Below are 288,358 nucleotides of genomic sequence, written 5' to 3' on the forward strand. Positions count from 1 at the left end.
AGGGGTCAGACTAGACAATGTCCAGAGGCTCCTTCCAGCCTCATCTAGTTCATGACTCCAAGACAACCTTCTCATTCAATTAAATGACACAGCAACAGCCAAACACAATCTACTGCTCTTAAATCCAAGAAGACATGCAAGTCCCTTCTCATCTCTATGCCTATGTAGGTTTGTGCCTTTTCAGATTGTCATTATAAGATGTAATGTTTCATTACAGTTCTGGCAGTAAGGGCAGACTTAAATCAATTCCCTTTATAGGGTCAATTTTGAATGTCGTCTGAACAAATGTGACAGACAGACTCTGGAACACTTCTAATGAGAACAGGAAATTAATCAAAGAACTTACTGGCTGAGTAGAAAATTTGTGATAGTTTTAATTGGGATAACAGTGCCAGGAAAAATACAAAAGTACCACTGCTTGATCAGCACAGAATCAGTAACATAATTTGTTTACACCCTGTGCCAGACAACACTATGAAATATAAAGACCTAACCCTTACCAAAGAGATAAATATTGTTAAATAATAGCTATTACTGAATTGCAGAACACAGCTGACACTAATTTGTTATCCTTTCCTGATACAGAAACTCAACAAGACAGGCAGCTGTAATACAGGAAAGAAACCTGTGTGTCAGTTGTAAGCCAATTGGCAGACAATTTGCTGGCAGGAAGAAAGAACTAGCATGGCATAAAAATATTCATCAGACAAGTTCGTTAAAGAGTGCTTACCATGTGATATGCACTGTTACTGTTTTAGACAAAACTGGCAAACAATTATACTTGGTGAGATAAAGATATGGGGGAAACACTACAATTGCATTAAGAAAATGCAAAGGAATTTGGATAGCAGAGTAGTAAATGAGGCTGAGAAAAGATGTTACAGAAATCTCAAAAAGAAAAAGTAACTATTTTTTTTTTCTTAAGCCATTAAGAACTTTTTTCCTACCTCAGTTTCAGAAAGGCTCAACCATCTTCCTGTTAATATTTTTTCTTCCCCAGACGAGCATCAGGAGCCTTGTCATATATTACAGTTTAATGGTAGCTGAAATCGGCTGTTTCTTACCTCAGCTTCAGACCTTTTCTAAGGCCCAAAGTCTCCCATTTGTTTTTTATTGTGCATATTGTAGAGCAGCATTGTAAACCATTTCCTTACCATAACCATCACCGCCTTGGTTATGTCAGGATAAGCAATACCAACATCCAAGTAAATTCAGGCCAAAGCTGTTGTTAACAGGAGCCCCTGCTTTTGAAGAGGGCACCACCCCAACACAAATCATAGAGAAGCTAGAGGTTCAGAAGGGAGGAAGCTTCCAGCACTGCAGCACCAGTAGAGCTCTTAATCGTTGTTTTTTTTTTTTTAATACCTTGTAAGTTTTAAAATAAACACTAAGAAATTTATGTACAGAATAGAAATAAGATTATAGAACTTCTGTTCCAAGTGCTTCAATGCAGTATGTGTGGGGTGCTACGAAGACCTTTAACAACTCAGGAGGCAGAAAACTCTAGCCAGATAGAGTTGTACATTTTCCCTTCTTTTATCTTCGCTACACAATATCCTAGAGATCTCCAGTGAGGATAAGAACTCAACCCACCTCCTAGTTAATTCAAAGAAGATCTGTAAGTTTATTTCAGTGTTGAATATAACCTGCTCTTTTTATCATTAACACTATCTACTCATAAAATTATCTACTTAAACACCTTTCATCCAACACAGATATTCCTCTACAATATTCTGGGAAACTTTAATACATCTTAAAACTGAGATAGAAGTCTGACATAGAAGCAATAACTGCTTTCACATGGCTGTTCGTTATTTCAGGGATTTTCTTTTTAGCATTACCCATCTGCTAACCTTCAAAAGCCACTAATTGTAAAAACATAGAGATAGCAATAACCAAGCACTTAATGTTAGGTAAAAATACACACAAGATAATCTACAAAGCTGCTGCCCCAAGAGCCCATGTGAGAGCAACCTACACTTCTATACACTCAGCTATCTTTCTAGTTAATGCTGCCCCAGCAGCAGAAAAAGTCTCTACTGACTGACCTTTATACAGCCTGGGTGTGAGTGGGGAAGACGCACCACTGGAAGCAAAGGTTTATGGGAAGGTGATTAATTAATTTTAGAGAGTGATTGGTTTCAGGTTTTATGTGTGAGTGATTAACAGGAGAAAGGAGCATTGTAGCTGGGAGCAGCCTAAGGTAAGGTAGGCCCTTTCAGGAGGACCATCAGCAGCACTGAGGCTGCTCAGGCTCTGAGTAAGCTCGATCTCTTCTGGCATTTTATTCTGTAGGTGGATTCCCTCAACTAAATAAAAATTTGTTCTCAGTTCTTGTTCTGTCTTCTGGGCATTATAGTGTATGTTGTGGGAGAACTGTTATGGGCTGATTGATATGCCTAAAGCTCAGTCTGATTCTTGAAAAGAGCCAAGCCTCAAGCTGGCATCGGCTGCTGGCGTCAGCAGAAAGATGAAAAGCAGGAAAGAAACTCGAGTGGAAATCTAGCATTGCTAGAATGGCCACAAAAATGTTACACCACTGCTGCTGTGAATCATCCTTGCTCTTAATGCTTGCACCTGGGTTGAATGACCAGTAGAAATGGCATCTTCCATCTGTGCCTTGAAGAAACTCAGAGCATTTTCCTCCAAACAAATTCAAAGAAGTTGTTTTAGCTGGAGACATTATCTGACAAGACCAAAGCAGGGCCATGCAGTTTTTCACCTTAGAAAGTAAGTCCTTAAGTAAAGGTGGAGACTGAGAGTCTTGTTATCTCTATTCCCCCACCCTCTGCATTTTACCTCTACAGGATGTAAACCCATCAGCGGGGGGAGGGACTGTTTGTCCTACACCGAGGCGTAGTGCTGGTCTAGTGATGCTTTACCCTCAGGCTGCATTTAAGCACTGCAGAAAACAGTGGCTGCGGGTGAAGGTGGTGCCGCCCCAGCAGGAGGGAGTCGGCCAGTCCCGGGGCAGGGTCAAGGGTGAGCACATCTCAGCAGCTCCAGGTCTCGGCAGAACCCGCCCCTGCAACCTCATTGGGCTGAGCTGGCTGAGTGTGTATTTAAAGCAGATGTGGGGTACCCAGGAGTTCTGTTTACTGACTCGAGTGTAAGGCAGTGGTTAAGAGTGGCAGGAGATGGGGGCCAGGGGTTGTATAGGGATAGGTTGATATCTTAAGATATCAGCAAACTTCTGAGGAAGAGAATGTATTGAAGGCTATGTTTATTCAAATTGTTCAACCTTTTTTTGGTGCCATCTCATTAGCTGGAACAGAAGGAAATGCTGGAATTGGAATATGTTGTGTTCATCTGTTCTAGGCTATAAATTGACTGTGAAACATCACATGGAGGCTCAGTAGTGCTCCTTGCTGTTGTCAGCCTTGATGGAGTGGCACCCTGTGAAAGACGATGTTTTCTTTTGCAGATATGGTTGGAGTGATTCACAAATGCAGTAAACTTAAATCTTCCTCTTTTGTGGGCTGTAGCAACAGCCAGAATGGTTAAAGAAGTCCTGAGGATGAAACCTGGATACAGTGGGGTGCTCTATTCACCTGCAATGTAAATATAGCAGTAAATTTTTTACAACTCTGAAAGCCAAGACACAGGAAAATATTAGGAGTGGTCAGTTGACAGACCCAGCTGGAGAGGGGTTGTAGACAGCTGGAGATGCAATAGATCACCATACAGGATGTTAGTGGTAGAGCTGGGGAGGTAATGCCACAAACCACAACTTTTACTCTCTTGCGCTTTTGTACCTCCAGGTGTTCAATGCAGCCTTTGCATCTGCATTAAATAGCTGTCTTTAAAGAATCATACCTTCCCACTATGTCCCATTGAGTGTTCAAGGACTTCCTCACCACTCAAATAATTGTGCTTTCAAGGAGAATGCATTAAGAAAAGCCAATGGACTCTCTGTAGAAGATAAGACACTTGGAAATCAAAATTGGCTTTGTATCAGAAATAACTGATGTTTGATGAAAAATTTTCTCTTGGCTATGAATTTTAAAGTTAGGAAACTCTTAAACCAGCCTGCTGCTGAATACTGGAAAACATTAAATGTGGCTTTCTAAATTTCCAAGGAATTATGAATTCAGAGGAAACTGATGGAAACTGGTGGTGCTAAGGAAAGGTAAGATAGATCTAGAAGTATATAACACATATTTTAGAAAGAATTACTTCAATATTAATTCTGCTTAAGAGTGGTGACACTGACAAGTCATTTTGTCTTTCTCGATTTTCCTTCCTGTGAAATGGAAATAATAATTTCTAAATTTGGTATTTATCTGTATGGAGAAGGTGCAATTAGTACTAGTACAGGCTGTGCTGCATTTCAATCAAGAAGTTAGTAAAAGCTGTCAGTAAATATCTTGATTTTGCACCTAACCAATGTGCACGCTTTCAGGGAGAGGTGAGTTTGTCCACAGTCTGTTTCCCAAGAGAAGCTCTCCTTCCCTGGGGCTCAGCCTAGAGCTTTTTTGCTTTAATTTTTTGTGGACTTCTACCTGAAGCCTGAAGGCGTCAGCTCTATTTTGTTGTTGCCTATGGGTTTCTGGCTCTGGGTGTTCCTCCTGAGCTCCAGGACGATGATTCCTCTGGTCTTTTCAGAGTAATCTACAAGAATAGGCTTCCTTATGCCACTTTTTTCAGAAGATACATCAATTCATAACATCCCTAATCCTTTAAATCCTGTGAATTTTAATGCTTTTACTTTTCAGTTCCAATATTCCTTTATATTTATCAAACAAATAAGGGAGGTGTTGCTTTGAAAGGGGACTTAATGTATTGGTTTGATGCTTGCAAGGCTTCTGAAAAAGGAAGAAATCCTACTGGAGTGTGATAGGGCACACACTGTTTAAAAAGTTAGTGTCTAAGCTATTTTTCAGGCCTTGACCCCAGCACCATGACTTTGTTTTGTTGAAGACAGAGGTTCTAAGTTGATTTATGGTTGATTTATCCATATCCTGAGCATTTAGTGCTCTCCCAGTTTCTTCACAGAGAAACAAGGAGAGAAGGAAGCAGCAAAGGAGAAATGGATAAGTGAAGAGAGACCAAGAAAATAAGTTGCTGGAGGTGGAAAATGTCCAGCAACCCCTGGGTTTCCTATGCTGATCCATCTGAACATAGTAAATTTGACCTTCCTAAAGCACGTATGGGTTAAAAAAGCTGCTCCAAGCTGAATAAGTGAAAGATAGAAGAGCTGAGATGTGGGTTGCTGGGGAGACAATATGTCAAGGCTTTCCCTTCAGCTGTCTCCTCCTGGTCCAGCACAGTGGTGTTGTGGGGAGCAGGGCAAAGTCCTGCCCATCTCACCTGGCATCTGGGAGCTGACAGCTAACCATGGGAATTGCCACCTAAGTGTCAATGTTACTTGATCTTACTGATATTTTCAGGTGATTAACAACTATAAAATGGTTTTGCATTGAACAATAGCCTTCTGTGAATTCTAATCTATACTAAAACAAAATTCTAGTGTCAGTGCCTTGAAATGAATTTTTGGAACAAATTAAAAATATTTGATTCTTAACAGTTTGTTATTCTGTGATAAATTCACAAGTTCAGTCTATTAGAATCATGTAAATTGGCTTTTGGGGGTATATTTTATGTTTTATTGCCCATTAATGTCATTTAATTGAAGAGTTCAATAATATCTCAAATTACTCTTTGATTAAACAAGAGGGAATGAACACAAGAACTTTGATATGATTAATATTTATTTAGTCAGTTTTGTAACTTCTCCTTATACCCTTTATGGATAACTGCCCAGTACTTATATAATTTTTGTTCTTTCTGCAAGACTGCAGTACAACTTTGTTGGTTGTAGCATTACTTTGGAACATGAATGAAGATCTCATTTAGCTCAAATGCATTAAGGTTGTGCTTCTGCAGCTTGTAAAGAGCACAGCTCCATCCGTTCCAGCCTGGGATGCCAGGCATCTATAGGTTCCAGTATCAATGTTATATCTTGTAAATTATTCTAATCCTGTGAACAAACTTGTCATGCTGAATGATGAATTGATTTCTTTTTTTGTTTGTTTTCTGTTAATTAACTTCTCTTGTACCAGAAGTTATTTGTTCCACTAAAATATACAGGAATGTGAGAAGTTGGCAATCTTGATTTATGGCTTTCGCCTCATAATCTATTTTTCAAAAATGCACTATTCAAATTTGCTTTTAGTGCTAGATGAGAGATCATTAACCTGCTCTCTTGAGGGCAAGCATACCAGTAAAGGCAGGCAGAAGTTCAGGAAAGCTACACCTCCAGATAACGTGAAGGAAAAAACTCTTCCAATGCAAACATGGCATTACCACAGCGTGGCTACGGGAACCATGGAAAGAACAACAAACCCATAGCCACTGCTCCAGAACGTGCCTGCGTGGCTCCTCAGGTGCTGCAGCCCAAGCTCTCAGCTCCCTGTGAGTCTCTGAGCTGACTTCTTGGATATGCACTGTTTGCTGACATCCAACAGAACTCAACAGTGTCTTCTACAGCTGGAGTGTTCTGTCCCTAAAAGTCTCTGAGGGATTAAACTGACATTACATTCCCGGGGAGTTCTGAAGTCTTTGCGGTAGGGAAAGGTGGATGGATTGGATGGGTGTCTTTGTTGAACTTCCCAGCAAACTGACTTTAGAAGGTGCTGCAGGTGGCAGACGTGGTCCTGGCTCTCCCAAACCCTGGAGGGCTGGGACATCAGCATGCTGATGCCTGGCTCTTGGGATACCCTTGCCAGCTGGGCTCTCACAGAATCACAGAATGGGTCAGGCTCGAAGGGACCACAGGGGCGCACCTGATCCAACCTCCCTGCTTAGCAGGGTTGTCCTAGACGACATGGCACAGGGTTGTGTCCAGACACGTCTAGAGTACCTCCAGCGAGGCAGACTGCACCCTCTCTGGACAATCTGTTCCAGTCTCATTGGCACAGTGAAGAAGTTCTTTCTCTTCTTCTGATGGAACTTCCAGCACATCACAGCAACGCTTTGCCTGTTGCTTCGTGTCCTATTGCCTGGTGCCACCGGGAAGAGCCTGGTCCCATCTTCCTGGTACCCCACCTTTGCACATTTATGTACATTAATGAACTCTCGGAGTGGTGAACCTTAAGTGGGGCATGAGCTACCCCGCGGAAGACGGACAGCCGCTTCTACCCCGGAGAGGCCGTGCCGGAGCTCCCGCCGTGGCACCGGAGGCAAGGACGGGGTACCCCGCCAGTGTCAGATCACCGCGGGGCTGCGCTCGGGGGGCGGCGGGGCGGCAGGTGAGGGTCGTGCTGCCCTGGCCGGGGCGGGGCAGGGGGCGACGGGACGAGCCCCCGCGGCGTCCCGGTGCCACTCCAGCGCCCGCGGACTCTTTGCCGCGCTGCGGCCGCTAGCCCCGCGCTGCCTGGCGGAGGGAGACGTCGCGCGGCGTCGGTCTCCATGGCAGTGGGGCTGCGTGGGCGGAGTGGTCGGGGCCGCAGCGCGGCGGGCGGGCGCGCGCGGGAGGGAGGAGGTGAGGGAGGGCGCGCGCACCCCCGGCCCGCCCCCGCCCCTCGCTCGGTGTTTGTGTCGGGCTGTGGCGGCGGCGGCGCGGCCGAGGGGCTCCGACCCTCCCGCCGCTGTGAGCCCGAGAGCCCCGCGCCCGTCCCCGCCCCACGCCCGCCATGCGCGGCCCCTAGAGCAGCGGGCTCGGCGGCTGGTGCGGTGCCTGCGCGGCGGCGGCCATGGCGGTGGAGACGCGGCCGGAGCTGGTGGGGAAGCGGTTCCTGTGCCTCGGCGGCGAGGAACCGCCGGAGAGCGGGCGCTGGCGGGCTGGGGTCATCCGCGCCGTGTCCCAGCGGGACTCGCACAGCCCCGACCTGGCGGTAAGAGCCGCGGCTCGGGCCGGCCCGGGGGCTGCGGCGGGGGGCGGCGGGCCCGGCGTGACACAGCCCCGCGCCCGGCCGGGCACAGTGACGTGGAGCCGAGGGTCACGGCTGGCGCCAGGTGCGGATCCTCGCGGCGTGCGCGGCCGCTCCGTGCGCCGGCCGTGCAGCCGCGGTGCGAGAGGGCCGGTGCCCGGCCTGGCCACCGGGGGACAATCGGGCTGCCCCTGGAGCAGCGGGGGAGAGCGCGGCTGATCCAGGGGAATGCAGGAACTGCCGCCGCGTAGCACTGTCCGACTGGGTCCAGCACGCTGGTGAACGTTGTTATTAAAAGAATGTCATTGTTTCCCTTCCTTTCATGCCCGCTGTCACTGTTTTCCTAAGGGGTGTAGGAATGTACGTGTAGGTTAGCGAAGGAGCCAGGATATGTGTGTGCTCTGTTGTGCTCCGACACACTCTCGCTGTGGGGGGGAAACACGGCCAGGATTTCCTTGGCTTGGTGTTCTGAATGCATAATCTGTAAAATGGAGTTTTATTGTGCTCCCCGGACTTCGTCGTTATATTGTTCGTGAATTCCGCAGTCACAGGAGTGCTGTGTTACCTCTGTGGTTGTCTCCTGCCATGTTTTTATGTCATTTAGTGCTTCTGGAAGCACATTTAAAAATATCACGACTATGTAAATGGCCATTACGTAGGCTGAAAAAAGGAATCACCGGACTGCTCTGGGCAATCCATATTGCTGCTGGCAAGGGGGAGGCGTTCACAGCCCGACACTGAGCGGGGTGGAATGTTGCCTTTTTTACAAACTCATCAGGCAAACAATTGCCTGGTATTAGAGATTATCGATTGCTTAGTTCGAAGTGTGAATCACAGAATTAAGAACTCTTGGTTTTGTTCGTTTCAGACTTCAAGCTTTGTTTCAAAAACAGAAAGTGGACTTGAGATGCTACTTTTTTTGCTATATTCTGGGTTAGTTTTCTTGGTTGGTTGTTGTTTTGGTTTTTTTTTTGGCATGCTGTTCTGGATTTTTTCCCATTCTCCAGCTATAATTCAAGGAGCCCTTGAATTCAAGCTCATAATTCAAGTTCATGCCCTTCTTTATGAAATGGTTTGTGTTTTCAGCCTTTGGCTATATGTGAGAATCGTCTAGAACACTTTATTTTTAGAACCTATTTTGGATGTTATTCTTGCAGGGCAGTCTCTAGAATCTATATACAGTTATGGAAAGACTGAGTAAGGTTTAAGGAGGTATTTACTAACATTTACAAGTCAGAGCCATAATTTGTAAACTCTAGGGGCAGAGCTGACATAAAGAGAGAAAGGCATTTCAGGGGCTGTGTCTGTTTTGTTAAATGCATGCTGCCGATGGTAAAAACTTGTTCCTCTTCTTGACTTTGGTGTCTGTTTTTCTCTTCAGATGCTCTTTCGTTACAATTCTTGGTAATTTAAGGAAGAACTGTCACGTTACAGCTGGGTTTTGAGGCAGGATGACTAAGGGTATGCTTATTGTTGTTGTGTTGTAGTGAAGCACCATTTGCATAGATCTAAACTACCTGAGAAGCAGGATGGATGCTCCAGCATTTCAGCCTGGGTGCAGTGCAGTGCTAACGTGGCCATATTCCTTCTGGTGTTCAAGATAGCTGCGCAGCACTGCATTATGCTATGTACATACACTCCTAGTCACCTACGAGTGCTGGAAGCCTGGGAAGGTTTTGAAAATAATTTCTAGGTCTAAAGAGCTGCAGTAGTACTTAACTACTGGAACATCATTGCCCTCTTTAAAGTGCAGCATTTGAGGTTTGTGTTATGTGTTCTCTGCCCCCAAAGCACAAAGAAGTGGATAGAGGGAAAAATGATAAGGTTTCTTTAAGCAACAGGTAGTTTCTGCAGGTTAGACTCTCTTTCTGCATTTATAATGAACATTAACTTCTTGTTAGTCGATATTTGCTAATGTGATGATCCTCTTCCCCTGCCCCCAGCAAAGGACAAGGACGTTTTTCTGTTAGCCCTGTTTTGTGTGTGCTGTCCTAGCTGTAGTAACTACTGCTCTTATCCTTCCATGGCTTTTGTTTTGAGGTGGCCATCCCTGTAAATAGCTCCCAGACCCTTCTGCTCCCCGTCACTGGAGTGAAGCAGTAATTCTTGTTGACAGTTTCATTGCTGCCCACAGGGTGCAGTATAAAAATGTTGAAATTGACTTTTTGTCAATTTCGTGTTTTCCCGGTCCCACAAAAGTGGGGTGGATGAATGAGAAATGCAGAAGCTGCCCTGAGCCACAGGACAGGAGTGGGTATTTCAATGTGAATTGCAACCGGCTGGAACTGAGTTACCTCCTAATCCTGGCTTTGGAAGGAAGTGCTATTTGCATTGACTTTGTGTCTTTTCTTCCTAAGTGTGAAGCCCCCCAGTCAATTTCAACCAGTTTAAGAACAGGGAGATGTTTGAGAAAGACTGCCTTCCCCTAGTCTGTGAAAGCTGACACCTGAGAACCCTCTCCCCAAAAAACCATAAAAGCAAGGAGGTCATGGCATTTGGTGTTCTCCTGGAAGTGAAGAGGCAAACTCCAGCTGGCCAGCCAGCATGCACCCAGCCTGAAAGCAGCTGCAGCATATGCTGTCTGTCTAACACCATTCAGAGATAGGTGATGGAACTGATGGAATCAGAAGGTGGGTTTAAGGGCATGACAAAGAGCTGAGCATTAATGGAAGTGCGAGAGCAAGCCTCAGTGCATGCCTGTGGGAATATATGGACAAATGGGGAGTTTTATGGGGTGCAGGAGCTCAAGGAGACGTGGGCAAGTTTAGAGGCAACTGATGTAATTAATGTTAAGTGGCCACAGGGCTTATAGGAGCAAATCCAGAGGAAACTGAGCTTCATTAGTTCTGCTGTAAACAGAACTACTCAGTAAATCAGGAACTCCAGACCTGAAGGCTGGACTAGCTGCTCTCCACCTTTGAGCAGGGAAATCAACAGGCCAGTTTTCGAATGCTGCTAAATTTGTTTCATGATTGTGTTTTTCTAGCTAAATTAATTATTATTTTCATAGTTGAAATTATTGTCCTGGTAGGAAAACGTAGGAAATAACTCAATTGTCTAGTGTTTTCCTCCTGCTAGGTCTCCCCTACTCCATTAGTGTACTAAATAAAGTAAAAAGTATATTAAATAACTCTTTCCTTATACTTTTCATGACTGCAATATAGCTGATATGTAAGATCTTTTTTTATAATGTATTTCTTTACAAAGAAAGAGAACACTATCAAAGTATCTTTTCTCCCACTGCTTTATGGAAATTTTGTCTTTCTCAGCTTTCCTATTAATTCACCACCAGTGGGGAATATGGCGAGAACAGCTGGCACTGGTTGTGAGTTCTATTTGTCTCCTGGAATATGAAGGCTCTTGCCATTACATGAGATCCTCCATGCCAGGATTTGGAAGCTGTGTCTATTTCTTAGTCATCCTGTAATGCTTACAGATGTTGTAAACACCTGCCCTACAGGTATAATGTGTGCAATGGTGAAAATCTAATCCAGGAGTTTTCTTCCTGGTTTTCATGGTCTGAGCTTTGTAAGTTAGACCTCCTGATCTTTCTTTCTTGGACATTGTTGTTGCATGCAAAGCATTTATTTAAAAATCAAAGCAAGGACAGAAGTTCGATACATGTGTTTGTGTGTGTACGTGTGCGTGTGTTTATAGCCATTGAGAGAATTCATAACTATTTTTCAGCCTCACACCAAGTGTTGTTAGAGGAAACTGGGAGCTCTGTTTTTCCTTCCTTCTAACTGCCTGGAAAAGCTTGTGTGCTGCTCTGATTACAGTGATAACTCTGGGCAAATAAAGAAATGGCCAGGGGGAAAGAGGTGGAGTCAGTGCCATATGATCTCCCTGGTCTTTACTGTCCCATAAGAATTGCTTTCTGGGCCATAGGTTGTAAACCTTTGATGTGGTGATGAAAGAGAAAATGGAAGTGAACTTTTAAACATACAGTGTGCGACTCTTAATAAAGGAATATCTCATTAATTTTAAAATACTGAAATCTCGGTAATTTGTTAGTTTGTGTTTATTGATGCATGAATTTTTCTGCCATGATGCACATGGTTTGGAAGACAGCATAAAAATTGAGTTGGTAGTCTTTAATGCATTATGTTGGGCAGACTAACATCTAATAATTGTGCATAGGGAAATATATTGTGGCAATAAATCACCATATCAGATACTCTTCATAAAAGCCTAAATATTAATGATAATTTGAAGCAGCTGTGTGATTTTTATTTACAGTAAAGTCAGTAAGATGTAATGCTGTAAACAATACACTAATACTTTTGTCGAATTGTAGTTTTTTGGCATCTCATATTTGGTAATTTACAAACAGGCAATTGCTAAAAATTCAATAAGTCTGGTGAAGCCACTTGAAGAGAATATCAGCAGATTATGTATTTGTTTTAACTGAATTTGCCTCCACTTAAAAGTAAAATGGAAGTTTGCAAAATGTAATGAAAATTTACCACTACTATGTTACAGTTAATATGAAAATAATTTTAAAGAATTTTGGATAATTGGAAAGTAAAATATATTTTAGACAAGTACTCCATACCCTGATTAGTTTCTCACTAAATGATGAAGTTGAATTTGCCTTCACTGTGTGTGGAGCTGCTCTTACCTAGTCTTTTTACAAACTCTAATTGTTTTCATCTTCCTGCTTCTGCATTCCCAAAGTTTGAGTGGGATCTGTCTTTGTCATAGAGGCACAAAATTGCACTTCTGTAGGTTACACTTGATTTCTGCCATATATTAATTTCTAGAGCAGTGTGCTGCACGTTGTCCTCTGTTCTCCTTTTGCTAAAATAGTATTACAAGGAGAAAGTGCATGTGTTAATTTTTTGAACATATTTGAGCTGGTCTGTTGAAAATGAAATATCTTTTTTCATTCCTTACTATTGAAGTATGTGCTTTGCAGCTTTGACTTGCTAGCCTTGACATAAACTGGAAGACACAGAAAAATCATTAGTAGAATTATTGTAGAAAGTAAACAAATAAATATGCTTCAAACTAGTCATGCACAGCTTGTTGGTGGTTAATGGAATTTAAAAATTCTGTGTTTCTATACTAGCATCTGGGTTAAAGATGAAGAGCAAGTTGTTGGTGAGGATTCTGTCACGTTATTTCCTTCAGCTATTGGAGATGACACTAAAGACATGCCAGAGTTGATCACATCACTGCTGCCTCTGAATGAAGGAATGTTGTAGGATGTATTTTGAATCTGGTTTGAAAGGAGTGGGAGAAGCTCAAAATGCGACAGGGATTTAGGCCATTTTCAGTTGTTTCTGCTAGTCTCTATCAGTGTTGATGCCAACTAGAGTCTTGTAAGTTTGGTTTGTGTCAGCTGGGCAGTCTTTTTTTGGCTAAACTGTAAAAGAAAACTTCCTATTTCCTTTTGTGTTTCTAGTAAGGTCAAACTTGTCATCCTGTGACTGTGAATGTCACCTCATCTGTATTCCAGAGATAGCTCAGGAAGGACTATCTCTCTCATAGTAATTTGACAAAAAGATCAAACAGAGGAGTAGTCCTATGAAATTGACTGCAAGAATTCAGTGCTTTATATACTCTGCCCTTCCCTCTTCACTTCTCTTACTAAAAGAAACCTGAGTATGATGTAGATCAATAAGTAAATGTACCTGTACTCATGGATTTTGAGTAAAGTTTGTTTTAATGTCGGGATTGCAAAGAGAGTTTAGGTGTCCTGAGCTAGGGATGAACCGTTTAATTTGTTGCCTAGTTACAAAGTAAGCAACAGTGGACAAAGTATGGAAAAAGGAAGGCTTTATCCTGTAGTTAAATCTTTCAGGAGGCTCTTAGGAAGAGATATTAGATATTTTCTTAATAAAAAAATTGCCTTTGCCTTTTATACGTTTTGTGTATAAATATGGTACTATTCCACATTTGCATTACCTCAGATTGTTCTTCTGGAACTTTGTGTGAATCTTCAGAGCTATCTGAAAGCATGGCCTAGCCATCATAAAGAGTTGTAAGAAATGAGCAGCTGTTTTATAAGAAGCCATTCTTCTTGTGCGCCTTCCAGGATCTCTGAACCTGCTTGAGAAGGTTCAGAATATCACCAGAACTGATATTTAGTATCAAAGAGAACGAATTTTAAAAGTGGTCCTTGCAAAATTTGGCCAAAAATCAGCTTAGCCTTCTTCTAATCCTACTACCAGTGATCTGTAGAGGTTTTTAGTTCCATCAGGGATCTTGAATCTTTACTGAGATGAGGCTTGACTTTCCCATTCAGTTGGACTTGGTAAACTGCTGTTGCTTTTGCTGAAAAAAAGTAAGAGCAGATAATCCGAGAAGTTCAGCTGAAGTTGGCAGCGAGTGTTTGTCTGGGAAGAGACACCTCTGTGACGTGCTGTTACTGCCACTGCTGTGCTCTGGGCTTTGACATCCCATGTTGCTTCAGGGAGGGTTACCCTCCTCACCCTGCTAGGTAGGGACTGACACTTGCTCTGTTTGTAACCAGTCTGTTCTTGGAAACTGTGGAGAATTCTGAGCTAAACTAGTGCTATATTGCTTCATTATATTGATTCCTCCAGAAAGTTACCATTGTTAGTTGATGTTGTACTTGTGCACCACTAATTTTCAATGTTATAAGACAGAATGAGAGCAGGGGATCCAGAGGAGCCTCAAGGATTTTGCTGTGTTTTGCTTTCTAGTAATTTTCTTTAAAATATTATTGTTTTACTTAAAACAGCTGTTGCAATGTTTCAGAATTAAGTGGAATGAAGCAACTTGATTTGCTCTTGAGGAAGTTACTTTCATGTACATGCAGCAACTGGCTTTGAGCTAATTCACGTGCTCTATTTGGAGCTTCACGGACACAGAAGATGCAGGATGAGCACTAAAAACATCTAGCTTGATCCTCCAGTGGCAATGTTTTTAGAAGTTTTGAAGACTGTGGTTCCACAGACATTTCTCTTGGTGGCACTGCTGGCTTAATTTTTTTTTTAACCCTGAACAGTTTCCTGATCCTTCACCATATGGCACTTCAAGCAGTTGTGCTGAGGCTGGAGGTGATATGGGATCAGTCCGAGGGTAGGGGCAGCTTAAGGTGGAACTGTGTCCAGGAGAAATGTCTCTGGACCATGGCCTGAATGAAGTTGAAAACTGACTTAAATATATTTGAGGGCTGTATGCAGTACCTAGTAGATGTGTTCAGTTGTATTAATGATACTTATTCACATGATATGAGTAATTTCTTCTTTCAGCTGAATAAAGAAATAAATGTTCACAATAGCGCATGACATGATCGTTTGATGTCTGCTGATGCAAGACTTAACTGACAGAAGCAAGTTTTGGAAGAATAGATGTGAAACTAAATGCTCTGAGGGTAACCTAAGCATCTAGATCTGTGTTAAAATGCATAAACCTCTGATGACTCACTAAAGTGTTGCCTATAATACTTCTGCATCAAGGAAGAGATTTTTGAGTGTTCTGAACAGCACTACAGGTGATGCAGATGTTGAAATGATTGCAGCGAGGCTTCACTGCAGGTAACTCAAGTAGACACTGCTGACTTATTATTTGGGTTGGCTCACCATGGTTTTAGTTTTTGGCTAAGGGACTGGGGCTCTTCAATCAAATGATGGTTTAAAATCTGAATTTTGATTACTCTGTGAAAAAGAGAGCACTTGCTGAGTCATTGCCAGGTGGTCCAAGTCAAATCTCTTCAGTCCTGCATGTCTGGTGAGGAGGGACTGGAAAAGCTGTATTTTGGAGGAGTGTTGGCAAGGACAGTTCATTTTGAAAAATTCCTCCAGCTGATTTCCTTGTTTTTTTGTTTTTCTTGGCTTCTGTTCTTTCCTGAAATGTGGAATGTAAATTTACTACCTTTCAAAAACAGACAAAGCAGCCCAAAAGCCAAAGTCAAGCAGACAAAGAAACTTGTTGGGGTAATAAAAAATATGTGATCTAAACTGTTCAGTCAGTATAGAAAATCTTGGAGAAGGAAAACCGGGCAATGGTATTGAAGTCTTAGGCTGGAGTTTCTCAATTATCTGTACTTTTTCTTGCACCCTAATTCTTCCTACAACTTAACTTGAGGACTTCAATTTTTCAGTCTTGGTCTTCATCAAAGAGCATCCAATCAAGACATGGTGCCATCAGCTTTTAGAGGGCAGGTTAATGAGTTTTAGACTGTAGACTCTTGGTGAGATTTAGAGTTAGGAACTAACAGTGATCTAGTTGCCAACATTCTAGTCAAAAGTACAAAAGCTGTTATAATTGAAGACTGAATGGAATGAGGTACTGTGGCCTTCAGAGCTGTTGTGATGCTTTGTTGTCACACCTCTACAGTTCTGGCATATGGCTGCACTTCCTCAGTGTTTTGTTAGAAGGATTTGGAGCATAGGGACTTCATCGAGCAGAGGACTCTGAGGTTTGTAGCCCTTCCTGGGTTTCTCCTAAGTGAATTAGTGGGAAATCTTTTTGGATTCCTGTGAACTTCTCAAAAGCCTGTGACAAAGGAGGGTCAGGCTTTACCTGTGCATCATACTCAGGATTCCCTTCTGTTATTTCAGATATGCTTTGGTCCCTGCATTGTGAGGTACAAGTCCACGGTCGCCCCTTGTTTGACATTCATGATTTTGTCATTGTTTTTGCATGGCACTCAGGATTTTATTAGGTCTGCTCTGTGACTTCATATTTATCTCCTGGAGCTTATAAATGTGGCAATTTTCCTTCAGTGTTTCTTAACCCAAGAGAAAAGGAGGTATCTCTTCTGACAGTCCCTATCAACCCTGTCCAAATAAATGCCTCTTTGAACTAGATTATTCAAAAAAGTGCAGTTTGTTTGTTTATCTTAAAAGGCTCCTCCACCAAGATGTGTATCTTCACATGATTATCTTTCTGCAGGTTGTTCTGAACAGACTTAATTTAATACTGTAGAGTTTTTTTTTTTCAGGAAATGAGGTAACATTATAAATGAGTTTTAAATTTTAAAAAATTATAATTTATTTCTTCACTGGAGTATATAGTTGACTTTTCTTTTTAGTTTTGGTAACAAAATTGTCTATTGCAGGTACATTTATGTTTAGTTTACCCAGATGTTGGTCAGACCTTGGTGGTAATCTGTTTAATTGCAGTTAAGCAGTGAGTAAAATGAAAAAAAAAAAAAAAAGTGGAGTGATAATGAAATATTTCTGGCATGTTAACTGTTAATTCAGGTGTGCTGTCCTAAATACACCTGAACCTCCTATATATTGTCATATTTTAAAATTTGTATGTAGGTCAGAATGTGATATGTAAATATTTTTAGATAATGTCATGATCACTTCTCAATTAAATAGGTAGCTTTTCTGTGTAACGGTGTACTTACCTCCTTCTGTGTGATCTTTTAGAAGAGATAATACATTTTGTCTAATTTAAAGAAAGTTCAGGGTTTTTTTATAAATGGAAAATGTTTCAAGTGCTTTGTTACTTTGTAGTATTTTTTCCTTTAAAAGTATGTAGTCTAAATTAATCCATTTCTTTTGTTACTGATTGCTTTTTACAAGATTTCAATTTAGTGAGTCAGGCCTAGGACTATAGAAAATGAAAAATCTTGTTTAATAAATTATTCATTGACTAACTTTATGATTCCATCAGATGGTTTCGTTTAAAACTGAATGTAGTACTTTAGTAAATGATTGTAAAGATTTTTGTATTTAAAATAAAAAGATATGGCTTTCTGTTGTTGCTTAGAAAAATGGCTTGCTGATACTGCTGAATTTATTGGAATTTATTGGGTTTTTTTTTTTTTTTTTTTTGGAGTTCTGTAATATTGCCTTTTCAGGTAAAGTGAGTGTGTATACCTTGGCATATTTTTCCCGGTCAAAATTTTTTTGACAGTAACTTTTCTGATATCTGATTTAAAACTATTTTTTAAATTTTAACTTTTAAATGCATTTGAACATGGCTGATGTTTCAATAACATGGCAGAATTGATTGCTGCTCAATGGCTTAGTTTCAAATGTGATACACAGGATACAAGTCGTAAGTTTGCCCATGTATTACTTTTCTGCTAGAAGAATGGTACAACTTAATAGGGCTCTTCAGTTGGTTCCTCCTAAATGGAGGAAGTTTGTATCTCCAGAGGGTTCTTAGGTTGTTGGCTGAAGTAAAAGGACTGCATTCAGTATCCTCTTAGGTTCTTTTCTAAGATATGTTTTGTATTATGGTAACTACCCATTTCCAGGTATCTGGAACCTGTGTTCCAGGAATGTTTACTGGTGTTTTTGAAAGAGTTTAAGGCTTCAGTTGACATAACCAATTAGTTCTATGTCTATGTTTTCCCTTCCTTTTTTACAGAAGTCTGGTTTTGATCTGCACTTTAAGGAAGTATGTCTTCACTTAAGAAGAGGACAATATAAGGACATGCAGAATGGCCCTTGGGAATCTTAGGATTGAGTCAGCTAATGTTTGGAGGCAGGAAAGAATGGAAAAGAACTTTTTCTTACTTCTTTTTTTTTCCCCCTGAAAACTTTTTAATCAGTTCTTGAGCTCTTTAATCAGGACTTCCTATGAAAAGATCAGGCAGGCACATAAATTTAGGTATAGAGTTTGTGGTAATTGGGAGTGGGGCTGAGGCCAGACCTCATCCCCAATGGGCTACAGCTGTGAAAAGGAGGTGAACAGCATTGATGGTAATGAGCCATGGAGTTCTGAGGTGTGCTGACCAATCACCAAAGGGAGCAGAAGGCACCCAGTTGCAATGCATTAACCAAGAGAGCATAAAAGGTTGGGCTAAAGAACAAGATGAGCAGACACCTGAAGCCTTCTGAAGTGGCTGGCAGGGTGTTACTGTGTATGGGCTGAAGCTTTCTGAAACTGTTTGATGATATTCTGTGTTTTGTGGCCATCTCAACTGTGGCATGTGCTTTGACACATACACAGGCTAGAAGGTAAGGGTCAAGGAGGAGGCAAGGAAAGAAGAGAGGACTGATGGTTTGAATGCAGAAACCCATAGTTTGATGTAAATTGACAAAAGGAAGGCTCCTCCTGTCTGCACAAAAGGCAGTGTCCCTTTCTGGAAGGCTTCTGGCTGCTCTAGGTCCATTCGCTAGCACAAAGAAATATTAAGAAATTTGTAAACAAGGAAAGTCTAAATGTTGAAGTTCAGTACCTGAATTGATAGCTTTACTCAAACCTAGTGATTTCTTAAGCTCAGGAAAAAAGGAAGTCTCAAAAAGCATTGATTACTTAAGGTCAGAGCAGAGACATGAAGCTGGTATTGCTGTATAATTAATTACAGCTTGGGCCATGTGCAATTCTTTTTCCTAAAGCTGTCAGTTTGGTATTTCTTATGTCAGTTGTAGAACTGAGGGGGTTTTTGTGGCTGTTCTTAATTGCTTTGTTTACTTCTCTTTCCAGGACTTAGTTGTATCTGCTTGTTATTTGTCAGCTCTTGGCTGCGAAGGGAGACTCACTTGTAATATAGCAGGCATGTGCTGATCTTGTGGGACTGCATGTATAGAACACAGATCCTGAGCTCAAACATCACTTACAATTGCAGGGTTTCTGGGATGGAGAACTATAGGCTGGTGGTCTGAGTATCGTGGATAATGACACAGCAGCATAATTCTGGGAGTTAGGAAAGTTTCTGGAAAGTTAAGTCTTGGAAACTGCTTCCTTAAAACACATTGTGGTGAGGGGACATGGTGCCTGATACTGTGGTAGGTTTGGACTACTTGTGGCACACAGAAAAGTGGTTTTGAGTGCATCTGTGCTAATGCACACACATTTTCTCTGAACATGTGCTGCTTGATTGGCTTCCCTTTCAGCTGGTTTTTTTTTTTTTTAAATCTCAGATTTTAAGTAAAGCTGCTGTTGAATTCTTTTAGTTATGAGAGTTCAAACAGACAGATAGCCTTGAAGGAGATTAGTTTATCAGATGTCTGCTAAAGTGCAAACTCTTTCTGCAGCTTTATCCACCTTCAGGCTATTCAAGTGTGAATATCAATCTTAATGTCTGAACCAGTGAGGCTACAGAATTAACCTTTTTCTTTAGTGTGGAGAAGTTGGTGGGTTTTTTTTCCCCTTTGGGCCTTAGAAGACAGTGATGTCTAACTTAAATATGTGTTTTGCTGAAAGCTACTTTTAATTAATACCAGGTGTTTTTTCACTACATCAGTATTCCATACCTTTCTTTATTGGGTCTGTCAGCTGGGCAGTGGCAGCATGAGGTTTGGAACTGCAGGCCTGCCTATTAGGCAAGCAGCCAGCTCACCATCAGTACAGTGCATGGATTTGCAAGTCATTTGTTTAGCAAGCCTTGTAAGAAATTCATTTGTGGCCAGAAACATCCAGATCCTCTGAAATTTATCAGTAGCTGAAAGTTAATAAGGAAATCTTGACTGGGAAATATGGTTAAAAAATTATATGTGTGTGTGTGTATATACACACGTAGAAACAATAGTAGAAAGTAATACATTTGTATGGTGATGATATATTGCCTAATAGTATTGGCATTTATGGTGATAAAAACTAGAGATATTTAATAAGAAAACTGATATATCCATGTTGAGTTGAAAATTGCTGCTGTAGTACTTGTGTAATGGACTGTGCAGGCCTTTCCTCTGCTGTGTTTTATTGGCTCTGTTGATTGGGAGAACTGGGGGGGAGGGTTTGTGGTCTGTGGCACTGGAGTAGTGGTGTAGGGTGGTGTGGGGAGCAGTAACCATGGACATGGGGTAGTGCATGCTGTTAAGTTGTGCTTTGAAGTCTATTTCTTTCTTGGTTGCTTCTGTGTAATCTTTTTGTCTGTTTTCTAACACTACTGACATTATCTAAAATGGAAACTACTTACTCAGATACTCTGATGCAAGATTTTACGAACTATCTGGAAGATTTACTAACAATCTGGAAGAAAATGAAGTCCTGTTTTAGCAGTCATGCCAAATACTTTGAAGGGTGGTTAGCCTGTGACACTGGTTTGGGCTTGCAGTGGTCTTTAAGTGAAAGTGTATGTGCATTGTGGGAAGTGCACTCCTGAGGAAAAGAGTGCAATTACATTTTGTCTACAGGTTTCAATGTATAAAAGTAATTTGCAAAGAAATCTTTAAACAATTTAATAGAACACTCAATATCACAGTCATTGCAACTAGAAGGCATTGTTGATGTGCTTTGAAATGAGTGCTGTTAGATAATATCCCCATGCATCTTGCTGTGTTCTATGTTTTTTCTTAGCTTCTAATTTTAGCAATAGCAAACCAAGGTAGCCAGCATGAGAAAACTGGCAATGGAAAGTGTTATGCAGGAAGAAGGTGTCTTAAAATAGCATATTAGGTTGAGATCTTTCTGAATACATGACTGAATATTATTGACACTGCTTTTAATCTTCTCTCATCCTGTGCAAAGCACTCCTGTTTAGCATCAAAGCACCAAGTCCTGTTTAGCATTTCTTGTACCCTACCTACCCCCATGATGGGCTATATTTTAATTTCTCTGTAGACCATATCTCTTTATTGCATTTTTTCTATGGTTAGAGTACTTTAAGATTTTCATAATCACCTAGTCCTGTCCTCACAGCTGGAACACTCCAGTGAACCTCCTTTCCCTCAGGAAATAAGATACAGTTAGCTAACTAATAACGTTTATTTTTGTTGTGAAGATCAAACCTACTGAAACTGATTTCTCTTTTAAAAATAAAAGACATAAATTCTGCTTCTGTTAATGGTAGATGGTTACACAGGACTGTTGGCTCTTTGCTTCTTGGGGCAGTAAATTGATTTAGTAGTGGTATATTTTTGGTGAAGGTGATCTGATGGGTTGGGGGTGGTTAACTTCAAAAATGGACTTGTGAGTATGTGGTTTTGTTTGTCTGGAGGTAAGACTGAGATGTTCCAGGGTAAATAGACTGTGTATTGCATGATAAACTTTGGCCAAGTCTGTTTTGGAATTGCTGAGATTACGGTTTCTGTATCCATGCAACTCTGTTTACTTTGTAGGACACTCTTTGACCAAGACCTCACTGTGGTAGGTGCTGTGCAAATGCAGAGCTAAAATTATCACTGCTGCAGTTTCTGAAATCCAGAGTGGCAAGGAGCTGAAATCAGGTTATAGTGATGTATTGTTTGTGTCCTGCAGCCTAACTTTTGGGAAATCTTTTGACAGAGGAGAGTAGGAGACATTTTTGAGGTGTATAGCAAAGTAGCTCTACTGGAGTTTCTCAGTTCTCTGTCAAACATGAAGGCTAGCCAGGGAGAAAACTGAGTGGCAGGTTGAAGTGCAATTTTCCTTTTTTTTCCCTTTTTTTAAATTTTTTTTTTTTTTTAATGTAGCCAGTGACAGGTTCTAAGTATGCATCAGAAGTAGGATTTGGCATTTTGTAGCTGAGTCTGAAGCCTTTGAAACCAAAATCCCAGTAAGTTACGTTAATAAAGGAAGGAGGCAAAATGATGTAGAAAAGACAGACACTGTCATTATACAATTAATTGTATAAGAGCATTGTGAGGTGCTGTGTGTGAGCAAAGTTCTGTGAAGTCCAAAGTAAAAAATGATGTAATAACTGAATTGCAAACCTAGGGGAGGAATTAAAGATACATAAGGGTAAGGACCTTGAAGGAGATGATAGAAACAAAGAGTATTGGGAAACATATGGTACTGGGATATGATATCTGTCTTAAGCACGGTATGCTTGAGGTGCAAACTATGTATTTTAGAATCATTGAGGGAGTTTTAATGGGGTTTGTGACCCTAACCATAGGATTGTGCTCAGCAGTCTGATTCACCTCCTATTATAAGTATATCCTGAACTTATTTCCCCTCAGCACAGAGAATGTATTCTTCATTTCTATCATACTTCTTTTGTTTCTGTGGTATCAACTCAGGAAATAACTTTTGAAATGGATTAAACTCATGACTTTTGAACTCTATGCATATAATTTGTGGTCTAGGAAACTAAGTGCTAAGTGGAATGAGGTATTTCTAAGGAAAGTTTAAGTGAATACTGATCGAAAAGTTTGAGTGCTACCTTTTCAATCCTAAAACCTTTGGATGTTTTCCTGATGATTTCTTAGGCCCACCATCATTGACATCTTGATGACGGAGGTTGGTGGCAACTTGAGTTGCCAACAGACTTTTTCATATATCGCTTGTGATGCTAGTTGTGTTTTATGTTATAGATGTAGCAAAGACCACTTGATCTTTACTTTATTGTAGAGGTTTTAATAATTGGGAGTGACAGAGGAGTTGAATAATAGTCAAATTAACTTGGATTGCCCAAACATGTAACAGTTGAGATCCTTTTTCTGTAAGGAGCTGACTTGATTTGTCAAGATGTCAAATTGGTCACAAGCCAAGCTTATCACTTCTGTGGGTTGCATCAAGAAAAGCAGAAGAAGTGCTCCGTATGTTCTGATCTGTATTCATTCAGTTTTGCCTAACAAAATTTTAAGTGTTAAGCAGGGTTTGTGACACCCCCTTGTTTTAACATTTCCAACCTATAAAAGTGGTAAAACATGGTGAAATCTGGACTGTGCTGTTATTAAATGCCCTCAGGATTAAGTTCTTAATTCTTCTACAAGAGGACAACCTGAGGGAGTTGCTAGGGGAAGAAGCAGCATTGGTGTGCTTGCAGTTCTCTGAGACTTTATGCTTTTTGAATTGGGAGGGAGTATTTATCCTAATTTGATAGATATGGAACTACTATGAATATTTTATATTGACCAAGCTATTGAAATGCTTAACTGTGTGAACATATTGGTTTAGTTTAATGGGAAGGAGGAGGTGGAGGTGTCTAGGGAAAATAGGCAGGAACAGAAAGAATTTTGTCTTGGCAAAGAATTTGAGTGCTGTTGAGCCAGTGACTGTGTTATCCCTTGTGTTTTGGGGTTTTTTTCTTTGCTTTTTTTGGCTTCTTTGTTTTTAATTAAGCCTACAGGACTGCTGTTGTAAAAGAAGATTTAAAAATTTTTTTTCCCCACATTTTCAGCTCCCACTCACAAGTGTGGGTTGTAATAATTCAAGCATTCGGACTGAGATGTAGGAGTCCTGAAAATGGGTGTGCCTGAAAAAATCAACATAGCCTTAAGTATCACCACAAGATGTTAAAATAGACATTATTTAGACTTTTCTCAATCTTTCTCTCATTGTGCTTAAAGAAAAATAGGAAATCACTTTGGTTACAGGTTCCAAAAAGGATACTCTAAAGTATCAGTCAGTAAACAAGGTAGTGCCAGTAGGTGATGAACAGTAGTTATGATGGGTGACAGGGCTTTGTCCAAGAGCACAATCAGAGGAATTGCATGTATGAGTAAGTTCTGTTGCAGCATCTGGGTCTCTGCAGGGAGATTTGCTGAACTATGAGTGACACCAAAACTTAGTTCTGTAACTAAATCCAATTTTTACTTTTCTTCAATTCCATGCTCAGAGAATTGGTGAAGTTTTTATGCCTTATGGTGGGAGGGAGTCTGCCTTTTGAAGGTAAAACCTTGGTGAACTTGCAGCTTTTGTATCCTATGCTTATGGTATGTGTATATATAGTAGGCTGTCAGTTAAAAGGGCTACTGAGAAGGGAGGTCATCTAGATTTAGCAAACGTGTTAAGAAAAAATAGGAGCTCTTGAAAGATGGGCATTATTGTGTGACTGTATTAGAGTATAGACAAACCAAGTTTCAAAGGTAGAGAAGCCATTATTAAATGTTTTGCTGTAGGTGGTTGGTAAAAAACTAGATATGCTTTTCATCATCTGAGTCTTTGAAATAAAAGCAGCGGGGTTGAGGGGATGGGAGGAGGGAGTGAAAAAACTGCTAAAATAAGTTTATTCTCCAGGGAAAAAAAGAAAAGGATAAGTTGGTTGTTTGGAACATGAAGAGGAGAGTTAAATTACTGGGTTTATGGCACTTTACTGAGTTTATGTTTTTTGGTGTTTATTGAAGTTGGTCCCTAGGCTCATTTTTCCAAAGAAATTTTGTAGGCTTCCCTTGTGGATAAGAGCAGAGAGGGCAGAGATTGTTATTTGCTGAATGATGTCTTGCTCTGGCAGCTGGGTATTTCTGTCCTTTGTAAATGTCTCTTTAATGAGCTCCACTATTACTGTGGCTTCTTAGCTTCCATTAAGCACATAGTGCACTGGATGAGGAATGTTACATTCTGGAAAGTGCAGGTGCAAGGATTTTGATGTCTGTGTTGCAGAATGTGTTTACTGTGGTGGCATTAGATGTGCTGGCAAGTCATTGTCTGGCACTAATGTAGCTGCTAAGCATTGGGACAGAGGCCAGCTTAGTATTATGTGTGAAAGAGAACCCTTTAAAACAAAACTGTGAACTGAATCATGATCTTCTGTGCTAAATAATAATCTGTTATTCACCATCAGTCCTTCTCACAGTTTAACCTGTTGTTGTGCATTGGTTGAGAATCCTGACAAACCTTAGGTTGCACTAACTTGTAGGTTTGAATCTCAGGTATTGCTTGTGTTTGCATTCACAGATCACTCTGACCAACTTGTCTAATGTTTCTTAGCTAGTCTTTGCTCACCTTTCTTCCAGAGTTTGTTTTGCTAATGTGACACTCTGGGCTAATAAATCTGCTGCCAGTTAAGTACCAAAACTCTTGAGTTTACTTAGGCAAATGAATTGCTGCACTCCAGATGCAAGGCAGCTGCAGATCCTGTATAATCGGCAATTGCTGGTAAATCCTGTTCTGGTTTATTGATGAACTTAATCACAGAAAGGAAAATCTAAGTTTCTTACATTAGAAATGGCTATTTGTTTGTCAGTTCAGTATACATATAGCAAAGTTCTGGGCCATAGAGTTCAGGACTCTTGGCAATAAATGTAATCCATTTAGATAATCTAGTAATGATCATCTCTTGAATAATTGAGGCTATGAAGCTTTATTGAAGGTTGTCTAGCTGAGTTTTCAAAGCACATTAAATGCAAGCATGTTTTCCAGAAAGGGCATTTAGGCTTGATTTGAATGCCCAGAGTAGTGAGTCCATTGTGCTTAGTTAGTAGTTAATCATTGCTGTTAAAATACTATTGAATGTCCTGTTGAGAAGCACAACAGGGTGAATTTGAAGTCCTGTGATTCCCCTCTCACCACTCTGCCACCTGATACCGAAAATATCTGACATTTTTGTGATTCTCGCATTTAGTTCTTGAGCAGAAGCCTTAACAGATTGAAAAGTCCATGAGATCTTTGAATCCTCCAGTGCTTTTTCCAGAAGCAAGCTTTGAATTCAAAACAGCTGAATTTTCAAGTGAGTAATGTGGCATGTTTGTTTAAGTACAAAGCGTTTTGAAAGATAGAAATCATCAATGATCATTGCTAGTATGCTTGGCTTGGTTTTCAGCCAGCTGAGCTTAGCATAGCTGAGAGCTAATGGATGAGATCTGCAGCCTGTTGGAAAGAAACTCAGTTCCTCAGTTCATCTGGGCACTGTCTTCCCCAAACTGGAGCTCAAACCTTATGAAGATTGAATGTACATATTTGCTGTGAAACTTCCTGTTGCCCAGTCTGCATAATTAATTACTTGGGGATATAAATGTATTAGCATTCTGCTAATGAAAAGCTGTCTGGTGTAGCATTAGGTTTTTGTCATGCGAGAATGTCTCATCTCAGATCCTGGCAGCACAGACAGCATTATCACTGTCTTCTCAGCAGATGATTTGTTTGGGTTATGCAAATATACTTTGCCTTCACAAACAGCAAAGGAGAAGAGAATCACATACCAAAGAAGTTTCTGTGAAACTTCAGTACCTATCTATGTAAAAAACTTGGTAACTGCTGACTGTGCAGACATTTTAATGATGATATGAAATGTTTATTCATTATTTTAGGCAGAGAATAAAAAGAAAAAAAAAAGAAAAAAGAAAGTAAAAGAATTTTGAAGGAGCCCTAGTTGTGACTTTGTCATAGTGGCCTATTTCTATGTAGTGTTTGTCTGTGAAGAAGTATTTCCTGGTAATATTTGCAAGTTAGAGTCAGATATTTCTGTCTTTGTTAATAATTTGATTATATGGGACTAAATTGATTTTTCTGCCTATTTCCAGCACTCTTCTGCATCCTCCATTTTTTTTTTTAGCATGCTTCTAAAAATGTGAGCCTCCAAGATAGATGCAGTACTTTACTCCAATCTCAGAAAATGTTGGGTAAAATGATTTTGTTGGTTTTGGTCTCTGATGTTCTTCAGAGTGTCTTTGAAGGAGTAGGTATTCACTGTCTCTCACTGTGGCAAGGTGCTGTAAATCATTGATGTCTTCTGGTGTCCCATGTCTCTCAAAGTTGGGCTTTGGGCTCCTGATGGGTTCTAAACTCGGTGGGAATTTTACCAGGATGCTTAACTCCAAGGGTAAGGGAAAAAACAGTACTATCTTAAGCACTTTGAGAAGTTGCTAGTTTTTCTTCTGGAAAAAGAAGTTATAGTAAGCTGTGCTGGTTTCTCAGCCTGAGAAAAAAGGGTTTTTTGTGGGAGTTTTTGGTTTGTTTGGGGTTTTATTTGTTTTTTATATATATTTATTAACATTTCCTTTTTTCCCCTAGGGTTTTTGCTTTTCTTCCGAGAGATAGTGAATTTCTAGATTCAAATCCACAAAAAAAAAAATCAATACCAGAAAGAAGCAAGCTAACACTGATTAGTATCTTTTTGATGTGGTTGTGACTCCAAATTTATTATCTTTCTTGATCTACTTCTGTTCTAGAAAGTGGACCACCCTCCTACTATTTGCAGGTTTTGTTGTAGAACTGACCTGATTGGCTGTCCATCCTGAGTTTTCTTGGCGTGGCTCTTATAATGAATTCTCTACATGAGTTTTATTTGTGTCTTCAACATCTTTCTTATATGGGTTACTTTGAAACCATGTTGTAAATTTCTGAATAATTTGTGAATTTAAGAATTTCACAAAAAATCTTCTGTTAACAGTCATTTACCTTGTTATTTTCCATCTTTACACAAACACCAAGTTGTGTGGGCAGCTTTCTCCACTTGGAGAGGTTTAACAGACCAGGGCCAGCTCTGATCAAATAGACCCTTTTTGCAAAATACATTCCAAACTACAAGACCCACCTTGGTTGAGAAAGAAGAGCACGTAACTGGTGAGGTCCAGCACCAGGGGTGGGCTCTTTAGCTCCTTCTTGCTCTGTGGAGTCTGAGTGGGGTGACAGCAGGGGCACAGAGCTGCACAATTCCAGTGATGTGAATCAACTGTAGGAAGGACATGGTGAGGAAAATAGGGGAATTTGAGCACTAAAATGGCTGTATCTCCCCTTCCTGGAGTGTCCTCACTTTGCTTCAGCACAGACATTTTCATCCCAATTTGCTCTTTCCTTGTCTCACAGCTCTGAGACCCTGGCATTGCCTATCTTATACTCTGACAATAGCACTAGTGGGATCCAACCCTTTGACCTGCAGATGGTCTCCCCTGTTTTCCTTTAGCCCTTTGTTCTCCTGTCAGTCTGGAAAACAGCAGTTACTCTGTGTTTCACCAAAGAAGATGCGCCTGAAAGGTCACATCGATACTCTTTGAAATGTCTGGATGGGACAAAAAGTAGGATTGGCTAAATTGGTTAGTTTAGATAGGAATAGAGGGTTCCACCTAAGCCACCAGTGTACTGAAAGTAAAAAAAACCAAAGCAAACCATCCCTAGCCCCAGCTGGCACTCGCTATCTCTGCTGTACCTTGCTTGTTAGTTACAGTAAGAACTGCTAATGATTGCCAGTTCTCTGAAGTGAGGTGCAAAGAAATTGCACTGTCTTGGCATAAGAGGCTGGCTTTCACAGGGCTTTTCCCAGAGGAAACTTAATCATAATTTCTTCCTAGTGAAGGAACTTTGTTAGGTATGCATGATGTGCATTTCATTTCCCTCCTCAGTGTTATTGCACACTCAGATCTTATGCTTTATTAAATAGCATCTGTAAATTGTTTGGCATAAAACATCCTGTTTTAGAAAGACCTACTTTTAAAATGAAATGTTTAACTGGAAGAAATCCTTTTGAATTTTCAAACGGCTATCAGCATTAGAAGTACACTATTGCTGGAAACATGTGCTGTGTGGTCTTCATATAAATGTATGAATTTCTCACTAAAAGGGAACTGTGGAGCTATTACTGGTGTACTGTAGTATAATGGTCTGAAATGCAGTTGTGATTTAGTAAGCTGTACCAGATTTCAAGCTGTCTGCATTGCAGCCTTTTTGTTATTAATAGTTAATGATACTCTCTGTCTGTAAGCAGATCCTTGCTTTCAGCCTTCCCTCCCCCCTCAATCCTTAGGACATTACGTTTTTTCTCTTAACTGGGAGTGGGGGAATGGCTACAATGGCTTTCAGAGCTATCAGGGATGTTTTGTAGGCAGTCTGGGGAGATTTTCCTGGAGAACAATGCGAGCTGCCCTGTCTCTGGGTTGCTGGTCTTGCCTTGGCTGTCGGCACGCTTATCAAGCAGGCACTGCTCGCCTTGCAGGGCAGTGCAGTGCGCTGCCTTTAGCCTGATGATGACCCTGGATTATGTTCTTGTTCATGACATGTCTGCAGCCAGTGCAAGGTTCCAATTATATTTGCCTTCAGGCGGTTCTCAAGAGTTGGTGGGGGGAGGAAAGGGCAGGAAGAAGAGAAATCATTTGTGTGACTTAAAAAGACTTGGAAAAGACTGTTTCAGGGAAGAAATCTGAATTTCCAGTATAATCCTCATCTCAGACTTGTAAATCACAAACACAAATCAATTCGAAATTTGAGACTACCTCTTGGGTTATATTTTTTTGTTTTGGGTTTTTTTTCCTTCATAAAAGAAAGTGTACTAAAGTGATGAGGTTTTGTTTTAAGGATAATTTAAGGAGACACTACATTGCTGAAAAAACCCACAATTTTCATGTCTTGTACTTTGGAAACAAGTAAGACAGCAATGAACTCTGAAGTGGAGCTTGGAAGTGTTTTATTTTGCCACTTTTTTTCTTTTTTGCAGATTGAATGTTGTCACCAAAACTGCTTGGCTAGTACATTCCTTTTCATTACCTCTGTGCTTGCCTGTTATCTCTTCAGTTTCGATTAGCTTCAGCTTTGCTACTGCTTTTACTGGTAAGCAATCTCTTTCAAGACCTGGGGACAGAGAAGGCGTGAACTCTTCACACAGCAGTGAATGGGAGATATTGTTGTGCCAAATTCATGACAGCATAAACTATAATTGAGCCATCAGTGAGACTTTGGAAGTGACTATTCATAGCTTGTCCTGCAAACTGACATTAAAGAAAAAAAGACATTGTGTTTTCAGTTACAGCAACAGTTCTACAAGCTTAGTTTGTAATTTCAGTTAGAAGATTTTCCTAGTAAACATGTTAAAAGCAACTTGTGAAGAGAAGGCTTTCCAAAACTTTGGAACCAGTTGGTCATAACTTTGATGTTAGTGTTCAGGTGACCGATGTAGTTGCTTATTTGCATTTTGCAAACTAATTCAAATGGAAAGACATTTGGTTTTTCATTTCCAAAATATTTTCGTTCTTATACCCAAAAACAATGCAAAATAGTGACTGACACCCTCTAGAGTGAGGTTTGGCAGGTTTTCATTAAGAGTAGGCATGAAGGGCTGTGTGCAGAGTCTTCTTGCGCTTGTGCAGTTCACAAGGGCATGGAGGGCACTCTAAGCTGTCTGTATGTCCTGCAGTGCTTGGGCAGAGAGTTGGAGTGAACTCTGTGTCTTATGTTGGGAAGGTTTGTTCCAGTAAACTGTGACTACAGTGAGTGGTGTTTTCGTGTAGTTTGATGTGAACAGCTAGAAACAGCTGCCTGGTGTGTGGCCGTGTACTGGTTTGGCATTTTCTCTTCAGAAGAGATTTCTGTATCACTGGTGGGCCCCAAGAAAGCAGCAAAATGTCTGTGAAACTTCATTGCCTCTCTATTTGAAAAGACTTAAATTTCATTAAGGTATTCTGTGGATGATACACTGAATGATGTCAGTGGTCAGAACATTTGGGAGCCACTTAAAATAGATAAAAACTAATAAGGTCTAACCACTTCCTTGAGTGAGATTTTATAGGCTGTTCCTCTGGCTGAGCAGAACTCCATCTTTTTATTAGGATACTCAAAGTTCGGAGGCAGATTTCTAAGGGAACATATGCAGAAGGCTAGGTAGCCTTCTGTGGTAAGGTATCTCAAAGGGGAATACAAATGAAAGAATTCAGGCTGTCCCAGAAAGCTTATTTAACTTGAACCCAAATATTTATAAGCAGCATATCCATTCCAGATCAGTGGAACTTTCAGAAACATCAAGATGTTCAGTTTATAGGGGGTTGTGACCAGTGATTCGATGGCTTTAATCACGATCAGTTTTTTGCCATCAGGGATTCCCTTTGCTTTAAGGGGAAACAGTCAGCCTTCAATGTTCTGAGTTCTGTCCCAAGGACAAAGGAGTAAAAGACCTCTTAATTGCAGGTTGCATCTTGCATTGGCTAAGGCAAAGAAAGCAGTTCCTCTCATGTGCTATTGTGCGTGCTTTGATGTTGCAGACCTCAGTGTTGCAGTCTGTTTGGAATTGCTTACAGGACAGTCTTTACTACTGATTTGCAGGGCATTAACTTGTGACTTGTGTCCTAATCTAAACTGACTTTATTCAACCACAGGGCTTGCAGAGCTGCTTTGCTACTTTGAGCAGCTTTAATTGCTGCAACTGCTCTCCATACCTCAGATTTTGATGTGTAGCAAAAAAGTAATCTGTTTTTCTAGCTTTACCTTTACCTATAGCAGTCCTTTACCTGTATCAGTGCTTTCAGGCAAGGCAGTGTGAGGCTAGTGGTATTCCCTCACTTAGGGGTTGTGGCTTCAGGCAACCTGTGGTGGTAGAAAGTCTGGGAAAACTTAGATTCGTGCACTTTGGATGTAATAGGGATGAGATGGGAAAGAAGCTGAAGATAGGATTTTCAAGTTTGTAGTGCTGTCTTGAGCAAGAACTGTGTAGCTAAGTGACTCAAGTTAGAATATACCTTGCTGAAGATCTTTACTTTCCTTGATACTCTTTCAGGAGAGGAGGATCTTTAAATGCCTCTTGTTTTAACAAGTTTTAAATCAGATTTCTGCATGTAGCTTCTAAAACAGGTTTTTTATGGTTCCCTCAAGGCTGACTGGTAACCAAGACTTTGTTCTCTGCTATGGCCCCACTACGTGGTATCAGTGAAGTAAAACAGGTGGTCAGTCCAAGTTGTTTTTTAGCCTTACCCCGACAGAGATCTCAACGTGCTGAAAACTGCTGTGCTAGGTAATGTTAAATAGAGGACTTTGAAAAACTATTTAAAAGAGCCATGACTCTTTAAATTCTTCTAAAAATGTAGTAATTTTCTCAGTAGACATCAACCCAAATGCCTTATTAGTACCTTTCAATCACCCACTTAAAATAGAGTAATTTTATGATGAAAGATGATATTTTAAAGCCTGCCAAAGATCTGTGGGCCACATTATCTTCTGTTTCCACATCATCACACCATGCTAACCACATAAATTGGATACCTTCCAAGAGGGTTGAGTATCTTTACAGTACTCTCCAATTCTCTCTAGCAGTCATGGCAATTGAAAATTAAAACAACAGTGCCTAAGAAGTTTGATCTCATGGGCAGATGGATGTCAATAATTCTTTTTTCTCTTTTTCCTCCCCCCTCTTATTTTCTAGGCAGAACAGTTTAATATAAAGTTGTACTGTCAAAATTCACTGGGGAAAGATTCCCCAGTTCTTTTGTCAAACCCACAGGGAGCTTGATAGCGAACTTTGCTTGACTGTTCTGGGTATCAGTTAATGGCCAGAGCAATGCTTCAGTCTCTTGGTGTTGCAGATACTGGTATCACTTCAACGACAGATTTCTGATTCACAGTACTTTGCTGCTCCTCAGGGGATACTAGGTGATAATGCAATAACTCTCCTTTGAACAAATTTTCACTTAGTGCAAAACCAGGGAAAACTGTGGTATGGTTTACAGACTCAAATACTTCACTTACTGCATGTCTTTGTGGTTAAGCAGCTCACAAAACTTTATGAGCTGTCTTTTGGTAGCAAAGTCTGTAGGTGTAGTTATCCATTGACATGAGGATGCCTGAAACATCCCTAGTCAGAAAACAGAGTAATTTGTGATTTGTTTTCAGTAGACACTTTGTAGGTCAGTGTTACAAGGTTAAATCAGGCTGTCTCAGACCATAATTTTTTGCAGCAGTTGAGTGGTTCCAGGAAGTGGAAGATTTCCATCACGACAGGTTTCAAATGCAAATCTATTTGTTGTTAAGCTTACAAAGCCACTCACAACTAGGGCTAAGTAGGCATCATTGCTTGCATTCAGTTGTGTGCATATGTGATACTGCTCACAAGGGTTGCATTGGTGCATCAGCCTTTTTTTTAAAAAGCAAATGTAAGACACGTGGTTTTTCAATGGTGAACAAAGTGAGAAGACGTTTTTCTCTGAAATATATTCACTTTTGCATTGCCGGACAGTCATTCAGTCAGTGATTACTAACTTTCACATGGGCTGTTTTGAAAACAACCACTTGTAAACACAAGGATCCTTCTACCTGGTTGTATGTGGAAAACAGATGTTCTGAGAAACATCTGGGTTAGGTCGGTGTTATGTGAACAGTGAGACAAATACCTTGTCCAAAGCAGTCCAGGTGTGGGAATGGTTGGTTGTAAATCTGCAACATTTTATGGCTGTGGAACAATTGAAAAATTAGCCAATCTTCTTTGTGGCAGATCCTCTGGTTCATAAAATAGAAGTGTTCTGAGCCTGCTGGCCCTCAAATGAGTAATTCCTTGAGTAGGTCAGCTGCTTCTGGAGAGGCCTGTATTCTGGCAGGAGAAAAGCCCAGTGTTGGTTGTGGATCTTGGCTTAACTATTATGTACTTCTCTTAAGTGTCTGTTAAACGCCCAGGTAATCTCACTGCTTCTGGCACAGCCTCGCTGGTTTTGTTTATCAGACCTTGTACAGTAAGTTGTTTGTGGTTACAGCATTATTTTTTGACTGAGTAGCAATCACACTTAAGATTTCTCAAGTTGTCTTTGAAACTCTCTTTCTTCAGTCCAAAGTGCCTCCCTTTTGCTTGTCAGGATGAAGCAGAGTAATATAGTCTGATTTTTTGAAATGCTGGGTTTGTGTAGAGCAGAATCTGTTTGCTTAAAGCCTAAATAGTTTTGTTTCTTTTGGTTGTAGAAGGAGTAGTTTTTGGCAGATGCTACTAAAGTGGATTACAGATTGAGGCATAACAAAGAATGATATCAACAAATACTCCACTGTATATTGGAAGTTATTCAGCTTCGTCTCAGACTGTCTTCATAGCTTATTTTGGTGAGTTCCCTGTGGTGAGGGGTTGGAGAGAGGATACGTGGTCTTCGTGTATGTGCTAACCAAACAATGTGCTGATGCACTGGGAACAGATGCAATGAGAGTTGCCTCTCTGATCTTTGAGATGAATTTTTAGCTTCCATCTCCTACACGACCAAGCTGCTAAGTAAGAGTCGCATGCATGGATACTCGAGCAAGAAGCTGTTACTTAATATAACAATTGTGCTTAGAAATGTTCTGTATTTGTCGATCCCGCAATTTGCCCTATGCTCAGGCAGCTCAGTTTTATTTGCAGTGGGGCCCATGTGGGTTGCCTTGACCCTTCTGTGCTTGAGCCTGGGAGCTGAGCGCAGGGAGAGTGTTTGTGTGACCCCTAATGAAGGCTGCTGAGGAGAATTGCCTGAACTCAGACTGAATGCATACATATGTCATGTGTAGGATCCATAGTTACAAAATAACTGGAATTGTAGTTACTACTATAATGTGGTGTAAATGCTTTTGGCAGAGATGAAGCAGATACAAATTTTTATTTCAGTATTTAAGTAGATTTACTGAAACTGCAGAATTGTCCTTATAATTTAATGTAATTTTTAAAAGATAATTCTAGAATGTGAATTCAGTATAAGTGTCCCTGAAAATGCCTCTTGCAATGGATGTTCTTTACTGCAATCAAATCAAGTTGTTACCTCCTTTGTTGTGTTACTCAAGAAGTTTAAACTCACTTCAACAAGGAATTATGATCTGCTCCCTGGAGGTTATCTAGTAGAAGTGATAGACAGCTCTGTTCACAAATTTGGTGGCAAACGTCTTCAAAGTTCTACTGGTAGGGAAGTAAAAAAACCTACTGAACCTTAAACTATGCTTGTTTTTATTGTTCTCCACTTATTGTTCTGCGTTTTCTCACCTTCTCAATGTTGGCAAGCATTTTCAAAAGAAAATAGTGTTACTAGATTGAGTCCTTTTTTATGTTGTCTACATGATCCAGTTCTTTCCAGTTCCATTTGAATATGGGGTTTTACAGTCATTCAGGTGTGGTAGGTTTAACTTGCTTACCTAACTTAAAGAATCCTTACCTTTCACACGCAAAACTTATTTCTCTTTACTGCTTGATTACTCCATCTTCTAGCATGAGCTTTCCAAAGTGTTTTTAACTCCTTCCACTTAAAAAAATAATTAATTGATATTTTCCTGGTCATGTAGGCATATATTTTGTTCCTGTTGACTGCTGTTGCTGATTCTTAGCAGCAGGAAAATGAAATTTAATCAGGAGAGTCTCTTTTTAGACTTTGCTTTCGGTTGCTAGGCATGGTAGTTTTCAGACTAATGCAATGATGTTCTGCCCTTAAAATGCTATCTTCTAATAGTAAATTCCATTTCTTCATCATAAACCTATTGCTGTTATGGATTTTTTTGTTCTCTGGGACAAAGTTGATTGGTAGTTTGTTTGGCCCATTTAATTGTTGGAAGAAATCTGATGCCTGGCTCTTGCCACTTCAGCAGTCTCACAGAAGGGCTAAATTACACTGCAGGTCCTGACTTGCCAGTTGTATGAAAATATCTTTGTGCACAGATAAATCAAGCTCTGTAGTATTTTTGTACCTAGTACTGCTGGACAGGTACAGGATTCCTGCATAAAGTTTCCTTTTGCAGAACGAAGCTTGCCAGGTTTCCAGATTTGCTGTTTCTCCTTACTTTTTGAGTTTCTGGCTCTCCCAGACAACAAGCTAACCTATTTCAAAATGTTTTAGGATGCAATGTCTGAAGGGGGGAGGAAGTGACTTGTTTTGTGTGTGTGTGTGTGTGTATATATACACATGGAGGCTGTTTGATGTTTTAGCTTCTATAAGATGTCTCTCATTTATTTTCCCTGAAAGACTTAAAACCCCCACTTTATATGTGGGAGTTGGAGTTTTGGGGTTCATTGTTGTTGAGGTTCTTTCTTCCCAGAGAAGGTGTTTAAGTCATTACTTTTATTGTGCTCAGTTTTTCTTGGCAATATGTCAAAACAGCTGACTGTGATCACTTTGGAAATGCCTCTGTCACCAGTGTTGGTGCAGCACATGGGGGCTCCTGGTTCCAGCTGACCCCCAGCAGCTGTCAGCTCAACGTGCCACAGCACTGATGGATGTGATATTGCTCGGATTCCTTGGGGGATCAGTGTTGCTGTTGGTTGGCAAGACTTCTTGCCTGCTTGAAAAGTCAGACTTGAATTTTACTGGGTAGAAGAGCCTGTGAGAGATGGGGGGAGATGTTCAAGATACTGCTTATGTGTGTAACTTTGTATAGATTTTTGATGTTTTACAGTGGTTGGATTATTCTCAAAGAAGGGTATTTGAAGTGAGTTTGTGCCTCCCCTTCCAGGTGCAGTGATCCATCCACCCAGGAGCTTCTTTTCCTAGTGTATTTTTATGTGCCATTGTTGCTTATCCCTCTTAAAATGATTAATTATATGTACCATAGTCACACACTTGAGGAGAAGAAAAGGGTTTTTTTTGACCGTCAGTTGGCAGAAATACAATTTTCAAGGTCTGCTTTCTAAAAGTATATGGGTGTCTGGCCAAGAGTTTGTCAAGAATGCAGAGAAACCCTGTTGTTTCCTGCTCTATAAATGTTAACATGGGTAGATGGGAGGCGCATACTAGGTAGTAGATACTGTCCTGAGAAATGGTTTTATAGTAAAAGAAAGGATTTAAACCTGTAGTGCTGAGATTTTTCACTTATCTTTATCCATTTTTACAGGCATTTCAATTTGTAGTAGCACACTTTGAAGTAAGGACTGCTCAGTGTAGTGCATACTGGATGTAAGTGTGTACGAAGTCTGGTGTTGCTGCTTTAAGACTATTATGTATAATAAGAACCATTCCATCTCTCCATGATTGAAGTAGAAAATTGGAAAAGTTTCTAGACTTTGTTGGGAAAAAAACATCTGTACTTGAAGAATCTGGTTTGCTATGCATGTCTGTCTTGTCAAAACAAGTATTTCCTCTTTTCTGTAACATTCAGATTTTCTATCCCTGCCCCTTCTCTCCCAGCTTACCAGCTTCTCTTACTGGTAGTTTTGGAGGACTGTGTTGGTGGGCACATCTACCCATGTCCTTCAAGGGCAAAGGTCTCCATCAGTTTGCTTTAATAAGTTTATTTCAGGTATGTGTTGTTTTCTTCCAGACTGATGTTAGGACAGATGCAAAGAAAATTGTGACGGGGTGTAGAAGCTTAAGCATTTCCCTTTTTTTGTCTTTCTGCCCCTTCTTGCTGATGTTTAGAGGGAGCTCAGCAGGTGATGATTTAATTTGGTCACAAACCAGTTGTGCAGTCATGTATGTTCTTAAGCCGCAGCATGTGCTGTCACATCCCCAATGTCCAGGCTGGATAGAGCTGCAGGACAGTGGTGTGGAGGTAAGATCACAGTGTAAGAAAGGAAGATGTATTAAGATACTGCAATATGTTACGGGAAGAAACTCAATTTTGCAACTCTTGGGGAATTCAGAGTACTACAATAAAGGATATTTGGGAACATAAGACACCACACAGTTGACTTCTGCTACTGGAGAAAAAAAGTTCTAAAAAATCAAGACCAAAACAGTATGAAGGCAGTGAGTGATATGAAAGATGTGTCCTTCATAAGCTACTGTTATTCAATACAAACAATGAAGCAAGATGAAATTCTTGAAGCAGTTTATGTATATGATGTGGAGAATGTAACTGAGATTTTTTTTTTGTTTTTTTACATATGTGCATCCAGGTAATGTGGTTCAAAATTGCACTGCCACAGATTTTCTTGATAATTTCCAGTGTGAAATTGTTGTAGAAACTGAAGGTTTACTATTGAAACATCATGAGAGACTTCAGGATATGTACTAACAAATCAAAATTGAAGACTTCATGAAATTTGTGCATGCTTCCTGAAGTCTTTGCTGTCAGGTGATGACAAAATAATTTTTCAATGTATGGCAGTATAAACTGAGGACTAAACAAAATTAAATGAGCACAGTCCTTTCTATATAGAGCATTGTTTTTGTTAGATCTTCAGTGCTTTCTCTTGCAGGTGGAAGGGAAATTTAAATATTTAATTGGATTTCTGTAAGAATTAAAGTCTTGGAATTTGTCCATACTACTTGTCAGGCTTGAGCTATGCACAAACACAAGCCAGGCAAACCTTCCAGTGCGGCATTCATTGTTGCCAGTGGTATACATTAGTATTTGCATTCGTGCCTTTATTTCTGTCAAGTGTTGAATGCTGTTTGGGAAGGTGGACTTGAAACATCAGAGTAAAGTTCTCTAGAAGCAGCCTTGAAGTGCTAATCACTGGGGCTTGTTTCTTTTTTCCCTTCTTTCCTTCCGCACATCAAAATTTAGCTGACCAGATGATGCTCCTTTGTGTCTGCTTATTTCTTCAGTGAGATTGTCCTGGCAGGCCAGCTGATAGGTGGGTTAAATAAAAATTGATGATTACAGGTGGTAGTTTTTTGTGATGCTGTTCTGAGAACTTAGTAAATGCTGCCTGGGTGTTTAAAGAAATATGGAAAGATTCTAATTCTGGGAGTCAAGAATAAAAGAAGCCTTCTTGTCAGAATTGATAATTGCAATACTCTAGCCTGTCTATCAAATAATCCTGAATATGCTTGCATTTCTAGAATAAGGGAATTGTCACCATACCAGAAATGTTGAGGTAGTGCACACATACAGGATGAACAGCAGTGAATTGAAAAGAAATACAAACAGGGTCTCTTGGGCCTGTTTGGGGGCTTCCCTTTCTTTTCTGGGGATGAAGCATTCAAATGGAAAAACTAATGCAGCTGTACAAGTAAGCAGCTGTTGCCACCTTGAAGTTTGCTCCTTTAGTTTGTGAGAGTCTGGGTAAGAGACTTCTAAGAGCCTTCAGCCACTGGGTTGCAGGGGATAGGTTTGTAATTCTTGGAGTTGATCACTGATAGGTTGTGAGTATAATTGGGAATATTAAGCAGAAGTTACACTCATTCATAAAAAGTCTTAAAAGACTTCAATGTTTTTAGGTTGTGCCATAGCTAGAGTGTATGTCAGCTTGGGTGTTGGCTAACTTGTCACTTACATAAATAATTGGCCCTGCAGAGTTTCTGTGAATTACTGGTCACATGATGATGCCAGAGCAGTGATGAGATCTGGCATTTGCAAGCTTGGGTACGGTGAAACCTTTTCCTTGCAATAAACATGGATTTATTGCATTTGTGCATCTGTTGTAAAAATATTCTTTGTACTGTGTGCACCGTACAGAGTGATAATTTAATTTCCTGATCTGTGTAAGCAGATGATGTTAGACTAATCCCATTTTATCTCCAGTGAAATAAGAGGCACCATGTGTATGATGGCTGTTTGGCTGTTTCTGTTGGTGTTTGTGTTGCAAGCAAGTGTTCTGCTCTCTGGATTCTGCCCAGCTGTTGGACATGCAATGTGGACTTTCTCTTAGTTTCCTTGGTAGTTTGGAGACTTTGGCTTCTGTTTCTTTTTTCTTTCCCATTCTGCTCTTTTGTCTTCTGAAGGAGTAAATTGCTCTAATTGTTACTTTATATGACATGCTTGATTAACTTTACAGACTGCTGCCTTTGCAGACAGTTTAACTAGGAATCTAAGTGTTTGTGTGCTCACAGATCAGAGTGTAGTTATGCCTTCTAAATTGATTTCATTTTGATACTTGAATTAAGCTTTCTTACAACTGAGTATTCATGTCCTTGCAAGTGAGGAGGGGAGGGAGTATCACAAGTGCTACATGAAAGAATAGTTAATGAAATAAACCCCATTAAATTATCTGGCTGCCTAGTATGCTCCTCAAAATTTTCAAGACGGTATCAAACTAAAGTGCAAAAGTCCTGCAGGCATCTGTGAGATAAAAACATCTTGACAGCTCTAGTTAAGAGTATCATGTACCAGTCTTTAGCTTAATTTCATTTTGCACTGGAATAACAAAAGATATAAAACAATGAATGCAATTAAAGATAAAGACTTCAAAATAGAATGTCAGTACCACTAGAATGTCAGGAAATGGTAATGCTAGGCAGAATAATACTACCTTGCCACACTGTAGTTCTATGCATTGCAGTGAAATCCTAAGGACTACTAAGTTAAGGCAGAGAGTTTCATTGGTATTTTAGGATGGGGGAAGAATGTAATCATCACACAAACAACTGGAATACTAAAACCATATACTTCCTAATAGTATTATATGTAGAAAATTGCATAGCAATTTTTAACAGAAATTTTGATGAAAAATGGAATTACCTGTGTCTGTTGTTTAAGTCTGCATTTCTCTGTGCAGTTAATTATGGTAAACACAATTAATGATATTTTAAATGTCTAAAGGTTGTTCTGTAAGTCTTTGTCGTTTTGTCCACGTGTTAGTGTTTCCCCAACCCCCAGTCTTCCCCAAGTGAAATGCTCCTTTTGATTCTAAAAGAGTGACTTGACTTGAGTCTTTATGTAGTTTTCTTCTGGCAATTTCTTTGGGTGACCCATCTTTCACACTTCATGTAGGCAGCATTCTTATCCGGTGTTCATACAAAAGGAAATCTTTAAGGAGTGAACCTGTGTTAAATAAAGTAGAGTTCTAACGGTCAGAGGGTCAGATCAGCTGGCGTGTGATAGCTGTTTTATGCTTTCTGGGGCTATGAAGCAACTGCAGAACGCAGAGCTGATTCTAACAGATTTACAGCTGCTTTGCCTCACACAGGGCAACAAGATCTGCAGTTTATTTTCATTTTTGATATCCTGTGAACTCCTGAGTTTTCTCTTTCTTATTTCCCCCTCTCTCCCCCCCCTCCTTCAAATACACATCTATTTCCCCTTTCGGTGTGTCCATCTTGTTGATGAATTCAGATGCAGCAGCTCTGAGGATGTTTAGGACTGAGAATAATTTTTAGCAAAAGGATCCTAAAAGTGCATTTCCCTCTATTGTGTCTGCAACGTCTCATTTTTCAGTCTGACTGAAGTCACAACTGCCTGAACAAAGATGGTCACTTCTTGCCTTCTGTTTTTGCTACTGGGAATGAAGCCAATTGCCCCCGGGGAGAAGTGGCTTCCTATCAGTAGGGATATAGATGATGACTTTGAGAAAGGATGAAAGCAAAGTGAGTTATTCTTTGCTGAGAGGCAGCCTATGGCATCCATCCTTTTGAGAATGTAAGTAAATGGCAGCTGTTGTGGAAAAAAGGCAGTTGTTTTAAAAGGTTCTCTGGAGAGCATTAGTCTTCATTCTCTTAAAAGCCATGGGAGAAAATTACTGCTAAATCTAAAATTTTCTCTATTTCACTTAATAAACTGTAAAGATACTAATCTTAAATATACATGCATGGAGATGATTTTTTGGGAGCAATTCTGGTAGCACATATTTAAGGAACTTTTTACATCTTTTGAACTAGTGAACTTGTACTAAATTCTTTTTAAGAAATCCATTCAGTACAGAATGAATAAGTGCTGTAATTCTGTAGGGGATAGCCACAGTTATGCATGACTAGAAGCTTTAAATCTTAGATTTAAGTACTGAACCTCCTTCCCAACTATTTGATGCTAGGATAGTGGATATCTAATGGTGACCTACTTGAGCTTTCCTTGGGTTAGTCATTGACTACACAGCTCTTGTGGCAGCAGCATTTAGGCAGCTTTTGCCTTCCTCTATTCTCTCTACTTATTTGAGGTACAAGGTTTCATTGTGACTGAGGGTTGTAACTGACTAGTTAAATAATTTGCTTCTCGGTGGATTCTCTAGGAGCAGCATGAGTGAGTGACTTTAGAGTACAGCAGAGCAGGCTGACAGTCTGTGTGCACTGCAGTGCAGAGCAGATGTACTTGAGCTGGATTTAAGCTGTTGTAGCCACGGTAACACAGAGTTCAAAGTAAATGCTTTGGTAGTTGGCCTGCACTCATAAAACTGGTCTTTACAGATCCTCTAGCTCTCCTCTAACATCCCTCTTCCTCTTTTGTTGGATAATGTCCAAGATGTACACTCAATCAGTAAAGGTAGTGTCGGTGCACTCTGCATGTGAAGTTTATGTTTATCAGGCACTTAATTTACTGCTTTGCGGGGTAATGCTGTGTCATCAGAAAGTCCCTGGAAACTGGCACATTCTCTGAGGTAGAGGTGGACATTCATGTCCTGGAAAGCTGGAGAAATTAACCCTCTTCAGTATCTTTCCCAAAAGTAAATTCTGCTGACTGTTATTAATACAGTTCAATTTCAGAAGTGAGAGTTAAGCATGCCTTAACTCTCCTGCCTTCTGTGGAAGTGTCAGTAATAGGAATGCCAGACCAGTATTCTTCCACACACGTGTGTCTGGAGATGTGAACTAATGCGAGTACTTTGGGTTCATATATGTATATATTCTGTATTCTATATTCCCATCTGGCCAGGCTGCTTCTTGAGTACAATATTCTTAAAAATTAAATCTGTTCTCAAGTATAGAAATGCAGTTGCTACTATTTACATATAAAAGCATCCAAATTCTGCAAGCTGTCACTGATCTGTGATCCTTACAAAGATTTGCCTTTGGTATATGTATTGCTGCATCTTCCCTTATGGGTGATAACACTGTTAATATCATTTGAGGAAATCCCTTTATAATGGGAACTTGTACAGATCTGCTGAAAGAAACACAGAGCAGGACAGAGACTTATTGATCCTTGTGCTCTTCCCTGAAGCATCTCACACAGATGTTAGTTCATTTTCTTGGTTTCTCTTGAATGGCGTATTGGTTGAATGGTTGAAAGTCAGGAGGCCTATCAGTATCCAGCTTTCTGGGGCTGCCTTCCATTTTTTGAAATGTGACAAAACTCTGTACCCCTAAGTGTCCCACAAAAATGGGATCAGCCCTGACACTAGCAGCTAGATCAGACAGGAAACACTCAGGAAAAAAGGTTGCTCAAAGGAGGTGAAGGCATTTTCCAAAGAATAAGTGGAAGTAATACAGAGAAATAACTGTCTCTTTGAAATATTCCCATGTCCTATTGCTGTTCAGCTTTAATAAAGCTATAATAAAAAAAACCCCACACTAACAGAGTCATCTGAGAGATGTATTTAAATTCAATTTTAATAATTTTGGTTTTGTGTCTTGGATAATACCAAGTTTTATTATACCACTAAAACTTTCTCGTAGGTGTCTGTAGAAGCAGCCTGTACTTCCATTGTTTTGCTGTTTGTGCTGTTGAACAGCCCTTTCCAGTGAGCCTGGTCTTGCTGTGGGAGTGCTGGTTCCTTTTCCCATGCCCCACTGTATGTGTCAGCTGCACAGCCCTCTCCTTTCACACAGGACCACATCTTCTCCCACCACCATGGTCCTGATTCCTGGCATGGTGCTTCTGTTCGGCTTTGCCCTCTGTAAGGAGTGTGGTGCCCCTGGGGCACTGGCCTTTGGGCCATTTGGTAGGGCTGTCCCAGCTGTGGGGGTCAGGGGCTAACTGTGCACCACTGGGCTTATTTCAGAAAAGAAGCTTAAATTTGTGGTTTGAAGATCACTTAGTGACACAAAATTAACATAAAATAATGCCCTGAATTCTGTCAGATTGCTTTGTTACTGGCCCTCTCTTCTGTGTGCAGAAGGCTTTTCTTGTAAATCAGAGACAGATTATCCATATATAAAAATAACATTTTATGTGTAAAAATAGAACAAGCTCAGCTTTTCAGCAGTGTTGGAATTGATCACTTATTTCTTCTGTGTGGACTCTTGCTAAAGCACTGGTTTTATGACATGTGATAAGCTGTTGAAATAAAAAGCATGTTGTTTTTAGCAGGAGCCTACAATTCCCTAATCTGCTAGCATATTTGGATTATATTTCTGAGGTTGCTTAGTAAGGATTTTAGGGCAGAACTTAATGATTCCAGACTGTTTTTTAACTTTGAGATCTGTTCTTTAGAACTTGGGGTGGGGGGGGTGTTGTTGAAGTCGCTGAGTTGAAACCAAGTCACCAATTATGTCAATATTCAGTTTTCTGAAACTTTGTTTTTATGTTGATTAACGTTTAAGTAAAGCCCCCCCCCTCTTTTTCCCCCTCCATAATGTTTCTCTGTATGTGGTATCAGCTGCCCACTATTTAACAATGTGGAAAAATGGGCTGGCATTCAGTAACTCTGTTCTGCTGTAAAAAGCAAAACCAGAATAAATCTTAGCAGCCACTGCCAGGTAGACAAGTACTCTGTGGGGATGGGAGTGAGGACTTTGCTGGTAGTGTTTTGGAAGATTGCAGGCTGAGTTTCTTTGCTTATGTAAAACAGTGGTCTTTGTTTGGCACTTCCAATGGCGCTGGGACTCTTCTGTAGCTTCATTGATTGGTTCCATGCAGTGGAAATCTGACCTTTAGCAGATGTTTGAGAAATTGCCAGCATTCAGAGTGATCAGCAGACTAGACAGTTTTTTCCTTATGTTGATGAGAACTTCCATTAGATTACTAATGTGCGTGACAATGTTAAGCTTTTAAATGATTGGAAAACTTTTTGAAACAAGGCAGATTTTCCTGCAGTGTGGAGTTGCATCAAGTAATTTATTTTCTTCTATGCATCATTTTGCTAATTGGTTAGCTAATGGAAATATGTTGATAATGTAAGTGGTGTGGTTTTTTTTTTTTTTGTAATAGGACATTTGGATTTTAAGTAAGTTTTAGTTTGTCTGTATTTTTCTTAAAAGGTCAGTTTTAGCATGCTGGTATAGCACCAGTTTGGGATAAATGCTTTCAAAGAAAAAAGAACAAGCTTAAATGGGCTGGAGAGGGGGAGGCAGCAGTGAAACATATCCCATCTGGAGCATTTGGCTTGGAACAGGATGTTGCATGACTCCATGTGAAGTCTGCTCTCACGAACAGTATCCTAAGCAATGTAGGAGATTCAGCTGCTCAGTGGTGGGAGTTCAGCATGAAACGAGGTCTGTTTTCTCAAACTCCAACGGTTGGAACTACAGGAAAGAGGTGGGACTTAATAAGAGATTTATGTGTTGAATAACTCAACAGCACCAGCAGTTGCCAGATTAAACCCTTTCCTGCAGGTGCTGGCTTTCCTCAGACCTCTACAATTGTTTTTCAGTGTGCTGCATGTGGAAAGAATAATTATTTAAAGGATTAGAGGTTTAAAATGAGAACAATACAATTACTAAGTTGTCTATTTCTAGTTCTAAATTTAAAAATCAAATACTTGCAAGAGGACTGGTCTTGGCATTAGATATCCTGTATACATGTGTCCTTTAAAAAAAATTTTGACTGGGTGACGTTTCTAAGTTTTTCATTATCATTTTGGATGCAGAAAACATGTTAAGGAAATAGACTGTTTTGAGAGCAAGGGGTAGTGTTGACAACCAGTCCTGCCGTTGTGGACTCTTGGGCAAAATGTATCCAATGTATCCTGTGAAAATATGTTGGGGTGGGGGGGTGGGGTTTGTGGTTTTTTGGTTTGGTTTTGTTTTGGTTTTTTTTTGGTTTTTTTTTAACATGAGTATTAGGAGGGAAGGGATGTGATGGTAAGAGAAGACACATACATTACAAAGCCTGGAAATCTTTGCCCTTTGCTCTCAGTGCTCAAGAACACTTAATTTTTCCAGTGCTATGGAACTTGTCAGGTATGTCTCTTTATTTTATGATTCCCATGAAATTGTGCCAAAATTCCTTGGCAACTCATTTTGTTATCTAATAATCTATGTACCAAATCAGATGAAGTTTTTTTTGGGATTGAACTCATATTCTGATTCCTTTTTATAAGCAAAACTAGCAAAGCTGTCCTTACTTATATGCAGCACGTTTAATGCTGCTTCTGAGTCTTGTTTATTCAGCCTTCATTTCCTGATCTAAACATGAGGGAGGGGGAGATGGTAGAAATGAACTGATTCCTGAGTGGGTGAAATATTTGTTTGTCTGGTTCATCAGTGGTGATCTCCTTCCCACCCTGAGAGGGAGACTTAAGAGAATAGGTTTTAGCTATGGCATTCCATCCTTTCTTTTTTTTTTTTTTTTAGTGCAGTGACTGGGGAGTAAAGGCTCTTGATCTTACTGGTTTTGAGGGAAATGAAATGCATGGGAGAAAAACCTGGCTTTTTTCACTGTTGGCCCTCTCTGTGCAGTTAATTTTTGTACATGCACTGAATAAAAATATTGGTGTATGTGCTTGTCTGAAATGCGGGCAACTGTTGTCTACTCAAAGTGTATCAAAGTTGCAGGATTGCAGGTCTTGGTTGTGCTTAAAACTCTTCATAATTATGATAGGTGAGTTATTTGTATCACAGTGACATAACTGAACGAAAAAGCTGTAAGGAATCCAGTAATGAACATTCCTTTCCAAAGTATTTATTGCATATTTCTTTAATTTATTGCAGTATTAATATTTGTTGACTGTAGGAGACAGACCTCTCTGTCTTGAATGCTAAATGGACTTTTTCACATGAGTAATTGTTCCTTTCTTATGCACAGTAAGTTGATTGCAGTAGAAGTTAAATTTTGCATACAATTCACAAGGAAATGAGACTAACTGTTAGAAATAACATCCAGATTTTAAACAGTTTATAGAGAGAAGTGGAAGGTGTTTTGTAAAACAAGATAGAAACCTCGGTTGTCATTCCCTGATATGTTTTGAAAACAGATTAACTTCTTTATCACTATCAATGCAAACTGCAGTTATCTGATACCACAAATAGTTCTGCAGCTGATGACTGTAGTTGAAAATACCATCTTACAGTGTGTTCCTTTTCCTGAAGGAGCACTTGTGTCCCTTAACTTGAACAGTAATTTTATTGCTCATTCCCTAGGGGAATGGGAAAAGTCTCATGTGACTGTGCTCTATCTTCTCTTGCACTGATTTATCATAATAGAGTAAAATTGTCAAATTCCTCACTGCAAGAATGTTGGGCTTGCTTGAGTTACCTCTGGAGGTCATGAAGGCCCTACCTAATTTCCTGATGTCTTTCCAAAAGTTTTGTTTGTATTCTGTGTAACTGTAGGTACAATCAGTTACATTTTGTGGGATGGTTTTGTTTGTTTTCAAGACATTTTCTGACTCAGCTTGGAATAGATAAAGTTGTGCTAACATTTGTTGCAAGAAAGGACTTGGTTACATTCCTACCTTTTTTTAAAGATTCTGAACATAAGTGATTATTGGAATTCAAGGAGCTTCTCAGAAAATAAACTTGGAAATAGAGATGGGAGCTGAAAACTTGGGGGAAGTTGTCCTGCAATTGTTGTCTATAGAAATGGTTTATTCAGGGGATACAAAAAACTAATCTTAATTTTAAATAAGCAAGATGATAGCGAGGAAATAAAGGGGAGAAAAGAGGAAGTAAAGGGTACCAGCCCTCATTTTGTGGTACATTTATTATGTGTATAATTTCTAGCATTAAAAGCTGTCTTGGACATACACTAAACCTTGTTTTGTTCCAGAAACTTGAACAGATGGTGAGAAAATTATGTACAGTTCTGAATTAATTCTTTTTTATTCTCTTCTCTGCAGCATTTTCAATTGCAGGGAGGACTTTTTTTTTTTTTTAAACCCTTATAGTTACAGTCTATAAAACCTTGTACATAAACAAACGGTTTTTTTTAAATTTCTCATCACAATCTTCTTTAAAATGCCATTTATTCAAAAATATTATCCTTACTGTTGTGACAAGGAGTGTCTGGCTTTTTCACTAGTAAGTTACCCAGAGATGGCTAATGCAGTAATTAAGGTGATTAATTGGGTTCATTAGGCAGCTTTTGATGTATACTTATTTCCAATATTTTGTTCTTATGTCTTTGCTTCTGGCCTTAAGCACTAAGGGTTTGATTGTGTTATTGTGGGATCTGTTGTTCTCTTGGTCTTATCAATGGATCTATTGTTCCTCCTTTGAAAAGAACTTTGAAAGGAATCACTAGGAGAACTGAAAATGCATAATATTTCATTGCCTTCACTTTTTTGTGTTGAAGTACATTGGATATTTCTAGGACAATTTCTAATTAACAAAAGTTATGCTGAAACCTTTAAAACAATTATGCCATTAAGTTAAAAATCAAACATTTCTCTGTCCTTTGGACAATTGTGATGCTGAAATAAGTTAGTTAATACTCAAGATGTGAGGTCACAAAAGGTGAAATGACCTCGCATTTTTGTGAAATTTTATTGAAGGACAAAAAGTGATGTTAGATGACAGAGCACCAGTCTCTCTTCTGAAAAACAGTAGTAGACAAACACATTGAAAGAGAATTTTCATGTATATATTTTGAGTGATTTCTGTAACCTTAAGTGCTTTTCACCCGTTTTCCTGAAGCTTTTCTGCATCAGTAATTCTGTTTATTTGAAGCCATTCCTCCTGTGCTGTAGCCTTAGCAGCTGCAACAACAAAGTGGGCAATTGTTCAGAGGAGCTGGTTGTGTTTGTAGTTCTATGCTCCAGCACAATTTGTCTTGTAACACCTCAGCTGCACCTGAAAACCCCCTGGCATTCAATTTGCAACACACTGAGTGTCATGTAAACATAATCTCAGTTCCCAAGGAATTTGTGGTCAGAGGAGGCAGCATTGGGCTGCAGTGACTGTACTCTTGTGCCTTGCTTGCTGTCCTGGAGTGAGGGCAGAATCTCCTAACTCACCATCAGTGACTGAAGTTTTTGGTTTGAGTATTTTTTTTTTTTAATAAAAAAGCCAAGCACAAGCAAATTACTATTAAAGGACTTTTGAAATACAATGACAAAAGATGAGTGCTTTATTCAGTTGGGACCAGACTGTCCACATTGCTAATGTCTTCGTTGTGATGTAAGCCATCTCCTTAAGATTGTGAAATTGAAAAGATGATTTCCTAAATTACTTATTGTGCCACTGTATTTCTGTAAATCTGTGTAGTTTACCTATTATTTATAGAAGTGTAATTTTTTTGCTCAGATATTTAGGTATCTGTGACTCAGGAGTGGCCATTATGGCAAAGAGGAGATGGAGGAGTGGATTAAGACAGACTGAAACCCCAGCAAGCCGTGGTTATATTTCCTCTCCTGCTCCCAAAATGTTGCTTACCTTTGGCAGGCTGTTTCCTGATGTCATGTTTGCTCACGTGTGCCACCAGCCCTGCTCTTAATCTCCTCTGACCTTTTAGTAATTGCTGGAGATATCTCAGTTCAGAGTTGAATGAACTTTGATCCCAGTTTGTGGACATTTATGCATGGATGAACTCTGAACTGTAATGACCCACTTCTTCTCTGTAAAGTCTAGCCTTGCAGTTTGGTGTCAGATGGAAAAATAAAGGAAGATCATACAGACCTCAAAAGTCCATGTGTTAATCCTTTGAAGCTTCAATCTCTTGAGTACAGATCTTACTTTTCTGTTTCATGCTGCACTTAACCTATAGGAAAGAAGTAGAGCTGGGTAAGTTTTGTTTATGAATCTTTTGTTAGCAGGTGTCTTCAAGTTTTTAGCTACATCAGAAAAATTGTATGAGAGTCTTTTTGAGTGAGTGATGACTCTCCAGTGTGAAGAACTAGACAAGTGTGAGGAAAACAGAGATGTAGTATTGAAAGATGACTTGTAGAGGAGGTTGAAACTCAGAGGCTGCAGTGGTAACATGAAATTGACTCTTAAACAACAAAACAGTAATTCAGCTTGTGAAGTAGCACTGAATGCAGTCACAAGACTACAAGAGAAGACTTTAATAATTCAGATTTCCAAAGAAATTAGAACTTGGCTTTGGCCGTTTTGTTCAAGTATCTCTGAATCTTCGCTAGGAAGAACTTGGAAACCGTTTGCCTTTATTGTTCTGCTTAAGAGGTGGTTTTGTCAGGACCAGGAGAAACCAGGACCAATTTGCAGTGTGTTTATGGGTACATTGTGAATTGGAGGAAAGATGACAGCAAATTACTGTTAAAACTGTAACATGTTCTTCTCCAATAAGAGATAACGCTTTAAAGTAATTGACATAGTACTAACTTCCCTACTCAAATATTCTAGTCCTCTTATAATGGAAAAAAGGCCTGGAAAAAAATCCCCCAAGATTTTAGCAGATGATCAATGAAGTAAATAAATATTTCACTAACATTTTGTCTTGCTTCAGAAGATTATGTTTATTGTTGCTATTACTGCGCTTTTCTCGTCTGCTTGCTGAGATTTGTTTGGTTGGCTTGTTGCCTAAGGTTGACAGTCTTGGTTACAAGAGCAAATACTGTGTTGTTGTCAGAATACAGAAAATTACCATTTTGTAATTGACAATAATTTATTAAAATGCCAATATAATGCCTCTTTTTGGTTGCTCAATTTTTCTCTTGGTTTCCTGGTTACTCTTGGGATCGTCCTCTATAGTTCTCTTAAGTCTTGTAAGAGGACCAAAGAAAGCAATGAATTGAGCAAGTTTGTCTGCTGGAATTTTTGCTGTTGATATGAGCTAGGCCTTGAGAAAATGTCTCCAGTACAAACAAAATCTACCAGCCAGCTTCCTCTGGTGATTTGTCACTATGCTAAGGATTTGCTGGTGTCTTTTTGATATCTCTGGCTTTATCTGACAAAAAGGAAATAGTTTGTGAGCCCACTCCTGGTTTGTTTGTCTTGCTGTCTGGAGACTGATGTGGGCACACAGAGCAGCTGAGAGGCACTTGGTCTTTCCTAGCCTGGATTCCCAAGTATGAGTATCAAAAGTTCATCTCCAAACTTTGCTTTTCTTTTACAGTGTCTCTTCTGTTTCACTTCAAATGAAGATTTGCTGTTCCAAAGTACAGTGTTCAGTCAGTGTCTGCACTGTGGATTTGGGAGGACACCATTTGTTCTAGCAGCATATGAATCAGGTTGAACCTCTGTCTGAGTAGATACTGAGAAGTACTTTCAGGTTCTTAGGGTCAGTCCTTTGAGCCTTGGAAGGACGGCTGTTTTGGCTCCTCACCTCTTGAGGATGGCTGATTGGATTGTGTTGGTAGAAATAGGGAAAGTCCTGTGCTGTTAGCACTTCTCTTGATTCCCTTTAGCAGTGCTTCAGGTTTGGGCTCTTCAGCTGGAGTGAGACATCAGAAAAACTCAAGTAACTGTAGCTCCCTGCTCAGGTCCTGATCATCTCCAAAGTGCCAGCTTTGTGCATTTAGACTGTGAATTTACACTCCCAGGAGGACTGAAGCTGAGCTGTTTGCCCATGAGTGGCTTTGCAGCCATACCTTGGTGGATAAAGCAACAGCCAGGTTGGTTGGTTAAGTTTCCTGCCTCACGAGAGGCAGATTTCTGTTTCTATCTCAGATTGGGGTGAGCAACAATAGCAATTGGTGATTTCTGACTAGGAGGTGACCTATTCCTTTCACCATTCACTTTAATTTAGCCTCCAGTAGTGCACTGTGATTGCGGACAGTCTGGTGGACAAGCTTTGTCTTCATTAATAAGCCATTGCATTGTAAAAATTGAATTGCATCTGTTAGTATCTAGTATTTTAAATAGTCTGATAGTTACTTTTTGTTGGTTTTAGTCATGTCTTCAAATGACAGATATATACAGTTTAAAGTCAGCATAATCTTTTAAAAATTCAAACTTAGCAATAATGGTTCCTTATTAAATGACAGGTGTTGGTTTTTTAGTGTGATATTACAAATGTTAGCATTAGCACAGATTAATTAACAAGTCATCTAAATCACTAAAGTTTTTTAATTGGCTTTTAGTTTACCTTATTTTTGAAAACAAATTGTAATTTGATTTTTAAATGGAATGTGTAGGCTTTCTATAGTATGTGTACTTCTTACATACTGTTTTTAGACATGATCATTAAGAAATTGAGGTATAGTAAAACTGTCCTATGTTGTGCAATAATGAAAAGAATTTGAAAGATGTTTTCAAGCCTGGAGGGCCAGGAGGTTTTAATGTGATGTGCATGCTTTACCTAGTTATGATTCAATGGGCTGTGGTTTCTTAAAATAGTAAGTCTCTTCTATTTCTCACTTGGGATAAGTAATTCAGGAAATTTCTGGAATGTAAAACATCTTTCAAATGGGGCTACTTGTGCCCCATTGGTTTCTTTGTAGAAACCAGTAGAGTCATGATTTAATTTCTGTTTTGTGTGTTGCTTCACTTTGCTGTTTAGATCTGAATTTGGAAAAAGATTTGCAAAATAAGTATGCCAAATAATTTAAACACAGTGATTTAAATAGCTTGTAAAGTAAAACTTGTCACTCCTGTAGATTATCTTTTTATCTGAGGGAAGTCTTTTTTTGAGAAATTAATTTCAAACTCACATACAAGAAGTATAGGATTTCTTTTTTCCCTTTCATTTCATTGTAGATCGTATTTTCTCCCTTCATATTTCTGTTCAGAATATGCATTTTAAATTGTGGGATAAAAGTAACATACTTGTGTTAGATGGTTTTCTTTATTTTCAAGGATGGTATTGGGGCCTGCAAGTACGATGCTTTTTTATTCTGTCATCTTCTCTGCAATCTCTACTCCGTGCTCTACGTGATGTGCTGGTTGCTTAGCAATCCAAGCTACAGACTGCAGCAGGCTGTTGCAATAGTACTGGTATTTTTCTTCAGTTTTGAAACCATTTTTTTTTTTGCTGCATTTTTCTTCTGCAGAGGCTACTTTATTGTCAGTGTTCAAGCATACATTTTGGGGAATGCAGAATTAAGGTTTGAAAATTAACCATAAAGTGTACATGTTGATCATTTCTTACCCTGTAATGTACCTTGAGACTACTGTTTTCTGGAAAGAAATAATTGTTTTTGTTTCAAGGCCTCTCTGTATTTGTAGGATACTTGTTTTAAGGCTTAATATAAGGAAGCTACCTGGAAAATGCATGTTTATTGGAGCATGTATTTACTACATCTGGCCCTGTTCCCTTCTGCACATGGCATGTGTTTGAGATGTCTCCCAGTGAGTGTGTACCTCTGCTTTATCCAGGAGCCTGTTGAGAGAGCAGGGTTGTCTCCCTTATTCTGCCATCCCTGAAGTGTGTTGAGCAATGCTGGCAGTACAAATGTGGCCTCAGCTTGAGTGTGTCTGCCACTGTGTGACTCAAGCAATGACACAGGCTCCTCTGTAGTTTTATACATCTTGAGCAGATGATCCTGAGGCTGCAGATTTTTTTTTTCCCTCAGTAATGAGAACAGTGTTTTTGGAGGGCTTGTCTCCTTGCATTTCAGAGGAGCTGTAGCTGGATGCTGTTATGTGTGGTCTTTCAGTGGGAGGAAGTAAATCTTGGTGCTTTCCTGCTGGACAGACCTAGAATCATTTTGTACTAAAAAAAAAAAAAGAGGGGGTTTCCAAGAAGTTTTGAATGCTGAAGCAACAGAGACTTAATACTCTGCAGATAATAAACCAGTCTCTCTTTTTGTACACAACTTTCCAGCTTATGATTGAGGACTGCTGCTGGGATACTACACCTATTCCATTTTCTTTTGAGTAAACAGAGAATTTAAGTGTTCAGAATTATCAGCATGCTGTTTCATGGTAGAAGGGTATATCAAAACAGGATTTCATCTTTGAGGAATTGTTCCTTTGATTTCCACAGCTCATCTGAAAGTAGCAGGACTTTCTCTTCTCATTTAATAGAAAATTAAATCTTCTGCCCTTAAATTTATTACTTCTTGCAAACTCCACAAATAATGAAAGCAGATGTGCAGATTTGACTATTTGTTCAAACAATTTCATGTTTTAAGAGCTGAAATAGCATAAAATAACTCTCATTACTAATTTGTCCCATCTTTTGAGGAGCTTTCAGTGTTCATGTCTGTAAAACATCTATCTGATTTTAGCTAGTGCTTGAGTGTTAGAAGCAGAGCTCTTGCATTTTAGAGACAAGCTATTATGTTCCTTAAATTGTGGAATACCAGTTTTGCCAAGAACATTTTCAGGTCTTCAAGAGTCTTTCTGTGATATTGTGGGTATCTACTCACCCTGGCTAAAAAATACATGGTACATTTAGTACTTTTTGTCAAAACTAGGTACTTTCTTGACTGCAAATATAAGTGAACAAACATGTCTTATCTGCAGTAAAAATGCTGGCTATTTTAAAGAATATATGGAGGCAGTAAACCCCATCTTTTAATACTAAAATATTTGCTGGTTAAAGACCAATCTATTGCTATTATTTCAGCTGTTTCAGTTGCTTTTAGGCTATATGGAGAATACCAGTGTACTTTAAAATGCTTTTTATGAGCTTGTTTTATTGTAGAGTGACTGTGAAATGCTAATGTGAAAGACTGAGGAAATTTTGGTAACAAAAAGCAACACTGAAGCCTTTTATTAAAGAAAAATCCCAACTGCTGCCTTTGGTTGCTATTTGACCACTTTTCCATGTGGAAATGGGTAGCACTTGCATAACAGAGTGACAATTTTCCTGTGTTAAGCTGTTTTGATTTATAGTAGCTTGTGCTTTAATTGCATTTGTTTAGGTTAAGATATATTTAGAAAGACTTGACTGCTGGGTAATGCCATCTCCATGAAAGAAACAATTTGTAAAAACCTGAGAATTCAAGGATATTTGGGACAGGATGGGAAGATTAAGTTTCATAGAAGCACCCTTACTGTCTCCATTCCCTCTGTACTTAAACTAGCCTTAGTTTGTACCAGCTGGATGTTTGGCAGTCACTTCCATTTCCATCAGGAGATGGACAAGTTTTCCAGAGTCTAGTGTAGTTTGTTTTAATTTTCATCTGTGTACTATGATGAGGAAGCACACCAGAGCTGAACAAGGAGTCAGAGTTGTCCAGGGTTCAGAACTCCAGAAACATTCCTGGCAATTTCAAGCCCCATCAAGCCATAGGTGGCTCAGTGTGGTATCCCTGGACTTGCTGCCTCCTTCCACCTCAGTGGCAGCAGCAGGAGGTACTGCCTGCTCCCTTGGCTGCCTGGGTTTTCTTTCCTGCAGGTAGATTTTCTTTCAAAACCAAGAAACTCGCAGAACCCTTGTTACTGGGCCAAGAATAAGCCTTTCTTAAACATCCCCCATAGAATGCTTGCTCCCCAGGATGAAAATTTGCAGGTTGCACTTAAAATTGGGGAATATGGAAAGGGAGGAACTAATTTGGATTTGTGTTTTGAATTTTGCCATGACATCTTGCAATGTAGTTTCTGGTTCTTTTAGTCACCCTGTATAACTTGGAGGTGTCAAACAGAAAATTTTTGTTTTCCTTCGATGATGGTACCATGGTTAGAAATTGTGTTGTTGTGTGTTTATAAGTACAAGTTTTGTGTTTTTAAATACATTTCTATTAAATTATATACATGATTTAGAATTGTGTATTCACCTGACCATACATCACAAGGCTGGAAAATATAGTTTTTGAATCTTGATGACATGCTGAGAGGTCTAGGTCTATCTTAAGTTGCATAACTAAGAGGTTTGAATTGCACAGGTAATTTTTAGCATTTGAGTCTGCAGTTCTGATTTGGGATATGATGTGCTTACAATTTGCTTATAAAGTATATATGTGTAATAATTGAACATGGCATAATATTCTATCTGTTGTAATATTAAAGTGTTACAAGGGAAACCCAGGGGGATGCATCCTGAAGCTCACCTTGAAGTCAGCAGCCAAACTGGTGTTGATGAAAGACTGTTTAATACTGTATAAAGTAGTGGTTTTTTGGCCCTATTGAAAACATCTTCAGAGAGGTTGCTTGGATTTTTTTCTTCCTAGAAATAAACATTTTGCTAACAATTATTAGATGATAAAGGGGAAACTGTACTCTCTTCCCTTAGGAGGGCAACCAGAACTTGGATAACAAGGCGCTCAAGTAGTTTTAAAAAAGTAAATGATGCATGGACTATGCTTTTTAACATTTTAAGTCAAGTTTTTTGGAAGTCAGCATTGCTTTTGTGATAGTTCTAAAGGGTTTCAAAATTTATTTGGTCAGGCAAATTTATTTGGAGCAGAAATGCCTGGAAAACTCTTGATCACGGTTCTGCATGTAGAGGATTTCACCATGGTTGTTGTGTTTGGGCTTTGAACTAACAATATTTTGTTGCAATTGCTTGGCTGACTCCATTGGAAATAAATTTGTTGTCTTGCTTTACTTGGAAAAGCATGCTAAAGCTTATGCTGCTTCCTGTTGGAAGATAGCATTGAGTTACAAAATTAGCACATTATTGCCAATTATAAATATAATATCATCCCAGTGGGAATTTCTCCTTTTTATTCAAGAGAATGCATACGTGGTGAGAAGACTTCAGCTACTCTGGGAACACAAACATATAATATCTATCCACAAATAGCTGACAAGGCAATGAAGCAAAATTTGGCTGAAAAATCTCTAAATCAACACTCATTCTTAGGGAGGCAAATGTCATAGAGTTTCTTGCTGTATAGTGTTCTGTCAGTGGAGCAAAAAAGATTAAATATTTTTAGGCTTTGCACTCCTTAGAGGGTCTGACTTTGGCTCTATCTTTTATTTTGTTGGCGTAGGTTGCTGGATTGCTTCCTTTTCTCATCTTTTTCCCTTTTTGCTCCCTTTCATAAACTGTGCTGTTTGAGATAGTGCTCGTCTCTGTGTGGGAGGTCAGTGTGCAGAGAAAGGGGAAGCCTCTATTCTTCAGAGCCTTTACTGTTGCCTTAGAAAAATTAATTTCCCAGCCAAACAGAGCATGGGCGATGACTGGGTGCTTCATTTTGTCTCTCTTGCTTCTGCTTTTCAAAAATAAACTTTAAAAAGCCAGCAGATAGCTAATAGGCTTGGCATGGAAACCTGAAAGTGGTGGAAGCTGGCAGAAGTGATTCCCAAGTATTGTGTGTGTGGAACTAGAGGCAGAATATGGTGCCCTGAGCCATGGCAGACTGGCTCTGTGCCATGCTCCATTCTCCACTTTTCTTGGAACTGCTCCTTTGAAGATCTAATTATATGGTGCCAGGAGACTCTGCAGATAGCTCAGCAGTAACTCCCACTGTCGCTGTACTGAATTTTGGTTTATTTGGGGTGCAAAACTTGCACACAAACACTAGATTGTATCACAGCTATCCACAAGTTTTGGCCAGTGTCCAGAAGATACAGTATGTTTTAGTGTGGCTGTTTCTAAACTGCTAACTCTGCTTTAGACTTATCTGTGTTTTTCAAAAATATTTATTCATTTGATTCCTCTTGCCTTCTATTTTTTTTTTTTAATCTGCTGCTGTGTGAGGTCTGGTGCTTAACCTCTTAACACCTTGCTATAGACTACCCAGGTGAAGTGTCTTTCCAGATACTAAAACAAAATTATTTGATCAGTCTGAAATAATTGAGTGAAATTTGTAGGAAGAAGGTGAATTTTAGAGAATGATTTTTAAGTGTACTGTCACTGATGGTTGTCTTTAGAATTGATCAAATGACAAATTTTACAAATAAATGGTTCTCCAGAAGGGTTCAAAGTAGCTGCAAATACAAGATAATGAATGCTGCCAGAATGATTTGGGATATGATGTGCTTTCCTGCCAGTGTTTTTACTGTTAACTGTTCCTCTTAACTCTTTTAAGAATTAATATTCTGCAACTTTATTACATATTTTAGAATTAGTCCCTAGAAATGAAATTATTGAAAAGTGGGGTTTTTTAGTGATAACAGTTTTTGCTGCTGTTTTCTACTTGCTCTGTTGGAATAAGAGGCAATTGCTGTATTAATGAACAGTGGAGGTGAGAGGATTTTCTTGATCTGATGCTTTAAAGAGGGAAGGGAAAAGGAAGTCTGTGGGAATGAAGTGGGAGTAATATGGGTTAAAAATATCTGTGGGGGAAAACTAGGATGATGAACTTGGGTACAGGAGTGAGAGTGGCTTGGTGAAAATTGAAGTTGTGTACTCAGAAGGGAGGACAAGATGAGAAGGAACACTGTGTAGTACACGTTTGATAGTGTGAGACAGAAAGTCTAGACAAGAAAGTATGTTGTAGGCCTAAAATTAACCAGATCTAAAAGAGAAGAATATTTCTGTGACAGTGATTTTTAGTTCTCAGAAGCAGATAGAGGAAGAAACTCCAGTTTTGGAAATTGCCTTGGGTGTGGCTGAGGCTGAAGTTCAGAAGGGTAGGAAAGCATCTTCCCTTCTTCTCCACTTAGTGTAACAAGCAGTGGCATTTTTTTGTATTTTACCAGCTGCTTTTTCTTATGAAATTTCTCATAATTGGGAAAAGAGAACAACTTACTACTTTTGAGTTATTTTTAAATTTAAAATTGTGAAAAATACCATTTTTACAAAATGAATTCTGTTATTTTGAAATGTAATGAGTTTAGCAGAGTTGTTTGGTAGTGCAGATAGCTTCTGGATAGCTTTGAGATCCCTCTTCTCTGCACAAAAGGAGACAAAAGGTGTGATGTATTTAACTTAGTGGTTTAATGAATGCAGCTGAGGGGAGAAGGTACAGCTGTTCTGTATTGGGGAGGGCCAGGGATAGCACAAAATCAAATAGTTACAAACTGGTTCCGCATTAACCTAGCTGGAAAAAAAATGTGGTGGTATTATTTCTTGTTTGGTTTGGGCTTTTGAGCTGAATTGCAGGAAAACTGAGCTGCTTCTGTGTGTTGGACTTGCTTGTAGTAGCAAGGTCTGCAGGCTCAGGATGTCCTTTCTGGTGCTGTTACAATTGACTTCTTTTTCTTTTTCCCTTAAAACCATATCATTGGTTAGTTGGTTTGTATTACATGACATATATTTGAACTGAAAATGAGAAGTATTCATATAACTTAGTGATTATGTAGATAGCTGTATGTATTCCTTGAATGCTACTATTAAATACTTAGTGTGATGCTTTTTGTTCATGAGCTAAGACACCCAATGTTAGTGGTAATGTTTTAGTAACTCTCCTCTCTTCACCACAAATGCACTGCCAAGAAAACTGTCTTCTGTGGTTTAGGAACTGAATATATAATTTCAAAACCATAGCATTAAAATGGGTAATAAAAAAGATCTTGCATTACATTTTTTGATCTATGCATTGAAAAGTGCATGTAGATCAACATAGGCTGTGTATATGCAATAATGTATGTCCTTTCCTTTCTCCATTGTCCCCAGGTGTATGTGGAATTTGATGACCTTGAATGGGAAAAGCGAGAATGGGTTAAAGTTTATGAAGATTTTGCAGCCTTCTTGGTGGAGTACCAGCTGGTCTGGGCGAAGAGAAAGGACCCAAGCCAGACTCAGGGATCAAAGATCAAACAAATTCAATGGCCTGCATTGGTAAGATGCTTTAACAATTGCATTTACTAAAGCATTTAATTCTCTTTAATTCTATCCTTAAGAAACTGTCTAGGTTACTCCAGTGGTGTTGGGAAGTGGTGAGCATGGAGGGGGAGAAGGGTAAGAAAACGATAAGAAAAAAGTAGTAAAGCATGTTGGTGTTGGAGGGGTGGAGTGATGTGTTAATAGTCACTCATCTTCCTTTTTGAATCAACCTAAAGTACTGCAAAAGTGATGTCTGAGTGACACAACAGGATTAATGTCACTTTACGTAGTCAAAGCATCTTACAAATATAAACTTACCAGTAACAAATCTTAATTCTCTGGGGAGGATTGAAATGAAGGTGAAAAATAAACCCTTAATCTTGTGATACCCTCAGCTTCCACGAAGAAGGTATCTGAAATTTAGGTCAGAGTTCAGAAAGATGAGAAAAGATTAATCAAGTAATTGTTTGCCTGGTTTATGAGGTGATAGTTGTGACTCTATTCTTTCTGGATTGGTGCCCAAGCATTTAAAGCTGTTGAGATAACTGCTAGGAGGCTGTGTGCATTTGTGACATGCCTTTAGATATATCTGATGAGATAATCTAAAAAGCAATAAACATGTGTGCCTTTTTTCTCCAAAGAAACTAGTAGTGCTAGCAAAGTCTTCAGAAGAGCCAAATAGATGTGAGATTTTGGGAACCTACTGTGTTGGGTGGTTTTGCTTTGTATACAGTTGGGGAAGATACCTCACAGACTTGTGGGTGAAAGGGGCTCCAACAAATTTGTGGAAATGATGAAAGGAAGTCTTAGATATATTTGATAATAAGCTTAATATCTGTAACTCACTCTTGGTTTTTTACATTTTACAGTCATAATGAATTTAGATGATGATATTTTTTTCCTCTGGCTTTTGCTGTATTTGTTTCCTTTCCATATACTGTTCATATTCTCATCTCTGAGCATCTGATGGATTTCTTGGAATGCTATTGTGGGATAATTTTTTTGAAGCTGGGGTGGGAACAGTCATGCTGATGGTCATGAAGCAGTCTGGTCAAAAAAGTCATAGATGATTTTGGATTGGCTTATTCCTCTTCAGTTAATACTCTTACTTGACTCAGCTTGTATGTTTGTGCTAATGTACTTGAGTAAAGCAAGCTAACTTTCTGCATGTACAGGCTGAGTCATATATTTGCTTGTACAGGCAAGCTAGTGTATCCTTGAGCAAGAATTTTTAGTTTTAGGGAGCCATGGTATTTGCTCTTTGAAGCCACCCATCTCTCCTTGATTGAGATGGGTCTTTTAAAATCTGTTAAAAACTTAGCTTAGTGTCTAAGTACTCTGCTATTTTACATGCTTTTAATCTCATCCTCTAGGATAGAGATCCTTCTTGGGTTTAGAGGGGGTGTATTTCTATAAAGTATTCTAGCCTGGCTGCTGATCCTGTTCCCAGGTTGAAAGTATGTATTTGCTATTGTGTGAAAGTTTTGGTTGAACCTTTCTCCTAGCAGACACTTTTATCAAACTTGTGCTGGTCCAGCAAAAGGCAGAAACTTCTTTTCTTCCATCACTATCTTACAAATTCTGTAATTTTTTTTTTAATGTTAACATTCTTGAGGCAGCTGATAGGCACGAGAAGGAAGATTTTCAAAAGATCTGCCTCCTGCTTTTACAGTTAAAAAATTGAAATTGTATAGGCTGAAGTGAGGCTCAAATAGCTTCAGGTCACAGTTTTCAGATGTTAAGGATGAGAAATTCTCAGAAATTCTCTAATTTATACTTGGCCTGTGTACAGATGTTCTAGCAATTGTTTCCTAAGTCAAACCCTCTAGTCATCTATTCCAGAAAAAACATATTTGAGGGAAAGTGCAGATACAGGATATTAGCTGTAGTTAGAGCAGATTCTCCACAGAGACCGGTCAAGGTTTTTTTGCTCTGTATCAATAGCAACTCTGAGCACACAATGGCTTGGGGAGCAGTGAGGGTGCTCAAACAGCCATGGAACTTTTGGGTTTTGTCACTAGACTATCAAAACACTGCAGTGCATTGGAGTGGGTGAGCTCAGTGAAGGTTTGTGTGGTGTGTTTTGGTTGTGCAGGGGTTTTTTGTTTGTTTATTTTCCAAAATAAGACTCACTAAAAATAAGAAAACATGAAAAAGGTGGTTAAAAAGAATTATTTGTCAAACAGCAGTAGGAATATTTACATCTATGTGAAATTCCAAGTGTGGTAATAAGCATATTTTGAAAAAGCTAAGTCTAGATGTAGCCTTTAAAGGAAGTCTCAAGCATTCCCATGCATGTGAACAATATTGAAACAAAATCATACCAAAAGAAGAGGTTTTGGTACAGCTTTATTTTGAATGCTAACATAAATGCAGCAAAGCAATATTTTAGAAAAAATTATTTAGTATTTCTCTAGGATCTTTGCCTTCAGTGGAGTGAATGAAAACTGCTTGTTTATTTCAGTGGTTCTTATCACCTTCTCTTCTTTGATTAATGTACCCTGTATTTACTGTATGGTATTCAAGCCTGATCCGAAGACAAGGTCTGCAGTTGCTGTGGGGCTTTTTTTTGTGGGTAGTTACAACTCTAGTGTCTGAGTACTTCAGTTACTGATTGCTTTCATCACTCAGTTGTCTGATATGATGTGATCTCCACTTTATAGATGAAATTTCTAGAATGCAAGTTGTTCACAAATGTTGCTATTTTCAAATGCCTGAGTGCCTGAGGTGTAGCTATTCTGAAAGCACAGCATCCATTGACTTTGTGTAATGATGCTTTAAGATTTTAGGCTCTATAGTCAGGCTGAGAAAGGGGGAGATGGGAAGCACTGTCTCTTTCGCCTTGTTTAGAAACTCAGGAGAGGAGTAGACTATCACCTGAATTCAGTTTCTTTCATGACAAGATTTGATATTTTTAAGTGAAATTCCTGCCTCAGGTGAGGAGTTGGCTGTAAATGAACCTGGAGCCCTGTTGCCAGTAACAAGCTTCATTGTGATGACTTCATGTGGTGACTTGGAGTGGTTACCTCTGCCACTGTGCAGGGCTGAGAAGGAGGGAGGAACTGCAGTGCCTCAGGTTGTGCACACTAATCAAATGCTTTTTCTTCTTGGGAGCACTGGAGGACTTTGCTGCCCAGCTGGTATAATTAAAAATCACCTTGCAGTCATAGAAGAAAAGACTGTCAAGAAGCCTAAAGAAATGGCAATAGTGATAAGCAATGTCAGTGTATGTGTAGCCTGGATATTGGGGAAAAGGATGTTTGGTCAATAGTACTTGTTTTTTACCTTAAAGTAATAGATGCTTTACTGATGTCAATGCAGGAGAAAACTTCTGGGCCAAAGTGTTAGCATAGGAAAAAGTGAAAGTATGGATTCTGAAAAAAAGTTGTAGGTAAGTGGAAATGACTGGTGTGCTTTCTCACATTAAGAGATTTTAAAAAGTAGCCAAGATAAGGTATTGAAATTGAAGGCATCAGTTTGGGTTGGTAAATAAGGGGAGGTGCATGTCACAAAGATAGAAAAAACCAGGAGTGATAGGCTCATAGTGATGGGTTAGGGGAATCACCAGTACTTCAAAAATGAGGCGAAATTGGGTTTTGAATTTCTCAGAAATAACTTTGCAGCAATTGACATGCTGAACAAAATCTTTTGACATGTAGGTAGACAAATAATAGTTGTATTTTAGGGAGGGTAAATTAATTTTCCTATGTAGAAATAGTTTGGGTACTATGATGTTAGAGATCAGTGATAAAATCGTGCATTTGATATAATTCAGTCTGAAGTCTTAGGAGTATGGTGGTAGCCCCTCAGCAGCCAAGAGGGGAGATGGAAGTACGTGTGTGGGCAGGGTGACAAATTGGAGCTAGGGTTTTAATGTGGACTGAACAGAATGCTTCTGTGAGCTGTCAGTTTGAATTTAATTACTGCCTCTCTAATTGCACATTAAAATATCTAGAAATAAAGCGTAGAGGGAGAAAATGAGATGACAAAGGATAGAAGTAGCTAGAGACATTTTAGAGAATAATAGAATAATGTGCAGGAAAAGTTTTAAGGTCACAGACTTACTAGCAGAGGGCACTATGGTAGAAACATAGATAGCAATTCACATTTTTTCACAGCATCAACTGTACATGTTTTAAGTACAGGAAGGTGTGGGCTGAGTGTCTTTTTCTTAATAATTGTGTTTGGGAAGAGGGTTTTGGAAACATGAATGATATGCTGAACCAAAAATTTACTATTGAAGGTCTACAGACAGGAATGAAAGAGAGACATTTCAGACAGGCATTTTAAGAAGCATCTTCCATCATTTTGGAAGAAAAATAAGGAAAGAAGAATAATGGAAAATGCAGTTATGATTAAATGAGTTTAAGGTTGATAGGTTAGGGCAAGTCTGTACTTTCAGGTAAAGGATCTAGGAGAACACAAGAGATTGGAAAGAAAAGGATTGGAATTGAATATAGGGAAAAGTGAATGCATTGAATGAGAACACACATGAGAAACTTCTGCAACGGGAAAGGAAGAGGATGTTATAGAACAGAAAAGGAAAAGTATCTTATTTTGGCCTTTTCATTTTGGAAGAAACTGCTGGTCTTGTGCAGGGTAGATGTCCAAGGAGGAAACAGTTTGGCTCAGTATACTGTGATGAAAACCAGGACTGGGGAATGGTACATTTAGCTGGCAGGGCAGACCTGGGTGCCTGGGATGATGATGAGTCAGAGTATTTCATGTGTTCCTTTGGGTATGCTTTCTTTTGTGAAGCATGTGTTGCCTCTTTTTATACCTGTAAACCAACCAGTGCTGCTTGTGAATTCAGTATGGATCCACATGTAATAAATCAGAAGAAACCATGGTAGTTTGTTCCTCTGAATGTGAGGACAATGCTTCATTAGCTTTACAGTACTTGCCTTGTCAGACCAACAGATTTGCCCTTTGGTCTCCACTAATACAAAGGTCTGCAGTAACTATCACTCCCAGTTTTGGGGCTGGTATACAGCAAGAACTGGTTCTCCTGCAATTCTGTGTTTCTGAGAAATATATAGATAAAAGCTAAAATACATTTTCATGAGGAGATCCTGAATATGCATATCTCCTAAGGTAGGGAGGCTGGAAGAGCAACTCAACCTCCTCCCTGCCCCAGTAAAAAAAGGAGCTTGCCTGTTAACCTGTCTCTCACCTGGATCAAGTGAAGTAATTATTAAACCAGTAGCTTGAGAACAGTCTTTCCCGGGACTGTCTGCAGGGCTCTGCAATAATACAGAGCTTTAGGCTTCTAGCAAAAACAGGGACAAAGAATGAATCTTCACTGGCAGTGATGAAGCCGTTTCCATTGTGAGAATCTGGAGCTGATTGACAATGGCTGGTGCCAGTGGCACATGTGGGGCTGTGGGCCTTCAGTCTGACTGTCATGCTAATGAGGAGGTCGTCTTCCGCAGAAGAATGAGATGAGGTTTGTTTTGGTGGCAGTAGATGTGTTTGTTCTGGTTAGATGTGAATGAGCCCAATGTGTTCATGTGCTGGATTACGAAGCAAATATTTTTGAAGTGCCAGTTTATTGGCATTTGTGTCGTGATTAAAGAAGAAAGTGTGCAATTTGTACAACAAGCTTCTGCAGGGCTTCCAGATGTTCTTGAGATAAATCAAATTCTTTCTCTTTGGCACAATAATGGAAAGTAAAACAGGTTCCTTGTTCATTTCTGTTTATACTGTGACACACTACCACTTCTTCACTCTCTCAAGGATTTGTTTTCTTCTTTGTCTTGATGATCTAATTTTAGCATTTCTGAGTAAGTTTCTCTTTTATATGTTGATCCCATGGCTCAGATTGATCCCTGTCAAAATCAGGAGCTTCTATAGATATTGCTGATGTTCCTTCCTCCTGCATATTCAGTTACTATTGCAGCCTGTTCTCTCTACACAGTGAAAATAGAGGTATGCACTGCCAGATACTATGATTAAATCCTCAGTGGACGCTCAAAATACTCAAGCAGTAAAAAAAAATTAATTCACAGAGGATTACTGTGTCTATGGAAAGTAAGGCAGAGAGAAGACTTGGTCTTCTGAGTCCTAAAAATAAGCAAAAACTTTGAGGATATTTCAAATTTGAGGGGAGGAAGTGCTGTAGCTTCCAGATAAAACAATCGAAAACTAATAGTGGTTTTTTCAGGTACTCCTTTCCCTCCATCAAAATTCTATTGCTTGTATCCCTTGGTAATATGGGGTAAAGATAAGATATATGCAACAGAGGAGAAAATGCTTGGAAGCTGTCAGCTTCTTGGAAAACTTTAGAGCTTGGGGAAGAGAAAATTTAAGTAACTGACTCAGCAGAGCATAAATGACCCGATTTTTTTCTGCATTGTGAAAGACAGTAACATGCAGAAACAGCACTTGGAGATGGTTCAAAGATTACTTTGTTGGAGAGCACATTACTGTAATATTCCCACAGAATATAAACGTCTCAGGCAGTACCACATCCTGCCTGTGGACTTTGGCACCTGCTCCTTCTGAACTGCTGCTTACTGGGAGTCTCTGCTCTCCATGCAGCCTTCTAGGGAGAGGCCCTTCTCTTCCCAGGACATGCCCCAAATGAAGAGCGATGAACTGGAATCTACCTCCCCTGATGCTTTGTTATGAAATATGGGTGTTGCCCTGTGGCTTCCCACTCTGGAAATGAGTGATGGGCTGGAAAGCCTCACTGCAGTGCTGTTTTCTACGTGGCCCTGGTACTTTCTGTCCACTTTACATTACTGCATTGGTTGCTCCAAAGTTTTTTCTCTTTAGATGTTGGCCAATGGCAGGCTTCCTTTTTACTTTCTTGTTAAACTTGCACTTGTAAGCAATGGAGATGCTTTTCTTTATGTGAAAGGATTTAGTTTTGTAAAAGCTTGCTTGCCTATATAAAATAAATGAAATATTTTTTGGTAGTTAAGTGCTGTGCTAAGAATAGTTGTTAATGTTAATTTCATTTATAGAAGTTAGAGAATTCCAAACAAAATGGAGTACTTTCAAGACTTCAACAGTAACCACAACTCCTGTAGATCATACTGGCCTGGGAGTTGCCATTTTGGCAGCTCTTCTAGAGAAATCTGCTTTAGTACATCACAGCATCCTGGTTGTCTTTGTACCTCAGGTTCTTTCCTGCTAGTAAAGCACTTCCTGTTCTCCAAGGGTTGTGCCAGGTAAAAAGCCTTGGATACTGTTTAGCATTCCAGCTGTAACTGAGTGATGCTCCCAGTTGAGTGTGCCTCTGTCTCTTGCACCGGTTGCCAAGTCAGATAGCAGTGAAATGCTGCTGATGATTTACATGTCTTTCTGTAAAAGACAGATATAAAGCATCTTGAGGTTCCATATTTAAGCCCTGCACTTGAAGCAGAGCAGTTGAAGCCACAGCTGCAGGGAGCTCAGTGCAGGGTGACTGCTTGCATATTGATACTTAAAACTGAAAGCTGGACTGGTTTGGGATATGGCTATACTCCTGCTGCTAGCCCAGTCAGCTAGACTGCAGTTAGTGTCTGTGCATCTAAACTGTATTTATGTAGAAGAGCCATGAGGTATGCTGGGTTCTCTCGAATTCATTTGAAAGTCTTTAGTATTGGATTTCTTTCTTTTTTTCAGCAGCATTTATGAGAACAAAATTTGCACTTGTGCTGAAGAAAACAAATTGCATTGTAGCTGTCTAGATCATCTGCGCTTTTTCAGTGAATTAGAAAGATCAGCTCTACTTTGGAGATACTACAGTGAGCAAGATATAGGCTGGTGGATGCAGGTGGTTATTTTAGTATAGCATTGTGTAAATTCAGCTTCCAGACTTTGAGCTTTGGAAGCTGACTGTGTATTTCCATCAGACTTATCACTCTTACTTGTTGCTGTTTATATAAATTATGAATTATATTACAAATCTATAATATCTATAGCTATAAAATCTGTAATTATACATATGTGTGTGTGTATTTATAGATTGTGCGTATAGAGATATACACACAAACAGAATATTTGTCTCTATATGTTAAAAACATTTTAAAAAGTCTATCTTCTCAACTATACCTGTTGAGAGTCTGTACAGTGAGAGAGATGTCAGCATAGTACTTGTCCTCCATCCCAACAATGGCTGTCCAGACCAGATGAAGGAGAGCTCTGCCAGAAGACCTCCATGCCCAGATACTGCTCAGTGTTCCTCTTGTGATGGCAGGAGGAGCAGCTGGGCTCTACACCTGTCAAATCCATTTAGCAGCTAATTTCGAAAGCCACCCACTCTTCAAATCTCCACTGCTGTTTCTGTGCACTAATAACTTGTCAGCTGTGCAATACTAAAGCACTGCTCACATCATGCTTACTTGAGTAAGATAAGTTATGGAAAGCATAATTAGAATTTCATGAGCCTTGTGTTCTTCTTTCCCAGAATTCCAGCAGTCTCTTCTGTGCTTAACAGTGAATACCATGATGTGTAGTATGAAGTCTCAATATCCAACTTACATATAGCAGTGTGGAAAACCCACCCAAAATGGGAAGGACTTTTTCTGGAAAAGGTACTTCATTAGGTTACATGACTGTGTGAATACATAGGGCCTGGAGCATTCCTGTTCCTCCCAGTCTCATACACCTGAGACATTGGAGCTTCAGGTGAAATTCATGTCTCAATAAAGCAAAAATGTTGCAGTCAGGACCAGACACTGTGTTTTCCTACTTCAGAGTAAAAGTTTTTCAGATGAAGAAAGCTTTTTTTGTTTTCTTTAGAAAGCATATCCTTCAACTCCCCCTGAATTTTGGTTATTGACATACAAACAAGGCAACTGTTGCTGCTTAGGTCTCTCAGTGATGCTGAAAGGGCCATGCTTCTAATTCCCCTTTTTGGCACTGTGACTTAAACCCACCTCAGTCTCAGTTAGATCCAGAATCTCTGTCCCCTCCATTACAGAAATAATTCTTTTAGTGTACACTAAGCACTTGTGAACTAAGCAGACATATATGTGTGAATGAAGTGCTATTGTTTATTTCTATTATGCCTTGTCTCTACTTGAATTGTATTGATCACTGCTGATTTTTTTTTTGTTCCATTTTGTCATTCTCAGGGCTCTGCATTTGAAAAAGGTTTTGAAATGAGATGTTGGTAGTTACCTGCCATTAACAGAAATTTCTTTTGCTGGCAGATGTTGCAGGCCTTCAGTTCCACTAAAACAGGCTAAATCAAGTATTTGGAGAAAAAAGTCATAGGTGCTAAAGCATTATAAATGGGCTGTCCGTGATATATTTATCATGAGCAATCTTTGATACATGGCAGTTTCTTGAGGACAGGAAAAGTCAAATTTCCATAGCAACCTCAAACACTGCTGGAGTTGTTCTAGCAACAATTTGATGTTTTACTATGTTTGCTTTTTAAATTTATCTTAACTGCTAAGGAGAAAACTGAACATAAGAAAGTTCAGGAACAGACTGTCAGCTTGAGGTATTTAACTTGCATGAGGAGAATAGCTGAGTAGAATCTGTATTTTGTATTTTTAGCATCCTAAACTTTCTGCTAACTTGATTTTGTAGCAAAGTGACCATCGTGTGCATTTTTTTGAAAAACAAAGCCTATGCCCTCTATTCCTGCCTTCACTGTCACAAGAGCAGCCTCCTGAAGTACTTGCCAGTTCATTCCAGGTGCATTTTTGTATGGGAACATGTTACTTTCTGCATTTCATGTTGACCGTTTATGTTGGCATGCATATGATCAGTGTTTCTGAAGCCTTTCTTGGATTTGCTGGCTCTGCATTTGCCCCAGCTGGGCAGGAGGAATGGAAATGTTGGTTGGCTGCAGGTCACACCACTCATGATGACAATTAAGATGTAGTTACTGCCTAATCGCAGATTACTTGGAATTGTAAGGGAGAATTGATGGGGAGAGAAGGATAGAGGAGAAGGCTGCTGAAGGCACAGGTTGGTTTCTTCTGCTGAGCAATTTTCCTGTCCTGTCCTCACTCCTGTCCTCACAGGTTTTATTTATATGCTGTGGGTTCAAAATCCATTTGCTGTGCACATGCAGAGGCCAGGGCTGGGAGCATATTGTTTTACCACTTCCTTTCTTGTACACTTGGATTAACATCCTTCCAGCTGCTGGCCAAATCAGGAAGTTGAGTCAAGGGCTAGAAATGGTAAAGACACATCCAGTGACTTCTTGAAAGAAAAAAAAAACTGAAGCTGCTTGTGTTTCTCTTTGCAAAGCTGTCCTGTTAAGATGATGTCAGTCCTAAATAAATGATAGAACAACACTGAAACCATTGAAGTTTTTGGAATTCATCAGGTATCAGCCAACCACTTTATGTTCTTTGTGGGTTTAGAACACTTCTGGTTTTCTGGCATCTGCTGCGTGATATATTTATGTAAATGGGGAAGGACATACAGTGAAACTTTGGGTTGGGGTTGGCTTTTCCCACCTAACTTATCTGCACTTCCTTGCAGTAAAGCCTGAGGTTACTTCAGCAATAGTTATTGTTAATTCTTTGAGGTGTTGTATTTTATTTAATGTACATTGCATGTTTAAAGCATTCTTATTTACAGTATCTTTAATACCAGAAGGTGAATCAGTGTTAAGAACTATAAATTTAGGACTATATAAAGTCTTAAGAAGCCAAAACCATTTCAGAAGAGTATTCATTGGGCTGATTTTGTAAGCAATCAAAATAGACTCCTATTGATTAGGGGCTTGATCTTTGTTTGCAAGTAATATCCTTTTGCAGTAATTAATACTTTACTAGAGAAATATGGCAGACCTCATCTAACCTTGAGTACGTATGACTTATTTACAGATAGGTGAGATCTTATTTACAGATAGGTGAATTATTAACACAATTAATGATATAGTGTTTATTTTTTGTCTGCCAACTCTCAGAGGGTCCACCAGTCATGGGTGAAAAAAAAAAGTATTGTATTCAGCTTTCTTGTCTTTTATTAGCTGCTATTTTATTTCATTTTGACTACTTCATGGAAAAGTCTTGGTCTGTTAGTTAGCCAATTTTTGAATAGATCTGTATAAGAAAAAAAGTAATTATTCTTACATATAATGCATCATTCTGAAAAAATCCTGACTGAGTATTTTAATTTGAAATTTCCCATCAATTTTGAGTCTAGGACATGGGGTAAGTACCTAATTTCTTTTAATAAATGATGCAACGTTATATTTCTGTTCTTGGCTCTAGTTTCAGATTACTCTGAAAAATTCTTACGTATTTAATTTGAAGGGTTTTACTGAGATTTTAAATGCATATACTGAATTGCTGTAAATTGTATTAGTACCATCACAACTGGAATAAACTACTGATTAGTTGGGCTGAATGTGAGTGGATAGAAATTGTTGAAATCACTGAAACATTTAGCTGCATCCTGAAATGAGCTGAATAGTACTTCTTATCACTGGCTGATATATTTAGTTATTTTGTAAGTATAATAATAAAACTTTATATTAATATGATGCAGCCAAAACTCTTTGTGTTCTACAGAATTTTTTGCATTTGAGTGTAACCAGCTTTTTAGGGAACTATGTTCCTATGTGTTTGGGTGTATTTGCTAGAATAGGATGATCTTTGTAGGTCACTTCCAACTCAGCATATTCTGTGATCCTATGATTCAGTGTTCTGTAATGCTCAGTTACCAAGTTAATGCCTGTTGATTTTGGTTCAAGAATTTCTATTTGTCCACATATGCTCTTACTTGTGGTAGCCCTTTTACTATTCTAAATCACAGTACTTTTAGTACTTGTAGTACTGCAGTCCAAATTATTCATTAAACTTTTTTATTGCTTCTAAATTTAAATCAACTCCTTTTTTCCCACATCATGATTACATAAAGTGCTACAGAAATGACAGGTTATATATCTTCATACCTTACAGAAAGGAGAGTTGGAAGATGCATCACGAGACATTTCCTTTCAAGAATCTTGTTAGTACTGAATTGTACATGAAGAAGCACCAACACCTCTGTAAACTGCTTGTAGGATGTTGCTGGAATCAGATGCTTTACTGAAGTTTGAGGCAAAATGCTAATCCTTTTAATCCTGAACAATGGGCATCACCATCCCCCCCTTTTGAACTATCTCCTTCTGTTACATTACTTAGGACAGACCTAATTGATTCTGTTTAACTTCGGGGTAGGACACATTTACGAGGTAGTTTGAGAGGTGGTCATGAATTGATTGTTTATTGGCAAGTGGAGTGATAGGCATTTGTATGCAGTCATCTTCTAAGATTCCTGGTCCAGTGTATTCAGGAACAGTACAGGGACAGTTATGGACAACTGTGGAGGAATTACATTAAGTCAGAGATGTCTTTTAGAACTCTGTCATCTTGAAAATAACTTGAAAATAAAATAGAATCACTGTGTGCATTTGTTTATTCATGTTTTTCTACTGTCTAGTAAGATGCTATCCTGTGGAAAAAAGCAGTTAGGGGTTTGAAATTGCATTAGAAGTTTCGTTGAACTTCTTGTCAAACTGATGTCAGGCTGTCACCTGGACAGGCAGAATTGAATGAGCCTCCAGCAAGTGCCATCAGCTTTGCTGGTGAAGGTAGCTGCAGGCAGCAGCAGGATCTGGTCAGTCAGGACTCTGGTGCACTGTGCAGCACAGAAATGTGTATGTCTGGATCTGCAGGTGGAGGGATCATGGATAATTTTTATAAGCCTGACTAATATGTTCAATATACAGAGAACTTGCTGTGACTCTGCTGTTTTTCTTCCAGTCCCAAAATGTGGTCAGGCAGAAATGCAGCTCTGATGTGTGCCTGAATATGCAGCAATTTGTGTTTCCTTTAAACTTGGATAATCTCAGATGAGCTTTTGTTAGGAAAGAATTTATACAGTTTTCATATGGTCTCTTATTAATAGTTTTGATTTTCTGTCCTTGATATGTATGAAACTTATATCTTGGAAGTTAATCAACCTATGTAAGTGCTGTGTACATGTACTACTAGAAGGTTATGCTTCAGGGGGGCTTGATGGCATTCTTAATTGATCATATGGATTTCTATGCCATTCTATTTTCCTGTGTTACTTTTAAAAGACCCAGTGAACTGTAATTAATCACATTTTTGCACGCAGCTGTGAAATTACTGCCACTGCTGTAGAATGCTGTTTTCAACATCTTTGGCTGCTGCAATTGCACAATCTTTTAATGACAGATTGTACTTGGAGTTCCTTCAATACAAATGACATTATTGGCACATGTAGGATTGTATGCTGGATTATTTATTAGAATAACCAGTGCACTTCTTATGGTGCCTTTTAAACCCTCCTCTGAATATCCAATCTAAGCTTCCTCTCACAGTGACAAAATGTCCAGTGTCATATCATTAAATGCTACAAATGTACATGCAATGTACAATTGAAAGCAGGAAGGGCAACTATTCCACACATCCAGGCAGGGAAAGTTGGTGCTATTGGATGTCATTTGACTGCTCCTGTATTTGCCTGCTTTTGGGGATAGTGTGTATGACATCTCACCTGCCCAGAATACTGGAAAGCTGTGAGCTCTTCTGTGTCTGTACAACATCTTTCTGTTACTGTTATTTTACTCAAATTTTGGATAGTAGGGAAGACAAACTGGCTTTTTCTCTGGTTTTACAGCATTCTAACCAATTCATTTTATATGTTAATGGTATTGTAACATATGTTTTAGTATATGTGTTTGCAGTGAGACGCAGACAGGTTTGTTTTTGTAATCTATGTAATTTTACTGTATAAAGAAAGTACAGGTCTGTTACTTGGCCATTAATGTTTTGGCACAGTGACACTATGAAAGATAGTTATTTTCTATCAGGGAACTGGTTCTCTTTAACATGTATGTACTTTTTTTTTCCACTGGTGTTAACCAGGGTCTTGGCATCTCCATTGTGAGTTTAAAACTCTAGCTGCAGTTTGCTTTCTTGGTACAGTTTCAGTATAGATTTTTCAACTAATCTAGTCCAGATTTTTGTTGGTTGCCTTTGTATTTGAAATTAAGTAAAAGATCTGTTGATTTTAATAAATGAGAGATGTAGATGGGAGGTAACAGGGAAGTCATTGCAAAATTTGTAAAACACAATAAATCACAAATACTGTTATGTTGGCCAGCAATAACATTTTGACTATAAAAAGTAAATTAAGAAAACCAAGTAACTGTTTATATCAAATTTCTTATGGAAAATAAGTCATTAGGCCAAAGCAGATACTTGCTTCTCCCTTGAAATTCTGTTTTCAACTGTGATCCAAAATTGTGACAAGCCAAAGAATATTGGTAACCATGTATGCATGTAAACACAGTAATTTTTTATTTATCAGAAATTGAGCCTTATTTTCCATTTTCAAGGCAGGCATGAGAAGATGGGTATGAATTAGCCACAAATTAATTGTAGTAAGCAAGGTTAGTAAGATTAAAGTTTCGTTTTCAAGCAGTGTTGTGTTCCAACAACCTTCCCATTAGAGTAATGAAAATGAGAAGTTTAAAAAAAAATCCTTACATAAAGTGGTTTTTAATCCTGTGTATCTTCAACTGTTGCAACTCTTGGTTTTATCATGCTCTTCAAGGCATTTGTTGTGCACAGAGTAGTTTGGGTTTTCTTAATGCAGGGTTTTGGTTGTCCTGAGTCAGAGACTCTAGCTTGGACCCACCTTCACTGAACGCCCTCCCCCATCCTCACTGACTTTGAGTTCACCAGACTATATTTCTGTCTCTTCTGCCTTGCAGGCAAAACCTGTGCTCTCTTTGTTCTTTACATTTTACTGCTCATTGAACTGTCCTGCACATTAGTCACCCTCTGAGGGAATGAGTTTGCAAGTAGGAGAAGTTGGGGAGTGGGGAAATAATGTAGTTCCTGTCTGAGACCAAGTGATGAAATTCATTAGCCAAAATGTCTTTTTCATAGAGAGAGGCCAGAGTTCTACCTCACGGATACTGACTCAGTAGTGCTTGGCTTTGAGATTAACAAGGCAGTTTACAGATCTGATTAAGTTTTCCAGATTCATGAAGCAATGATTTGCAGCCTGTTCATAGTTCTAGGCTTAGTTTTCAACCATGATGTTTGGAATTATACTTTTATTATTGAGAAATCATTCTCTTGAGTAGTTTTGTGAGAAGAGATCAGGTCAATTGTGATTTCTTATGATTCAAAGGGACAGAAAGAGTAAAGAAGATTTCTTTTCCCCACAAACTGTCTGATTTCCAATTTTGGTATGATTTTAGCAGTCATGCCAAAAATTTGGCTATATGTTGTTCTAGAATTCCTTCATTTGTCTGCTGGGATTACTGCTCAGCTGAGAAAGGATTCACTACTTCCTTTGCCTCCAGGATGTGCTGCATGTTGTCAGATAGGAGGTTGTATCTCACTGTTTGAAATGAGATACCATCAGTAACAGGATAGGTGTGAAAGCAATGGATTTGTCTACTTGAACTGTTCATCTTTGCTTCCAAGCTATGACTGTGGAGCCTGATTTAGTTCTCTGCTGCTGTTTGATAACATTGCAAGCAGTGTTGGTTCTTCTGGAGCTGTCTGACAGGCTTGCACTGGGATGGAGGGTGCTAACAGAGCAGCCAAAATGGGATTTTGGAATTCATTGTCCAAGAACAAAAAAACCATGGCTGTGAGGGGAACTGGGGAAAGAATGCTCTGTACCTGTGCTATTTACCAGTTCTTCATAGAATGACTCGGTTGGAAGAGACCTTAAAGATCAACCCATACCCTAACACCTCAGCTAAACCCTGGCACCCAGTGCCACATCCAATCTTTTTTTAAACACAACCAGGGATGGTGACTGCACCACCTCCCCGGCCAGACCATTCAAGAACTTTATCACCCTTTCTGTAAAAACCTTTTTCCTAATATCCAACCTGTATTTCCCTTGATGCAGTTTGGGACTGTGTCCTCTGGTTCTGTCAGTTGTCTGGTGAAAGAGCCCAACCCCACCTGAGTACAGCCATCTTTCAGGGAGTTGCAGAGAGTGAAAAGGTCACCCCTGAGTCTCCTTTTCTCCAGGCTGAGCACCCCCAGCTCCCTCAGTCGTTCCTCTCAGGGTTTGTGTTCCCAGCCCCTCCTCTAACCTTCTTCAGATTGTTTTGACTTTTTTCTTCTGTGTCAGCATCAGCTTTTGTCTATATTGAACCTGTTAACACAAAAGACTCAGTTTCCATCCATTGCTGGTTTGCTCCCTTCCCAAAGCAGCCAGAATGAGGTATAAACTAAACCATAGCTGTCTCAGGTAGGTGACTCTCCCAAATTAAGAGAACTGTTGCAGGAGCTCACTGGTGTCAAAAGGGGGAGTCTTTGTTCTCCTTGTTCTTTTCTCTGAAGGTGGTTCAAATGATTCTGCTCTTTAACTAGAACACATGGAGCCAACTTGCTGAGACAAATAGAATCATACAATATCTGGGGTAGCTGCTGTCTCCATTTTCCCTTTGAAAGGAGAATTACTGCTGCCACAGAATACTTCAGAACAGGATGATGTCCAGTAGCCTTTTCTTTTTTCTTCCTTGTAGTGACATTTTCATGTTGTCATTTTTGCCATTTTTGGAGGGAAGAATGGGAGAGAATCCCTTGCCTTGATTCCAGCTGGTGGGTTGAATAGAGGAGTGGATATTGAAAGAAGTGCATATGTTTGTTTGTGCAGAGCCCCAGATTACCAGTGATGTACTTGTGCAGCTTTCATCAGAGCTCTGGGAATAAAAACTGAAAGCAGGAAACCTCCCCCACCACTTCTGCATAACAAGAGACTGGGGTGATGGTCACAGGCGCGGAGCAATGTTATCATTTCACAAATGCATCACAATATAATCCAGGTTTGAGGAATCACTGTTTCCTTTTCTGTGATGCCTACAAATTCCTCACTTTAGACACACGATCACCTCCGTTCTCCTGTTTGTCCTCTGTTTTCTTCCTCATCTTGCCAGGTCTTGCGCAAGGATCTATTTAACAAGACTGATGACTGTAGGGATGTCATCTCAGCCAGACTGGAGATGATTCTCCATGTAACACAGAAGAAGCTTTTCATTCCCAGCCACACAACCTCTCCAAAAGTGGAGGGGTTTTAGAAGAGGCTTACCAGATTTCTGAGGAAATGCATATTTAACAGCCTTGTGACAAGTTTCTTCCTGTGCCCATAACAAATAAAAGGCCCTCTGGACCACACTTTTGAATCCTGTGCCAGTAGTTTGGTTTCCCAGGCAGTGTACAGAACATGCTCCTTGAGGTCAGGTCCAAGGCTCAGAGTTACAGACACCTTGTCTTGTCCTGGTTGCTAGAGGTTTGTCTTAAAAACAGTTCTTAGAACACTTCTCAAAGATTTCTCACTAGTTTCAAAACTTCTCTTCTAAAAGCGCTCCCTTTGTGGAATCTGGTTCTGCAGTTTGCTAACAATTCAGCTTCAGCAACCTTAATTTTGTAAAGAAACTTGAAACTATAATAGTCTAGGAAAAAAAAAAAAGTTGACATACAAATGCAGACCCATGTGTCTCAGTGTGCCATTTGTTCCTTTTCTCTTACTCCTTTTACAATGCCTGGGAGCCATTTGGTATTTCTTCACTGTCCTGGATCCTCCATCCCTCTTGTCCTTCTCAGCTGTGTTTTCACGGAGCCTGCCTCCTGCATAAGGTGCATGTCTCTCTTATAGCTTTCTTTCCATGTGAGTCAGTCCAAGGACAGTGGAATGAGAGCTTTGCATTTTTTGTGGAGTACAGGATTATTAATGAGAATCTCCTTTATCTAGTCTTTGTTTTTCTCAGAGGACAGGATGTTTGATTTGTTCAGTTCCTCTCCATAGCTCCCTTTTGGATCCTGAATGCCATGTTCCAGTATTGTCAGTACATGGTCAGTCTCAGCAGTTCAGAGGACACACAGGATGCAGCTGCCTCCAGGAAGTGCTTCTCTGGAGTGATGAAGGGCACATTTGCATGAGACAACTCGTGTTTAGTCACCTGACAAGGTTGCAGTCGCGGTGGCTAAAACTGCAGGCTTTTCCCATGTCTGCTCATGTGCCTTTGCTGCTTTGTCTGCCTGGTAAGGAGAGTGCTGGAGGGCCTTCAGTGAAAGGAAGTGGACTGTGGCTGGTTGAACAACTCTCCTGTGGATCTCCTGTCCCCACACAGCTGGAGAGGCTGGCACAGACTCTCACTTGCTGTGAGTCACAGGTGGCTGTGCTGCTCTTGAGTATTGCCAGGATGGGAGCTGACTCCTCACAAAATCCCATTTGGGGCTGGTTGGTGCAATCCCCAATGTGGTGTGCTGACATGTCACAGGAATGAAATTAATAACATCTCTGAGAGGAGCATTCTCAGGAACTTCTGAGAGCTTGAGTGCTGCCACAAAGCCTACCATGCTCCTAGGACGCTGAACACAATGTTCAAGCCTTTTGTTGATCTCAGTTTGAGAGACAAAGGATCATCATTTGGATGGGAGGGGAATAAGTTACTTGATGAGTATAAGCAACTCTCACAGATCCTTGGACACAATGTGAAATATTGGCAGTTTATGTGTTTTTAGTGGCAAAACCATTTTGTATTGATATTTATTGCAGTATGCAGGCTGTCTTAATTTGCCAAGTTGTCATTAACTGTAAAAACAGAGGCTTGAGAAGGCTCTGAACTAAATGCCAAAACCATATGGTGACTTAACACATCTTGAATTTATGGAGCCCAAGTTGGGGAAAGGGATCAAAAAACTAGAAGGATACGGATATGTAAACAAATGGGTATTTCTGTTTATCAAGTCATGGATTGCAAAACACCTATATCTCTTGGTCATACAGGTGGCATGATCCTTTAATAATGACTGACTATGAAAAATTAATAGATCTAAATTTATATTCTTGGATTTCAAGTATCACTGGACAAAATTGTTGTAGCCACATAAAATGTACACACAATTACTTGCTGATCTCCATATTAATAACAATTTCAAAATTTGTTTCCTGACCCAGTTATTTATTGCTTTACTAGGCCCCCCCCCCTCAACTTACATCACTGAAAACTGCAAGTTAAACTCCTTCCTAGTGAAACCTTTTAAAAATAGGCAGCAAGATCAGTTCTTCTCTGTATTATACCATAGGAAGGGACTATTTCATCATATATAAAAATATCAGCAGATGAAAACACTTGGTTTAACACATAGATTTGTTCTTCCTTGAAGAAAAAAAATACTGAGTTAGGAAATGCTGTTCTCCCTGGATTAAAGTATTTTCTTGAAAAATAGAGCAAGTGATAGGTAAGCCTGTAGCAGCTATTTTGGGGGTGGTAATGAGCAGTGGAAATTGATGCATTTTTCATGATTTATTTCCAGCACTGTAGGTTAATGGAGTCAATAGTGTCTCTTTTATTGTAGAACCACATCCTGTCTGGTTGAAAAGGATGGAATTATTAGCCAAGTCTGTCTCTCTCTGTGACTTTTTTGTCAAGGCAGGAACTGCTTCATGCCATGCTGTCTGACAGCATTGCTCAAAAGCTCCTCTGTCACATGTCCTCCTTTCTTCCAAAGGCACTGGCTCTTTTTCTGAGGGGTAGAGATGAATGTTAGATTCTCTCAAATCTGAAGGTGTTTTTTGGACATGGTTTTAATGACTTTAATATCAGTGCTTTCACCACAGTCTGCTAATTAACAACCAACAATTATTATTCTGTAATACCAGTTGATGCAAAACACTGGCATATATTTACCTTACTTTGGTGTCAGGCATCTCTGATGTTTCTTTTTGTGTGCTTCCACGGTCAAACGAACTGTGTGTTTGTACTAAAGGTGGTAAATTTGTAACATCCTTACTGAGGTTGAAGGGCAGGTTGCTATATGCAGAATTATACCAGGTTATTTGCATGTAATAGTCAAAGAAGGGCAGACTTAGAATTTACTGTCTGCTAATGTTGATCTGCTCTTTTGATTTTGGCACTGTGCTGTGTATGAATCATATTTAATGGCACAGGGAAGGCACCGTGCTCGGCAAGGGAACGAGGCCGTGTTGCATCTGTTTGAGTCAGCAGCCAGCGCGTTCTGCTGCAGCTCTGCTCGGAACAGTCTGGAGGTTATTTGAGGGGACAGTGAGTCACAGCAGTGCCTTCTTCACTCATCACCAGGCTGCAGGGTGACACGCAGCTCTAGTGCAAACCTCTGCGTGACTGGAAGGGAGCGATTTAAGGTTAAAAAAGGAAGTGTCGTTACTTGAAAAGAAAAAGATTTCTGGTTATACAGATGGGGAAAAAAAAGCCCTAGAATCCAAGTAAGTCATTGAGGGTCTGCAGGTGGAAAGATTTCCTTAATGTGCTCAAGGTCTAGCCATTTCAACTCCATTTCTGTTGAATTTGCATTTTCTTTATATGAAAACAAATCTGGATGATAGATCCATAATACTGTATCTGAATATATTGCTTGAGCTGCCTAGATAGTTCATTAAACATAAACCCACAGTTTTGTAGAAAGCCTAAGTATGAAATTAATTATGAAATGAATTCTGGTTGTGGCCCCTTTTGCTGTGGACAGAAATCTATGAAAAACAATGCAAGTATCAGTTCATCCCCATTTCTCATAACCATTATGGGAAAACCTGTGAGCAGCTGAACGAGAAGTACTGTAATTTCCTTTGCTGAAGTGGTAAGAACGGTGAAAGCAGAAAGAGGCCAACTGGGATTGACCATAAAAAGCATGCTTCCTTTCAGAACTAAAAATAAAACCTGTGAATCCTGAGTACCAAAGCTTGTCTACCAGATAATTATGACACTCATTTACATAGTCTTTTATCTCCTTCTAGGGACTGGTCTGAACAGTCTTCTCTTAAAAACTCTTCCAGCTTCTGTAGTTGCCTTGCAGCACAGGTTTTCAGGCTCCTTAGCTCAAAAGACATCTGACAACGTAGGTTGGTTTTAAGCAAGGTCTTGTGGGTTTGTGTTGTGTGGCACCCTGCCAGGGATTTCTGGTGCCTCAGTTACAGGGAGGAACAGAGCTCTGAGCAGAACAACACTTGGTATTAAGTTGTGGAAGCTGAAGAAGATCCTCATCTCAGGCTGTCATTTTGTTTTAGAAGAGAGAGTGTTTTAGAGTAGGCGAATACACGTAGTTCCAGACAGGGGCCCCCGTGCCTGCTGTTCTTCCATTCACTTAATTTGGCTAGTAAATTAAATATGAAGTTCAAATTAGCATTGTGAGCTCTGTGGGGTCACTGTGCTCCCACATGATGGAGTTTCTGTAATACCAGTTTCCATTTTGAGTTTAGGAGATCACAGACCAAAAGACTTGTACTTTTAGAGTCATTGCTCAGGTTGCAAAGTCAGCCATTAAAAAACTGGAAGACACTGTTTTCCTATATGGGGATGAATTTGGAGGTTTAAATTGTCTGTGCAGACTTTCAATCCTCTGTTCCTTAACTTCAGAATTTTGTTTCATTTTAGCTGAGTAAAATTATACCTAAAGCTGCATATGTAATGAAAGGATGACAGTATCTATGCCAAATATTCTTCCTCAGTCATTTCAAAATCCCCCAGTTAGTGGATAGGTGATCCACCAGTTCTTCTGTCAGTGGTGTAAGATGGTCCTTACCTGAGGCCTATTGATTCACTATGCATTTTCCATCATTTTCAAACTCTTGAGTATTTTTAAAATTTTACAGAATGCAGATGATGTATTCTTCCTTCTTCCCATTACCCTCCACACAGTTATGGGAATTGTCCAGAATATGCTTATTCCTAAAAACTGAGAAGTTTACTTAATAGCTAGGCTGGATAGAAGACAAATGAAAAAGTTAATTTTGCTGGAGTTCTACAAAATACCATGGTGGAATATGTCAGAGCATTATATGAGTTGTATTTTAATAACTGTAGCTGAGATATAGTTGGTTGAAGTATTTCACACATCATAGAATTTAGAGTGCCTCATAGTTGTTCTGCATAAAAGTATGTTAAAATATTCAGAGGATGGATTTTGACTATATTTTTGTACTAAAAAAAAAGGCAGCTGAGCAGATAGCATTGTAATACATGATATATTAAATGTTATTCAGGAATGGAACTCTTCTGTTCCATCACTGGTGCTATAAAAATAGAAGTGGTCAGTTATCTTTTTAATATAAGCATCACTTTTTTAATGTTTACTTTAGGTCAAGAGTTATATAAGGCTTATTCCTAGTACTCCTCAAATATAATTTCTGCTCTACTTTCCAATGCCCAAAATAGTTTTCTGGTTAAAAGGCATTAATTATGAAGATGGCTATACCTCGTAGTCATCCTTTATAAAATTTCATATCAATAATGCTGTATTCAGGTGAAATTGAAATCAGGCTAATTGAAATTTTTTTATGCTCATATAGTAGAGTTTAAGCATATTTTTAAACTCTGAAAAGAAAAACTGTTTTATTTATACTAAAAGCCAAAGTTGGAGAATCAACTACAGTATTGTCTTGGTTTTTGACAAATTGGGAGGAAATGTCCTGAAATGCAAGTGTCCTCTAATAGAAGGCAGAATTCAGCAACCCCTCCCCTGTGGTAATCACATATCCTCTGAACACAGAGAGACATAGCTCTCCTAGGATTTTCCTGGGAAGCTGTGAGAAAGCTCAGAAAAAAAATTAAAACAATTATTATCTCAATCTCTGCACCTGGCAGGCAATCTCTGTTTGTCAAAGATGTTTACAAGAGAGTTATCCCTTCTTGACCAATAGATAAGAAAAGATTCCTAAAGGCCAATCAAGTCTTAAGTCCACCATTGTTTCTATAAGAACTGTAGATTTCTAATAATTAAGTGCCTTTTCATACCTTCTGACGATGGAGTCTCTGTATCACCTTGGTCTGTCCCCGATACCCCTCGGTGACGCTTTCCCACCCAGACTCATAAAATAATCTCTGGAGAAAAGTGAAAAAACCCTGTTTATTCAACAAGCAGGGTGCTCACAGGCATGAGAAGAAACGAATAATGTTAAATAACCTCTCGCTGCAGAGAAGAGCTGGTAGATTGGAAGTCCTTTGTGTAGGTGTGGCTCAGCTCTTTCCGGGATCTGGAGCTGGCCTCTGGGCTGGTGTGGGGGCCCCTGGCAACATCCTGGTGCTCAGACCGGAGAAAAGCTGAGCAGTTCCAGAAGAAGAAGCCACAGTCCCAGGAAAAATTTCTTGCCTCAGCTAACTACAAATCCAGCTAAAAAAAAAAAATCAAAGACAAACTCTCCGTGTCTCTCTGCGGAAGAAAAAAGCCCTGAGAGCTGGAAAAGACAGCGAGTTCTCCGAGTTTTGAACAACGCTGCTGAAAGAATTCCACTGCTTCCCCCTCGTTCCAGCTTAAAGCTACAGGACTCATGCCTGTGCACAAAGCAAATGACAGGGGATACAGGACCATAGAGTCACCCCAGGACAAGTATGTATGATCCCCTTTCTGATCCAAAAGGATTTGCTGATAGATCCTCAATGGGATGTGGCTGCCATTAAGAATGCTCTCTTCCAGCTAGAACCTTATAAATGGCTGTCTTTAAATGTTCAGGAAATATGAAGAAAAACTTTCTCTTCCTTGGCTGAAGTATATAGGGGTCTTTGGTATGATCTTGAAAATAGTATCAGTATATATTTCTTCTGCTCAGTCTGCATTTTTACAAGCTGCTTTGTTGGCAAATATCCTTCTGAATAGCCTCGGGAAATATTTTCAAGTGAAGTTCACCCAAGGCAATGATTCAAAATGCTGTTTTGGTGTTTGTGCAGGACAGCAAGGTGAGATTTAACAACTCACAAAGACTTTGTGAAATAAAGTAGCAGAAATGGAAAAGGTATGACTCTTTCTCTGGTAAGAGGTATTCTGATGGTCCAAATGTACTGTATTCTTGCCATTTCCTTGTTCAAAGTCATCAGGTTTAGTCTACTGTATTGTTATAGTTTCACCTTTTGATAAGGCTTCCTACAAGCCTTTTCTTGCTAAAGCTGGGGGTTTTTCTTAATATTTTGTCTGTAAGACTATGAACATTTTAGAGCAAATTTAAATGAAGTTTTTGTATGGCAAAAAGAATTTTAGTATTTGTGAGATGTTTCAAATACATGCATTAAAAGTGTTTACCTCAGCCATCTTTTTCAGTTGTGACAGTAAGAAAGGAATCAAAATCATTACAATAGCCTTCTTTGTCAAATATGGGTTTTTACAAATGCAGGCTTACCCTGGAGTAACACTGACAGCTTAAAATATCTTGTTACTTAGACTCATATCTACCTCTCAAGTGAGACAGACATTTATTTGGTACAGGTGTTGACAGTGTCAAGTACTAATGGAAATACACTATTCTCATAGATCAGCTATTAATCTAAAATAACATTATTTCTATTTTCAAATTTCTATACTCTTGGAATTCCATGAAATTAAGAAATTTCTTTGTCAAACTCTCCACCTTTATGTAAGCCTTTCTGTGAAGCTCTTTGTCCTGGTTTAGGGCAAATTTGAGAGGAAACCCCCAAAGGGTCCCTCTAGAAAGCAAATTCAAGATGCTCCTCCCTGCACCAGTTCAGAGACATAAATCTCCTTTGAGAGAAGTGGAGAAAATTGTTTGTTTAACAAGCAAAGTATTCACAAACATGAGAAAATGAATAATATTAAACAATGGAACCTCTCGTTGTTCTGAAGAGGTGGCAAATCCAGGGATTTTCATGGGCTGTAGCTCGGCTCGCTCAGTCTCTCACCAGTCCCTCCTGCACTGGAAAGGCCACGTCCATGGCCTTGGTGGGCCACAGGTCTGAGCTCCTGGTCTTTTCTGGGTTTTCAGTCCAGAGCAGGGCTGGTTCCAAGGAAAAGCCACAGTCCAGGGAACTTCTCTGTCTCAGCTAGCTAAAAAAACTATCTAAAAGCAAAGGAGAGCTTTCTCCTGCTGTCCGTGCTGCAGACAACACACACCGAGAGCAAAGGAATTCCGGGGGAGTGAGAATGAAGCTTCTGCACACACAAACTGTGCACCATCACTTCCCCCTCCCTTCACTCCTAAATCTAGTTTTAAAGGTGCAGAACGTAATTCTGAGCTAAACAGACAAATAGGGATGCAATTCAGCATCATAAAGTCACCCCAGGATATTCTTTAATTCAGAAACGCATTGGTGGCTTTAAAAAAAAAAAGATAATAGAATAATAGACTAGCCCTCTAAAAGAGGTGTCTAAATTCTCACTTGAAGTTGACCAAGCATTTAAGCATCATTCTAGAGAGCAGGTAGTGGTTACATGTCCTCAGTTGACCTTAACTATGTCTTGCCTTTTCCATCTTGTTTTAGCTCTAGTGATCTGCTGAGTAACAGCAAACAGTGGGAAAACGACTGAGTGTAAGGACAAAGCAAAACTTAAAATCATGTTTCAGTAGAAACTAACAGTGCATCTCTATCTGGCATAGCAAATGCAGCTTATCTTAAGGCCTGTATAGTAGAATTGTAAAAGTAAAGAAGGCCAGAAGAAAATATTCTTGTCAGGACTCTTAAACAGGCTTGTGTTCTCTGGCTTTGGAAGAGGGCTGGTGCTGGGGCCAGCCTTTTGTATGGCCATGGATGCTGGTAAGGGGGCACATCAGAAATGACTGCCTTGAGGTACCAATGGATGCCCAGTGAAACATGGGAGCAGCAGGTTCACAACAAGCAAAAGGAACTACTTTATCAGCAAAGGGAGTGATAGTGACTGCCATGGTGCCCTTGCTGCTGAGTGCGGTGCTACAGTGGTAAAAAATGTTCATGGATACAGTGAGTGCTAATGGTGACTCAGGGAGAGGATGATGAAATGGGATGCAGACTCCAGCTCAGGCAGTCAGTCCATAAACTGCTGGATCAGTCCAGAACTGCTGGATCATTTTGGGTGCCCTTTTCCGGTTTCAAGGAGGGGAAGAGTGTGTGTGTGGGAACTGCTGAGACCAGATAGTGACCTGGTGTGACCTGGTATCACTGCTCATAGTCTTGTGCGAGAAGAGATGGGAATAACAGCAGTTAGCAGTTTTGTCTGCTATGATACACCACTTGGACAAGATTTTTTCAATTTCTTAGGGAAATATTTTTTTTTTTCTTCTAGGTTTTTGATTTCTTTTTCCTTTCAACATCCTTTGATGTGGTCTAGTGAGCTGTGTGTGTGGTCAGAGGGGGAGTTATGCTGTTCCATTTTGATATGCCTTTTCCAAGTCTCTGTCTGCCCTTTTCTGCTCTTGGAAGTTTCTCTTTGTCCTCTTGTGCCCCTGCATTAAAGGGAACAACTCTCTGCAGTGATTTCATCCTCAGTGATGCTAACAGCACAAATTAGTGAAGCTGTAAAGTAACATTTCTCTGCCTTCCCGGTTTTCTTTCCTTCCCCTTACTAGCATGAAAAGTCAATTAGCATTGTTTCAGCAGCTGCCTGGGTTGTAAACTCCCACTGCTCTTCCCACCCCCCTCAGGACCATCCCAGCTTTAATTCCATAGCATTAGCTGCCATAGATGGCCATGGGTATTTGTCAGCCTAAAGTATTTCATACCTAAGACTTAAAAGCATGGCATGTATCTGAGAGTGTCTTTCTGATAAATAAAAGTCTCATCCAAATTTTCTGTGACCAGTTATAAGTACACTTTACCAGGAAAAAAATAACAAACCCATACAACAAGACAACATAATCCATAGTTTTCAGTTTGTGATTTTCATGGTTTTTGCAGGAAATCCATGTAATCCATATGTTTGGATATGGTTTATTTTGGGCTTCGGAAATGTGTGGTAACTTTTCTGGCCTGAATTAGTCTCTGCAAGAAACCACTCACCCAACAAACCCAAACAATAAAGCTGTTACTGAGGTTTAGTTTCCAGGCTGTCATTCTCAGCCAGTGCTGAGGGCTAGCAGCACATGTTGTGAGACACAGAGGTAATCCAGTGTTTCAGCAGCTCCCTGATGGCCTTGAACACACAGAGCCTCATCAGCTGTGGGCTCTTCCTAAGAGTCTTTGGTTGGAACATACAATTATCCAGTGCTGCTCTGTGTGCCTTGAACAGAAAAATGGAGCTACTTGAAGTTCCTGCCATTAGTTAATAGACATGTGCAATTATCTGTTCTGCAACCATCAGAAAAAGCAAAAGAATTAGTGGAGCTTCCAGATGGAAGGTTCCAGCTAACCTCATCACCACAGCAGCTGCAATAAAGCCTCCCAAAATGAAGGTTTGAAATATCAGCACTGAGAGAATTAATATGGGAAAGCAATTTTTACTTTTGTCAGAAAAATGCTAAATTAAGGGTAGTACATGGTACTGCCACAATACTTTTGTAAGCTTTTTTAAGGAAGGGTAGTCCATGATCTCTCCATGTGCACTTGGAAATTTTTTTCAGACTCAGGTGGCTACAAGGTACAAATCTAGAGATGTTTATATGGAGCTCTTGAAGTGAGCCCCAAGCTGTGCCAGAAGCTGGGCTGTACAATTGCTGTATGGATCTGCAGGCTACTGCAGTGCGTGCACTGGGATCAGCACTGAATAAACAGACACCTAGAATTTCACAGGTACAATAAGTAAGCATCCACCTGAGGTGCTTTGTGATTTCCCATAGTAGTGTGGATGCTGTGATTGCAACTCAGCATGTTGAGACCTGTGATTAAAGCTGCTTTTTGTCAGCCCCACCTGGGTTGCTTTTGTCAGTCAGAGCAGTTCTCATGTTTGAGGTTTCTCAACTGGCGTGATTATCTTGTGTGATTGGAAGAGGTTACTTTGAATCTAGAGAAATGTGAAGGGCTGATGCAGGTAGCACTCTGGCCTGCTACCTCACACCTGCAGTTTTGAGGAAGAGTTTATTTTTTTTTTCTTTAATAATTCTGGGGGAAAAAACCCCCAAACTCCATGTTTGGAAATGAAGTCCTGAAATGTGGTGTGAATGTAACAAATACAAGGACATCTGCTTGCTGCTTCTATAAGCTATAAGAGGAACCATATACTGCCTTAAAAGAGTAAATGCCAAAACATGTGACTTCAGGCAGGTTTGCCAGCACCAGTCCAACAGAATACTTCTTGTAGGGAAAAGAAGGGTGCAGTCGCTTACCAGTCTAGCCCAAGGCTTCTGGCCTTGTTGTAATGTTAAGATTTCCTCACATCAAAAGTGTGCTAGTAAACAGGCTCTGAATTTTTGCTACCTGCAAACAAAGGAGAGATGCTGCTGTGTTTAACACAAATTCCTCATGATGCCATCTCTGCTTCTGTAGGAGAGGAACACACTTGCTAAGACAGTTTTAGGAACCTGGAGCAGCTTGTGATCCTGTGGGGATAAGCAACAGCATCAGGGCCCAGCTGTGACACAGGCAGAGCCCACTGGAGCAGGGGTGTGGAGCAGCACAGCCATGGCCTCAGTGCAGGCTCTGGGCATTTCCTCTGGACTGCTCTTGTCTCATCCTCCAGCTGGGAGCTCCTCAGGAGCTTGGTGTGGATATTCTGTGGGTGCATGGCTTGTGTTCTTAGGGTGAAGTGTGGGGTTTTGTTCCTGACTATGCTCAGCAAGGTCTCACAGACCTGACTGCAGCTCCTCCAGTCTGGCTTTGGGGGATTGTAAATACGCTGGCTACACAAGCTTGCTGCTGCTCCCTTTACATCATGAGCAACTCTGATGAAAAGAGGTGAATTTTATTGACAGAATCTTGCCAATACATTACCATTGGCATAAATCACTTTTGAGTAAGAAAGTAGATAACCTACAGTTAAGGAAAATCTGACAGAGAAGTTAGTTTCTTTCCAATTTATTCTCAGACAAATCTGTTTACATGGTAAACTTTGTTGTGTAGGGTATGTGGAGGGAAAAAAAAAATCTGGTTGCTTCTCTCCAGATCTATATTAGTCCATCTATTAGTATAGGAGTATAAAATTTTCTGAAAAGCATGTAATCATGCTAATATTCTTCAGTGTAACCTATCTGGTTTTCCTTATTTATTGTAGGGGGGAGAAAAGAGCCACTCATACACATTTGTGAGTTTTAGCTAGCTAAATTGACACTGCAACGCAATAGGCCTTTTATTAAAATAGAAAAAACATTTTAAGTGCATCAGTCTTTTGCATAGTTTTTTCTTACTTTAAGCACTGAAAAGTTATTATTTACTGTAACTTGGTGTAACCTAGAAGAAAACATATTATGGAATAATTTAATTTTTAAAAATAAATGCAATTATTAATTTAATAAGTTTTGATGGGTCTAATTTCACTTATTTTCTTTGTAAATATGAGAATTTGAGCATTCTGTTAACAAACATGAATTCTTCTGAAATTGATTATCATCTGGGCTCCACTTTAGAGCAGGAAAAACTATGGCCATTACACACGTCCCAGTGTGGTAACTGTTGTTAAAATGGATTGCCCATGGGAAATCCTTTTGCAAAACTTGGTATAAATATCTGTTTTCTCTGGATTAAATGCTGCTCTCCACTGAAGACTGTTCAGACTTCAGGGCTGATGGCTGATACCCTCTAAAAGTCAGTATGTTGTGCCTGTTGGGCAGCAGGCAGAAAGACAGTTCAGTAAACACCAGAGGCACAGAAGTTGTCATAAAACAGACTGAAATTGTTTAATCTGTTATCTGATATTTTTTTTTTTTGCTAATACATAAAGCCTGAAGGAATCCAGACCTTATTAATGTTCAGGAATACTGCCCACCCCCCAGTCCACCCCCAGGGGCATAGAGGAAAGCTCAGGAGTAAATGCCTAAAGGACTCTTTGGCACACAATGCAAAACCTGATTTGATTGCTCTTAATAAACCTATATTGGACTCACCTGTCAGCAAGCAGAAATTCAATTATTGCCCATGCTTTTTAATTCCTAGTGATAGGCAAAATATATTCAAATATGTTTGAGCTGCATCCCTTAGGAGGCATTCATAAGCATCAACCTTTGGCTTGCAGCATTCTCCTCTTGAATGAGAATTTGGTTTCAAAAATGTTGCTGAGGAATGAAAAAAACTTAATTTATTGCACTTTGACTGCAGTGGAGGTAGCCTGTGAGTATCCTGTGAGTATTCAGGAAGGCATGCTCCAGTCAGGAGCACTGGTGAAAGGAGTGCTGACCCTCCACAGTTACTGTGGTCTGACTGGCTTCTGCTTTCCCCCACACTGCTACAAAGAGGCTTGTGGAAGAGTGGGTGTGCCTCTGCCCTCTGCTTCCTGCCACAAGTCAGGTTATGGTCTTCCTTCTGTGGCACAATACCTACACCAGCGAAGTTTGCATGGAAAAAAAAATTAACATTTTTTTCCCCCTTCCATATTTTTCTTATCTTCATCAACCTTCAAGCTTCTGTGATCCTTAAAATGTAGTTTTTAGCCCAATGTTAAGGGCTCTCTGATTGGAAAAGGGCTCTCTGATTGTGCAGCAAAATGTCAATTCCAATAAAATACACATTTCACATTATAAAGACTGTTGCAATCTAGACTTCAGTGGAGGATGTCTGTGCATCACAGAGAAAACACTTCTGAAAATAAATTCTAAGTTTTTGCATTTGAGAAGTATTACCAGACCAGACAACAAAACAGAGGGCTTTACCTTTTCCTTGAAAATGATTGAAAATTTCTCTTGGAAAGGTCATAAATAAAAAGCTGATAATCGAATGAATAGCTTTGTTCTTTTAATTTCTTTAAAGATCGAGAACTCAGCTAGTTAAACTTCACTTTCCAATTTCATACACCTCTTATCTTCTACAAATTAGTTTTAATGCTGATGTTATAATTACATTTGATACACATCACTATTACATATGAATATGATTGCACTCTTTTGCCACTCACATGTTCAGGAGCTTCTGCACCAACTTCCTATGAATTCTTTTGCCCTTCAACTGCAGCACAGTACTATCCTCAAAAGAAAGGTGGTACTTCTAAATATAGAAACCTAATTTAGATTCTGCTGTGACAACTAGGGGTCCATTTCTTTTTCATTACAATGATGAGGTATTTATTGCTGAAGTCCATTGGTAATGTTGCTTAGGTCATTGTAGGCAGACAAAAAGTTGCCAGTATGGGGGTTTCTTCTATTATTAAAACTACTATTAAAACCACTTAGTGCAAAGCATCTTTACTTCTGCTGAAATAGACTCAAACCTGTGGATGTATTTTATCCCCTTTCTTTTCAGGACTAGTAATCTTACAGAGATAGTCAGGTATAACTCAGTTGAGAAACCCAGAGAGCTTCAGAGGCTGAATAATGACTGAGAGAGAGAAATGAAGCATTCTCTGCAGGTATGCCAGAATGATATTGTCATATGGGAAGGTAATTCTAAAAGTAAAGTAACTGTGCTTCTTTCTCAAAATGTTCTTAGCTTTTATATTCACTGGAAAACATCACACTTACTTCTTTTTTTTCCAGAACAGGTTGTGGGGTGGTGGGGAGCAGGAAAGGTTATGTTTTTTGCTTTTTATAGGCCAAATGGCTATGTGATTCACAGCTGGGATTTTTGACCAGAAATGGGTCATTTATTTTATAGATTCTCCTGAAGTAATTCAATGTGCAGTGTTATAGCACTATGTAGTTGTGGGGGGGAAGGAGGATATGTCCCAGAGATTTTAGTGCTTCCTCTATTGTCTAGCTCTACTTGTGAGTCTTGCTGTGTGTGATACAGCTCTCTTTCAGAGGAAAATAAAAACCTGTCAGTGAGAGTTATTCTTCTGTTCCCTCAGTACCTGGCTTACGTAAAGCTTGGTCTTGTTACTTTGGGGTTGAGGAAGTAAAGTTCTTAAAAACATTTTACAGGTATGAGACTATAAAGACCAAAGGGAGGCTTTGTTCTTAAACTTCCATCCATTGTTTATGTCTTTAAGCTCAAATTGAGGAGATCTTAAATAGGAGTAAACCCCCCCAACTTTTGAATACTTCTAGATTTGAAGCTGTTATCTGATTTATTGATAGTTTTGTGTCAGTTATGCCTGGCTAGTTGGGCCAAAAAAAGAGTGCTTAATTTAAATAGTAAGTTGAAATACTGTTACAAAAAACTGAACACGAGCAGGAGAATTATTTGAAATAATTAATTACTACACTAAGTTGTAAGGCAAAAATAAAGGACAGTGTTCTCAGCCTCACATGTATAAATGTCTTGCAAGTGGCAAAAATACTCAGAAGTGACACAGGCTAGCAAAGAGAGGAAGGTATTAAGCAGAACAGTGTATGAGGCGAGTGTCTGGATGATTTCTGCTTTGACACTGCTGTGAGCAGGAGTACTTGCAGAAATAAAATGCTGCTCCTTCCTGTCAATTTGGGGTGGGGGTGATCCTTGAAGGATACCTGTTTTAAATGATGGAGAGCAGGGAGTGGGGGAGAGAGAAGCTTAATCCTTCTTAGTACACAAGCATTTTACAGAGCAAAGTGCTTTTTCCCACATCAGTTGGCTGGCTGGTTTTGTGGCCCAGGTACAAAAGAAGCAGTAAGTTGTCTTTGTAAAACACCAGAGGAATGTTGCCTGGGGTTTCTAGGTGTGTTTCCAGCTTCCAAGGGGGATGTGTGGTGGCAGTACACAGAGCTTTCTATTCTTGTTAATCCATTGCCAGCTGTTTTGTGTGTTCATTCTTTCTCACCCACCTGGTGGTTCTTTCCCTGCCCCCGTGCCTTCTCCTCTGCTTTTGTCTCCCTTTTTCTTCAGTGCTGGGTGCCAGCAATGAGGAGCACTCTTTGTTCTGATCTCTATGGGCACAACCCTCAGTAATCAGGAACAGTGATTGTCAGGAACAGAAACAGCACCTTGTTTGCAAGCATTTCTCAGTCAGACATCTGTGAACTCTTACTTTTTTTTAAGGCCTCTAACTGTGCCAAATTTGGATAGACTTCCAGGGGAATAACCAAAGCAGACATCTTTGACACATCCAGTTTGTTATGAGGCACTGAGCTTATAGCAGAGGTCAGCCAAGCCAGCACAGCACCTTCTCCTGAGGCACTGGAAAGCCAATCTTGTTTCTTGAGGACCAGTGACAAGTGTTTGATTTGAGTGTAATTTATGAACTGCATTTGAACTTAGGTATGAGACTGGTTCCTATTGCTACCCACAGCTGATCTAAATGAGGGGCTGAAATTCCTTTAGACAAGAGGTTTCAAAAGTCAAGCAGCTGATAAGTAGTTGCTGTGTAACTGGTGAGTATATCAAGGGAGTTTAGTATGTCCTTTTTAAAGGCAGGGACTTGAAGTAAAGGAGTGTTAATAATCAAAGAATGGTGAAGGAAACTTGAAAAATGGCAGATTTAGTGAAGATGGCTAAACATAGTGTGCATGAAATTACTAATACTGTTCAAAAGTGAAGAGGAAAAAAGCCAGAAAAGCAGGGAGGCTCAAAATGCAATTGGCAATGAGGCTGGAACCTAAACCAGATCAAGAATTAAGGGAAGGCTGAGAAACTGCAGATTTCTTGGTGGAACTTTTGATGTTGCTGAATGGGAAGATAAGAAGGAATGAGAAAGCTGAGAAAGTTCCTGAAGGGATTTGAGTGGGAGTGGGAAGGACAGACTCCATCATTAACCTGCGTGATAGGGTAAATGACAGTACATTTTCTCTGTGGTGGATTACAGATGTGCATACCATCCTGGAGAAGGCAGAGCAGATTCTTTGGCAGTTCTTAGTGGAAGTGTGGTACCTGGTGGAGAGAACACTGAGGAGATACTCACAGAGAGGCTCTGATCCCAAGTACCTAGAAAAACTACCTTTGGAGAAGGTGGCTCGTGCAATGGCTGGGAACTTCAGTGTAAGGAAAAGCCAGCACCAGCAGTGCAACCTCCATTCAGACCTCGCTGTTGGGTGAATGTTTCTTTCTTGGCATATGGACAAGTGCCAGTGGGTAGAAGACTAGACTGAGAAGGAAAAGAGTTCCAAGATTAAGGAAAATGATAGGCAATGCAGCTAGGGAGAAATTTCCACTGCATAATGGTATGTGATTACTAAGAAGTAACTGAAATGTTGAGAGCCTGGACAACCAAATGGAGAAATCTGAGCTTCACATAGAGGTCAGGATATAAAATATCCAAGTATCAGAAGGTTGGCAGAATGCTCTTATTAACTGGACTGGATGTGTTTAAAAAGCTTTGTGCTCTTCAGAAATAACTGAACAAAAGCAAAAGTTGTGCAGTAGTAATTATATAGTGGTCTAGGAAAAAGGCTTTGGTGTAAAAAGGTCAGACTGAATTCAGTTTGGCTGAAAATCACTTTGGAAAAAGATGACAGAAGGAAGAAAGAATCTGTGTTAGCCCCAGGGTTAGACTCAAGTAGGGGTAGGGATCTTTGTATGTAGTGTTGTTAGATAAATACTGCCTTATTATCAGGTGGTTTACTTTCCAGGGTGGAGATAAGAGAAGTGATAGGGCCAAGGTACTCCTGGATTTGATTGCTGGCAAGTTTCTTCCTCAAACTAGTCACTGAACCAACAGGAAGAAAGTGTTACTTTAGCCTTCACTTTGAAAAGCAATGAGGATATTCTAGAAAATAATTTTGGATTGAGCATTCAGTTTCTCTTTATGCTTTATCATCTGCTGAAGAGCTGGCTTCCCTCTCTCTGCCCTGTCTAGCTCATCTGAGCAGTCACGCAGCCAAGGCAGGAGTTACATCAGCAAGGTGACTCCAGTGGGAATGAGTCAGTCAGACTGGGGTGAGTTCTGATGGATCAGGCCTCCAGAGAGCTGCAGCCAGTGCTTGGGGCTGCTGAGGCACTCAGGCATTCCCAGCCAGTGGCAGCTTAGAGTTCATCACATGAAGTGGAATGTAAAATTGCACCCTTAGTAATCATGGCTTGATTCAGTTTGAAATATTTGAAAAAAATACAGAGAAGTTGGTTTGAAAATCTAGGTTTTGAATCTTAGGGGCAAATTTAAATAAGAAAAATTGGTCACAGGTATAAGGAGCCTCAGGACTCAATTTCTGGAACTTACAGATATGTAAAGCTTGCCTGGAAACTGAATCCTCAGTAAAGAGTTATCCTGGTCTGTAGTTCAAAATGGATGAATAGTAAGCCTGAGAATATATAGTACAACTAATGCAGGAATCTTGCAGGCGGTGGAGGGGGGTAGGGCAGGACGACTTAATTCGGGTTTGTTTCTAAAAATTGAACTTGATCTTGAAAATTATGTGAAAGTTTGTGTGGTGAGAAGGATAGAGAATAACCATAATGAGAAATAAAACATGAAATATTTTTGGCCTAATTTTCAGTAAGAATAATGATAAATAGAGGAAAATACTAGATGTATGAGAATAAGAAAATGGCAAATGCTACAACCAGAGGGAACTTAAGGATTGTAAAACACTCAGAGACCAAGAGAAATTTTTATCTCACAATTAGGAAAAAATTAGTGTTGATTGTAACTGTTTTAGCTAATTTTTCCTTCAGGGTGATACCAATCATTGGAGAAAGCAGTGCCAACATGAAGAGGGAGAAAGACTGACAAGCTTTTAATTGCTTTCCTAATTCTTCCTATCTTCACAATATGTAAAACTTTGGAAGGCATTGCAGCGTGTGGGTGAGGGGCAGTCAAGGATTTAGAAGATGGAAGAAAAGAAAGTAAACTACAATGTATCTACTTCAGAGAGTGAATTCTGTTGACCCTATACTTGTCTTTGGGGAGAATTAATCTTCAAGACAAGGAAGGCCATTCTCTGGCATTCAGGTCAGGCATGATCTGCCAGAACCTTTTCCAAGGTCTGCAGGTAAATCTTCCTGTTCAGCTCCACTGGTGGGAATATGGAGGCTGGGGTCAGAGCAGCCAGGGACAGCTGGTACCTCCCAGCTCTCAAGAGCACTGGAATACTGCTGCCAGGAGCAGGAGATCTCGAGACTCTTTTTGCATTGCAGCCCTCCCAGGAAGAATGGTTTGTTGCTGCTGAGAGAAGCCATGAAGTAGATGATGCTGGGCAGAGAGGTACATGGCATAATAAAAGAAGACTTAAAAATATTATTAATTTGGCTATATGTTTCTAAATGCTGTTTTATTTGGGAGAGGTCAGTGACTCTGCAGGTACTCCAGAACTGCATGACTGAAAAAGACCTTGAGATCATCTAATCTAAATTAAGGCAGTTAAAACTTGTTGTGTCTGCTGTAGAGATTAAGAAATTATTCCTTGCAGCATCCTGTTTTCATAACTGGAGACACACCCAGCTGTTTTCCCCTTCCAGTCTCTTCAGTCTGAATTCATCTATGGTATTTTCCAAAACTATGTTCCTTTTATTGTACATACCTATCTTGAAGAGCAATATCCAGAACTGTGCTCACTTTATAGTACTATAACTGAGGCTTTATGAATGCTGAACACAGGTTGTACAAACATTCATATATCCCTGTATTGTGTTTATTTTTTTACAGCATGATACTGTTAACCCAGTCCATAAATTGAACCTAACCTCTCTTTTTCTATGGAATTCTTCCTCAGCCACTCAGTAATTTTGCTGTTGACTTCTGCCTACGTTCAGTGATTTGCATATCATCTTTTTTCTCAGACCACTTGTCCAGTTTTCCTTTTTGTCCTCTAATATAATTTGCAGTCCCATCAAGCTGGTTGGTTGTCAATTTAATAAATGAAGTCTCTGTTCCATGATCTGGGTCACAAATATAGTGAGTATGATCAGACCCAGTGTAGGTGACTTTGGGAACTGCATTATACATACATATTTTGCATGTTTTGACAGATATTGGTGATTTCTGAATATTTGGAGGTCTTTGCTTTTTGGGTTTTTTTGTGGTTTTTGGTTTTGTTTTTTGGTAGGTGTTGTTGTTGTTGGGGTTTGTTTTGTTTTGAATTGTTTTGTTTATTCCTTCTTTTTTCCTGATATGCATCTCCATTAGTTTCATTTCAGTCTAATGTGTTTAGCTTGCACACGTAAGTATCATAGGAGGCAAAGTGTCAGGATATATATCAGCTTCTCTAGCTTGCTCTTTTATTTGGCAAGGAAATTTGCTTTGACATTTTTGATTTAATGCTGCCTTTTACTTATGGTCTTGTATTCTTTAAAGTCTTCACCGATTATAGCTACTGTGTGTTTCCTCCCTCTGCCTTTAATCGTGGTCTACTTTTAACCATCAGCACCTTGAAATGCTATATCATGGACCCACCTGAATAAAAACTTCAGTTGGCTTTGTTATGAGGCAGGAAAATGTAATTAATATCATTCATCTAGACTTTTGTAATGCATTCCGCTGTATGTCAAGCAATGAACAATCAGAGGAAGACTAGGATTAGTAGAGTGAGCAGTAAATTAGGTGGGAATGAGTTTATAAGATGTTGGCTATGTGGTATTGAAACAGGTGGACTTTTGTGGTGAAATAGTTTTGTGTGCCAATAGCTGTTAGCACATTTTGGGAATTACTTACTTTGTGTTTTTACTAAAATGTTGGGACTAATTCATTAAATTTGATTGAAGCACTAGATGGTGCAGAGTAGGAGAAGCCCTTAACACAGAGGATGAGGGGTTTTTATGTGACTAAAATGGAATATCCTTGAGAAACAAAGAAATAAAAATGGAACAAAACGTCACTGCATAAAACAGAAAGTTTAGGATTTAGGAGCAGATGGCAAATATAGATGAGAGCTTATCCAGGAGCAGCACTGGTAAGGAGAAGCTTTGAGCCTTCTGGCTGGTCAGAGGAGGACTGAGAGCCGGCTGTGTGATGTCGAGCTGATGGCAGGTGTGACTCTGGGATGTGTGAGAACAGAGGCATGCTTGTGTTCCCCTGGAGCTGCCCTGAGCGCCCTTTCACATTCACAGACATAATTCTGCTCATCCATGCTGGAGAAAGATCATTTGAAGCCAAAGAGGATACCAGGGAGGAGGATGAGGATAACCAGAGCACAGAATACAGTCTAACCTGAGAGACTACATGGAAGTAGAAAATGCAGATTAGTAATGCTGCCATGTATGCTAGTATGGGAGGAATGAGGGAATGTAATCACCACTATAAATAGATCTTGGAGGGAAGTACTATCTGACATACTATACAAAGGGATCCAGAAGATCCCAAATGCACAATACAGACCTGAGACATAACTTGGAAAAAAATACATTGCATTTTTCTAAAATACCAGTAAGTTTAAACTTAGGAAAACATTCCACATTCTGTGGAAAACTTCTGAGTGAGACATGTTTGTGTGACCTTTCAGAGACCCTAGAGAAAGGAGATGAACAAGATCTGGATCATTTTGATTTTATCTTTAAACTCACAGCTGTCACAGTTTGAAGATAAGTGAATTTATAAAAAGCGGAAAACTTGTTATCTCGGAGAGAAATACTTTGAACGCCATCTGTCCTGTGTTTTCCTGAATGGAAAAAAAAGTGTTTGTCCATCAAGGTTGCTCCTGGACAAGCATGTAGGGCAGATGTGAGAATCTAAAAATAGCATTGGGCAGGGGGGAGAATCCATTATGATATCTGGGTTATTTTCTAATTTGTTTACTAGATAGACTGATGGTGTTTCAATATTATTTCAGCATTATCCTGATGCAGGGATATATTGACTAAAACCCTGTCTGTTCCATCAGACTTTTTATTATCAAATGTTAAACTTTTAACCTCACCTTCTTAGTGGCTTATGCCTGTAAGAGTTTTTTTATTTGAGAAGTTCTCCCAAGCCTTTAATGCTGCAGATTCAGGAATCAAACCAGTGTATTAGCAAGTGTATCTGTGTAGGAGGTCTGACAGAGATACTGTATGATTATAAAATAATCATAGCAGGAGAAAATACTGCTCAAGAAAGCTAAAATACATTTCTGTGTAGTCTGACACTTGATTGTTTCTTTCCCTCCTTCACACAGGTGAGGTGAACAGTCTGGTGTTTTTATTTGAGGAGTATATATTAGCACGTTGTCTCAGGAAGATGGAGCTTTCTTAAAAGATAATTAAAACATAGTGCACACTGTTACTTAATACTTAAGTCGTAGTGTTTAGAAATATGAAAATACTGCTTTTAAGATACCCTTATGGGGAAAGTGTACAATGTTTAGAATATAAAAAAGATGTATTGCAAAACACAGACCAATGTTCCAGTATGACCTAAGTCCCAACAAGCTGGGACTAAGAGCAAAGAGGCACTGAGTCCAAAATGAGTAATTCTCTCCCTCCATGAATGCCTAGGGGAATCCATAGACAGCCAGATAGAAAGCCTAAAGAACTGCCAAATGGGGTTTCTGCTCTTCCTGAGACAGTGGAAGTAGAAGAGGAGGAAGGAATAGAAGTTGCAGCCTTTTAACTATTCACTGTCCCTGGACCACCCTCTTCCTCCCCAGTTCAGAGTATGTTGCAGATTGAATGTGCTTATTCTACAGCTCTTATTGTGTCTGACAAACAGTGAAAAGCACTTCTCTCAGTAACAGGGAGTAAACGTAGACCTCCTCTACAGGAGTGGCCCTGAGGAGTCTTTTGCTTCTCAGAAACTGAATCCAAATTCATGTACAACAACTTTATTCACGTGATAACGTGAAGTAGGTATTCCCCTCTTTCAGCTTCGATGACGTGTTCTTTTAATACTGCTCTCAGTTCTTGATGTTATTTTGTTTTTTTTTTCTTCTCCTTCTGTATGTTTCTGAGGTTTTTGTTATTGCAAATAGCTCCAAACAGGAGCTCCTCTAACATATCCAGCTCTGTTTCAAGAGCCAGTTCCACTCTCTGTAGAGACTTAACTGAGTTGTTCCAGCCTGCTACTCAAGCGACCATTTTATAGCATGGTGTCAAGAATATGTTGCATGCCCTGGGTGTGGTGTCAGGCATGTAGGGAGCATTGATGTTACAAGAGTCCTATGGGGCTACAGGAATGGAAAATACCAGCACTGATGCATGCTCACCATTGCTGTAAGAGGAAGTGATGCCTGCAATGAGGCTCCCACAGAACCACACCCTGACTTGCCTCTGATGGAGCCAGTGGCTTCTTTCCAGGAGGAGTCCCTGGACCAAAGGGCCTGCCAGCAGCCTGAGCCATCAAGGAGCCTCAACTTCAGTGGAAGCTGAGCTTTCTGTGGTGAGGATGCTCCTGAGTTGTTTTGGTGAAAAGCAAGCAGAAAAATGCAAAATAAAATACAGTCCATTTAAAAGACAGGAAGATGACTAAGCTGGTGAATAAGATGTTCTAGACAAATGACAGGGAGTGGCAGGGCAGAGGAGCTGAAAAAACCAGCAGAATTGGGAAAAAAGCCCCAGTGCTCTGGAAATTCAAGTTAACAAATATGATGGGGATACGATGGAAAAAGGTGAGGCAGGTATTTAGGTTCTGGGTAATAACAACAGAAAGGGACCTTATGAAAGCTAGATCTGGGTGACTCAGGAAACAAGATGAGCTTCTGAGAGGCAGTTGGGAACGTAGTCTGAGAGGAACAGGAAACAGTAGGAGGGTGAAAGGTGGACTCCTGTTCTGTAATGGACTTCAATTAGTGGGAAGAATGAGAGGGTCACAACAGTGCTGCTGAATCAGAAGAGGAGAAATGCAGTGGATGTTTAGAAGCCTGAAGCTGATTTTCTTATTAGGGTTGTTTTTCTGGAGGTGAGGCTGGAAGGAGGCGAGGTAAATCAATCTTACATCCAGTAAGTTGTAGGGGAAAAGGATGCAAGAACATTGCTAATGTTGCTGATAGGGTTGGAAGAAGAAAGAAAAGCCAAGAAATGCGTTGGACGGAGTTTGGCATCACTGTGATGGAAGCAAGAGGGCTGAAAAAGCATGAATACTGCAAAACATGGATGGCACCCAAGTTAAAAAGGGTTTGATGAATATTGCAGACGGAGTGTGGGTAAGAACATTATGAACTTGAAGCTGCTGTGCTTTATGAACTTGAAGCTGTTGTGCTTGCTTTGTAGAAGACAGAATCTGTCCCAAGGTTAATGAATGTTATGGCACATTACCACGACAATTGAAAACTCACATGAAAGTTCAGAATTCCCTTGTCCAATGAGTTGTACAGCAAGCACAGAATGAAAAGGGTTCCTTTCTGCACAGAGTTAAAATCTGAGAGTGAGTCAAGGGCAGATGACACACAGAGAAAGGAGGTGGGAAATAGAAGTCATTACTTATGAGGGAAGATGAGGCTTCCATCAAGTAGTGCCCAAGCCATTGTCAAGGTTTCAGAGGTTACAGCAGACAGAGTTTTAAGGAGAAAATGGAAAGATGTCAGTGAATCAGCTTTGCTAGTGTTGTCAGTAAATTGTTCCTGAAATTGGTAAATGAGTGATACCAGGATTGGAAGATGATGTGTCGGAAAGTGCAGTGTGATGTAATGGGGCTGCTGGGGGAAGGAATGCAGAGTGGCTGGGAGTGTTTGTGACAGCATTTTGCATGGTCTGAACATGTGTGCATTTAGTAAGGCCAGAATAAAATGCAGAATGAATACAGGCAGTATAGGCTGGTGCTCTGAACTATTGGGATGAGAAGAAAAATGTGTTTTATAAGCTTTGTTAGAAAGACCTGCACCCAGAAGTGAGAGAGAGAGAGCAGGTCACACATAAGGTGACGCTGATGTTACTCAATTTGAGTGAGCGGCAAGGGTCCCAACATTTTGGATCAATTAATGAGGGAAGGGGGATTAGGAAAACACAAGTCTTTTACAGTGATGTTGGGCTTAAAATGAGACACCCACAAAGTGGTGCCTGAGGGACTGCTCAATATTTTGTATTTGAACATAAATTTGGAGTTAGAGCACTGTCCAGCAAATAAGAAGACTCATACAATTATATTGACTACAATGATGATTTTTTTTTTAAGGCCATGCATCTGGTTTTCCGTTTATCACAATTATTGGTCTCCTGTTGCAGCAGGGACACTGATTCAGCCACAGATATAGCACCAGATCACTAAAAGGGCTTATTCCCAGAGTTATGTTAACAGTACTGGTATGATGAAGTAGATGGGGATGAAGTAATGGGGAAAATTGCACAGTCATGTTGATGCATGCAGCATTAAACCCCATGATGCCTGCCCAGGGAAGGACAAAATAGGTTTTAAAAGTAGATTGAAGACATTAAAAAGATAGATACCATATTTTAAATTGGATTAATTTAAAGTATACTGTAAAATCAGTTAGCACTGATCTGGAGTGTAGTAACTGTACTGCTGCATATGTTCCCTCATGTACACTCTTGTCCTCAGCTTCTCAGTTTTGAAAAATTACTAAAGATAGCCTGGTGAAGTTTTTGCATGTCTGATTTGCCCACCTCAATAACCAAAAAAGGAGAGTTAAATGAAGAATTTGCCAAATGAACTGGCACCTGAATGCTAGTTACTGCATTTCTCGTGTTGCAGTTCCAGTAGTAATGATTGTTTCACACACATTAATTTCTCCTTTGGACTTTGGCTTCTGCACTTAAGTACAGGGTCTGAACTCGATGGGTTGCACAAATGCATAATGAGAAAGTTAATTTCTCCACTAACATGAGGCTGACCGTAGCTCTGCCCTTACACTGCATTATTTCTGCAGGAAATATCTGCAGGACTATCACTATGAAACGGTTCTGCTTGCTAAGCAAATGTGGAGCAGCACAGACAGGAAGAAGATAAGTAGAAAAAAATGCTAATTTAAATGCTGAAGACCGATTTAACTAACCTTCATTTGTTTTAAAGTTTAAATATTTACTCATTTGCAATATTTGCATGTGCTCTTTCCTGGCCCGCAGCGCTGCGCATGTGGGTTTCTCTGGCGCGGTGTGAAGAAGGAGCAGGGTTTGCAGTTCAGGGGGTTCTCTGCCTGCAAGAAACCAAAGGGGGTCACAGCAGAACGGCCGATCCATGCGTGCTGTCGCTCCCCTAGTGCCGGAGTGGCATTCCCGGTGGCCGTAGCTCCCAGCAGGGCGGTGGCACGGGGCCCGGGCGCTGGCTGCCGGCCAGCCCGCAAGTGCAAGGGCTGCAGCTGCCACCGGGCCCTGCCTGCTCAGCCAGCGCCGCTCCACTGAAAAACCTGCCAGGCCCCTCAAGGGGAAAAATAGCAAGGGAAAAAAAGAGCAGCTCTTGCACAACTGTGCCAGCACAACCCGGAGTGCCTTCCGCCTCAAAGCAAACAAAAAACAAACTGAAAACGTCCAGCGGAGGACGGCAAAGCCATCCACCCCCTGGAATTTTTCATGCAGTCACTAAAAATACAAAACCTGCAGTATTGCTGTCCTCACATGCGTAGCCTGAGCCTGGGATGTGCTGCAGCACACCGGGGAAGTTACAACTGCGATTTTAGGAAGGGAATGTTTGCATTTTTCCGTTGATTTTCATGATTATCTGTAGTTCTAGTGATTATCTGCAAAATAGGGCACGCTGTGTTACCAGTAATACATGTATCCTGTGGCAGTGAGCCAAGGCAGTAATTGAAGGTCAGGGATTGTTTGTCGAGTGCAGTTCAGTGTGCTGCCTGATTCCATAGGGGACTGGCAGTGCCAAAGAACAAAGGCAGCTCTGTTCTGCAAGCTTATGGTATGGCTTGTTTGACAGAGCTCGGGCCCAATTGTGAGAAGAAGCAAACAGTACTGGAAAACAGTGCTAAAATAATGTGACTACTAAAAAAGCCTTTTTAAAGCGTAGTAGTTTGCAAATGTCAAAACCAGGCTTGGATACATGCTAATTTTTAAAATTCTTATTTAGAAATATACCTTTATTTGGCAAATCTGTGTTTTGTTAAGAACATACGCATATATATTGTAGTAAATTTTGTAAGTAGTAATGATGTAGATGTCATTTTATGTTGCCTTAGTCTATTTAACATTAACAATTATACCAGTAGCAATTTCCTTGGGGTTTTTTTAACTTCCAAAAGGTATTTTACCACTTAGTGGGTTTTTCCTGAGGATGTCTTTGAGTGAAACTCTTGGAAATAAGAGTTGCTGAGTTAGTATTCCATGCATAGCTGGTGCAACTTGAGAATTTTTAGCAAAATCCCTCTGTGGTAATGAATTGGTGGTGATGGGCTGGGTATTAATATTCTTTGTTACTAAGTCGCTGTCTATTAATAAAGCTTTGTCCAAACGGACAAACTTGCCTGTCCTCCAGACCGTCTTGTGATTTGTATTTTAATAGTGTCTGTCTTGGATATTATTAAGGATTGCCTGCTTTGACAGTTGCACTACATGCCACCCAGCTATCACAGCATCATTAGTTCCAGAGTAGCGTGAAGTATGTTGTGCTCTGTAATAGGCATTTTTCACTTGTTTGCTGAAATAGCTATTAAGTGTCTGGGTCCTTAAGAGAAATGGTAAAACAAAACCTAAAACTGTATGAAAAAGGGGGGAATCTAGTGGTGGAAGTAGTTAGCCTTTGGGTGCTCAGTACTTCTTGGAGGTAATCTAAAATGTGCTTTAAAAGTTAAATTGAAGATCATACAAGTACAGAATTAAGTTTGGAAAAATACTTTGTTTATTGATTACTTGGCAAAGTCTGAGTTCCAAGATATTTTCTTGTGTCAGCTATTACTCTGATAGGTCAAGTCTTATTTCTTAGTGGTGATTTCTTAGTCTGTGAAAGACTATCCTGCTCAAGGCACACTTCTGCTCTAAAGGGGGAACAGCAGTGCAAACTGCAGCCCCAAACCTGGAATAAGGCTGCATTTCAGTCTTTGCTACTGCATGACCTCTTTCAGTTCTGGTGAAAGTGACTGAGGTGTTATTATCCCCCCCTACCCAGTGAGAGGTGGTCTGGAGAAAAAGAAAGGAAATAGGTCAGAATGATGTCACTAAGATGTTTAATTTTTTTCTCTGGAGATAAGGCAGTGCAGCCCTACCAAGGCATGGCTGGGGCAGGAGGTGTGTTGTGGGGGAACCAAGGAGGTTAGTGAGCTGTGTTCTGCTGGTGGTGAGCCCTGAGTGGATCTGGTGAGGAGCTGTGGCAGGGGTGCCAGAAACCAGAGGAGCAACTGTCCGGTCTGGGTGGTCAGGAATAGATGGAGGCTGCTCAAGGCACTGTAGCGTCCCTGCAGCCTTGCTGCCATATAAGGCTGCTCAGCTGCCTTGAGCCAGCCCGGATGGAAGACCACTTAAAAAGGAAAATCAATACAATAAACTGCCTCTGCTAGTGTCCTTTCCAAGCAAAATCCAGGAGTCTTATGTGGTTTGAGCACAGGCCGGGTAGCATGCAAACACCCTGTACAGGTAGCCTGGTTCCTGCCCTTGCTCGTATGCTGTTATGGAAGAAAACCAGTTTGCTGGAGAAAAGCCTGTGGTGGGTAGAAAGCCTTCCAGTTCAACTTTAATATTTAGCTGTACCTCAGTATTTTATTTCAGAGCTTAGCATGTTATAGCATTCCAGTGCACCTTTAAGCTTACGTCATTTGGAATAATTCAAGATGAGAACAGAGATGTAGTCATACATTGATTTCCCATTATTCTCATACTTTCTTGGCAAATGACACGCCTTGTATTTTTTCCGTGAAGTGAAAAATGTACAGCTGTTTATGCTTAAAGAGATTGGGGAAAACAAATGTCTCTATCACAACCTCCCTTGTGATTATTCTTTTTTTTTCTTACTATCCATGCTTATGTATGTGAGCTAAGCTCAAGGAGCATATTACAGGTGTTTTTGCAAAATTTCTCTCTGGAAATAATTTTCTCATTAGTAAAGTGTCCCCTGAACCTTTTCCCCCTGGACTATGCAGTTGAAGTTTTCATGTGAACAACTAGTTAGTGACATTGGCTGGTGTTGGAAAGTGTGAAAACACGTGAGGTTTTTGTTTGGTTGGTTTTTTTTTTGGGGGGGGGGCGGGGGGATCGTCACGGAGAAAATAGGTTATATACTAAAAATGAAAAAACTGTGCTTTGGAAGTTTTCCGCGAGTTCCTGGGCTGAGTTCCTGCTGAGCACTGTGTGCTGTTGGTGAAGGCTTTGGGCTGCGCAGCCCCGGCTCTGGCGGCGCAGGGGGGAGCGGAGCCGCCCACCGCCCTCTACTCCGGCTGCTCCTGGACCCAAACCAGGCACTGAGCTCATGCTTGACCCGCCCTTCCTTTTTATTGCTTTTTTTTTTTTCCCCTTGGTTGAATGTGGACGAGCTGCAGCCCTCGCTTGCTAACTTTGCAGAGCCCACCCGCGGGCGGGATAGCGAACAGCTTTCCAAGGCCGAGCTCAGCTTCGCGGGGGGAGGAAGCACTGAGGCTGTAAACGAAGTTCGAGGTTGTGGTGCGGGGCAGCGGCCGCAAGAGGCTCAAGGCCCCCGGGCGCCTCGGCCGCGCTCCCGAGCCACCGCCACACGTGTCCCGGGACTCCGCCCCCGCGGGACGTGGCCGCGGGCCGCGCCGGCCGAGCGCCGCCTCTTCCCGCGGCGTGCTCTCCTCGCCCGACGCTCAACTCGGTGCTTCCCCACCCGGCTCCTCCCGCCCCGGCACCGCGCACTGCGCGCCCGCCCTTATGTAAGCGGCGGCATCGGCAGCGCGCCATGACCCAGCAGCGGGGACGCGCCGGGGCCTCCGCAGAGCGCACAGCTGCGCGATAGTCCGCGCCGGCCCCACAAAGGGCGGGCGGTGAGTCGTCGTCGTCCTCCTCCCCACCGCCTCCTCCTCCGGCCCCGCAGTCTCCGCCCCCGGCACGGCCGCCCGGCCCGACCCGGAAGCGGCGCGGTGAGAACCATTTTCCTTGTGAGTTCAAAGGCGGAGGCGGGCGCGGAGGTCCCGCGGGCCGGGCCGCCGGGCGAGGTGCGTACCGGCCGACGGGGCGGGGGGAGTGGGACGATCCGCCGCCGTCGTTCGAGGGGGTGGGGGGCGCCTCCGCGCCTTCCCCCGCGGGATACATACCCGCGCGGACGCTTTAACTTTGCGACGGGCGCCTTTGTTTGCCCTCCGAGGCTGCCGGGGCGGAACGGGCCGCGCCCCCCGCCCGCGGGGCTGTCGCGGCCCTCGGCCCCTCTCCGTCCTATCCCTGCGGAGCGCGCAGCGGCGCACGTGACGAACGGGCTCCCGCGGGGGCGCGCGCGGCGCGGCACGCGGCCGGCGACGGCGGCTTTGTGCGCGGCCCGGCGGGGACGAGAGCGCGGCGACCCCGGGACAGCGTGAGTACCGGGCATCTCTTGCGCCCGCGGAGGCGCGCAGGGTGGCCTGCGCCCTTCGGGAAACGGGAGAAAGGGAGTTCAGAAAAAAAATTGAGATTTTGTGGGGTTTTTTTTGCTTTCTTCGGTTAAGTTTATGCCGTTAAGGCGGGGTGCGGGAGCGGCAGGACTCGGTGCCGGCCGTTAACGGCACGGACCCCGCCGTTAGAGCAGCCGTGGGCGCCGTTGGTGCGCCTTGCCATGAGGCAGCTCCGGCGGGCAGCGGGCCCGGCTGGCGCTGCCTTCTCCCCGCGTCCCGACGGGTACTTCCTTCTGGCCCCCCCCGCCGAAGGGCTGCGAGAGTTCCGCCCGGAATAACGCCTTGGCTGGAAACGGCCGCTTCCGTAGGGATTGCAGGCAGGGTAATCCGCGAATGAGGAAACCCCGTGCTCGATTTTAACGTCAGATCTGCTTTACTGGTTGTCCGCTCTTTTCCACTTGGTAATTCTGCCTTTGAGTACAAACCATGGCAACAAACAGGCGTTGGAAGAGAGCTACAGCTGTTTCGAATGATTGTCATAAAGAAAAGGTGTCGGTGTTTGCGCTATTGCAGACTAAACAGCAAGGCTAGAGAGCAATATATGAAAAAGTTTCCAGAATAGCATGTAAAAATTAGGTTTAATTAATCTTTTCAATTTTTGTGCTTTAAAGAGGAAGAAGTATGGAGTGTAGATGTTTTAGTGCAAGAATAGCTTTCTGAATGACATTATTAACTCTTTAAAAGTCTTTTTGGCTTATGGCATAAATTCCTCTAGAAAAAATTTTTTTAAAAGGGTCACTGCTGTAGGTGTGCATTGTAGGATGTGCTTTTGTGGTGTGGGGAGCAGGCTTGCAGCACAGAGTGCCCAGCTAAGCAGGCTGTGAGCTCCAGGGAGGCAGCTGAGGCAGTGCTACGTGCGGGATGAGCTGGGCAGCAGCTGCGAGCTCAGCTGTAACCCGAGCATTTGCTGCATTGAGCCTTCTGGGTGTCACAGCCTGGCAGCGCCCAGGCTGCAGCAGTGGAGGTGCAGCAGCTTCTGGAGCCCTGGCTAGTGCCAGGGAGCTCCCTGCTCGCATGCTGGAGGCAGATTACCGCCACTCCAGCTGCTTAATTGCACTAGGCAGAGGTAAAAATGCACTGTGTGCTTGCTTGCGACTGCTTCCTTAGGAAAGCGGGTCCTGTGATTGCTGTGGGGGTTTTGGAAAGATAAATAAAGAGATTACTTGTGTTATTGGGCATAAGAAAAGGCAGTCACTGAGAAATTTGCTGTATTGGTATTTGTTGAATGCTGCTGAATGGTTTTGTGATTGTTTGCTGTGAAGTGATGATAATTCATGTCTTCTAAAAAATTATTTGAATTTCCAGAAGGTCCAGAATCAAATTCTCAGACTCAGTGCTGTGCCAGCTGCCTCTTGTAGGCAGGTTATTTCTGGCATGAGCTAGGATAAAACCATGGTGAGGGGGCAGAGGAAGAAACACCCTTTATTCAGCATCAGGGAACTTGTTAGCAAGGCAGCCAAAGAGAGTGTGTATGTGTTTGTTCATGGAGCTCCCTTTGGCTAAGCAGGGAAATCTGTGGGGGAAAAAGTGGGATTTATTACTGTTTTTAAAGCATCCAGTTAGAATAGTGGTAAAGCCAGATGTCACTTAAAATTGAGTGCTTGAGTCCTCTGCTTAGTTGTGGTCTTTGGGAAATTGGGTTAACATAGAAAATTTCTTTTACAAGCTACAGGTTTGAAGGGGAGATTTTAATTAACAGAGGTTCAGTTTTTCCTGATTTCTGCCAGTATGCTTGGTTGTCCTTAAAGTTGTCCTCTGCTTTGGGAATGGAAAGAGTAAGCATCTGCAAGGAGCTTTTCCTCTGAAAATCTGTAAGGAACTTGTCGAGCCTTCTTATATATATTTTCATGTCATTACACGCCTCATATGTTTACCTCTAATAGCTGACTCTAGCTGTGCTCTCACTCTGTTTTTCTTTGGGCATGTGTGATATGTAGTGTGAAATTCAGTTATGCCTTCCATTTAAAATTTTTCAAATCCCTAACCTATCCCAGGTTGGGTGTCTCCTTGGTGGCCTATCTCGTGGAACTGATGGAGCCTGGACTTTGATTTTCCAAGAAGGCCTTTACTTAAGGGTGGTGCTTTGTTGTTGATAGTGGGAATGTTTTTTAATAGCATCTGAAAAGTCTCAAGTCGTGTGCAGCTGAGTGGCTATCTGCATAGGAGGAGGCGTGTGACATGGCATAGTTTTGCTTTATTTATTTACATATTTTTCCTCTGTGCTTGTGGGATAGCCTGCATCCTCCACATGAGTATTTTGGGGGCGTTGACCTGTCTAGAGGCATAGATCTATGAAAGTAAGGGAGAAGGCATTACGTTTCTCCTCTCAGAATAATCACACTCGCAGATCTATATTTGGAACTAGCTCTTTTAATACCAGTAGGAAGATAAACCAGTGGCTCACATGTACCTTAATCTGTAGTGTTGTCTGAATCCTGAATGATAACTGCAAGCCACATTCCACAGTTTCATTTTAGTTGATGATTTGGTATGTCCTGTTGTTTGTAGTTAGAGACTCATTTATTGACCTGAATAATAGCTCAGAAAGTTAGAAAGAAGGCAGTGTGGGAAAAGTAGAACAGTGTGAGGGAAGACATGGGGGCAGTTACAGAGCTGAAGGACTACAATATTCGCTTTTTGAAGAAAAATCTGCTTGTGAGTTTATACACTCAATGCTTTGCAATTTCATCATGTGAACTCCACCCTCTCTTAACCATTAGCAATACAAGATCCATTATAGGAAAGTGATGCAAGAGCAAAGGCCCTTTCTTAGCTATTAGAGGTTAAATAATTATTTACTATTTGGACTCTGTAGTTGGAATATTATCATATACTCTTGCTCCTCCAGCCCTTTCGTCTAGTTATCTGTTTAGAGATGACTGACTGGTGGAGAGGTTTGGCTTTTTTTCCTTTCTTGTCTGAGAAAGAGTAGCAGCTGAAGTGAAACCTTAAATAAAATGGAAACAAGAATGCTGTGCATTCAGTCGGAGCATTTGTGGAGTTTGATAGATTTATTAGAAAGTATAATGTATCTCCCATGAAGAGTTCTCTCATTTGTTTAGTAAGTGCCAGAGCTGAAGCTCCAGAGACACTTGGGTTATATTTAGCCTAATCTCGAGGCAACACCTTTGAAAGTAGGTAATAAAGCCTGATAAAACCTTGAGTGCTCTCTGCAGACTGGCTGAGGGCAGGTCACTGGCGCTGCTGCTGCCCTGCTTAGTGGCTTTTGTCAAGTTATGGGATTGTTTCGTGCCTCAGTTTCCCCGTCTGTAAATGGGTCGCGGTGATCCCGCCTTCCCCTGTAAGTACTTGGGGTCTCTTGCTGCAGGATGTTGCATGTGAGCTGTTATAGCAGCATTTTACAGATAAACAGGTAACATTTGCACAGTGATCCATGTGGTTTGACCTGCCCTTGTTTCTCCTCTTTGTCTTTTTCTCCTGCATTTTAAATTTAGAATTGGTCTCAAAGGGTTTTTTTCTTTTCCTGTTTTCCCTCATTATTATTTTTTTGTCCTGGAAAATAACTTTCCTCTTATTTTTTTCTGTACCTCTATGTTTTTTCCCCTAGCATCCTGCATGCTCTTTCTGCCAGTCATTTCTTTTGTTCACAGATGTCTTCCTCTTGCTGTTCCTGTCTGTCCTCAGAGCAGCATTTCTCTCCCCTCCATCCGCTGGGATTTCCTTTTCACCTGACTCATCCCCAGTAGGTACATCCCCGCTCCGCTGGGCTCTCCTTGTGCTTCTGTTCCAGGAAACCCAGCCAGCAGGGAAGGGTTTGCCTGCTTGTCCCCTCTCAGGGGAGATCACTGGAGGCATGGCGCCCTCCCTGCTCGCCTGCTGCATCCTGCTGCGCCTGGATGAGGGCCGGGGCTTTGGGCAAAGGCTGTGCGAGGGTGTCGAGGAGTCTCTTGACTCCCTGCTGCCTTTTCTCTGTGCCTGGCTTTTGCAGCAGAGCTGGGAGATGTCTTGCTTCCTCCAGCAGCGAGGGGGGGGCAGCACCTTGTTGCTTTGCCAGCCCAGGGGGGTGAATGAGGGAGGCTCCCGGCCCTGCTGCGAAATGCCCGTGCCCAGCGCTGTGGGCTCGGGGGCGGTGTGCCGGAGCAGCCGGTTGCTGCAGGGAGGAGCGGCTGCGGGGGCGGCAGGAGCAGAGTCAGAACAGTTCAGAGATGGGCAGGGAAATGAGATGGTTGACTTGAGGCAAGGTGAACGATTTCAGAACAGGAAGCGGGGGGAGGGATTTCTCTGCAGTCTGCTTCCACTTGAGCTGTCCTTAGTATAATCACTGCTGTGCTAGCTGGTCCTGCAGGCAGGGAGAGAGGAGCTGCGGGCTGAGCTGTGTGTTTAGGGTGGAATGGTGCCTCTGTACTGGGAGCTTCTGTGGTAAACAATCTTGCTCAAACATAGGAAGGAAAGGAAGAATGTATGGTGTAGTTCTCTTTTCTAGCTGGTTTTCCACCAACGGCACAAAGGAAAAAACCGACAGAACACAAAATCCTCCTTTCTTGTATAATTAGTAACTGTTATTTTATTTTAATGGAAGAATATATCAGTATTTTTACAGATTTGGAGGTTTGATATGCTGAGGGTTTTTTTCAGTTGCCTGATTTACTCTTTTTTTCCTTGACAGACATTCAAGCCCTTGGTTGGAAAAAGTGTATACAATTCAATTACTGCAGTAGAATTCCTTGTGGACAAACAGCTGGATTTCATAACTGAAGATAGTGCCTTTCAGCCCTATCAGGTAAGAAATTTGATTAGTGTATGAATACTATCCATTTAATTTATTTCAAAGCCATGATTTTACTATTGTTTAAGTGTATTTTATGTTCAAGTTCTGTGTTACAGGAACAATTTCCTATTGGTTATTAGTAGGGATTGTTCCTTGTTCTGTGAGAGATTATATTGGGTACTCTATTATTCTAGTTAATCTGATCATGTCAAGGTGTACTGTGCCACGAATATTACTGTAGCACCTTAAGATAAAGTACCTGACCCCTTTAAAGGTTAACCAGTACCATTAATTGTAGAGCAGATAGAAGATAGTATCCCTCCTTCTGAAGCTTTAATTTTCAGGTCTTTGCATGATTGCAGTAATATTCTGCTTACTGATTTTGGAAAATGAATAACAGAAAATGTTAATATCTTAAAAAAGAAACACTCTTCTTACTGTTGCCTGCTAAAATTTCCAATATCCTTGATTTTAATGCCTCTCCATTAATTTGAAGCACATTAATATATTAATGTGTATTTAAAGAACAAGAGAATTAGTGATCCCCCTCCCCCTTGCTGCTTCAGAAGAAGGTCTAAAAAGCTCTTCTATGACAAATAGAAAAATACTTGATACTTCAATTTGTGCTGAACTGATTGCAGTTACAATAGCCATAAATTCTTCCTTATGGCTTGGATGGTACACTGTGGTGATACAGAAATAGTACTTAGAGGCTTGGAATAACAGATGGCCCTGAATAAATGCTATGTAATTTTGTCCTGACACCCCTTCTTCCCTCCTGCTTCACCAAGATGTTTTCTTTTTTCCCAATGCCAAATACAGAGCTAGAAAAAGAGAGTGGCTGAGAGAGAATCCTAGGGAAAGAGAGAGGGAGGTTCAGTTCATGGAACGGCTGGTGCTTTTGTGTGTCTGTGGTAGGGAAGCCAAACGAGTTGAGCATTTCTCACCAGGGTGAGGTTACATGTTATGACTCGAGCTGCTAGAACAGTTTGGCTCTGCCGCAGACAGCAGTTCCCGCTCTCAGACCCTGCTCTAGCACCTCCAGTCCTCTAAACCAGCACAGCCTTGATTTTGGAGCACGGGAGGGGGGGGGGACGGCACGGGGGAGAAGCCTGTGATGTTGATGAGCTGAGCTGGATTAGCCCGGGGTGCATCCAGTGCTGCGGCTTCCTCCACGGAGGGGGGCAGGATGACGCAACGCGGAGTGGGAGATCCTCCTTTGGCAGCAGCGACCTCTTAAATCAGCTGAGCCATGAAGTGTAAATTCACCCTCAGAGTCCAGCCGCAATCTTCCCGATTCGTTTTACAAAGCAAATACTGGTGCTGCTGTCTGCCCTTTGCCTGAAATCTGTCAGGATCATGTGTCTGGTAATGCTCATTCCAGTAACAGTAATCAATCTCCTTTTGGCAGTGGATCATTTCTGATCTGAACTAAGCAAACTGAGCATGGGAGGACTGCCTTTTGTTAAACAATGCCATTGCCAGGCAGTGACTTAGTGATGTTCCATGCATTTTAGGCCCTCCAAAGAATATGAACTGATAAAGCATTAGGCTTGGAAGCACCTTAATTTGGGAAGGTGCATTCAGGTTGAAGGTGTAATTTTTTAAAATATGTCATATGAACAGACAAAATATGTCTTATTACCTTGATCAGTAATATGAAATTAGCAGTGTTGACGACTTCACTTCTCAAAGATGTATTCATCAAAAATTGCTACAAAGCAGTAACTTGTCAAAAATAGTTCCAGGGATAAGCTTGTTCTCCTTAACTGTTGGCCTCTATTTTTGATACATAGAGGGCAATTCTGTGTTAGATCAGGCTGTTTCCTCCTCTCATTGACCAAATAGTTACCTATTGAAATCTGAGATGAGGGCTGTTGATCTGTATCCATCATGAGTAGTTTGGTGACAAGATACTTAAATTGTTTATTTTAATATTACAAGAAGTTTCCTGACAGAGATTCCTCTAAGTACTAAGGCACCCAGAATTTTAACTGGATATTGCATGGATATTGAGTGTAGTAGCATAAAACAGCATTGTGCTCACTGATGAATAGTGCAAAGATTTCTTTATTTGGATGGTTATAAAAAGCTTGAGAAATGTTTTTCATAGGAATTTCTCTTTGCACGGCTGGCAGTATCTCAGTGCCAAGTTTCACAAGTTAATTGTACAGATACGAGCTTTACTGAATGATAATGTCTTCAAGAGAATAGAAGCTATATGCACTAACAGTATGTTAGAAATACTAGCTTTATTACTGAGACGTTTTTCTGCTCAAAGGTAGCTGAAGTGGGAGGATTGTTTCTATTCCTTTTGCGTGCTGTTTTCTGTTAATGCTAGAAATCACAGTCCTAGCCATTAGTCGCTTAATGTAAGGTAGTTTGTGCTTGTATGTTTTTTCTGAAAGACCTCCCTTTTCTTTGCCATAGTACCAGATCCTAGATAAATCTTTGGTAAACTTCCTGTTAGTATCTCTTTTTCAAAAAAATGGTGGTTTTGCTCCCTTGTTTAGTCTCGAATAGCATTGATCTGCTTGTGAGCAGAAGACAGAACTGAGGAATCATTCTTTGCAGGGATGAGTTAACTTTGAATCTTCTGAAACGTGTTTAGTTTTTTTGTTTAAGCTCTCATGGCTGCACATTTTCAATATGAAGTCCTTAGAGACCATGTTGACCTAAACACTTTTTTATTGCATTTTGCTGTTAGTGCCTAAAATTCCAATATCTTCCTGCCAAAACAAACAAAGTTTGAATTTGTGTGGGAAGACTCCATTTCACTTCAGATACAATTCTTAACTACTGACTAATTTTTCCCATCATTACATAGACTCACAATACTGGTAATGGGCAGCAGACGAGTATTTGGTAAGAATTCTGCTCACTTCAGTTCTGATCAAGAAACAGTGGTGTTTTGCATAACTCTGGGGCCAAAAGGCTTCATGAATAAGGTGCTGCTGTCCAGTGTAAAGGTGACAACTGCTCAAAGCAGAGAAAACAGCACACTTGGCACCCTTTCAGACTTGGCAGGAAAAACAAAGTTTGAGTAGGCAAAGAACTAAATTACTGTCGTTACCAGAAGTGGTTCTTCCAGAACAAGATTAAAGAGACTTTGGCAGGACTTCTGGGGAATCGTGACCCATGCATTCCCATGCCATGTCTGCTCTTTGCATAAATAAACATGTTTCAATTGTTAAGAGATTCAGTGACCTTGCTAAGGGCTAGATGAATATCGTTATTAAAAGTAGGGTATGCTGCTGCATTATGTGAGCCCACTTCCATGTCTTCACAAGGTTTGCTATACCAACTGTAACACTTGCCAGTGAATTTGTTCTTTACTGCTAAATGTGCATGTGGCTCTTCTTTTGTCTTCTGTGTGTACTGCTTAGAATCCTGCCCTTCTCTTTAAAAATTGCTTGGATTCTGTATGTGTGGTGCCTTAAACACCAACCTGCAATTTGTTTCCTGTGGCTTTTATCTCTGTTGCTTCATGGAGGATGTAAACTGTATTATTCTCTATGTGAAACTTGTGTGTGACTGAGTGACTCATTCATTAATATGGGATGGTCAGACCATTTAGTCATGTAGTTCTTTTTATGGTGGTGATGAGGGGATCTTGAGGATAAAGCAGATGTGAAGGTTTGCTGTGGTACTTTGCTTAGCAATGGAATGAAAATTCTGCCCCTTGTAGGAAATAGACATAAAGTTTACTACATTTTGATTTTTTTAAATATCAAATTAGTATCTTTAGGAAGTTTAGTCTTGAAATGGACATGTAGGTTAGGTCCTTAATGTGAATTCCACTTTGCATTCGAAATATCATGTATGTTCTGTGTTTAAAAATTCACTAGTGTAGTGAGTTTAATAATGGCTCTTGGTATAATATGAAAATGAACATTTCTTCCAAAAAGCTGTTTTAAGGAAAAATTACAGTTAAGTGTACACATACAAGTGTGTCCTCAATCAGATACTTTGAACTGAAGAGGTTTTCTGTAATAAGTTATTTGTACTGTTCTGTGACATCTCTGTGTGTCTGTTTTGTGATACACATATTAAGTCAGGCAGCAGCAAAGCTAATCATGCCTTAATTTGTTTAAGCACTGTCGTTTACTTGAAGGACTATAGATGGGGATGTGAAGCATTAAAGCCCAGCATATGGTATGTGTGACCTCATCAGAGTGGTGTTTTTGTCTGGGTGGTGTTTGGCAGTGCCCGTCACGGACACTGTTGGGCTGAAGTGTGTGATTCTGCTGTTGCTGGCTGAAGCAGCTGGAGTCAACTGCATTATAGTTTGGACAAGCAAATGAAGAATAGCAAAAAGTGTTTTATATTGTGGTTTGTTTCATAGTAAAAGAGGCTTGTGGAAAGATCTGGAAAGACTCTGTTTTGCCTGAAGCAGTGAGTGCATTTCAGCTGTGTCTGGGTCGGGCAGAGCAAGGGTGCATGATTGATTATATACTTCCAAATATGTACATACTGTGTGTGATAGTGTATTTCCAAAGGATTTCTGAGCACGCAGCACTGGAGCAACTGCACACAGTGGAGGCAGGACAGAATTCAAATGAAGTTCCTTCACAATCATTAAATGTCCTGCAAAAGGTACTTTACCACTAGGGGAGGAAAGTGGAAGGGTGCAGAGTCTTTAAAAAGTCCTCTTGCTTATTTGGTTTAAAGAAAAAATCTTCCTAAGAATGAATATTTATAGTGAAATCTCTCTTCAGGCCTCACACTCTCCTTCAGAACTTCTTTTTTTTTTTCTGGAAGACAAGCCTGGTTGCTTTAGTGTTTCAAAATCGTACAGTCTGCCTGTCTACCTCTGTGCTGAAGGTTGCAGATGTAAAGATAGGGCAATGAGAAATCCCCCATGGGAGGTGTTGCATGAACAGTGATAGGCACCTGTACTTTGCTCTTTTTCTAAATGTGTGTGGCACATCTAAATGCTGGCAGGTCAAATGTCTAACACACCGTAAAGATTGTTGAAATAATAAACTTTCTCACTAATCATCAAGTAAGTACATCAGATATAGGAGCTAATACACACTTATCTTGACCTATTACAAATTCAAGTCATATATGCCATTAAGAAAGACTTGAGTGAAGGGCCATGGACGACACCACTGCTCTGCTTTTCTGTTCATTATGGGCAGACATTGGATATTTCAGACCTGGATGCCTTTGGGTTCTGTGACTTGTTTGGTTGTAGGAGCAAGTAAGCTGGGCTTGTATAGTAATGACATGTGCACACAAAAAATTCTTTGAACATCTTGAAACAGGGATAAAATAGTATTTTTCTCTCTGTATTTTAGGCACCCCATAATTATATGTGCACTCATCTTTCAGACTTCTCTTACTTTAGGCTTCAGGCTTAAAAATAACTACTGCAGCTGAAAATTGCTTTCCCATAAACTTTTACCTCCACTGATGGGCAGGCAGGAGCTTTTGGGGTTGGTCCCACCCTTTGAGGTTGCCAGAAGCAGCTGGGGAGCTCCCGCTGCCGGCCACAGAACCTCTGTGCTCCCCTCCTGCTTTCGGTTCCTCCACAGACAACCCAGGCACACACAGCTTTCTGCATCTTTAACTCCTCTCAGTGTTGTGCTGAAGAACTGTCTCGATTCTTTCCCATGTCTCCGGACCACCCATAAGGAGTCCAGCTGGCTTCCCTGGCAGCCTTGTAAAGAGCGATGGTCTAAACAGCTCGTTACCAACACTTCGGCCTGTAAGTGCTCGGCTCCAACATGTGGGGAAGCACAAAGCTGCGTCCAGCTAGAAGTGGGTCAGATGACTCATAGCAGTCCTCACTCCCAGCAACACGTGCAGGACAGGAGAGTTTCATCCCAGTGCTCACAAAAGGAGAGGAATGAGGGAGGAGGGATTGGCACCCTCCATTTGCAGAGTCAGAGGGACAAGTATATCATCCGCCCTAAGCCTGTATTTGTGCTTCTCTTTGAAGAAGAGCTTCTTGTTTGAGAACCTCCACTGTTTTCTCAAAAGAGATTGAATAAAATGGCACCTTTTTTTTTTACCTTGATCTGGTAAGAAGTAAGAGCTTCGGTCACTTTTTTTGTCTCTTAGCAAGGTTTTGCTCAGGAATGGAGTTCTTCAGATCTACAAGCCTTAGGCAAGTGAGCAGTGTGGAGGGGAGGCCATCAGTCACAGGAAGGTGACACAAATAGTGTGGCTCCACCAGTTCAGGTGGAACTGTTGAAGCTGTGGGAAGGTACACAAGGAGGAATGGGGAAAGAGTTGAGAGGTCCTTGGGATAAACTGAGGTTACTACAATGCAGATGACATTCAGATCCATAGGAAAACAGTTTTTCTTCCTTTGTCATATTCTTCCTACAATTTCTGAAAAACCAGTTGAATGATTTGATTTCATTAATCCTACTCTAGGAGGTAGTATTTAAGTAAGTAGTTAAAAGACTGGATTTCAGAATGGAAGAGAGAACAAAATCTGCTTCTTTGAAGGTGAATATTAAATCCTTTTAGTGTGTGGTATTTTGGTACTTCTGAAAGGCCGTGCTTGGGATTACTGAGTTTAAAAATCCATCCAGTGTTTCTGGGTAAAAATTTCCTGTGTTTGATCACAAGTGATTACTTTTTCACCAGTAAAAATCCATGGAAAATACCACTCAGTAGTAAGTGAAGGAAACCTTATTCGTGGTTCTGAGTCCTTAAAATTTCCGTTTCATCTATTAAAAATGAAAGTTTAAAGTATTTTTCTTATGTGGTGGTCCTGACCAGCACTGCTTCTGTAATCCAGACTCAGAGTCAGCTCCTAGAGAAGTCTGTTTCACATTAAAACCAGTTGCTGCCTTGCCCCTGTGTTCTTGGTTTCCCAAGCTGCTCTTTGTTGGGATTGGGAATCCTCGGTGCTTTAGGGATCCTAGAAGTGTGAATGAAAGTGAACTCTGCAGTGTTGCATGGGAGTTTGTACCCAGAGCAGGAAGAGAGTAGGCATTCCTGCATTTCAGGTAGGGGCAACTTGAGTTTCATGAAAATGTGTTCTTACCCAAATTAAGCCTTATCTGGAAATGATAACACAATAGCTCGTTTGGTGAAGTGCTCATGGGTTTGTTTGCTTTCAGTTCCTCCCTTGGATACAATGTCCCTTTGTTCTGGCTGCAGCTCTAGACATTTTTCTTACAGAATGTATTTTTGAAATTACACTAATAGAAGTAATAATTTGTAGTCTGGGATTACTGCTTCACGGGAACTGCTCCACAGCCATCAGCAAGCTACAGTTAGTAGAGGTTGAGAGCTATAGCAGTTCCAGGTCTGTGTACCTAATTCTTTTTCCAGACCAGACATCTGGGGAGAAACTCAAGTAATTTTAAACCAGCTTGAATTTTTAAAATTAAAACTAAGTATGAATCTTGCTGTTTTGTTGGACGTTCAAATAACTTTACCAAGGGCTTGGGGAGGGCTTGATGTACAGAGCATTATTTACTTTTAACAGTATACTCGTAATTACAGTTATAAAGTATTTTACTACTATTGTTTGTAAATACTGAAACCCCCCTTTAATCTAGCAAACATTTCCTGTCTTTTGAATGGAATTAGTTATCTATTCTCTTTCTTCCCCTGTAACCTCCTCTACTTGAGTGTATCTGCTAGTATTTTTGAGGGTAGTATTTTAATATTTTTGCTGAGCCAAGTGAGTTTGAATAATAACACTAATCTCACTAATCATTACATTTTTTGTGATTTTAGTTGTGAATTTTAAGCATGCAGTTTTGAAGTTATATTTCAAGCATAGAGACAAGGGTTTTACCCCATTTGAATGTTTTCTTTCCTTTCATTGTGTTATCACCATGTCACACCATTTTGGTATATGGGAGATAAAATCAGGTTAAAGCAGGTTTCAGAATGCAAAGACTTGGTGGGTGAATTATGGTACTTGACAGGCTTGAGCTTTTTTCTTCTTTTTTTTTTCCTTCCCCAAGTGTTGTAATTCAATTTTGAATTATGTCTTCGGTAGGAATTTTTTGGTTCTACATGCTAGGAGATTTGTCTATGAAAAAATATGACGAAATAGAAGATCATTGTATCAATTTTAAACTCTGAATAATTTACCTAAGTTTACCCCGGAGAATTTATTGCGGCAATAACTGAAACATCCCTGTTTTCTGATTAGCGATTTAATCTTTCCTCTTTGCAAGACTGTTATTCATCAGTTCTGTAAAAGGCATATCCACTGCTTTCTCTGGAGTTGCAGAGAGCTGTAGTGTTAATCCAGCCATGATATATGTCCCAGCTGGTCGGATCTGTTATTTATAGGAAAAATTCCTAAAAAGGCTCCAGCAGGTCATAATGGAGCTCTCTGCAGGAAAAAAAGATAGTGCTGCTTTAAATCCTGTTAGAAATTAACTTTGAAAAGGTCTCTGCAAATACAGTGGTACTTTTAAAATGTGAGAAAAATGAGTTTTATTTTGATCTACTTTCATAATACCAGCATGTGGGCCAACATGTATGTATTTGTATTCTAAGAAACACATTATTAAGTAAATCTCTGAAAGTCACTTGAAAATAAAACATTAATGTAATTCAGTGGGCTAAAACACGCTGGGTTTCAAGAACATTTGGATGGTATCTGATGTATTCTTTCTGCCTTAAAAAAAAAAGTTAAAATATTTTTATTGTTTGTAGGGATTTGTCTTCTGCCCATAATCCTCATGAGTTATAGAGAAAAGGAGCTGGAAAGTTGTATGTAGCCAGACTTCCTATTTGGTAAATAGGATTGAGGATATCTGCAGGAGAGACTAGGTTACTGTTGGTAATCTAAGCTAGTGGTAGCTCAAATTCCAGAGTAGGGAGTCATTCACAAGAGTGATACACTGATGGATATCTCTAGGCGGTGGTGTTGATTCTAGGATCTGTCATCACACTGGCATGTATTGGATAGTTTTCTGCAGTTTTCTTCTGCAGAACCGAATTGAGAGGCCTTTGCTCTTCACTTCCGTAGGCTCTCAGTAGTCTTGTCAAGGAATATGGTATTGCTGAGTAATGCAACTGCTAAAAGATTTGATGGAGTTGACTGCTGTGAGCTAAGAGATGACCTGTGTGGTCAGTCATTTTCTGTGGTGGTACACAGCCTTCCAGCTACCACTTCCAGCTGCCACAGATAACCTCTGCTGTCCCTCATGCAAGCAAGATGTGTCTGTTGTGAAGTGGTAAGTGTCTGAGCAGGCCTGTTGTCTTGGCTTGATTTCTGGTTGTCCACTAGTCCAGACAACTGGTCTGGACAGACCAGTACAGATCCACAGAACGTGCTTTCTTTTTTGCATAGAGATGCTGATATCCATACAGCTTGTCCTTCAGCTGCTGTGATTTGGGTCTTGTTGAATACCTTCTGAAAGCTGTTCACAATTCACAGGGTGTCTGGTTCTCAGTTTAAATTTTAATATCAATGTACAAAAGAGATTTCTTCCATCTACTTACTTAGCAGGTCTCCTTGTTAGCATCAACTTCACTCTGCTAATTGCTTGCTTCAGGGAAATGTCTGCACTTTGAGGTTTCTTTTCCCATAGTGGCTGTGAGTTGCTTAGTGACTCAAAGGCTGTTCCAGTATTGCCACATGACTGAGTGGCTTAGGACCAGTACTCCCTCCCTGTTTCTCTTACAATTAGAAAAAACAAAATGCCAAATCAGTACAAGTTGCATATTGCTGAGATGGTGATGATAAAAATGTGGAGCCTGCCCTGAGGAAGCGGAAGGAAATGTGATTCAGTGGAAAATGAAAGAAAAGCAAATGTGTGGCTGTGTCAGCAGAATGGGAGAGAAGGTGGACATGGAGTAGTGCACATTTGACCTTTATTTGTCTCTATGTGGAGAATATAAGTAGTACAAACGGTCACCACAGTGCTTTAGGTGGAAGCTGAAAGCCCCTCTGTTTTGTTGATAGGAGCCACTTTTTTTGGGCAGTCTTAGATGCTAAAAGATAGCTGACTTTGGGGAAAGAATTTGCTTTTCTGACCCACATTGTCCTAGCTGCTCAGAGAGACAGAGAGAGTAACATAATTTGTGGACATAAGCGTCATCAACTTTTTTAATCTCTACAACAGTGCAAGACTGTTGTAGATGCCACTAGACCAGTTTTTAGGCTGGTTAGTGACAATACATGTCTTCTCCAGGTTTGGTGTTGTTTATCCATTGGTTGTTGCTTACTTTCCTGCTGGATGTTCATCCTGTCTATGTTTGTGTTGTTCTGATTTCCCGTCTGCCTTACCACACCAGATTGTCATCTACAGATAGAAGAATAATAAACTGACTTGTAAAATGTAAGTTTTACACTATGCCCATTTCACCTGAGGTATTAATAGTTTTATAGGAAGGCAAATACCTCTGTTGATTTTTGTGTTAGTAAGTTAAAATCATGGAGAATATTAGACTACAGGTCAGATCCCCCCCCGTATATTTATGTTCATAATGTTTGTATACCAGTTTTGCTTCCAGATCTGAACAAATCAGTGTGATGATGTATCTTCAAGCCTGAAATCAGGTCTTGGAGAAGTGTGTGTAGCCCTGATCCGTTGGTTCTCAAACCTGATAATTAAAATTTTAAAATCAGTTTTAACTCCTGAGGGAAAATGAGGAAGGGAGTAGGAGTATGTGGGGAGGATTATGCATAGGGAAGAGTGGGGAGCAGCAGAAAAATCGTTGATAGCTTTTCCTGAGAAATGTTAACTTTACTGACAGTTGGAAAATCACTAAATTCGTATGCTGTTTTTTTTTCCCTTGTAATTTTAACTTCCTACTTACAGAAACGTAGTCCTTGCTGTTGCACACTGAAAATAACTCCTAATCTTTAAATGTTTGTGGTCTGAACTATCTATAAACATTTGTCCTTGGAACAGTGCATTCAGAGCCCCTTGCTGGGTGGGGATTAGTTATCCCAGTTGTCTGTCCTGGCCCCTGCGTGCAGGGCAAGCGTCACTGCCCATCCCTGCTTTCCCCATGTGGCCGTGCCTCTGCGCACATGTAAGCAGGGCTGACCTCGGCTCGACTTTGTTTCTGGTTTAGGGGTCAGGGTTGTGCCTTCAAGCTTGACTTAACTGGTTCAGATGTAGCCCAGCAGCTGCCGGGTTTGAATGAGGTAAATTGTGACTGTGCGCTCAGAACAGCAGAAAATAGGTCAAGTGTGGGTTGGGTTTACATAGAAAGCGCTAGCGTCGCCTGCTAAGCCTAAGCCTCTTCTCTCAGCTCAGACAAAGCCGTTTAAGGTAAACTGGGAAGTTACAATCGCCCCAAAAAACTTTCTAGCCTTTCTAGCTTTCCAGCCTTTGGTGTCTGTGGGTGGCATTGCCCTCGATGAGAAGCGTGGCGCAGGAGGGAGGTTGCCCTACTCGGGTCCATGGGCTCCAGAGCCGTCCCCTCTGGTGTGGCTGTGCAGCGCAGCCCTGCGGTGCCTGGCTGACCTCCTGCCCAGCAGCTGCACTGGCATGGCAGCTGGGGTAGCCTTTCACTTGTCAGAGAGAAATCAGGAATATTCTGGTTACCAGTGGTTTATGCATGCTGTGTGTCTAGGAGGAAGCTGCAGGAGATCTGTATTTAGACTCCTCTAAATTTGGTCATTTCCCTCCTAAGTTCTGGTGTGGTCTGTGTGGCAGCCTCAGCTTCTGCCTGGTAATACCCTCAGGGGTGTCAGTTGCTGCCAGTTTTTCTGTGTTTTATTTAGATTCTTATCTTTCACCACTGAAAAAAAGTCTGGTAGCAGGGCAGAGGGATACTACCAGTTCATAGGTGATGTTCTTGTTATGATGTTTGGTATTCTGCCTGTCTGCGTTTTGTGTTTTTTCTCACTCTGATGTCAAGCAGGACAATGTTAAGATTGAAGGTTTGCTACAACTTACTGTCAGTGAAAGAGATTACAGAGCGGTGATATAATCACCTATGTCAAGTGACATAATCAGTGAAAGATGAAAGAAAAGGATTTTGCTGGTTATCAAGAAATGAAAATAAGGAGAGAGTTGTACAGGCCTGCTTTCGAATGAGGGGTGAAAATTGGCATGAATGTGTTTGAGGCTGGGCGTAGGTACAATAGTTCATCTTTTTTGGGAGAAAATAATCAAAAATTGGCATTAGAGGACTAGTATAAATTTTCAGCAGTTTAGATTTTCAAAAGTGCTTTTTGCTGCTGCTGTTCTGCTCTCCTAAAGATTTGTGGCAATCAGTAGGGAAGTGTTGGCTTGTTTTCACACTGCAGTTCTCATAACTAATTTCTATGCAGCTGAAGTTCAGTGCAATTGTACAAATGACTTGCTACAAAAGGAAAGATAAAGGGTTGGGGTCTGGTTTTACAGAAGCTAATATTCACTTATGAAACAAGAACAAAACTGAAGGTTCAGGATGCTTTGAGGTTTTCATTTGCACTGTTTGAATTTAAATGTTGTCCCTCTACCATTGAAGTCCTGACAAAATGCTTATTTCAGTGTGCAGTGCACACTGTGTAAGCATTGTAAACAGGACTGTCAAGTTGGTTATGTACTAGTTTTCATGTAATTCGTGTCCTAAATTATCAGAAAACCTCTAAGCAGCCAGAGGAAGCTATAGTTAATTAAGCCACAGATGGTGAGGACTAATGTGGCGTTGACCTTTACGAGGACTGCAAAATCTACTTAGTCTTTCTCTGGAAAACACTAGCTGAAATGAGTTCCTACTGATATTGGAAAGATGTCCTTGATTCATGAAGCCAAGTGCAGAGACACTGTGACCAAGGAAGGGGGTTTCCCAAATGAAGGTTTGCAGGTTCCCAGTGTGTGATGTGTGTTGAGATGTAGTCTTCAGGGCTCTGATTTAAGCTTTTTTGATGCCAAAAGCCACTGTTTTTCTAGGACTGGCTTACTTGGAATGCATATTGTCAGTTCTCTTTCTCTTCACTGACAGTGGAGAGTTGACAGCTTACTGGAGTGTGTGCACTGTCCCATAAGCAGCATGCAGGCTGTGTGACTGGGGGTAGGAGCCACTACTGGAATCCACTTCTTTGTTCCTCTTTGCTCCAGGGTTTCATCTCTCCGTGAACTAATTCCTGCCTCCCAAGCTTCTGAACGATGACTTGGAAGAGTATTTTAAAATGCTGAGGAGATGTGTTGCTTCAGTAGTTCAGGTCTTGTAGAGGAGGTAGCTGTGGAAATTATGTAGGCCTTCCTAGCACAGTCATACTTGGCTGCCCAAAATGCAAAAGGAACTTCTGGTCATTAGAGTCTTTCTGAGCATTTTGTATGGTCTTTGGGCAATGGGCAGGTTCAGCACATCTGGGGATAGCTCTCAGTGTCTTGGACAATATTTTTTTGTGGCTGGAGAGCAAGAAGGAGAATTCTCATTGGGATTTTGACTTGTTTTTCTGTGGGTACTATCTTGAAATTCCTGTTTGATCTCAAAGGAATTTTGACACATGGCAAGTGATCTAAGGACTGGTTCACCTGTGACTTGGAATGATAAATTATTTTTAGTTATTTTATTATGTCTGAATAAACTCTTTGAAAATGCTTCTCTGAACAAAAATTTCTCCTTCCTGGTTAGACCAGTGTGATATCTTAACCCGATGGTATGGCCTATGTTTTCAACCTGCTTGTGTCGTTTTGCACAAGGATAGAGAATAGATATACTCAGAAAAGCACAGCATCTTTTTGGTACTTGGGGAAAGATGTCATTCTCTATTCTTCTCAGGACTTCCCTGGAGTCGAACACATCCCCAGCAGGTGAGAATGATGACCTAGAGAGACAAGCAGCTAACCCAGTTCTTTGGATAATTAAGTGTAAAGTCCAGTCCACCAGAAATGAATTCCTCTTTTGATCTAGAAAGAAGGAAGAATATCAGCAAAGATGTGAAAAACTGGTCTTAGATTGGCAAGCTTCTGATAGTCACATTGCCTCATGTGACTGTTTTCCAGAAGGGCAGGAGGGGTTATCTCAACCATATTTTTCTAGCCTATCGGTCTTCTGTCTTCTTCCCAGTGTTGCGTATAGTCATTTGTGGAGCAAGAGGCACTGCCACTTGAAGTACATAAAGAGCTTCCTCCAGTAGACTTGAAGAAGAATATAACAGTCCCCTTTATTTGATTTGCATCCTGATTTGCATAAGGATTTCAAACCATTATTAACATCCTTCTGGAGGAGATATTCCAGGACTTGTGGAAAAACTAGTTTAGGAGAGGGTACCGTAACTTCTGTTTGTAAAACTACTTTCAAATGAGGAAAAGTCTGAAGGGAAATCCTGCAGGGCATTTAAATCTTCTCGACGTTAGTCTGTCAATCATGCTGCATCAGCTAAGAAGAGGAAAACTGAGAGTTACAATTGCCAAGGTTCAAATCTGGACAGTAATTGTTCCTTGAACAATATGAACACAGGGTAAGGAAAAGAACGGGGAACTGCAGAGTCATCTGCTTGTTGTCAGTGTTAAACTGGGGAAGAGACTGCAAATCATCAGCCTTGCCTGTTGTCCTCTCCCTGCTTTTGCCAGAGTTTGTGATGTGTGCTGAGATGGTGTGGTTAAGGCCACTGCTTTATAGTTTTAACACATTATGCAATTAATTTCCTGGGGTTTAGATATTCAGATTTAAGACTACAGATGGAAGAAGGTAAGTCATAGCACACACATTTTTTCATAGATACATGTACACAAAAGAACAGAATTTTTGAAATTACAGAAACTTGCTCTGTTAGTATCTCCCCCCCTACTCTGTGATTGATGTGTTAAATGTGTGTTGTGTGTATCTTTAGAAACTCTGGGCTCTCTTTGATATCATCCACATAATACAAGTCACACCTGCATGCAGTTTGTGTAATAGGTCTTTGACCTAACTTTTGTAGCTTATCTTTGAGCTCATCTTTCTCCAAGGGTGAGGAGATAAATACAAAATGGACTTTGCAGCCTCCTTTTCTGTGTGTTCACAGGGAGCACTCTCAGCCAAGCATGCTAATGTCATGCATCTGAACAGGCGGTAGAGGTTCAGATGTACTATATGTAGGATGGACAGTATCTTCAGTGTCAAGTTCAGAGAAGGCCAGGATGCTTAGGAAGGATGTGAAATCTAAAAAAAAAATAAAAGCACCAGTGTGTGTTGCCTTCAGGAAACAAATCAAAAGTGGCTTTTGATGACATAGAGACTCAAAAACTTTGTGTAAAGAACTCATAAAAATAGTATAATGTTAAGAGTAACAGGTTTGATTTCATGGTACTTAATCAATGTGTATAATCTCCAAATGAGCATACAAATTTTCTTAGATGCAACTGAAGTGATTACTCATCATGTCCAAGAGCTGCACATGAACTACATGTGTAGGTCAGCCAAACTCAGTATTGCAGTCCTCAGTCTGTTGCTTAGATCCAGTGCATGTGCATCTGAGTGGGGAAAGTTTTGGTGCAGGAGTCTCTTGCAGCTGCTGTGAAAGACAGCTCATGGGAAGGAGGACAGATGATTGATCATCACTTGACTCCAGTTTCAGAATCTGTTGTGTTCCCCTGACAAATAATTCCCTCTTCCCAGTGGTGGTGATGTTTTTTCTGTATGTAGGATCATTGCACAAATGGATTTGCACATGTAGGCAAAATAGCCAGTACTCTTTTTTAAACTGCTTTGGGAGAGGCTATCCTTGAATAAATTTTAGTTATGACCCTCTTGTGCCTCTGGTAATGCTAGCAGCATACTTATCTGGTTGGTGTTTTGAACGTTGTGGTAGAGGTCCGGTTGATCTTCCTGCACTTTCACTTTGTTCCAATTTACATGTATTAAAATGGTCATCTTGACCATTTCTTCAATCCAAGACCATATCCTTTGTAGAAGCATAAGGATAGAGAGCAGCAATTTTCTGTAATAACCAAAGCGTTGATGCATTCTCCATAGTGGAGCACAGCAAATCTCCAAGTGTCAGGAAGTGAATTTTGAATTGGAAATAGATATCCTGTGATCAGTGGGTTAGCAGGAGTAATCTCATCCAGATGAATAGAGGGAAATTGCTTGTGTCACTGGAGGGCCTGGCAGCAATGCACGATTCACTGGATGTTACTTGTATCTTTGTGTTCTGTGGCTGGAGCTCTTCATAATAAATTGAGAAACATCAAGGAACTTGCTGGAGATCAAGGAAAGAAATTGCTTTATCTCTGCTGCAGTACTGATAAAGCATTCTACATTTTGTATGTGGAGAATTGCACTCATTATTTTAGCTGTCTGAAGTTCTCTTGCTATAAATGAATGTTGCTGCTGCTCATGGGTTTCCAAGGCCATCTTCAGCATGAGAAGCCAACAGGCTTTATTTTTCTGCCACAGCCTCAAAGACAGAAATAGCAAGTTTGCTCTGAAATAGAGAAATAGGTGTTCTAGGAGTCCAGAGATGAATGGTGATTCTTAAGCCATGCTTGCAAGGTTATGAACCAGATTCTGTGCCCAATTTTTTTTTCTGTTAGAAGGAGCCGCTGAATATGTCTTAATTTCCCAGATGATATCCTACCAAATACTGGAAAATAGTCTTTTCCAGGAGAACTCATTGTAATAAAAATTAAAACATGTCTTTTTTGAAACTACCCAATTAACAAAGGCCAACATATTTGAAAATCAGCAATGGTGTTTATCTCAGAATGCTTGTTTCTCCTAAAATACTGCTTATGTGTTACATTTGTAGGTTTGATATCTGTGTTTATGCTCAACGTGTCCATATGATTACATTTTACAGATATGGAAACCAGAATTTTTTAAAAACAAAATTTAGTAATTATTTAAACAATTCTTTGTGCATACCTGTGAGCACCTAAGTCTTTAGAGGGCCTTTTTAGCTTGTAGTAAGACAGTATGAAAGTGTGATCCTATTAATAGCTTACAAGTCTGGCCACATGTGGGATCTGACATACTGTGTTCCCATGAAATACTTCTAGCACTATGTTATGCTTTTAAGTTTTCTCTAAAAATAGTACAGGGATTTGTAGGCAATCAGTAAAATTAGCATCTAACAACTTAATATTGTATTTTAAAATACATCTAGGAAAATAAACAAAAATGTTACAAGTAAACATAACATATGGTTCTTTTTTTAATCTCTACTTTAGGACGACGTAGACAGTCTAAACCCAGTTCTCAGGGATAACCCGCAGTTACATGAGGAGGTAAAAGCCTGGGTAAAGGAACAAAAGGTTCAGGAGATTTTTATGCAAGGTAATTATGTGGGAAATTGTGTTATTTATATTCTGTGTTAGCTAGTTTAAGGCCATTACTTGTGTGGGACTTGTCCCATAGCATTTGTGATATAATGGAGAATATATTTTTTTAACTTGGAAGTTATTCTTTGGAAGTATTTGTTAATACAAGGAAACAAGACTGTAAGAAGCTGTTGGTGTTTGCTTCAGACTGTTCTTAACTTGTTTGATGTTTTAGTGATTACAGCAAAAGCTGAATATCATTAGTCTGAATGTAGATATTTTATAAAGTTTGTTGTGAAAATAAGTGTCTATGAATGGCCTCCACACACATTTTGGCATGTTTAAAACTGTTCTGTGCTCTGTTAGTGTTACTGTTACGTGTGATAATTTCTCAGATACCTGTCTGTGCCTGTAGTTCTTCACAGTTCTGTCACAGGTGAAGAACACTTTCAGATCCCCGCCCCACGCTCTTATCCCTGAATGAAAAGTTGCTTTCAAATCAGTTACAATTTGTAACTCAATTCTAATGTTGGGAGGTTGCAGAAGAAGTTGTGTGCAATAATATTTACACTGTAGATACAAGTTACAAGAAAACTACTATGAATTTGAAGAAATTATTTTGGTGCCATCTTGCTGATAGTAAAAATACTGTATGCATTTGCAGCGTATTCATTAAGTTTCAGGAAGCTCTGCAGAGGAGTTCCTATTACTAGGAGGCAGAAACCAACCTCTGTGGGTCTGGGCTAAAATCCCCAGGAAAGAAGTTTCAGAACAAAATGCTTAAGCAGTCATTTTGTAAATGAAGATTAGGAGGGAAGCTGTAAATAATCAGATATTTTAAGGATGGCTCTGAGGTTTCCTTGCTGTCTAGTCTCTTTGATAAAACCAAGATCAGAAGACTAAAAGAATATGGTAAGTATAATACTGAACTTAGAGTAAAAAACTTGTGTCTTTCCTTCTGTGGAGTTTCTCATTTGACGAGACCTGATTCTTATGAGCCACAGAAAAAAGGATGCTGAAAAAATGGACACGTGGAATTGTTTAGATAGTAAGTTGGCATGTTGGTGTTAGTCATTTTAGATTTTACTTTTGGTATCATCAGATGCAATACAAGTTAATAGTCTGTTGATAAAATTTGTTGATAAAACTGGGTTGAGAGGTGATGCAAAATCAAATCAGGGTTATATGAAAAGGAAACTGAAATTGAGCTTGTTTATTGTATTTCATTAGAGTAAGGACAGTAAGATTATTGTAAAAGTCTCTGTGTACATTGGTACAGAATCAGTAGTTGAGCAAAGCTCCGGCAGTATTGAAATAGTCATCTAAATGAGACTGCCAGCCCATCTCCCACACAACTCTCTCCCGTCATTCCAGGGAGAATGTCTTCATAGATACAGATTCTCAGAGGTTTCTGTGCTTAGAAGTGCACAAATGAACAGTAGTATAGATGATAAGATGAATCTCATGCCAATGTCTTTGAAGGCTAGTTGTCCTCATCTGAGGAGAAGCTTTAGATCCACTTGCTCCTCTGATGTGATGTGTGACCTGAGGAGACACGTCTCCTCGCTGGGGCCTTGGCCTCAGCCCCATGGGAAGGTGGTCAGCCAGCAGAGACTGCTGTCACATTCTCCCTGCCCAGAATCTGCTCCTGCTCACGCAGACTTTGCGTTGGCACGAACCTTCCAGTGGCTTACAGATGGCTGTCTGACAATGCTAGCTGCTGTAATCTGGTCATGTTCTCTTCCTTTTCTCCTCCTCTCTTCTCTGGTTTGCTTCACCGCCTCCATTTTCTTGCTCCCTGCAATTTAAGCTACGTTTTTGCCTCTGCCTTGTCTAGATGCATCTGTTAAGGTTATTATCACATTCTTGTACTTCATCCTCTACAATATTTTTAGTATCCAGACTTTTCCCTGTTTTCTGTGCTGCTGAAACCTTCATACCATAACTTAGTATTTTCTGCTTTGACTTTTGCAGTTAAAACACAGTTTATCTGAAGAAAGAGGAGGGTTGGATAGAAACATTAAAATCTGGTTCCAAATATTTGGAAAGAAACATGCCAATTTCAGGAGGGAGAATTTTAGTCCAAACCAGTCCAATTATTTACAAGAATAAGACTAAAGAAAAAAATTGGCCCGTTTAACTTCTCCTTTGGGCGGCAGTCACAGCAGCATGCTTTGCAATAGAGATTGTAGCTTTGGCAGGAAAGTAGTTTGTTCCTTGTTTAATAAAAAATGAAACTCCTCCCAAACTTGGCCAAGTTGAAAGCTTTTGGGACAAATAAAACCAGTCCAAGGAACATAGTAAAGTGTCTTTGATTTTTAACAATTAAAATATTTGATTTCTTTCTTCCGATTAGTTTTTTTTATCATTATAATCTCAGGCTGCATGTGTAATGATCCTCTTGAAACACCAAGTGTGCTTCAGCTCTGAATATATTTTCTCATAGTAGTGCACAGGCTGTTTCAACAATGTGTAGCTGGAGTGATTCAGCCAGGGACTGGAGACAAAGCCAGACTTTTCCTGTAATGGCTGCTTGTGGCTGGGCTGGGCTGGAGCTGAGCTGGTCTGTGTTGTGTGACTGCAGTTCAGTCTTTCTACTTTTTCCTGTCATCCCATCAGCATGTAAGGAAAAAACCCAACCCACTGTTTTTGAAGGTAGATAAACTCTCTTTTAAAAATAGATAGGGTAACAGCTGGAATGAAGGATGGACACAGATTGGAACAAGGAGTAAGAAGAAAGAAATTGGCACTGGGTCAATGTAGGGGAGTATGGGAGAAGCTGGAAGCTGTTGGAGAAGGAAGTATGGAGCTTGTAAGCTGAGAAGACTGAGGGAAAGGACTTAAAAGCTAGTGGCCTGGAGTCACAGTAGTGCTAAAATGAGACAAGAAGCTGGGGAGATGCTGATTCTGCTTATGCAAGAGACTGAAAATCATTGTGCAGTTAGCAGTAGGATGCAAGAGAGGAGGAGATTGGATAGGAAAGTAGGAATGGCAAATTTACACAAAGAGACACAGACAGAATTTTACTGAGACTGTCTGAAAAAGGCAGAGCTTTGGGACAGCCCTTAAAAGTTCAAGATGTGAGAATGTGGATGGGTCAGGCAGTCAGAAGTGTGGGAGCTGAGCTGGAGGCGTTCTGCAGGGTCATATGGAGTAAGGGTTGGAGAGAAGCCATCAGGAAATGTGTCCCCATGGGAACCCTGTCTGGTCCAAGACCAGAAATGTGAGACATAAGTTTGTAGGTTCTTCCTCCTTTTCTGCCCATATGTACCTGTGATTGGCAGTGCCTGTGCTGGCGCTCTTCTGGCCCTTGTCTGTGCTGCTGAAAACACACTCCAGGCACCAGTTCAGGTAGCTCAGGGGGTTCAGGAGGTCTCAGTGTTTCATTTGTGCCATGAATGATGTGGATGGGGGTAAGAAGGCTGCTGTGGTGTGGTGTTTTAAAAACAGTCTTCCCATCTGTTTTTAAAAATTATATCGTCCTATGCAGAAAGTATTTCAAGAGACTACTTGGAAATTACTGAATAATCACCGGTTTTGCACTTCTCTTGATCGGTCAAATGTTGACATTAAAAACAGTCCTTGCAGTAGCACACTGTCACATGCAGAGGGGATAGTAGGCCCCGTTGTGTGATCCTGGATATTTTTTACTAGAGAAAGCTGTCACCTGTGAGGTCCCTGGCCTGTTTGCTGCAGATGTTTGAGCTTGCTTAATATATTGGGCGGGGCTTGGAAAAACTGATCTTTAGGAAAGACAGGGAAATTCTGGCCTTGCTTGTGTGGTTCAGCAACTGAGCAGTCTTAAATCACCTAAGTTAGGCTGTTTGTAGATTGTCACTGACTGGTTTTTCCTCCCTTCCTGTTTGCCTGACTGGGGTTTGATTGCAGAAGTAGCGAAGCCCACACAGTTGGAACTGAGCTTGGTGGCAGTGTTGCTTGCTTATACAAAATGCCATATAAACACCAAGTGCAGTGAAACTTAAAAGTTCCAGTGATCAAGTAAGACATTGAACCTTAATAAAACTGTCAAGTCTTGATTTCTGGGTCTTGAAACAAACTGTAAAATAGGTACTGTATCACAATAGCTCCCCATCCTCATGGGCTTTTGGAGGTGAATTATACTGAGCTTTGCAAAATATGTGAGGTTTCTTTGGATTTGGTATGTCTGAAAACAGGACCTGAAGTGTTCATAGTGTGTGTATGCTTGAATGTTCTGTGTGGCTAGAGCAATCACGGGATCATTCCACTGCCTTTCTGCTTGTTGTAATAGAGAGAAACTCTGTGGTCACTTATGGGAAAGACTTGGCAGATGCAGAGCCTAACCACCAAGATGTAAATCTTTTAGCCAGCAAAGCAGCTGGGCATGTGACTAGCCTGTTAGATGGCTTCTGTATAACCTGCTGCTGCCACTTTCTAGCCTTTCAGATTACTTTTCTGTGGTTGCTGTTCGTAGGCAGGAATTTTCCCATCATGTGTCATCATGGTTGCAGAAAGATTTAGTTAGATAAGAATGTTGAAAATGTTAGCTGAATTAACCTTAAAGCATACTTACATGGATCATTTGCATTTCAAAATGTCTTCCTGAATCTGTGGTTAGCTGTCCATGCCATGTGCACTATATATTTGCTGTGAAGCTTTAAAAAAAAGTAGGAAAATTCATGTATGCCTTTTTTTCCTTTTTTTTTTTTCTGCATTCCTCAATGGCTTTTTTATTTCTTCCCCTTCCAAAGGTCCGTACTCCTTAAATGGTTATAGGGTGAGAGTGTACAGACAGGATTCTGCCACCCAGTGGTTCACTGGCATCATTACTCACCATGATCTCTTCACCCGCACTATGGTGGTTATGAATGACCAGGTGAGTTGATGGATGATACTCACAAAAAAGCTGCAAGTAAGCTGTGCCTCGAGAGGTTCTAATTTTTGTCGGCAGCACTCAGGATCACACCAAGTTGGTTCAATTCCAGCAGGCTGAGGGTATCACTGCACTGAAACTACAGCACAACTGTATTGGCTATCAGTTAAATCCTCCTGAAGCTGAATATTTGTGCAGTGGTATGATTAATACCAGTCCTACAGTTTGTTCTGCTGTTGCTCTTTGACTGTTGAAGTCTTTGAAGTAAAGCAATCCAGTTTGAAGAACTGGTCTTCCCTGTCTGCTCTGTTGAGAATTTCTTTTCCCAAGAATGAAATCTTTCAGCACTGCAGTAATGATTACCTTTTCCAAGCAATTGAAATAGTCACTTTCTGCAATTTATTGAATTAAGCATTTACTGCAGCCCCAATTTATATTTGCTGCAGTAGGTTTTAGTTTTATTACAGAATTTGATGTTGCAGAAAGAGTTAATACTGGTATTTTTAATGGCAGTAATGAATTCTATTTCAGGAGAGTAGGGTGATGACTCAACAGTAATAGAGTGAATGACCCATCTGCCTTGAAATGACTGACAAAACCATGTGTGACAATAAAAATTTAAGACTAGTCTATTTCTCAGATAAGTTCTTTCCCTTAATTTGCTCAAATTAGTATTTCTCAAATGTTACTTTTTTCACTTTGTGCCATGTCCTTTGAAGATATGGTTAGCATTTCCTACTTTATGAAGTATTTCTCACTAATAATGTTTAGCAGTTCTAGAGTTGTTCTTTCCAGTCATTTTGGTTCTGGTGGCAGTTTTGCTTCTGTTGAAAGCAGTACTGTAATGTGCTTCTGCAGTATAATTTATAGTATATTAAATTTTATAAAATATTTGTGTATTGTAATTACTACTTGGGGTTATTCTATGAATAGCTTGTTAACTCTCAAATTTGCAGGTTAGTGAAGGGGGAGGGAATGAGTGGTGGGCTGTTTTTCGCTTTTAAAAAAAAAAAAAGTTATTTTTACAATGGCATGTAAAGACACATTTGCTTTGGTTTGACACTGTTCCCAGCATTTGTTGTGTCATATGTCAGTTCTGCTTGTCAGGATTAAGTAGGCTTTTCTCTGATTAGTCTTTAGCACACAGACTGGTGAACACTGGTACAGAAAATACAGATTAGGCATTGTCTGAACATCTGTGGATTGTTATTTTCTCTCTTCTCTTTTTTTCTTTTTTCTTTTTTTTTTTACATAAACCAGGTGTTAGAACCTCAGAATGTTGATCCTTCTATGGTTCAGATGACCTTTCTAGATGATGTTGTTCACTCTTTGTTGAAAGGTGAAAATATTGGCATCACTTCGCGCCGACGGTCTCGTTCCAACCAGAACAGCAACACAGTTCACGTAGATACATTTATCTTTTTACCTAAGTATTTTCATATATTGCAAATGTTAAAAATACATGTTTAAAGATACTAATTAACATTGCATTTAAGTTAATTAATAACAAATTATTTTTAGGGTCATTATACACGTGCACAGGCAAATAGTCCCAGACCAGCAATGAATTCCCAAGCTGCAGCACCAAGACAGAATTCTCACCAGCAACAGAGGAATACTCGGCCAAATAAGAGGAAAGGCTCTGATAGCAGCATGCCTGATGAAGAGAAGATGAAAGATGAAAGATATGATTATATAGGTCGAGGAGGTAAAAGTGGTTAATGGAAAAGGGTAGGAGAGCTTCCTAAAACTGTATTAGACTGATAATCTGATAGATGTGTTTTTATCTTTTGCAGAAAACCCCAAAACCAAAAATAAACACTTTCTTAGTAAAAGAAGAAAACCTGAAGAAGATGAAAAAAAACTAAATGTGAAGAGACTGCGGACAGACAACATCTCAGATTATTCTGAGAGCAGTGACTCGGAGATTTCAAATAAAAGATTAACAGATTCATCCTCGGAGCAAAATTCAGAAAATGAGTTAAAAAGCAAGAACTCTTCAAAGATAAATGGAGAAGAAGGAAAATCCCAAACTACTGAGGGAGTAGAACAAACACTAACAGATAGACAGTCTCCATGGGATGAAGTGCAGCAGGATAAAAACCATGAAGAGACAGAAAGACTGAAGTCATCAGTCTTGGATCATCAGGAAAAATCTTCACTTCATGCAGCAGAGCAGCCAACACTTTATGAGCAGAACGCCATGGATCCACCTGTTCAAGAGTGTAATGCAGAAAAACATCATACTGTGGAGTTAAAAAATGAGCAGTTTTTACCCAGACCTCCTACTCCTAAGTGTGTTGTTGATGTTACTAATAAAAACAACTCTGAAAAGGAGAACCAAGATAATGCTGCAAGTACCTTTGGTTTGCAAACAGTTCAGAAAATAGAATCTCACAGCAGTGATTTAAAGCAGCAATTTGCAAATGCAAATTTCCTTGACGCCAGAAAACAGGAAGCTGATCAAAGTTGGGTTAGCAATGTTGGTAAAACGGATTTGATACAACCTGGGGTTGTAAAAACATTACCAGTAAATGAACACTTAAATTCTGAAAAAGTGCAGTATGGCTCATATATGTCTTCGTTAAATGTAGCTTCTCTAGCAGAAGAGAGTAAACTGCGTAAACAAAGTCCAGTCCCCGATTCTGTGAAGTCAAAATCTAGTGCTTCAGTTGATCATCCTAAAACAAAGTCACCTGATGTTAAGCCTAAATTCACCCAATCTTCTGATACTGTGAAGTCGAAGGTTAGTTCCCAAAACAGCCATGCTACTGGATTAACAAGGTCAGCCAATAAAACTGATCATGATTTGCCTAGGTCTAGTTTTCATCCAGTTCCAGCTAGAGTTAGTGCTCTAGAAGCTACTAAGAGTCCTCTTATCATTGACAAGAATGAACATTTCACAGTATACAGGGACCCCACTCTGATTGGACAAGAAACAGGAACTAATCACATTTCACCTTACTTGCATCAGCATAATTATCCTCTGCATTCCTCATCCCACCGAACCTGTTTAAATCCAAATGCACATCATCCTGCATTAACTGGTTCATCCCATCTGCTCGCTGGGTCTTCAGCTCAGGCTCCCTTGTCTGCTATTAACACTCACCCCCTTAGCAGCGCATCCCACCATTCTGTTCATCACCCTCATCTACTTCCCGCAGTGTTGCCCGGAGTGCCTGCTGCCTCCTTGCTGGGTGCCCACCCGCGACTAGAGACTGCTCATGCTAGCAGCTTAAGCCATTTGGCATTAGCACACCAGCAGCAGCAACAGATGTTACAACACCAGTCTCCACATCTTCTCGGACAAGCTCATCCTTCTGCTTCCTATAATCAGCTAGGGCTTTATCCAATTATTTGGCAGTATCCAAATGGAACACATGCTTACTCAGGACTCGGTCTGCCCTCCTCCAAATGGGTCCACCCAGAAACTCCTGTTAACGCGGAGGCTTCCTTGAGAAGGGTAAGTTAAGATCCTTTCTTAATGATGTATTCAGCTGGGCCTGGTGTCTCCCACTGATTTCCTAGGTACACACGTGGTAGTTTGTGTCACACTGAGTAATATTGTGATGGTGGGGTTTTTGAGTAGGGAGAGAACTAGGAATGGACCTACAGCAGTAACCACTGTCTCATGGTGGATGTGTGTAGGGCGTTTTTCCAGACCTTGATTTCCTAAGAATTCTAAAGAAAGATTAAATGTTTGATTTTAATTTATGACTAAGGGTGAGGTCAGCCACCATGTTTGGGAACTCAGGTTCACAGGGTAAATATTTGCTGCCTGAAACTGTGTCCATTGTGTAAGTGAAATGCTAGGAGAGGTGAGACAGTCATCTTCATAGTGAAATTTCACACATGCTCACTCAATAATGGTGAAAGATAGAGAAGGAAGGAGTACTAAATCCAATGGGAAGTTCTGGAGAGAAATACTCTTGTGTTTCTTAATGTTTCATGCATGCTGTACACCCATTTCTCTTGTCTTTACACCTATCTGTGTACCCTTTCTCAGAGAGTCATTTTCTCCCCTTCTGTTTCTGTTGACACACATCTCTGCCTTCCCATCTGCTTTCCACTTGTCTGTATTCAAGTCAGGGTGATTCCTCTGTCTTTCTGCTGAGTGTAACCACTGCAGTCTCAGAAGAAGTGGTTTGTGTTTTTCAGCCTAGTGCCCAGTGTGGTGGTGGGGTTTGGCAGGCAGACGTGGCAATTACAGGAAAGGTTTTCTTAGCTCCTGAAGGCTTGGGATATGGCATGCTCATTGCAGGCACCTCAGAGGAATAGCCTAAGATGAAGTGTGTGTAGTGCAGACAGAAACTTTGGAGAGCTTTACTGCCAGCTTGAGTTAAACCACCACTGAGCATGTGCATACTGATCTTTAGAGGCTTTCAACTTGGCCTAATTTGGGCAGATTTTCACAGGGACCACAAAAGGCATGTCATTGACAGTGGTCCTTCTCCCGAATTATAAGCCTTTGTGTCAAAGCTTGGCCTTATGAATGGTTAGATTATTTTTCTTTTTTTTTTCATCATGGGGAAGGCTGTTCCTCCCCAGATTCATTCTTAAAAACAAGCCAAACCATTGTGGCTAAGTCTTTCCCAAAACAGTCAGTTTGAGTTGGCCTTGTAATGTGAAGTGAGTTTGATGTAAAATGTGATAAAATCAAAATGTAGCAGTGAAGAAAAGCCTAAGAGAAGAAGATAGTTGGATTTATCTTTTCGTGTTGCTGCCTGCTCCACCCTATACAGAAGTCCATTCTAAAAGAACTTAAGATAGACGTTGTTTTCACTTTGGCTGCCTGAAGAATGCAGCCCTGCATACTGAGGCACGTAGCTTTTTAATTATGTTGATATGTGGCAATTGTCTTGTGGTGACTTGTCTTCTGGCTCTTGCACTGGAGGCCTTTTTTAAATAGATCTTAGAAACCCAGAATGGGCGTTTCCAAGGTCGGTTTGCATGGATGCCACAATCACAGAAAGGGATCTGTGTTTCAGCTGTAAGAGCCAGCAGCAGCATCCACCCTTGGCTCAGGCCTGAGCCTTGTCTCTGAGCTGAAGGAAGCGTGCCCCAGTCCCACCTTTCCCTGCTGTCCTTGGGCTTTGGCAGCTCCCATGTTTGGGCTGGGCAGTAGATGGTGCAGGTGGAGTCAGGAAGCTGTTTGAGCAATGCTTGGTGCTCAGGCAGATGTTCCCCAGCTCCTCTAGGGAGAAGGTGACAGGCCTTCTTTGCATAATGCTTTAATACAGCTTACAGGCTGTTCGTGGGAACTCACCACAGCGTGGGAACTCCTGGCCGAGGAAACGTGCGCACTAAAACTGTGAGCACAAACCCAAGTGGCTGCTTTAAATATTCAAAAACACTGAAATCATAACTTCAAAGTTGTAGCACCTGCAGATCTATTCTGTGCTGTGTGCATGTGTCGTGAGAGCTCTTGGCTCCCCTTCTGCTTCAGCAGTTCCCAACTGGAGTTGCCAAGTCTGAGGAGAAGGATAGGGATGGACTGGTGAGGCGTGTAGGGAGGGGAAGGAGGTAGGTAGGGATGAACAAGCACCACGAGGCTTTGGGGTGTGCACAAAACCTCACTCTTGTCCCCAGTCCCTTCTTGGCTTGTCCCCAGCACTTGAGCCCCACTTAACAGGTGTCCTGCTTTTCCACTCTGCTGTGTGCACTTCTTGTAAGCAGGTCTCCTAAGCAGAGGAGAGAGAGAAAGAGAGGGCAAGAGGAGAAAGAGAGCTGCTCCTGGTCTTTTCTGCCGGCTGTTACACAAGTTTCATAAAGATAGGAAAATAGAAACTTAACAAAGTAGTAGATTAGAAGGTAGTTTCATAGATTAAGATTTACCACTGTGTCTGAACAAGGAGGCCCACCTTTGGAGTGTTTAGGAACACAGCATAAAATTGGTCTGTCTCTTTGCCATGCTGCACAGTATGGCAAGTGTGTACATTTATGGCTTTAATAGCGTGATGATGATGATAAAACCAAATAAAAATGCCTGACTAAATAAAGCAGATTAATTAGGATTATCATACTTAATCATTTGGTTGGGGCAGGAGAGGAACAATCCAGGAAAGAGATACTTACATCCCTTTTATTGAGATTTGTCATAAGGCTGAAGATAAAATTGCTTCTAGAAATATCAAGCCATAGTTGTATTTCTAAAGAAATACTTAATGCAATTCTTTGAAGAGGTAATGGTCTTTTTACTAGTAACTGAATATAAAAGTGTTGTCAGGTAGTCAATGGTTTGTTAATTTTGATGAGTTTGAGATGCTGTTCTGGAATTAACTGCTCATCCTGAGTACTTGGAAATTAAATGGTTCTAAGAATGCTTCTGAAATGTGTAAACTGCTTTGTATGCTGAAAGTCTAGAGGAAGTACAATCATATTTTATTTAGTTGGTCAAAAAAAGTGACTTAAAATGTTAAATTTTATTTACTGTCTATGATTTGGTACTGAAATATATTACTTTACTTTGATCATTGGTAGGACTTAGTAGAGTTACCCTTGTGGTCCCATGATTATTTTGAAACCCGATTTTATTTTTTGTTTTGGTTGGTGTCAACAGAATACTCCCAGCCCCTGGTTACACCAGCCTACCCCAGTGACCTCAGCTGACAGCCTTGGTTTACGGAGTCACATTCCTGTGCGACCGTCCAGCGCAGATCCTCTTCGGCCTCTCAAGCTGACAACGCATTCCAGCCCGCCTTTGTCCAAAAGCATCGTGGAGCATCGCAAAGAGTAAGTGTGCCGTTGATCTCTGTGTGTGAGGGTACATTTCTGCAAGTGATGTAGCCTTTTAGCATCCTTTTAGTTTATTCATAAAGGTGGGGGACACAGGCTTGTCATTGTGTTGCTTTGTTGACTTGGTGTGGTACTTGAGTTAGTGAGTCATTTGACGACTTCTGAAAATTGTACTTAATATAGAGGAAAGTTTATTCTGTGTTAATAGATAACTTGGTTCAGGGCATGGGAAGAAAGGTCTTCCGTCTAGCACATGGTACTACATTCAGGTTAACCTGTGTTTGCTTAACCTTTCTTCAAACAGAGAACTGGAGAGGAAAGCTTTTGCTGAACCTTTGCGTTCTGTTACCACTGCGCCAGTGAAGAGTGAGCTGGAGCAGAGCAGAACGCAGACAGCAAAGGAGAGCCATATGCACAGACATTATGCAGATCCGGTGTTGAACCAGCTGCCAAGGCCACCACAGGAGACTGGGGAGCGACTGAGCAAATACAAAGAAGAACACAGACGGATACTCCAAGAAAGTATTGAAGTTGCTCCTTTTACAGCTAAAATAAAGGCACTGGAGGGAGAGAGAGAGAACTACTCCAGGGTAACATCCTTATCTTCAAGTCCCAAAAGCCATTCAGCAAAATACGACAAAGATGCTGAACGCTCTGTGTCAGAACTGTATAAAATGAAACATTCAGTTCCACAGAATTTGCCACAGAGTAACTATTTCACTACCTTGTCTAACAGTGTAGTAAATGAGCCACCAAGATCGTACCCATCAAAGGAAGCTTCAGGTGTATATGTTGATAAGCAAACTAATTGTCCTTCAACAGCAGCTAGTCCCCAGGCTCTCCCCTCCTACATTTCTTCCCTTTCAAAACCGCCACCTTTAATTAAGCACCAACCAGAAAGCGAAGGCTCTGCAAGCAAGATACCTGAGCAGCTTTCACAGTCGGTGCAGTCTCACTCTGTAAATTCTTTCAGAAGTGACAGCAGGAGCCCTACTCAGTTGTCAGTCTCATCTTCAAATACACTCCGGAGTATGCCTGCCTTGCATAGAGCCCCTGTGTTTCACCCTCCTGTGCACCAGAACCTGGAGAAGAAGGAGAGCAGCTACAGCAGCCTTTCACCTCCAACTCTAACCCCTGTCCAACCCGTTAATGCTGGTGGTGGCAAAATACAGGAGTTGCAGAAACCACCAACTTTAGTACCTGAGCCCAAGGAAGCCCAAACTGTTTACAAGGGCACTTCTGAACAGAATTTATCAGAAATGTGGAAGTCTAATAACGCCCCAAATAATGAAAAAATGGATTGGCACACTGAAAGAATGAGTGGAAAGTCACAGTCCGCTACAGCATCTGTTATTGTGCGTCCTCCTTCTAGCACAAAATATGAGAATGTACCAGTAATGCAGTCTGCTTCCAAAGATCGAGTTAGCGAGAGATCCTCAGCTGTGACAAATCTAGCAGATTGCCTGAAAACAGCGGAAGCCAGGGAGACTGGAAGAGTCATACTGCCAAATATGAACTCAGACAGTGCTCGCACACAATATGAAAAGAAATTTGCAGCTGTCTCGCAGGGCAGCGTTCCTCGTGCTGTCACTCCTACCACAACTATCATCTGCAGCACCAAAACGGATGTCACTGCATCGGCAGCAATGACGACCAGCGTGTCGAGCCGGGGGAGCTCTGAAGTGACTGACTCGGTGTCGAGCGCGGTGTCCTGCGCGCCGCTGGAGAGCGCGGCCCCGAGGGCGGCCGGCCAGGGCCAGGCGGCGGCGCAGCCCCAGGAGTGCAAGGTCAGCACTGCAGCTCCGGTTACATCCGCTGCTGGCAGCGCTGCTCAGCCCAGTTCGGGATTCTCCACCTCTACCGACTTTGTTCATTTGAAAAAGCACAAGGCAGCGTTGGCTGCAGCTCAGTTTAAAAGTAGCAACGCCGCTGAGGCTGAGTCCAACTCTGTGAAAAATCAGACATTTTCAACCTCTCTCTCCCCAGACAGTGCTATCGTCTGTAATACAATAAACAAAGCGAACTCTGTAGGCAGTGGGCAAACTTCCCAGACGAGTCAGCCAAACTACCACACTAAACTGAAAAAGGCTTGGCTAACAAGGCATTCAGAGGAAGATAAAAACACTAATAAAAAAGATGATTCAGGGAACAGTGTTTCAGAAATTATTAAGCCGTGTACTGTCAATTTAATAGCTTCTACATCAAATGATTTGCAAAATAACATAGATAGCAAAATCTTGGCAGATAAGTTTGTGAAGGAAGATAAGCACTCAAGGAGAAAAGGAAAACGAACGTACGAGTCTGGCTCTGAAAGTGGTGACTCTGATGAAAGCGAGAGCAAGTCAGAGCAAAGGACTAAACGGCAGCCGAAGCCAACTTACAAAAAGAAACAAAATGATTTGCAGAAAAAAAAGGGTGATACCGAGGAAGAAGTGAAACCAAATGGTGTTCTTAGCAGGAGCGCCAAAGAAAAAAGCAAGCTGAAGTTACAGAGCAGCAGTAACAGCAGTGAGTATATTAATCTGATTTGGAAGACACAGAAGTGTGTGAAGTCCAACACTGTTAATCCTGGAGGGTTTGTCATGCACCATAGCTGGGAAAAGAGCTAAAAAACATGTCTGTGTAAATGAGTAGGTCCTGATTTATCTGTCTTGAGGCCATTTGAAATATCCTGGTGTAAGATATAAACCATTTTGTATATCTGTGTTAACAAACTGGTTCTTGGCCTAAAAATAGCAACTAAACCATCTCGTTTATGCTGTCCATCAGAATCGAGCAGGCTGGTGCATATAGTTGTGCCACTTGTATTGAGTTATATATATATATATATATATGTTGGGGTTTTTTTTTTTATTTTAAGATCTGATGCATTTATTTTTAGACCACTGCTGGAGGGAAAGATTCTCTGTTGTTGAACTCTAATTCATCCTTTGATCAGAAAGCCAGAGGCAGTTCCTTGAGAGCCGGGTGCCACTCACTTATGATTTGGTTAATTTAATGAAAGGTTTAAGGGAGAATAATTTCACACTCCTAACTAGCAAGTGTAGTACATGGTGTTAACATCCCCCTTGTTTAAGAAATAAAAAAATTTAGGGAAATACAAATTTCCATTTAAATGTAATACTGTAACGTATAGCAGATTGTAACTAGATTAATCTGAAAAGAGAAACTGGTCTGCCAACATAAGGGTTTTTATTTAAAAACTTGCATTATTTTTATCCCAATTTATTCTTCTCCAAGTGTTCTTCTTTGTCTTTGGTCTGGTTAAGTATTAGAGAGTCCACCATTAAATTACTTCTTGTAAGACCTTTTAAGTACAGGTAGCAAGAAAATGAGCAATACTACCTGTAATTACATTCTGTGGCTTTTCACTGTCTGGTGTATAAAGTTACTCTTCTGGTACCTTAAAGTACTTGATCCCTGAATTGTATTGGCTGCTGAAAGTGTTGTAGTCCATCTGAAGTATTCTAGATATTTGGTCCAGTGGTAATAGTACTACTTTTTCTTTCTGCTCCCAAGTAAAGGGAAAATCAAGACAAACATGCCTGTAAAATCTTTTTCAGCTTCCCTTCTTAAAGTAAACTGTAAATACATATATTTAACATGTTAAGTGCTTATGACCTTTTTGCTGTTGCAAAAGATTCTTTGTGGTAAATTTCTGCAAGAGAGATTTTTCTTTCATAAAGAACTTTGCACAAAGATTTTATGCAAACTCATAGTCAACCTTGAGGAGCTTTCAGGAAAGATAAGGTGCCTCGGTTCTCTCGAGGTGGCTGGAGGTAGCTGACTGTGCTTCAGTGGCAGTTTTGCGGCATGTGTGGTGTGTGCATCTGCCAGGGTTGAAGAGTGCTTTGTGCTGATGCTGTTTTGGAAAGCCCCCAGGAGCTCGTGCGCTGGCCGGATCACTCAGAGCTCTGGGCTGTGAGCTCCCTCCTGCAAAGCAAGGCTTTTCACAGCCCTGCAAGTGTTGGGGGTCTTCCAAGTGCCTACCCACAGAGCTTGAAGTCTAGCAGCTACCAGATGATACCCAGGATCTCAGCTTCCAAGGCAGAAAACATTGTTTTGGACTAGTTAACCTGTACTTGTGCCCCTTTTACTCTTCAGGTTTTAATCCAGTTACTGTCATGCCTTGGGTGAGTGTGGAATGTGGTTTCTAGGCCAAGAACTGAGGCATAGGCAGTCTGTCACTTGTAAAGTTTGCACAAGTCATCTCTGGCAAAACACCAATCTGCACCCAGGTACCAAGTCCAAAGTTAACACCCTGACCCTTTTATCATCCTACATCAGATCCCTGTTTACAGGACATGAACTTTCAAGAGTAGTGGTAGATGAAATGACAGATAATTCTCTCTGTCTGCAGATAAGAGTGGTGCCACTTTCAAGACTCCCTAAAATGAAAGCTTGATTAAATGACAACAGGGTTCAGTTTCAAAACCTGTATGTGAAAATTGCACTTATTACTCAATAGACTTGCTCCTCATGTTACTCAGTGTCAGATCTGCTGACTTCAGTATCAAAAATAGAATTATACAGCTCGGCCTTGCAAAGCCAACCAACTAGACAGAGTGTAAATGGATTCTGTGAATATAGCTGCTATTCTGTAACTTTAAAAAAAAATTTTTGAAGGAGTTGGAATTTGGTTTTAGGTTGGTTTTTTTTAAGCTCTGCTTTTATTCATTAAACTGGGGCTCTTTTTGCCTACACCTTCAGAAACAGTAAAAACCTAACTTTCTTGCAGTATTGTATGTATTTGGTTTTTCTGTCATAATGAGATTCCGAAGATGATTTTAGTAGAATATCTGGGGAATGATACACCGAACTAAGGAAAACTGTAGTGTCTTGGGAGCTTAGCAGTTGCTTAAGTGTGCTCCTGCCTGTGTAAGTTTTATTGGTATCTTTGCATTTTAACTTCGGTACTGACAGGCAGGCAGGTGGAAGTAAAAATGAAATACGTTTTGCAGGTAACAAATGTACCAGGAAAAAAGGCTGAACTCTGACTATGTTGTCTGTGATGTGTGAGGAAGCAGTTGCCAGTGCCTCATCTGAAACTGTCCTTCCTTTTGCAGCTGGTATACCTCGCTCAGTGTTGAAGGACTGGCGCAAAGTAAAGAAGCTGAAGCAAACGGGAGAGTCCTTTTTGCAGGATGATTCTTGTTCTGAAATAGGACCAAATTTGCAAAAATGCAGAGAATGTAGGTTAATAAGAAGTAAGAAAGGAGAAGAACCAACTCACTCACCAGTATTTTGTAGATTTTACTACTTTCGACGGTAAGTATGCCTAATTTCCTGGTAATGTGGTGCTTCAGCTTTTAAAAATAATATTGACAAAGGACTGGCATACTTGAAAGCATGTCTGATTTTTCTGGCTCAGTCTACCTGATAAAAGGCAGCATCTATTTTAACAGTATTTACATTTGCATTTCTTTTGTGGATTGACTTCATTGCTGTTTAAAAGCTTTATAGCAAAGACATCAGAACATCTGCCTGCTGTACCTTAGGCAAGCAGAAAATACAGCACATCACCATTACACAGGTGTCTGACATTTGAAGTGGGATTTTCAAAAGGCAGGCTTCAGTTTTTCTGGACAAGTTGTACAACCGCAGAGTTGCACTTACTTGTAATTGTTCTTATGCCAGTATATGGTGGGAATATTGCTCAGGGTTTTCTGGGAGTTTTCTGAGGACAGAGGGGAGTTGTGACCTCCTTTTTTTGGAATTAATGGCCCATCAAGGAAAACTCACAAGGAAGAAATTTTCCTGGGGTTCAAGAAGCACCAAGGAAGGATAAAGAAGGATAAAATTTGTGTATGGATTGTGCTGTCAATATTAATCCAACTTGGTTTTGACAAAAAACTGTTCCCTAAATGGGGTTTAATTTCTTATAATGAATTTTCAGTTACAAGACTTGGTAGATCTATAGGAATCATTTCAAGGTTGGACTCTGAATACCTTCTCTGTATGACTATTTGCTTCCACATTTGGCAAAGTTGGAATTTCAGTTGATTTTCTTCCCCCGGTATAAAGGAGGGAACATAAAGGTTTGCCAACATTTAGAAAAAAACATGGAATGTTTTTATTATATTGTGGTAAATTTTACAGCAGTTTCATTATTTTCATTGTGTTTAGATAGTAGGGCTTGAATTGCAAAAGAAGTTTACATTTCTTTTGGAAGTTGTTGTTTTGGAAGCTGAAAGTTGATAATTTCATCCTCCTCATTTGAGTACATATCTAAATGTTTTTATTGATACTTCTAAATTCAGGACTGTCTCGATGCCATAAAATCCTTAACTGCTATAATCACATCTGTATAATGACTTACCTGTTTCAGATAAGATGGAATGGTTAATTGTTACCACTTAAAAATAGGCTAAGTATAGCCAGAGTTAGTAGAATAGCCCTGGGTAGGGTAACAGGAAAGCCTTTGAAAGGTCAGAGTTTAGTGCATACAAAAATGTTAACTTCTATTGGTGATTTGTTCTGCCTAGAAAAATTTAAATTTGAACCCATGTTTTCTCAGTATGAGAGCAGTGGGATACAAAAATCTATAAAATATAAGTCAAAGTGAGTCAATGTAAGTCAATGTCTGCTGTCACAGACATTCTGAAGATTGAAAGTGAGCAGGGAAAGTGGGTGGAACCAAACTTTGAACAAAATAAAATAGAAAAAGGAAATTTCTTTGTCTGCAATTTTAAAGGAGTAATAAATGCTAGAGGGAGAGGACGAGTTGAATGGAATGGAAAAAAGTTTCTAAAAGGTTAATTTCAGTTTTCATGGCTCCTTATTTATCCTTTTAAAACTATTTTCATCAGTAGAATTTATTTTAAAATTTAAAAAATATGTAGGATGATAAGGTAAAAAGAAAACTTCTGTGTTGTAAGGTATAAGCAGCAAGTAAATTGGAAATCACAGAGTATAATGATACATGCAGTCAAACTATCTGTTTTCATTTTTAGGTTGTCTTTTAGTAAGAATGGAGTGGTTAGGATAGATGGTTTCTCCTCTCCTGATCAGTATGATGATGAAGCACTGAGTTTATGGACACATGAAAACTATGAAGATGATGAACTGGACCTAGAAACTTCTAAATACATTCTAGATATCATAGGGGATAAATTTTGTCAGTTGGTAACCTCTGAGAAAACAGCCATGTCCTGGGTGAAAAAAGACGGTAAGGAGCCCTCAAAGCTCTCAAGTGTTCTGCAGCTTTTCTTGGATGACCAGTGCTTCCCTTTGTGCAGCTCTCTTCCCCTGGCTTTTGGGTTTTCCTAGGCTGTTTGGTAGGAGGACGTGCTGGGAAGGGTTCCTTCCTCAGTGGGCCAGCCCGATCCCCTCCCTGCGCTGGTGGCTGTGCCAGGCCAGGGCCAGGCTCCTGTTGGGTTTGGAGTAGCCTCCATTGCCAGCTTGGCCTCCAGCCAGAGCAGCCAGCTCCCAGCCAAGGCCTGTGGTGAGCCAGGTAGTGACTGCTGCCAGCAAATGGTGTTTGTGATGTGTCTCCTTCCCAGAACGGGGGAGAGGAGTGGAGCAGCATAGGCCCCGCAGAGCATGTGCTAACGCTGTCGCCTCCCCACCAAAGCAACCCTCCATCCTTCTGGCCCACAGCAGATGGGCACAGGCTGGTGGTTCTGCTAATTCCAGGCTGTATGAGGAGGAAGTGGAGCAGAAAACACATACTAGCCAGGTCTCCTGAACAGACACCTCCTTCCCCTTCTGCCAGCTTCAGCTGTCCAGCTCACTGGTTTGGTTGCCCTTTAGGTCAGACATGTCCTATGGGCAGTCAGGTGAAAAACCCTCATGAGTGCATGGGTTAAAAGTGTGTGCTGAAAAAGTTCTTAATGCTTGCAGCAATATATTTTCTGTATTACTTTAATCTGTGTTTTCTGAATGCCTTATTTCTTTATAATGTGTTGATAATAGGTAGCATTGAAGGGGATGCTGTGTAATGGAACTAAGAGGGCAACTCTTGATGGCCTGTTCATGAAGGATCACTTTCCTCCCCCAAACCCCAGTTGTGTCTGGGGGGAAACTTATGAATGCTGCATATATAAAGACTATTCATTCTGTGCTTTGCATTTAAATTTCAGTCCTTTTATTCTGCTTATTTTGTATTTCAGCCAAAATTGCATGGAAGAGAGCAGTGAGAGGAGTCCGTGAGATGTGTGATGCATGTGAAGCCACATTATTTAACATTCATTGGGTCTGCCAAAAATGTGGATTTGTGGTCTGCCTAGATTGTTACAAAGCAAAGGAAAGGAAAAGTTCTAGAGGTCAGTTTTTTATGAACTGGAGTATTGTATAGGGTGTTTATTCTCACTTGCTGCAGAGCTGCCGATTCACTAGAACTGTCTTTCTGTAAAGTGTTAAATTACTTCTCGTATGTATTGGTTTTTCTTAGATCTGTTTTGCCTCCTTTTTTTGCCACTAGATACCGAATCAGTCATTCCAAAAGCAACTGCTGTGGGGGCTATTTTAGCTCTTTGTCCACGTTTCAGTCTTTTTGTGTGGATTGCTTTGCCTTGCCCCTCAGGGTTAAATCTTGTTCTTTGGTTGAGACTGGTGCTCAGTCACACCTCCCTGTTTATGGTAACTCATTGCTGTTAAGACTTGCCTTGATTTAAATGCTTTCTGGAGTCCTCCCTTTAGAAGTGGCTTGTCATACTGATGTAACATCCTATTTTATGGTTTTATCATAAAAAAGAAAGAGATGGAGAAAAATGCTTCAGATGATATTTAAAATGAGTGTTAATGGAAGTTGCACAATCCATAAGCCTACACATATGTGTGGTTTATCCTGTGCTCTAATGGAAATGTCTGCTTTAGTCTGGAGAGAGAGAAGTATAACAGGACTGACTTGCAAACCTCTGATTTCTGGGTGACCCAGCTGGATTGCAATTGAAAGGAAGAATGACTTGGAGGATTGATTTGGCCTTGGAGCCCTCAGCTGTGACACTGGAGTGCAGGCTGCTTGGTGGAATGCTCTGCCTTCCCTGGGAGGCAGGCACTGTGCCCTGGCACAGTTCTGCGGTCAGATGCTGTGCCAGGAACTGATTCAAGGATAATGCTGTTTTGAAAAGCAGTTCCATGTTTGTCATAGCCTGTAATGTCACAGATGTGAAATGTTAGTAAAATAAAGCTTAACTGTTAGGTGGCAAAGCTTTGCCAAATGAAGAGTCTCACCCACTTTGTCCCTGGCTTGCAGTGACAGGCCTCCTACACTGAAGTTTTTAGGGAGCTCATGTCAGTATTTTCCTGCACTGAGAACAGTTGTTAATGCTTTAGTGCTGGAGGCTGCTTCAGCAGCTCTTCAGGGGCTGCAGTCTGTGTGTGCGCATGTGTGTGCATCCATCTGACGTGGCTTGGGACGCACGCCAAACATTATTTACCCTGGTGGGAACACACAGTCAGAGGCTTTTTATAGTATGTGTTAACCAGCCAGGAAAGTTTTAGCAAAATGTCTTAGAAGTTGGAACAAGCAGTATAAAGAAGGAGGCTTCTCTTCAGTTTTCTTACGGGGAGGACTTTCTCCTTTCTGTTGATTGCAGTTTCACGTGTGAATGCAGAAGTACGACAGCTTCCCTTGCTGCAGATTAATTTCTAATGATGCTGTAGGATTCATGTGAACTGTGTTGCTTCTTTGGTACTCTCTTAAAAAACGTTCAGAACCACCCACCCATCTCTATATAATAGGACTTTATATTACACCATTTTTCCTGGAACCAGTTGTTGTTTTTACAGTTGCTGAATGTAACAGAGAATCCCCTGGTTTTTCCCTGCTTCAGCAGGAATGTTAGAGGTTTAAATAGTCCAGATTCAGTTACTTATCAATGACTTCTCTTATCACTTTACTACGTGAGTGAATAAATGTGCAACCATTGTTACCTTCAGACAGTTTATGGCACCATCAAGTGGGATGCCATTTTATGACATTTCTGTGAGAAAATAGATTAAGTAGGTACATGCTGCTTTGTTGTCTTGATTTATCTTTGTGACCAGTTGGATATTCAGATGTTTTAGGTGCTACAAAAACTACTGAATAGCTTATAAATTTACCTGAAGGAACATTTGAAACATTGTGTATGTACTACAGTGTAAAAAAATGCCTTAAATGTGTTAAATGCTTCCTATGTTGTGTTCCTTAGTTTAAATTGCTGGAGTGAGCAAACTGGTAAAAGGCTTGGAAAAATTTCTTAAAATTAGCAGCTCAGTGAATGGTACTGGGGATGGAGAGAGAAATTGTGTTCTTTCTGCCCCAAAATCACATAGCAGATTGGTGACCAGTTGCTTTGCCAGACATTTTTGCTCTCATTCTTGTTGTGGTTTTTTTTTTTTCCTTGGTTTTTTTTTTTTTTTTTTACATTGCACATTTTAGGAGAGTCCTCCTTAAACTTTTTAGAACACATCTCCTACCAGTTAGGCCCTTTCTGCTGTCACCAATGATTTTCAGCCAGTACCCAGAGATGTATGGTTTCATGGTTGCTTTAATGTGCCATAAATCCATGATGCAACTTCCCTCTCCTTTGTGCCACTGCTGTAGCTGCATCATAAGCTGAACCAGAGAGATGACTTCGTTAGAAGTTCACCTTTTTGGCTTCTCTGGGGAACTCTGGTTGAAAACAGACACTTCCAGTTGCAGTGTGGATTGTGTCAAATTAGATGAACCATACAATCACTGCCTAATTATGTCTCTTTTCCATGGCAGGATTCACCAAGGGAGGCTCATGGCCTTAATAGCAACTGTAAAGGATTTCAGCCTATGTTAAATTGGCAACACACTAAATGTGATAAAGGGAGTACACTTTGAAATTGGAGGTAATTGGCAAGGGCCTGTGTTACAGATGCAGCTATTTCAGATTTCAGTATTGTTAAACTCTTTTCATTAGTGTGAAAAGTAGCTGTTGTATGCAAGTCCTTGTCACACTAGATGCCTGGACAGAAAGCCTGTATGTGCAGAGAAATGTTTCTAACCAAAACCAGTCTGAAAGGCCTTAGCTCTGTCTGTGTGCAACATAAGGGAAGTAAAACATTGGCAATCCTGTTTTGCAGATAAGGAGTTGTACGCTTGGATGAAGTGTGTGAAGGGACAGCCTCATGATCACAAGCACCTGATGCCAACACAGATTATTCCAGGCTCTGGTAAGACCATATGCAAACAAGCAGAAGCTGCTTTTTTCCCAGGTCTTTCTGTGAAGCAGGGCCAGAGTTGTTTCTTGAAACTTCTCATTTTCCATTTAAAAACCTGGGAATTGGGTTAAATCGTTGCAAAAAGGCAAATGCCTCTAGGCAGTTACCAGCACTGGGCACAGATGATGATGATGAGAGTAAGAGGTGTGTGCTGACAGATGTGTAAAGGGGTTTTGGGGCAGGCAGTGAAGAAATTGAGGGCCTTTTTTGTGATGCATTTGTACCTTTTCAGAGCAGAATAAAACAATCAGAATGTGTTTTAAAAATCTGACCTTAGCTGTTAAAAGAAAATGTTTGAATAATACCACTCAGGCAAAGGATTTTTGGGGATTTGTTTTTCGCTATTGTCTGTGCTATACCCAAAAAAGAATAGAAAGGTTTTCGTTCAGATGATTGAGCAAAATGCAATGAATGAGCTCATTATAATTGAAAAACTAAGCAGGAATCATAAACCCAGCTAGATTCAGATTTCTGCTTACAACCATGTAAGTTCTCTGAAGTAGTGCCTTTAGGTATGGTGTAGTGCTTGTTAGCACAAAATTTCTGTCAGCATTGATACAGACCAGAAAGTAGAAAACTGAAATGTGCCCTTTAACATACTAAGTAAATTCCCAGATTATATTAAGCTGAAAATGCAGAACCAAGCCATTATTCCATGAGTTGTTGCATGTTAGTTCAGGTAGAAGTGAAGGTTGGGTAGATTCCATAACAAATTCAAATTGTGACATTTCTCAGAACAGGTTCTAGACTGAAACTGGTTTGAATTTTAAATTGTGAAAGTGAACCACTCATCTGGAAACGTCGCAATGAAGACTGCCTACTTAACCTCAGTTTTGTTCTTCTGTGCATGCCCATTACCAAACAGCCTTCATTTACATGCTCACATACTGATTTTTTTTGTCAAGACATGGCTCACTTCAGTCTGTAGCTGATGGTTTTATTGAATGAAGCAATGATATACCCATTGAACAATGAGAAGTAAATAATTACTGGCTTGCTTGGTGTGAGCCATGCAATGGGAATGCAGACTAAAGCTCAGATTACTCAGAAGAGTAATGTGCAATTATTTGAATGTCTCTCTGCACAAGCTTAAACTGAGTAGTTTTGGGTGGTAAATTCAGGATTTTTAATTGTTTAAAACATCATTCTGTGTATGTTGTAAAGAAGGTCACAATGACTGACAGCTAGTAATGTTTTTCTCCTTAATTGTCTTTAGTTTTGACAGATCTTTTAGATGCTATGCACAATATTAGAGAAAAATTTGAAATTAAATCCCATTGTCAGTGCACCACCAAGCAGAACACACAAGCTGGCAAGCTCCCTGCAATAAATGGTGTGTCTCAGGTGAGTCTAAAATGCGTGTATATATTGCATCTTGTTCAAGTGTTCTGAATCCTGGTGGATTTTTGTATTTGAATAATACCAGTTGCATTTTAGTTTATGTATGTGGGGGTTAAATGCTGGCCATGTCTTTGAGATCTGTTAAAGTGAAGCTACGTAGTTAAAAATAAATTTGTTCTTTACAGGTTTTGCAGAATGTCCTTAACCACAGTAATAAAATTTCTCTGTGTATGCCTGAGTCTCAACAGCAGAATACTCCTCAAAAGTCTGAGACAAATGGTAACACAAGTCCAAGGAGTGATGTGAGCACAGACAGCAAGTTAACACCGCCTGAATCCCAGTCCCCACTGCATTGGCTGGCTGATCTTGCAGAGCAGAAAGCCAGAGAAGAAAAAAAAGGTATATGTTTGAAAGTGTCTATCATGTCCGTGACTTTGGGGGCTCTGCTGGTACCTTTCAGATGACACCAAGCTGGGAGTGTGTGTTGATCTCTTGGAAGGTACGATGGCTCTGCAGGGAGGCTTGGAATGGTTGGATGGATGGGCAGAGTCCAGTAGGATGAAGTTTAATAAGTCCAAGTGCTGAGTCCTGCATTTTGGCCACAGTAATCCCCTGCAGTGCTACAGGCTGGGGACAGTGCCCAGGCAGAAAGGGTCCTGGGGGTGCTGAGCCACAGCCGGCTGAACATGAGCCAGCAGTGTGCTCAGGTGGGCAAGAAGGGCAATGGCTCCTGGCCTGGATCAGGGATGGTGTGGCCAGCAGGAGCAGGGAGGTCACTCTGCCCCTGTACCTGGCCCTGGTGAGGCCACACCTGTGGCTGTGTCCAGCTCTGACCCCTCAGGGTGGGAAGGACCTTGAGAGGCTGGAGCACGTCCAGAGGAGGCAACGGGGCTGGGAACACAAACCCTGTGAGGAACCACTGAGGGAGCTGGGGGTGCTCAGCCTGGAGAAAAGGAGACTCAGGGGTGCCCTTATCACTCTCTACAGCTCCCTGAAAGGTGGCTGTGCTCAGGTGGGGTTGGGATCTTTCTCCAGGCAGCACTGACAGAACCAGAGGAAACAGTCTTAAGCTGTGCCAGGGGAAATGCAGGTTGGATATTAGGAAGAAGTTTTTTACACAAAGAGTGATAAAGTACTGGAATGGTCTGCCCAGGGAGGCAGTGGAGTCACCATCACTGGATGTTTTTAAAAAAGGATTGGAAAGGACTGAGTGCCATGGTTTAGTTGAGGTGGTGTTAGGGCATGGGTTGGACTTTATCTTACAGGTCTCTTCCAACCTAGTAATTCCATGTGATTCTTTAATTGAATTAATTAAAAAAAAAAAAAGGCATTTGCTGTGCACTGAAAGAAAAGACAGTGTTCTTTCTCTTCCCTGGTGGCATCAGAATCCACCAGCAGAAGATCCCTGGTGGAATGTCTGTGTGCTGTGGAAGTATTTCCAGCTACAGTGTGTCTCACTCAGGACAGGCACTCACTCAGCTGTACTTCTGAGATGCTGAGGGAGGCCTTTGCTTGGTCACACAGTTTCACTGTGTTTTGAGGGATGTAGTTCATCCTCTGGTGTGTTTCCAGGTGAATGAAGCACTAGTGCTGCACAGTCTGTTAGCACCATTAGGAAGTGCAGGGTACCAGTGCTGTTCCTATGTGTGCACCATGGTACAACAGTGTAAACATGCAATGATTATTTTTGTTTTAGAGAACAAAGAATGTCCTTCTGGAAAACATTCAAAGGAAGGAAAGGACCAGGATAATTTGGAGTCCCCAAACTGTAAAAGTTCTCCTCCTGCATCCCAGAACAATGAGCAGGGCTCAACCTTACGAGATCTGTTAACTACAACAGCAGGCAAACTGCGTCTGGGCTCTACAGATGCTGGCATTGCTTTTGCTCCAGTGTACTCTACAGGAACAGCAGTAAGTGTTTACAAGATGCACAGTTTTTCTCTTAGGATTTGAAAATCTCTGTCAGTCTGTTCTGGCACATTACAGTTAGAGCAGTCTGATAGGTGTATTGCTTTAAATACTCATTCATAATTAAAACTTCATACGCACACACACACATATTAACATTTTATTTGTTTTTATATATGATGATAATTGATAAAACATCAGAAATGTTACTCTCTTTCAAAAGGAATTGCATTAAGTTGCTTTTACACTGTTTAAGCATGCATTTGTTTTCTAACAGAGTGGCAAGAGTGGAAGGACTATGCCAAACCTTCTTGATGATATAATTGCTTCAGTAGTAGAAAACAAGATTCCACCAAATAGAGCACCAAAAATAAATGTAAAATCTGAAATAAAAGAAGAGCCTAAGGATGATAAAAAAAGTATTCAAGATGACTGCAGTAAACGGTACAGTGATATCCAGTATTCGTGGATCTGTGACAAGCATGTTCTGTGGCTCAGAGATCATAAAAACACCAACAACTGGAAACTCTTCAAAGAGTGCTGGAAACAAGGAAGGGTAGGTATTGAGCAGGTTGGTGACACCAGCATGAGCTCTGGGGAGTTGTGTATGAAAGGACAAAAATGCCTAACTCCATGTTTAAAAAACAGGTAAAAACAGGGGGGTAAAAACAAGTTGTCAGGTATAGCCCACAGATGAACCTTGTGTAGTTAAACTTCACCACTTATAATAAACAAGATATTCCTGTTGTGGAGTTTCAGATTCCAAAAAGGGATGACACCTTTGGATATGGGTGCTGTTGGAGGAAGTGTTTACAGCTCAGTAAGGCCAAAGTCTTTTGTGTGTGTTCCAGACACATTTGTATTCCAGTTCAGTTAAAGAATTTGTCTACTTCTGAAAGGATAAGTACTGATTTAAAAAAATTATTTTATTTTACTCTTTACAGCCTGTTTTGGTGTCCGGAATGCATAAGAAAATGAACTTCAGCCTGTGGAAAGCTGAGTCAATCAGTCTGGATTTTGGAAACCAGCAAGCAGATATCTTGAATTGCAAGGACAGTATCATTTCAAACACCAATGTCAAGGAGTTCTGGGATGGTTTTGAAGATGTTTCAAGTATGTTCCTTAAAATGTATTATGGTATTGATTCTGAACATGATCAGTGTTAGAAACCACAGTTAAAAATTATCATTATGGATCTTGAGGCTTTGAAGAAACTTTAAAAAGAAAGCTCTAGGTTATCTGTTTCCAGAGAATGTGGTGGAAACTTGTATTTTGTACCTCGGCAGAATTAAGGATGCACTATTATATTGGCTGGGTCTGACTAAGAAACTGGACAAATGTCCTCCTTACTTAACTAGTAGAGTTTCGTTTGTATAATTCTTGAGTCTTGAAATCAGCTATCTCCTGTTCATGCGTGAATTTTTGATTCCTGGCAGGTTTAGAGATAATGTCTGTATTTTAGTTGAATAAAGTGAAATGCCTACAGTACATTAGTTTTTAGTTATTTCTGTTACTTGCAGAACGGCAGAAAGTAAAAAATGGTGAAACAGCTCTTCTAAAACTGAAAGACTGGCCTTCTGGTGAAGATTTCAAGACCATGATGCCAGCAAGGTATTTTGCGTTTAATATTAGATGTTCTTCAGTCAATCTTAATGTTAGTCTATTTTCTCTCTCTGTGTAACGGCACAAATTCAATTATATTCTCTTTTTTCTTTTCTCCTCCAGATATGAGGACTTGCTAAAAAGTTTACCCTTGCCTGAATATTGTAGTCCAGAAGGAAAACTAAACTTGGCTTCTCATCTGCCAGGATTTTTTGTCCGTCCGGATTTGGGACCCAGACTGTGCAGTGCATATGGTGAGTGTGCCCTTTAAATGCAGCTGTTACCTCTTCCCTTCAACTTATAGAATACCACGCATTGCCATGCTTGACAGAAAGCTGAGCTTTCTTGAAGAGTAATTGTTCACTGAATGTAGGGGAAATACTGACTGACTTGTGTCTTTAACAGTACTTGCACCTGGGCCATGAGAGTCTATTTGCTTCTCCATTTCTTTCCATCTTTTCTTATGCTATTATAGTATTCTGAAGCATATAAATGGTTACGTGTTTCTACATGTGATAGAACCTGTCTTTAGTAATGCTATGTGACAAAATACTTCATGAAATATCATGGTATTCGTGATTCTGGTCATAAAATAATCTCATCATGTTTCTCATCATTTAGTTTGTGTGCTGTACACTCAAAACCTGTTCAGAAAAGGTTGATTCCCTCACGCACTTTCTGTCTGCTCTTTTTTTTGTAAAGAATTTTGTTCAATTCTGTTTTAAAAATTGTTGTAATAGGACAAGAAATGAGTAGTAATTTGTGACACAATGGCTTTGGTTTTAGAAGTTCTCCAAATATCCTGTGCAAGAGGCATATTAACAATAGTGATAATGGCATGGGTCTGAGAACTGAGTCATTAATGCCACTCTGAGGTAATACTGCTCTAAGGCTGTGTTCCAGAATGTCCTTTTGACTTAAAAATGTTTATTTCCACTTCTTAAAACTAAAATTAATTTTCCTTTTTGGGCATTATTTTGATTAAGGACTCTCTTACAGCCAGACATAAAAGTGACAGATTTGATAACCTTGTGTATTCATTATACCGGTGTTCTGCCCTGAACAACCTGAGGGGTTGAAGAGGAATGGAACATAGTGGTCAGGAAATGTCTGACTGTTCTGCTGAAGTGTTTTGTTGTGACACAGATGCTGTGTAGGGACAGGTACCTGGGCTAAGAGAAAATCTCAAGGACTGTTAAAAAGTAATGTTTTCTTATTTAGCAGGTGAACCAAAAACATGTTAATTTGTCTATCTCAGTGATGCCAAGTGTACTTCAGAAATTTCTTCACTGTTGTTACATGTTCTGATTTGAATATGCAATACAAACAAATCTTAATTTTTTCTTATAATAGGTGTGGCTGCTACTAAAGACCATGACATAGGAACCACAAATCTCCATATTGAAGTTTCTGATGTCGTGAACATCCTTGTTTATGTTGGCATAGCTAAAGGAAATGGAGTACTTTCCAAATCAGGTAATGTGACTCTCACTCACTGTAAGAGAGGTGTAGATGGACTGAATGTTCTGCCCCTTCTAAAATTGACACTTTTCTTTGGAAGGCAGATCCATAAGAACTTGCTTACAGCTGGGTGATTCTTTGTTCCAAGGGTTTACATACACATTAGTTCTGTGTAAAATACAGTGCAGTTCACGAATTATGAAATGGTATTTCAAACTCTTTCCACTTTTTTTGCCATTACATATAATTGATGCACCATTGCTGTGCTGGGACTGGCATAGCTAATGGAAGTGCAGGGTGAAGGATTTTCTCTGGAAGCTGTGCTGGTTCTAACAATTATGTCAGGATGATATATTTACCAAACCTTCTGTTTATGCTGCTTCTTCTGGAGGCATTGTGCTTGCTCTATTGAATTTGGGCTGTAATGTAATTTTTCAACTCTGGAGAGCTTAAATTGGTGTATGTTAGTCGTCTCTATGAGGTTTATTGCTTCTGTGAAACAGTCTTTAAATCACTGAAATAGTTTTGTTTCTTTGCCCTTTTTCTTTTGTCCTCTTATTCCGTAATCAGCAAATGTAGATTTTGGGTGTGACTAATAGAGCTGCAGTAAGGTTTGTCTTTCATTTGCTTTGTTTTCACTCGTGTATGCATGGAGTTAATAGCAGCAAACTTGAGCATCCTGGGAGAGCTCTTGCTGCAACAACAGCATGCTATACACTGCTTGTGCTGACTGCAGGAAAACACCTTTTTCATCTTTTCATTTTTTGGTACCAGCCCTGCTTGCTTATTTCAGGTAGTAATTCGTGTTCTGTGGAATTCAGGAAATGTGAAAAAGTTCAAAAATTAAATGTACTTTTAGGGTATCCACAGCATTAATGTTCTAGTAATGAGTTACAGACAGTGAACAGAAGGATCACCTGGTGGCTTCTGTTGTATTTAGCAAACTTCCATTTGCTCAGTCTCACACAAGAAATTTGAAAACAAGGTGTTAAGTTTCTGTCTTTTTTCTCCTTCTCACATTTAAAGAATATTTTTGTTGAACCTTAGGAGTTTTGAAGAAGTTGGAAGAGGAAGATTTGGATGACCTTTTAAGGAAGCGGTTGAAAGATTCAAGTGAATTACCTGGTGCTTTGTGGCACATTTATGCTGGCAAAGATGCTGACAAGATAAGAGAGTTTCTGCAAAAGGTTAGCTTTATTACATGTCATTTATAAATATAGCCTAAGTAATTGGTAAATGAAAAGGGGCTGGCAAAAACCACAAACCCTACCTTGGGTGTTAGAGAAGGGAGGAAGGCAAAACTATTTCCTTTATAGCACTTAAAATAAACTATACTTGACCTGCTGCACCATCAACAAATAAAGCATGTAACACATAAATTCACTTTGTAAGAGTGGCAAGTGGCCTGTAACTGAAGGCTTAGGAGGGCGTGGAGATCTGCTCTAATACCAAAGATAATTTGTGGGATGGTGTTTTTCTGTCACTGATCCATTGTTGTATTATTGCTGCTGAATTTTTGGTGAATTTTCCCATGCCAAATCCCCTGGCCTCACCACCTAGTGGCCCCCAATCTTTGCCAGGACTGTGTCACACCAGTCAGCACAGGAACGTGGCTGGGCTCTTGGTGAAGGTGGAAGCAGTGGGAGAATGTCCCCAGGGGCAGCAAACTTACCCTGGCTGTGTTGTAGATCATCCTTCAGTGGCGTGCGGTGATCAGTTGGAGCCACATCAGAACCTTTCAGGTTGTTCCCAAGGATGAATATCTGTCAGTGCATTAATTGTAGGGATTCCATCTTGGAAGCAGTTTTCTGTGCCCTGTCCTTAGCACATTTTGTGCTCTGGAAGGCAGCCTTGAGAGAAGATAGAGAAATACCGAAGTATCACTGAAGTGATTGCTCGAGGAGATGTCCTCTTCTGTGAGGAGAGATCAGATGGGTTTTCACTGGCTGCAGCAAAGGGGTCCATAAACAAGCTTGAGGCTAAGGGCTCTGCTGTGAGCAGGGATAGCCTAAGAAATTCAGCAGTGAAGATTCCCTTTGACAATAAAGCAGTGTTTCTGTACCAGGCCAGCTGTCCTCCAGTGACAAAAACATTTGCTCTTTGGGAGGCTGAGCTGTGGGGAAAAATGAGCACTGGTAAGTAAAACAAAGCTAATTCCAGGAGATTATGAATTATTCAGCAAGACTTTTTGTTCATTCAAAAAGTAGGTGCTCATAAATTAGATGGTGGCTTTTCAGTTCAAAAAGAGAGTTGTGAATAAAGTCATGAATGTAAAGGAATTGGTGTACCTAGAGAGGAAATGCTGAATACTCCCTCAGAGCACTTTTGAAACTGTAGTGAATAGCTGTGAAACTATTAGAGCAACAGGTTTAAAACAGAATCATTTAGGATGCTGTGTAAAGAAGTTTGTCATTTGCTACCACAGTTAGCCCTGGTATCCCAAGTGAGTTGTATACCACCATGTATTTTAGGAGTGGTGGTATTTGGGAAGTATTGAATTGGAGATTAATAGATGAGTAATCATTGGGACCACTTTGCTTCTGATAAGATATAAAATCTCAGTATCTTGTTAGAAGGGTGATAATACTCAAGGAGAGTTTCAAGTTCTGCATCACATAATTACATTCATTTAATAAATGAAAGCAAAAAAATTCTCTGTTTTTAATGAGATACTTGTTTCATGACTCATGACAGGTGGATTAGGTTTGTGTTCTTTATGTGTAATCACTTTTTTCTTTTTTAGTGACTAGGATTGATTTAGTAGCAGTTGATTAAGAGTAATATTTGTTCCCCTGTGGTTTACTTTATGAGAAATGGTTGTGCAATTCCATTTACTGATGTCAGGAAGTATTTTTATGTGTTCGTCATTTTTTCTGAATACCTTCATAGGGTAGTAGGAAAGCAGCTTCTTATCCCAGTGTGGCTGAGGTTGGAAGGGGCCCTTTGAGGTCCCTTCTGTCCAGCCCTGTGCTCAAGCAGAGTCACCTGGAGCAGGTTTCCCAGGACTACAACCTTTGGCTTTATTGGCTGCTTTTTTCCTGAGCTAAGGTGATGTTGCGTGTCTGTGTCAAAACTGAAGAATTGGTAGCTGAGGAATTGGCAGCACAGGAACTCCAGAGCTCAGATTTTATTTTCTGGATGAAAGAAGTCACACAGAGAGCATGTTGCTTATTAATAGATCATTGTGCTGAGTTCTTTAAAGCTCTGCACTTTGGAGTGGGAGTGTTGCAGGTTTCTTCAGTTCAGTGAGACTTCCCAGATCCTTCAGGGTTGTTTTGAATCCCTAGCCAGAGTTCTTGTTTGGTATTGGGAACGGAGTAATGTTGCTTGGCAAGGTGGGCATACATTACATTTATCAAAAAAAGGTTTGGTTCTTTTGGAAGTTATTTGGGATCTTTTCTGTACTTAACAGATAGCAAAGGAGCAAGGCCTGGACGTTTTACCAGAGCACGATCCAATCCGTGATCAGAGTTGGTATGTGAACAAAAAACTTCGCCAAAGACTTTTTGAAGAATATGGAGTAAAAACCTGCACAGTTATTCAGTTCCTTGGTGATGCTATTATTCTACCAGCAGGAGCACTTCATCAGGTAATGTACCTTAGGTTAAAGACGTGCAAGATTAATCACTTTTTTCCAAAGATGTGGATACATTTGTGCTCAGTTCCATTCAATTTTTTATTAGTATCTCTTAGCATGTAGGAATGTAAAATAAGATACATCTGCTGGTGTAGCTGACTAACATACAGCAAATGGAATGCCTTAAGTATTAGTTCTTTTTTTGCTTTAAGATTGCAAATGAGCAGACCATTATTAACCATTGTTTTCCACTTTTCATTTCTGTAGCAAATTTCTAAACAAACTGAGTCTAGTAATGGCAGAGTCAGGTTAGTAATTTTCTTCTTCTAAGCCAGCAGTTAACCTAATCGAGGAGGGGCAGGGAGAGCAACTTGAGCAGGTATGGATGGTAAGCACCTGGATGTTAGGTGTCATTGTTTTGTCTTTAGCTGTAGGAGAATTGTAGTGGGTGTTCTGGTGTTTCTGTGACAGATACTTAGCTGTTTTCCTATGCCACATTTAAGTTCCTTTTAACAAAGAAAGTACATCAATCACCAGAAGTCATCGTTGTCTCTTTTTGTCAGCAGCTTTTCTTACTAAGAAGGTCTTACTAAGACCTTTGCAGCATCTGAGCTGATCTAATCTGTAGTTAGGTAAGAAAGGTACTGCCAGTGGGGCAGTTCTGGAGAAGCAGGACGAATTTGTGTTAGTCAACCTCAGTTGTCCCTTGGCATAAAGGGTTAGTTACTGCCTTCAGGCCTTTTTTTTCCTCTCACAGCCTGTAAATTGCTGCTCCTTGGTGAAAAGAGGAAGAAAGCTCAGTTGTTTAGGTGAGATTTTTAGGCCATTCTGGATTTATTTTTTGGGTGCTTCAGCAGGAGGTGAAGCCTGCTGGCTTGTTGTGTTGTCAACTGTCAAGCACCACTAATGAGGTCGTTGTCAAGGAATGCAGAGCATCCCCACCCTGCAGTTGGTTGCAAACCATTGTGATGTTGAAGATCTATCATTGATCTCCCTGTGGGTTCAAGTGAGGCCAAGCCTTTCTGAAGAAGGTGCAGTTTGGTTTCCAATCTGCAGATCAGCTTCCAGCTGTGGCAGAGAGGAAGCAGTGGCTCACCATCTCCCTGTGGCCAGGGCAGTGGGGCTTAGTGGGCTTTCCTCTGTGACACACTGAGGGGGGGTGTAGTGATGACAGGGGTCCTGTCCCTGCTCTGTCTTTGGCTGTGTCTGTTGTGGGGCATTGAAAGCAACCAGTACCTTACCTGGACTAGGCTCCTCATCCCACTGAGTTTCTGCGTGCCTTTGACATGGTGGTATGTAGCTGTGGATGGTCAGTGTGGATTTGTTTTCTGGCGCAGGAAAGACCCTGATGGCCCCAAACAGACCTTGCTGACCCAAATCTAGGGAGGTGTAGTTTGCCTTCCCCCTAAAATGACTCAGGGCTTGATGTTGTTTCACGAATGTGGAGGAACATCTGACATTGCTGCTGTTCTTGGTTCCTGTTAGGCTGAAATTGGCACTCCCAGAGTCATGTATTGCATACTCCAGCAGCCTTACTCTGATACCATAAAACAAGAGAGATATATCCCAGATAGAAGAGTGGAAGGGAACCCAGGGGAAATAACAAATGTACTGGGAAATCTGTTCTGTATAGCATGTGCCATTATATAAAGGCATACAGAATATAAAACATGAAGTAGTGGGACATATCCAATCTTCCCTGTACTTTATATGTTTAAGGACCAAAAATAAGACCACTCTTATCTTTATCTCCTTGGCTTTAAACTGCAGATTGTGTTTGAAGTGGTAATGTTGTAGCTTCTGGCACCAAGGAGTTAATAACATGGTGTTTTTTAAACCTTAGTGGGTGAAGATGAGAACCTTTTCATCTTCAGTAAGAAGTTCCTGTGAATCTGCCACGTAGGAGGAAATAAAAGCATCGTGTTCTTTCATGTATGTGCACAGCGCTCTCTGTAGAGATGCGTAAATACTGACCTTAGGGATCAGCACCAGCACTTCAGAGATACAAAGCACATTTAAAAACTGAAAAATAAGTCTGCACAAGAATACATACCATGTTAAGTTTACACATTAAGTGTTTCAGATTTACATGCACATTATGAACCTTTTAATTATTAAAACTGGGTAAGAGTTGATGCTAAATTAGGTGGTAAATTAACATTTTTATTTGCTCATGAGTAATGTTGTGGAGCAGAAGGAATCAGACTGAGGGCTGGAGCTAGGGAGCCTGGCTGCCTGTGGTCACTGCATAAGTGTAGTTCTGACTCTTCCATTCTGGAGCCAGTTAGGATTGTTGGCACACTGCTGCTTCTGACGTGCTGGTCTAGAATTTACTGCCCTAACATGGAGGAGGTTGTGTGTAATCCCTCTGCATATTGTTTTTCCACACCCCGCCCCCCTGGTTCTGTGGATTCATGTCTGGCTTTTTAAAGCTTAATCTTTATATTTCATGGCAGCATATAGCATTCCTCTTGCTTCCCAGCTTTCTCCCCCTCCCTGTGTACTTGCAGACAGCAGTCACATTCTTCTTGGGATGACTGCAGCAGGCAAAGTCAGACTGTTCCCGGTGGGATGGGAGGGACAGCCTCTCCTGTGAGCTGTGACGGGCAGGGCAGCCTTGTCAGTTCCTCTTGTAGAGGGAATTGCTCTCTCAGAAGAAGAATCCAGAAATAGATACAGTGTCAGACTGGTCACCTCTGCAGATGCTTCCCTGAATGCTCTGTGAGGGGCATCTCCTTTCTTCTTGGCTGTACAGGTTGGGAGCTCAGCAGCGTCCCTGCCTTGCTGATGGCTGTGCCTTGTTCTCTCTGTGGCACTTGTGACTGGGAGCCCCTGAGCTCTCCTTGGAACTTCCCCAGCTAAAAAAGGGTGTTGGTAGTGTTCTTTTGAAAGATTCTCTCTTTCTGCTGCTCCACTGTGGGTTATGCTGGATCATAGACATGTCTAGGAATGGCCTCTCTGGTTTTAACTTGGTAGCTCCAAATTGGTAAAATGTTTTAACTAAAAAAAAAAAAAAAAGCTAGAAATACTGGAGTCAGTAATTGAAATGTGGTGTTCAGGCACCCTGCAAAACTTGTTCATAGTGGAACAAGTTATTATAATGTTGTTTTTTATAGAGGCATTATCTTGATTTAACAGCAGGATTATGTATTGTACAATAACATGCTCGGAGTTAATGTGACATCCTGGCAATGTTCCGATAAGGATTGTAGGATAAAGGTCTGGGCGTTGCATATGCAGAGCTCTGGGAGCTCAGCCTTGCAGGAAGTGGCTGATCCTGTGGCCATCAGGATGGCTGGGTGGCCCTTTCTTCCCTGCCCACTCCCCTTTCCCTGTCCCGGCCCAAGTCTGAGGCTTTTCCAGCACCGCAGCCGCCTCCCGGGCCCTGCTGGAAACGCCTGCTCTGCGTGGGCCGGGTGTGAAGCTGTTCTCAGTTCAGCTGGAAGTGGCACAGGCGTGGGAGTGCTGCTCTCCTCGCCCCACAAACCTCAGGGGAATTGTTGCTAAACGTTTCTATGTGTGTGTCACTGCATCAGCTTGTGTTATAAATATTATAAATAGAACTGCCTGGGGCTGTCAGCGGGGCATTCCCATGCTAAGTACCAGAGCAGCCGGGTAAAATCTGTCCCCACAAACTTTCACACGGATAAGACAGGCCCTGGAAGGGAGGGAAGAGAGGACTTCAGGCACAGCAGAATTAAAGGTCCGAGGGAAACAAATGTTTCCTATTCTGCCATGGAGGGATAGGGAGTCAGTAAAACCTTGTCTTAGTGAGGAGAAAGTGGTGTGGGATTTGCGTGGTCTGGCAAGGAAACCAGGGGCAGGTAGAGACTTGAAAGAGGTGGGAAGCCTGTGAGGGAGGGGAGGGGGCTGGAGCTGCCAGCTGCATAGTGCAGAGGTGCCTCACCCTAAGCTCTAGGAAATTCCCTGAGTGCTGGTGGGAACCTCATGCTGGCACTTCTGCAGCTTCTGCCTCACTCCTGGCTTTCTGCTGTTTGCAGATTATATGGCATCAACAAACCCTCCTCGTGTCCACAGTTAGTTCTTTTTTGCTCAATTCTCAGGAGGGACCAGCACTGCTTTGTCCTTGATGATGATGAGCCATCAAAAAACCCATATGCAACATGACTGCTGAGCTGGGGGTCACCTGCTGGGAGTTCAGCTGTAGAGGGGGAGCTGCTCTGTAAAATCAGACTTGGGCAGGGGTTTTGAAGAAGAAAAAAATTTTCTAAGTCCTGTGTCCTCAGCTGTGTAGACCCCAGTGGTTTCTTTAAATGTCAGGTACCATAATGGAATTTTAGAGTGTGCATTTAGAAACTCTAGATTTTTCTAGGTTTCACTTTAAAATCAGTCCTGAGCCACGTGGGATGGGGTGTTTGCTGGAATGGCTGAGGCTCTGCCTCCCTGCCCCCAGGTTTTGGGAATTCAAACTGTTACACAGCTTCTGTGAGGAGCTGTTGGAGTTTGGGGAAAAGAGGGTTTTGACTGCTGAATTACAAATTACTGTAATTTGTAAGGGTTTAGGGGTGAAAACCCAAATGTTTCTCAAGGTAGTTAAATGGAATTGGTGGTTGGGTGACAACGAGGAAGCAATTTCCCTTTCCCCTGTCCTCCAGGTATGAGCTGGGTGGCAGGAGGTGGTGTCTGTTCCTTAGTAGTTACCTCATGTCAGTACGAAGAAATGTTCAGAGAAAGAACAAGAGTGCTCTTTTCCCCCTGCTTCTCAGCCTCCCCCTTTCACTCTTCATGGCTGTCTCTTTCAAGTATTTCCACTGGCAGTTCCTTTTCCATGAACATGCCAGCTTCCAGCGTGTGTGTGCGTGGCAGAGGAGCCGGGTCCTGCAGGGCAGGGCAGCTCCCAGGGGCTGGGCAGATCACGCCTGCGCGGGGCTGGGGAGGCTGAGTGCAGCTGCTGAGGGAGGAACAAGGCCTCAGTGTGGAATTAATGCTGGAGCACAGGCAGCTGTGCAGCCTTCAGAGGTGCTTTGGCAGCAGCCAGCTTAGATAAGGCAGACACACATAATTGCTCTCTACCTGTAAAGGTGCCCGTTAGTCTGATAAGGCTGTGGTTAAGGCATCTCAAGACCCACTCTTTCCTCAGGTACCTCTGCCAAAGAATAACCCCAAATACTAATTATCAGTCTCTTTCTGTTATTTTGGATAGGTGCAAAATTTTCACAGCTGCGTTCAAGTAACGGAAGATTTTGTGTCTCCAGAACATCTCGTACAGTCATTTCACTTAACGCAGGAGCTGAGGCTGTCAAAGGAAGAAATCAATTATGATGATAAACTGCAGGTAGGAAATGAATGCCGCTCTGGAAGCGGCTGGGAAGGCAGGGTGTGCTTGGGCTCATTGAAATGCCGAGCAGTTCATGGAGCTACTTCCTTGCTGCTGTTCACACAGAATAACAATGAGCAGCAGCATGAATGCCAGGGCTGTAAATGACTCTCCCTTGAGCTGCTGGCTTTATTTCACTTACATTTTAAAATGTGTAAAAAGCTGTTCCTTTTGCATGGGCTTGATGAAGCCTTTCTTTTTTCCATCCACTATGCTTAGGGCTCAGTCCTAAACTTTGCGGAGTTCCTCAGGTCGTAGGCCTTACTGAAATCTGTCCCATGTTCTTGCAGGTTAAAAATATCTTGTATCACGCAGTTAAAGAAATGGTGAGAGCTTTGAAGATTCACGAAGGTGAAATGGAAGATATGGATGAGAACTGAGCACACTCTGCTTTTTGGAGGTAGCATCACCCAGAGGTTATTTCACCTGATCTGTGAACGGTAAACACACTAATTTAAGCTTCACAAACCATCAGTGCCAAGAAAACACAGTCATCATATTTACTTGTTAATGACACTGCAACGGTAGAGCTTCATATCACAGCCACTGTGATTCCATATTCCACTTGCAAACAGTTGAGCAGCGTTCTGCTGTCTGTATTATAATGTACATGAAGTTTGTGAAATGTCAAAGATTTAAGATGATGTATTTATTTTTGGAAAAAACGACAAAATTCTATGCTATATTGTTGATCAAATGTAAATGTGACTTGTACAGTTTGCTAAAATAATTCAGATCTTTTTCACTACATTGAGACAGTTACTGTGAGAGTAGGACACAAACACCAGCTATTGCCTGCATTTGGGATCTTGCTGAGTCCGCACAGCAGTCATGTCATATTCTGAAAATTACTGCCAAATAATTGTAAACTTTGTAAAATATAAAGTATATAAAGTAGATATTAAATACAGACACTTCAGTATTTTATTGAAGCTATTCAGTGTACAATTAAACGTTTTCAAAAGGTGTAATTTATTTAAAAATTGTCTCATTTTGGTAAAATTTATGTGAACTTTTAAAGCTTAAATATTAAACTTAATATGCTATGTAAATATATACATATATACATTCAATGATGTATTTTTTTAAAACATTGGCTTGCTTTAATTTGTTAAAAGTGCAAGTGTTACACATGCTTTGTACATTGAAGTTGAAAGGGGTTTTACATTTTCCATTAAAATGACTTTGTCAGACGTCGTGGTGTGGATTTGTTCGTGCCGCTGCAGCCGGGGCAGCCGAGTGCTGCCCCCTGCGGGCCGCAGCCGGCACTGCCGGGAGCCTCTGCCACCCGCCCCCTTCCTTCGGGAGTCAGCACTTGCTCCACGGGAAGGGGAAACGTGTTTCTGTACAATGATTATTTCGTAACCACTCAGGTAATGCTACAAAATAATGGATGTTTTTAAAAATTTATTTTTATGGGGTTTTTTATTTAATAATGATAAATGCTAGCAGTTGAGCAGAATTCTAGGTTTTGGAGTGAGTTTGAAAAGCTTCACAAGAAGTGTGCTTTAAGTTATTAAAACTGTCCAGGTACTTTGATTATCAAATGCTAGGCAGATCCAATGGGCAGCTCGTGAGGTGTCCAAAAGGGGGGATAGTAATTAGCCTGGTTACAGTGACGAGCCTGGTTACTGCTTCCAGTCTGACACATCTGACTGGGTTTGGGGTCACCAAAAATCCCAAATCCTGTCTAAGTCACTTTTCAAAATAATAAAGCACAAAAGCAATTCCTCATTCCAAAAGTCAAAATATTTAGTTGGCTTTAAAACTTGAAATTTGTCAAGTTGTAGAGAAATACCAGGGAGTTAATGGTGCTGCACTTGGCAAATGCTTCTCAGCTTTGTACTCTGTTCCATCCATTATCATCTTTATTCTTCCCTGCAGCATTAGAGCATTGGCTGAAAGTGGAAGGTGTGCCACTGTACATTTGCTTAATGAGAAGTGGACTCTAGTTGTACATACTTTTATTTTTTAAGTTCAAAATATGTAAATATTTAAGTATTTCCTTCTTCAACTGAGTTTTTTTTTCACATGCCTTCTAAGTATGAAATTATCATGCCTGCTGCAGAGTCCCCATTTCCCTTGGTTCTTTTCCTGCAACCAAGAGCAGTTGCTGGGCCTGGGGCAGGGCTTGGTGTCCCCTGAGTTACTGTCCCATTGTGTCACATTGCCATGCCTGCCCTGGCCAAAGCCATGGGTTTTCTCCTCTACCTCTTGTCCAGTGCCTGTACAGCTGACAGCACCTGTGCCTCGAGGTCTGAGCTTTGGTACCACCCCTTAGGCCCCACTGACAGCTGCCTCTGCCACCTCAGAGTGCTTGGTGACCTGAGCAGGGATCCCTGGCACCTGCCTGTCAGGCTGAAGATGTTCTTCTCTCCTTAAAGGAAACTGGAAGAGTGACTAAACAATGCCAGAAGTTGTTGAAGTTCACAGGTACTCCAAATACCACTAAAAGACAACCAAAATAATTGTTTAAGTACTTGGTGTAGCACATTCTGCTTGCTCAGTACCTTAAGGTTTCTGGCTCTGTCACAATGAAGTCAAGCTCCCCTGCAGGAAATGGGAGCAGGAAGTGGTGCTGGTGGTGTGCTTGTGGTTGTGAGTGTGACTAGAGGTGTTCACGGCTGATGTCTGACACCAGAGACAGGTTTGTGGAAAGCTGTTTTGTTCTCAGGTTAGTTTTTCCCTCTTGATTGCTTTCCATGTTCTGTGCTGTGTTACTGGGCATATTTTTCCCATCTTCCTTGGGGGGTTTTCTGCTCTACAATCTCAACTATTTTAATACAGCCAAAAGTATTCAGTGAGATCAGCTGAAGCTGTTGGAGTGCAGGAATACTGTCAGCTGCTAGAATGTGGGTATGAAATACTGTGTGTCATCTTTTGCCACCTTCCTGTTGAGGACAAGGTCTGTCTTTGTCTACTTTGCTCTCCATGAAACTCTTCCTTTCTCCTTTCTTGTCATTTGAAAGATCACACCTCAAGAGTCAGCAAAACTGTGAGCCCTGCTCCCTACACCCCCTCTTTCCCTCTTTTCCAGCTCTTTATCATCATCTCCATCCTCAGCACTGCTCTACAGTAAATGGCTACAGCAGTTTCTTTCCTGTTGTAACTGCAGAGGTACTAATAAAGAGTAAGTTTTTAGCAAAGAACAAAGCAGGGCTGTGATGACCTGAAGTATTTCAGCACAGATGGCTGCTGCAATTACGGTTTAGCAGAAACAGAAATTGCTGGAATTGCTGGCAGGGAAACGGTGGTCCCTGTTAGGGAGGTCAGACATAGGGGTTTGGAGTCTGATTTGCAAATCTATTTATTCTACTCCTCCAGCTTCATGCAAGTTGCTCAGATTTATGTGTATAGGCCAACCCCCATCTGATCAGCCCTACGTTCTCATGCTCTCTGACCTTTTTGGTAGGTGGTAATTTTGTTTGTACCCTCTCCCCTGACATCCTGTCAAGCCCTCTTTGCTCTCACAGCTGACAGCCTTCCCTGCCCTGTGCCTGTAACTGGGAATTTCCCTTCCTTCTTCCTTCCACAGCCATTGCCTGTTCTGCTGCTTTCCAGAGCAGGATGTTTGTGCTCTCCCCCACATCCGTGCTGGATGAGCTACCTCACCCTGTTGAGATTCCTGGAGCTGATTTCTGCTGTGTTTTCCCCTGCTAACCCCCAGCTTTGCTTCAAACAGAGTCAGCTCTGCACTGTGCTCCTGCTTTGCACGCTTTGACCCGTGCTTTGATGGCTGGAGCGCTGTGTCTCCCTCCCGCGGTGTTGCCATGCTCCGTGTGCCCCAGCCGGCAGCAGAGCAGCGGTGCTGGGGGCGGTCCCTGTGTGCAGTGGCCACCACCGCGTTCTTTTCTTCCCATCTCAGCAGGGTGGCCCAGGAAACTGCCCAAGGAGCAAATGCCCTGTGGCGTCAGCAGCACACACAAACAAACCTCTGTACTTTTTTCGTTTGTTCTCATCGGTTTTGAAAAGGAAGTCACCATCTATAAATAGCTGCTAGGAAAATCTTGCCTCATAGCAAACTGAAGATGTGATTCACCTGATGTGTTGTGTGCAAATAGATGCATTTTAAACAAGGGCCTTTCTAAAGGCAAGTGGTGGACTGAGGGATTTTTGCTGTTATGTTTCAAAGTGAATGTTTCTGGTACCTTCCAAACATACCAAAGTTTGTCCCAGGTGCCTGTTTCTTTTTCCAGTCCCTGGGTCTGTGCTACCTTAGTGAAAATAAGAGTAGGGTTTAGTAGCTCTGAGGCAGGAAATCCTGTATTTTCACAGCTCTAAGGATTTCATATTGTTTGATCTCAATAATAGCTTAAGTCCTGCAGCAAATGGGCCTGAGGGAACACTTCAGATGATTACAAGACAAAAACCCTGAGTAAGCTGAAATTACTTCTGGTAAAACAAACATGAGAAAAAAAGAAGGTGGAGGAAGAGATGTCCATAGCTCTTGATTCTTTAGGGAACAATGAACTTTTTATACAATTGAACTCCACAGTCCTCATACTCAGGCAGGAGGAAGGTGTGGCAAATAATGTCCAGCCTGTACCTGACTAGTGGCAGTCACACCACTGCTCTGACTGCTGTGGAACAGTTTGATTTTGTTTTCTACTATTTTAGCCCAGCTCAGTACAGGATGTTATTAGCTGTTGTGGCTGTATTTGTTTTTCTCCATGTACAGAGCTGGACTGTAAGGGGTCTCAAAGATCCAACCTTTTGAGGGAAAGAGAGCCTAGATGAGGTGTCACTCTTGTCACTGAAAGCAGGTCATCAGGAACTGCAGATGGCTGAAGAGCTGCTGCTGAGGGGACAGTAGGAAGGAGTTGACTACCAGAGTTCCTGAACATGCTCTCAGAGGAAGCAGTCACAAAATCCTTTTTTTCCGTTTTAATAAAAGCAAAATATAAAACCCAACACTTCTGTATTTTGGTTTTAGCCATCATTTTAAGTAGCAGCTAGTAGTGGTGAAGTCTGCACATTTTATTCTCAGGAGACTCCACATTGCTTCCCAGTTGCCTTTCTTTGGTTTCTCTTTCTGTGGTGATACAGCCAGAGATTGGATAATTACAGTTTCTTTCGGCATAGCATATGTTGGCAATATTCAACAGGGCCAGTATTTCTGTGTGCCAAGACAAGGGTGGTTTCTGTGGTTAAAGCAAAGTCTATGAATAGAAGTCAGTGTCTGGATGTGTATTTAAAATTGGTTCTTGGTGAGACACTTTGAAACAACGGACCACAGGATTCTTTAACTCGGTCCATTATAAAACAATGTAGCCCAGACTCAGCGCCCCGGGAATGTTTCTGTGTGCTGTGGCAGGCTGTGGTGACGATCCCTGGGACAACTAGTGACTCACGGCTTTGTTGCTGCTGCTACAGTTCTCTGAACGGCGGTCACCTGCTGCATTCCCGCACCACGCCTCTTCCTTACTGTCTCCAGGCCCGGGTCTTGAGCCCATCGGTTTGGCGGTGAAAAAAGCGAGGGCACGGCCAGAGAGGGAAGAGGTCCCGCGGCTCGGCAGGGCCCGAGCCGAGCCCCGGGCTCCCACCAGGTGGCGGCCGGTGGCTGCGGCCGGCGGAGCGGGATCCGCCCGGACACCGGGTGGAGCACCGCAGAACCGCGCCCGGCCACACCCCGCTCGCAAGTTTATCGCTTTAAACAGTTTTAAATTGTTGTGACACAAATTAGTTGCTGACAGCCATGGGAAAAGAATTTCCCTAGCTTTATTGCTATGAGTCTGTAAAACCTGTCCTCTAGTGGTGAGTATTCTTGGTACAACCTACCTTTCTTCCAATGCGCTGAGTAATTGCTTAGCTCTGGATTCTGACTGAAGAATTCATTACTTTAAAAAATTCAGCATCACTCACGAGAGTGGAACACACCCGTGGAGTTGGGATTCAGCAGCAGTCGTGTTGAGTAGGCAGACTGCAAGAACAAACAAACATTTGCATTGCAGGAGAGAGAGAAGTCTTAACACCACTTCAAGAAGTGGCAGTATGGAGTTTGGCCCCTACTTGGCCATCCTTCCCACAGAGAAGCTGCTTCTTTCAGACCTGGTGTTTTGTTTATACAGCTACACATGAAGGGACAGTTTAGTGTTAAAGTCAAGAAGGTAGAGCTTGCAATTCCCACACTCCCACCTCTGAAGAACTCTGACTTCAACAGACCTAAAAATTGCTTCCTTCTCCTCTAGCTGCCATTTGCAGACACCACCGGCACGTCTGTCTTGTAGTTAACAGCCCTGAGCTACCACCCCAGCAATGGCATGAAGTAGGTGCTTAAATAATTTTATCTCCATCCTGTGAGCACATGCTATTTTCTTTATGCTCTATATGCTTTACTTACATGACTTGGAAACAGCTTCTCCTCTGCCTTGTTACCTGGCATAGTCAGCCAGGCAGGGGCCAGCAGAGACTGGCACTTGCCCTTTGGTGGGAGCAGTGAACTGGGTCTGACCTGGAACAGACTGTTTGCTAAACTGCTCTACATGAAAAATAACTTTTTTATTTCCCAAGCAAGATTAGATTCCAGCTACAATTCAGCACAAGGCACCTCCTCTAACGAACTTGTCTTACCTCTGTTTCTATAGACTTTTTCTAACCTCCAGTCCCTACGCTCCTTCAAGCACAGAAGATGCCAGGTATACAGAGGTAAGGGGAGAATTTGCACAGCAGTAAGGTGTTCTTGTTGCACTTCCAAGTCTATTCTGGAAGAAAAATGCACTCTTAGAAAGCAAGCTTACCTTTTAACAGCATAAGAATAACTTAAAATGCCATAGCTTGCAATACTGAACACGTCACTAATCAGTAACAGCTGAAGGTAATTAATGCCTCCACTACACCCTAAAACACCCCTAGGGAAAGCCCCAGCTGGGCTCCAGGGCAGGGGCTGAGCCATGCAGAAGGGACACGTGTGAGGAGGCTGCATGGCCCTGCTCAGACCCAGCCTGCTCAGGGTGTGCAGGGCCCTGCTCAGACCCAGCACCCTCAGCACTGTTCCTACAGCTCCTGCTGGGCTGTGCCCCAGCAAATCCACGGAGCTGCTCTGCTGATGCTGCAGGGCTGGAACCTGGCTGTCAGCCAGGTCACTCCACAGATGGGCAAGGCCCTCTGAATTCATCCCAGCTTTCTTGAATTTGCTGGATGATGAACATGGAAGCTCAGCTGTAGGTGTATCCTAACACTTTGTACAAGTACTAATTTGTTCTTTATACTTACTTGGCAACATTTGTACAGATGTAACAGACAGTGTCAAAACACCTTGGTTTTTATTTTCCTATCCTTTTTGAATCAGGTTAAGCTGTAAACAATTTCTTTTTCAATCAAATACTGCCAGCTAGAATTACTTCCATTCATGCATCACTGAAAACAAAAAGGGTATTTTACCTTAAGTATAGATTTTTCATTTTAAACCATGTCACTTTATACAGAAACCAATAGCTAGATTCAATGCACCCTGATTAGTTATGTAAACAGATAACCCCCCAAAAAAACCCACATCGACAAAATGAGTAAGTTGGTTCCTTCATAGCATGGAAATTAAAATCTCTCCTGACTTGAGGTTAACATGGTCAGGAATACAGAGTGTGGCACATAAATCCATCTAGGAGGTGTATAAATTGCACTGTATCTGAATTAACAAAGTTATGCATAATGAAATGCACAGTTTAAATTCATGCTAGAAAGCATTTTTCAATATGAAGTGGCAGCCAACTGGCAACCATAACAGTTAAGTTCTGCACCATCATTTATGGCATTATAGATAACTATTACATATAGCATACTTAAAAACCCTGAAGGATTGTGTTACTTGAAACATTCTCCAGGCAGTCATTTGGTTTGAAACATTGGGAGAAAGACTAAAGAGATCACCATCTTATACCAACTATGGTACCTTTAACTTCCATGAAGTAAATCAGATATGATGTGTATTTCACAGTAACAAAGTTGCTTAATGCCTTTTCTCCAACAGTAGGATTGTGGTAAATGTTTCTGCCCTCAGATCACCATTGTCCTGGTGGCTTTCCCTTTTCTCAAGTTTGGGTAACTACACTGAGCACTTTTCCTGGTTTTTAACTATTCATCAGTCCTTTCAGTATATCATCAGAGAGTTCCAGCAGCGGGAGTTCAGGGGACGGGATGTCCAGAGGGGGAAGGTTGGGTATTGGAATGTCCTTTGCCTTCCCAGCAGTTGTTGCAAACTTCTGCCAAGTTGCAGCTGAAGAAGCAGATTCCGAGTGCTGCTGCAGACCCCACAACTCTGACTTCTCGACAAAGTCAGTGTCTACATCCAACTCCTTGTCTACTGGAGATTTTTGGAGTCTAGCCCTTTCTGCTTTTAACTGCTTATTCTCTCTCCTTAATCTCTCATTTTCAGCTACAAGAGATTCTATGAGCTGCTTCAAATCTGCAATTTTGGTTGCCTGCTCTTCTATTATTGTTTTGTCATCTTTTGGCGCTTTACTCCCAATACATGCTTCCACTGGCTCCTTTTTTTTCTGAAGCAGAAATAAAAGTGTATCTGGGTCCCTGTCAAAGACACCCCGAATATCCTGTGAGTGTTTCTCCGTGGAAGAGCTGTATTTCTGAGCAACAGGAACCAGTATGTTTTGATCATCAGAGTCTTCAGCAGATGGCCTGTAAGAAGTCTGAAGATGTGCGGCTGCTTCCTTGTCAGCACTCTGCTGGGCTTTCAGCTTTTCCTCCCTCTTTGCCCTTTTCCACCTCTCCTGGATGAGCAGTAACTGTTTCATATGACTATCCCTTTGTAATTCCAGTGATAGCTGAGCCTGAGTAAGAACAAGATTAAACAATTTAGTTGGTGATCCCTAATTGCACCCAAATATTCACAAACATTGAATTACATGTGTGTAAATATTTACATAAACAGCATCACTGCATGCCCAAAGGGGGGAGCTTTTGCTATTCAGACATTAAGTCCTACAGGAAGTGCTCTCTGCTTGTACCGGGCAACAGATTCACATATGTCAAATTTAGCATAACTACTGGTCTTTTTGTTTGTAAGTCACTGACCAGGCTACAACACCTCTGGGCAGAGGCACCCAGAGTGCCTGACCTATGACCAACACCAAGAAGGAAGAGATTCACTTGGCATGCACAGCTACACTCTGGCTAATCAATGCAAACTTTTTGGATGCTTCTATGATGGTATCTGTGTATCAATAACACCCAAAATGAAGCAGCAAATTGCTCCAAGGCCAGGTGTGGACCCAAATGATTCAGTCATATTTAATGAAGGAGGTGGCACAGTGATTATGAACTCACCTGGGTGAAAGACCATTTTTCTACAAGAATGACCCGTTGGAGCAAAGACAGATGTCTGATCCCCAAGGGTTATTTGATTTCATACTGGCTAAATTCAAAGCCTGCTGGTACAAAAGTACTGAGCAGACTACACTACTACATTCACAGATAAACTTGTGCGATGAATAAGAAAAAGTGCCAGGGCTGCTGTTCTAGAGATCCCCCAATCAGGATGCATTAAGCCAAAATGACACACTGTAGGTGAGATGCTTGGTTTTTTGTCTCAACAAAATACTAAGTGCCTCACAGATAAAGTTAAACATGAGACTAGTTTTGTCACATACTTGAAGATGTCTGGCAGACTAGAAAGTTGGAGACCTCTTGGATGGGTTAAGGTTTTTCTTGTCCTCGGAATAACTCTCTAGGAAGATTAGTATTACCACACTTGTGAAACGCCTGGTGCAGTTGCCAAGGGTTCAGAAAATTTTGCAGAGGCTAATGGCCAGGAGGGGTGTGATCAGACCCAGTGGGACCCATGGGCACACCACGGGGCTGTGGCTGGTTCTGGCAGCTGCTGTGCTCTGGTCTCACCTGCTCGGACTGGGTCAGCTTCATGGCATCGGTGAGGTACCCTGTGGGACAGAACATCATCCATCAGCACTTAGGGCAGGCTGGAAAACCTGAACACTCCCAGAAAAGCTAAGGAAAGCCTTCAGATCTGTGTGCTCAATCCCCACATAAAGGCAGCAGTTTAGAGGGAAAGTATTTATAAGTTAGTGGCTGGAAACACCTGCTGTTTTTCAGAAGTCTGAAAAAATTAGTGTAAGACCTTGTAATACACACTACACCCTTCCCATGGTATCCTGTTGGCTTGGGTCACTCCAGTTTGTTTTTAGAGCAGCAGCAATTTCCAGAAAGACTTAGAGCATATCTTACTAGTGCTGAAAATGACAATGTATGAGAAATTCTCAACCAAATTTGGAATAATGCAAGACAAAAGCAAAAAACATTCAGTGTATTTTTTGGCTTTTATCTTGGTATATGAAGTGAAAGAAAACAAAAAGTATGCATTTTAGAATATAAGTGCAATCCCTCATCACTCTGAGTATTCATAAATACCAAAGAATCTATTAAGTTTCTCACTTTATGGGGTTTTGTAGTATTTATGAATGGAGACAGAATGCCTGGTATCTAGGTTACTGTGTTCAGAGCAGCCACTTACTTTGTCTCCACACAAGCCCTGTCACTGAAAATGTCCTACTTGTTGCACCAGTTAAGACCTCCTTTCTTCTTCTGCCAAGTAGCTGCATACTGTCAGAGAGCTGAGGGATTCCAACACAAAAAATGAAGCAGGACTATTTAAATGGACAGGTAAACGCACAAGATCTCACAGAGGAGAGGCTGTCCCTGCAGTGTCAAGGTCTGGGATGCAATCTGCTGTTATGCTCGAGTTCTGGGGAGCTCTCCCCTGTTCTTAGCTGCCTTGATGCAGACATTAGGAAAGGGAAGTTTTGTAAGCAAACATTTGTCCTTTACCAACAGAGAAAGCACTGTGACCTCGCCTATGAAAGCAGTAAAGAAAATGCAAAGTATAAAGTGAAACTGGCTTAGAGCCAGGCACACAACTTCAGTCTGTGCATACCACAAGGTGTTGGCTTCATCTTCAGTCAAGAACTGCCTTCATAGTGATAATCACCCCCAATCTAAACAACTTTGGAAACGTCTGACTCTAGCTGCTCACATGAGAAAAAAAGTTTTCAAAAGGGTTCTTGATCTGGACTGAAAAACAAACTGACACTTTAAAAATACAAATTTTGCAAGTAACTTGACATTCTACTTACACAGAATTATAGAATCTGCTGAGCTGGAAGGGACCCAGCAAGACCATCAAGGCCAACTCCTGGCCCTGTGCAGGACACCCCAAGAATCCCATGTGCCTGAGAACACTGTTCAAATACTTCTTGAACTCAAGAGACAGGCTTGGTGCATGCAAATCTAGAAACTGATTTTAAGAGATGAAATGTGAGAAATAACCTACTAACCAGCAGCTTTTTTGTGACAAGAAATTGCTTCTTCATATTTCCCTGCTGCCAACAAGCGGTCTGCTTTTCTGCTTTGCTGGTGAGCCTTAAAATGAAAAAAAGAACATTACATCAGTGAGGGTTAATGGACAAATAGTTATACCTATCTTTAAAGTAACTGAAAAACCTGTACTGATTCCAATTCTCAGGTTTTTAGGCTCAGATTTTCACTCCTTTCCAAGCTTTGTAATTGGACTTTAATACTACCTTACAAGAGTCTCTACTGGTAAGAACTGAAGTTTGTTAACGCAGCAAAACTGGTGTGTACACAACAAAATACTTTTGAAGCTGTTCCTCAGAAAGCACACGTCCTTTTTTCTAGGCAGGCATTTACCATAGTAATGTAAAAAGAACACTAGGCCAAAAGAAGTTATGAGAAGTTGTAAGTATTTTGGACCAATCAACCTGGAAGAATGCAATATATTTGAATTGTGTTACATCTTACAGCTGATTTGATATTTTCTGCTGCCCCATGCCCAAGACATTTTGCTTCTTGGGTGAACAGCTTGCTTTTTTTTTTTGTCTGCAGCTTAAACCAATTAATGGTTGCAGCACAGCCATAGTTAAAAGTATCAAAGTCACGTTGTTGCTGTACAACAGTTGAATCTATATGAGTATTTGTAAACCACTAATGTAAACCACCAACTATGAAAGCAAACATTTGATGCAAGTATTTGCATATGCTTAGCGAGAAACTACTGCATAACCAGCACTGCAACATTCATGAAAGCAAGTCTTTTTTGTCATTACTACAAGACATGGATTTTATGGCCCTTCCTCCAAGACAAGCTGTGGAATGCGAAAGGCTACAAGCACTAGCTGGTGAGACTGTCAGTTACATACACTGTTCAGGACTGCTTTACTACATGTTGAGGTTGAAGTAAACAGACATCAGATACTGATACTTACATGGTACTGACATGAACATTCATTTAAAATACAAGTCCCAAAAAGCAGGTCAGTTTGGCATTTTTTCTGCCAAGTGGAGTTATGCCCTACAGTATTACAGTAAGTTCAGCGTTCTACCAGAATCTTAGCAGCTCTGACACCACGGAAGAGAATGACTTGTAGAGACAACACCTGTTTGGGCAACAGCTGTTCTTAAGCAATCCCTGGCAGTTACATCACTCCATGAAGACATTTGGCTTTCCTAAAACTGATTTCATATGCTAATATGGTGTGTTCTTAAAAAACCTAAACCACAGCTCCTTGATTCTTCACAAGAAATATTCTTTGTTATATTCTTCTTTCTCACCTTCACAGAATCCTCAGAGCATTGTTAGCACTTCCCCTTTCTTCTGAGGTTAAACAGTCTCAGAAAAGGAAGTATTTTCCTGTTGGAAAATCATCTGTTTTATGGCCTTTTTCTATGGACTCCTACAAACGACATGCCAGAAAGATAAACTTATTTCCCTTTGATGTGAACAAACAGTATCAGCACAGACAGAGCCATCTCCTTGGTTATTCCTGGCAGCTTGTCCCATTACAAATTAGCTATGTCACGGACATAAAAACACCTGAGCTAGTTCTTTGCAAAACAATTTTTCAGTAAATTAGTATTGATACAGCTGTTTCTGCAAACTGCATGGGCAGGTCTAAAAAAAACAGGGAAAGAGGAAATAGAATAGCCAGAGACAGAAGAGCTAAGAAAGCAATTCAACAAGTCAGAGGACAAGTTCCATTTACCAGTTTTTACATATAAGAATTTGAGTCCCATTGTTTTCAAACATTATTCATGTATGTTTTAAACTGCTGGAGTGTGATCTTACTCAAATCACTTAAGCACATGCAGAACATCTGAAGACATTCAGTTCTTATTTGATTGAGCAATTAAATTATTTCCATTCTCAATTAACTTCCAGTGAAGCTGAAGGGAGTCTGAGGAAGTTGGGCTGAACTGTAAATAAAATTAAGAGAACAAAAGTCCACAGATGTTGGCAAAAAAAAAATGACCTAGGGTCCTTTAATGACAAGGTCACAATGCCTTTCTTGCTCTTACATCAAAATACACATGTCAGGCCATCTATACTCTGAGGCAACAGAATTCCCAATGGAAACAACAGGAGCCACACCAGAAAAAGAGTTTTCAGCACAGCCCCGTGTGACAAAACTAGCTGTTTTGCAGTCAGTCACGGGCAAGGAATTCCTATTTTCCTATCTTTTCCTGAGAGGTTGACAAGAAAATACTTGCTCATTTATTCTAACCTATGTCTGTTCCAATTAGCTGATTGCGAAAAGACCAAGGAATTTCTCCCACTTTCATGTTAGCTTATTTATCAACAAGCAATTGGAAGAAATTAGTCGTGCTGTTTCCTAGCAGCAAGTGATGCTTGGAAACGGAAGTATCTGGATGCTTACTAGCCATTATCATGGATGAGCTTCTACATCTTGGCTACTGTGATGGTTTGTTCTTAGTGCTCAGTTACCCTCAGCCATGCAGCTTCCAACCATTGTTAGCACATCTATTTTAACTTAGAGTGGCCTGTGTCCCATTATAAAACTGGCAATGGAAGAACTGGTCCTCTGTCATAAAAAGATAATTCTCAAGTTTATCCCTGGTCTGATGTCATGCTAGAGGAAGGTATTTACACAACAGCTCTGGAGCTATAACGCTGGTTCCCAGCAGACAGAGGCAGGATTGCTTTGACTTTGGTCTTGTTTCTGTGATTACAGAAACACCTGCTTCTTGACTGTGGCAGGTTTATAGATCTGATTTCTCTTTCCTCTTTCACTTGCAGTGTTGAAATTAATGTAGGACGCGGTGTAGGAAAAATTATACTTTATTAAGAAGCTCTAGAATTGAAAAGGGGAAGCAGGCTGACAATTACTTTCAGATGTCCCTCCCAATAACCTGATGAGCAGGAATTCCCAGTAGGCAAATGGACAGGTGTAACAACTTGACTCTTGTAATAGGAAGCAGATGGGAGTGAAGGATGGCCAAGCTAAAAAGCTTTCTCACCTCACTCCAATATAATTGGTTCTTAAGAGATTTGGGTAAGTTTACTGTGTGATTTGAAGCACTCTGGATTAACTGGAGAAGGTAAGTGAGATATTTCTCCACACGCTCTGTAAATGTAGTTGAGATGCTGAAGGACAACACTTGCTTTAGTAAGTTTTACTGCTATTCTGGGAAGTGTTCCTATTTGATCTTTCCACCTGACTAGCCCAAATCATTGTCTATGTAATCTCTGAACAGAAGACTAAAAGCCCAATCAAATAATCCTCTAGAACAGCAGTGAGGGTCTCCTCTTTACCTACAGCTTTCTTAAACCAAAATTTAACACTCCACTTCTTTGTTGGTTTGGTTTTTTCCCCACAATAGACTAGATAATGATGTGACTGCAGGCTGTGAGAAATTGAGCCATAAGACCCACTTGCCAGACCTATTACTGTTCCCTCAAAGGATAAAGTAGCAATGTTTTCTTTCTAGACACAGCATACTTTTACAACTTAAAGGACTACCACAGTATGATCCTGGCTTAGGTTGTGGGGATAAGGAAGGAAAGCTGCTACTCTTCTCATACAACTCTAGTTGATGGTTAGCTATTATGGAAGGGAGCATAACAGGAAAAAAACCTGTTTGATTCAACAGTATAAAAATAATGTTTTTAAAACAAGGGCAGATGTAGTACACATTTTCAAACAGAGTAGGCCTACTACCCTCTCCTCAGAGCAGTCATTTGCCAACAGTGCTCCTGCAGCTGAGACAGGTAGGTTTTGTTTTTCTCTGTTCCACTAATGGGAACAGCTCTTCACTGGACAAAGCCTTGCACAAGATGTTAAGCTTACAGCCTTCTTAGTATATTACAAAGGACCCACCAGAAAAGGATGTGTTTAAATGGGATTATGGAGCACAGATTACAGCACTTTACTTAAAATGACAAAGGCAGGAAAAACCCAGCTGCTGGAATGATGGGGCCTGATGAAAGTTTAACTGCAAAGAAGTTTCTGTTTGTAAGTGTTTTAAGTGACACCACTGTTTGATGCTGCTGTCATCCATTTTATGTTATGGACTGTGCATACCAGTTATTCTTGCCAGAAAATATTAATACTTCTGCTCTCCTACTGCTGAAAACAAGGAGGAAGGTTGTTTTTTTTTTTTTTTTTGAGAGATGAGGGATCTGTTTTAGGATTTGTTTCCTTAAGGATATAGGTCAGATTTCTATTTTAAACAGTCAAAGCGCACACTGCATTTCTGCTCTATTATCCAGAAGAGTGCTAAGTGTTTTCCATGTGGGTGTTTACAGCAGCAGGTCACAAAGGGTGGGACAAGGTGGTGCACCATGGTTTTCCCCACTCCACACACACTCTGTCAGAGGCTACATATACAGAAGCCTCTTTTAAAGCCATCTTTCCAGGAAATTGTGAATTTAGAAAGATTTGAATATGTATGTCCTCATAGGCACTGAAAAAATGTAATGAAGAGAGAATACAAGTGCAAAACTTGATCTGAGAGGTTGAAGAATAAACTATGGCCATTCATTTACTAAAAAGAGTGCAACCTTGATCAGGGTGACTATGGAAACTGCTTGTATTTAGTGGCAGTTGCACTAAAAGTAAAAATAATAAAGAGTTGTCCTGTAACTTATGCTAAATAATGAGAATATGTTTGTAGTAAAACTAAAGAAATGGAATGGTGTAGTTTTACCAAGAGAAGCAAGCCTCCATTTTTAAATACTTGTATTCTGTAGAGAAAGATGACTAAAGATCACCCAAAAAACGGCAGAACCCATTGTGACTGTTCAACCAAGACCACTAGTCACATGTTAGGTCAATTTTCTGTTTTTGAAAGCCTGTGTTTAGCAAGGTTGACAGAACAATGACTCAACTGTGTAAATTATAGGTTAGTGTTCCTATAGAGCAAAACAAGTAAGTGACACTATCATGAGAATGTTGATGTTGAGAACACAGACCCCTGAGTCACTTTGTATGGAATTGTAAAGATGTCAAAGTTCACCTTGCATATAAGCAATAGTATTAGACTTTAAATATATGGGCAGACAAGCAAGCTGTTTAGGCAACCCTCATTAATTAACTGAATAGCTCTAATTGACTATGCCTGTGTTCCCAACCTATTCCAAATTTCAGATAAAATGGTTATGCTGAGTTCCTCACCATGCCAATGCAATTAAAAGATCTGGAATGAACCCAACTTGCATTCATACCGCTCAGGTTAGGTGGAGTCTTCAAAACCCCATCCAGGCAGAGCTGCAGCCCTTCCCCTGAGCACCTGCACCTTCATTAAGGTGTGGTATCCTTTTACGTACTGCACAGTCAAATCAACCTCATTCAGTTCCTTTTCATCCATTTAGTATGATAAAAGCACTAAATGCTCCAACTTGTTTTTCAGAGCTATTTTCAGACTCACAGAATGAATTAGGTAGCAAAAGACAGTGAGATTGAGTTCAGCCTGTGACTGAACACCACTCTGTCAATGAGACCATAGCAATGAGCGTCATGTCTGGTCTTTCCTTATCCAGGGACAGTGACTCCACCACCTCCCCAGAGCATTTTGTGTGCCTACAGATCTCAGCTGCTTTGGCTATGTCCTTCTTGTCCCCATATATAATGTGTCACAGCTGGTACTACACAAGTCTTGCTAACTGAAGGTTACGAGATAAGTGAGAGCCATTCCACTGCCCTGATAAACAAAACCAGCCTGGGCTTCTGTATGTAGCCCTAAACCATAAGGCTCAAGCTGTTACAGCAACTGAGCTACCTCTCAATAGGAGCATCTAAACCATTACAAAAAATTGTCCAGTAAACAAGCTTCCAAGAGCAACAATTTCAAAACAAGTGGGGCAGAAAGGCTTCAGCTGCACCTTCAGTCTGTCTCACCAGGCTTCTCTGAGATGGCTTCATCTGGGTCTTTAATCTGCTGGTCATGCTTACTCAAAGCTGAGCTCTGTGGCTTGATGACAGGCATGTAAGGCCAGTGTGACACAGCGGAAAGGCACTGCTGGTAGGTGCCCAAACAGCACAGGTACAGTGAGGAAATAACACCTGTCAACCAGCCATTGCTTAGTTAATTATTCTCTTGACTGGGAGCTGCTGCAAGTTGTTTTATGTGCCACAAGGAACAGTTTTGTGTTGTGCTTTTACAGCAGTTACATGCCTGCACACAACATTGTCCAGCTTTTCCAAGGTGGCTTTTACTGTCTGGCTGGTATGCTGCTGTCTCTGTGGATTCACACCTTTTGGTTCTTCCACCACTGTGGTAAAAACAGATTTTGTGTTAAGCATGTCTATCTATTGATACTTTCCCTTTTGTTACCTTACAAGCTTGTTCTCTGTAACTGGACTTCAGAAATGAGTGCATCTGCCTTGTTTTGGTTTCGTTTTACACTGGAAGATCAAGTCTAGCAGCTGTCAGGTTAAGACTGAAAAAAAAAAATCAAAGAAAACAAATGGGGTTCTATGGATGTTTCTATAGATTAACATAATATTCCTGGTTTTCCAATGAAAATAACAGAAGTGCAGGCTGGCATTAAGTCTCAAACACATTAGCATGTGTGGTTTAAATTCTCTGGTCTCTAGTGAACTTCTGTAGATGTTTTCTATTTTCTCCTCCTACACTTCCATGTTGCATATTTATTCTGCTGTTATTTTGCCTTTGTGTGGATGTAGTATTACCTCATTTTGAAATAATTAAGTAAACCATTGATTGGCTTGCACTGGAATGGTTGCTACTGATGGCTAGCAGCATTAATATTAAAGCCTTTCATTGTATGAGATTCTTGGAATACACATTTTGTGCTGTTCTCACTCCGGCTATTGGTCTGTGCTTTCTGGTTTTCACTAAAACAGCAGCTCTTCAAGCTAGGTCCTTCATACTTCAGGAAACTTAAGAGATGACAGATATTAACCCGATTTTGAGTTGTATTTTATTATAAACCATATAAATATTACTACCTTGCAGGAAGAATACAAGGTAGAGGTGGTATGGCTCCTTAGCTACAGGACAGTACTGAGCTGTGAAAGTAGAATCTGCAGAATTATTAAGTCCTGGGTGTCAAACTCTGTTTAAGGAGCAATTTCTAGTCTCTTCTTGAGATTAATACTATTTGCCTCAGTTTTACTGTGTTACTTCCAAGCTTTGGCTGGTCAGCAGTGTGTGGTTGTGCTTCTTGTAACTTTTGCTCCTACACCTAAGGGTAAAATTATGGCTGGATGTGGGATCAAAATTCTTTGCCTAAATCAGAGGGCAGTAGGAAGTGTCCCATTGGCAAGCAGCACAGAGAAGCTCTCAAGATGATCTGTAAAAACATGCAGTGTTCATAGAAGACTTATCTTATGCTTTTACAGTGTAAGTTTTAACTTGTAAAAAGAATGTTGAGATGTTTTTGGTCTAGATTATGTGTGAAATAAGTAATCAGCTGGTGTATGGCTGCCTGCTGGTGCAGGGACTCCACTTGCTTCATGCTGGTTTTAAGTTCCATGGCATAACCTAAGAATTTTTTGTGTGAGGTTGAAGAAGACTCAGTTCCATATTTATTTTAGGGAAATGTATCTTTCAGAAGTTTCAGAAAAAGAGCATAATTGAAACCAGGAAAATATAAGATATGGCATTAAAGTGTGAGGGGCGGGGTGTGTTTGTTTGTTTTTGTTGTTCTTGTCATTGGTTTTGTTTGTTTGGGATTTTCTGATGGTCAGATCAACTGGCCAGGAAAATCAGAACAGTATCCATGCTTCCCCGTAACTAAGACTAGATCCTCCAATCCACTATTAATGGACAATTTTTACAAGACAAAGCAAGATTCAAGTACTGTGGCAAATTCTAATGAATTGCCTTAACTGATGGAAAATCAGTTTTGTGAAAATTGTCAAGAGGGAAAATATCTTGTATTTAAACCATTGATAGCAGTTAAATAAGACTAATGATTACTGTATCCAAAATCACTTTGTAGTTTAGGTGTTGGGTGATTTGGTGGCTTTGCTTGGTTTTCCTTTTTTTTTTTGGTAGCTTTATTTTCCTCATTGGCATATTTAGAAAAAGTTGTGCTTTTCCAGTTCACTGGAATTAGATTTAGGTAAGAGAAGAAATTTATGGGAAAAGAGAGTGCAGTAGGTAACACTGGATAGTATCAAAAACTTAAATGAACATCCTGATTTTGGAGGTTGGCACCTTCCCTGAATGATGTCACTCTGAAGGTCCACAGCAGAGAGGGGCTGTGAACAGAAGAGCTTTGCAGAACTGCAGTTACTCCTTCCTGTTCATGTCCTTGTAAAAACCTAGGCATGATCTAACCATGGTACTGTAGCCATTCAACCCTTTTATCATGAGGAGTTTCCATGGTGCTTGACACAACCTCAATGGATGTGTCACTCTCCTGTATCTGATGGTCCATGACTATATTGCACAGCAGTTGCAAGAAAAGTTTTTGTATTTCAGGCAGTAGAAACATATTCACAGGCAAATTCATAATTTTGTGTATGAAAGTGTGTAAAGCAACTCTTTTTCCTGTATCATCCATTACATCCAGAAGTGTCTTGACCTTGTCAGCCTGGAGCTAGACAGGCATGGTAACTGCACACTCCTATTGTGGTTGCAAGGTCATAAACCAGGCTTTAGTCACAGTCATGTCACTCCTATAATCCTTCTAAGTGGTCTCAGTAAGAAACATTACTGACTGGTGATATTGCCAAAAAAGTTGCTACTTTCAGACATTTACTAGTGAATATACAATTATAATTTTCTCTTTAGAATCTTATGCACTACTATCTACTTTTTAAAGAGATTTTTACAATATCTGAGAAATAGTTATAACTATAGCTATAGTTTAGCCCACCTGCTTTACCATGCTTTAAGTTTGCCTGACTTTAACCCCCTGATATCCACAGGTTACAAGAGCTTTCTTATTTCCTGCTGTTCCTTATTTCAATTAGTCTTTCAGTAGACAGAGTAAAAAGTGCGACAGTATGATGCTGATATGCCCAGAGTGGTTCTGCACCATTGCAGAACCTACAGATCTAAATAGCCATCTTCCTACTACACTGTCAGCCCTAATTCCATAGGTGGTCTGCAATGATAGTTGTGTAAGTCTTTCTGAAACTAGGGAGAGCAACCTAGAAATACCTGATTGACTCTGTAGGCAGTGATTGGTCAGGGCTGACACCATCCTGGCATAAATAAGCTTTGGTTAAAACCTAAACTGACGCAAGTCTGAGGTTCGCATGGCAATGTCTAAACAATTCCTGGATCATACTCATTCCTGGAAGCAAACAGCTGTATTCTCAGTGTGCTGCCTCTGGCTAACTGGACTGCTGGACCAAAACTTGTTTTCTCAGGGAATGCTCTGTGTATCACCACATAGCCAAGCTAGAGCTTTGGTAAAACCCACAAGGCAGCAGAGAATTAACTCTTCTTGACCTAGATATTGTATATATAGCAGAGACCTGCCAATTCAGACTATTTAACATCTGATTAGCTTTTGTGAAGAAGCATTTTTTAGACTATCTGTGTTTCAGTTAAAGTTCCTTAGAAATTAACTTTAAGCAAAACAATTACTGATTTAAGGTTTTAAAGCATTTCACCTTTGGAAATTAAAGGAAGCACTTAGCCAGTACTAGGCCCTGACAAGCCTCTAAAACTCTTTAAACCCTCACGGTTATGGCCTGTGTCATCTAAACGTTTCCTCTAGACGCTTCCTTCCTGAACTGCCCTTGTCCCTCGCTTTTGCAAGGCGATGTCCCCACACCTCTCCAATCTAAACAGGCCACGACACGCACCCCGGCCTCTTGCCCTCTCGCCGCGCTCCGGGCACGGAGCAGCGCTGTCCCCGGCGGGGCCGGGCCGAGCGCACCCCGCTCCCCCCCGGAGCCACCCCCGACCAGGGACGGCCGCAGGGCCCGGCTCCCGTCCGGGCAGGGCCTGACCCGAGACCTGAACAGGTGTTTGGGGGGGAAGAAGGGCGGCAAGAGCCTCTTCTTCTATTCAGGTCGCGCCTCCCCGCCTGGTCACCCGGGAGTAGGAGCCGAGCGGTGTCACCCTCTCCCCGCTGTCTGAGCGGCGGGGAGCAGCGGCGGCACCGGCTGATCCGACGCGTCCTCCCTTCCCCTCCACTCCCCGCGCTCACCAGGTTGAGGGGCCCCTCCATCACTTCCATGGACGGCGGGGGCTGCGGGCACATGGGCGAGGGGCGCTCGCCGGTGCCCCCGGCCCGGCCCGGCGCGTCCCGGCCCCAGCGCGGGTTGTAAACACGGCGGCCGCTTCCGCCCTGCCCGCGAGAGCCGCGCGCCGCATCGCGAGACTTTGGGGCCGCGTCGCCGCGGCAACGGGCGCCGCGCGCGCCTCCCGCCCTGAGGGCGGCAGGAGCTGTCTGAGGGAAAGTCGGGAATTAGGAGGGATTCCTTCACCGTTCCCATAAGGGTGTGCCAGCCAGCGAGGGCGAAGACAAATAAAGGAAAACATCACCTTCCTTGCCTCTCGGAGAAGTTAAGCCCTAAAATAGGGAAGAAAAAAAGAAGAGAAAAGAAAATCTTAGAATCATAGGATATGCTGAGTTGGAAGGGACCCATCAGGATCATCGAGTCCAGTTCCTGGTCCTGCGCAGGACACCCCAGAAATCACACCCTGTGCCCGTGAGCGTTGTCCAAATGCTCCTTGAGCTCTGTCAGCCTTGGTGCCGTGACCACTTCCCTGAGGAGCCTGTTCCAGTGCCCAACCACCCTCTGGGGGAAGAACCTTTTCCTGATATCCAGCCTAGACCTCCCATAACTCCACCTTATGCCGTTTTCTGGTGTCCTGTCAGTGGTCAGGAGAGTGAAGAGGTGAATGCCTGCTCCTCTCTTTCCTCTCATAAGGATGCTGCAGGCCGCAATGAGGGCTCCCCTCAGTCTCCTCCAGGCTAAACAAACCAATCGGCCTCAGCCACTCCTTGGGCATTGCTGCTTATGATCTTGATTTAAAGTATTTCAGCACGAATGGTTGTTCTGTAAGGATGAGTAGTCTTACAGAGAGATTTCTAATCCAAGCTTGTGATCATGTATGCATGTTTATCTCAACTTTAGTATGGCTTTTGACAATCTCCGGTAACATCACTGTATAGGAAGCGATGAGGTATGATCTAGAGAGACAGAGATGGACTGAAAACTGGCTGAGCTGCCGGGCTCAGAGGGCTTGCTTTCATGATGGTCAGTGGCAGAGTTGCACTGGTGTCCAGTGACTAGTGACGTACCTCAAGATATTATACTGGGTCCAATATTATTTAACTCTTTCATTATCAGTATTACTTAATGTCTTGCACCACCCTCCTGCATGGAATACTGGTAATGAGCTTGCTGGGGTGAAGGGCTGTCTGTGGGGAAAAGTGCTCCCAGCGTGGCCCATCGAGGTTCTTAGTGCAACATCAGTTAAATAAGTGCCTTTTACAGTGCAGCGCGGAGAGGATGTAGAGGAACTCACATGAAAATATGAATGTCTGGTCAAAACCTTGCCTAGGAATCAGTGACATGGCTCCCAAAGAGTAAGAAATCATTGTGTTCGAGTTGCATCATATTCTGGGCCGTATCAAGTCAGCATTCCCCGGTCTTTAATAAATGTCAGGAGGATACAATTCAAAACAATGGCTGAAAGCCAATATAGGGCTGGAACTGGCATGTAAAATTTGTGTATAGTTGTACATGCACACCAGAAGCTAGCTGCTAAAGTGTCAGTCTGAGACCTCTAAAGCTCTGCACTCAGTCACTGCCACACAGAAGCTTTAAAACTAGCATGAAGACCAGCACTGGGTGAGTTTAATTTAAATGCTTTAAAAAGATAACTATCTTGCTCACTTTTTGGCTATATTCTTGCTATTTTGCTTTGACTTCAAGTTACTGTTATAGCTCTCTCTTTCAGAGAATGCTTATTGAGGGGAATAGAGCAAAGTGTGAGGTAATAAAAAAGGCTATGCTACTAAATGCTTCCATTCCATGGAAGCTCAGAAAACACTTTAAAAGTTCTAGGTAGAGGCTTTGGGGACTGACACCAAGGGCTGTGATGAGGAGTGAGGGGGATTCCTGTGGGGAAAAGTTCCCCAAGTGCAGTCATGAAGCAGTAAAAGTGCAAGGGCTCCTCATGGCTTTTCATTGCAGGAGTGCATGGAAACAGGTGACAATGGCAGTGGTACTAAAATTGCCATAGCACCATGTATGTGTTAGCAGCACAGTAGTGTCAACTCACCCACATAACAAGTGATTCAATAAGAGTGAATGGCCTCAAATTGCACCCAGGAAGGTTTAGATCTGATATATAGGAAAAATTTATTCACTGAAAAGGTTGTCAGGCATTTGGTACAAGCTGCCCTGGGCAGTGATGGAATAGCAGTCCCTGGAAGTATTCAAAAAACTTGTAGGTGTGGTACTTAGGGTTTAGTGGTGGACCTGGCAGTTTTAGGTTAATGCTTGGACTTGACCTTTTCCAGCCTCGATGATTCTGTGATTAATTATTCAAAATACACTGTCTTGAGAAGGACCGATGTTACCGACCTAACAGACCAGTCAAGCAGGGCACTGAACATGGCGAGAGTCATGGTCCTCACAACTTTCTGCTTTGTGAAGGCCAGAGAAGAAAAGTGTGCTAGAGGAATTCTGTGCAACTTTGTCAGTTGGAACAAAGAGTAGCATGAGTTCGTATGATAGTCTGAAAGGGGGAAGAAGGCAAGAAAAAATAGGGAGAGATAAAAGAAGGTAGGGTTGAAGCTGAGACATCCAGAAGGTAAGAAGTGAAAAAGCTAATTAGCAGCAAGTGAAGAGAGTCCAGAGTTCCCTCTGTGTCCTTTGTAGCTGCGATCCTCAGAGGTGAGTGGCGCCTGTGGGTCTCTGAGGGAGCCCACATGGCCTGATATGCCATAGCTCTCAACTATGCCTGTGCTGCAGGGACTAGCCCTGCAACATGGGAGCGCTGGGGGGAGTTTTCCTTCTGACATAGGTGGTTAGACAAGATTGTCTCTTCTGGCAAGAAGCTTCCCAAAGACACCCTGCTAGTTCCCATTTCATTTGCAAGAATTTATCACTTTGTTTCTTTATGTATCAGCAAGTCAGATCCTGTGTAGTCCAAAGGGGTTTTGATCTAGAGCCCGTTGATTGGATAGGAGATAGGTGAGGTTGTCCTGTATCAGTTGTTAAAGGCATAGGTTGGCCTGGGTGAGGGAGAAAGGGTAGCTGGCACTTCACTGTCAACACTTACACTCAGACATGAGATGATAAAATGGAATTGTTTCATTGTACTGAACCATTGTGTTTCCCTTCCTTTTAGCTCATGGACACACACTCACGAAAAAGTAATATTTAGCTGTTATTTGTGGGACCATCCCCCTTGGTCACTGTACCTCCTCACAGTGACAAGCCCTTCTGTAATTGTTAGCCTTCTGCAGTCTGGCCTTTTCCTCTCTCTTCTGGTAGTGCTACAAAGGAAAAAGTTTGCCAAAGGTCTTTACAGCTGAACACAAAACTTGGTTGCTCAGTTGTTAATGAAGTTATGCTGAATTTAATGTACACAATTTACTGATTTTCTTGCATGTAAACATCAGACCTTACACTTAGCTAGCTGATTATCCTTTTCCATAGTGCATTAATCCAGAGGCAGATGTTGATGATCTTGTTAAATACTATGTAGGATGAGATTTTCAATACCTTGGCAGTTAAATTGCATACTGTCAAGCTGTTATTTCTAGCACCTTTACTAACTTTTTTTCATCTATTGTGATGGAACTGGAGATTTTAATTTATTTATTTATTCAGACTGTATTCCTGATCTGTTTGTGTATAATTTTTAAATTTTGTATAAAATATCTGACTTGTGACAGGTAATTGCATAGCTGGTTTTTGCTGTGTGCTTATCAGTTATCTGTAAGTCATACCAATTTGCTAAAACAGATCGTTAGGTCAAATGCTTTTGTAGAAATTAAACAAACTAGTTTTGAGAAATGTTTTCCGTTACTCCTGCTGCTGGCTGAGGACAGACAATTTAATTTATTGGATTTTAAGAGACAGTCATTTCAGTCAATGTTCATTTCAAGACACACTATCTTCAGTGGAAAAAGGAGTAAGATGCTGGGCCAATTTGCCATTTGTGGAATGGGAGCTAAAGGATTAAGGGCTATTGTATCAACAGAATAAAGGTTTTAGAGGCTGTGTTGTTGAGTCAAGCCATTGTATGGATAAGGTAGTACTTTCTGGCTTCAGCAAAATGAAAATATAATTGTTCCCTGGTCCTTCAAGAAGCATTATGTTGCAATGTCCTGAAGTGGCTTCAGAGAGCAAGTAAAACGTGTAACCTCATCTTTGTGAAATTAGATTTAATATGATATAGTGATGTTACTGCTACTTCAAAAAAATCTAAATTTATATGGAAGTTTTTCTTTACTTAGAAAATAGTCTTGGGGCTTTTTGTGGATTTTTGTCCAAAATACCAAGATCCTGAGGTGCTGAATATCACATATTCATTCCAGATGGTGTGCCAGCCTCAGCTGTGCTGGTTTGAAAATGGCTACTGTTTTCTGCAGAGTCTACAGAGGTGATCCAAAAGATAAAAAGTTGCCCTCTGGAAAAAACAGAACCATAGTAAGTACTCTACTACATTATCTACAAATTTATCAATGAATACAGATTGGTTATTCCTTTTCATTACCACCCTTTCTGTGTTTTGCATGTTTTGCTCCTCCCGAGGGACTGCATGGGAATAGCATGTTGACAATAAGTATAAATTAAATGTTTGTGTAAAAGAAGAACTATTAAAATGTAATCCTGGGCAGGATGTGCCTGTCAGCAGGAAGCTTCCTAAAATACCCTGTGTTTTCAGGGTGGAATTTTAGAGTAGGAGGGAAGTGTAGAATTGCTATTTACCTGTCTGATGCTGCTTTTGACACACATGATGAGCCAGCTTCATTTGACTGTCACCTCCTTAGGAGGCAGAATTCCTCGGCCCACACTTTGCTTAGCATTGACTACTTCTTTATTTACTCTTTGTGTCTTTGCATTTTATCTGGACTGTGCATTTTCAGTGAAGCTCCAGTTAAAGACAGGCTTCTCAGTCATGGCATTGTAGGAGGGCCCACAGAGCCTCCCACACAGTGCCTTCCTCAAAGAGAGATAGGGATGTCTGTTTCTTTGAAGAAGCACTTTTGAAACAAAAGGGATTCCCCTATGCCTCTGACATTTTTTTTCCCACCACACATGTACAGAGCCATCAAACTGATGGGCCTCCTTCCATTTGTCAGATTTTTCAGAATAACCAGATTTTGGGATTTCCCCCTGGATGTGCTGTGTCTCTTTGGGTTGCCTCTGGGGAATGCCTGAGAGGAGCTGTGGGCAAGGCAATGGGTGAAAGAGGGCTTTGACAACTGTGTCTGAGGGAACCTGAGTCAGAGACTGGCAGGTTCAGGACAGTGAAATCTTGGAGAAGGTGTAAACTGAATCAAAACCTTTTCCAATCCCCTTTACACCTTTTTGTGTCTATTTGGATTTTGCCTTCTCAAGGTCTTCAGTGCCTTTTCCTTTATTGCTGACATGTGGTCAGCAATAAGAACCAAAAGAGCAAGTCATTAAAATCTGCTGAAAACCTGCAGTTACAATGCCTTGGCATGAGAATTTTGTCTCTGAAAGAACTTGAGTACAGCTTAGAAATCAGCAACCACAGTTTGGCACTTTTCTTAGCTACCAGAGCAACTGACAGAATTTGAAATCAGTCAGATTTGCAGGGAGGAAAAAACTGGTGAGTTAAAAAACAAGAACATAGCAAGACCATGTCTGAATAAATTTCCAGTCGTCTGTACATAGACCATTTATTGAGAAAGATAAGAGAAACTAAATTTTCATAATCCTGATTACATGCAGAGGATTGACCCAGATGCATGATTTTAGCTGTATTTATTATATTTAAACACAATTAATGCCTTCACATATGTTTACTGAAATGAGAATCCACAACCACTTAAATGCCTCTTAAATATTCCTGTTTAAAAAAAGAAACTATTGGATTCATGCATACTAAGAAGTAATGTATATGGCTGTGGTGTTCTAGAATTAATTAGGTCTCTTATTTTAGTTTTAGAATCAAGAAGATATTTTCTCATTGCTTGCAGAATAAAATAGTTAAATCCTCTGCTTAGATCTGAAAGTAGTTTTGCCCACAGCAATCAAACTAATATTTTCTTTATAGCTCATTCTCTCTGTAAGCCTTATGCTGATTTCATTAGGCTTTAGATCAGGTTCCAAGTAACTAATTATATTTATAGTGTGATTTCTTTGCTCAGAACAACTAATTTAGTTAAAGGAGTTGGTGGGAATGGTGAAAGGTTAAGTAGTATTCCTTTGCATTACTTTGTCCAGGTGCAAAATACCAGGAAAACTGTTTGTCTTTGTGTTTATAAGCCCTCAGTATTAAGCTGAGCAGCAACCTTCCTGTTTTCAGTATTTTGTGAGAGCATAGTAATGAGCAGTTGATATATTGACTTTTTCTTTTATATTGAGTAAGGCTGATATATTTTTGGAATAAAAAATAGGGTCAAAAAGAACTGGCCATCTGAAGGTGATGAGAAGTCAAAATGTGAGGATTTCTGTGTTTTTTCATGTATGCTCATCGCCCCAACTCTCTTCCTAACATTTCTTACTGCATTTTCTCTCACACAACTCTATTGTAAAGCCACCACCCTCCCTTTCATCACTTTCCCACTCTTGCCACAAATCCCCTCTCACCTACAACCCACAGGCCTGCCCCTATTTCCTCAACTCAGACCTGCTGCTCCACTCATGTTCATCTTTGAAAGGGCCTGTGCTGCATTCATGCCTCTGTTACTGCCTTCCTAAACACTGCCACAGGCAGCTGAATAATGCTTCACTCAGCTGGCCCTATCCACAAATGTAAAAGACCCTTTCAGCTTTGGTTTTTGGGATTTAAAAAGCTTGGACAAAAGTAGGTTTGTTTAGCAGCTTTGCTTTGCTGAAGGATATGAAGGTTCTGTTCTTGCATCACTAGCACAGATTCTGTTTCTCTTCTCTCTAGACTGGCTCTCTTATCCTTACTCCACGGCTATGTTTCTCTGCACTGTATATTATTGCTTTCCTTGCCCTTAGAAATCAACACATTTTCAACATACAGTGAACATCACATATCCAGAGTGCTCAGTCAAAAATTTTGTGAATTCTTTTGTTTTTCCTCTCTGAAACTGTAATGCAAAGAAACAGGCCCATTTCAAGTTGAATTTCTGATAGAAGGTCTGGTATTTGACACAACCCTGTAGACTACAAAGCAATGTTGGGTCATTAAATGCTGGATCTTGTTAGCATTCTAGTGGAAGCCTGCAGAATTTTGAAGACCTGAGCCATAACATCATGCTTTAATCTAAAATTTACTGAGAACCTTGAGTTACCTTTTTTTTTTCCTGGTATGTTTCCATTCCTGAGAAAAGCAAGAGCTGCAAGACTGACTTAGATATACTCATTCAATTAATCAAGTGAGAGTGAACCAAACCTTTCCAGGCAATTTTGTTTGAAGTGTCTGCACTCTTCTCTGTATCGCATGAGGTGCCAACACCAGTGGGAGTTTGCCTGAGGTAAGAGCTGTGGGTTTGGATGTATTCTTCCATTTTTATTAAGCCTTACACTCACAGGAATTTTGTGCTTTTTAATCTTGTAACTGTACAAAACTTATCTGAGTATGGAGGAAGGTAACTTAGTGAATTGCTTAAATTATTCTCATAACTGGTCACATTAGGTTTTATTAGCTAGTCACACTTAAAAAATTCCAAACCCACTTTTGTAGCAAGAAGATGTTCAACTGAAATCCTTGGGCCATACATCTAATCAGTAATAAACCAGTAGCTCAAGTAAGCTACCAAGATATGTCAGTACTACATTCTTCTTCCCAGTTGGTCCTTAATGTAATTGTATCCATTTAAGCCTTGTAACTTCCTTTCCTGCCTTTATTATCTGTATGGTTTTCTTTGAAATCCTTACTATGGAATGACTTCTGGCAGAAAAGCAAGTTGTCAAAAAAAAAAAAAAATCCAGCTGAGCATGTTAAATATTTATTGCTCTTAATATTCAGAGTATAGCTGCAGAATTGAGTAGTATTTATTTGCAGTGCAGGAGCACTGAGATTTCCCATGATGCTAAACAATATAAGGCAATCTTACACCCCTTGTAATCTTTCAAAACAAGAAAAGGGACTGAAAGTGAGACCAGGACATGGAGAAGCCAACAGCATTTTGGAAAGGTCTTGTGGCAAGTACTATGCAATGCATTCATTTGTGAATACAATTAATTATTCAGTTAAGCAGGACTTGTTTGCAACTTCACATAATAAAAATTAGATCCAGTAACATCTGATATCTTGGTATGAGAGTCTACCAAAAAGTTGGTAGAAGGGAGACAAGACTGTCTCCCTTTTATTTTTATATGTAAGGTACAAACAAATGAAAGAAGAGACTTGTTTAATTTGTACCATGGGACTAAAATTCTACACAAGAATAGTCATAGATTAATTCACTGAAAGTTTTGAATTAGCACCTCAGACTATCTATTTCTAGGAGCTCTCAATTCTTTGGAATAAGTTTTTTCAGGACAGGTTGATACTTGAATTGTTTTGTTGCAGTCTTTTAGCTACTACTCCCTCCAGTACTGGTTTCTAGAATTCATCATTTAACTTCTAAAGAGGAATACGAAAAATCGTAAGTTGAATCTTTCAGTTAAGAAAGTGGGGGCATGGGTGTTCAAGGCAGACATAGGACAATATAAGCAGATCCCATCTGAAATTTTACTAGAATGGGAAATCTAAGTCTATGAATACAATTAGGTCTCTCTCAGCTTCAAACACAGCAGTGAAAAGACAGTTCAGTGTTTCATTTCCTGTCAATTAAAAGTGCAATATAGAATTATGGCCAAATACAAGTACCGAATTTTCATATGAACACGTTAACTACTGGTATAAAGCTGAAAAGAAAGCTGCTGTCTGCAGCAGTAGAGGCCCATTTTCTAGGGTTCCAGAGTGAAACCATTTTACATTTGTAGATCGAGGCTGTCAACATGAACCCCCATTTGTGTCCCTGTACACCTCCTGCAAAGCCAAAAAAGTGTATTTTAGGTAAAAATGAACAGACCAAGCGCACTTCATGTGCCTGACACCCTGCTGCTCAAGTCAGAGCAAGGTTTTTAATAAATTGAGCTAATTTTTCCCAACTGTAGTGGGGAGTAATGTTTCTTTTACCTACTTAGGCCATCATCTTTTAGCAAAGGCCCTTGTGCAGAGTATATGTAAATCCATGCATTTTAAAGAATGAGATGACTTGCATTATAAAAACCCAAAGCATTCATATCAGTTACAGACACCGGAATACTTTTGATGGATCTAATATTCAGCCTTTGGCTGGAAGGCAATTTTGAAAGAACCAACTAGTTAAACTTGAGATACTTCTATTTCCTCATAAGATTTACTTCTCCTCCTTAATCTGTAACTCCATAGTGAGTTTCGCTAACCATCAATACGACAGTACAGCAATATTGCCTCATCAGTCATGATTTACTTAATGTTTTCTGAATTTAGTAATATTTGATTAAAATTTAATGTGAACATATCATATCATGCCACATATATTATTGCATCCATTAATCAGGTAACCATAATAATGAAATGTCGGAAGATTGGATGAAAAAGGAGCTGAAGTCTTTGATATATGTTTGGCATGGGTTTGTGAGTGATTAACGAAAAGATATCCAGTCAATTGCGTAAAGCTTCATTAATATACATTTACAATCATCTATGTACTGTATCATCAGATATTTTTAACCTTAGTTAAACTTGATTTTTTAATTTACTGCATGACACTAAATATTAATAATCCTGAAAAATATATAGTATTCTATTAACTCTCATAATGCCAGAATGATTCATAATGTGTCCTAATGCTTTTGTAGCAAACTATGTACTAAAAATATGGTCAGAGTTAATGGATCAATTTTGTTAAAGGTGGAATAACAAATGCTTTATGCATGGCTCTATAAACCTCAAATTACACAATCTTATCAAAATAAATGTAAGTTGGTATTTCCATCTACTTTTTTAATATGCAAAGTTATATATGATCTAATATAGCAAAGCATCTACTGCAGTTTGGTAGAGGAGATATTGATAACAGTAACACCTGACTTCATACTTGTAAGTATTTTGTTAAACATATGAAGACTTTCTAGATTAAAAAAAAAACAAAATCCAAACCAAAGTTGAAATCCTTTGGCTTCAGCTCATGAAGCAGGATTATTACATGTTCTCCAGGTAAACTTTGAGAAACGTGTCATTGTTTTCTTGCTAGTTGTGAAAGGAAATGATTAAAGCAATAATCCTACAGCCTGGATCCCTGTAGGAAGTTCTTTATGGTGTGATGGATCCTTTCAGGGTTGTTTGTCATGGCACAGGTGGCTCTTGAGCCGTGTGTGTTCTCGCACGCAGGGCTGGACACAGAACAGATCAGAACACACATGCCTTGTTGGTAACAATGCTCAATGTTCCCAATGGCTTGCGGTTGTATTCATTGTATACAACATGGGGCACACTTGCAGGGTGTCCTGGAGGTACCTGTTGACAAGCTGCAGCTGTTATGCATCTGATATTTGTCTCATATCTTCTCTCACTTTTGGTGAGAATTCAATTTATTTAGTTTTCATATATTGATTACTGTGAATCACAGAGAACACAATCATTTTTTTCACTGCAGGTAGCTAAGTACATGTTTACACTATATCAACATCAGAAAACAGATCTCTTCAGAATAGTTTCAGAACAGTGTTGCTATTTGTCTTTTAGCATGGCCTGTGATTTTGAAGTATGTTTGGTTAGAAGCTGGATGCTGATCTCTAAATTGAAATATTGCCTCTTTTGAAGGCTGTTTGGAGATCACTGTTGTGTGGTGTTGATCTGTATAAGCCCCATGCAGTATATTGGCATCCAGTTTATATTTTTATCCCACAATGTCTTGTCTTCAGCTGATTTAAAGGATGCTTTCTTCAGTAGTGTCTAGTGGGCAAAAGCTGACAGCAGTGTTTGGGTACTTGGGTAACAGCTTAGTTCTGAGCAAGGCGGATGAGTGTGCCCATCAATCTACTGATAAAGGGCATTAAAAACAGTCAGGCCGGGATCTATGGCTCTTCTAAACTAAATTCAGCCAAAATAGGCCTATGTAGCTGCATCTGGTACTTGTTCTGCTGAGAAATGTGAAATTATGAATTGAAGTAAAAATTGAGGCTGGTTACTACCAATTTAGTATTTGTAAACAGTCTCACTGGATGCTATACAAAACCTGTGTACTTGGAGATTGAGGAGACGTAAGTTAAATAATTATTATCTCACCTAAATATAAAATGATCCACCTGTGCTAGCAATATTTTTAATACATGCTTTATAAAAAAAAATTGATTTGAGTGTACAGGCTCTGTATCATGTTGCATTACTTATTTTACACCACATACTGCCTTTGGCACCACTAGGTCTCAGCATATATCTTGAGTGTGCAGACTAGTGATGAAAAAAAATGCATTGTGTGCTTTCATTATGTACCTGTGAAGAGGAATTAAGAAGACACAGGATGCAGAATTCTCTCTTGGGCTTAGGTGGACTTTTGAAAATGAATTTGCTTCTGAGCTCCTGTCAGCAAGAGTAACCATAACTCATTTTCTGTGGCTGTTAATCCTGCTTGTGAGGGGGTAGGGATAGTCATTTTCTTTGTAGTTGAAGGCAGGAACAGCATCATAACAAATAATGACTTTAGGATAAGCCTAAATGGATGAAGTGCAATTGCAGTTGTCCTTCAAAATTAAGAACGGTAGGACAAAAAAAAAATACAGAAAATATGATCTAAACTAATATTACTTTCATCTTGTGTGCAAATGGTAAAGCAATGGATTTTGAAACATCTATGTTAAACAGTTATTTATTCACTCTTTTACAGGTGGGAAAATCAGAAATATAGGATACAAGTGTCCCTTGTACAGGTAGCAGTAATAGAACAGGGGGTTGTACCCCAGAGACCTGTGGTTTACTTTTAGGCACTGCAGTTCATCACTGAAACAGGACATTGAATATAACATGCATTCCCAATCTTTTCAGTAAAGCAGGCTTTTTTCCTACACTCACAGATTTCATACAGGAGAAAATGCATCAGAGATTTGGTGATTTTAAACAGTGTTTCCTCTTTTCATCTTTAGTTATAGCTGGGCAAATGGTGTCAAGTGTGGGTATCAAAAACCATGGATGGGAACTCCGAGGAGTATGTAGAAGGATTCTATTTTGGTAATTCTTTTTGATGAAAGGCATGAGAAGTTGTCTTTGGGAATGTGACAATTGCTGCAGTGCACAAAGTTATTTCCTCCTAGTGGCATCTGTTTTTCAGGAGAGAAAAATGCTGAGATTATGCTACAGCCTGAAGCTCTAGCATGTTGATGAGGTAGAAGGAGTCCAAATAAATTAACTGTTGTCAGACTCTGATTCCAGTGACTGGGATTTTATGTGGTTGGAGAAAAAATGGTCTTACATATTTGGAAAATTGTAGTCTGCTTTGGCAAGAAGGAAAGTGAGCAGATCAGAGCCTGTTTCTCATGTCATTGAAGCGTTTGAGGACTTGCCTTCTGCTGAGATGGGAGAGAACTTTCTGCAAAATTAAAAGTGTTTGTTACATCTATCTAAAATGTGTAGCCCTGTTCTTGATGTAAGATTTGCATTACTTCAATCTGCTCTTCTGGCCTAGGGAGGTCTGCCTCTAGCAGTTAAAGGAGGTTTTTTTCAGGAATGAACTCTGACAGCTCCTTGAGTTTATGGTGCTGAATTATGTAAATATTGATGTGGGACTTGAAGAGAAAGAGCGCTGTGAATTTGCCAGTCCTAATGTCCTTGCCCTGTCTTTCTGCAGCTGTCTCTGATATGATGACTGAAGTATTGCAAATACTTTCAGTTACTCCTTAATATTTTGGTTGCAAAAAAGGGAAGGGGGATTGTTTGCAGCCGACTGCATCTTGGAAGTTGAAAATTTTTTGCTCGTGTTCATGCTTCTGTATATTTATATTTGTATGCAGTGTCTCTCTGATGGGCTTATGGGAATGATGGGGAAATCTTACACTAAGATTTGGATATGAAGATGAACTCTGAGTTTGGAATTTCCATTTTTATGGATTTGCACCTTTTCAGCATGGTATGGGAGAACCTAGTGGTGCTTTAAGCACAGGTTCTCCTCACTCTTGAGGCAAACTGGGAGAGGAATTGCATGCATCGTAGGTCCTTGTGCACAGCATAGGTAGGGCTTTAGGTAGGTGCTGAAAAGCTTTAGTTTATTTATGTAGAAATGAGGGTGCTGCTCTCTGTAAATCAGGGAGACCAAGGTGATGGAAGATTTCTTAGCAGAGTTATTTAGTTGGGATAGCTGGTAGATAACAATTCATGCTGCACACTGAGAGCCAGCCATTGAGAAATTTCTCTCTTCTGTAGAAACACACAGCCGCTCAGTAGAGATTCGTTTGTGCAGCACTGAGCTGAGTTACAGTACCTGAGATTTCGCATGACAAAAGAATCTTGCTGTCAGACTCCCTCTGCTGAGCTGCTGATACAAAGGGCTGTGGGAGGCGAGTAAGAACACCAAAGCGTCTCCAATTGTTCTCAGATAGCTCTTCACAGAAAGGTCTTCCCAGAGTTTGCTGCATAGAAAGCACAACCCACACATCATTGTTACTCATTCCTTCAGTTTAAGAGGCTTGTTTTTCACAGATGTGCTCTTCCTGTTTGGCATTTGTAACTGAGGATTGTTGTTAGTTGTAGAAAAGTGTCATCCAACTATAAACTGAGATTTTCAGCTGATTCATGAGCACCTTCATTAACTACAGCATAAAAAGGAATATGGTTGAGTGTGGAATGTGGGTTAAACTATTTCTACCCCAGTATATTATACTACACAGGGAGGGTGAAAAAGAAATCTTAACAGCTATGCAAAAATTCCCTGCCCACCTTATATCAAATAGAATTAGTAAAGCAATTAGAAGATAGAGTTCATTTCTACATGTTAACCTGTATTATTCATGTGGAGCCTATATACAAAGATGTGTATGTATATAGATTTTAAAATAATTAACCAAAATTGCTGTACATGGTAAGTAAAGTAAACAATCAGAATGTTTGAGTAAGGCTTTCATGTCAGAAAATTGGCCGGACATGCTAAGAAAGGCAGTAAAACTTGGAGAAGAGGAGAAAATGAATTATCTCAGAATAATGGGACCAGGACCATTCATGCCTGTATAACAGATAATTTGTGGAGCTTGAAAGCTTTTATTTCTACATTAATACTACAGTCAAATAGCATAATCACAGATAAGTAGCTGTTTATTGTTGTTCCAGGGAATAATGATCAGATATGTGTTATTTCTGCCCAAGCTGTCTTCAGTATATTCTTATCATCTCATGTCTAGCTTTAGAAAAAAATCTAGATTGAAAAAATAGTAAAAATGCCTTTTGAAAGTGATTTAAAAATAGTTCTTCATACCGAAGTGCAACTGTGAAAACACTTCTGAATTGGAAAAGCAGCTTCCTTTTGGCATATGGATTAAATGTGCTCTCTCCTAGTCACATCTGTATCAGGCTGGGTACTCCATCTCTAGGAATTTACACTCTTTGAAAACAGCATTAGGCATGAATCTGGTTGCTTGTCAGTAGGCTATCCTTGCTTAGGCTTCCTTAGATCAGTGAGTTTTTAAAAAGTAAGGATATTTTTTAATGCATAAGTATTCTCCTAAAAATTGACAAGCACATAGAAAATGTTAACTATTAAAACAAAAAGGATAAATGACAGCATTTGCCAATACGTTTGCAGCAGAGTGAAAACCCAACACATACCTCTGGAAATTTGGTTTACTAAATTAAGTGCAAAATAACTATGCTGAATTATCTAATTGTCCTTTCATTCTTAAGGTTTTGGTTTATTGTTGCAAGATTTTTTTTAAACCTACAATCAAGGATCTAATTTCTGGTACCTGAGCATTGGCAACATATTGGAGAGAAATATCCAAAGTGGAATAAAATTTATTCGCTCTGTAAATTACAGCTGTATTTAACATTTAGTGTTCTGGTATTCTTGGAAGTCTTCCTTTTCAGTGAATTTAGGACTAAAATGCCAGCAAATCAGTTTTAGTGGTGTTGATATGATATGTGTTCATAGTTGGAAAGAATGAGTAGAAGAGGGAAGAGACATCTGGATGGTGTTACTTTTGCAAAGAAAATATATATGCTCCATCATAAGGCAGAATGAAGCACCAGAGTGACTTTTCTGATGCTATGCAAATTGTGGTTGTCCTCAGCACATTCAATTTCTGTTCTGAGACATGATTTTTAAGATCTCTTTACTACTACATCCAGACATTCCACACAAGGTTGCTCCCCTTGAAGATTCTGAAGACCACGTGGCTTAGGCTGAGATTTACAGGGGTAAATCAACTGAGTGCTGTAATCTGCCTGGCAGCTGCCCCCAACTAGTGACCTCCAGTTGTCCTGGGGAAGAAGGGCACTGGCAATGTGCCTTTCCAGTCAGCCCTTCTTTATCCAAAGTGAGGTATAGTTGTTATGCTTCCTTCCCAAATGTCCACAATGTGTGTCTGGTCTCATACCAGTACAGTGTGAAAAAAAAATCCAAATGTGCTCTCATGCCTTCAGCCCACAAACAGGTTGGCTGTGGGACTCCTCACCCTCAGATCAAAACATGACTACTCTCTTCACATTAGCTTTTCTCACAACGACTTTGCCAAGTGTGCAGAGCAACAGGGAGCCCTGAAGCAGCCTGTCTCCTCATCCTTTTCCAAAGCCACCTCCTTAAAGGATCACCTCATAATGGGGACTGATTGCCTGTTTGATCTTGGTGAGCCTCAGTTTCACGCTAAACCACACAGATGCCTCAGGGGCCACCACAGAATCACAGGTGATAAGGGGATATTAGTGTATACCTGCATTCCTGCACAGTGTCTGCTGTATAGTTAAACACCTTAAATAACCCTTGGAAATTATTCTGGCTGTATTAAAAAGTGGTAGCTTAGCAACTGTGGGGTTTTTTTGGTGGTTTTTTTTTTTTTTTTTTTTTTTTTGAAGCCAAACAGTAAAGGAAGTGAGTTCTAATCCTCTTGAGGGTGCTGTTTATTAAAATTTCCACCATGGAAATTAGACAGTATCTTCCTCTTTCCCAAAACAATTCTGAACTAATTGCAACAGAAACATTTCTTTTAGCTCAAGTGACAGAAATAGATGTTAGAGACAGTTAACAAAGTGGTTTGTTTTTTCAGAAAACTGGAAAATACATGAGGTTTGTTAGTTCATCTGTTAAATAATGGCTTTAGGAAGTTAGATAGAAGAGGATGAGAATTAGGGTGCCTTGTTAATGTGTGGCAGTCACAGCATCAAGGTTAAATAGAATTGCCCAATCAGTAGGGTGGTAACAGGGAGTTGATATTCTTAAACCCATTCTGCACTTTGCTTTCCTGTGGCTGGTAAGGGTTGAATTCCATGGGAAGTGCTCTGGGAGTAGGGGAACTAGATGAACATGAGTTGGCATTTGGGATTTGACCGTCTTAGGTGCCCATCTTAGAAAAAGAAAGTGATACGGTTTGTTGTTGTTTGGGGTTTTTTCTCTCCTGAAGAATATGTATGTTCTCTCTTGCTCTTTTAAATATTAAATGTTTTAATATAAAAGCACTGCTGCACAGCATAGGCATCTAAGTGTCAATCCATTGAAGAACTGCATCCTGTCATAGTATCCTTGACTTCAAAAATGCTTCTGGCTTTGGGGAAAGTACACAAAAAACTACAAATAGAGCTGAGTCTGTGCTATACCGTGCTGCACCCTGAGATGTTTCCTGTGCAAATTTGTACTTGGCCATGTATCTTGAAATTTGTAATTTCACACCTGAATTGATGATATTGAATAATTTTCACTATATGTGCAGGGTATTTAGAAATGTATTCTGTTAATGATTACTTTCACATTTGTGACATTGAAGACAATTAGAAGTCCTTGTGTGGTTTTTGTATGTTTGAGATGTCACTGATCCTGGAATGGCACCATCTGATCAGTTAATCACTGGTTTTATATCCTCCTTCTTTTTTTATAGTGTTTTATTGTGTTCTGTGGGGAGAGATAGGATAGAATTGAGCTACAGACTGTGTAACACACCTGCAGAATGCCATGGCAGCACTGGGAAGTTTGTCTCTACCTGACTTTGGGAGGAGGAGGTGCCACAGGGCAGAGCCCTATGGAGAGGAGCCTGTGGAAGCTGACAGACCCCTGAATAGCAGGTGATCACCCCACAGGGACATGAGGAAAGTGTTGCTGACATGGCGATGTGTGACAGGTTGCTTAGTGAGACTTCCCATATAGGGAAATACTGTGTCTTGAAGTGTATAAAACCAGCTTGTTTCTTTGGGTAAACAATTCAGATTCCCTGCTAGTCTGAGTCCCTGTCTCAGTTGTTACTGTGTTCTCTATTGCAGACATTATCCATTGAAATTCAGTTTACTCACCATACTATAATTGTTGCTTCCTCACATTTGTTTTGCGCCCATTGGAGAATGCTTTAGGGAAGGAAATGCCAGAATAAAAAAGGGGGAGAAAGATCAGTGCTCAGTGGTTCCTCTTGGCTGCTTTAATAGAGACAATTGCAATAATCATATCTATAGTAAATATGCTGAAAAGCAGTAGTAGGTTAAAATTATGAAATTGCTATAACTATCTGTTGATAGCTGAGCTGTGTCCAAATGTATAATAATAACCTTATTATTCTGAAAGCTTCTCTTGTACCTAGGGTGCCCCTTTTCCCTCTACAACATTAACAGTGTGCATCCAATGTCAATCCAGACAGGTTTTTGGACAGAAGGTAAAATAAGGGTAGCTGTGGTACTGAAATTGATGTGCAGTTGCACACAGAAATGCAGCTGTAACACAGGACATGGTGGCATACTCAGCTGGGTAACCATTGCTCCCTGGACAGTGGGAGACCCTACCCAGCTCTAGATACACCTGTGCCAGGCCAAGGCACAAAAACTGTGTTTCATTGGGAGGACTTGACAGTCTCTGGGCTGGGAGGTGGGGAAGGGCACCAGAGGGCTCCTGGAGAGTTTCTCCCAGTTCTTGCCAAATTGTTGAGTTGTGGTGCCACGCTTGCACGTGTGTGCCATAAACATATAGGGCATAAAGCATTGAAGGCTCTGGTAAAATACCTGTGCTGGTCTTGCTGTATGTCATGCTCCAAGGCCAAGACCTCACAGGCAACTCATGTCTCCAGCTCATCTTCTGAAGGGCTGGAGTTCATAGAGAATAAATTCCTGGAGTGTTTCTGCCTTGCAGCTCTGCAGATAGAGCAAAAGACAGCATGGCATGATGCTATGGTAGGGTGCAGTATCCAGGGGAACTGTGTGCGGGAATACACTTCCCAGCTCCAGTGGAACAGGACAGTGCCTTTTTTTGTGTGACCTGGCAAAAGAGCCACTGCAGGTCAAAACAGAGGGTCTGCATTTGCTGGTGGCTCACTTTAAGTACTTATAGAGACACTAAAGTTGCTATGAATACTCCAAAATAGCATTGAAACTCCTTAGTATTTCAAGCCCATATTTCTTAACTAACCCCTTGAAAACCTGTGCCCAGGGAAAAATTATACTAAATCTCCCATGTCCAAATTCCAGATTTGAGTGGAAAGAATTACAAAATTGCATGCAAATGTTTTGGATTAAAATGGATTTTTACAGTGAAGCCTTGCAATTATAAAGTGACTACTATAAACTAATCCATTATTTTAAACTAGTTTGCAAACAGAAGTAATGCGTTGGCTCTTGCTTCAGAATCAGAAAATGAATCAGAGATTGTGGTTTCTGAAGAGCTTTGCTGTTAAAGCTCAAGGACCATGTTCCATTTGAATTTGGAAGAAGCTGATATCAGGTACCGTCACTTGAAAAGACCCACCACTCAGCACGACAAGGATGCCTGGCTGTGTATTGCTAAGATGGAAAAAGAGAAATCTCTTCTCTCTCTCTTGGCAATGGTTTATGGTGCTTACCTGGAACAGGCTCTTCCATTTGAACATCTCCATAGCCACACACGAGATGAGAGAGCAAGATTAAAGCAGAAATCTTGTTCTTCCATCTCAAGAGACAATCTGCCATCTGCACAGCTTGTTTTCATAATACAAGCATAAGTGAAAATTTGTAAATGCTTTTCATTTCAATAATTAAAAGTTTATGAAGGTGAAGGAAGACATTTTTAATAATTTTGCTTTTAAGGCTGGAAAGGGGAAGAGGGGAATATGCCAGACACCAAATGGCTGGAATTTTTGTGTGAGTAAAAGAGACATGAAGGATTTGGTGGTTCAGCCTTATCAATGTTACAAAACATGGGGCAGGTGCTTGTACTAGATGCAAACAGCAATAACTCAGTAAAGATCAAGTAATTTTTAAGGGGACATGAAGTAGTGTAAATGTGACAGAGAACCACATACTCCTTGCAAATGTTTGAATTTCATAAGTTTCTCTAGTTTGAACTTCAGCTGACTGCATCAAACTGTGTTATACACAGTTACAGGGCAAAGTGAACTTCATTACTGGAAAGTGTCTTGGCTGTCTCAGTAATGACGTAGGTCAGCCTTGGATTTATCATATAAATACTGCTTAAGAAAACCACGTGCGATGTAATAAAAATGTTCTATCTAAAACTACACACTGGATTAAAAAAGAAAAGGTTTGTGTCCTTGAAGAGGCTGTGAAGAACAGAAAACTTCACAAATTCTTGTGTTTAGCATTACTTTTTAATATCCTTGCATTAAAAATGAATGATTACTTTTTAATATTACTTGTAGCCAACTATCCCCTACCGTATAGATAAATTTCTTGTATGATTTTATTATATGCTCAATAATAGTACCTATAAGCTCAGATTTCTTTTGAATATAAATGATTGGAAACAATATCTACCCTAAAGCATCTTTAATGTCATTATAGATGGGTAGGAGTAAATTAAGCGGTATTTAGCCACCAAAGTCTTTAATTTCATTGCATTTGAGTAGGAGTTAGACATTATGAGGTCCAATTAAAAAAGTCACTAATGTTTTTACATCTGAGTAGGAGTAAATTAAACAAAATCACTCCTGAGCTGCTAATATCATTTTAATTGAATGTCATTCAGTTTCTAACTGCTGTTACAACACAGTAGATAATGAGTCAAGCTCAACAAATCTTCTGAGCTCCAGGTACCATGGCTACTAGGGGTGAGGGCAGAGTTTAGGGATGAAGAGGGAAACTGTTGGAAGTTAGGAAGCTGACAGGAATGATAGCAGGCCTGACATCTCTTGGTTGATGAGACCTATGTTCATCTAAAAATATCACCCTAACAAGAGCTAATCTAGCAAGGCTGCAAGCCAGGTCATTATTTCTAGTGTTCAGACATTAAAAAAAAAAAAAAAAAAAAAAAAAAAAGGGCATTTATCCAGAAGATGTGATTTACAGAGTGAATGCTAGAGAGGCTAATGCCATTTATTCACACCTCATGAATAATTCATTGTTTGATTTAATGTTAGTCTTGATAATGAGACAATGGTGAAACAATACTAGACAATATATAGATTTACACATGTGAAAATAAAGAAATCATATCCTATCACAAGCATTATTTTTTGATCTGTAACAGATAATACTGCATTTTCCTCATACATAGAAATCTTTTCACTTCGGTAAATAGCAGGTTTAAGACGAGCTGTGGCACTTTGTATAGTGACAGTTAAAGAGAATAGAGTGAAAAATACCCTTCATTGTAATTGAAATTACTATAAAACAGTAGAAATTTTGCCCTGTAATCAGTTCAAGCTGTTACACAATGCTAGGCTTCCATCTGGAAAAACTGCAGGGTTTTCAACTTACTGTTAGTTTGTGAGCATCAGATCTGTTCTGATGTTGCTCGATGTGTACGTGCTTGACTGCTAAGAGCAAATATTCCTTTAAAGTGTGCAGGTAAGACCAAGAGACCAGGGCCTCATGACTGAAGCTCAGTCCTTGTTCCAAACTCAAGCTAGGTGCTGGCTTCAGGTATAATCACACACTTGTGTATAGTCCCACCCTTCCTTTTGGCCTATGTGATACATGTGGCTCTGGTCTCTGCAGAAAACAGTAAGGTCAAAGGGCCACTATGGTCTGTGTGTTCACATGTATCTAATGCTACTTCTTGCTCATGTTCAGAAAGTCCCATCAACTATCTCTTGGCTATGTACTCAAAATCATAGAGGGGGAAACTTAGTTCTGACTGCTTCTTTCTTTTGTATGAGAAAACTGGAGGAAGATAGCAGATACCACAGTCCTGCCTTTTCTCTTTCCTCTCTGCAAAACTGAGGCCCCTTCAAAAGCTGTGATCCATACACCTTGTTCCTCCTCCAAGGGTGAGGAGAAAGTCAGTGCTGCTGGACAGGGAAAGCAACTGCAGAGCTACAAACTGTCTTTCCTCAGGGCCCTGAGGATACCCTGTTATAGAAGAATAGGTTGCATGTAGCCACAGCAGCACTCTTTTCCTCAGGGGTTCTCCTGCAACCCCTGTCTCCAGATAACAGAATGTACCAAGACAGCACAGAGTTGCCCCAGGAAAGAGATCTTGTGCCTTCCCAGGATGGACTTCCCTATATTCTCCGTCTTAAAGGTCAGTTACTTAGCCCAGGCACTGCTAGGTAGATCTGAGGTAGAGTCCAACAATGTCCTTTCTGCATATATCATTCCCCAATTTTTGCAGAGAGCAGCATGGGTATGAGGAGGTAACTGTAGAACTTCAGTAGTAGGATAGGAAAGCTACAATTCCTTCTTGACTGGAAGGACAGATTTCCCATTGCCAAGGACACTGTCTTCTCAAATATGATGCTTTGACAAAAAAGACAGTTGTCAAATTCTGCTTCTTCTAGGTGTTTCTCATATTTAATTGTGAGAGTCTCCATATACTCTCTCAACTATAACATGCTATGTGTCATTGTGTAGTTCTGCTTTTACTTTTCTTGCAATAAATGGATGTCTGACAAGACATTCTGGACAACTTGAAATTAGTGAGTGAAATAAAAGAAACTTTCAGTGGATGTAAAGAGGGAGGCAATCCACTAGACTCTGGTGAACTTCTCAAATAAAAAGCTGGAGTTTGTTAGCTGTTAGTTTCAGATAGAGAAAGAGGATGGGAAGTAAAATTGTTCATTAAGTAGGTTTTGCTTTTAGAGCTGATTTTCAAATGAGCAAATATGAGCAGAAATTCCTGCTTGGGATTCAAGTCTGGCCGCTTTTTGCATTCACCTTCCGTGATGTGGAACACCAAAGAGCCTCAGTACTGAATTTTGGTTCAGTATTCCCAGCAGGCAAGAGAGTGAGCTCTGTGAATTAAGACTTAAAGCTTTCATGCAGGGTGTGTGAAGAAAAGTTTGAAATTGAGCGTGGGCTAAACTCTCTGTGTAGATATATTGTTGCAAACATGCTCTGGGACATATGGAATTATATTGTTACTTGGGGGAACAATGATGAGATGTTTTGACATAGTCTTTTGTCTTTTCTGTGTAGATTGCACTGGAACATGTTACAGCTTGTTTTAACTAATGTGTTACATAGGTTGGTTGTGTCTTGTGAAATTCCAATGATAGCACTGCAAAAATAATTACTAACAAAACTCTTACAGCATTTACTTAGTGAACTCCTAAGGAACTTAACGACTTCTGTCATATTAGGATACTTAAATAGGTAGGATTTTACTTATTGAAGGGCAAGGATATAGACTTTGCTTTGGAATACCTGTTTAATGCCCTGCCTGTGCCTAAGTGTCAATTTGTGAAACATTTTGCATCTGCACATGAAGTTGTTCCACTTGATCTCTGTGTCTGTCAATCACAAAACAACAAAACTTTTTCAAGAGGTCTAAAGACTACTAATTCAGTATTAAAATATTAGACCTGGATCTTATTTCCTGAAAAAAAAAATATCTCATTGCAGTCTTATATTGCCATTTTTCTCATTGACACTTCTACTGCACTTTCAGCCTCCCAGAGTCCAAGGGGTTTGTGAATTGCACTTAGAAGCACTAAGGAACTGGGATGCATTCCTGGGTAAGCAACAGAAGTCTGTCACCCACGGAAGTATTGCTAGGCTAGAAGACATCATGGCTGATACTTCTGCTTGCAAAGAGAGCAGTTTGCTTCAGTAAAGAAAGTTGTCACAGTGTGGTAGAAGATAAAGTAATAAATGTTTTCAGTTAATTTTTTTTTCTCCCAGAAATCCTGATTTGAGCACTTGCTCCCTTGAATTTTTGTTGGTCAGGCAAAGTTCCTTAGCTGTTCAAGTCTCTGCTCTCTCTGGTTTAGCAGTCATGTTGGAAGTTTTTATCTTAAGTTTAAAGAGGTTGGTCAAAACCATCTTTCTTTTCAAATGGACCAATTTAAATCAAAATGGATATGTTTTTCAAAATTTTCTAGTTGTAGATGGGGTTAGGCATGTCTAATGTAAATTTAGATAACTAATGAGTCTGCCTTTGCCTCACATTGTTCTTGTAGTCAAGCCCTTAGTTTCCTATCTCAGAAATATTTATGTCCTTCAGAGCTGAAAAGTCAAGTTTTGTTCAGTGTCTGTTAGTTCAGAGCCCAGTTACTCTTTCCCCTGTGACTGGAACATGTAAGCTATTTTCCACATATAACAAACACCTCTGAAGTCTGTGGGCACAAAATCATCTACAAGAGCTCTTGGAAATGCATCTGGTCTCAAATGAGAAACTTTTTTTTCTGTAACTACAAGTTATGGGATTAGTTTGATGGTAAGAGTTACGTTTACAGCATCCTTAGTGCTTGCTTTGAAATTTGTCAGTAAATATAAAACTCAAACTACTCATTGTATTAATCACAGGTGAATCTAGTTTGACTGTTTGCAAATGGCAGTATCTTCAGTGCTAGCTGAAGATAGGAATGCTGATCCTGACAGAGCTATTTGTTCACAAAAATCATAGAACTGGCTCTTTATGCCCCCTGCCCAGCGATGGCCTACAGAAAGCTGAAACAATGAGATACTGGGGGCTCTGTGCTTGAACCACTTCCCCTGTAAACTAATGTGCTGAAGTTGATGAAGTTATACGCTTTGCAGGTTTTGCATGGTTCTGACAGGTGACAAAATCACTGCAGGTTGTGATCCATGTCATCTGCTGAAGGCATTCACTTCATGTGTCTTTCAGAGCGCCTAAAGTTGGAGCCACATGAGGCCAGCCTGGGTTTCACTTGGGCTGTCTGGGTGTCTGTGTGATTTTGAAGTATTTGGGTTAGAGAGAAACCTGGACCATGAAAGGTCTCTATATAAAGGACTCAGAGCTGGTCCTTTTAAGGAGGAAGAAGGATGCTCACCTCCTTCCCCCATGCTTGGGCATGGCAGTACTGCCTGTGACCCATTGTCCTAGCTGAGTCTCAAGGAAGAAGAGATGTGACTTTGCCTATTCAAGTAGCTAACAGTTCTAGGTGGGACCTTGTTTTCTTTAGGGGTACTGGGGAGAACATGCACACACCACTTCCATCCTAGATTTGAGCCCAGACAGGCAAATTCTCTGCATATGCAGCTGGAGAAAGATGCCCTCAGAGTACAATTTATGACATTTAAGTCAGATGCTTAAAATTAGACAGTCTGTATGCATCCTCTGTCTGTATTTTGTATACTAATCTGAAAACCTGGATGGTAGGAATCTAATGCTTTCTAAGCCTGTGGGCAAGACTGCCTAGATATCTGCCTATCCACTGCATGGATACTCACACAAAAAGACTCTGTGTTGTCTTTCATCAGCTCTGCCAGGGAACAACAGGACTGAGAACTTGTGAAGTTTGCTGTCCCTGCATCTCTGTCTTTCCCAGGTATGCAGTCATCGGAACTGCTCCCCAAACAGGACTGTTTTGCTTACCATCTTACAGGATGCAGAAAAGCAAAATTTTGCCTCTAATTAGTTACACAGTGTTTTCCTTAGCAGTTAGGAGTTTTTGATTAGCTAAGAGAGTTTGGTATGACTTAGTGCTGACTTTGGTTTGAGTATCTAATTCTGTATAAAAGGAACAGAAGTATTATGTGCTTTTGGTGCATTTTTAAGTGTTGCTTCTTTGTACCACTTAAGATAAAACTGCAAAATGACCTTTTAAACTTGAACAAAGCAGAGTAAGATATGTAGTAGTGTTTTCTGAGTAGAAGTTGGACTAAAATTCTTTAATCAAAGTCCACAGCATATCACAGACTTAAATAGCACTCTTTAAAAAGCAAGTCATGAGCTAGACTTTGACATTATTTTAATTACTTGCATAGGAAAGTACATACCTATACTTGTGGTTATTTTCTCTGGTAGCACCTCAACTTTCATAGTCTGTCTACCTGTGTAATAAACATGAATAGATGCTGGCAAAGGGACATCACAGCACAAATACCCTTTTCCTTTTTATGAGGTTTAGACAGACTCATTCTTGTCCAAATATTAAAAGCTGAGTTTAGGCAGTCAACAACTTGAAAGAAATATAGCTGTCAGAACGGGTTTCAAAGTGTAGTATTCCCATGTACAACACACAAGCCTTAACTGTTTTGTCATCCAGGTGCAATTGTGGCTGTGGTTCCCTGGTAGAAACCAGGCACAATGCATTGCTTTTAACATCTTGTTCTGAGTATCCTGGGTATGTTTAGAAAATGTTGGTGCCAGCTGGCAGATTGCTGCTGAGGCTGAATACATGAGGCTTCTGCTCTTGCAGTGTCATTGCAGCTCCACAATTCCTTCATCAATTTTTCTGATTGCTGTAATTCAAGAGACTTGCTTTGCATGCACCTCCACTTGAGTTTGCCAGGAGTGCTTTTCTTTATCAAACCTCACCTTTGCTGCAATTTTTTATTGCAGGTTTTTAAAAAAAAAATGCAAATTAAATCAAATTCATACAACTAGTTTCTTTTTTTTTCCCTCCCTCACTAATTGCTTTTACGTTAGTCTCACTAATCCATAAGTGCCAGTAGTCTCTGAGATACTGGATCTCATTTAATTTCCAAAGAAGCAGAAGAGAGCTAAAACAAGAAAATGTCACAGCATAAACAGAAAACAGAAGGGAAGAAAAAACTAGATAAAACAGTTTCTTATCCTCCTACTTTACATTCATTCACTCAACCATATCACATGTAACATCAGAGCATTCTCATCTTTTGAAACTTACTTATCACTCAAGAAGAGTGACAAGTTGATCTCCCTTCATGTACATAATTGTGCAAACGTCACAGAGCCTGAGGAGAGAGGACTCTCCTCCTGCCCAGTAAGCATTACAGATTTAAAGGTTAGTAGAGGCAGTCAACATTATTTCAACATTTTTCCCTAAAATTGAGAGTATAGATCAAAGATTTGTTCATTTGGTTTTTTGGTTTTGGTTTGTTTTTGTTTTAAGGAAGATTTTTAGAACAGTATTTTAAAAAAATACAGAATAAAAGCCTAGAAACTATGGAAATATTTCTCTGGATTTTTTTTTAAAGTGCATTTTTTAGTCCAAGTGACTTTTCATTTAGAAATTTAAATTGATTTAAAAAAAAAATCAAAATGAAATGTTTAAAAAATCTTGAAGGATTTTGATTGACTTAATCAGTGTTGTATCTGATCTCCATTTGTGGAAAGTTTCATCATTTTATTCTGATTCCATTCTTTTCTAAAAATAGAGGGCATATTGAAGAAACTTGAGTATTATAATTTGAGCCATTGAGAGGAAGAGTTAATACTCTGACTTGAAATTATAGTACCCCAGTTACTTGAACAGGTAGCAAAAAAATTTAAGATTTTGCACAAGTTCTATGTAGTTCATAGATGTACTTGGTTAAAAAAAATCTTAGGTTATGTATGTAGGGAATTTTACTGAGAAAATAATCAGAAGATACTTTCCTCATTTAGTCACAAGCTGCTTTCAGCCAGTGCTACCTCAAAGTTTTTATTTTTTTGTGAGGTTCTTCCATTAGCTTCCCAAGTTAGCAGATTTGGATTTGCTCTTAAGAAGTGGGATAGGCTTTATTGTTTCCTATTGGCTAAGTTAAACACCCCAATCATAGTTAGCTTAACTCCAAAGTTGTGATAGCCTAGGTTAAAAAAAATGTAGCTAAGGATCACTATTTTGAAATATCATATTTATTTAACTTTGAAAAATGCACTAGAACTTCTGATTTCAATCCTAGGCTTTTATAAATCAATATTAGTAGCAAGATTTTTACAGTTAAAGCATGCTGTTTGAAACATAAATATTCTATTCAAAACCAAATGTGATTTAAAAATGTAAGATATCCATTTTGGAAATTAAGTATTGCAAATTTCATGATTGAATTTGTTTTCATTAAAAAAATATGTCAAGATTTTGGCATTTTGCTTTCATTTGAGACAGAAACTGTTTTAAAATTTTATATTCTCACAAAATGGAGAAAACATTTTATTCTAGGTAGAAATTATAAAGGTAGTGAGGGTGGCTCTGTGATTTATCCTTCCCAGAGGCATTGACTTAGTGGATGAGTCTAAGAGTGAAAACTTAAGAAATATTAGAGACAGCAAACATAAAGACAGTTCTTTATCTGAACATTCATCTCTGAACAACTGTGTAGTAGAGAAACTATTTGGCTTGCACCTGTTTGAGGCTTACCACTTAGCCACTATTGCTCTTCATGTTTTCTAAGCTATTTTTCCTAATAATGCTTGCATAGAAAAGTATTCTGTTGACTGAAATGATCATATGAGCCTGAGAGAAATGGCAAAATCATCCCCTGCTCAAAAATTCTGAAGTGAAACTGAGCATAGTTGCTGATAAATCCAAAGGTAAATACCAGAGTATGAGAAGAAGTGTAACTCATAGTATAATTTTGAAGGTAGTTGTCTGAGTGGATCTATAGATGGAGGAATTTTTGCCTGCTGTGGATATACATTCATTGTAGCAGAAAGTTATTTTGCAGTCAAAATGTTAACACAATACAACACTGCTTGAAGAATCATAACTCTGAGGAGAATTGCTAAGCACACACATGAGGGCAGATACTTATGTTCACAAGCCTTTGTTCTCATGGAGAGAAGCCAGTGTAATGCTAATGATTGGCTCACTTTTCTCATATCAATATAAATAATACCCATGAGAAGTGCTCTGCCTTTTCATTTCTTTTGATGATTTGCCTACATTGTGGGTAGCAATGCCAACCAACCCTCTTTCCTCCAACCCCTAAATGGATGGTCCCCACACAACTCTGTTATATAAGTCTGTCATGGACAGGACTAGGCCATCTCAGGAAAGTCGAGACTTTTCTTTATCTTCACCAGCCAGGAGATGTTTAAAAGCCCCTCAGCCCACAGGCTGTCATACCAACAGTCAACCTCATCCTCATCTTGCTACTCTGTCCAGAGGGCTGGGCTTGTGGCATCCTACAGCAGCTGTAAAACAGCAGATGAACATGGGATGGGCATCTTTATTGCTAGAGGAGAAAAGACTGCTCCTCTAAAAGGCTGAATATTTACCTTATACCTGAGAGCTATTTGAGGCATTAAGCCCCTCACAGGAACATTGCAAATCCAGCCAGCTAGTTAATATTGCTAATATTTTTGAGCAGGTCTGCTGAAAATGGTAATTATTTGTGCAGTAAATGAATAACTGAGAGGCTTGCTGTTTTAAGTTTAGAGCATATTTTATGGTGTAATGGTTTCTGACAAGCAGTGTGAAAAAATGCTAAATTGAAAAAGGCAATAATATATGGAAGCTCACAAATGTGAGTGTCAGTGGCAGCAATTTGTTCCTTCTTGTTTGCTACCCAGCCACCTCTCATTATGTTATTCTTCATGTCCTAAAGTCGACCAATTCCAGGAACAAATCAATACTGGGGAAATCCTTTTGTCTTCTTCTAAGGCATAACATGTAAAGAAAGCTCAGTCAATATGTCTTTTAATAACATCTAATGGAAATGCCTGGTTTTCCCTTCATGTTCTATAATTAATTGAGCTCCTTGCCACCCACAATGTATAGTTGTTCCCCTCTATATTCTCTTTTGGCCTAATTGTCATTTGTTTTTCTGTTCGATTTGTCTTCAGCTTTTTTCCTTTCTTTCTTTTTTTTTTTTTAAATGGTGTTGGATGTGCTTTGTGCTTAGTTTTATCTTCCTGTGCTTTTGCTTCTAAATGTCAGCATAATTTTTCTGCCTTATAATATCGGAGAAGTTATAACCATCAATCAGTCCAATAGAAGAGCAGAAAAGATTAGATACCATTTATCTGTATTGGTTGCCCATTGTAATGACCCAGTGGACAACATGAACAGATAATCTGTTGCTTTGATGGAAACTAATTATTCTTAAGAGTGACAGCGTCGAAATAGCTTTTGTGACATTGTTTTTAAAAATGATGACTACCTAGTCATTGCTAGTGTAAGACTGCAATTTCTGGGCTGTTTTCCCTATATAAGCAGCAGGAAACTTAGATGGTTTTTTCTTTTTTTTTTTTTTTAAAGGAAAGAACCCTATTTGCAGAGACAAAAATATCTGACATCCCATGTAAAATGCCTATTAAATTTAATACAGAAAACACTGCTCTAGCTGCTGAAAAGTAAAAATGCACTGCCATCTTATTTCTGTTGCATGTAGTTGATCTTGTTGTTCTGTGAATATGAAGCCTTTTTTATTTTGACAGCTAATGGTTCTGCTAGTGTACTGTGCTGGCATTTCACCTCTTGAAAAGAAAGTTTCCTGAAGCTAAAAATATATGTCTAATTGAATGATGGAATTAAAAGCAAGTGATACAGTTAAAAATAGCTGTTTCCATCCTTCCCAGGCACATATAAATCACACAACTTTTACTCTGTGTCAGTTAAAGGACTGGGGGGCAAAAAGGCAAAAAAGCAAAAACTTTCAAGAACTTCCTTAAAACTTGCCTCTATGAGGACTTGGTGAATGGCAGGATTCTTCAGTGTGTCCTGAAATTCAGTACATGCAAGCCATTGTTGTCTGGGGAAGCATGAGGAAAGAGTGTGGGGAATGGGGTCTCCTCACTCAGAGTCTGTGACCTGAGATCCTTATGCAGTTACAGGGCTGCGTGTGCTACGTCCCCGCTGGGCTGTGCTTGCATGGGAGGGGCCACGTGCTTTGGCCAGACAGGAGCTTCTTGAGCCTCGTACAGCTGCTGCTAAGCTTGTGAAACTGCTGGTCTTTGGGGCAAAGTGAGCAGGTGAGGTGCCATTTGGTAGGCTTGGGTGTGAGTTGGGCAGCCACAGGACTGGTGCTGTGTCCACTCCCAGAGGTGTGCAATGGGAAGCTGGAGATGGAAGTGTTTTTATCTCTGTTGTCTGGCAAATTACTGACATGACTGAGAAGAAGTAGAGCAATAGACCTGTCTTCCTAAAGAAATGGAGGAGTATACTAAGTCAAGAAAGTTCAACTGACTCCTCCTGGGTAGATGAGTGCTTTTTCAGTACTGTCTTTTTATTTCTCTGCTCTGTGGGATGTCTGGACACACTACCTGGCCTGGTAAAAATGTCACCTTGGCCACTTGGTCAGCTCTGATGTGACTTAATCTCACTTGGGCTGTTGTAAATCAAGATGTCAGTTCCACTATCCTGCAAACACATGCAATGGGATCATGGAGCTTGGACCTCTGCCCAGCACTAAGTGCAGGTCACCACAGAAGGTCTGTGCTCTTCTGTGGTCTTGGGTAGTCCAACCACCATTTGAAATGGCTGAAGAAATTTGAAGGCTTTGAGGCAATATCAAGCATTGATTGCTGTGCCCTTCTCTGCACTGTTTTCTTGGAGGGATGGGAAAAAGCAGTTCAGAGGTCAGGCTGATTAATTTGAACAATTAAAACTGATGCATACTGTGAATAACAGTACTAGACTAGATTTGTTTTCATGGGCTCTAATGAAAATTTCTTACTTATATGGTTGTTTGGCGTTGGGAGCAAGTAGTGAGTATATAAAGGTCTAGAGTGCTAACGAACTAGTAACCTAAAATAACTTAAATGCATAAAGTATTCCATAGAGCACCTATGAATCTGTATGAAGCACCTGAAAATTAAATTGTGATGATATTTTAGGATGGAAAGGGTCAATGGTAAAGAAGATTTCAAGTGGTTCTGCAGTGAACACAGACATTTAAAATATGTATTTTAAGCAGCAAACTTAGTTCAGTGTGGCTTCTGCAGACAGTTCTCTGCTGTTCAGGCCAGTCCACCTTTTCTTCCACAAGTGTCTCTTTTTCCCTCTGCAAAAGCAATATAAACCTATGGGCTAAAGAATTTTGCTTATTGCTAGAAACTGGTTATGCATGAATTCTCGGCAAGGTTTGCTTTAATCCTGTGTATGTATTTTATTAGAAATACACTCAGCAGAGACATCTCTACATACGTCTCAAGTGTGCTTTTGTGTGTGAGTAGGCATTTTAAAAAAATTCTTGTAGCAATTCCACCATCTCTTCCTATGCTTTTCTTATTCTTAAGTTGCTCTGAAGGTAGACCCTGTGTAATCAGCCCTTTTTAAAATACACAAAGCAATCTGTCATCTTCTACACGGCATTTCAGATCTTTCCAAAGTGTCTGTCTTAGCATCACTGAAAGGAAAAACCCTGATGTTAAGAACTGCAAAGTTAATGGTTAATCAACAGTGTCTGGTCCCCATCCATGGGACATCTTGTAGAACAATCAAGCCTTGCTCTGTCATAGTCCCAAGCAGTGATTGCTTCTGCGTCCTATGAGACATGAGGCACTAGGGATGAAGATGGAACACCTCAGTAGCTAATTAAACAAGGCAACTACAACTAAAGTACATGCCTGAATAAATAGGCTGGAGTACAGAATCTGTCAAGCTGATCTGTCTTTAAGTGCTTTGCACCCTTCACTGTACCTGGTTGAACATTAACATCCCAGATTTGCTGATTTTCACCAATATCCTGCCACATGCAGAGAACTTGCTGAAAGGAAGCTGGTATTTTTTGTAAAGTAGCTCCTTGAAGCATTATCTGAAAAAAGGCATCAATCTTCACTGTTGTAAAGAAAGAGCACAAGATGTTTTAAACATTTTGAAGGCAAAATGCACTGTCTGTACTTTCCTATTTCTCTTCTACTATTTCCTTGCTCACTAGGGATGTATGTTTTTTAAGAATTCAGAAAAGGAGTATCATAAAGAAAATGAAGGAACAATGACAAAGCAAGTGCTCTGCTCTTCCCTGCCTGTTCACAGATTTTCTAACCTTGTCTATGGCTGAGCCTTCTAAAATTATCTTATCTGTGCATTTCAAGGGTCACCAGGACTTCTTTCCAAAGTTGATGGAGGGAGTAATGCAAAATAAAAGCGGGAATAAATGCAGGAGGAAAGCTTTTCCTCAAAGCATTTTATCTTCTTCTCCTGATCCTGTCTGGATTAAAAAAAACACATATGCAAAATCTAAAGGAAATAACCAAAATATTTGTTGGAAATGTACATTAAAAAAGGACGGGGAGAGTTGATACAGTTGAAACAATACAGATGCAGAAGCAGGAATGTGAGGAAAAACAGCACCAAGAATCTACTGCTACTGAGGTTGTGAATAACAATCTTTGAGTGAGGACAGCAGAGATCACAGAGTGGTATTCCAAAAATCTGTGGAAAAGTCTGTGCTGTAACAGAAAGATGTCAGTATAGAGAAAAAATATTTAGCAAATTTGGCAATAGTTACTGAAATAGAGCTGCAAATGAAATTTTCCTTTCTCTAGAAAAGGTTGCACCTTTAAAATAAATTATCGCCTTAAATGTATGCTCTGGACAAGGAACTGTGCTAAGCAATTGGAGTATACAATACTGGGACTCAGGACTCTTAGATGATTTTGATAGGAAGCTTAATTTTTGTTCAGAGTTAGGAGTCCTCAGAGTAACTGGAGATTTTGGAAGGTTTGGGATGAGCACCCAATTGACATGGGCAGACTTTGTTGAGAATTAGTATTGGCTGTGCCAGTGAAAGTGTAGGAGTGGTTTTGAGTGGAAGATTTGAGCACCTGTTGTGAGTGATGTGAATTTTAAGGGGCAAAAACAGGATAAAACTTGTGCAGATTGCTGGGGATAGTGTACAGGTAGCTGTCACAAGGAACTGTTTGATGTGGTTGAGGAATGGAACAAATATGGCAGGACAGAAGTATAAAAATTGTAACTGTGCATACTTTTGTACCAGTGTTCCTAGGAAATACCAGCAGTCTGGGCAGATAAAAGTTCTGAAAGTTTGTGTGAGACTGGGAACCAAATTCTGCCTTCAAAAAGGGTTTAGGCCACAGAAGGATCTGTGTTGTCTGAGCTGAGTACACAACTAGTCCTTGAGCTTGGCTGGGCTCCAAGCCTTGCTCTAAGTACTGTACTATAGCTCAGATGTGCACTTTTCTCTGGCCCCTTTTGTAAAGCAGCTTAAATAGGAAAGCTGGGAATTGCCTTTACTGCTGAGGAGGTGGGGTGATAAAGGCTTCTCAGGTGCAGCTGAGCACATTTCAACCATTTGGCAATTGCAACCATAGACATGCACATTATTACATCAAAATCACCAAATGCACCTCAGGTGCTGAGAAGGAGTGTCTGAAGGAATAGTTTCTGCATTGTTTGCTGCTGAAAGACTTTCTGAGCAAGTCATTCTCTGGGCACTGTGACAAGATCTCAGTTCTATAATGATGGAAGTTCCTGGATGTTTCTGCCCGCAAGAAATTATTTTATATTTGTTTAAATGTTTTAGTCTTCAAATGTCTATTTCTATTAAATTTTTTTCAAAGCGAAGATATTTCTAACGCTACATTTGAGACCTTTTATAGAAAATGGTAGGAAAGTGGAAAGTTAAATTTTACTAAACCATGGGCCAAGGAAGTACACTATAAAATTACTGACATAGGCTGAAGTCTGGAAGTGCAGATGTACCCTTGCAATAACTTTCATCTTAATTGTCTGTTTCTGTTAAATCAGAGAGAAAATGCAAATTGCCATGAAATCAGAGTTAATTTATATTCTGTGTAGCTGAAGTGTTTTATGAATGTTTTACCCTGCAAAAAAATGCATTTTGAGATCTAGAAAATATTCACAGCCATTTTCAGATACATGGAGATATTCCTGCTTTCAGTACAGTAATTCAAAATGGAAAATGTTCTAAATGAATCTGAAGCTAAAATAAAAGCATCTGGGATTTGATTTACCCCAGTAATTCCCCTTCTCCTCTTTCTTCACTATTGGGAGGAGGGAGGAGACTCCTAAAAGCAGAAAAACAAACCATCAAAACTTTTTAAAAATTTAATTTGTTTCAAATCTTCTTTTGTACCTGTGCTAGATTCCTAAAATTAAAAATACTCACAAAGTAAGTGGAAAAGGTTTTATTCCTGCTGACATTTGAACTTTGCTACTTGTTTCTTTCAAAACAAACCTGGCAGAAGACTGAGCCAGACCATCTCTGTTCAGGAAAAAACACTTTTCAAATCAGTTGACATATCAGCTGTGGTTTCAAAGGCAGTAAGGTGCTTAATGCCCCTCTATCTCCTGGCAGGTGTGAAGATTTACCTAATCATTCTGCATTACTGTAAATAACTGGCCAAACCATGATTAATAGAGAATTTGTCCCTAAGGCTTAATCTTAAAGCACTTGCAATGCAAGTGCTATAAGAAAAAGTGATGTCCCAGTTGTACACTGGAGCTCAGTTTTGGTCTGAATACTGAATGTGCAGAGTTTGGCTAATAGCAGTCAAAGTTTTCTCGTTATGTGGATACTCACTGAAACACCTAAAGTAACCCTGGACTGATAAAATTAGAAGTGGAATCAGCAGAATGCTGCAAGACAATATTTCATTTCCTGAAAATGTTTTTCTAGCTAATAAACATCTGCCAGAAAGGACTCCGTGGGGGCAAGAGCATCTAAAAATATGGAAAATTTAAAGAAGTATTCTTCCACATTGCTAATGACTTGGTCAACTGAGAGTGTGAAACACAGCTCATTTTAGTTTGTTGTTAGGCAAAACATGCTTGATTCCTAAGTACAGAAAATATGAGCTTTTGATATCACTAGTTAGTCTAATTGACTCATCTGAGTCCTGTTTGAGCTCTATGATTCATCATTTTTCAAATTAGTAGGGACATAGGTAGGATAATATGTGGGTATAATCAGTAAAACATTTACAATGCTTTCCACTGTAATGGATTATCCTGTCATTTACAGTATCTCTTTTTTTTCTGCTATTATCAAGGCTTCATATCCCAATTAAAGGCTTCATTAGTTCATTCTTGAGGAAGCTGCCCCTCTGCATTGCTGCTGACAGCTGAAGGAAGTGTGTCAGCTTGTTGTGCAGAGCATTATTTGCTTGAAGATGGCAGCTCACTTTAGCATAGACATCCTCCTGCTACACAGGAGATACTCAAGTGTCAAGCGTTTTCAGGCCATCCATCTTCTTTGGCCATTCCACCCACCCATGCTCGAGCCACATCCACCAGTGCTGCTGCCCCTCTCTGCCTTCCCTTTGTCATCATGTCATTGTCAGTTGTTCAGTTTATTCAGTGATTAATCATCATTTGGAAGGTTCTGCTGGGAGTAAACAGAAAAGGGGGTATTCCTGCAGGTGGTTTCTCTCTGATTAGTTAAAGCTACAATGGCTGGCTGCTGAGCCTTTGTTTCGGCTTCTTCTGAAGATTGCATGGGGTTTTTCCTTACCAGAATCTAACTGGGCTGGTAACTGTGGGCCTGCCTTGGGTGTCCCACTGGTGAATGCTGAGAAGTAGGCCTATTAGGCTCAGTGAATTTGTCACTCCAACAGAGGAATCAGCTCTTTTGCTGAGATTGCTGGAGGGTTTTTGTAAGGAGTCCTTTGCTATATGTCCAGACGAACCCTGTTACAGGTTTAAAAGCAGAGCTTTCACTATTCATTCAGAAACACCTGCCTGGCTGCTTTGTGCATAAAGGATAAAAATGTAGCCTGGAAGATGAGGGCAATTCAGCTTCTCGTGCTCCCTTTGTATTTGCACCAACTATTTGACAAAATCAAGTAATAATAATTTTCAATAACCTTTGAGAAGTGAGAATGATAATATTCAAAACTGTGGAAAACAAGGGAGCTCTTTTAAACTTTGCTTATATCATCTGCACAATGGCCTAAATGCAACTCTTTCGCCGTCTAATAAAGCATGGTTAATTTTGCACCTCTTTGGGTCACATGAAAAATCATATAAATTCCATGTATTCTGTCTACTTCTGTATTCCTTGACAATCATACTGGACTTACTGAAATTTGTGCCTTGTAGAATGGTTGATGACAGTAACAGCTATGCCATGGTTCCAGATCTGTTAGCTTGCCTGAGTATTAAATTCCTCTTCATATTTCTTACAGATTAATATTTCTTTTTATGCTGCAGCAGCTTTTAATGTCATCAAAAGGAGACAAGATGAATAAGATACGTGTGGGAGGATGAAGCAGTGGTCACTCAAAGTATCCTGCTGTTTACTCTGGCTGCAGAGTTTATAGTCCCTCCCACAAGGCAGCTGGCACTGGGCTATGATTTTCGTACTTGCATTATTTGTAATTCACAGCCTCCAGTTATGAAATGACAAACTCTGAGCGTTCAGGTAAATGCAGCAGCTGTATTCTGACAGGCAGACTTGTGAATGTGATGGGCAAGCTCTGAGTGACATGGTGAAAGGATTCTGGGTTTGCATGTTTACTGTTTATTATATGCGTAAGAAAGGGTGGATGGGTGGGTAGCTGTGGGTGGAAAAGGCTTGAAGGGCTGTGCAGCTAGACTTACTGAAACCTGAAGAAGATGCAGTTGGTAGCTTAGGTGGTTGTATGTTTAACTAAAAGCATCCTCAATTTTTGTGCAAAGGAAAGGCCTTCTTTTGGTGTGTTTGACCAAATCACGATGTGATTCGCAAGGGCTCTGCTCCACCCCTTCTCCATATGTAGGAAGTGAGAGGCAAGAAATCCAAGGCAAGCAAATAGCAGTGGTGAATGGGATAGCTTTGAGAAGAGTTTTGTCATGCAGGCCTGCTATTCTAGCTCTACTGGGTACAGCCATAGTGAGCATTCCTCTGCCTGGGAATGATTCTCTGGGGGTGTTTCAAAGAGTAAAGAAGCAGCCTGCATGCCCTTTATTGTCCCAAGGCCTAAGCTAGGACATTTCGGGGGAGGGAGGAGGGATAAGACGGGCCAGCAGCCGCATGTGTAAGTCTGTCCATGGTCCCGTGTCCACACCAAGTATGCAGGCATGGGTGGTAGGTAATGTGCCAACAACTGCTGCTCTAAGCTGTACCAGCAGCTCTTCAATTCTGCTGAAAGAGTGAGTCAAATGAAGGGGGGAAAAAGGAAAAAGCAATCTTAAAAATCCTTAAGATTTTGAAAACAAATTGCTTGAGAGTTTATTTGCCCATACTTCTGAGAAATGTCTAATATTTCTCACCAAGGCTAAATTTGCTACCTAGCAGAATAAAAAAAAATGGAAATGGACTTTTCCAGAACCAAATGCCTCTAAGAAGGAGCAGCACCTTGTGGTAAAGCACCAAAATCCACATGGCTTTTAATATCAATACAAGACCTGATAATACTATTAGCTATTGCTATGAGAGGACTCACCCAGCTGACTGCATATGCAGAGCTCTCTTAGAGTTTGTGTCTGTGAAGCACTCCCAGTGTATCTACACAGATGGGGATTGTGCATATGCTAGTGGAGACCCTTTGGCTTTTGAAACCCACATAATTGTTCAGCCCAAAACAGGAGCCTTGGACTAAAAGCCAAGCAGGAGGAAGTCTTGAGAGTCAGATCTTGACAATCAGTAAGACTTTTCTTGCAGGAGTTGCTTGAGTCACATGAAGAAGGAGCCTTCTTTGGCACTTATAGTCTTGGGCCTTCTTTGTATTTTGCATTATCAGAAAAACCTGTCCATAAAACACTTCCACTCATTGTATTCATGTTTTGCCAGTTAATAATTGACTTGTGCTATGCCCCAGCAGTTTTAGTCTTTTGCAACTGTTTATTGTAGTACACAAATTAATAAAAATCAATAAATACATCTAGAGAGTAACAAAACTTCATAGAGACTTAGGAAAAAGTAGAAAAGACTTGAATTGCTCTTTTGGAGCTCGTGTGGGTCCTTCAGATAAAGTTCACAAAGTTACCTGCAGTTTGTTTTTCATTAACATAAGGAAATGACAAAGATGGTGGCATGGGGTAGCTGTTACAGGACCTCTTTCCCTGCTGGTGCTTCCCCTCCTTTGTCATCCCAGGGCAGGCACAGAGGAGAAGCAGTCAGCAAAAGGCAGGAGCCAGGGACACTGGAGATACAACGGGACCTTCCCTCTTTGGAGCAGCAGGCATCTTCTCTTTCTCTCCCAAGGCAGGAATTTGTTTACTCAAATTCCACTTAGTGCGCCATAAAACAATGTGAATATGCCTTCACACTGTTGTAATGATTATTGTCTTTTAACCAAGCTACACAATAAGGTGGACTTTATATGCAAGCAGGGGTTTTACATTTTTCAGTGAAAGGTAGGTTAATTTTAAAAACATGCCAATTAAGTTGGTGTGTTGTCCATAAAGGGTATCTAATTTGACAAGGTTTTATTAGAAAAATAACATTAAGTTTCTGATTGAAGATGATACTGTGGAATTTTTTTAAGGCCTGATTTAAAAGAAAACCACTTAAAAACATAGAAATGAGGTACCAGGGAAAGAGATCAACAGAGCAAGCTGACTACAGGCAGCAGATACCAACTTAAAAATAGAAAATTATTATTATATTAAATACACAAAATAAACATTTTGTACAGGAGAATGTATAAAATGCTTATTTTTCTCCTGGCTTATGTGCAGGAGAACCTGTACATACTGAGCAATTTCAAAAGTTTCTGGTTTTGTTTTTGATGTTTCTGTTAATTGATTAATGCTGTTAATATGGCTGGTATTGTACAGTGAGCTCTACCCTGTTGATAATAGCACAGTCCCCTCAAAGTAAGAGCTATACTAAATTAACATATAGCTGCAGGTGATATGGCATCCTTATTTCACACAAATCAAATATGCACTCTGATCCATCTATTAGATGCTTTTCCTCAGACCTCCTGTCACTGAAGCCATTTGGGGAACAGGGTTTGGTGCTGTGATTAATTCTGGTTCAAGCAGCTATTTTTGGTGCTTGGATATTTCCTATAACGCAGTGCCCAAGACTTCACTCACATGAAATCTGAACTGATCTGGTCACATGTGATCTGTATCTGAAGGATACTGGAATAGTAAAGGAGTGTCATGCTTCAAAATGGAAGAAAAGCCATGAACCCTAGTCCCTTCAATTTTTAAACATGATCAAATGAAAGTATTTTACACACACACATGCATCTATTATGTATAGAAGAGTATTGTTATGTGTTTTTGTCAGTCTGGTGAGTGTTTTTTAGATATTGAGAGCCAAATAGTAGCATTCAAATTATTCTTCCCATAGTGGTGTCCTTTTTGAAAAAAAGATCTTTTTGGAAAGAGGGTTTAACTGGTTTTGTCCAGATAGACTTCATGAGTTGACTTTTTGTGGCAGTGGTTCAACAGTGCAGCTACATTATGAGAGAGCTGAGGGTACTTAATCCTCTCGCCTCTTACTCTCAACCAAATTATACATTGTAAATGGCACTGAATTTGTCACAAATGGGAACATCTCAATCAATATACTGAAAAAAGAAATAATTTATTAATATTTTACTTCAAGGATAATTTCCCCCCCAGTTATTTTCATTGTTTCTAGCAATATCTTTTATGATCATAAACCCCCAAGAGAGCTCATTAATGTGCATTGTGTGCATCAGTATATAAATAGCGTCTACTGTATGTAATAGTCAGACCATTTTTGTGGGTTGGAGCAGGCAAATAATGTTGGTTGTCTTTATTCATTCCTACAATCTCCCTGTTCTCAAAGTTTATACTTATGTTTTCTCTCTGTTGAAGCAATTTTGACTCTGGTGATGATGGCAAGTGGTTTCTCAAATAAAATAATGAAGGAAAACAATTGCTTCACTAAGTATTGTTACTATTTGATACTGGAATTTTTAATAGAAGTATGATATGGATAATAGTACAAGGCTTCTTAATTAAGGGCAGTTACTTTCTGGGAACAAGAGAACAATGCAACATAAAGGTGTGTACAAAAAATGTGTCCCAGAAAAGATTTGCAAATGTGCTTATTTGTGAAGAAAAGGAATTGTATTTAGCTGAGCCCATGGAAGACTTTGAACTGCATGAGGACTATTTCTGTATAATAAAATACTAGAATATTAAAATGGAAAAATAGAAATAATTCTATTATATAGAAATAGTCCTCATGCAATCCAATAAATACTTCTTCCTATAATGATGAAAAGGGAAACATACGCAGTGACTGGTGTCTCTTTTCTGACGCAATAAAACTGATTAATTTTGTTCAAAATTGTAGTTTCCTTGTGTAAAGGTTACAGATTTTGGTGGGAAATTTTAATGAAGTGTAAGAATTTCAGTGTCTTGGGGTTGTGGTTTTGGTTTGTTTTTTCTTTGTTTTTTTTTTTTAAATCAGAACCCTTAATTACACATAAATCTTAATTTCACAATTTTTTCCCCCTTCCCTCTGTAATGACTTTTCAATGTACCTGTCTCCTCAGACTTAAGAAGAAAAGACAGAGAAAATGAAATTATTCCTCATTCTTAAAATTTTAGAGGTTCATGGTCATAAAAAAGGTATTTTTGCCTCTCTAGGCTCAATGTCCAGCTTCTAGGCAAGATCCCTACCCAAACTGGACTGGCCTTCAATAGTTAATAATCTAGAATAAGTAAAATCTAATAAAATGGAGAGAATTACCCAGTTAACTAAGAATTATTCATATGAATATATATTGCATCTTGAAATACCGTCCCTCAGCTGATAAAATGTTTTATAGCAATGATCATAAAACCACATGTCACTTCCTTTGTTTATATTCTTTTTGAGCTTTGAGAACACACTCCAGAGAGGCTGAGTTGTGTCTCCTGAAATGACAAACCCACACGATCCCAGCGTTGTCATACGATAGGTGTTTGAAAGAGCGGAAATCTCCCGGATCCTGCTGGCAGCGCCGATGCCAACGGCGTTGGCTGGAGGTGCAAATGTTCCTGCTGGAGCCGTTGTGCTGGGAATGTGCACCAGATGAACAGCTGCCCTCCTGGCTCTGCAGCACACTCGGCCTGCTGAAAGAGCAGCCACAAAAAGCTCTGAGAGAAAAGAGCACATAAGCACTATTTCAGCTGGAAACAACAGGAAGATGTGCTTCCCGTTGTAACTATAAAAAGTATTTGAATATTTATGTAGGATTTATGCTCATCTCTATGAGTGGCGGATTTATATAGATTATTTACTGTACATAAAGAGGAAAATACCCCAAATATTCCATTATGTTAGTTATGCCTCCAGAAGCATCCATTATGCAGTTCATTTTCCAATTAATCTTTACTGTCAAACAAATGTTATTCTCCTTCTCTATTCCCAGCAGTAACTTCCATCCTTTGAAACAGTTTTGCAATGAGTGAATTAATGAAATTATGTTAGGTGATTTTGTTGCCAATATGTACCTTGTATAACGGCTGCTGGGAACCTTGCTGTTTGAGAATGACCATTTACAAAAGGGCAAAATACAACAATCTTCAAAAAAATTGTTTGTGGCAGATTATAAACAAGATGCATGTCTGAAAGAGGGAAAATGGGAGATAAAGAAATGGCAGTGGTTTGTTATTCCTCCTTTTTTGTCTTCCCCAGTTTTAGACTTTTAGTGGGGCCCCTCCCCAAAGCTTCCTAAAGAAGCTGAACTGTGAAAGATGGAAGTATTTCATGTGGATAAAGGAGTTAATTAAAAGTAGAAAGCAAGGAGCAAGAATAAATTATTAGGTTGCTCAATGAAGAGACATCACAGGAGAGTCCTTTGGAAATGAGGGCTAGTCCTGGGCTGTTCTTCATCTTTATAATCCCTTGTAAGGTGAGTGGTGGTGTAGTGAGAAGTATTCGCTGATGTGACATTAGTTGGGCAGTTAACTAAAGATATTGAAAGAATAAAGGTTTTAAAAGATAGAACAGCTTCATCCTATAGAATGTCTAGGAAATTAAAAAGGGGGATGACATTCAGTACAGATTAAATTAAATTAAGGTACATGGGGAAAACACCTGATGCTGCATGCACACTAATGGGTTCTGAACTGCTTACTGTCATGATGGCATTATCACAGCTCTTGAAAACATTTAATCAGTGCTCAGTAGCAGGCAAAACCCACACAAAATTAGGAAAAGAGCAGGAAACAAGATAGAAAAACAGTTTGATCATTGCAGTTAACCATGAGCTCAGTTGAACACTTCTCTGCACAGAGAGAGGGGATTGAGGAAGGGATTATAGAAAGCTGTAAAATCCATAAAAAAATTGAATTGGGAATTACTGTTCCTTATCCCCTATACAACTCCCAGGAGCCATTAAAAAAACCCTCAAGCTGTAGACTGAAAACAAGCAAAAGGAGTTACTTCTTCCCACAGTGTGCAGTTAAACTCTGGAAGCCACCACCATGGGATGCTGTAGATTGTTACAGGCTTACATGTTCTAAAAGCAATTAGAAAAATGAATGGAAGAAAATCCATCTACTAAGTGCAAAGCAAAAGCTTCCTACTTAGGAAGCTGCTATATGTACACCTACCCTGTCTTACTTTCTTTCTGGCCCTCTGCCACTGGCTGTGGCAGGGGCACAGGATTGTTGACACCTGACTCAGGGTGGTTGCTGCTGGCAGGTGGTGGGTACAGCCCAGAAGGTGAAAGAAGCAGGTTGCCTTTCCTCAGAGCTCTGGAGCTCCAATTACAACAGGTAGCAAAGAGCTAAAATGTAAGACAACTTCTTGATGCACTTTCAGAAATGAAGTGGTGATTCCGGGAGAACAAATAGAATAAGATACAGTGAGAAGGGAACTGAGAATTGAGAATGTTGAGAAGCATCTGGACTATTGATGTTGGCTTTTGCAAGGTGTGTGTCACTGCATTTTCACAGAGTTACCTGTTTGAGGCATGTGAAAATTGCTGCTGCAAAGAGCTGAGGTGGATCATCACCTGCCATGGGGACTGTGGCATGGCTTAGAGTCAGGAGTGCCTCATCTCCTGTCCTGCCCAGATATAATCCTCAGCAAGAGGCTGACTTGTCAGGGCTTTTTGCATGGAGATAGGACTGACTTCCAGGAGTAGGGTTTGAGTTCACAGTCACATTGCCTATGAAACCTCATGTGAGTGGAGGTTTGCAAGGCTGGATCCACAAAGAGCCTGGTGGACTTTGGTTATATTCTTATCTGTTTAGGTAAGGATTACTTCATTTTAGTCAGTTTATTATTCAAGTTTATATTTGTCTTATAAAGAACAAGAGTTTTGCTTTAGTCTCTGAAGAAGAATGGAAATAGGTGGGGAGTGTGTTTTTTCATATTGAGTATCTGGTGGCTTAAAGGTTGAGCTCAGTTGCATAACTTGAGGGCTGAATGTCTTGATGTACTGAACAGTTAAAAAGAAGTCATTGTTTCTGATCTTTCCTTTTCTTTTTTTCTTTTTTTTCTTTTTTTTAAAGTAAAATTCAAATTTGAAATATCTTTTGAGCAATACCTTCAAGTACAGTGTAGCTCCCAGAGGTGGGTAATCTTCATGCTAATTTACTATACAACAATGTGCATTATTAAAACACATGTGAATGATTCATCCAGTGAATGAAGAAAAATTATTCCAAATTATTATTGATGAGTTAATCAAGATAGCCATGTCAACTTTCTTTTGTCCATTAATGTGAACAGTATTTCACAATCATCATAATAAGAGCCAAATGTTAATGGCTGAGGTAATCAGACTCTAATGAAGAGCAGGGGAAACTGCTCTCTTTAAATAGTTTACAGTTTTCCTAATCACTGGAGTGGTCAGTTGGTCCCATGATTCTTCATATTTCATAATGTATTCCACTATCAGCTTTTTGTTTTCATTTACTTTTTCTTTCTTCAGAAAGTGAGTCAAAAAAAAAAAAAGTAAGAAACATAAACCCATGTAATAGCAAAGTAAATAAAACTGGTTTTGTAACGTGAATCCTTTCTAAAAGAAAATTGTTTTACATCTGGAATTACAGGTATCTGGGAACTTCCTTTTGCCTTTAATTTTTGTTCTTCATATAATTCTTTTGTTGAAAATAATCACTGTAATTTTTAAGAGCTCAGCACAAGCTTAAACCTCATCCAGCAGACAAAGATCCTTGACCAGTTTTGGGGAAGAATATTTTAGCTGCTATCTGTGTTTCCTAAGTAATATGCATGTGATCCACAAAGAGGCAGTTCAGGAACTGGTTTGTGTGACTGATCCTGTGAGTAAATTTACTCAAGTGGCTTTTCAGGTTCTATATCTTTCTCCTTGCTTGTATGCTTGTCTTTCTCTCCCTGTAGTATCTGAGACTGTTCTTTGAAAGTACGTTTTCTCCTTGAGTGTAACATTTTAAAAATTAATAAAAATTATATAATTTTATGTCATCTTAGGCCAACAAATTTGCCAAATGCTCGTAGTTCTGACTGATCCACAAAATATCTATCTAGCTTCCTCCTTCTTTTCCAAAGGGATGAAACTTTCTGTCACCATCTTATAAAATAGAACCGTTAGCATAAAAGATCAAAAGCCACTAAACTAGAGCCACAGAAATGTCCTAAGTCACTGCAGTGGTAGTAGATAGCATTAAAAAGAGTAAAAGTAAGCTTGGCCTGGGGGAAAATGCCTTTCTGACTCCCGTGTTTCTTTCCAGTTCTCTTCCCTGGACAGAAACCTTACCATCCATAAATTTCTGATATGATGGATTGCTCCGAAGGCTAGAAGGAGTAAGTTGAATTGTTTAGTTACTCACAGTTTGTAAGGTGAGAAAAAGACAACGTTGTTTTGCTGTACCACATATCTGCACCAATTCTGAAGACATTTGGACCAGGACATGGCATCATTGAGTCATTCCTCAGGCTGCCAGGGACCAAGCACCAGCCAGGGAACAACTTTCCATCAGGAGGCCCAAGCACAGCTATTTGCCAGGAGACATTGACCCTGCACTTGCACAAGTCTGAAGTGTCAGAGCAGAAGGTAGAAGCTTTCTGCTTCTACTGTCAGATAACATGTCAAACCCATTTGCCCTTAAGGGGGACTACTGGGCAGGAATACAAAATCTCCAACTGTTTAGAGCCTGCCCAGACTACAAGGAGGCAACAAACATTCCTCTTTTTGTTTAAAATATTTTATCTGTTTTTCAGACTAAACTATTCAGGAATGTTCTTGGAAATCTGGGGAAATAGTAGTTTCTGGGGATGCATAAACTTGTCAGTAATTACAGGAGCTCTTTGCTGTGGCTCTTACCTATTCCAACAACCTGAGATCATAGAAACAGTGTCAAATGAGAAGTGAGAAGGAAGATCTGACAGGTTGTGAGAAGTCCCTATACAGATAGTAAATGTACCCTGTATTTAGCACATCTTCTTCTTCCCTCCCCAAAGAGAGAACCTCTCAGATTGTTCAAATTACCAGTCCTGTAATGTAGGTCAGAAACACACTAACAAATAAAAAATAGAGGCAAATATTTCCTTTTAAACTGTTCTAAACTATCTTAGGTATGTGCCCAGATGTATACACCAGCATGGCATTAAGAAGGCCAGGGGAAGATGGTATTTTTCCTGTTAAGGGCTTACCAGTAATAAATTTTCATGTTTTGTTAGCTTCTATTGCTAAGCTGAATTCGTCATGGTGTGCGTGCATTTAATGTGCTCTCTAGGGATGGAGGGAAAATGCAAGCAGTTTTTGAAAGTGTGGTCTGTCTAAGGAATAAGGCTACATGTGACACCAGACACTGTCACACATACATCAGAAGGCCCAGCTTGTCCTGGCCTGACCTTCAACTTTTGAAGTCAAGCTTGTCTGACAAGCTATAGAATAGAGGTAGTGTTGTAAATTCAGAATTCCTCTTATGCTGGGTACTGCAGATTTTGGAAAGTGAATTTCATAACTAGTTCTCATTTTATGTCCTGAAATGACATGTTCAAAACACAGGATGTGGCCTTTCCCAGAGTCTGGTGGGAGTGCAAATCAGATCTGGAGCCAAAGCCAATGGTTTAACACAGCTGTACTGGAAAAAGAATATACTTTTATGTTATAATCATTTGATATACTTGTATACTGTATACCCAAGAGTAAACTCTCTCATGCTGTTTTATACAATGGTAAACTTGGGATGAACTGCTTTAATGGGAATTTCCTGAGTTTTAATATTGATTCTGTCACACTACTTATCCTTTCTCACTTACATACTGCTTATTTTTTTCTTAATAAATACTAATATGTTAGGTAAGCTATCAATAGGATACTCAAATTATCACCTGGGTAAACTTTTGTATCCTTTTTATCTGTTCTTCTTTGCATTATCTGACCTTTAGAAAAATAGGATTAAAATACATTTTAAACTGTTCATAAATGATTTTAAATGAATTGTTTACTAGATATGACATTTACATGCAGTGTGAATTATTTATGCATGTGAAAGAAGAGATTAAGAGAGGTGTTTATATTAGGTGTACAATATCACATTTATGTTAAGTGTCCACCTGCCATCAGTGGCCTTGTAAGACCTTTGATTTACAGGTTACAATCAAATTTCTTGCCCATTGCTGTGCTGTTGATGGTTTTACTTTCATAAACCCTTGTTATCTTGAGATAGTTTTTTGTGAACTTAGTCAGAGATGCACACCATGATGCTGAATTCTACTGTATCTCTGTGAGCTGTTTATTCCCACCTATTCATGGGCCCATCTGGTTCCTTTAGAGGCTGCTGCCTTGGGTTGAACCAAAGCTTTGCTTTCGCACACTATACTATATAGTTTGTGTAAATGTATGTGTTGTTCAGCTCTCATGCTCTTAGGAATCAATTAGTCAGTAGCAAAGGCGTATCTTGCCTCAGGAAAGGAGGTGGGGCAGCAATGGTGTTCTGGAAAACAGCACCTGATGCCATATTCCTGCTGGAAGTTCAGCACCCTGAGCTGTAGGAAGAAAAAGCAGGTCTCCAGCTTCTGAGAGAAAGTGCAGCCCAGGAGATAAGACAAGCCTGCACAGAGTATTTCATGCCCATTCCCTGCAACCCCCTTTTGTATCTTCATGTATGTTCCTTCTCTGTTTGGAACAGTCCTGTTGTATTACATAGATACTCAAACATGGCACATATGCAGCTGGCTGTAAAGCAGTATGAGACTGAGTGTGTATGTGAGAAAGAGGTAAAATAAAGTAGGTGAAAGCCTTCCCCAAGCTTTTTGGACCACTCCAGTGTCTTCCAAAGGCATCAAAATCATGTTTACAAATTGACACAGCTTCTTCCTGTCTTTGGGGCCTCTGTAATCAAGGTGCTTATAAAAAACACAATCAGAATTAAATATTGGATTTTCATTTTTTTTCTGTTATTTCTGTGCTTGGCTTGGCACATGTTCCTGTGTACCCATTCAGTCTGCTTCCATGCATCTTCTGCAGACACTAACATGCAGCATATAATCCTTGTAAGCATGTTGGCTCCCATTTATATGCTGCTCTCATTTCTTCTGCTCCCCTGCTTCAAAACCCTTCACAAATAGGGGTACAGTGATGCCCAGTATCTCAGAACTCACAGTATGGGAAACTTCATACTTAGACAAGTGTCTTTGCTACAGCCAAATCCTCTGCCAGTTTTCTTTGGCTGTGATTACACTAGAGTTTGCTGTATTTGAGAAATATGTTCTGTCAAATGATTCAGTGGTGTTTTTTCTTTCTCCAAAGGTTCCTCTTTTTTTTTTTTTTCAACGCAAGAATGTGACTGGTACAGGGAGTACCGCTGACCATCAAAGCATTTGTGCTTCATGGACTTACCTGATGGTTGATGTTCATACGTCTTTGCTGCTTTGATTCAAGGAAATACTGGGATTGAATTTAGCTAATTAACATGACAAAGTCAATGTCAAGACTGTTTGCAATGAAGAGAGTCTTCTTATTTGCAGGGTAGTTTCTCAGCAGACTTGTTGCAGAGAAACACTTTCCCTCCTTGAATTGTGTAGGTCATGTAGTCATGAGGGAAGTAGCTCAGTGGTATTTAATTTGTTGATTTTTTACAATGGTTTGTTTTCCAAAAGAATTCCTAAGAAGACAACAGAACTGTCATTTATCCTGTTCCCATCACAGTCTTCTAGCTCAATTTTTCAGAAATACCTGAGTAAGCCGTTTTTCATTCCTGAAGTTCTGTTCAATTACTTCAGCTGAGGAAGACTGCCACCTACACCTGGTAATGCCAATGTTTTCTTTTCTTTTTTTTTTTTTTTCCTTGAGAGTGGGATTACCCTGTCTAGAGGATCTCCCATCTGGCTTTCTGCAACCTTCAGCTGGCTCCAATGGCCATACCCTGCTCCAACTGCATCTGTGCAAGGTTTGTTACTGTAACTTCATTGTGTTCACTGGCATGTCATAGAGATGGGTCTTAAAGAGCCTCATTTAGTCCTGACATTTAAATGGGTTCTTTCTCCTGACTATGAGGACTGGCATACTGCTGTGGTTTGAAACTGGTTAAATGCCAGATGCCCATGAAAATTGTTCACTTACCCTCTCCTGCTACAGTTGGGCAGAGAAGAGGGAAAAAAAAAAAATGAAGGGCTCATGAGTTAAGGACTGGGAGAGAGGCATTCTAAGGGCAAAACAGGTTGAAATTTAAAGGTATAAATTTATTATTAACAGAGTCAGAGGAGGATAATGAGAAGTAAAATAAGCCTTTAAAACACGGGTTTTTTCCCCAGCCCCTCCCTCCTTCCCATCAACAGCACAGGGAGACAGGGTGTGGGGGTTTTGGTCCGTTTTCACTTGAGATCTTTTTCTGATCGCTTTTTTTCTGTATGCCATGGGGTCTCTCCCATGGGCAAGCAGTCGTCCAAAAACTGGGGTGGTGGGGGTCACATGTCCACAGGGTGTAATCTTTTAAGGATAGGCTGCTCTAGTTGGGAAGCAAGGGCCCTCTTTCTCTAGAAGCAGGGGCCCTCTCTCTCCGTTCAGGTCCCCCACTAGATCACAGCTTTCTCTGGCATCCACCTGATCTGGCATGAGCACTTTTCCCACGGGCTGCGAGTGGATTGCTGCATCCCCCATGGACTTCATGCATTACAGGGCGACAGTTTGTTTCACCATAGCCCTCACCACGGCTTGCAGAGGAATCTCAGCTCTGATGCTTGGAGCACCTCCTCCCCTTCTTTCTTTTCCATTGACACTGGTGCCTCCATGTTGTTTTCTCTCTTGTGTTCTCACTTCCTCCTCTTCTCTAACTTGAAGAAAAACTGCTGCTCGTAGGTACCATTGCCAACAAAATCCACCAATTCAGACATTCTTGCAGGATCCCACAGCACTGAGAAGTTGATCTTGTCTGGGTTCTGTGCAGGACAATCGCTCGCTGTGTTTCTGCTGTTGGCCCCATGGCCGCTGAGCGGGCAGTGCCGGCAGCGCTGGGGCTGTTCAACGCCTCTTGTCAGGCAGGGCTGGGAAGGAGAGGCCACTGCCACCCCTGCCCCTCCTGCCACCCCTGCCATCCCTGCCCTCCTGCCCACGGCATGGCTGTCTGGGGGTGGCCAGGCAGGCAGGGCTTGCTGGGATGGCAGCTGCCATGTGGCGTATTGCCATGGGCCACACCGGCATGGTGGTGGCCGCAGTGGTGGCCACAGTGCCTCCCCACCCCTGGGGAATAAACTGCGCCTGTGCTATTTTGATTTTCTTCTTAAATACATCATGACAGGGCCATTACCAACCTCTGTAACTGGGCCAGCAGTGTATCTGTCAGCAGAGCCATCATGAATTGCCTCTGTCTGACATGGTGGGACCTTCTAGCAGCTTCTCACAGAAGCTGCCCCTGCAGGCCCCCACTACCAAAATCCAGGCTGTGACAAATTAACATGCATGCCTGTTGACTCCTGCCGTTTTTCATCTGGCAAATACCCTTGTACAATCAAAGGAGCAGTTCCTGTGCTTAAATTCAGTGACCAAAGCAGGGCCCTTAGCATCTGTACAGGTGATTTAGCAGGACCACTAACTGATGTCAGTATTCTTCATACTGTTACTGGAAATGTCACATTTTATGTTAATTTTGCATACCTGAAGACCTTTCTGGGTGTAACTGTTGTTGGAGTAACATCCAGAAGAAGTGCATTTAGGCAAACGTTCTTAATCTGTGTCCTTGAATCCACCTTGCCAGCACCTTGAGTTTATGGCAAGTGCGTGTTATAGGACTGGACTAATTATGGTATTACCATAAAGCTGTTGGCCTCCCTTTGCCTGGCAGAAGGAGATTTTCCATTTTTTCAAGGTAAATGCAGGTGGTTGGCCTCCCCTGGGACTGCTTCATGGGGAAATCAGTGGCAAAGTTTGTCAGTGAATCCAGAGGCTGAGGATAAGCAGTGTTGGGAAACCTGAGCCATCAGCTGTCTCTTCATTTAAGAAAATTGTTCCAAGTTTGTTGTAGTTCCCCTCTGTAGAGAATTAATTAGTTATGAAATTAAATGCTTAAAAGGGTTATTTTGGGGCTTATAAAATCCGTATAAAACCAAATAGGAATGATTCAATTGTTTATATAAAGATCTTCTTCCAGGAATATTTGATCTCTTTACTACAGTCCTCACTATTTCCTACGCCTCTGCTTAGGGAAAATAGAGTCCTAAAATAATAGTTTAAAATCTTCTTCACTACCCCTTCCTTTTAATTTCTTTTTACTACATGATTGTGTAGTTCCATGAACATGGCATGTTAACAGTATGACACTGTCTTCCAAATACAGCTTTCCTGAGGGATATCTTTTTCTGACAGTTGATATTTGGGTTTGTTGCTCCTTTGGCCCCTCCCTTTGGATCTGTGGGTCTTTTCTGCCAGCTTTGGGTAAAAGGAGTGTGTGTTTATATGTGTGCATGAGTGTGCATGCAGGAAGGGAAGTTGTCCTTTTTGGTACTGCTGTATCAGTATAATGGGGGTTTTGTTATGGGTTTAATTGATAAGATAAATGTCTCCTCTTTGATAAAAAACACTGCAGTGTTTTTTAAACTTTAGCTTGCAATTTAAGACACTATGTTTCGTTAATGAAAAACAACATTTCTAGTGATAGCATTTTAATTCCCTTCAAAGTGCTGTGGATTCTAATTCTATAGAGTTAGGTTTTAATAAGAGGATACAGCTTTTCTCTTCAATGACAACTACTCTATTTTATTGTTCAGTACTGATCTGCATTTTAAAACAAACTGAATACAAAGGTTTTGAACAAGAAAGAAATACCAAAATATCTTTTATGACTACTTTTTTTAAGCAGGTAACTTTTTGAAAGGCTGTATTCTCGAGTCTCCAAAATATTTAAGTTGCTGTCATGTGAACTCCTGTGAGAGAAGGAAGACAGAGAACTCAAGTGCCTCATTCTTATAGTGTGAAATGAAGTTTGTGGGTGGACTTTTCACAGAGCTGCATTATGCTTTGTCTCCATGTGACATGCTGGTTAAATGGACAGGACAAGCCTTTGTAGTTTTGCAATGTCCCAGTGTTCTTTAGCACATAAGAAGAGTGCAGTATTGGTGCAGCTGTTCATAAACTGATCATTGAAAACCTTGTTCAGGGCAAGACAGAAAATGCTACATCATAATTCTGAATCTGAGTTTTGAAGATGCTTCTGGCAATGTGAAACACTCCCTTTCCTTAAAAACCTGATTACCTCTAATCCTCGTTGTGTGATACTGCAGATGGAGACAGTACTATGCATCTATTAGCAATTCAGATACACAGGGCTGAGGTTGAAGTTTTGATCTTTTATGTTCTCTGAGGATCTCTGAAGAGTATTTTTGGCCTGGGGGTTTTACACAGCCCTATTTTGTGAGAAGTGCTGAGCTCCCATTTCTTTTCTTTCTGCTTTGCTGAGGGTGGGGTTCTGAAAGACACTGCTGAAAACTTCAGTTGTAGTTTGTCTTTTTGAAGTAGCTGCATTTTAAGTACTTAGTGGGCTTAAAGTATTCTAATTTCTCTGGTAATAATAAATGCCTTGAACAGTAGAGAGGAGACTCGCTAACTCATGTAAAATCACACTCCCTCCCCAACTCATGTAAAATCTCATACCCCAGGGTACCAGAGCTGCTCTTCAGTACTGACCTGGACACTAACCTCTTACTTTAGGAAGGAAGGAAGGGTTTGGCCTGAACTGAGAACTGGAGATGTTTGCTGGAAGGCTGGAGTGTATAAACCAATAACGAAATTAAATCTGTTGCTGCTGCCAACTTGCATCAGGTGCTCCTGTGAGTTTTGTAGAGGCCCAAGAGCTGGTGCCATGCAGGGAGAAGTAAACTGAAGGGCCAAGAGGATGTCAATTATGTGCTCACCTGAGGGGTTTCAGATGTCCTGGAAACCCCATATAAAAATGCTAGGCTTCATCTGATACTATCTTGCATTCCCTGCCCAGGTTGTGGGATGGGGGAACACCACTTTGTGGCATTTTAACCCTGATCTGGTCAAGCCTAGATGTTTGTCTGGTACTTCTGTGCTGGTGATTTTGAAACTTTGTGTATACTGAGAGACTTGTTTTCTGCATTGTTGTGGGTTTTATCATGATCATTGAAATTCAATGTAAGAGGACAAATCTGTCCTTGCTATTAGTTTTTTTACTAGTGGTTGGTTGGTTTGGGAAGCAGCTATCAAGGAACAGGGTGAAAATATCAATTGGCATGTAGATCACAATCATACGTGTATTTCGTCTGCTGGATGTGTACAAATATGTGACTCATGAGATAGTTTCTGTTGCACTGGCTGCTGTATAAAAGATTAAAGCTTGGAGCAGTTTGTTTAATTAATTCCACTGAAGCAGAGCCCGCTGCTAGTATGTGATCAGAGGCACAGAGACAAAGGAGGGTCTTCAGAACGTGTTAACTGCAGGGCAGCGGGGGCGGCTTCACAAAGGTCACAGCAAAGAGCCCATCCCAGCTCGGGGGTAAGTGATCTCCCTGCAAGAGAGAGCAAATGCTGCTTTCACCTACATGAGGCTTTTATTTGCTCACCATGTGACAGTACAAAAGAGAATCTAAATTAGTTCATATATTCATTCTTTTATTTTTTCTTTTTCTTGGTGACTCCCTGTCATTACTGAAAACTAATATGTTTTCCAACATTAAAATATTGGATGGGCTATCAATATTCTAGTGCACTCTTTCATGTTCAGAATGTGGAAGGGGGTTGCTAGAAGATAACTTCCTGTATTTAATTAAGTAGCTTATATATACGTGGTAGTTTTCAGAAAAATGAACTGAATAATCTCAGGATATTTCAGGGTGCATAGTATGAAATGATATATTGCACCACCCTACAATATCAATATTTGTTAGAGGAAATCTTAATATTAGAGGAAATCTTAAAAAAGCATCAACAACAGCCCCAAATCATGATTATTTGATAAAATTACCAGTTAATTTTCTCACATCTCTGTATTTTGGGTTTTTTCTTGCAATCAGAAAATAGTGCGTACAAAAACTCCGTTGGTCCTTTTATCTTTGCACAGGGTCACCTGGAATGATCTCAGCATTTCCATACAAGCGGCAAAGAGCTGCTCATTTTAGTGTCAGGCTTGCTTTCTGGCCCAACAGGTACTGCATTACATGCTGAGGTTCTATTACTGTCAATTGTATATTTATAATCTTTAAAGCACCTCCTTTCAGAAGCAAATTAAACTCCTTGGACAGAATTTGTAAAGTTATTGAGGTTCCTGAAATGCAGATAATCTCCAGCTGGGACTTTTAAAATATGAATTGGGACTCCCATATACTTCTGAGAATTCAGGTTAGTACATTGCTTGCATCTTTAGGCCAAATGAGGCCTCATTTCTTGAGGATAGCATTTAGGAAATGCTGTCATTTGAACATGTGTCCAAAAGCATGCAAATATTTTGCTGAGTAAGACCAGACTTTAAAACTTGTGTTTTAGTGTTTTGTGTCATTTGGCTGACAGACCATGCTTTCAGTTCTGGGGGATGTGTGTGCCTGGCTGAATTTCAGTTCTGTGTTTCCTGAATATGCAGGCTCTGAGCAGAAAATGGTGAACCTTACTGATAGCACCAAAGTATGAAAGGAAGGTTTTATTACAAGCTGCCTGTTGTGTCACCCAAATTCCCCTTAAAGTAACCACTCTGCTGGTGAGCCTGGGCTTGCATGAACTTCATAAGCAAGCAACTTTAGAGTCTGGGTTATCATATCCTAAACAGTCTGAGGTAATCTCTCAGACTCACATGTAAAGACCTATGTAAATGCTAAATATTCCCAAAAGTCTGTCTTTGTGGGCATCCTTCTTCCTTGCTGAAAAAATAATGTCATTAACATATTTTATAGAAAAAATAGCCCATCTTTGGTTTTTTTCCCATCTGTTTCCTTGTCAGTCATGAGAAGAAAATCAACCTTTTGATCACCAAGGTATGTTTACAGGTGATACATGTTATGGTTTTGGATTTCTTGGAGGTGCCAGGACAAGAGGTTTAGGATTATGAACAGCTTTAAGGTTCCTCTATTTAGCAAAAAAAATTCTATGCAAAGCTGCTGGTGCTGCAGTATCTTTAATGAAACTGAACTATTCTAGCCTCATGTTGGGATTAGGAGTAAGGATTAAATTTCTCTAACTTTCTCACATTTTTATATAATTTGGGAATATTTAGGGTTGAATATACTGCCATCAGAACTTTGCAGTCAGTGTATCATCACAAAGGTTAGAAGACAACTTAGATCAGATTCAGAAGCACATTGCATCCATGGAAGTGACAATGTATTTGTTAGAATTAATTTTAATGGAAAATCCTCCATACAGGAAGATGAGCAGCTTGGTGGCTGAGACCTGTTTAGTGGCACAATGCACATGCAGGCAGCACCCACTGCTCAGCATGTGCCACATCCAGGGGGTCAGCCTGGAGCTGCTCTGACTCAGGTGAAAATGCAGTGTGGCAGAGCATCCTTGCTGCCATGCAGCAGTATCTAGCATATGGCAGGTCCACCTTCTCCCTTGACTGAAGGAGCCTGGCCTGAGAGCACATGCATTGGCATAACAAAGTTTATATAATGCACAAACAAAGAACATTTATTCAATTATGACAACTGATTGAATGGAGATACAACTATTGAAACACTGAACTCTGGGGATTCTCGTTTACTTGCGTGAAGATAATTTGTACATCAATCCAGCACAACCCTTGGACAGATATTTATCTGTAAGCCTGGGAGTGTCCCTAAGGAAGTATCAAATGGGGCACTTGCAGAACCATTTGTAAAATCTTTATTGTACTGGTGAGAGATGAGGAAGCATCCTTGTTGGTGGAGACACATGACTGGGTGCCTGTTTTTTGTGTTTTTGGAAAAGAAACAAGCAAACAAAATGTGTAGGGTAGAATAAAAATCATAGTGGTAGAAAGATTCAGCAGAAAACCTGACATTCTTCGGGTGTTCAACAGAACTCATAACAAGAAATGTTATTCTGCTGCAGTGTGCCAGCCATCTAGGGTATTCAGATCAGCAGTGGTAAGATTCATGGTCCTGCAAGAAAATTTATAATCATGACAAAAATGGAATGAAATCCAATTCTCCCCATTTTTACGTATTTTATCTTGAATTGTATCTTATGTGACAGGACTGCAATTAATATCTCTTGAAAAACAGAAGGCTCATTAAATTGGCCTTGTTATGGTTGCTGAGGTGCTGTGCTGCTGCTGAAAGGGATTCCCCCATTATCTGTGTTTGACACATACTGCTAATCAACCAGGCCAATTCTGCTTTATCAAAGGTCTGTCACCCAGGGGGGATAATATTTATTCTGACTTGTACTAGCATCAAAAATGTGGGTTGCATTGGCAGATACGCAACCCTCGGTCAGAACCGGTCATGCAGAGCATTTATTGAGGTGTTCCCTTTGTGCAGAGGTGATTCCAAATACAGCCCACTTCACCTTTCACCACTGGGGATCCAGGTCATTCCAGTTTTTAAAACCTCTTCTTTCAAGGAATATTTATGAAATGAAATCTCACAGCAAGAGGTGTCAAAGGGCAAGATTAATAACGATTTGCAATTTCCCCCACAATTTATTGATTTAAAAAAAAAATCTGTCAGCCCTACGTATTCAGTTTGCTTTGGAAGCTTGTTACCAATAGATATACTCTCCTCTCTGAGAGGTCATCGTATGTGTCACAATATTGCCTCATTTGCTGAAAATTTTCTGAACACTTGGTTTTGCTTCATATTGATACTCCATTTATCAGGGACAATAATTTTCTCTTTTTACAAATTGCTCATAGAGAATGCATTAGGTTTAACTGTTTCAGTCCATTTGGTTTAGCAACACTGATAAACTAACTCAAGGCTTAAGAACATCACCTGTAAAAGGCTTGCACAGATAGTTTCATACTGTTACAGTGTTAAGCGCTCAAAAGAAACATTTGTAGTAGTAATGCAGCCTCATATGTTTGCATGAGAAAATACCTGCCCCAAACCACAATCCAAATGCTCTTATTTACATGTAAGAAATTTTGGATAAGAAGCTAGATCCATACAAATTACATATATATATGTGTGTGTGTGTGGATATGTATAACCTATACAAATGCTAGACATATTTTTGATTCTTCATTCAGCATCTCTAACCAGAGGAGGATGCTTCCTTGTCTCCAGTAACACAAAGCATTTTCTGATTTGAGGGAAAAGATAGGAACTGGGAGGAAGGACAGTTGATAGTGCTCATGCCAAAAGTTGGAATGATGCTGTAACACCCTGCCTAAGACTGATTTCTGGAAGAATGCCGGAGAGTTGAGGCAGAAGGGTGTTGTTTTCTATGCAAGTCATTATTTGGTTGTTTAAACTTTTCGATAGTACAATTTCTTGGATTATCAGAGAGCACTGACCTGCATTTTGCCACAGACCTTTTGGTACAGCAGTGCCAACATCCACCAATATTGGTAGATACTTCAGACACTAAAGCCAGGAGAAGACAAGTATCTTTCCCCCTCAGAAAGAGGTGTGGGAATGTGTTTGCTGCAGAAGTTGCCCCCACATCAAAGAGGAAGGTGAGGAGTTGTAAGCCCAAATGAAAATCCTACAAGTGCCTGGAAAAGGTTTTCCAGCAGAGTCCTTATGAGCACAGCTTTGTGCCAGGGCCCTTGGCCTCCCCCTTCCTTTTGTTTTGGGGTTGATGGCTGAAATGCTGGATGTCCGGGAATCAGATGATTTCTTAGTCCCTATTCTGTTCCTGAAAAAGTTGCTTCTGCTAATGAGGACCTTATGTTTCTGATTTGCTTCACTATGCAGAAAAGCTTCTACTGGGACTCTAATTCAAAAGCTAGCATTTGTCTCCTTCTCCAAGAGACGATTTGAGTTAGTGAACTGATGCCAAGAGATTGGGTACTTTATTTGCTGTTGAGGAGAAAAAAAGAAAAAAGGGAGGTTTTCTTCTTCGAAGGCAAAAGGCTCGTTTTGTATTTCTCTTGTCCCACACAGAACGATGAGGGAATAGTTGTATTTTACAAATGAACAGAGGCACAACACTGCATTAGAAAGACTTCAGTCTGTTCTTAGGTACAGTGTGCAGAATGTTGAAATATCGTATTTTAAATCAGTTCATCACAATTTGGAAACTATTAATACAACCTTCAGTCAAAACATCCAAAGCAGATGAAGCTAAAACAAATTGACATTTCTGATTATGTAGATAGTAATCTTTCCTTTTTTGCATGCTCATCTTCCATGAGCTCCAGTACTGGGTGTACTTCTGTCGTTGTGTGTCTTGATGCACAATTAACAAGCTCAGTATAATGCCATGTTTGTTTATACGTGGTACTTCAGATTTATTAGATGAAATATCCTGAAAGTCAGTGTTGGAAACAGAAAGCCTGGAGGGAAGTTTTTGATGAATAATTGGTTGTGAAGTTGATGCTTTTGCAGACGTAGATCAACAGTTAAATAAACATGATTGCAGACAAAAAAATGGTCCTGTTGGGGTATTGTGCACCCCCTGAAACACAACCAGTTTCATTTGCACAAAGTTCTTGCAGACTTGTAGAGCTGCTGCCTTGTACTTGCAATGATCTGCTGCACCATGGCAGTCTGGGGCAGCAGAAACTCCCCAGGCATTGCTGTGCTGGGAGCAGTCAACACCTGCATCTGGAGATGAGGGGAGGAGCTGCTCCTGCCTCCACTAAGGCTTGGAGCCAGACAGACCTCTTAGTTATTTACAGTACTCAGAGCTGACACCTACATGAACTGGAGTTTGCATGGATTATCAGAGCACAGCTCTACTTGTGCTTTCAAATTTTCATTCATTCTTGTTGCACAATGTCTTAAACATTTTGCGAGATGTGGCAGGAAGGATGCAGAAACATGTGGCCATGTTTCCTGCAGTAAGTCTATTTTTCCCATTCTAGTGGACTGAGGTCTCAAAGAGAATGTCCAAGAATTGATAATGGCTGGGAATAATTCAGTTACTTAAGACTGAGTGAACAGATGGTGAGAAAGTTGTAATTCCAAGCATGGTCTGATGCAAGAGGTTGATGTACTGTAGGCACTTCTTAACATAATTAGCAAACAACAGTGGCCAGATTCTTTCCTCTGAGTCTTCCTAATCTGAAGGAAAGAATGGAAAGAAGAATCTTCATCTGCAAAGCTCAGTGCTGTGCATTTTTCCAAAACAGGGGGGTTAAAAATACAACTTTAAATGTTTAGAGAAAGATAAAGAGTCTTTAATTTAGAGGGCTGACAAATGAGAGAAATGGAAGTTGAGATCTCTGCTTGCACTGAGAGCTGATTTCTTGAGGTCAGTGACATTGGGGTCAGTTTTAGCTGATGTTGAGGAACTTATGTTTTTTAAAATAATTGCACAGAGGCATCTTAATATTTTGTTAAAATAATTTAATGGAACCAAATGAAGTGATTTATCTGAAAATACTGAGGCAAAGTATTTGTGTTTTGAATGTTAGACTGTAGGAGTCAGGCTGGTATTTTGCCAGAAAATGTGATTTTGGGGAATTCTGTGGAAATTTTGAGACTGTAAATAGAAGCTGACTAGCAAAAGGTATGAAATCCAATGTTTTTGTCAACTGAAATACACTTATTTAAGGAATACTTTAGAAGTCAACAGTTGAACAGTGCAGGGAGAAGGGTCACTCCTCTTTATCCTTTAATCCTCCTTAATTTCCTTCTGATCAATCTAAGTATCAAGCTGACTGATTTTTAACTGCACCCAGCAAAAAAGATTTGTTTCTTTTTACTCTTTAAATTTTAAGCCTGGTGTGGATTTTTAGAAAGGAATGTTTTTATGGAAATTGGCTATGCCACTGGACATAGAGTTTACGAAGGATGGAATTCAAAGAATTTAGACTTCAATGCAGCACCTTATCTAAATATTCCCCACAGGTAGTTACATATATTCAGCTGACTGCTGCTAAATGAATAGCTCTCCTGGAAACCCTGTCCTTACACTTCAGAATATCAGAAACGTTTTCTGGTTTAATTCCTTATACATAAGGAAAAGCAGAATATGTTCCAATAGGAATAGGACAAGAAAATGGGATGCACATGTGTGAGAAGTTTAACATATGTGTAAGTGCTCAAAGCACTGCAGCCTGTACTAATAAAAACTTCAGATTTTTAAATTTTCAATTGCTTTTTCACTCTGAATGGTTGTTGCATGGCTTTATTTGGAAATATATCTTGTCTTCCAAATACGTTTGGAAATATGTCTTGTTTGGAAATACATTTTCTTTTAGAGCTTACACAGTATTTCAGACTGCACAAAATATACAGTTCTTAGTTGTAGAGCAAAGAACAAGTCATTATGCTGGAAAACTACTCTGTCTGCCTGAGTTTTCTTCTACTTTCTCTTAGCTATTACAGACAGCTTGAAATATCTTCCTTTTTTGCACTTATGCCTATCTTGCATCCATATTTTTTATCCTATAGATCACATCATATTAAAACAGTATGGTAGTTAAAAGTGATTGTGGCAATGTATCAATGTTATTTCAGGAGTAACCTGGTTTTAAATTTTCTATTAATAGACAGTACTTTTATAATAAGGTGGGGTTTTTTTGGTCTTTTTTCTGGCAATCATTATTTATCAAAAATTGTGAGGAATTGTGAAAGATTTTTGTGTATCCCTAAAAGGGTAGCTCAGTGGATTTTATTGTCTCTAGGCCTAAACTTCAGCAAGTGTGTGATCAAGTATACCGGAAAAATCCTTTGTCTATTGCTAAACCTTATGAAATTATAGATCAAAAGAGTTTTCCTATCTTACAAGGACTGTGGTACCATTCATGGGCTGAAAATGACTGTCAAAGTAATAAAACAACTACTGTTGTCAGGGAAAGATTAAAAGCAGCAGCTGGATTGTACACAGTCAACTTGAAAATCTTTCTCTGGGAAGGTAGATGCTTTAGAAAATGATCTGGCTTTTCAGTTGATATACCATGATTGGCAGCCCTATAAAATGGCTACTGACACAGGAACTTACAAAAGAAAGAAGCCTTTTTTTTCCCCTATAAAGAGCATATTCTGCTTCTTGCCTTCTCCCAGATTGGACTCTGCATTTGGAAGTGAGATGTAATGCAAGTGTCATGGTGATGATGGCTGCCAGCCTTTCCTCTGTTTTATCCAATTTACCTATACTAGGTTTTTTCCCTGAAATCATTCCTGCTGTCAGTTTTCTGCAGCTTGTGTTTTAACCTATGCTCATTTTACTGTTTTAGTTTTCTTCCTTGAGTTCACCTGTCCATTTTGCAATTCTCCTTAAATTCAGTATATTGCCACATCTCTTTCCATGTTATTTTTCCAAGATCATAATCCACTGGAACAGTACCAAATGCTTTTAATCTCCATTCAGATTCTACCATTATCCCTTGTGTAGAGGAGTGAATATTTTTAATTGTCTCCATATCTCTAGCCATCCTGCTCCTCAAATCAGCATGTGTGCAATCTTTGAAACTTTGTTTATGCAAGGTCAGCATTAATGATTCCTTTAATTAGTTCCTTTCTTTCCATTTAATTATCTCTCTTCTTTCTAGCCATCCAGACTTTCTTGTTCTTTTGAACCAAGTAGATTATCTTTCTATCTCTCTCACAAGATTTGGCCATTTGCCTTCCACTTGGTGATTTTTCCCAGATTGTAGTTGTCTTTGGGGTTTTCACTCATGGTTATCTTTTTGATTTATATCTATTTCTAAATGTTTTCCCTCAGATATTTCTCACTACGTAACATTAACTTTGAGAGTAGTTTATCTTTCTTGAATCCTGACAACACCATTGGAAATGAACTAAATGGTTTGCCATTGCTTTGCCAAAAACTTTTTCTCCCTGCTTTCTGATTCCAGCACTCCTCATGATGTAATTTTGGGTTCCACATTCCCCTATGAGCATTGCTGGACCTCTCCTCACCTGTGCTTGGCCAGATTTTCAAATATAAGATGTGTTTTGTGTTGTTTTCCCTTAGGATTATGTGCAATGGAGATATGAAATGGACAACTCTGTTTCACTATATCCCATTTTCTGTGCACTGGTCTTAAAACCATTTATGTGTTTGGATTTTGTGGGTCTAAGAATTGATGTATGTTGCATAATTGGTCACATCTCAAAGCCACTGGTGGTAGCCATGCCAGGTCTGCAGCGTGCCCAGTTTGTGAGCAAGTACAAGTTCCTCTTGCTCAGTCACTTGCTGGGCTCAGCATACACTGCCCCAGTGTCATGTAAGGTCAGTAGTGTTCTACCTATCTGTGATGAGGATGGAAAACTTCAGCTGAGAGTCAAAATCTACTGTCCATTCTATCTTTTATCAGTGCCCTGCCTGAGAAAAACAAGCTCCCACGTTAGGTGACAGTTTTAGAAGGAATGGCACTCAGGAGAGCTGCTGAGCAGGAGAGGTGCTGGATGCAGCCCCTGGCGCAACAGCAGACACTGATCCAGCCCCTCAGCAGTTACCCTGCTTCAAACTCCTCTGCCCAAATCTACAAACACACTCGCTGAGTGCCTTCAGCTTCTTCTGTGGTTCAAGCTCTAACAGCAGTACCAAACCTCACCCTTGCTGACCGTGGACCTTGAAAAAGAAAAGAAAAATATCTGAAGGTTTTTTAGATCTTTCTGAAGGGGAAATGCAGATAAAAGCAAAGCTCTTTGTGACTGATTTTTTTTTTCTTTTCCCCTACTATCTACTTGAAAGGCAGTGGGTCAGAATTAAGGCATTTTTGCTGCGGAGGAAACGTGTGGGATGTTGGCTGCAAGCCAGTAGCCACTAACATCCCCGCTGCACCAGGAATACTTGAATGAAGTGGGCGTCACCCTCGGGAGAGCAGGCATTTGGTAACAGACTACCTACATCAGAGGAAAACCTCTTCATTGAGATTCAAGCAGTAAAAACATTGAATGAAGATAAACGGGTTTGGTAGATTCTTCTGAGGGACAGTGAAAATGGAAGAATTATCATACAGTCTGGAAGATCATCATCCTCTAAACTCCTGTGTTTGTCAGGTCCCATTCGTCCTGAAGAGAAGAGATCCATACAGTTGCTGACTTTTCTGACAGTATTAAAGTTTTATCTTCCAGCTTTGTTTCCTCAACACAAAGAATGATGAAATAACATCCGAAGCTTTCAGACAGTAGTCCATGCTATCGTCAGGCTTCCAGGGTTTTTTCCCAAAACCAGAAAAAAAATCTGAAGTGTGTCAAATGCCTCTATAAAATATAATTTATTCAGACACTAATTCTTCTTGTGTCCAGCTGGATATCCACTGGGAAAAATAAAAGTAATTTCTAGAGTTTCTTTGTATCACTAAGTTATGAATCTGAACAATCAAATAGAATACTCCCAGTGATGTCATTGTTACTTTTTCTAGTTAAACTATCTTATACTCCCAGTGATGTCGTTGTTACTTTTTCTAGTTAAACTATCTTGCTGAGTCAGTCACCAGTGCTATCCAATCAAAATATGAGCACATTTCCCTTGAATCAAGTCCATCATCACAACATGACATCTATGAAACAGTTTCTCTTTCCACCTCCAGTAACATGATAGGTAAGACACAGATTTTTTTTTTTGTCTGAAACTGCAAATCTTGTTTCCAGTGTGTGTAACGGAAAGGAGATTTCCATCTTATTCCATCACTAAATTATTAGAAAGTAATATATTAATTTTTTTCAGACACAGAAATGACACCAATGGAAAAAAGGAAGGAAGCATTTTGGGTGAGTGTGGGCAATATACAAAAGTGGCCATAAAAAGACTGAATGGCTAGAATAGAACATCCTAAATATTTTGAAAAGCTCTTCTTCTTGTAAAGAAAATAAAGAGATCCTGGATAAGTGACAAAACTACATCCGTGTAAATCTAAATGCTTACATGGTAATAATAATTTGGATTTTGGATGCAGTTGTGCGTGTTGGATCTGGTCTAATAACACTGAGGTTGCAAAAAGCTAGGGGATCTATGACAGCTAGGTGATATGAATGAAAAATAAGTGAATTTGAGCAGGATTTGGGAAAACCAGAGCCATGAACTGGAGCAGGTCTACCAAAGTAAGGTAATTATTGGTTTCAGTTTTACTATGGGTAATAGGTTTGTTTTGACAATCTGCCTTTCAAATTCTGGTTTTGGAAATTACCTGGACAAGGTATTTGGGGACAGTTGATTTGCAATGTCCTACCCCCTGGGCAGAAAGCCTGGGGCAGGGGAAAAAAACCTTTAATGCCTCAGGGCTGCATAGTTCTGTGGCTGGCAAACTGGAAATCACCAACCGACCAACAGAGCAGGTCTGGGTGGGTTGATGGCAAAAGTCTGATAGGACTCAAGCCTGAAAGATTACAGAGAGAAATGTTCTTGCTAAAGCAAAACTAATTGTTGGACTTATAATGGTTGGAAAAGTGAATTCTGGTTGCAGCTTGAAAAAAGGTGTGAGGCTGACAGGTGTGTAGCTAAGAGAAACTGGGAGAAAACTCAGGCGTGCAGCCAAGAGAGCCCATGGACTGACACATGCCATGGAAGTAGCAGATGCCAGCATAAATGTGGACATCTGTGAGAAGACACAGAACAGAGCTGGGAGTCAAAGTCTGAGATGAGGAGAAGGACCTGGAAGAAAGCTTAAAGGCAGCAAAACAGGAAAGAGGGAAGGAATGATGGAGAAGGTTTGGATGCAATATTGGAAGATACTTAGACATTTCAGCAAGAAAAATGGTCTGAGGGGTAACATGCTCAGGAAAATGGAAGAAGAAAATGTAACTGTAATGACTTCTTCTGTAAAGAACCCTTCTTTTTCTGAGATCCTGGGGTGGCAAGCAGCAAATTAGCAAATCCTCAAAATTAATTTGGAAAGCAACCACACTATCTGCTCTGAGAGAAAAGTTTAAACTGTCTAACAGAGTTTTTGTAAGGAAAAAGAAAATATGCCGGAGGGTTCCGTGTTCTTAAGACCAACTGATGAACCTTTGAAAATAGGATTTTATAATGGAAATGCAGAGATCATTAACTACTGTAAGCACCTCTAAGAATGACACCTCTATAGTAAATTACATTCAAATTAATATAAAACTGTAAAGATTCTCTGACAGCTTTGATTATGTAAGTTGATTTTAGTAGTTAAATGTTGACTTTCTATAATGCATTCTCCAAATATTATACTGAATGCTGCATCATATATAACAATTACCATGTCACAGTGCTATTTTGTGTAAATTAAATTATTGACAGCAATATAATTTTGTATTCACTTTATTATTTTGATCCATTTTTCTGTCAAAATATACAATGACTCTTCACTAGATTTAGAAACCAGAAAAGCTCTTTAGATGGTGAAGTATTATTCTCCATACATTATTTTTCCTTAGCCTGTAATGAGATTGGGGAAGGAGGGGGAAGCAACATTTCATTCCTCCTCTGACGTTGTATGTGTTTTTAGACATGTTGTCAACTTTAAATTGTGTTTCAATAATTGTGCTTATCAGAAAGTCTGCAAAGTCCATGGCAGGCCTGGTCAGGCTGTCCAGGCATGTAGCAGAGATGGTGTTTTTAGTGTGCTCCAGCACAAGTGCACTGTCCTCAATCACAGCATGGAATATGATGTGGTTATTATGAGCACAGGTTATTATTATAGGTTGGACTTGATCATCTCCAAGGTCTTTTCCAGCCTCGTTGATTTTTTGATTCTGTGATTCTATGATTATTCAGCCTAGCTTTAAGGAGATTCTCTTGTACATCCCAGGGTGAATACTTCCTGTTCCTTGATATCTCTTATGAGTTAAGGTGAAAAACATCATCTGTGTGGAGCAGCTCTTTCTTCACACATTCTTTTCCCATATCCTTTTGGGGGCTGGGGTGTGAGTATGACAACAGTGATTGTTCATCCTTGGATGCCTGGGGAGTGCTTGCAGGTTGTGGTTTTAACTACTTGTAATGCAGCACTTAGAGTTTTCTCATTCACCTTTCTACAGATGCCCAGCCTGTTGGCTTCCTCATGACCTGCACCACGCTGGAGTGCAGAAATTGGAACACAAGCTCTGTCTTCCTGTTGGATCTCAGCTCTTCTCTAGGCAAGTATCCTGACCCCCAGTATGAAGACAATGCAGCTGGCTCACTTCACATAAAACCCAAAGCCTTAATCATAAAGACATGGGGAGGCACTGACTCTGAAACATGGGTTTGGGTGCTGTCCTGTAAGACCAAAAAAACGGGCTGAGATGCTTTTATGCAGAAAAGAGGACTGAATCCAGCACATCACATACCATGGACAAGGCCTCTAACTCTGGGTACAAAAATTCCCTCCATTCTGAGTGGTGGTAGAAAGGCTCAGAAAATGCTCATTTTCTCAGCTTGTGCAGACCAGGGAGGTTGGGGTGCACATCTCAGTGGGGTTTAGTAATGACTTGGATACAACCAAGCCATAGTCACATCTATATCTGCATGATAATAAAAAAATCAAAGATACATTGGCTCTCCTGAGAACCTGAGAAGCAGTTTCTGGTCCCTGGGCCAGTGAATGCAGACTTGTTTGTGGCTGTACAGCTGTGGGCTCACTACCTCTTCAGTAAACTGGCCCAGGTCTGTGCCCTTAATGCCCTGTGAGCCTTAAACTAAAGATTATTTTTCAAATGCTCTTTGCAGTTTTTATTCAGCTGCACTGAGCATGTGGAACCAAGGGGACTGAGAGGAAAGCTGCAAGTTGCTAGCATGGCAGGGATAGGACAGAGGTAACTGGGAGGGTACTCTGAGTTCACCATTTTTACCAGTGCTCTCTAAATATGCCAAAGCTCCTCGGGTTGGGAACACATAAATAAAATATATGTCCTTTCTATGGCAGCACAAAATTACAAAAGCTCATCTGATACTGATCAAATGCACTTAACCATTGCACATGCATTCAATTCAGTATGAAATGTTGTTGCATTGTTATGTCAGCATGCACCAAATTCCCTTGTGCTCAGTTTTAAGGGACAGAAGCCCACAGACACTTGGCAATCTCTTCTGGGAATTGCTGCTAATGCTGAAAGTAGATGTTGCTTCTTAGCCTGGGTCATTCATTTTTCCCTTTGCTTAGGCCGTTGTTGATCTACACTGCACATTCAAGATCTGCAGTGTGGTGGCAGTAGTAGTAGTGTGAACACGGAAAAGAATCTGTTTGCTTGAAGACTGATCTGTTTTTATACTAGTCTGATAGAAAAGCATTAGAGTTCTGTCAGCCTTGACCTCCTCAGATACTGGTATTGACTTATATTCTGTAGGCAAACTGAGCTTATGAACAATTATTGCAGACACAACTGTTGAAATACTGAGTCAGAATGACCATTTCTGTTAGCTGGAACATTTATAAAATTCCAGGAATCCATGAATGGGTAGAAGAAGTACTTTTTTCTAGTTTCTTGTCCAACATTAATAGCCATCTCCTTTGAATGCTTAACTTGTAAGGAAAGATCTTGTCTTTGCATGTAATTTCATGTATCTTCCCCTGTATGAAGCTGTTTGACACACAAACACATTACAGGAGTAGAGTTCTAATAGAACCGGCTTCACTTGGGAGTAGACAGATAGATTTGGGTCTTTCTATGGCACAAGCTAAGCCATGATGCTGATTTTCTCATTTGGCCTAATTTCTTGTTTGATCTGCCAGTGTGGGAGTTAATTGTATAAACACAGAAATTATGGGAGATAGGGAGAAATACATTCTGTGCTGTCCTGTTCGGGTGGCTCTGTTTCTTGCTGGCTTTGTTAATGTGTTGCTTACAGCAGTTTAAATGGCAGGGGGGATGAGGAACAGTTGGTGATGAGAAGGAGTTAATGTGAGAAGACATGAAGAAATCATATTGCACGATAGGAAATTGTTCTTCCCAACGTATTTCTGTGCTAGCCCATATAAGTGGGACTCCATAACAGTACCCTGTGACTACACCAGGAGATGCAAGGGCATTAAGTTCAGGTATTAAACAAATATATAACCAGGTTCATCTAATTTTGGTACCTGAGATTTTAGGTGGCAGTCATTCCTCTTGATGTCTGAGAGCCCAGACATTGTGGTGATAAGCTAGATCTCTCTTAGCACCTCAGGTTACTAACCTGGAGAGAGGAACTATGCACAAAAGGAGGATTTAAAGCTGCAACACAGCAAACGAGAACTAACACCTGATTAAGTTATCCTGAGAGTTGGGAAAAATGAACCTGCTGGGCAGGTATTCCCTAATGATGCTGTTTTGACTTTACTAGCCTGTCTTCTCAATGTATCCTGTATTTATTCAAAGAAAATCATCTGCTCCTCTCAGTTATTTCAAAGTAAAGTCACAAGAATAGCTTGTTCCCACTCTGTTCCAAATATAGACGTTGGCAGCAATTGCTTAGATAAGGGGGAAGGAAAGGAACTACCAAGGAAGAGGAAAGACAGGAGGAGGAAGAGGGAAAAGAGAGCTGAAAAGGTTGGACAAGGGAGTAAAGAGAGAGAGAGACATGAATGAGAAGGGAGGTGAAAGAACAAGGACAGTACATCACAGCAGAGAAAACAAATCAAAGATAGCAACAAACTCCTGTGAAACAGCTGGAAGCAGCCCAAATACATATATAGGATGAAAAGGACCATGCCTGCCCCCCAGGAGAACCTGGAGTTTTAGCCTTGGAAAGTAACCAAACTGTAAATAAAATCATGTCTAATTTTTTTGTTCACTCATTTTAGGGGTTACATGATCAGAAAACTCAAGCTAACTTATGCCACTTAAAAATCTGGCCCTAGAAATTTTAAAACAAAACCTGTTGCTTATTTTAATCTCATGGGGGGGGGCTGGGGGGGGGGGGGGTGGGTGTTTGTTTGTTTATTTAATTCTCTGCTGCAATAAAATTTGCTGTCTGTTCTGACAGAAAGCCATCCATTGGGTAACTTTGCTGAAAATGAATCTGAATCCCTGTGTCCTAACGAATTCACAGTCAGGATGGTCTTCTGGTGAAAGTGGAACATGTAGACATATCCTCAGGAGCAGAAAATAAGTGCTGATAAAAACTAAGGAAGAGCCAGAACTACACACAGATTGACTTACCCAGAGCAAAGAGCTGTGTGTTTTCAAGGCTGAAGGCAAACTTTAAGACAAAAACACAGAGGAATGAGACATAAATGGAAACAGGTTCTGAGAAGTGGCACATAGAGCAAATGCAAATGAGTGCTTGGAAATTTAGAAGTCGTGTAAGTGGCTCCAGCTTCCTTGGAGGGATGGGAAGTTTCTGGGAGACACCTCACAGAGCTCTTCTCCATCTCTTCTCAAGAGAAGATGGCTTGGAAAATTGTGTTAGAGGTTTGCTTTCCCACCTGGTTTGCTGGAGAGAGACGTTATACCTGACTTTACTCATCACTTGGGGATAAAAAGCTATGGCCAGTGCTGAAGACACTGTTTCCTATAAACTGAATATGTCCAGAAACCCTTCTGACAGGCTTTCTAAGCACTCAAACACTAGGTGATGGGACCAAGAGAACTGAAAATGTGACTCTTGCTACACTTCTTTTATTTCAGTCCTGCAAGGAAAAGGCCACTTGCATCATGAAGGCATGTGCTCAATTAGTCTCTCTCTGGACTGAAGGCCCAGCCATGGGACAAGGCAGTGTTTACACAAAACACAGGAGGCACGTTGGAGCAGGAAATACAAGGGTAAGTGAAACTAGTTTCAGAAGAAAAGACTGGAAAGTAAAGCTTTGCAGGCAGACTATCACTATTTAGAAACAAAGTTGTCATTATTTTGAGTCTTGTCTCATGAATGACATGTGTATCCCAGCATGTGTATCTCAATTTTCACAGTTGAGAAGCAACTTTTTATTTTCTTTTTTTTCCTTCTTTTCTTTGTCCCCCCAGCAAGCAGCATGCAGTGCTGATATTTTAGCCTTTCAGCAGGGATGCCCCTCTTGTGGCTTGTTCTCAACACTTCCCACATCGACACTGTTTGGGTTGTGGGGGTCACAGCTGTGGCCGGGATCTCTGACTCAACAGGGCTAGAGTTTCTCTATAGCTAGCACGAGTGTGATGAAGACCTTTCGGGGTGCTGTTATACGGTGAAACAGCAGCAGAACTCAGCCCAGAACATCGTTCTTTGCTCAGCTGCTGTCCTCGCTGGCTCCCGAGAGCGCCTTTCCCCAGGAGAGGGCAGTGGAGCCCGCACACGCTCCCCTCTCCCCTCCCGACAGCGGCGGGAGCCGCCGTTCCCTCGGGTGTTCCGTGGGCAACTCATGGGGTGAGTGGAAGTAGGAGCGCGGATTTTTTATATATGCTAGAAATCGTGTACAGGAACATCCAGGAAATGTTCTATGTATTTAATAATGAGAATAAGTTTTGAGCAAACAAGTTTGTTGTTGCTTTTATTTGACTGGAAGTTTTCTCTGTCACACATACTTGTTCACAGCCACACGAACTTAAACTAGTAGTTTATTGATTCCTCATGGGTTTATTTAATTCCTATAGCCCGAATTAGAAAAAAATTATTGACATTTAAATAACCCTTCAGAATGCTGCTACTGCTATCCTAAGCCAAGGACTCACAATAAAGTTATTTACTTATTTCAAATTTACAGGCACTCATCCTAAGATAACAAGCAGCCTTGGCTGAAAACCACAGAGTGGTTTCAAGGTACTGTAATTAAGGGCAGACTAGGATGCCTTCTCTGCTCCTTAACCATCCCCTTCCCCTAGCATGCCAGCAGTCAGCCAGATGTTTTCTGTAACTTCATGTTTACAGCAGGTTTCCCTGGCTGCATTCCAGGTTTTGGTGACTGGCCAGTGCAGACTAAGAGCCTATATCAGGCCTTTGAGGGGCAGGCAGGGCAGACTGAAGGGAAGTGGCTTTTGCCAGCAGCCTGGGAATCCAGCAAACACCCCTGGCCAAAACAGAAGGTGAAATAGTAAACAAGCATTTCTTCCTGTGAGGACATGACAAATCTTTCCCCAGTGAAAAGGGGCAAATTTAGGAAACTCTGTAATTCAGCTTTGGAGAGAATATTTTCTCTTTTACATGAAACATTAAAAACCCCCCAACCCCAGCATTAATCTAGCCCAGACTTAGGACAGATGTTCTTTGCTGTTGTCAGGGCCATTTATCTCCAACCTGTAGACAACAACTCCCTGTTCCCAAATGAATTCCTATTCCCTAGGGCACCTGCTGAGCTGGGGCCACCTTAACCCTCCTGAAAGCAGCAGGATGCAGAGTGGAAGCTGCAGGGTGTGTTTCCCATGCAGGCCTGTTAGCACAGGAGGTCGGGTGAGTTTTGCTGTGAAAGCATAGTAACCCCCTGGAGAGATGACTCAAATGTGTGATGCTAAGCTGGTAAAATGTGTTGCCAGCTCCACAGATGATAAGCTGCCTTTTCTTCCTCAGCCACTCTCAGTTCAGGTACGGAGGCAAAGATGATTTTATTTCTACAACTCCTGTCTCAGGTACTGGTGGTAGAGAATGACTGCAGGAAAATATGCCCCCAGTGCAATGTCAGCTAGCAACTTGTTAAAAGAGTAACTACAGTAAATCCAAAGGGGCCTGGTTTCAAAGAAGTTGGGAATAGGAGAGAAGTTCTGCCTTTCAGCTCTGAACCATCCTCAATCACTGCTATATCCACTAAGAGGTTATGCATATTCGAGGATCTTGGTGCGATTGGGGATTTGGCAATTTGCACCAGCAGTCTGTCTGTCATATGAAGCCACATGGTTTATAGGAACCACAGAAATCAGTAGGATATTTCTGCATGTAAGGGCTATTGATGTCAGTGTGCACTGGACAGTCCAACCCTCAGAGTCTGCTGTAATCAGCTAAACGGGGATCAAAGGTACAAAGCACATGCAAAGTAATACAGCGGGGATATCTGAAAAGGGCCAGAAACATTTGAATTTCATCTGTCAACAACTTCCTGAAACTGAGCATTAAGTATGCTTCCATCTTGCCCCACGCCAGATCCTGCTGCCATTGAGACAAAGCCCCCATTGAAAGATGTCAAGTGATTTGATTGTCCCTGGAAAGGTTGGAAATCAGACACAATTTATTCCATTCTTAAGAAACCTTTTAAAATTAACCAGCCAAGTCAACTACAGTAGTATTCCTCAGGTGAAGTTAAATTTTATTTGTGTCTGTCTTTCATTCAATCCCTTTCCATAGTGGAAGAACATTAAATTAACCAAGTGAGTTCAAAGCTAGAGTTGATTCATGGGGGGATTAAGGTGGGGTGTGAAACCTTGGTTCTCCTTTCTTCTGTGTTCATTATGATTTAGTGTCATCATTGGGCATATTGGGTATTTTGAATTAATACAAGATGATGTAGAATATCCATAAGCCCTGAGATATCTGAATGTTTTGCAGTAAGGAGGAAACTGCACTTAGAGTTACTGTTTCTCAAATTCATGTAAAGTAACTCACCCCACTGCACAACAGAATCCAATATTTTGTTCTTTCATAGTAGCGATTAGACCAATTATAGCTCAGCTGTAACAGAAAGGTACAATACAATTGCTCCTACTTCTCAGTCAAATTTCCCAGAACCTGTCTCTCTGTCACACTTCTAAATTTTACTTTTAAATTGAGATGGTTTTTTAAATGAAAATATCTAGAATCCCACTGAAAGCTTGCTTTCAACTAAATCTCATATGTCAAACTGTATTGGCTGTACATTAAGTGCTAGAGAGGACTGGTAACAAAAATTTATGTTAAAAATCACTGTTACATATTTACTAATTACTGTGCATACTTCCCTGATCAAGGCAAATATCTAGCTTTCTGCCTACCATTCCTTTGCAAATGCCCCTAAAACCTTTACTTTCCCAGGGATGCTGCTGTCTAGTCTGGACTCCGTGGTGCCTCGACAAGTAATGAACCTGGAGCATCACCAAAGACCGTGACCTGGAGGAACTGAAAGAGCCTTTCTCAGCTGGGGTGTGAGGTGTGGCATGGATAAAGAGGGTCCTGAGAAACACCGTGGGAGCCAAGGCAGAAGGTAAGTCTATACACCATAGGTATGCTCAAGCACACCCCTCTTTTATGGCACAGGCTGTAATATATTAGACCTATAAACATTGATATCTGCAGTTAAAAATGAAAGGGAAGAGTTTTTAGCCTTCCTATGTATTCTCTGGCTTGCTGCTTTGGAACAGGAATGCACTGTCATAATATCTCTCATATGTTGCCATGTCTTGCTGCTGCTTGGGTTGTCAATGGATTGTTTTTTTCACTGCAGACTATTGAAAAGGGGCCTCGCACGCTACAGACCATATGTGAGAGTTGCTTTCCTAAATGCAGTAATAAACAGCCACGAGATGAAATATCCCCAAGTAATGAGATTAGTGACACGGGATACAGCTTTCAAAAATAATTACATCTGACACCCTCATCAGCAAGAAGATGTAGGGGGCTGCAAGCTCTAAGCTTGGGAACAGCATATGAAAGATTGGCTTCTCCTGGGAAGGGAGGCACAAGGGAGGTTATTTTTAGTACTTTGGAGGAAAAAAAGAAAAAGCCAGAATTTAAGCACTCTTTGGTTTGATACCCTCGTTATGGAGGAGATCATGGAGAAATAAAGCAAAAGCGGCAATGGAAATGTTACTGAGGATGGAAACTGTGGGAGCACGACGTTGGACTGAGCAAAGCGGGAGCGGTAGGGTCAATACGGAACGAGGTGGAGGGGCACTCCTGTCCCCCCGCCACCCCTCCCCGTCCCGTCCACGCTCGTGCCCGCCGATACAATAACAACCCAGCGACGGCGGAGCAGGCGGTTCCGTTTTCGCGACGGTATATATAGATCAGACACTTTCCAAAACAAGCAGCGCCGCCGAGTCGCTCTGTTCGGCGGCTCTTTCCACCCGTAATTCAGAAAAAAAAAATATTTTTTAAAATTACTTTTTCTTTGTCAAAGAGAAGCTCTATTCCGTGAATGCGGCTGTTTCCTGACCCGCCGCCAGTTTGCGGTTACAGGCTGCTGAGAAAAGTGAGCAGGGTCTGGCGGGGCGGCCCCGGGACCTCCTCTGCTTTTCCGAACCTTTTAAAATTTTCCGGAACAAGCCCTAATAGGGCAAGCGGGGCGGGGCCGGATCCTCGCCTTTTTAGGACAAGGGCCCCGCCACCGGAATACCCCCCTGGGCGGCGCGGCGGGCGGTGGCGGGGGCCGAGCGGGGCCGGGGCGGGTCGGGGCCGCCCCCGCGGGGCGCGGAGGGTGCGCAGGGAGGGGGGGGTCGGGGCGGGCGCCGGCCGGCGGGTCCCGCACGCGGGCGCCCACGTGACCGCCGGGCCCCGTTCCTCAGTCCTTATATGGGCAGTGACGTCCCGGGCATTCAGGGGGCTCCCATAAATAGTTACCGCCAGACTTGTCCTCCAGCGCGAGCTGCGGCGGGAGCGCGGCGCTCCCGGGGCACCGCGGGCACCGCACCGCCGCGACGGGGCGGCCGCCCGCCCGCACATGCCGCGCCGGCTCCCCGCGGTTCCCCCGTGCTGGTAGTGGGAGGCAGGGGGAAGCGCCCCCTCCTTTCCCTCCCCTCCCCGCCCCGAGTGCCCACCGCCGGCCGGGAGCGCCGCTCCCCCGGCCGCCCCGCTGCCCCCATGATGACCGCCAAGGCGGTAGACAAGATCCCGGTGACCCTCGGTGGGTTCGTGCACCAGCTCCCCGAGGGCATTTACCCGGCGGATGACATCTCCGCCGCGCTGCCAACTTCGGTCGCGATCTTCCCCAATGCCGACCTGGCAGGGCCGTTCGACCAGATGAGCGGTGTGGCAGGAGGTAAGCGGAGCCCTCGCAGGTGCGGGCCGGGCCGCCCGCGGAGAGCGGCGGGGCGGCGGGCGGGGGTCGGATTGGGATGGGGCGCCGAGACTCTCTCCGGGGCTCTCCCGCCGCCCGGCCGGGTCCCCGCCGCCCCTTCGCGGCAGCCCTACCTCCGCAAAGAGCTCGGGGGGGAAAGTTGCAGTCGGCTCGGAGCCCCCCTGCATCCGGAGCGCAACATGTGCGCGCCGCAGCCCCGCGCTGGGCCGGGGCGGGCGGTGGCTGGGACCGGTGCCGGTCGTCCGGCGGGTGGCGGCGCGGAGGGCTGACCTGCTCCTTGCCCCCCCAGACGGCATGATCAACGTGGACATGGGCGACAAGCGGGCCCTGGACCTGCCCTACGGTGGCGGCTTCGCCCCCAATGCTCCGGCTTCCCGCAATCAGACCTTCACCTACATGGGCAAATTCTCCATCGACCCGCAGTACCCTGGCGCCGGTTGCTACCCCGAGGGCATCATCAACATCGTGAGCGCGGGGATCCTGCAGGGGGTCAGCACGCCCTCCTCCGCCGCCTCCTCCGCCGCCTCCTCCGCCTCCTCCGCCGCCTCCTCGGCCACCGCCGCCTCCGCCACCTCCCCCAACCCGCTGGCCGGGGCCCTCGGCTGCACCATGGCACAGGGCCAGCCAGCCGACCTGGAGCATCTCTACTCGCCTCCGCCGCCGCCCTACTCGGGCTGCGGTGACCTGTACCCACAAGACCCCTCCTCGGCTTTCCTGCCCGCCGCCGGCGGCGGGGCACTGCCTTTTCCCCCGCCGCCCTCCTACCCCTCACCGAAGGCGGCGGCGGCCGACGGCGGGCTCTTCACCATGATCCCCGAGTACGGCGGCTTCTTCCCGCCGCCTCAGTGCCAGCGGGAGCTCCACGCCGGCCCCGACCGCAAGCCCTTCCCCTGCCCACTCGACTCGCTCCGCGTCCCGCCGCCCCTCACGCCGCTTTCCACCATCCGCAACTTCACGATGGGGGCGCCCCCGGCGGGCGCCGCCCCCGGCAGCGCTCCCGGCAGCGGCGGGGGCGAGGGTGCGGGCGCCCGGCTGCCCGCCGGCGCCTACAGCCCGCACCACCTGCCGCTGCGGCCCATTCTGCGGCCCCGCAAGTACCCCAACCGGCCCAGCAAGACGCCGGTCCACGAGCGGCCCTACCCGTGCCCCGCCGAGGGCTGCGACCGGCGCTTCTCCCGCTCCGACGAGCTCACCCGGCACATCCGCATCCACACGGGCCATAAGCCCTTCCAGTGCCGTATCTGCATGCGGAACTTCAGCCGCAGCGACCACCTCACCACCCACATCCGCACGCACACCGGCGAGAAACCCTTCGCCTGCGACTTCTGCGGCAGGAAGTTCGCCCGCTCCGACGAAAGGAAGCGGCACACGAAGATTCACCTGCGCCAGAAGGAACGAAAAGGAGCCGCCGCCGCCGGCGGGTGCCCGCAACCCGGCGGCGGGAGCGGTACCGCCGCCCTGGCCCCCTGCGCGGCGCGGACGCGGACGCCCTGACGGCGCGGGACGCGCAGGACCCAGCGCGGAGCCGCCGCCGAGCGCGGCGGACGCGGAGCGGAGCGGGGCCCGGCGGGGCGCGACGAGCACCTGGCGGCGCCGCGGGGCTCCCCCGGGCCGGGGCGGGCCGGAGCGGGCCGGAGCGGCGGGTGTACATAGGGGCTGCGGCGGGAGGATGGATGCATGCAGTGCCGTCGTGGTGAGGTGTCCTTGGTGCCTTGTGTGGTGTAGAGCCCGGTCCCCTGTCTGCATGTGGGGGGTGCCTTACCGATCCGCTCCGACGACAGCGGCGACACCGAGACCGGAAAGTTTTTCCCTCCCTGGTTTTAGTATGGCTGTACATTTCTGCCTATTAATATTGGGATTTTTTTTTTTTTAGAGACTATATTTTTGTACGCACTGGTTTGGGGTTTTGGTTTTGTTTTTCTTTTTGGTGACTTAAAAGTGTTCCGTTTGTAGTAGGACTTGGGACAGGATGTAAATACTCGGGCTGGGACCGGCGCCCGTGGTCGGCCGGGACCCAGTGCGCCGCAGGTAACACGAATAATGCACAACCACTAACGGGGGCTGGAAGGAGAGGGAGGGTATCTATCTTTCTGGCCACTCTGTAAATAAACTTTTCGACAATAGGGTAGGTGCTTACAAAGTTTATAAAAGACGACAAATAAATCTCTTAATTATGCTAAATTGACATCTTTATTTCCGTAGGTTCCCTGGCCTGACCCAGGGAGGGGTTGTCCCCCGCTCGTCCCCGACCCGCGTCGGGTCCCGGCGGCGGAGGGCCGTTGGGCAGCCCGTCCCGTGTCCGATGGGCGCACCGCATCGCCCCGCAAAGCCTCGGCGTGGAAAACCTGCGGCCTCGGCCCCAGCGTACAAACACTCGCTTTTGGGCGCGGGAATTTCCCTCGGAGACGAGAGACGGGATAATATTAACCAGGGAGCGGGGTGGGTTTTTTTTGACTCATTCTGTTTTGTTCCGCGGTTACGATCCGCCCCAGGCAACCTCCGCGAGTGGGCTCCGGAACAGTGAGTACCGCCGCCCCGACGGCCGCCGCTCGGGGGAAGCGGCTCCCGGCGGCGCGGGGCTGCGCGGGCGGAGCCGCGCCCACGCTCGGGGGCTCCGCAGCGGCCCGGGGCGGCGGCGCTCACCCCCTCGGCACAGCCGGACTGTTTTTGCTGAACCCACATGGCCGCAATATCGTGCCTTTTTTTTTTTTTTTTCTTGTAAACTTATTTTGGTTAATGTTTTTTTTAAATGCTACCCCGGCCTCGGCCCACCCTCGGATCCTGCCATCGGTGCAGGGCCGTAAGCGACCCCCCGGGCTTGCCCCTCTGCCACGCCCGCCTGGTGCGGCCCGCACTGCAGAAGTGAGCTGTGCAGGATGGACATCACTAACACGGCAGGCGAAGGGGTTAAGACCTTTCTTGGTAGGTCCCAGCCTCTGCTTGCCGAGGTGTTAGGTCCCATAGTGCAAAGCCCCAGCAGCACCTGCCTTTTCTGTCTGATAGAAATCCCTGCTTCCCGTTTTCTGGAACTCCTGCCGGCTTTTGGGGCAGCTGCTCTTCCATGGGAGCTGAAGTGACATAATCTGGTTCTGAAGACAGAACCAGAATCAAGACAGCTTTTGAAGTTGGGAATGGACCAACCTGTGCAGGGGAGGCTGTGCTCACTGCCCCGCCATCCACCTTAGCAGCACAAGTAAGCCTTCATATCCTTGTTTGCAGTTTTGCCACCTATTCCCACGTGGTCCTGGCCCCCAAGAGAACACAGCCTGCTGCTGGAGGGATGTCATACAGAAGCTGCAGCCTTCTCGACTGCTGAGCTTCTGCAGGTACCGCCATGGCCTTGGATAACCACAGCTTGGTCACAACCAGAGCTTCTTGAGCGAAATTGGTATCTCAGCCACCCAGACACACAATCCAATGCTCCCCCTGCACTGTCCAAACTACTGTCTCCAGCCATGCTACAAAATTAAAATGGAAATCAAAAGCAAAAATGATATAAACAACACTGAAATTGTAAAAGAGGTGAACTAAGGAAACTGCTGGTGACCAGTGTACAGCCACAAGAGCACCTCACATGGCACAGTATCAATGGTCCTACACTCCTGTGTGTGCCTTAGATTGAGGGCCAGCTTCAAAAGCAGCATTAGTGTATGTGCCTGGATTTGCCTACAGGATCTGGGCTGAGAACCCAGTGCTCAGCATTGCCTCCCAAGGAAAAGCTGGTCCCACTGTTCGGACTGTCAGGCAAAAGAAACTAGAGCTCAGTACCATACTTGCCTCAAGGCCGTCATACTTGTGAAGGAAAGTAATGACTGGTCACTGGTGAGATATCTTGTATTTATTCTACAATTCAGCAATAACAGTTATTTTGCTGTTGTGAAAACACAATAACCAGACTGCAGAGAGGAATAGCATTACAGACTTAAACCTTCCACTTACAGATATCCAGAACATAGGAAGTAAGTTTCAATTAGTGAGTAAGCAAGAAGTTACATAAAGAGGCTTTTTAAAAAAATGCATCTCAGGTTTTCTTTGCTCTTTTTCCAGCTTTAAATACTTTGATACTAACACCTTAATTAAAAAAAAAAAAGAAAAAAAAGAAAAAAAAGAAAAAAAAAGGTTTTGCCATGGTTAACAGCACTCTGTGACGTGACCATGCTGTCCTCTTCAGAAAGATGCATTAAATACTGTCCCACTGAACATCTTGACTAGGTTTTACACATGAGGAAAAAAATTAAAAACTCAGCAGAAAGACAGGGGAGGATAGAGCAGATAGGATAAAAAATGCTCACTGTCGCAGTTTGTTTTTCCAGTACAGCTGTTTGCATGCACCATGCTATCTTCTTTGTGGACTTCTGAAAAAGGATAACTGTCTTCGTTTGGCTTGGAGAGAGGCAGAAACAGGCTGTAACACAGGGAGGCATTGCCTTATAATTAATGACTACATTCGATCAAGAATTGTTAAACATTAACTAATGCTAAGCTGCAGGGGAATTCCAAGAAAAACAGGTAAGACAGCTGCAGAAATATCAGACACCTTTAAGTGCTCAAAGAATAAATGGAAATCGCCTGAAATAATTTCTACCAATTTTTCCTTGCAGAAGAATTAATCCATGCATGCATAATGCTGACTGTATATTACATTCATTCTTTCACAGGCCAGGAAAAAAAAAAAACAGCAATGCCATATCAGAATTATTTAAAAATTCACACATACAAGCCACTGTACAGGAAAAACAAGTCTGCTTTTATAAATACACAGAAAAGTAAAGCCAGTTGTGAAATGATTTCTGGAGCAGGCTGGTACATCACTTAGGAGGTTGCTAAGTCGTGTTTTCTTACTCAAATTCTCAATCAGGACTAAGTTAGCCAAGGCTGCCCTGGCCTGGGTTTGTGGTACGCAGTGTGAGTTAGGATGAACAGGCACAAGACCAGTCCCTGCAGCACAGATGGGGCGCTTCACTTGTAGAAAAACTCTCTCCCGTGTTAGAAAGATTGCATCCCCTGCTGTGGACAAACTGCATCTCCAGACCACTTCCATCATAGCAAGGCAAAATTCTTCTACTCTAGGTTTATTTAAAAGCCTTATGAAAAGTAGTCTTTATAAATAGTATAAAGAGGGAAACTGCAAGGCTTCAAAAGCCCAAAGCGTTCACATATAAAAACACAGACCACGCTTTAAAGAGAAGACATCAGGTCAAATCTTATCAGTACCCAGGGTATGCGCTGCCATATACTGAGGGTTTGCAAATATACGGTGTTTCTAGAATAGCTTCCACAACAGTGGATAGGTGTTTTTTCTCTTATGATGCCCAGTTTCTGCCACCTTCTGTTGTGTTAGAGGTTCCAAGCGAGGTTAATCAGCAGCTGTCTCCTTGTTGAAGGAAGTATGCATAGATGCACTCAGTATTCTCAGTTGCAATAGTGAGATCTTGTATATGACACTTTTAAAGAACTGTTGAAAAGTAACTCTGAACCTGACAGTGTCCATTTGGAGCAGTAATTTCCTTAACTCCAGCCCTCACTGGCATTTACTGCAGGAACATGTCCTGGCTCAGGAGTTGTTCTGGATTTGTTATTTACTAGTAGGGTACAGCTCTTCTTGAGAGTCGCTCTGGAGACAGTCCCCAAAGGCTGTAGCCAGACCAACCCCACTTCCCAAACTCAGTGGGTACAGTCCCCTGGTCCCGTGGTGCCAGCTGGCTCAAGCAGTGGAAGCCCCACTGGGAAAAGCCGGGGTGCCCTGTGACAATTCTTATTGCGTTTACTCTCTTTGGAGCCTGAACCTCCCTCCCTGATGCGTGGTCCTAACTATTTACACAGGATGCTGGAATATTTCCCCGACCCTTCAGCTGAGCAGCTTAATCATGCTGCTCCCGCACATCGGTCCCAAGGGCATAAACACGTTCTGGCGCTTTATTTCCCCGACTCACGAAGCCCGCGATCAGAGGAAGGCTCTGACCCACGGCGCTCCCGCAAAGCTCCAGCCAGCACGGGACACCGCATCCCCGCGGTGCTGCTGTCCGGCGGGCTCCTGGGGACGGCCGGCCGGGGGGCGGCGGGTTCCCCTCTCGGCGGGGCGAGCGCACATCGTCCCTAGCGGCCGCCGCCCGGCACGGGCCGCCGGCGGCGACTCAGAGGCAGACGCGAGGCCCAGGGTAGGGCTCGCCCCCGCACCAGAAGTCGGCGGCCTGCGGGGTCTCCATCAGCCACACCTCCCGCGGCAGCGCGGACGGCTCCGCGCCCGCCGGCGGCCCCTCCAGCAGCCGGTAGTAGTGGCAGTCCCGGCCGTGCTGGGGGTCGTAGGGCGGCGCCAGGATGTCGAGAAAGGCGGCAGGCCCGTCCACAGCGTCGATTTGGTGAAGGTTGTCGGTGTGCGGCGAGAGCAGGCAGGGCGGCGAGGCGCGCGTGTACTGCTGGCGGGAGCGGAAAAGGGCGCGCAGGCACGGCCCGCCGCCAGCGGCGGGGGGCGGCGGGGCGGCGGCCGCCCCGGCGGGCAGCGTGTCCATGCAGGCGATGCGCAGCGTGCCGTACAGCACCTTCAGCATGCCGTTCATGCCCGGGTGGTCGTGCAGGGGGATGCAGGCGCCGCTCCGCAGCAGAAACACGCCCATGCTGAAGTTCTCCGTCTCGCAGATGTGCATGTAGCTGACGGGAGGCACCACGCCGGCCCACGGCGGACCCCCGCCAGGCGCCGCTGCCGCGGCCGACGGCCCCCGCGGCGCTAAGTGCAAGTCCTCGGCGCGCACCTCGTCCAGCAGCTGCTGCAGGCGGTGCAGGTTCTCCCCGAAGGCTGGGCCCGCCGGGCTGCGGAAGGTGATGCGCGCCTGCCGCGCCACCCGCTGGATCAGGGAGGCCATGTTGTCCCGGGGCATGGCGGCAACGGCCCGGCCCGGCCGCGGCGGGCGGGGCCCGGCTCCGCTTCCGCCACCGCCCCCCGGCCCGCCGCGCAGCCGCCGCGCCGCCGGGCACCACGGGGCTCGTAGTCCGGGCTGGGCCCCCGCCGGGGAGCGCGGAGGAAGGAGGAGGAGGGCAGCAGAGGTGAGGGGGCGTGAGGGGCCGCGGGGCCGGCCGGCTGGCTCCCAGAGCTTGTGGCGGCTGCCATTGAACGCTGAGGGGAGACGGGCGTGAGGGGAGACGGACCGGCGGGAGCAGCCGCTGAGGGGTCCCGCTCCCCGGGGCTCTGGCACCGCTGACCGGGGGGCTGCTCTGGGGCCGGGGAAGCCACGGCAGTAAGTTGCCCATGCCACCTGTTTCCCCCTCACCACTATGGAGGGCTGAGGAAGCACAAGACCAACTTGTTACTTGGCTTGTAGTTAAGCCGTGTTAAACTGAGCAAGGTAGTGCAAGTGCGGTGTCCTGGGCGTGTGGTAACTGCCCATAGACAATTCATCTTTTATCACTAACTGCTTGATATAAACACGCCATTTGGTTAAACTCATCACATTTGAGTGGTACTGCCTCTCTCATTTCAGCATTGGTTCGAGGTCGTCCTGTACGGCATGTACTGTCCTTCATGCATCTCCTTATGGTCACTTCTGAGAGTGAGAGTGTCTGAATTCGTTATCTTTAACCACAGGTGAACACCGATGAGCACACAGAGTTCCAGATGCTGATCCTCAGAGAATCCATGTGTAACAGAAAGGATGGATAATCTTTTGGCTCAGCTCCAGCCTGGTGGAGCCTGCATGTGGTTGTTTCAGGCTAATGTACAAAAAGGGTCCTGCATTTATTCTGCCAGGTTTTTATTTCATTTGTATATTTGTAGCAACGATCCTATTACCTTCTTTCTAATTGACGTGGCTGTACATAGCAGATCATGCCTAAAAATTCTTGCTTTTGAAGTCAGAAGTTAACCTGATAGTGCTGGGATTTTTAAAATAAGGTTAGGTTCTGGTCACAGAAATGTACAGACTCGTTCCACCTTGAGTTAAATTAATTGCATGGGTGTGCAGCATTTGTATACCATGGTAGGTCTAGGTTATGAGAAACAGCTGAATGATATTATGTAATCAAATATGACTCCAGGAGCTGCAGCCTGCCAGGTTAAAATTTTTCATTTTAAAACCAGGCAAACCAATGTATTTTCTTGATTAACGGCAAACTGAAGTTGTAAGATGTGCATTAAGCTTAAGTAAGATACACATGGCTTTACAGTATTCTTACACATTATCATAGAACGGTTTGTGTTGGAAGGGACCTTAAAGATCATCGGATTCTTGGAACATAGCACCATGGGCAGGGATGCTACCTGCTAGATCAGGTTGCTCAGGACCCCATTAAACCTGGCTTTGAACACTGGCAGGGATGGGGCATCCACAGGATCTCTGGGCAACCTGTTGAAGTGTCTCACCACCCTCACGTGAATGATAAATACTCTGCTTGAATCAGAAATACAAGTGTTGTGACATGTGATGGCCTAGTAGAGAGATGACATACTGATGCTGTGGACAAAGATGTGTCTTGGATCTTTTTTTCCAAAACTATTTCCTGTCCTCTATAAATAAATTTGGTGCACAGAATGCAAATTCAGGTCATGGCATAGTTGCATCTCTCTCCACAGAGAAGGATGTTCGTTTGACTTGCTGCTTTCAAGTTCCACCTGAAGCTACAAAGCACTGCAATCTTCAGCTGTTTGTTAAGTGCTGAGTGATTTGCCTGTGCCAGCATTGGGAGCACAAGGTGAAGATGCGGTGTGTATTCCTGTACCTGGCAGGAACAGGTCTGTGTGGCAGGATGCTTAGCATGAGGGGGCATTATCCCATGTGGAGAGGGAGATTCTTTAAAGGTCTGTGAGCCTTCCTGCATGGGAGTGAACTGCTGAGGACACTCATCGCTGTTGCATTGGGTGGCAACTGGCATTTTGTCAGAAGCAGAGGGATTGGAAGGCTCCATGTTCAGTGTGCTCTCCTATTCAGTCCCATTCAGAGGGGCAGGCAATTTAATTGTGAAGATGTGCACTGGATTTTTGGCAGTACCGTTACCAGTGATAATGATAAATTCTTTATTGGCCACCTATTTGTGTCCTACCCCAACAATTGCACTTTGCTTGCAAGTGAGTGTTAGAATACTCCCTTTTGGACACACTGGTTCTTTTTCCATGCAGCACAAAAATCAGATCTTTTGTGGAAACAAATGCTTGGTATTTGTTGTACATTGTGCACTTGGAGTAACTTGCAGTTGAAGGAAAGATCAGCAGGGAGAAGCAGGATCCTGAGTCTGAACTCAGCTTGCTCTTGCCTTGCTGAGTGGTATTAGGTGAGTTACTTGACCCTTTCACTACTTATCACTCTGTAAACCATGAATCATAAGTTCTACGTACAAGGATGTTTATTAAGATTTTAAGAACATCTTTACGTGGACAATCCTGGTGCCACGTTAAACTGGTGATGAGGTTTATATTTTGTGTAATTGATCACCTTACAATCACCAATGTTTTTAACTGCTGTATTGATTGCCATTTCTAACAGATACAGACAAAAATATATTCATGTTCCAGTTAAATCTTGTATCACACCCACATTTTTTCAGTGCAGTGATATTCAAATAAACCCACAAACCAACCTCAACAGAAAAGCAAACTGTCCAGCCAACTGGCAATTAAATTGACATGTTTTTTCTTCTGGAAGGCCATATTCTTAACTGGCCTCTACTATCTTGAGCATATGTGAGGAAAAAAAAGAAAAAATCATGGTGAAGTTGCTTGGCCAGGCTTTGAAACTGCATTGCGCTGGTCATGCAATGACCAAAGTTCAGGTGGAGGTTTTATGATACAACCAGTGAGCAGGAGGTCAGGTTCAGGTTATGGTTTTGGTCTCCTCCTGTGTTTGTTTTGTTTCTCCACACACTGAAAGAGAACCAGAAGTGTCACAGCTGTTTTCTCCTGCCCAACCCTACTACTTTCAGTCTCCTCCCCTTTCTAGGTGGACTCCAAACTGTGAACAAGTTCTTGCTTCTTTGTTGCTGTTACATATTACAGCTTGTGAAAAACACGGATTAATTCTACCTTTCTTTTAGGGGTTGCCCCCTGTATCCTCCCAATTTCTTTTGAGAAGTTAGAATTCCCTGTAGCCGTCAGATAAAACCATCTGTAGTGGATGAAAATGTCAGCTGCTTGTGTAGCAAGTCAGTGGTTACCTGTTGCTAAATGTTGTGTCACAAGGCCAGAATGTTTTACAAGATTCAGAGTTTGGACAGGCAGTACAGAAACCATCCTCTGTTTTAAAGTCTCCAACACTTGCAGATGTGTACTTATATGGGACAAAACCCAAGAATCTCTGTCAAAGAGCATCTTTTTTGTGCTTTTCCTTCCACTGGATCTTCAAAGGTGTGTTTTGTTTCAATAGCTGCCACCAGTCGAGGAGCTAGATAGGAATGCTAGCCAAACGTGACTCAGATGAGAACAGGACTCAAAAGAGAGAAGACAAACAACATGTCTGTAATTTTTGCTGGCTCTCCAGTAAAGGCTTACGTAAAAGAAAGTTGGTTATCAATTTTTCATCAGAGAATTTATATATCAGTAGAAACACAGGGGAGTGCTAGATATAACTGCACTGAAATCAAAAGGAGAATTAGGTTCATATATATACCAAACATCAAGCAGATCTTTGCAGCATTAAGACTCCCACCCACCTTTACCACTTCTTTACTGAGATGCATCCTGCATTCCATTAACTGCTGGAGAGAGTCCAGAGGAGGTGACCAAGATGATGAGAGGGACAGAGCAACTCTCCTGCAAGGAAAGGCTGAGAGAATTGGGTTTGTTCAGCCTGGACAATGGATGGCTTAGGGGTGTCATAATTGTGGCCTTCCAGTTCCTGAAGAGAGGCTGCAAGAGGGGTGGAGATGGACTTTTCACTGAGGCTTGTAGTGACAGGACAAGAGCTAATGGGTTCCGTTTGAAAGAGAGTAGATTTAGAGTAGATATTTTGAAAAACATGTTTACTGTGGGTGTGTTGAGACCCTGCACAGGTTGCCCTGGAAGGTTGCCCTGAGTGGCTGCCCCATCCCTGGAGGTGTTCAAGGCCAGGCTGAACTGGGCTCTGAGCATCCTGGTGTAGTGCAAGGTGTCTCTGCCCATGGCAGGGGAGTTGGAACTAGATGTAGATGATCTTCAAGGTCAGTCCCTACCCAGTCAGTTCTATGGTTCTATGAACCACATAATTCACCCCTTGCTGACTCTTCATGTGTTGTAGCTCCTCAGTTAAATGCACTGTTTCTATGTAAAGCACATCATTAATGGGTTTTATCGACAGTTTGCTATGGAACAGCCTAGAGCAGGAGTTGGAGTGACTCAGAGTAGGAAAAGCTGTGCAGCATGCAACTCCCTGTGCATGAATTTGCAGGAATAATGTGTCTTATTCTGATCATATGAATTCAGCTCCACCAACTTCATGCTTTCCACCAGTGTGAATCAGGTCTGTGCTCGTGTCTCTGGTGCTGCCTGGGTTAGCCTCTGTTGATGGGTGCTGTGAGTTAGCCATGGCCATACTCCTTCTGAACTCACTGACTGTCTAGGGCCAGCCCTGGGTGTGGGGAGGAGGAAAGCTGCTCCCTTGCAGGGAAAGCCCTGTGTCTCTGTGCATGTCTGTTCTCTCATTATCACTGACCTCAGTGCCATATTTACTTTTACCTGCCGTGTGATAGGTGCAGTAAAAGAGCACTTTTGTCCTAGGCTAGGGTGTGATTCCACTCTCTCAGAGCCCAAGAATTGGCAGTAGGTAGCAGTAGGTTGGTCACTAACTCTCAAGTCCCAGAGGGTGCCAACTGTGGAGCGGCCAGTGCTTGTGCTATGCTAAGTAGTGGTCACACACCAACTCTGGAACAGCCTTACTAGCAAGGTCTGAAGTAATCTGTGTCAGTGGCTTAAAGAGTTACTGCTGTGCCACTGAGTCACACTTGCTCACTCATAGCCTTCCTTCACTGCCAAAAATGCATCAGCACGGAGTATCTTGGTGCTAAGCCTTTGTTTCTCACAATCACGAGTGAGGACTGGGTGTAGTTGTCACACAGGTCAAGCCATAGTAACTTAATTGCTTTTGGTTATACATGTAACACATTATTTTAAGAATTATTTTTCATCAAGAGAGAGAACTACTTAATTTCTTAATGACTTGGGATCAAGTTTATCCCAGTGGGGATCTATATAGGGCTAATCAACAATGACAAATTTAAGGAAAGAACAGCCAAAAAATATTTTTCAATTTTAAATAAATAATAGATATATTTTTTTTCATGGAAAGACTTAGTGTTCAGCAGCAAAAGAGGTTAATGGTAAAACTTAGTGGGTAAGATATTTAGTGGGATGGAAATTTCTTCCATTGTTTTTGGGGTTTGTAAGGTTTAGGTTAATTGGTAAATCCAAGAAAATCATTCTCCGTCCTGTAGGTAAATGGTCTGTGTTAGACTCCATGCCTCTGTGAGGAGGAAGGAAATTTTATTCAAGTGTTGGAGCAAGTGAAGTGGACTGAGGGAAGCAGAATGAAAAGGCCAAGAGCTGCAGAACTGTTACAGCCACCCATGCATAGCACTGATCTCTCTTTGAGAGAACAACCAGTGTCTGCTTCCAAATCAAAGAACATCAATTAGAAATCATTGGCAATTAGTAGAGAAAAATATCAAGGAAAAAGAGAAGGAAGAGATGCTAGTGTGGGTGAAATGGCAGTGAATGAGGTCGGGGGGTGTTCCAGAGAGGCAGCATCAAGAGGTGAGTTGGTGTGGTGCAGGGAACGAGGCAAGGAAGGAACAGCAAGTTTGATTCCATGACATACAGCTGCAGATGAACAGCTGTTAAAGGGGACATACAAAGGCCTTTGGAAGATCAGTGCAGTGTGTAGGCTGGGTTTAGAAGTGTGGATTGAAATGATGATATAAAAATTTTAATTTCTTTGAAAATTAAGATAGTAGTGATGTGTTTGAGGACAAAGTGACAAGTCACAAGTTTGGAAATGACACATCTTTGCCAGAACCATGAACATGACCTTTGCTGGTTGTGGTTTAATGCTCAGAGTATTTCTGTGACCACATGCACTTTCTAGGGTGAAATAATATACCTGTCAGTAACATGCCACTTCTGCATGTGTATAACTTGGGATGATGGAAGATCCATCACAAAGTTGTCAAGGTATAATGGCAAGCTAGTTCAGATACTAAATATCTTTATTTTACTTTTGCATTTCACAGCATGGTAGCAGAAGCGTGGTAGATTTTTCTTGGAAAATTAGAATGAATTCCAGCAGAAACTGATGCAGAAACTCCACTTTTTTCTGAAAACTAGCTTCTACTATTTCCCATAGAAGGATCAGGGCCTAACAAGCCACACATCCTTCTTACTGTTGGTTTGTTTTTTTTTGTTTTTTTTTTTTTTGTCTCCAGAAAAACAAATTCTCCATGTCTCTGTCTTAAAATGATTGGAAATTAAACTTAGGGGGTTCTAGCATGTGATTACTTTTTTTAGACAGGATTTTCTTCATAGCTGGATTGGACTGAGTTTTTTTCCCTCACAAACCAGATGGTAAGTGATTCAGTACTTTTAGCAGTAGAAAAATGATTAGTTTTCTTTCCTCAGTAGTTGGTGTGAATGTACTTTTCTTTATCTATTTACATATTACATAAACACATTTTACCAGCATTTCTGTACATAGGTTACAGTCCTGATCCTGCAGAGAGCCTTGCACACAGGAGTTGACTTGGCTCATGTAGAACTATTTGCATGGAACTCATAACAGTGTTGTAACTGTATTTGTATCTTTATTTGTGTACTAAAATTTACAGCACTGTGTGAGGATGTCAACACAATTTTAAGTCCACAAAACAATTGCGTAACTTTGCGCATTTTGCTTTCTTTTCACCTAACAAAGTCTCTGATCTCTTCTGCTGTGTTCCTGTTGTAGGCTGTAGGTCCTTGTGGGTTTTGAGTTCTGTTAAAAGCTTTGTCCTTATTATACAGTGTAAGTTCTTCCTAGTGTGCAGGGGGAGCGAGGTCCTCATTCATGTAACCTTTTAGACTTGTACTGGTACAAGGAAGGGATTGCAGTAACAGTGGCAAATATTTGGGACAATATAAAAAAAATCACGTGAGTACTTGATTTATCAAGGTTATCTTCATCTATATTTGTTGATGTATACATAATGCTAAATAGAACATATGTGTAACCCATATATGCTGTGTCAGCATATGTATATTCAAGGCAGAAGGCTCTGCAGCAGTTACTAGACTTACACTCTAGGCAAATACTGTATTACAGTATCCAGTCACTCATTCCCTATACAAGAAGGTGCAAGTAAGGTTGTCCAAGCAGCCTGACTGATGTCCTTTCCAAGCAGTTAAGAGCTGTTTTGTAAATTTGCTGTGCTTTTATCTGAGCTTTACCGGGGAATTAAAATGTTGAATGCATAGTCTCTTACTGCTGCTTTATTGCGATGATAATACTCCATTTCAAACACAGTGACCATGTTCTCTGTTTACAAATCTGGCTGTGCACACGTGGAACACAATTATCTGATTCTCTTCTTGGTTCCTGCCTCATGTAGGTATGCTCTGGTTGAGTCACTGGGGGATTGCGCACAGAGGAGCTGGCTCGCCCCTTGCCTTGTTTTCCAGGCTTACCAGAGAGCTAAAACCCACTTATTAGCATTTTTTCTTGAAAAATGTGACAACCTTCTGCTTCCATGTATTCTAATAGGGAAAAAAAGACATGTGAATTAGCATCAGAGATACTGTTCTGTGACACGTCAAGTTTTTCCCTTCAATTAAATTATTCAGTGGAAGGGTGTCAGAAGGAGCTCCTTGAAACTAGCACTATTTATTTGGCATGGATCAGTAGTTAAGCTGGGGTGATTCAGTGTGCCTTGTATTTGTGAAATAAGTTACTTTTCCCTTTATGCAAGGGGAAGTATTTGGGGGAGTTTGCCTCTCAGGCTGGGTGCTCACACAAGGTAGCAGAAAACTCTGTCTGCAGGGCACATAGTCCTGCAGGATGGTGCTGCATGTGGTGCTGTGTGCCTCCAGTCTGAGGTCAGACTGCCTGATGGGAAGAACAAGAGCTTGTTCAGCCACAGCTCTATGTGTATTGCATACCAAGGGTTGTACCTTCATTAACCTCATAATGGTCACAAATGCTCACATTTCTTATAACTGGGACTTGCTTTATTACATTACCAGAAAGAAATAGAAGCACAAAGCAATGGTTATGCATTTCCAAACACTGTATCTGTAGAAAAGCAGAGCAGTGACTCCTAACACAGCTTCTGTGGGCATGCAGAGCCATGCAATTAGAATTTCTGTTCTCTCAGGCTGGCTGTGCATGCTCTTGTGCTCTTGTAATTGACTGACTGGCAGCAGCATGCTTGTTTCCCAGTGCACTTGTCCTGGTGCCCACTGGCGCCCAGCTGCCCATCCCTCGCTGGCCAGGTGTTACACCAGGAGTGTTACCATGGCTGTGACATGTATAGAGGGGGTCTAGGAAGTTAAACCAGGGTGATCTGTCAGTCAGGAAGAATGAGCAAAATTTGTCCTCAGTGTGGAGGGCACTGCAGTGGAGGGCACTCCAACAGTGTTGGAGACCAGTTATCTGACTCCTTTGGGTTCCAGGGAGTAAATACTGTGGAGAAAACTTGGCTCAAAGCTTTGAGGACCAAGTAATTGATGTAAGCCCTGGGTTATGTAGGACGTAAGCATGGTTTTATAAGTACTGGAAATACTGAGGAGAGTTTCTTCTGGTTTCAGTTCATAATAGGGAACGTTGTGTACAGTTTGTTTGCTTGATTGGTTCATTTTATTGTGTGTAAATACACTGCAGAAACAAATTTTCCTTTCGTTCAGTGGTACTCAGCTAGTGTGCTTCTGGTAAATCCAGTGAATTAAGGGAATAAGTAATGTGCTCTAGTCTGTCAGTGAAACAAAGTCCATTTAAAATTAAGGCCATGAGGGATTCGGTGAGGCTGCAGAAGAGTTAGAAGTAGTGAGCAGAACTGGTGGCCTTTGCCGCAGAACAGAAACCTTCAGGTCACATGTGCCACAGGCACACAACTCACTGGCGATGTGCGCTGCCTCAGTGAAAAAGGGGTGGTGCTCTCCCATGTATGATATGAAAGTCTGGCTCCACTGATCTTAATGAAAATGGTCAGGTTTTGCACTGGGACAAATGAGAGCAGAATCTGGCCAACTGTTAATAGCTTTTTGTATTGGAGGCTGAAATAAAGTGGCTGTGTATGCAAATAATTGTGTAAGCGTGACTTCTCAACAACTCCTAAAAAAAGAATTCAATATATAATTGTTGGAAATACAAACTGTTTGGCACAAATCTCCTGGTTTGGCTGAGCTATACTTGACCTGTGACAGAGAGAGCAAAGGTGATTTTAAGTCCTGGGATCCCAAGGGGCCAGTGTGTAATGGAACTCAAGTCAGAGTCAGTGTGTTGACTGCTTTGTAATTACAGATGCTTATTTTGTGTACAAAACCACTTGATTCATTATCTTTTATTTCCATTATCTCATCTCAATCTATGTGTGAATCTGAGCTATTTGAGTTCAAGGGAATGGCATATAGCTAGAATTTTAAAAAGGGGCTTGATAACAAAAAGTCAGTTGTTCTGATATAAAGATGTTCTGATGTAACCAAAAGGATGAAATTGGTTAAATCTATCTGCAAAAACAAAACTTTGTGAGAAGTCTAAAAAGTTCAAAATAACTTTTCTTCTACTCCATGAGCTGCATTTCTTGCAGTATTTTGACCCGTGCCTTGGAACAAGGATAGTTTAGCTCTTAGAATATAAGAGTCAATTAGAATCAGCCATGATGCTGTAGCTTAACACTCGGTAACTCTTCAGCTGTGCTTCAGGAACCAGCTGAACTCTGCTCTTTATGCAGACGTCATGTGCTGAAGATGGCTTAAGCCATCTTCATTTTGTTAAATTCTTAACCTGTGGTAATCTTACCATAACTTATCAGCTGTCCTTATGCCTAAAAATGTGGCCATCCCATTTGAAACTGGAAAGCAGAGAATGTTTTTCCTGGAGCCAAGATCTGCAAGTGCTTTCAGCTTTCAAAGAGCCTCCAATATTTGATAAAGTAAGTTTTACTTGCACAAGCTAAATATTGCCACTTTTAGGTACAAGTCTTGATGGTGTGGAGAGATGTAAAATTTTATTGGGATACAAGTGTGAGCCCAGAGTTGATGGGGTATATTTGAAAATAGTTCCTGGCAGAAGTTACACTGGCTGAGAATCAGGTGCTCACACGCATTCCAGCTGACATCAGTGGAAGATGCATGCATGAAGTGAAAGTACTGTGTGGCCTTTAAGCTTCTGTTCCTGTGGTACATGAGGTTTTATAATATACAGAAGAAAGGAAACATTCACTTTTCCAGGTAATTGTTACAGAATGGGTGTCTGATCTATTTCAGTCTCCTCTGTCTGGGGAATGTCTCCCTGCCTTCACTGAAGTGCTGTGCATGCCCAACAAGGAGGCTTTTTGGATGGAATTTTTAATGCAGGACTCATTAACTGATGATAGTGGATAATTTTGAAAGAGATGAGTATAGCACTTGCTGCTCACTTAGATAATAGAAATAACTTGAGGGAATATGTTCACCAAACTGGGACGTTCTCTAAAATGCTTGCTAACAGGTTACTTATGCTTCTGTATGCCAAAAGCAGTCGCTTTTTCTCCAAACCAAACAGAAAGTTCGATTATCTTCTTTTTTAATTGTATGAGGAGTTAATGTGAAAATTGTTTGGGTTACGTGGATGTTATGTAAGGGTCACCAGTGGAAAATCAGGCCCAGTGCTTTGTGTGTTTGTCTAAAGCAAGTGGCATTTCCATTTTGTTTTTCAAGACCCCTGAGGTCTTGCCTGCAACTGTACCAAGAATATAGTCACTCATTCTCCACCACACAGAAAAATTGCTCAGCCAAGTTTCCTGTGGGTGTCTGTGTCCTCCCTTTGGCTGTTTGTTATTTTAGATGCAGCTCTGTGGGACAGGAACTGTCGGTCAGTGCACCAGAGCCTGTGGGCACTGCTGAAATAGAGAGCAGCTTTCCTGCCACTCTGCTGCTTCATGTAACTGAGGGCTGAGCTGGAGGGCTGGTGGTTTCCTTTTCTAGGTGAACCCAGATAGATTGCAGATGGATTGCATGAGGAGTCCTGCATTGCTCTGGCTGGCTCTGAGTGTGGCTGGATACATCAGAAATCCCAAAGCTTCTCAGCTCTCTGCCCTGTCTGTGTGTCCTACAGCCCTACAGCACCAGTCTCCAGGGAACTGAGGTTATTGGATTGGAGGATATGAGTTGCATAAAAAAGTCCCAGTCCTCAGGAGTTTAGGAGTGATAGCAGAATAAATACTTATTACTTGCTTTCATGTTACATGGCATGGGACTTGCTCTTCCTTGCAGATGACTTCTCCAGTGCTGTTTGGATGTGCCTGCTGCTCTGTGATTGCTCCTAAAGCCTTGATTTGACAGCAGCCTCTGGCGTGCTGTGGGCCACCAGATCTGCATAGCAACAGACCCGCCAGTCTTCCTGCAGAGAGTTAAAGGAATTTTGGAGAAAATAAGTGAGTCAAAAATTTGCCATTCTCTTCTGTGGCAATTCCCTGGATCCAAAGTGTCCCTCTTCTCTGGCACAGGTGGGCAGCAGGCTGGGGAAAAAAGCAACACAAGTTTTATTGTCTTAATGCTTGGGGCTGCTGATGTCAGGTGTTTTAAGTGTAGGTTTTTGAGAGAAGAGTTGGAGGTGAGGGAGAAGCATCACTGTTAAGTGAACTGGAGGGATAGTACTTTGACCTCTTGGTACACAGAGCAGGCTGAGGAGAAGGAATAAGATTAAAAGAAAGAAAATCCTCTTCATCTGGGTGATGCCAGCTTGTCATTGTCAGTTCGGTAGTTATGTAGCTGCAAGCCTCCTGCTGCCTGCTGTGAAAGGAGCAGATCATTAATTAAAAGACATGGCAGAGTGCAGCATGCTTAGGGCTTTGAGGTGCTGACAAGCTAATATCACCCAGCACAAACGCAGAGAGCATGTCCAACACGAGGTACGGTTCTAAGAACTAAAAAACCTGTTACCCAGTGTGTCATCCTTGAAGACATGTAGCATACATGCTGAAACCTAAAACTTCCTTGCTCTCTGCCTCCCTAGCAGCCTCATATGTGTATCCATCTTCTCCTTAGTGTGAGCCACAAGGCAAAAATTCGTGTAATACAGGGGTTGGGAGAGCTTTGGGGTTCCCTAGGCCACCTGGCTGTGCAGCAGTCTTTTGACCTAAGAAGCACTGGAGTACCTGGGAAATGATGCTGGCCATGGTATAGGGTAGGAACAGGTATACTGCTAAGGTGTATAAATGCCTGTCAGGACTGAGTGCCTGTTCTGAGATGCAGAGATGTGGGTCAGAGGGCGTGGGACTGAGTTAGGTAAGAGAATGTGAGAACACACTCACTATATGGCTGCTAAACAAGGAGCAGGAAAGGATTTAACTGGTTTTGGCTTGAGGGATTAAGCAAGAAGTGATGGATCAGCTAGAAAAGAATCTGGTTGGCCTGTGGTATAATTTGTACAATACTCTCAGCATGCAGTTTATGCCAGATCAGATTGTAAATATTCAATAGTATTTACAAGCATCTGATCATCACTGCCCAGACAATTTTTCTCCTCTCATTTGTCATACACACTTGCAGATTTAATACTTTTATTTTGGAAAATACAGCACTTCACTGTCCTGTGAATCAATTCATCTCCTCTGCCATTCTCATGAAGATGTGATGCAATGATACCACTTCCTAATGAGGGACTGGTGAATCATTTTGTTGGTGTTCACAAATCTCTTCTTTGCTAATAGTTTCTGCACTGGTCTTACTACAATTTTCAAAAGCCAAATCATAATGTCAGGGACTTTTTTTTTAAGCTTTTTGTTAAAAAGACAAACCTGCCATTATTTGTTGCATACCATAGTGAACCCACGCTCTCAGCATGCTGCCGAAATGCTCTCCCAAATATATTTGTGTAGCTCAAGGTATTGACACCTATCCAGTCAATCCCTCTCCAGTGGTGGGAAGCATGCTCACAACAGGGTGGGAGACAGAGGGCATGTATTTGTCTCATAGGCTCAGGTGGGTGGTCTGATAATTAAAGTTTAAAGCATTCCTGTGGATCTGGTAACCTCTTGCATGGGAGCAGAGGCACTCTGAGCTGTCATGGCTGGGTGTGCAAAGGCTCTTCTACTAGTTGGGAGCCTCTGACATTTGATTGTCTGCCTAGGAGGTGTGACTGGTTGTTCATCTCCATCAGCTCGGCACCTCAAGTAGTGTGAAGAAGGCGGAAATCAGGAGTAAGTAGATCCCTCAGAACTGTTGTCCTGGGAAGAAGAGATGGCAGAAGAACGCTGTGGAAGAGATGGAAGAAGAAGGCTGTGAGGTTGTAGGGAGGCAATGTGCAAGGTCTTTGACATCTTGTGCACTGGCAAGGGTCTTTTCCTGGGGAAGAAGGAGTTGCTTGTGGTGTGAATATGATCCTGTGAAGGTAAGGGCACTTATTCTTTATTAGTTTTTTTAATTACTAGGTTTATTCTTGGCCAAACCTGAAGCTTCTTGAGTTGTCTTTAAGACAGCACTAATCTTCTGGCAACTGCAGAGTCAGGGACTTGCAGGAGAAGCACAAAAGTGCCTTTGCGCATTTCCTTGTTTGCTGGGCCAGGCGTCCCTCTGTCACACAGATCCCGCCTGTTTCTCCAAGCGCGCACACAGCGTGCTCCAGCAAAGCCCACTGCTGCCCTCGGGGGGCGTTTCCTTGTTATTTGTACTGCCCCTCGCGCCTGTCCTTTTCCCTCTGATACATCGCACATTGCCAGCTGGTATTTGTAACATGTTCCGTAGAATTCTAAAATGAAACTTCTTTGGAGGAGGTCAGCACGCTGTGCGGGACACATCCTGTGTGTGGGCTGCATCTGACAGATTACTGTCGCTGTTATCCAACAGGCTTGTCAGAAACGACAGCACCTGCCCGTGGACTGCCCTAACACAGCAATACCAGCCAAAGCAAGAAGTGTTAATAGTATTGTTTGCCCCCGTGTGCTCGTATTTGTAATCTCTCTGCAGTAGGAGAGAGGCAGTGTAAATATCTGGATGGATAGTTACATGTTTTGGAATAATGATACCAGGCACCATTCAGTTCTGAGCAGTCAATGTACAATTATTGCAATAGGAAACAGCTCAAAAGATTGCTTAAGAGTTTTTCAGTTATCAGTGACTTTGCTACCCACAGACAGGTAAAGAGGTAACCTGTCTAAAAGTTTTGTCATTCTGGAAATAGTGCCAAAGATCAGATCTTCCAGATCCATTGCTGAGAAGATCTGTTCTCACACTTATGCCTACATGCTAGGCATAAGTTTTTTCTGTTACCTTTCTTTTTTGAGATTTTTCTGTTACCTTTCTTTTTTGTGGTGGATGAAATCACTTTTTTATATCATTATGTAAGGTCGTTTGACTCCTTCTGCCTGTGTTGCAGCCGTTAGTGCATTTGACATGTTATTAGCACTCTACAGCAGTGCACAATAGGGGTTCTCAAAACAGCCATTGCTTCACCCTATCTCTAAGCTTGTCTGCATTCCAAACCACTTAATTTTCCATGTGGTCCACTGTTAGCCTCCCATTACAAATTATCTGATGTCAACTCACAGCCCAATCTTTCTTACTATATTCAGTGGAACTACTGACCACTGAGTTTAGCAGATCCAGGTTGCTGTTGTACCTGTCAGAATTTCCTGGTTCAGTGATTTCTGCTTATTTTGTAAGTTTTGCAAGGCTTTTTGGTTCCCTGCTGCCTTGATTTCAAATACGTGACCTTGAAATCAGTTGATTTGAACATGACTTTTATTTTCATTTGCAGTCTGTAGAGAATTGTACTTGCAGGATTACCTTGTAACTGTGCTGAATTAAGAGCCAGAGTCCAGCTGAAGTTCCCAGACCAAAGGATTTGATAGTCTCTAGTAACCTTGGTGCCTTTCTTATGTCTTTTCTAAAAAAAGCCTTTTTGCCTTGTATATAATCAGTGATTTTGAAAAAGTAGTTCCTTAGTTGCATATTACGATTTAAGAAAATAGTTGTCTTATTCCGCTTATGTGCACTCTTTTTCCTTTTTTCCTTCCTTTGGTGTTGTAAATTGATCATCTCTTTCCATTGTTATGGGAAAACATTGAATAGACGTAATTTTATAGACAAAGTAAGGGGAAAATCTAACAAGTTGGTATTCTGCCTGTAGGAACTCTCAGTCTGAGGATGGCAAAATTGGCAAATATGAAGTGCAGGCCAACAGCTAAGGAGAAGAAGGGAAGAGTTACAGACACTAAATAAAGGCAGAATGAGGCAGGAGGAAGGACAGGGCAAGAGAACCCCAATGATATGGGTCAGCTTTACTCCCACTGAATTTGAGTGCTATCCCAAGTTTATTGAGATAGGACATCCAAAGCCTTCCCAGAGGGGGAGATCTTAGCCCAGAGAGCAGCATGGGATAAGGCTCAGAGCGCAGAGAAGAAAAGGAGACATGCAAGGACAAAAGGGGTGAGAAAAGCAGAGTGAGTGAGTAGGGAGGAAGAAAAGCAGGGGAGTCGGGAGCAGCCTGAGATAGGACATTGTAAAGCCAAATTGGGATCTTGAATTTGACCCGAAAGTAGAGAGGATGACAGCATTCTGTGTTAGGTCTGCATTCGGAATTTCAAGCTTTGTTTTGCCTCTGGAGTCCTCAGTCTCGCTCAGTCCCATTAGAGCGGGGGTGGGCAAGTCAGGTTTTAGTGACAGTGAGTTTCCATCCTTGGGCACCTGCACCAGTCATGCCTGGTAAATGTTACTGGGGGAACTAACAGCAGCTTTTTGGAGAGCAGCACTGATACCATAGTCATGTTTTCCCCAGCCAAGTGCAGGGGGTGTGTGGAGAGCTGTGTTTGATGGCACCTTGGGCAGCAGAAGGGCACACAGGTTATTCTGCTACTTGCACGTCTGCTGGAGAAGGTGGAAGTGTCCCTGTGCCGTACTGGTAATACAACAAAACCACCGTGAAAGCTCTGATTAGAAGATGAAGTGTGATGCTATAAATAAGGTAACTTACTGACTGAAGAAAAACTAATAATGAGATGAACAATTAGCTTATCTTTCACCTTTCTAGATACTTTAAGAGCTAAAGATTTAGAATTAATCTAGAAGAAGCTGGAGAATTAATTTGAAGCTGCTTAAGGCTTCTTGATTGATTTATGGTACTCTTCTGGAGGGAGAGACTCTAACTTGAAATTAGCTTAATCCTCACTTTATTATTGTTACTAGTCAAATTAATTACTGTCTTTGTCAGAGACCATAAACCCTCAAAAATCTGATAATATTTACTTAGGTGTTTTCATTTCTTGGAAGGTGAAGATGTGTAAAAAAAAGTAGGAATTTTGGTGGCAGTTTTTTAGAATGAGGAATCTTAGTAATATACATGAATCTATAGAACATAATCTGAAATCTTATGCCTTTTGAGGGTTGCACTTGTTCTACTTGTGTTTTGTCTCTTTTTTCCAGTCGTGATTTCAAAAATCTCAGAGTAGCCACAACAGAGCATTTCTCCTGTTCCCACCTGTACCCTGTGATGTGAAAAAATAATGTTAGTACACAGAGATCTTGACTTCCTCTTGAATGCATCTGGATGATTTTATTATGCAGTCCACTGTTCCTGTGATCTATCTGAGAGCAGCTGGTGATGAGCATTGCCAAGATATTGGACTGGGCTGCTGATAATTTTGTGTGTTTCAGAAAACTTTAAAAATGAGATTCATGAAACAACACTCGTACACCACAGCCTCACCACAAAGACTTTAGGGTGGCCATGGCTGTACAAAGTAGCTTAACCAGCCATCTTTCACCCTTTCACAAACCTTTTCTTTTTGAAGGTAGCTGTGTGTGGTCTTCCTTTGTCCATTTTCTGTAAATTTGGTACATCATTTTCTAGTTATGCAGCTGATTCTTGTGTTTATGTGAATGGCTATTTAAAAAAAGGAAAGATCAGATGTTTGTTGTTTCATTTCAACATAAATCAAACTTTGTACTCACATAGCAATTCTAGTTTAGTCCCAGGAATAGCTTTAGTATTGCTAAGTGTCTGGAGAGTATTGACTACAGAGACATGATTTTAAGCAGGCTATAATAGTTTCTACAGCTGTTAACAGTTCTCAGAAGAAAGGCAGTATTATTCATCGGTATTTAAAATGTGCATGACTTGCATTGCACAGAAGTCAGATTGGGAGAATGTCAGAATTTTTTTTTCTGAAATTCTGCCAGGAAAGTCTTCAATAACTGGAGAAATTCTTTTCACTGGTGAAATCAACATGCAGCACATTGTGTTATTATACTTGCTTATAGCTCACCATGAAAGTTGTCTTTGTATGCGTGGATGTACGGCTTGTACTGTTTTGTTTTTATTTATTCTGCATTCTTTATTATAATGTTCTTTCCTTTTTTTCCAGACCAGAAAGATTGTTATTGAGCCTTCTACAAAGCTGAAATAATGCTGTGTGTTAAAAAAATGTTAACAATTCTAAGAAGTTATAAAAATTTATAAGTTGACTGAATACTTTGGAAATTTCTGCATATTTTAATATAAATAGGTAATGCAAATGTTTGTTCTTTGCATTTAGAGGTGGGTCTCTGTTTTCTAAAGGTCTTGTATATAAATTTGATTCTTACAATTACATTAGAACAAAACCAGTATTTTTTTCAGGTTGTATAATAGGAAAAATGTATTTGCTAAAGACGCAGAACATACATGGTTATCTCTGAATGTCAGATAGTCATGAAATTCAACATAAATAGCATCAGTTGTTTGAATGACTTCATTAAGTGCATTTAGGGGACTGCCTCTTGCAGTCAGCTGAGGCCCTTCCATTCAGTTCTGTGTGTCCTGGGTTAGCCCACAAAGAGAGGCTGCAGTTAATGGAGAGAGAAAAGGATATGACTTCTCTATAGGTAATGTGAAGATTCAGATTGTGCTGGTGGAACTCATATAGAAGTTTAGTCACATGAAATCTAAGAAATCACAGAAAATTATGTTACTTCAGATTAATTTGGCATTAGTGATGAATTTAAGATTTATTCATAACTAACATCATAATAACAGGACAAGTGGGTCCAAAAGGAAGAGTAGAAACAGTCAAAAGGGAAGAGGTGAGTGACAGAATACCGGCAGATGGGCAAGGACCTAAACTATGACAATTCTAATGACTAGTCCAAAAATATATCACTTCAAATGCTATGATCCTCTGGAGGTGCTGGCTGGGTAAATGTCTGAAAAGACAGGCATCACACTGGTTTTTTTGGAGGAGAGCAAAGTTTTTGGTTGTTTTACAGAGCAGAAAAGATTTGTTAGGTTTGCCTGGAGAAGAAAGAATGTCTGATACTTCAAGGCAATTTCTCCACAAGTGATGGTAGTAGGAGCTAGGAGTGGACCTGGAGAGCTGCAGCTCTGGGAGCTCCCCTGGCCTGCACACCGTGTGGGGCCTGTGTGCTTTGCCTGTGCTGCTGGGGTACCTCGTCCAGCTTAGTTCCATCTGAAAGGAATCTGCTCTGTGCTTGGGAGCTGCACAGTAAGCGGGGCATTCTGGCTTCAGCAGCACACTGCTACTCCAAACTTGAACACCAGTGTAATGGGAGGGGGAGAGGGAGTACTCAGAATGTACTGTTTCATGTTACAGGTGCTGGCAGCACAGGGAGCTGAGAGCAGTGCAAGTCCAGAGGACCAGGGTACCAGAGGAGGTCACCAGGAGCTGTCGTGCCTTATAAGCCCTGCAAGAAAGAGAAAGGGAGAATGAATCATTGGTTGATGCAAACCTCTGTAGGTAAAGTTGGTGTGTATCTGAAGTCTACTGTGATTTAGTATTTCAGGATGGATTGCCTTCTGACATATTACCTGTGAAATTTTGATAGGGCTAGAAGCATTTTGTAGCACCAGCTCCATTAAGTGTGCAAAACTAATGCACAACAGGCTTTTGATTGTGCTGGTTTTATATATCTTTTTCTCAAGACATCCTGGAACATGCTTTGCTGAGTTGGAAGGCTTCCATGGTCATTGACACCAATGCTATGAAATAACATTGCTGCTAGCTGGCAGTTTACTCTGTAGAAAGATGCTTGCAATTTTCAAAGACTGCTTTCCAAATGGAATCACTATGGTAAATGAACCCTTTAAAGCTTACTCTCAAAAACTGAATTCAGTTCAGGAGAGTGTTGATTCTTCAGTCTTTTGTGAGTCACTTCCACTGTAACATTCTCTGGAATCATTCATTTTTGGGTGTTTAAGATGACTGATTGGTAATGTGGAGTTATAGATTCAGAGGTATTTCCATGTTCCCTGTCAATGTGCCACTTCATACCATATTCTCACAGAGACTGTTATATAAAAGTACCATTTTACAGAGCGGGGGCACAGAGAGAATAAATGATGGAGATAAGTCTGTGTGAGGAAATCTGTTGCAGAACTGCTGATCCTAGGTTTCCTCAGGTTACAGTATTTAGCCTTTGGACCAGCTCTCTTGTTCTGCAGCACAGGTTCATCCCCTTTGTGCTGCAGCTCTTGGTCACCCCATCCAGCATGGACAAAAAGGCTGCACAGCATTCAGGTGAGTCTGGAAGCCCATAGGATTCTTGGCTTTAGTGACAGCATTATGTCAAATAATGTGATGGTTAGCTGAGATAAATGTATTTAGTGCCTAAGTATAGTGTGTTTCTGTATGCCAGTGCTTTGGAAACAAGGAAAGTAAAAAATGTATGGTGAGCTTGTCAAGAACTGTTCTTCCTACAAGCACTGGGCACAGCACTGCCTTTTA

The 288,358-nt window shown here is 41.2% G+C and overlaps 4 protein-coding genes across 10 annotated transcripts; 2 read left to right on the top strand and 2 right to left on the bottom strand.

Annotated features, from left to right (window-relative positions):
* Positions 1-7,477: 7,477 nt before the first annotated feature.
* On the top strand, positions 7,478-167,080 carry JMJD1C (jumonji domain containing 1C). Of its 7 annotated transcripts, none has more exons than XM_084210625.1 (27): positions 7,479-7,835; positions 59,001-59,165; positions 110,668-110,781; positions 127,806-127,911; positions 132,626-132,750; positions 134,008-134,151; positions 134,269-134,455; positions 134,544-135,493; positions 136,112-136,210; positions 139,307-139,479; positions 139,787-141,990; positions 144,549-144,750; positions 146,436-146,650; positions 147,594-147,746; positions 150,523-150,612; positions 151,877-152,004; positions 152,187-152,400; positions 153,698-153,912; positions 154,187-154,465; positions 154,854-155,022; positions 155,430-155,520; positions 155,635-155,765; positions 156,865-156,987; positions 158,020-158,159; positions 160,385-160,561; positions 165,714-165,845; positions 166,178-167,080. In XM_084210625.1, the coding sequence occupies exons 1-27, from the start codon at positions 7,695-7,697 to the stop codon at positions 166,265-166,267; spliced, it is 6,957 nt and encodes a 2,318-aa protein (XP_084066751.1). In that variant the 5' UTR covers positions 7,479-7,694; the 3' UTR covers positions 166,268-167,080. The 7 variants fall into 7 exon arrangements, with proteins under 7 accessions (XP_084066747.1, XP_084066748.1, XP_084066749.1 ...); XM_084210627.1 differs by having other exon boundaries at positions 7,480-7,835; positions 134,544-134,972; positions 135,912-136,210; XM_084210621.1 differs by having other exon boundaries at positions 7,478-7,835; positions 134,544-136,210.
* A 5,970-nt stretch (positions 167,081-173,050) lies between these two features.
* Positions 173,051-187,433, bottom strand: NRBF2 (nuclear receptor binding factor 2). Its single transcript, XM_084210842.1, has 4 exons — positions 187,303-187,433; positions 177,188-177,272; positions 175,737-175,777; positions 173,051-174,670 (listed from the first exon to the last, which is right to left on the bottom strand). Exons 1-4 carry the CDS (start codon positions 187,354-187,356, stop codon positions 173,954-173,956), a joined length of 897 nt encoding a protein of 298 aa, XP_084066968.1. The 5' UTR covers positions 187,357-187,433; the 3' UTR covers positions 173,051-173,953.
* Positions 187,434-261,018: 73,585 nt separating this feature from the next.
* On the top strand, positions 261,019-263,017 carry EGR2 (early growth response 2; the record flags this gene model as incomplete). Its single annotated transcript, XM_084210341.1, has 2 exons — positions 261,019-261,484; positions 261,813-263,017. The coding sequence occupies 2 exons, from the start codon at positions 261,019-261,021 to the stop codon at positions 263,015-263,017; spliced, it is 1,671 nt and encodes a 556-aa protein (XP_084066467.1).
* Positions 263,018-265,365: 2,348 nt separating this feature from the next.
* Positions 265,366-268,398, bottom strand: ADO (2-aminoethanethiol dioxygenase; the record flags this gene model as incomplete). Its single annotated transcript, XM_084209886.1, has 1 exon — positions 265,366-268,398. One exon carries the CDS (start codon positions 268,396-268,398, stop codon positions 267,658-267,660), a length of 741 nt encoding a protein of 246 aa, XP_084066012.1. The 3' UTR covers positions 265,366-267,657.
* Between the last annotated feature and the right edge of the window lie 19,960 nt (positions 268,399-288,358).

This window comes from Fringilla coelebs (assembly GCF_963513975.1).
Source record: "Fringilla coelebs genome assembly, chromosome: 8".
Lineage (NCBI taxonomy): Eukaryota > Metazoa > Chordata > Aves > Passeriformes > Fringillidae > Fringilla > Fringilla coelebs.

Excerpts from the sequence above, each read along its gene's own strand:
- NRBF2 (XM_084210842.1), bottom strand. The coding sequence starts at position 187,356 with ATGTGCCCGCAGCCCCCGCCGTCCATGGAAGTGATGGAGGGGCCCCTC. Across the intron at positions 177,273-187,302 it reads TGGAGGGGCCCCTCAACCTG|GCTCACCAGCAAAGCAGAAA; the intron begins GTGAGCGCGGGG and ends TTTCATTTTAAG. Across the intron at positions 174,671-175,736 it reads AGCTGACCCAGTCCGAGCAG|GCTCAGCTATCACTGGAATT; the intron begins GTGAGACCAGAG and ends GTTCTTACTCAG.
- JMJD1C (XM_084210621.1), top strand. The coding sequence starts at position 7,695 with ATGGCGGTGGAGACGCGGCCGGAGCTGGTGGGGAAGCGGTTCCTGTGC. Across the intron at positions 134,456-134,543 it reads TGATTATATAGGTCGAGGAG|AAAACCCCAAAACCAAAAAT; the intron begins GTAAAAGTGGTT and ends TATCTTTTGCAG. Across the intron at positions 152,401-153,697 it reads AGCCAGAGAAGAAAAAAAAG|AGAACAAAGAATGTCCTTCT; the intron begins GTATATGTTTGA and ends TTTTTGTTTTAG.